Raw genomic sequence first — 269,499 nt, 5'->3', positions numbered from 1 at the left:
TTTCAAGTCGTAGCTTCAGCTTGCATGTCGTATTTAAGGTTCGATAAACCGTAATCAATCCGATAATGACGATGATTTTATTCGACTTCGCGGCAGGGTGAAATGTGGGCAGCAGGGACTATGTCCAAGGGCTTGACAATCCCTCCGCAGGCCATCTGCGAGTTGTGGGGCTTGCCTAGGATGTGGTGGGGTTTGACAGAGGGCCCTGTTAAACCTCTATAAAAAGCTGCATGTATCCGCAAGTAGGCCCCACCAAAGCGACCGTGTGCCGCTCAAAGCGCACAAGCCCAAGTCCTGGTGTTAGGTGGGACGCTAAACAGCCCTGACACGACGGCCCTCCGACGAGACAGGAGGTTTGCGCAGGCCCAATAAGCCGCCTGGTAAACCAATCATTACGAACAATATAAGAGATAATGCGACTCGATATAATCGGCAAAGACCTAGGCGACGAATACAGGATCACGCTTGAAACATGGAATTGCAAGTCGCTAGGTTTCGCAGGTTGCGACAGGATGATCTACGATGAATTACATCTCCGCAACTTCGACGTTGTGGCGCTGCAGGAGATTTGCTGGACAAAACAGAAAGTGTGGAAAAACGGGCATCGAACGGCTACCTTCTACCAAAGCTGTCACCAACGAGATGGGAACCGGCTTTATAGTGCTGGGTAAGATGCGCCAACGCGTGATTGGGTGGCAGCCAATCAACGCAAGGATGTGCAAGTTGCACTGCCCACACGAAGGGAGACCCGACTATGAGAAAGAAGCGTTCTATGCGCAGCTGGAGCAGACGTACGATGGATGCCCACTGGTAGGAAGGGAGGAAATGTATAGACCGGTCATCGGACCGGATAGTCTGCACACCGTATCGAATGACAACGACCAGGCCAGGTCGGACTATGGGATCGGAAGTTGTGGCCAAAATACAAATTTATACGTAAATATCGCTTAAAAAATGTCACTCATTTTTCGGGCCCTTATCCTCAACCGATTTGCTCGCAACAAATTGCACTCGCCTCCGAATCCTGTCCCATTGTTTCCTATTGAAAATTGGCCAGATCTGACTATGGGATCGGAAGTTATGGCTAAAACGCAAACTTTTACAGAAAAATCGCGTAAAGAACGTCATTCTTTTTTTAGGCATTTATCTTCAGCTAATTTGCTCGCAAACAAGTTGCATTGACGCATAATCCTGTCCCAATGTGTCCTATTGAACATTGGCCAGATCGAAATATGGGATCGGAAGTTGTGTCCAGAAACACCATTTTTGCCTTTTGCCTAAAAAGTATACTTTCCGTATATGTTCGCTCCAAAACCAAATTTTTACAGAAGGCCTTGAGTTCCATAGTGTTATATACCAATCGACTCAGCTCGACGAACTGAGATGATGTCTCTGTGTGTGTGTGCGCCCATCAAAAGTGCGAAAAGTTTAGCTCACTTTTTCGGTACTTATCCTCCGAACCGATTTACTTGCAACAAGTTCCATTCCACGCGAAATCCTGCCGTATTGTTTTCTATTGAAAATTTGGAAGATCGGACTATGGGCACAGAAATTATGGCCAAAATACTTTGTGTTATAAAAAAGCGTGTAGAAAAGCCTAGCTCACTTTTGATGCACTTACCCTCGATCGATTTACTCACAACAAATTGCATTGAACGCGGCATCCTGTTCTATTATTTTCTATTGAAAATTGGCCAGATTGGACTATTACCTTAGAAATTGGCCTTCATTTTTGCCTTTCTTGTGCAACAAAGTTGTACCGAAAGGCTATAATTTCTCTTCGAAAGCGAACTATCGGAAGCAAGGATGTTATCGATCATTTAGTAATTTGCGTTCGATCATTTAGTAGTTTGTGAATAACTCATTACAGAAGCTGAATTTCAAAATGTGTTGTATGGTGGACTTCTAGTGCGAAGGTTTTTCTACAACTCTGCCTAATGGATTGTTGTTAGAATTCCACTAATAACGAAGTTATAGCGCTAGTTGCAGTAGCTTTAACTAAATGATTGGAATTTTATTATCATTTAGTCTAAGTTACTGATACTATAGCTATAACTCGGTAACTAGTGGAATTCAAACAACGAACCTTTTGGCAGAGTTGTAGAAAAACCTTAACTAACTGACATCATTCTGAAATGATTGATGACAAACTACTAAATGATCGAACATACTAAATGATCTATAACATCCTTGGGATCTTCCACACTGATACACTTCCCTCCACATTCATACGGTTGTTTGGCAGAAGGACGGTCATGAGATTTATATCATAACAAAAATTTCCCTCCGCTCGCTTGATGGGAATGACATTTTCGTTTTCTTTTTGTATAGTCGGAGCTTCAGTTTAACAAACATCCAAAAGTAATATCCTAAAAATATATGACTGGGTAAAATAAAACAGGGGTATGTACGTCAAAAAGATTGGAAAAGGATAAAAATTGTCGAAATTCTTATTAGCATATTGTAGATCAAGTTGAAAACCGAACTGAGGTTTCGCGACAATCACATTTTCTGGCATTTCCGGATGTTGCAACTGCATCGCGAGTAGTGCGCATCTATGCCATAGTCGTGCACCACTCGCGATGCAGTTGCAACATCCGGGAATGGGACAAAATATGATTTTCGGTTTTCAACTGGATCTACAGTATCTTTAATTAATTAATCAAACTACAGTATCTTTGCTTGAAATAATCCGATTTTCATAGAACGGACAAGGATTTTTTTTTCTTTTTTACTCCTAGCTACTAGCTCATCTATTTTCAAGCACACACATTTTACGAAGGTCGAGAAAGGCACCATCACCGCTAGGTGGATTAATCTGGGTTTTTTTATTCGTTAGGTTCTGAACCGTTTCAAGAACCGTAACGTTCAACTAAACTGGGAAAAATGTGTCTTTAGGGTGCATGAATTTCTTGGTCATATTGTATCGGCTGATGGAATTTCACCAACAAAGGTCAAAGCAGATGCTATTCAAACCTTTCGAATACCAAAGAATCCAGCTGAAGTCAGGAGTTTTCTCGGGCTGGCTAATTACAAATTTATCCAAACTGAAAAAGAGGCACTGGCTTTAGTTTGGGCGGTAGAACGATTTCAAAAGATACCTCATTGAAGATCTTTCGATTTAGTAACTGATTGTAAAGCATTGCAATATTTATTTACAACCAGATCCGGTCCTTGTGCACGCATTGAACGAAGGGTTTTGCGATTGCAATCATTTGACTACAAGATTATCCATGTGCCTGGTGAAAACAATGCAGCAGGCGCGTTGTCCTCGTTTGGCAACATTAAATGCATTGCCATTTGATCAAAACGAAGAACTAATGATTCGAGAAATAGCAATATCTGCTGCAAATGCAATTGCACTGGATTGGCAGCAAATTGAAGATGTTTGCAAAGAAGATGATGAAAATCAAAACATTCTCACCCTTCTCAAATCAGACCGACAACAAGAGCTTCCTTTATCGTATCGAGTAATAGCGAACGAATTGTGCTGCGTTGGAGAAGTTCTTATGCGAGTGGACAGGCTGGTGGTACCCCTGAAGCTACGTGAGGTGGTTTTAAAACTGGCGCATGATGGTCACCCAGGTAGTCGAATGATGAAAAGTCATCTTAGAAGTGCGGTATGGTGGCCTAAGTTAGATCAACAAGTTGATGAGTTTGTAAAGAACTGCCGAGGATGTTGTTTAGTGTCAGCCCCAGATGCACCGGAACCTATGGTCAGAAAAACTTTACCGTCTGGACCCTGGAGGATATCGCTATAGACTTCATGGGTCCTCTGCCGGAAGGACAATATTTGTTAGTAGTGGTTGATTATTACTCTCGATTCGTAGAAGTAAAAGAAATGATTTCAGTATCTGCCAAGGCAACGGTTCAAGAGTTAAGTGTGTTTTTTAGTCGATACGGATTCCCAATAACAATAAGAGCAGACAACGGACCTCAGTTTAGCGAAAACTGTGAAGAGTTGAAATTATTTTGCCGCGAAAATGGAATCAAGTTGGTAAACACTATTCCATATTGGCCACAACAAAATGGCGAAGTAGAAAGACAGAACCGTTCTATTTTGAAGGAGGTTGAAAATATCGCAAGAACTTGGAAAGGACTGGAGAAGGGAGCTAAGCCAATATTTACTGGTTTATCATTCAACAAATCACTCAACTACAGGAAAATCTCCGGCGGAACTGATGTTCGGAAGGCGAATAAGAAATAAGCTGCCACATGTGCCCGCTATATCGAATGGATGATGAAGGAAATTCGAGAGAGAGACTTGATACACAAAGAGAAAGGAAAGGATTATGCCGATACAAAGAGGAAAGCAAAGCCAAGTGAAATTACAGTTGGAGATTTGGTGCTGCTAAAACGGATGAAGAAATCAAACAAACTTGACACGAATTTTTCAAACGAGGAATATATCGTGACACGCAAAGAAGGAAGCGATTGTACTGTGCAGTCAAAAGAAACAGGAAAACAATACAGAAGAAATGTAAACCATTTGAAGCAAGTGCAGAAGTCATCTGATATACGTGATGAAAATCAAATCAACCAAAACGAGGAAACAAACAATGAGGAAGCAAATAAATCTAAACATAGTGCACTCGAGAAAAGAATTCGTAGCGAACCTGTTTACTTCAAAGATTATATTCCACACTAGTACAATAAAAAAGTTAAAGGAGAGTTGTAGGGTTCAGAGCAAATAGATGTATGAAATATATATGTGTAAAATAGAACTGTTGCTAAAGGTATTTTATCAAAGCAATCTAGAAACCATGTACAGGTCAGATATGTCTAAACCGTGGACAAATAAAGACGTGAATACGATCCAAGTGTATTTCCTTGTGGTTTCAATCGACTGGACTAGTTCCGGACCGGACTTTACAGGATCACCGAACCAAGAAACGGAAAACCAAATCGACCACGTTCTAATCGACGGTAAATTCTTCTCCGATATCACGAACGTCCGCACTTACCGCAGTGCGAATATTGAATCCGACCACTACCTCGTTGCAGTATGCCCATAGATATAATAATCAAGATGTTGGGGTCCGAGCAAATTAGTACTCAATTTGTGGTTCCACTGTACTAAATATGCCAGTACCAAGCGGTACCCAGTGAAACTAAGCAATCATTCGCAGTAAATTTAAATTTGTTCTAATTATTCACCGTCGTCATGGGTATCAATATTTTTGTTTGTTTATCATTGGTGGATGACGGTGATATTGATATCTTTGCTCGATCAGATATTTTAAAGTTTCTCTTCGACTAATTATTGTTTTTCGTTTTAGGTTGAACTTGAGCTCATTTCACAGAAAATATATAAATATCTTAAGCATAGTATTATGCGTCGGTGACAACTATGAAAAAACTTCACACGAGTTATCATCCTATGGCGTCGACGTCCACACGACCTTGGACATTCTTTCGGGTTTGAGTTTTCACTTCACGGAAGACCGGACAACCTCTTACTTATTTGCCAACCAGCAAGTGAAATTAACCATGCCAATGCTTGGGGTGATCGTTGAGGCCTTCTGGAGAGTAGTCGATGAAAATAACTATAGCACTTAGCAAATATTGGCCCTGAACTTTGATAACTGTCTAGACCAGTCTAGGATGCTTTATTTCTTCATTAGGATACGATAAGCCCGGTTGACTAGGTTGGTGAACGCATCGATTTCCTATCACATAGCTCATATTGTTCGCGCACTTAGCGAACGTGATTCAGTGTTTGTCCAAAGTAATTAATCCTAAAACAATTGACCCAAACCCTCATTGTCCGCTCCGGGGCCTACCTTCAATGATCGCAAGAAGGAATACACTCGCGACTAGGCTCCAAAAGCCGACCTAAAAGTTCCGAACACAAACAGATTCGAAAGTACGATTTCCACCAAAAAATGTTCCGGAATAACACAATCATCCTAGCACTATCGGTGCGTCCGTATCGACAAAGGATGAACAATTAACCCCCAGAAAAATGCACGATGTTAAGGTGAAGGGGGTTGAGTACCAAAACAAAAGCTTTGAAAGTATTGGTACAATAAAACTGTCATATATTGTAGTAATGTTGGTGTCGTATTTATAAAATAACAAAGAATATTAGTAGGGTGGTTCAAAAACGACCTAGCTCCACTACGCTCACTCGATTCCGTCCAATGCTCAGAATCCTCAAAAACCGATTTGAACAAAAACTGGTTGAGCGCAAGCCAATTTCAAGTTTGTATGAAAATATGTATGGAATGGGAAACTAAACCTTTTATTACACTGGCTGCAGCCATATCCCCTCAAAAAAAAGCTGGTGAAAAGAGAACCCACATAGCTGAAAGCAACATTCCAGAGACTTCACTGAACGAAAACCGCACCGCAGGAAAGATCCATTGATTACGTATCGCAAATATAGCTTTTTATACCCCACTCACCCTTATGTCACACTTTTTGTATGAAGCATCTGCCCCTTGGTGCGATAGTGTATACTAGACTAGACTAGAAGTATTTGCCCCTGATGCGATAGATATCACTGACAAATTCTGGGTATTTTGTTGAATTGCACGTTTCACTGATGCCTTATGAGAAGCCTAATTATCATGCGAAAGATTCGCAACCTCAATTAAAATCGACTCCTAACTATTGGAACCACCATTCAATATGGATTGTCTATGGAGTTGAAGCTCTTGAATATTTCCCCCTCGCTAGCGCCCAATGACGGAGTGCCAGAATCAGAATAATGTAAAATTCAACCTCGCCATATCAACTGTCATACAAACCTGAAACGACTTGTGCACGGTAAGCCTCTATTCAAACCAGCCCAAACCATTGGATGACACCCAAGTTATAAATCATAATCGCCTGAGCGAGGCGGAGCAAAATTAATTTTTAAACCACGCTACTTATTAGTTTACTGCTGCCGGTGCCGGTGCACCGCAGTATTTGTTCATTCGCTCCGCGATCAATTTTAATCGTTTTTTCAGGCAAAATTGCAGTTTATATTAAGTTTTCGGTTTAAACGAGTGACTGATTTCGAAAAGTGATGTTTAATTTGCATTCCATCAACATTTCGGGCTGCTCATGTGCGGAGAAGTGAGTAAAAACTTGATTTTTCCCGTGCCCTTTGAAAAGAAGTGAAGTGCAGTGATAAACCCACCAAATCGCGAACGGCTATTAAATTGGCAGGAAACTGCTGATTTATAATAATATTCGAGCCGAAATACACAGGACTCTTTGGATTAACATGTTCATTATCACGGGAAGTGAATAAATATGCTGTGAGCAGGTTAGTAATTTCAATATTAGACTTTTGTTCGATGCTGTTCGATGCATCCGAATGTTGATGGGAGAGGAGTGCGGGAGGTGTGGGGTTGACCCGTGGAAGGTCCGGTGCCATATTGACTGCCATCGTGGTACTCTTCCAACTATGTCCTTAAGCTTCTTCTAAACGAAAAAAAATGACGTCTGTCGTGACCCGGACGAGGTTTCTAAGCTCGACCGTTCGTCGCAACAATACTCAGCAAACTGAACTCTGTTATCGATTCGTTCCAACACGAACGAAAACCAAAAACACCTTTGCGTTACCATGCAGCACAAGATAACCCTATACACGCTGATCAAAATGAATCAATAAATAAAGTACAAATCGTTACAAGGTAATAATCTCAGTGGTATTTAATTTTGCAATAACTCCTCATTCCAATCTTATCCACTACATTCTTTCCCTCCTCTACTCTGGAGACGTATTAGAAGCTTAAAATACCTATGAAGTTTGAGGAAATATCATTATGGATTCCTTTTAAACCAATATGGAATTACCGCCTTTTCAAGAATTAAGAAAAATATGCGAACGACTCTATATGATCCCAACCTAATTCAAATTGTATTCAAAACCAAGACCAATCCAAATCAAATCAAAATACAATCTAAATTGAATTTAATTTCAATCCAAATCTAATCCAAATCCCATTCAAATTTAATTTGGATTTATTCGCATCAAATTCAAATTTAAATCCATAATCAATCCGACTCCAATCAAAATCCAATAAAAATCAATCCCGATTCAATTTTAATCCAATCCAAAACTAAAATCCAGTCCAAAAACAATCCAAATCCGAACCAAATCCAATCCAAATTCAATCCAAATCTAATTCAAAGCCAATCCACATCCAATCCAAATCCATTCCAAATTAAATGCATCTCCAATCTAAATCCTACTCAAAACCAACCGAATTAAATCCAACCCAAATCTAATCTGAAATCAAACCGAACAATCAAAATCCAATCCGAATCTAATACAAATACAATCCGAACCTGTTTCGATTTCCAACCAAATACGATCCACTCCACTCACAATTCAATCCAAATCTAATCCAAATCCAATTCACAATCAATCTAACTTCGAATCCAATCTAAATCCGATACGAAACCATTTGATATCCGATTCCGAACCAGTCTAAATCAAAATCAAATTTTAAATTCAATTCAAAACCAAATCAAATCCAATTTCTAACTAATATGAATCCAAATCCATTCCAAATCCAATCCCAATCAATCCAATTTTAATCCAAATCTAATTAAGATCCAGAAAAAAAAATCAAATACAATTCCGAACCAATCTAAATTCAAATCAATCCAAATCCGATCCGAAGCCATTTGATATCCAATTCAAGAACCAGTCTAAATCCAACTCCAATCTAAATTCAATCCAAAACCAATCCAATTTCTAATCAATATGAATCAAAGCCAGACCATATTCAATCCAAATCCGATTCGAATCCATTTCCAAATCCACTCATAATCCAATTCAATCCAATTTCAATCCAAATCTAATTCAGAACCATTCTAAATCCAATCCAAATCCGATCCTAAAACAATCAAAATTCAATCCGAATCTAATCCAAATCTGATCCGATTTCCAACCTAATACGATTTGAATCAACCCAAATCCACTCACAATTCAATTCAAATCTATAAAATCTAATCCACAACCAATCTAAATTCGAAACCAATCCAAATCCGATCGAAACCATTTTGATATCAATTCCGAACCAGTTTTAATCCAAATCCAATCTAAATTCAATCCAAAACCAAATTAAATCCAATTTCTAACCAATATGAACCCAAATCCATTCCAAATCCACTCATAATCCAATCCAAATTCAATCCAATTTCAATCCATATCTAAATAAGATTAAAAAAAACAAATCAGATACAATTCGAACAAATCTAAATTCAAATCCAATCCGATTCCATTCAATATCCAATTCCGAATTAGACTGAATCAAAATCCAAAACCAGAATCAAATCCAATTTTAACCAATATGAATCAAATCCAAACCATATTCAATTCAAATCCGATCCAAATCCACTCATAATTCAATCCCAATTCAATCCAATTTTAATCAAATCTAATTCAGAACCACTAAATTCGAATCAATACAAATCCGATCCAGAAACCATTTGAATCAATTCCAGAACAAGTCTAAAGCCAAATCCAATCTAAATTCAATCAAAACCAAATCAAATTTCTAACCAATATGAATCCAAATCAACTCATAATCAATCCCAATTCAATTCAATTTTAATCCATATCTAAATTCTAATCCGATCCGAAACCATTTGTTATTCAATTTCCGAACCAGTCTAAATACAAATCCAACAAAAAATCAAATAAAATTTCCTAAACCGTCCTAAGACGAATTAAGTACTGTCCATTTAATTCCACTAGTTAATTTTCGTTATCTTTGCAGATACGTATTTCGACCACAACTGTGTGGTCGTCTTCAATGCCTTATACTTGACTCTCGACTTGAAAAGCAATCGCAGCTTACACTATTTATACTACGCTAGGTACCTAATCTAATCTTATATGTCTACTTTATTTACCAATACAGTTAATTACCTTATTGTTTAGGTAGAAACTTGAAGAACCAAAAGGCTGCCATTTCCCTGATCCTTATGCAACAGCGCTGTTTGTACCTGTCGGTAGATTTCCAAACTCTCAACTACATCAAGTTTCCACAACAACAAGAAGAGAACATTTCTTAAGATTCTAATATTTGATGCCGTAATAAGTTTGTTTTCCTTATACACATGTTCTGCTACCTTAGATCTAGATTCGTAATGCAATCCTTTATCATTTTCTCTTTTCATCTTACTTACTTCCGCCATATGTTCCTTGAACCTTATATCTAATGATCTTTTGTTTGGCCTACATAGATTTTTCACATTGGGAACAACTTATCTTATAAACGCCTGCCTTATTCAACATTTCTACTTTATCCGTTCGTTAGAACCCAATAGAGACTTGAGTTGGTTGCTTCTACTGGAGAATACTAGATCGATGCCGAATTTCCCTTAGTCGAGGCGTAGCTGGTTGGTGATGTGTTTATCATCATATGGGACCGAAACTCTTTTCAGCGGCTCCTCTATCGGTGTCAGCGTTGTATGTCCATTTTCGTCGTAGGGTCCTTTCCTTCTTGTTGATGATCGCTCGTATAGTCCTCTCCTGGTATCCGTTGATCTTCGCTGTTTCAAGATGTATTGTAGTTCCTTCGTTTTCCTTCTTCGCTCAGGGGTATCGTCTGCATCCTGTGGATCATGTGATGAAATGCTGCCATTTTATGTTGGTACGAATGGTTCGATGTATATGGGATGACTCTCGCATGGTGTTCGTGGGTTTCCTGTAGATTTCGAGGCTCAATGTTGTATTTGCTTCCCTGATGACTAGTAGATCCAAGAAAGGTAAGTTTACCTTCTTTTTCCTCTTCGAAGAGTAAATTTGATGTCCTTATGCGTTGTTTATCGCTTCCAAAATCCTGGGTAGATCCTTTCGGTTGATGATGCTGAAAATGTCGTCGACGTATCTCCACCACTTCTGGGGTAGTATTCCTTGTTCTTGTGGGTTGTTCTCCAGATTCGCCATGAACAGTTCGCACAAAAAACGGTGATAGCGGATTTCCCATCAGTGCTCCTTTCGATCTGTTTGTAGTAGTTGCCACGAAATGTGAAGTAGTTCTCCGTCATGCATAGCCTTGCCAGATGCATGACGGAGAACTACCATTCTAAAACAAACTGAAAAAGAATAAAAAGAGTCTAACAAGAATCTGCATCTACTGAATAACAGGTGAACCCAGCAAAGTTTCGTTCACTAAAGGAGCTTAATATATTTTCCTAAAATTTCTAATCAATATAAACCCAAATCCAAACCATATTCTATCCAAATCCGATCCGAATCCATTCCAAATCCACTCATAATCCAATCTCAATTCAATCCTATTTTAATTCAAATCTAATTCAAAACCAATCTAAATCCAATCCAATTCCGATCCTAAAACAATCCAAATTCAATCCTAATCCAATCGTTTTTTTTTGTTTTCATTCCAACGTCTTTTTGGTTTTCGTTTAACAAACTCTCTTGCCTATTAGTTTCATTTATCTCATTGTGCCTTTTTTGTCACCCGGCCTTCTCCTCTGCCCTTCTGCAGGGAGCCTACCGGCATAGGCGTAACTAGAGTCTCGGTCTAGGGGGGCCATGGCACCAGCTGGTGGGATGTAATTTTCAAAGGCGATTTAAAGCACTGTGCGCATGGATTGCAATAGAAATTGTTTGACTAAATTTATCGCTCATTCGTCCTAGAACTAACATAAAAAAATCGCGAATAATACAATTGATTTCCAATGATGCTGTGATTGCTTCAAAACCCTGTGTCTGTGTCAACTTGTCTTCTCCATGTTACTAAATGTGGATAAGTGTGTAATCTAAGATTCAAGAATCTTCTTCGAATTATCTATAAATGAAATTCGATAGGAGTATATTTCTAAGGGTCTGTCTCAATTGGATAATTAAACTGAAATTAAACTTAAAAGTGACATTTCAATAATTACCAAATAACCCTGCTCGCAGAGCAAGATTAATTTTGACAGATATCGAATCATTTTCCATCGATGTCCTATTGGAATTGCTGGGTAGCACCAGCCATTCTTATAACGGGGTGATTTTTTAATTTTCGAACTGTCACTTTTAAGTTTAATTCTCCAAATGAGACAGACCCTAAAAGTTTTCAAGCATTTCCATGATTACTTAATGCATAAAGATCTCGATTATTTTGAAACTTGATATTTTTGAAACTCTTTAGATGTGGAATAAATTCCACGAAATTTCGTCATAATCAATATAAGTATTCATGCAATTCCAAAATGTATGCTATGTGCTGAAATAGTTAAGTACCGATGAACACAAATTTGGAATCCTAAAGTGTTTTTTATGAGTCATAAATTCCATGAGTCATAAAATTATGAGTCATAAATCAAATTCCAGAATAACATAGGGTTTTTGTAGTTACTGACGCTAGGAAGAGGCTTTATTATGGTTTTCTGAACAGGTGAGAGATTTCTCTGCAAAAATCAAAGAGACTTGAGAAGCAACCAAATCGATCTGTACTGTGCTGCAAAAGAAATGTTTTCTGATACGAACTGGTTTCTAAATCTAATTTTTTTTATCATAAAAACAAATTCTAACTAAAGCAGGCACAAAAGAGTTTTCCGATGATCCTTATGAAATCGCCAAAAAATTAAATGGAACAAAATCTTTTTAAGATTATAAAAATATTTCTTTAATGCAATCTCTGATGTGAGTGCGAAGATTGCCTAAGTTTTGTCCTAATACTTTCAATGGAATGCGTTGTTGATTTTTCTGTTATTGTAACAAAGATTCTTAAGTTTTATAATTTTATATCTTTCTGTGCCAGAATTATATAGCGAGAGCAAAAAGCTCCATAGGAATTTGATCAACTGTTTTGCGGCATACCTTGCGATTAACTCGAAGATTTTCAGAAAGAATGGTCGTTCGAAATTTCATTGACCGGATTTGTGTACATGTGCTCATTTTGATGTAGTTGCTTCAGTCTTTTCTGAAGCGGATGGTAATTTAATAGAACAGAAATATTTATATCTTATTACAATTATGTTTTATGTTTCTGCGACCAGGATACTAGTCAAACAAATGCAGAACAAATTATTATTTTAAGCAAGCAACTGAATTAGAATCGGCATTGATTTTAACTTAAAAATCTAGAAAATGTTCCCGGGGGTCCAACTTAAATATTTCGATGCTTTGCTGAACAAATGGTCATAGATGTGATAACGCAACAAAAAATATGTTTATAGAATTCATAATCAAAATTAAGAAATATGTAGGAAATATGTAAATGAAATAAAAACGGACTAAGTTGGAATTACTTTTCAAAATTTTCTGGGGGGGACCACAAGTAGGTCTGGAGGGGGCCAGGAACCCCCCCCCCCCCTTATTTACGCCAATGCCTACCGGGGACGCTAGCATTCATCTGTCTTTTTTCTCTTGCCTTTTTTAATCTTTCTTTGCCACTTTTATGTTTTGTGCCTTTTATTTTGCACCTTCTTTTTGCCACCCGGCCTACTCCTCTGCCCTTCCGTCAGGGAGCCTACCGGGAGCGCTAGCATTCTTTTGTTTTTTTTCTTTCGTGCCTTTTGTTTTTGCACCTTTTCTTTTGCTACCCGGCCTACTCATCTGCCCTTCCGTCAGGGAGCCTACCGGGAACGCTAGCATTCTTTTGTTTTTTCTTCTTTTGTGCTTTTTGTTTTGCACCTTTTATTTGCTACCCGGCCTGCTCCTCTGTCCTTCCGTCAGGGAGCCTACCGGGAGCGCTAGCATGCTTCTGTTTTTTCTTCTTTCGTGCCTTTTGTTTTGCACCTTTTCTTTGCTACCCGGCCTACTCATCTGCCCTTCCGTCAGGGAGCCTACCGGGAGCGATAGCATTCTCAAGGATTTTTTTATCTTGTCTTCCATTTTCTTATTTTTTTTTGACTGCACATATTTTTTTTATTTACCTTTTCCGATGACACCGATTCCAACAAATGTAGGCAGGGAGCTCAACCAATTACAAAAAAATAATTGAATTCTACCGGCTGCGTCATTGTCGTGACCCGGACGAGGTTTCTAAGCTCGACCGTTCGTCGCAACAATACTCAGCAAACTGAACTCTGTTATCGATTCGTTCCAACACGAACGAAAAACCGAAAGCAGCAATGATCAAATGGATAGTGTGTAGCATTACCCTTTCATCCCATCCGTCCGTTCGTCGAGTTTGAGATTCACTACGCAGTGCAGATATCGTTTCAACCAGCCGGCAGCAGAGTAGCTCAGCGATGTGCATGAGGGTTGAAAGCCCAAACACCCATATTCTATACTTCTAACCCCAGGTAAACCGCGGGTTTTTTTGGTTCCCGCTTATTAATATCATTGTCTCAAGGATGAAGGAAGGAAAGTATTGCTTGACGTGATTCTCCAATCGGTGGAGTTTCATCAAGCAAAGACAAGTGTTCGAGCACCATTCATCTGGCAACTGAGTTTCTATTGTGTATGCTGATACTCCTAATGCTCAACGATACCCACTGTCTAGGTACTAGACACTAGCCATAGGCTTTCGTGAACCATTAAATCCTAAACGCAAAGCAAAGGAACGGTAACGGAAGAATTCGAAGTTAGCCCATATATTTTTGTAAAACTTTGCGTCGTCGTTCCGTTACATTTCGTTCATAGTTTTATTCTCTCTCTCAAGCATCCACGTTTGCCGAAGGCCAAAGCAAATTTCATCTCGTTAGTCGACCTGCTGCAACCACCCTAGTAACATTTTGATTTTATAATGGTTTTAAGGCACTCTTGTAGAGTAAATAATGGTCTTCAAGAGCGTCATAAAACTAAAAATGTTACTTGGGCAGCTTCCATTGCTTCCATTGACTATTCCTACCCAATGACATCCTCGTGGGGTTCGATGCCTAGTTACCAGCGAAGATATCCGACATCTATAAAACTAAATTCGTCGAAATAAATCATCGCGCAGTCGCCTACGCGCCAATCTGCAACTTGCAACATCCGTTATACACCACTTCAGTGCTCTATCATCCACTTCACTAAACCCTATCGCTAGCGCCGGACAATCATGGAATAAATTATGAAGGTTAAGTGCCAAACTGCCAATACTTGTTTTTATTGGAATTTTACCCTGAGACCCCAGGAGAAAAGAGGCCTCTCGTGCCCATCCCGGAAGCTGCCTGGTCAGACCAGCAGCTTGGAGTACATGCTGCTTCCGATCTAGAACTGCGCAAGAACTCCCGGTGTTCCTAGGTTTCAATCTGTGACCATATGAAGGTATATAAACCACAAGCTGACAATATCAGCCCTGGCAGTTCCTGGCAGGGATCCTATAGCCGTAATAAATTTTCACTGGTTTCCTCTGCTACGCTATACATTCAGTCTTCACCGAACTGAAAAACCCAGATTAATCCACCTAGCGGTGATGGCGCCTTTCTCGCGCAAAAAGGTAATAAATGTAGCCTTTACGCTTACACCTCGATGATGTACAAGAAAGGCAAAACAGTTACACCGTCTAATGTTATGATAGAAAATTTACACTAGTAGACGACAGATGGCGCTGCCAAAAGTTTCTCGAATTTCCTATGTTTGAATTTTGACAATTTCATAGTGCTATGAAACTGAACGAAGAGCATACTTACGCCATACTTACGAGCATACTATGCGTGCAACACGAGCATCTTTATAGTACGATGAAACTCTTAATGGGAGCAAGCCACGGATAAACTTCAAAAATATTCATAGATGCAAGGCATTTTTCATAACACATTATTGTTGTATGTGACTATGTCTCATCACTATTTTAATATTATCTTTTGACGTAGGACTACGTCTGTGTTTTCTATATTGGGGTACACTTTACGATTGCGAAAATCGGGGATCGTCACGAAAATATGATAGACTTTAAACTTTAATATCTAAGCCGTTTCTCGATGGATTTTCAATTTTTTGGACCATTCGATCAAGGATGAGTCAACGCTTCTTTGTATTTATTTGAAAATACTGATTTTCAACTATTTATTATCGATAATTGATAAAAAGTTTAGAAATAGGTAGACTAACCAATCACGTACATGCATCACTAGCACAGACATCAAAAATCAATCACTTGCGGGTTTGGATCTAATCCTCAGTTTGAACAAGATTTCACGCATAGCAGACGCATCAAAGCGATTGTAGCGGAGCGGACACAGCACACAGCATCATGGAGGCGCTAATAACATTTTCAAAGAAAATCCATCGCATTGGTGGTGGTGCTCGATGTGTTGCTGCAGATCATTCAACCTCAACGAACCAGAATTTCATATGAAGAAAAGGTTGACCATAAAAATAGCACTGTGGCGATCCCGCACCAAATTATCAAAATTTATTACAAATTGTGGTGTCAGTTAGTTGGAAAGGAACATTGGGAATAGAAAATTGGTTCTTCTCAGGACCAACATTTTATAAAAAGAAAGAGTTAATTGCGAAAATGGACTGTTTCGGTGGCATCGGGTTTGGCGTGGTAGTTTGGTTGCTGTTAGTGATCCCATCCATTAAAATTCACTACATCATCTCCCTCCGACGCGCTATCAAATTCGCTATTTACGATTGAGTTTTGAACTTTGAAGAAAGTTTATTTCGGATCAACTTCTTTTGTATAAAATCCATGAAAACTATCTACCTACAGCAACTACCCATTATTGAACGTCGCTTGGACAGACATCATCTCCCTCCGACGCGCTACCAAATTCACTATTTACGATTGATCTCATACCCAAATTCAGAATCTTTCAAGAAAGTTTCATTGGATTCTTAGAATTCAAAATTCTCCGAACGGTCCGTTGTCTGTGGAAACCCGATCGAACTGGCTCGCGCGCGCGGAAAAGCAGCTTTCTTATATCTAATAAAGTAATCCCATTAGCCCCGCCCCCAGTGATGGTCGATTCCCGAGAGAATCGGCAAAAAGCTTTTATTCTCTCACCACTTGACACACACTTGTCTACCGCTGTTGTATGCGAATCAACACACGCGTTCTCTATTTGATGAATTTGAGTGGAACCGATTTCAAGCATGTTCATTTCTTCCTATACTCGATTGCATAGCAGATTCACCCCGTTCTCGATTCACTCTCTGCTGATCGAAGCAGCACAGCAATTTACCCAAGTTCAATCGCTGCTCGATAATTTTCAGTGAGTGAGTCTGATTTCACTCATATGATTGTAATCAGACTTGTTATCTTCCCATATAAATCGGATATACTGACAGCAAAATGTTAGGTGCGACGCATCGTTTGCAGTACCTACGAGGCGCTGTATGTACTTTAGAAACAAATCCAGTTATGGGTTTGTAGTTCTAGCCTCATACATCATCAATGAGAGGCGCGCAATTCCCCATTTGGTACATGTTTTTATTCAAAACTAGCGAAAAATATCCAGCTTTGCCCAGGCGTTCATGTTGCAAATGTCACATACTAAACAATTTGCAGCCCCACACTCGTGCGCAGCGCAAACAGCACAAAATCGAGTTTAATTACCTGTGGCGCAAAGCCTAGAATGAGTGCTATCCGTAGGTACTGATTTATTCGTTCTTATCTCTAAAATGAGCAAGGAGTAATGAAATGAATTTTTCCCACCAAAAACGGTTATACGTGTGAAATTATTGTACGAAAACATTAATCGTGGAGAGAGAAAATAGTAAAATCTTGTGCTGACTGTCTTCTGCTTGGCGTGGTTGCTGCTGCGGCTGCCGTGGTTTTGTTTTTATTTTTTTGCATGGAAGAATGAATGGTAAAAAGCAATGTCAACCATTCCCGTCCCTGCTTACTTATACATAACATGATTTGAATTCTCGCGTCACCCGTTACATGACGACGCTCCACAGCGCGATACGGTTTAGTGGTGGTCCGCCGATTCTGTGATGAATTCTGTGATAATAATTCACTAATACTTGTTCCTTGACATAGAAGTAAAACTTTAATTAGGAATTAACTTTATTTGAAAAACTTTCAATAAATATTCTATATGCTATTAAAAACATACGATTTTGAAAAATATCACGCCGCGTGCTTACTCGCAAGTTTATGCATTTACAGTTACATCAAACTCCAAAATAGCGAGGCGATACGTTCAAACTGTGCTAGGCACATACGCCTATGCTTTGATTTGAACAATGTAAAGTCAAATGAATATGCCCCTTTTTCCACGTCCCCACTTTTATGCATCTCCTTATATCGCTCCCAATTCAAGCAACGTGCACTTCATCCACATCGTATGCTTTCAGTTCCAAGCCGATGGAAACAACATTCTTATGGCCCATCCAGAATGGTAAGCAAAGCGGCACGGTTTGACAGAAAATACATGGGTTAACTGTCAAAACGCACCGCAGCGCTCATCCTTGTGGGGGGCCCTTTACTGTGCTTACCCCTTTTCCTTTGCCGAGCAATGTTAGTGAGCGTCGACTCACATTTTCATAACATGATCCAATCGCTCATCCCGAGACTGCATGCTGGATCGAATCTAGAAACGAGAATGAACTGCCGATTTTCGCTTCTGACTCAATCATCATACGATTCACCCGAACGGCAAGTACCACACACGCGCGATCGGAGTATGTTTACTGATAGGCAGGATTCATTGAGAGCGACTACAGCCGCACCTGCTATCAGCAGAGAAAATAAATGAGGGCCACTCATGCTCTGCGCCGAGTGAATCGGAAAAAAATTCCAAAATGAACGTTCATCGAACCGAGTGAAACCATCACTGCCCGCCCCTTCATTAATCGTTAGGAGTGCACATTATATTTACACTATATCAGCTCACAAAGGGGCGGGGCTTACGGGTTTAATTTATTAAATACAAGAAAGCTGCTTTTCGGCGCGCGCGAGCCATTTTGATCGAGATTCCACAGAAGGCGGTTCGACATCGGATGCAGCGAAGCGGACACAGCAGCACGAAATGGGTGGCAGTGTGGCAATGCTGCAAATTTACACAAGCGATTGGATTCAGTTAGTGATTGGAATGGGAATTGGGAAAAGAAAATCGGTTCTTCTCAGTACCAACATTTTACGAAAGGGAAGAGGTAATTGCGAAAATGGACTGTTTCGGTGGCATTTGGTTTGGCGTGGTAGCTTGGTTGCTGTTAGTGATCCCATTCATTAAAATTCACTACATCATCTCCCTCCGACGCGCTATCAAATTCGCTATTTACGACTGATCTCATAACCAAATTCAGAATCTTTCGAGAAAGTTTCATTGGATTCATAGAATTCATATTTCTCCGAACGGTCCGTTGTCTGCGGAATCCCGATCGAAATGGCTCGCGCGCGCCGAAAAGCAGCTTTCTTATATCTAATGAAGTAATTTCATTAGCCCCGCCCCTTCATTAATCGTTATGAGTGCAACTTATATTTACACCATTCAGCTCACAAAGGGGCGGGGCTTACGGGTTTAATTTATTAAATACAAGAAAGCTGCTGTTCGACGCGCGCGAGCCATTTTGATCGGAATTCCACAGAAGGCCCGTCAACATTCGATGCAGCGAAGCGGACACGGCAGCACAAAGTGGGTGGCAGTGTGGCAATGCTGCAAATTTACACAAGCGATTGGATGCAGTTAGTGATTGGAATATGAATTGGGAATAGAAAATCGGTTCTTCTCAGGACCAACATTTTACGAAAAGGAAGAGTTAATTGCGAAAATGGACTGTTTCGGTGGCATTGGGTTTGGCGTGGTAGCTTGGCTGCTGTTAGTGATCCCATTCATTAAAATTCACTACATCATCTCCCTCCGACGCGCTATCAAATTCGCTATTTACGATTGATCTCATAACCAAATTCAGAATCTTGCAAGAAAATTTAATAGGATTCTTAGAATTTGTCATTCTCCGAACGGTCTGTTGTCTGCGGAATCCCGATCGAAATGGCTCGCGCGCGCCGAAAAGCAGCTATCCGGTGGTGGCGGAACTGGGCTCCTCGGTCAATCGGCACCAGCAGTTACGGCGGAACTACCACCGAGTGAACTGGCAGCGTTTCCAGCAGTGCGTCGATAACACCGTCGACTACGAGGTGCGTCCGGAGACGCCGGAAAGTATCGACCGCCAGCTGTGCGCTATCGAGGAGGCGATCACGGCGGCCCGAGAGCAACACGTACCGACGGCTCGGCAGGTAAGCAACTCCTTAAACATCGATACACTCACCAAAGATTTGATTCGATTGCGGAATGTCACTCGCAGGCAGTTTCAGCGTACTGGACTTCCTGAGCTTCGAATCACAAAAATTATCAAGGCCAGAATGGTGGACCTCAAAAATAACGACTTCTCGAATAAGATCCGCACTCTCCCAGATTATGCTAAGCCGTTCTGGAAAATGACCAAAATTCTAAAATCCAAGCCTCGGCCCATTCCACCTTTGATCCCACTAGACAATAATGGCTCTAAGGATCGCTTGATAACTCCTGCAGAGAAGGTCGCTGAAATAGGTCGTCACTTCGTCAGCTCACACAATCTTGGGCAGAACATCGTCAGTCCACACGAAGCAGCCGTCAACGAGCATGCTAACAACATCCATTTGATTCCCAACGACTTCTCGGAGGAGTTGGAGATCTCAACTGACGAATTGACGGCCTATATCAAATCGTCGAAGAACATGAAGGCCCCAGGCTTCGACAGCATCCTGAATCTCGAGCTCAAACACATGAGTGCTCCGTTCTTTGAGCACCTCTCGCTGATCTTTAATCAGTGTCTCCGGCTTAGCTACTTCCCATCGTCCTGGAAGTCAGCGAAAGTCATCCCCATCCGGAAGCCTGGGAAGGATCCTTCCTCCCCCAAAAGTTATCGACCCATCAGCCTTCTCTCAGGGTTATCCAAGCTATTCGTAAAAGCTATTCATCATCGGTTACTTGAGTCTGCCGAAAATCTCAACATCTTGCTCGAGAAACAGTTTGGTTTCCGACGCGGTCGGTCAACTGTACACCAACTGACCCGAGTTACCAACGTCCTCAGACGGAACAAGTTTGTCTCGAAAACATCCGCCATGGCCTTACTCGATGTCGAGAAGGCATTTGACAATGTATGGCATGATGGCCTGGTGTACAAACTACAACGCTACAATCTTCCCAGCTACCTGGTGAAAATCATCAACAATTACCTGTCGGCAAGGACATTCCGGGTCTCAATCAGCGGAGCGAGTTCCAATGCGCACAACATCGTCGCAGGCGTTCCCCAGGGCAGTATCCTCAGGCCCCTGCTTTTCAATCTGTTCACCTCCGACATGCCAGAACCTCCAGAAGGCGGCATTCTGTCTCTGTTCGCAGATGACACATCCATCGTCTACAACGGTAGAGTGATCAGAGCGCTAGTGGCAAAACTCCAACGAGGCCTGGATGCCCTGACAGAGTACCTCACCAGCTGGAAGATCTGTATCAACGCGGCGAAGACCCAGGTCATCATTTTCCCCCACTCCAAATCCCCTAAACTTGTTCCGCCTGGGGACTGTAAAATCATCCTCAATGGCACGACCGTGGAATGGGAAAACGAGGCCGGCTACCTTGGCTTGACCCTCGACAGCAAGCTTATTTTCAGGCAACAGGTTGACAAAACGGTGACAAAGTGTAACGTCTTGTTGAAACTACTGTACCCTTTGATCAACCGCCGGTCGTCATTGTCCCTGAAAAATAAGCTTGCTGTCTACAAGCAAATCATCCTCCCTGTGATCGAATATGGCATGCCGGTCTGGGAGAGCTGCGCTAAAACCCACCACCTCAAACTTCAACGGGGCCAAAACAAATTCCTGAGGATGATCCTCAACACCCCTCCCAGGACAAGAACATCCGAGGTCCACCGTCTGGCTGGAATAAAAACCTTACATGAACGCTTTGGTGAGTGTAAAGAAAAGTTTAAGGTCCGTTGCTTGCATTCGGATCAGGCTCCAATTAGGGCGCTAGTTCCAATCTAGGTTATCAAATTTCTTATTGTAAATATTAGTGTACATAGTAGTTAGGTTATCAAATTTAAAAAAACACACCAGCGCCTCCTAAAGGCCGTCATGATATATCATATTAACACTTAAATAACAATGTAAACATAAAAATTTAAAATTGAAGTTGGAGGGCCAAGCCGGCCGAGCACTGTACATGTAAAAAATAATTGTAGAACAGAAAATGAAACAATAAAGAAGAATTTTACTACTACTACTACGCGCGCGAGCCATTTTGATCGGGATTCCACAAAGAGCGGTTCGACATTTAATGCAGCGGAGCGGACACAGCAGCACGAAGGCGTGGGGTGGCAGTGGCAATGCGGAAAATTTATTACAAATTTTGGAGGCTGAGCGAAAAATCATCAGGTTGCGGTCGGACAGTTTCAACGCAAGGTGCCGGCAAGCGTTTGGATGCAGTTAGTTATTAGAAAGTCGCATTGGGAAATGAAAAATGGTTCTTCTCAGGACCAACATTTTATGATAATAAAAAGGTTATTGCGAAAATGAATTGTTTCGGTGGGATCGGGTTTGGCGTGGTAGCTTGGTTGCTGTTAGTGATTCCATCCATTCAAATTTACTGCATCATCTCCCTCCTATGCGCTATCAAATTTGCTAGTTACGATTGAGTTTTGCACTTTGAAGAAAGTTCATATCGGATTGTCGGATCAACCTTTTGTATAAAGGCCTTTTGGAGGACATCATCCTCAAAAATTGACAAAGAAAGGAGAAATAAGCAGTGGCGTGAAACCAAACGGAAATATATTTATTTGCAACGTTTGGTTTCGCCCGCGATATAAGCGTACGTGGCAAAGTAAGGATTGTGAAGCTGAAAGCCAGCCGAGTGGCTTTAGCGGCCGATGACCGATGTTAATTCCACGGTTAGAGACTCAAAGTCCATCCAACTGGGAACAACTAATCGACTTCTTGATTGAGTTGGCCTCCGAGCAGTTTGCTCAATGTTAATAAAACGAGACAAATTATTATGGCAAATACCATAATTTTCGAATAGCTACGTAGTCCTACGTCACCTTTGCGTACAACCCGATTGGGCTGCACCTTTGAGTTTTTTATGCGATTCGCAATTATTATGAAATTCAATAGTGATCAACAGCGTTTTAGTCTCTGTCGGATGCAACTTGTTGCAAGAAAATCGGTTAAGAGTTACTATGTGAAAAATTGGCTAATGTTTTTTATAGCATTTTGTGCACACACATACACACACACACATACACACACACACACGGACAGACAGACATTTGTTCAGCTCGTCGAGCTGAATCGATTGGTATATAATACTATAGGTCTCCGGAACTCTTATCAAAAGTTCGTTTTCGGAGTGAAATGATAGCCTTTCGGTACAACTTTGTTGTACGAGAAAGGAAAAAACAAACAGAATTAGTATTTATAAGCCCAAACGAATGTTTAAATCATTTGCTTAAAAAACAGCCAAAAACAGATTGTCGTAAATTGTTTCTACTTTCTGCAAAAAACTCAACGAAGTGTTGCTATGACAGCAGTGCTAAACCTTGTTACCGTATAAGGTAACAATAAGTCAACGAACAAACACGAAATGTGGTACCATATATAAATAATAAACAAAAATTGTAAGACTTCGCACATAGTATTTTTAAGACCAAGAATACCCACATAAATCTTAAATTTATGTGAGTATTCTGGCTTGAGAGTGTATGTACCACTAACGCCTCCCACACCCCTGCTTGATGGCACAAATCTACCACGGCGAATTTCTCGCGACAATACCAAATCTGGGGCGAAGGAAGAGAAGGCAAAACCGAGGAAGAACGAGCAGGATCCGAAATCGTGGCAGTCGAGCAGGTACCGACCTAGGAGTCAGATCGGAAAAGAGGGCTTCCAAAAAAATATCGTTTCGACAACCAACCCGCGTGTGCCAAAGAGAAGAAGAAACGGGAGTTTACGGGTGCAAAACTAAAAATTGCAGACATTTTGTCGGCTATTACCAATCACCGGAACTCAGAGCGTCCAACCCTTGTCCTTCTGGAACTCAGCCAGCCGTCATTCCACGTGGTGGTCTCAGTGTCCTAAATTGAGTAACCATAACCTCACCTGCGGCCTATGCCTGACTGGGCGGGCGACAGAAATTACTGGGCCCGGTCGTTACCAAACACACCACCGTTATCTTCCCACGGAAGAGCGGAGAAGAGCGTTCGCAAGGGGACTAAATCGCCAACGAGGCCAACAATTACCTCCATCAGTACCGCCGTCTTCCGGTCGTGGTACCAGCGTCCCTCGGCCTACTCATCTTGCATCGGTTGGAGCCGAGTTGCCCTCCGGCGGCAAAACAACTACCATCGTCCAGATGTCATTCGTTACCGACTCAATGTCATACCTGGTCGTCATTTGGCGAAGAATTCCAGCACCGCCTTCCGGACACGTCAAACCGAACCCGATCCTGCTGCTACCGTGAGCCAAGAAACCAATAGAATGCAGGCAAGGTAAGTGAACATTTCTCGCATGTCATCTAAGGGCCCCAACGTTTCCGATCGGCCGCACCAATACTAACCTTAATCACTAACCATAAATCGATTCTGAAAAAAATAAATATAAAATGCTATAAAATGTACCATATATCTTTACTTTTTTCCCTCAATTTCCCGCATGTTCGTTGACTCGTCCTTGTTACGTCCACTTCGTTTGAGATAAGGTTCGTGTGTTCTCCTGAGCAGGTGTCTAACCGACCCTGAGAACCCCAAAATCGAAGAGAGCTAGTTAGGAGGACGTCCCCTCCACAGGCGTACGGACGCCGTCATAGGAGGTAGTTACAATTGGCGCCCAACGTGGGGCCCGACGTCTCAGGCCGGCCACCCCACTACTAATCCTATGAACTAACCCAAAACAAAAACTTAAAATTAAATAAAACAATGCTTTAAGATCTATTTTTCATTTTCAATTCCTTCTACCAACGTGTTTGTTGATTCGCCTTGGTAATGTCCGTTTCTGCCTCTTTGGTGTCGTAGGCCCCTTAAGTAGGTTACAAGTCGACCCTGAGAAATTTGGTGAGCTAGTTAGGGACGTCTGGACGTCCACTCCATAGACGTCAAGGGAGATAGTTACAATTGGCGATCTAACGAAACAAAAATATTCTCACTTTGTTCCGAATATTTTGCACCTGCTCGGGGAGAGCCAGGAAATCTATTTTCGTTGGTTTATTGGAAAACTCTTGGTGGCGTCAATGGACAGGGCTGTTTCGGGAAAAGGCTAAGGTTTGTTTGAGCTTTTGCTTAGTTCATGCTGGTCCGAGTCACACCCTGCGATCATTTGAACTTTTGTGACTTGGCTCGCGTTGTATTTTCTAGTTTAAGGCTTTATTGTTTATTACATTCTTACTATTCTTCGCTATTACAAGTATTGAAATCGAACTATATTGAATAAAAAAAAAAGAGTTGATAAGAAATAAGCTAGTTTAGGAATTTTGAATTGAATTTTTTGGATAGTGGATTGAAGATGGCAGAAGAAGGCCAAAACGTAGTGCTGAAAGAAGAAGATCTGAAGAAATTGTTTTACGAGATCCGAGTTGACCATCTCAACGAGGATGAACTCGATTTTGAGTTGGAAATTCGAGACATTATTTTTGAAAAGGACGAATCAATGTCCAGAAAACGTAAAGCCTTAAGGGATAGGTTGAAGCAAGAAAAATTAGAAAGCAATGAGAGAAGATATGACATGAAACGGAATGAGATTGTAGTTTGTGAACATAAATTTCAAAATTTCGAATCCACTCTGCAGAGTCCGGGAAGGGATATTCCACCCAGATGCCAATCGACGTTACTACATCTCGGCAACCGTGTTTGCTTAGTAAAAAGTTTCTTGGAACCAGAGGAACAACTGCCTCTGAATGTAATTCTGGAAAAAGTTCTAGAATACTTGCAAAAGTTCTTTTACGGCAAGAGCAGGGAGGATGATATTGGACTTGCCAATTTGTTCCAGGAGCCGGGAATACCAACATCAAATCAAGAGCAAGGCTATCAGGAGTCTGCAAGAGACAACGATATTGTAGGCTCACTTCAGAGGTTGGGACTGATGAATTCAGACAATAGACCTTCGGGAGAGATAGTTAGGGAAAGTTTGCTAAAGTTGGAGCAAGAACTTTACAGCTTGCGGAAGTTTAAAGAAGCTAATTCACACTCTCAAACTTCAGACCACATTGAAGCGGCGGCTCCGACGGTGATGCATCAAATCACCTATACAGGTACCATTCCTAAACATTCGATATCGGAAATCCGAAGATCAGATAGGCAAAAGCGACTTACTGAACCTCCTAGCGGAGTTGCTTCCTGGTCCACAGCTGACCCTCCCTGCTGGGGAGGCCCTTGCGGGACAGGGAGTCAGAATACAATTAGCACTACACTCGGGTATCCAGCCATGAATACCTCAACTATTCCCACGTTATCAAATGCCGTTCCTCGAATGGCCTCTTCGATTTATCCCAGGGATGAATTTTCGGGAACATCGACCACCGGTCATATGCCACCATCGCATTCTTCGGCGAGGGTCCAAGAAAGATGGAAAATTACTCCTTATGTTTCTTTGGAGAATGCTCACACCCCTTTACAACATAGTTCGCTTGGAACTCAAGGGGGGCCACCTACAAGTACGATCCCAGACTATAGGTCCGGAGGGACACATTCGTCGTCAGGTGGAATGATGGGTACTATACCGATACGTCCAGCTTTAGGCACCATCAGCCAAACATTTCTCCCAACTGGCCCTTTTTCTGCCTCTCTGGGAGCGAGCATGGGAACAGGGAATCAATCTCTAGCGTCGCTACCCATAATAGATCCTGTTCAGAGACATTATAGTAGACAGTCACTGCCGGTATCTAGGTGGCACATAGAGAAATATGCTGGTATAGACCAGGGACTGAAGCTTAACGAGTTTTTGCATATGGTCTCTCAACTAGCTCTATCCGAGAACGTATGTGAACCGGAACTTTTCGACTCCGCGTTTCATTTATTCACCGGGCCAGCCCTAAGCTGGTACATGTCGATGAGATCCTCGGGGCGATTAGCCAACTGGGCTCATCTGGTGGCTGAGCTCAGGAAAAACTTTGCTCACCCCGAGCTAGATTCTCTAGTTAGGGCCAGGATATATCAGAGGCGACAGCAAAGAGGTGAGACCTTTCAGGAGTACTAACCTTGTTCTAAAGGGCTACCCATAGCTTACATACTGCATACTGCGATGACATTTCTGGGTGCCGAAGATCGTTCATAGCATGCGCAACTGGAACCACGAAATAAAATAATCGTCAGTTTTAAATTGATTGATGGTATGCCTGCGCTCAAAACTCTCGACGGTGTACAACACGACTCAAGTACGAGTCAAGTACGAGACACTGAAGACGGCCTTACTGTTGAGGTCGAAATACGTATCTGTCAAGATACAACTAAGTGGTGGAATTCAATGGGATTGTATAAACTCGTCTTATGACAGGAGACAAAACTCGTTTTATCGGAGGAAAAGGGCCAGCAGGAAGATCGAGACCGTGAAGAGACGGAGCAACTGTACCGCGCTAATAACACACGAAAGTTCTATGAGAAGTTAAACCGTTCACGTAAGGGCCACGTGCCACAGCCTGATATGTGCAAGGACATAAACGGGAACCTTCTTACGAACGAGCGTGAGGTGATCCAGAGGTGGCGGCAGCACTACGAAAAACACCTGAATGGCGATGTGGCAGACGAAGATGGCGGTATGGTGATGGACCTGGGAGAACGCGCGCAGGACATAGTTTTACCGGCTCCGGATCTCCAGGAAATCCAGGAGGAGATTGGCCGGCTGAAGAACAACAAAGCCCCTGGGGTTGACCAACTACCAGGAGAGCTATTCAAACACGGTGGTGAGGCACTGGCAAGAGCGCTGCACTGGGTCATTACCAAGGTTTGGGAGGAGGAAGTTTTGCCGCAGGAGTGGATGGAAGGTGTCGTGTGTCCCATCTACAAGAAGGGCGATAAGCTGGATTGTAGCAACTACCGCGCAATCACATTGCTGAACGCCGTCTACAAGGTACTCTCCCAAATTTTATGCCGTCGACTAGCACCAACTGCAAGGGAGTTCCTGGGGCACTACCAGGCGGGTTATATGGGCGAACGCTCCACGACGACTGCGGTGGGAACGACTGCGGTGGGCCGGGCACGTAGCCAGAATGTCGGACAGTAATCCGTTGAAAATGGTTCTCGACAACGATCCGACGGTCACAAGAAGGCGAGATGCGCAGACTGCGTGGTTGGCGACGTGTAGCCATGGACCAAGCCGAATGGAGAAGTCTATATACCTATATACCGCACAGGCCACCTCGGCCTTAGTCTGAATAAATAATAATAATCGTATTACCCCTTCCAAATCGATGTTGATTAGCAGACACGAAAGACCATCACCTTGCCGTAACCCTCTGCGGGTTTCGAAGGAACTCCAGAATGCCCCGAGTAGCACACTTGTCACATATTAGTCACTATGACTCATATGCAACCAAATCCAGTAACATTGGAGTTGCTTCTTTCTCGTCGTCGGGTCTCCTTTCGTGTGGGCAGTGCACGTTGAGGTTGCTATAGTTGAAGTAACGGCCTTTTATCCTAAGCTTGTACATCCTTGCGTTGATTGGCTGCCACCCAGTCACACGTTGGCGCATCTTCCAAAGCACTATGAAGCCGGTTTTGGTGGTGCCACAGCTTTGGTAGAAGGTAACCACTCGATGCCCGCTTTTCCACACTTTCTGTCCTGTCCAGCAGATTTCCTGCAGCGCTACGACGTCGAAGTTGCAGGGATGTAATTCATCGTAGATTATCCTGTCACAACCTGCGAAGCCTAGCGACTTACAGTTCCATGTTCCAAGCTTCCAATCGTGATCTTTCCTTCGTCGCCGATTATATCGAGTTGTGTTATCTCTTATATTGCTCGTAATTATTGATTTTCCAGATGGCTTATTGGGCCTGCGCAAACCTCCTGTCTCTTCGGAGGTCTGTTTTTTGTCTCACCTGACACCAGGACTTGGGCTTGTGCGCTTTGAGCGGCATACGGTCACTTTGGTGGGGCGTACTTGCGGATACATGCTTTTTATAGGAATTTAACAGGGCCCACTGTCTAACCCCACCACATCCTAGGTAAGCCCCTCAACTCGCAGATGGCCTGGGGTAGGATCTTCCATTGCATCCACTTCCCTACGTAGCCCCCCCTGTCCTCTTTCGTGAACCCTCTTCCCCTTGAGAGTCTACGTGGTTTATGGACAGCCCCTCTCTTAAACTTTATGCCGTTAACTAGTACCATTTGCAAGAGAGTTCGTAGGTCAATACAAGCTTTTCCACGGACCAGGTGTTCGGCGAACGCCAAATATTGCAGAAATGCTTCGAATACAACGTCGATCGATCGAGACCAGCTATGGCAGCTGCACGAACACGGGTTTCCGGATAAATTGATACGGTTGGTCAAGGCACCGATGGATCGGGTGATGTACGTAGTTCGAGTTTCAGAGACATTCGCGAGCCCATTTGAAATGCGCAGAGGGTTACGGCAATGTGATGGTCTTTTGTGCCTGCTTTTCAACATCGTTTCGGAGGTGATGCTGATGATGATGATGATGATGTCATTAGATCGGTAGTCCTCTACGGAAACAAGACCTCGATGACGCCGTCTATGGTGGGGTGCAGATGGCGGATGGTACGTGGAGGAGGCGAATGAACCACGAGTTGCATCAGCTTTTGGAAGAATCATCCATCGTTCACACCGCGAAAATTGAACGACTGCGAATGCCAGAACGTCGGACAGTAACAATAACCTGATAAATTGGTTCTTGACGACGAGCCGACAGGCCCAACAAGGTAAAAAAGGTGGCGAAGGCGCAGAAACTACGTCGTGGTCGTGGATGGGATGCCGACTGTTTTTCCAGTGAAAGAAAATTTGCTGTTTTCGGTGAATTGCAAAACTCGCACCAGCATCTCTATGCGCAACTACGGCTAGCCCGAACAGCCCGAACTAATTTAAAACAACAGAACACAGGGAATCGAGTTTTTCGGATTTGGAAAGAATTTGTACACACTGAGGATGTTCGGATTTGAGACAGTTGTAAACACATTGAATTTAAAAAAAAATAGATTTTGAGTTTATTTTTCGACTGCCATGTATGCAAAAATAATAAATTTTAATAATAATAATAAATTTTTGTTAACAGTTTATTTTTGTCTAGTCTTCATAAATTTTGGTGGAAATTCCTCCTTCAAAAATAAATCAAATAAATTCCTAGCTGTTTGCATTACTGTTACTTTGTTCAATTGTCACTGTTTTTTTTTCAGCAAGTGCGTTTTCTACAATCTTAAGTAACAGATATCGAAGAATTTTGAAAAAATGAAAATCATTCGAAAACCAACTGATTCTGTCACTTGCTTTTGTGCTTCGACGTGTCTCATAATGTATGTACAGATAATTAATGTTGTTATAATTAGCCTTCTATCTTCTAATCTGCCGTAACTATAAATTATCATTTGTTTGCTAATTCACTCGTTTGTTCTAGGACTGTTTTGTTAAAAGTTTATTTGTTTGTAAATAATTTAACACTCACTCATCTAAATACGGCTTCATGATGCGTTAATATCTTCTACAGTTAAGTACCTATTCGAACTAGTCTTCTTAATTGCTAAACAGTATGTTGTTCGTGTTATTAAATTAAAGTTCAGTCAAATCTAGTTTTAAAAATATTTCTTAATTTGTTGTGGATAGTTCCTATTTATACCCTTGCATTGTAGCAAATCTCGAAATGTTCGTATATTAATTAAATATTTACACAATCGTTTAAGTGTAATGAAGGTAGCCGTTGAAAGTCGAACAAAGTCTGGAAGTAGTCTATAAGTACAAATAATCATGTTCGCTTCCTATCCGCAGTTCCTTGGCTATCTCAGATGAACGTTTTCAGAAATGATGTTTTATATTAATTAAGCGTACTCTTTACACTTGTAATTTGATATACTGTGTGTATGATTTAGGCTAAAACATAGTGGCAACAGAGTATAACGCTACACACTTACCTACACCGATGCAGCTTTTCATTTATAGGTGGACGGATTACTGGTTAATAGTTCTAAAACTAGGCTTCTGTTTTTGTCTATAAGTAGGAGTAGCTATTTCGGTTGCGGATTTGTGCCGGGTTGTCTTTTAGTCGGAGCTCTCAAGAAACATAAAAAAGAAAAATAAACAATCTTCGTGCCCGAATGTAGGCAAAATTTATCACATTTCGAATAAAGTAAATTTTTGCCTAATTAAAGAACAATTTGCTGCCCTGGTTCGTTAAAAAAAATAATCCAGAACAATATGGAAACCCTACTATACATGCTCACACTTCAATACTGTTCAAACTTCCGGAGGACATATTTTCGGCTCTACCCAGTCGGGCTGTTCGCTTGACTCCACTGGCCGCAGCTCGAATGGGCATAGGGGACCGGTTGTGCTGCAGTAGTTCAGCACTAGGCCCCCGTCCTACCCGAGGGCTTCCGGGAACGGAACCAGACCCCCGCCGTCCCCGTCGGATCGAAGAGTTGTTTCGGGAGCCGAGCACAATACCGACGCCTGCTCCGACGGTTGTCGTCACTCCACAATCGCCCTCCAGCATCATCTTTTGCTGTTGGTCCAACCCATTGACATGCTGCCCGTGCTGCAGGTTGCGCATGCTTCGTTCCAGCGTTCTCCGGTGTGGCATCGACGCCAGCATGAGGTGCTCCTGCCCAACAGTTGTCATCGGATTGTTGCTGTTGATGATGGTCGTAGCCGTTGCCGTCGCCTGTTGATGCTGCAGATGTTGATGATGGTGATACGGATGCGGATGGTGATTGTTATTAGTAAGATAAGGTCCACCATTGCTGGTCAGATTGGTACCGCCACCGCTGACGTCGTCTACGAGTTCGCCGTCCCCGTCGCCGCCGGCACCAGCCCCTCCACCAACACCGCCGACCGGAGGGGTGGATCTCGTCGGCTTGGTCGGCAGAAAGCGCAGCTCCATCACATTACGATTCTAGAACATTCACGCTGATTTCTAAGCTAGAATACAAATTGGCTTGCTCGAACAGAAGAAAAATAGGAAACAGGAAGGAAGAGGAAACGCTACACACAAACCAACAGAGCGGGGGCGCTCTCTAGAGGGGGTGTTTTAGTGTCTAGTGGGGAAGTGTGGTAGACTACCAGTGGGAGTAGTTTAGAGCTGCCAAACGTGATATTGGGTTACAATAGGTGTGTGTGTGCACGTTTGGAAATTTGTACAAAAATAGGTAATAGAAGGAATATAGAGTATGTGAAATAAAGTATAAAGAAACAGAAAAGAACAAGAACAAAGGAAGATGTAGAGGAAATTGTAATTACTACTCTAACACTAGTGGTGCGTGGTTTGGGATGGGTAAAGAGGGACGATGCTGTACCTACACAGCTACTACTGCTACGGACTAAATTCTAAGAATCTAACGCTAAAGGAGAGAGAGAGTTGTTCCGACAGGACCAGCGATGGCGGTACGGTTTCTGAATTTTGAAAAGAAGAAATTTACTGCTGAAGTTAAAAGAAAGCCAAACGGGAAGCAAACAACGAAAAAAAACGAGTACTTAACACTGAAACACGATTAAAAATGTGAGCGTTATATAAAGTCTGTGCTGTGGAATTGCGCTTGGACGAAAGGATCATCATGTAGTTTCTTAAAGTAAGCTCCAAATGAAAAAAATGCTTCTACAAAACCAAATTAAAAAAAATACGTCTTTTTGGCCTTTCTTGTATTAATAAGTGTTTAAATAGAGCAATGTCCCATAATATTGATAAATTATCTTGCCATTCTGATCTTCGGTGATAGTACTGTAACATGATCTGCTCAGATAACGATTATAGTTTGTTCAGATTATGAGCTCTAGCACTTCATAAAAAGTACCTTAATGATGTACTTTCGTTTTGTTGAGACGGGATCAAGCAATTCTCGGGTCGAAGGAGAATCTTTTTTCGTCTATCGTGGTTGAGGGCAATCCTCATTAAAATTTTGAAGTAGGGTTTAGGCAGGCATTTTCGTCTTATCGTCATAGTCTCAAATACCAATAAAATAGAAACTTTTTTGCCAAATTCATCCTTACCCAATCGTAAGCTTAGGCGAAACGTTCTGCTATAGTGGAGTTCTAGCAAAATAACGTTGCTTTCATTGATTTAAGCCTCTATGACGATGGACGGAAATACCTGCCGTGTCCCTACTCGCATCGTACTCGCATGCGTTAAATAATAAAAATTACAGTTGTGCATTAGAATGGGGCGCAGTTGTGAGCTTGCTTGAGCTTGATTGACTGCTCGTAGTTGCTACTCCATTATGACCAGATCAGCTGTTCTTGCACAGGGAACCAACAGATGTTTTGCTTGGGACTAGCACACATCTTCAATGTACAAGTACTGGTGATCTCATTTGTTAGGTCATACTAGCGCCTGCCACGTCAGAATGCAAGTCAATATAGGGAAGGGGGAGGAAATTATGATGCAATCACTCGCCCACTGCAAGCCGAATATACCTCTGCACTTGCCACGAGTTCATGCGGAATTTGTTGGAATTTCTGGGTAAGGTTGGAGAGGCAGAGGTCCGTCTTGGTTAACGAGCTGCCAATGTGATAGATAGGAGAAGGTAACTGATGGAATTTCTAATTGGATGTAGGAAACGAGCTCTGTATTCATTTCCAATTCTAGCAGATTACTGATAGAATACTCAAGTTGAAGATATAGGAATAGTAATGGAAACGGTATGGAAGTCCATTTCCAGTTCTAGCGATTGCTAGAACATGAGAAATAAAGAGAAAGATACAAAGTAGGAGAATGGAACGGACCTGGGATTGAACCCACGACCTCCTGCGTATGAGGCAGAAGCAGTAGCCATATGACTACCAAGCCCGCTTCCGCATTAGAATGGGGCGCAGTTGTATGGAAAAACGCAAACTCCGTCCGATCAAGTGAGATCAAGGTTTTTCTAAATCGTTTTGGGGCCCCAATCAACTGTGCAAAATATGGCTCGATTGGTTGCGACCTCGCATGCCACATCGCGTTTTAAATTTACATGGAGATTAGTATGGGAAAACGTACTTTTTAACATTTTTGCTCTTAGCGGCTTCAATTTATCATCAATCACGTAACTCATTACGTTAGCATATAGCCTGGAAGATGCCGAAATACTTTGCTAAAGAAGTTACGCAACTGGAAGTTCTACAAAAAATGTTATTACGTTTCGAAAATTGATTGTTTAAACCATATGCAAGAAATCAGTGTTTCTGTCAGCACTACTGGACAACCTGTAATTATTGTCAGAGTGCAAAACCCATTTTCCTTCTAGTAGGAATTTTTACTTTGTGAAATCATTCCGAATATCTCCCATTAGCTCCAAAGTCCTATAAAATCAATAATTTTGAAATAACACTCAGTTAAATTATTGCTCTACGTAGTACGGCAGTGCTGGCAGAATAAATGATTTTTTGCATATGGTTTGAACACTCAATCTTCGAAGCGTTATAACTTTTTTCGTGAACGTTCCAGCAACGTGCCTTCTTCAGCAAAGTTTTTCGGCATCCTTTGGGTTATACTTTAACGTAATGTGCCACTTGGTTTACGATGAACTGAAACCTCTAGTAGTAGAAATGCAAAAATATACGTTCTCCAATACTAATTTCCATACAAACTTCAAACGCGATGTGGAAAGCGAGGAAGCAACCAATCGGTCCAAAATTCTGCACAGTTGTTCAGGACCCAGAATGGCTTCGAAAAACCATTGATTTGAAAAAAATGACCATGACGCCCCACTCTATTGTGCATTGCTTCCCTATTGAGTGATGTACCCTTGAAAACGCGAATACTTTTTAATTTGGATTCCGTGAGGATTGTCCTTAAAACATCATCCATTCACCACTCTGTTCTGTAGAACAAACCCAGAAGATAAACAAAATTCGTGCCTACTTGATGGAATTATTTTTTCGTTTCATAATTTTACGCTTCACTCATTTTTTGCAAGTTTTTGGTAAGCGATTATGGAAATTGTATGACCGCAACGGAATTCGAAGCTAGAACAGCATAAAAAATGATGTTGGGAGGGTCAAGTCGTTTGTAACATATTTGTAATGTAGCGTACACACGCTCAAACACGTTGGACCAACATTGACTCCACCCCCAAGAAAATGCTTCGGTTCGGTTGATGCTTTGTTTGACCGTGTGTGAAGTTGTTCGAACAACTATTTGATAGTTGGCGGCTCGGTTGGAAAAAATCAAAGCGGTTTGATTCAGGGTTCTTATATCAGCGTTATATCGACTAAAACGGCTTGATTTCGCCAAAGAATATCGTCTGAATAAGGATGACTCATATTACGGAAGTCATAGGGTAAAGTGTCCAATAGTGGACCCCCAACCAATAGTGGACCCTCCAGACATTTTTTCATTATTACAGCACAATGGAAACATTTTGCTATGAAATTCCATCGGGAGAACCTACCTTACAGTCCTATGATTTGATTACATGCATTGAAAATGCTATGGAAAGTAAAAATAGTTGATGTTTTACAATTCTATAAAAATTAAACACAGGAGTGTCCATTATAGGAATATTTTGGGGGGTCCATAATAGGGAAGAAGAACGTCCCGAAACGAAACATGGAAATCAAATAAAGTGTCGGCTATAGGAAAGCAATTTCCTATTATGAACCCCCAGGGGGTCTACTATAGGGCATATTTAGTCCCACTTTACAATGTTAATTTCAATGAATAACGTCGTGTATTTGAGTGTTTTATGTATGTATCGTGAAGAGGAGATGCAGAGCTTGATATTAGATAACACGCAAAATTAATATTTTGAAAATTTCCACTCCTTATGCCAGGAAGAGCAAAATTTCGCTACTAGGGGGTCCACTATTGGGCATTTTACCCTATTACCTGACTAAAGCAAATACATCATATTTGGATCAGATGGCCGATGTATGGAAATTTCACATCATTCAACACATTGTGGATCACAAAACGTAAATTCGCCTTTTTAAGAAAATTTTTAGGCCGATGCTGTGAAAATAGGCTTACAAGGAGCATATATCTATCAGCAGCATAATGACCCCAAGCACACAGCCCAAAATACTAAGCTGTGGTTACTTTATAATACCATTAATCAACACAAAATACTTCTCAGAGCCTGGATATGATCCCAATTGAGCATCATTGGATGATAATGATAAAATTCCTGCATGATAAAATTCTTAAAAGTCACATTTTCAACATAAACGAGTTAGAATTAGGTTTGAAATAAGAGTGGGAGAAAATTCCGCCCTTCGGTTAATTTACAAAGCTCCATAATGTGAAGACTGCAAGCCGTCATAGATACAAAGGGGAATCCAACGAAATATTAAATTCTATTCTACAACTCCTGATTTCGTTTGAAAAGTGCACCAAACCTGAATAGACGAATACTTTTTGAGCACATGTTGAATAGTTAACATGTTGTTATGTTCTGTTATACTTATTTTTGTTATTGTTCTATTTTTCTGTCTGATGGCCTCGGTATGTTATTAAAAACATACTTGAATAGATTAATTTGCAACATAATGTGATCGTTATTTTAATTTTTTAGCTAGACGAATACTTTTTGGACTCACTGTATATTCGTCGTTGCCGATACCGGCAATCCGCCGAAGAAACGAAAGGGGTAGCAATCGCAGGTGCAACCGGAGCGGAAGGAGAAATGGCCGCCCGTATTTGTGAAGGGCGATCTGCCAGATTTGCGCCCGAAAATTCGCCAGCTGATCGCTAAGGGGCTAAATTGTACTTTTCGGCTCTGCAGCGCGGGCGTGCAAGTAATGCCGGCAAACAAGGACCATCATCAATCCGTCGTGGAGTACCTCGAGGTCCACAAGTATGAGTGCTACACACTCATTACTCATGACCCCGGGTACGAAGCTGCACAAGGCCTTGCTGTGAGCGCTCCAGACAGGTGGCTGATCCCAAGTGCGCCAACTGCGGAGACAAACATCGGGCTACAACCGTTTAAGGACTATCCAAAACGGGCGGTGTTTTAGTAAATCCGAAAGAAGACTTCAACTAGGACCCTGCCGAAGAGGAACCGTGGTTCTGATAATCCTGGCGCCCCGTCGTGCGATTCCAATCCTTTCACCGTCATAATCGCACAAGCGACTGGCTGCGGCAGTTGCGTTGGTTCAAGCTTTAGCATCATCCTCCAGTGAATGGCCCCCGCCCCGCTCCCTCCTCCTGGGCAGAGTGTAAAATAAACGAATTTTTTGGTGAAGTCCATCTTTCTACACTTGTCAGCTCACTTTTAGACGCATTCATAGACGGCACTGGAATGTCAATATTCGATTGAATATTGGTCATTGAATATTTATGCACATTTTACAAATTGATAAATTATCTGAAATCTAAACAGGTTTTAAATGAGTGAAGTAGTTTATCACATAGAACTGAATCCGATTTGCATCCGTGAACGGTAAACATCAATATAAACAATGCTAATTATGTTTTTTCTGCACATAGTAAACACGCTCAGTGACAGTCGAATGAATGATTTCGTGGAGTAGTCGTCTGACTATTCCATTCTATGTTTTGAATAATCATGCGATGTTTGTCAAAATTCGGACTGAAGTAGCTTAATGAAAATGAATACTTCACGCTCTGCTCCTGGGGCTTCATTGCGCATCTCCTTTCGATAGCCCTTTTGTATGAGAGTTTGCATGGTTTGCTCGTTTCGAATCGAGGTGCACAATGCCATCCCTGGATTCCGTCGGCAGCCGGAGAGCGACAATGATCCACCGGAATAAACTGCTCCGCTATACACCGCGGAGCAACTGATGCCGATATTCAAGCATCTCGCCACTCGGCTGCGCGGATGTAAACCCCGTTTCGACCAGGTCTTCACTCTTGGCATGTTCATTATTGAAAATGGCTGCTAGAATGGGCCTGGTCGACTGGAACGCTTGTTCGCTCAAGAGCAAAAACATCGAACTGGCTGATTTCCTCAAGGAAAAAGGAGATCCCTATGGCGTTCATCACCGAAACGCACCTAAAACCGGAGGTGAACGTCCACATCCCGGTATTTCATATCGTGCGACTCGACCGGCCGACCAGAGGAGGTGGAGGCCATCGCTCTTCGCTACAACATGAACTGTCGCCTGCTGCCAAGCTTCCAGCTGAGCACCATCGAGACCATCGGTGTCGTGACCACTTCTGTTGGCACAATCACGCTAATCGCGGCGTACTGCTCAACTCAAGCTAAAGCCGGCTATGGTACATCGGCCACCCTTCGGAGAGACATCGTCAAGCTAAAGCCCTCTGTACACCTCCCGTAAACATGAACATGAACAAGAGGTGAGAAAGAGCGATAATTTCACAGTGAACATCGTCGTCGATAATCGAGTCTAGTTGGAAGTGTTGAATTATTGCCCACGAATGCAGGCAGCAAGTAAGTGTGCAGTAGTAAACGAAGAAAATAGAAATGAAACATATTGTCGCATATATGTATATGAATTATTTGAATAGGTAATCTAAGGAACGATGTTGATCAAGTTGTTTAATTTCAATCATCTTTTCGTTTAAATGTTCGGGAATTTTGTTATGAAAAGTCAGTAGGTACATAAACTTAATGATTTCTGAATGGCAAATTTTCAACTGTGCCAAATGTACACATTTTGCACCGTTCAAAGTTGAGTTAACAAGTTCCGGTGGTCAATTGACCTGAATCCAAATATTATCTTTCGACTGGTATGCATCAAAGGAAAGAACAACACATTTTGTTAAATTATCTATATAATTCTGTATCCTGTACAAAATGTATACACAAATTGGGCTAAACAGAATTGCTAGATTCTTCTCTGTACAAGAATGTTGGCCTATATTTTTAATGATTTTCTTCGAAATTTATAAATATTAACTTATCAAATATTCGTTGAATGAAATAATATTTGATACATAAATTTATAATGCAATTGAAAAATAAAGCAATTTGTAATGTTGCAAGAAGCAAATCTACTAGCGTTTTGTCTTTGATGGTTTTATTTAACTCTAGCGAGTTTGAGGAGTTCTGGCAAAGCTACCCACGAAGCATGTAATTCACATGATTCATTCTGTTCCATACATTAATACAATAATGTTCAATTATGCAATTATAGTTAAGAAAATACGAATTTACGAATAGAGAAGTATTTTTTTCTAATTTTCTATCTAGTGACTTCTATCCCATTTGAACGATTGATTTTGACATGTAGACTCACAGAGGAGAATGAGGACTTATTCAAAAGGAAATTTTCAAAGAAATTCGGTGAGTTATTTTTTATAGACGCGGGATACTACTGTATGTAGTTATTGAGCTCGTTTTACTCCAATGTCCCATAAATCAAAATTTTTCATATTTTTCGTCCTTTTATCTTTAAAATATTGTACTAAAATTGTGTTTTCTTTTTCATTGTGGATCCTCAAAAAGCACTATACATATTTTGTTGGTAAAAGTTGGAAATTAAAGTGATTTTGTGGTAAAACAATCATCGAAGCGCATTTATGTGAATTTATTTTTAATATAATATAAGCTACTGAGCTTTTTTGACATCAAAACCCCCCTGGAATCATTTTTTTAATGCAATATACGAATATTTGTTATTTTCATAGTATAATTGACGAATTATCATTAAATTAATATTACTCCATCATTTCTTAACTCACAATTATTGAGCTCTATGATTCACGGTGTAAAAAAATGGATTATTATCGAAGTTTCTTGAACCTCTGATTTTTTTTCTCAGAAAGTTAGGCAAGGTCATTAGAAATGAGGTACGAGGTGTTTTAAAATATTTCATCGGCGATTTTTTGAAAAAAGTGATTTTTATTGTTTTCTTCTCTAATATACCGTACAAAAAGTCAATTGATAACCCAACACAGGATCAATCATATTAATTTACCCCTCAAAATTGATTATATACACATTTGAAGCCTTTTTGCCTTTCTCTTATCTATATAGTTAACCTATCTTTATACGGGTATATAATTAAAAAAAAAAACATTTTTAAAGTTCAAGCGTTCGTAAAGTATTTTTAGTGTTAATTTTTATGTTTTGAAATCTTTGCTGAAACAATAATCTATCTCTGGCATCTATATTGTTCTCTGATGAATATTGTTTTTGCAATTCTATCTTCTGACATTTTTTTTAGATGACCTGCCCACTGGAATGCGCCGTATTTTATGAGATTCAGAATGTTTTCTCCTTTGATGATGGATATTGCTTGTAATTCATGCGTATGAGCCACATGTTTTTTTTGGGCCTCTCGCCGAGTATTGTACGCAGCATCTTCCGCTAGAAAAATCTGAAAGTATCCTAGAATTGAAGAGTATCCTAGTATCGAAGAATTGACGAATTATAAAAAGCGAATTTCGTTTCCATCTGAATTCTTTTTCTTTACCTGTATTGTACGAGACCAAACTTAGACTTAAAACTGGTTGTGTACGCCAGAGCTAACCCTATTTAATGCAGACATTCTTCATAGGAAACGTCATTGCCAGTGTTTACAGCTTTGTTAGTGTTTGTCAGTGTTTGTCAGCATTTCAAAGGTTAATTATGTTTATACAGCTTTAAACATATCCCCTTTACTTTCATAGCACAAACAACACTAAGCTTATCTCTGTCTCTGCATGTAACCATGTACTTCATCTTGGCAGAGCTTATGCATATGCTCCAAGGTTTTGCAGATGAAATTAAGCTCCTTATGAAACGATCGCAGAGTAGTGGTGGAGACTTTTGTCTCACTGAAAATTGAGATGGTGAGAAAGGACATATCCATTCACACTACCAGTAAGTAAGGGTATGCGATAACACACTTTTTCCTAACGAAACGAAACAAAACGAAATTTTAAATGTCTATATTGATTCGAAACGAAACGAAACGAAATTTAGATTTACATTCGCGACTTCGAAACGATACGGAATCGAGGTCCATTTAATTCGAAATTTTACGAAACGAAACGAAATTTTTTTTTCCGCGAATTTTTATTGAATTGGTTTTATATTATCTGAATTCATTTTTTCGAAGGTAAATAACGGTTTTGTGACAAATAGAGTTTTAGTAACAGAAGAAACTTCCTCTCGCCCAAAATTGATTAGTTAGCCTTTTATTTTGTTAACTTTTATTTTGCATTCACAATATAAGTTTTAATTTTTGCTCTACGTTTAGAAAGACATAGAAAACGTCAACCCATCATTGAAACATTTCTTGTCACCAAAACTACCCCACATGCCACATTTGGTTCCATTTGATTGATTAGTTCCTTACTTATGTAAATATTTGGATTTCTTTTGTATTGGAACCCACTTTTCCAAAAAGAGTAGGTCTTGAACCATCTTATGAACCTTTCCCGGCCCGAAAAACCCCTGTATACCAAATTTCACGCCGATCGGTTCAGTAGTTTACGAGTCTGTAAGGGTCAGACAGACAGAAATTAATATTTACGTATATAGAAGAAGATACAAATACATTAGTATTCGTATCGCTTTGAAAGAAATTCATTGTGGAGCATGTGCTCCCGAATCTGATCTATTTTATATCAGTTCAGTTTTATATCAGTAAGTCTTGGAAGAATCATGAAAAATGTTAGAATCGACTATTTTTATTATTTTTCTTGTCAGTATGAACACAAATATTGACAAATACGCAGACTATGATGCACATCATGAATGTGTTGTTCAAAGATAAAAGCGGCCAGGCCTACTGTGCAGTGTTGTCGGAGAAGTTCTGTGAAAATCAAATCATAATTTGATTCCACATTCAAGCCATAGAACGGAGACATACCAACCGATCCGTTTACAATATTAAGTAATGACTTAAGAATCGTAACTTTTTAAAATGCACAAATATAACAATTTTAGAATGTATTTCAGAAATGTGATAGCAAAGTTTTTATGGCAGCATCAGCAGTTTGTACGTATGGAGATATAATATTTTTGAGAAGTAAATAAAAAATGTACCAAATGGCTATCATTTCACTCCAAATCCAAACTTTTTATACGAGACTCGGAAACCATTATTCTGATATACAATAAGTTCGAATAACTGAGCTATTGTCTGTTTGCCCTTTGTATATGTATTTCTGCATATGAGGCATGCAAAGATTGCTGCAAAATTTTCTTCAACAGATTTTCTGGCAACAAATTGCATTCGACAGGGGTCATATCCTTGTTCACTGTTGAATTTGGATACGATCGGCCATCGCATTCAAAATTTATAAAGCAAATGGTGATTCGAATTTATATGCGAAAAACATTTTTTTTTGTCATATGGAAAAATCGACCTTTTATAGAGTAGTTGAGCAACATATTGTACTAATTCGATTTCAAATATCCAACAGCAATACTTAATCTACCTTGTACGGCGCGTAAAAAAAAAATAAAATCTATTCCTCGGCTTATTACTAGTTGCAACAAAAAATAAGCGCCAGTTAGTCGCCTAAGAAGAATACACCTTCAGAAAAAAGCAACTTTGACATTTTTGAAAATTATAATTTGGCAGCCATGTGGTGGGTTGCGGCAGTGAATACTTTGATAGCATAATACAGTGCTTTATGACATTGTTTCTATAACTTACTAGTTGACCCAGCAAGTGTTGCCCTGTATAATAAGCCAAAATGTGCGTTGTGAACTGCCCATGTAAAAATTCCAATCTTAAATTTAGTTGTTCATGATTTACTCAACCTTAAGGTCACTCCTGACGGAATCCAAGTTTCAAAGTGCTCGCGTTTTCGGGGGACACCACTCGATACGGAAGCAACGCATAACTGTAATTTTTATTATTTCACGCATGCTGCGACGCAGCAAAACTAAATCAACAAAAATGACAGTTGTGCGTTGCTTCCGTATCGAGTGGTGTGCCCTGAAGACGCACTGACAGATTCCGTCAGGAACCTTAATCTTGATTTTTCGCATGAAGAAATATCATATAATTTGATATTTGATATTTCAAGGACAAAATGTTATATAAGAAAATTAATAAATGGTGTTGTAAATCCAAACTGTAAAACTTAGAAATAAAGCTGAAGGGCCAGCTGACCAAACTCTTATTATGTATATAGATGACCAACAAATCTTAATGCATTCTATAACGCATCAATAGTGAAAACTTGTCTTTCGTGTTTCAAGCATCATGTATTTTGAGATGTGTACCCTCGAAAGCGTGGAGTAGATTTGAAGCTGGATTCTATCCGGTTTCGCCTTCAAGTACGCTTTCAGTTCAGTGCAAAAAAGAGCTGCTATGGACAGTATGAGCTGAAAGCAATCATGAGTAAAGAACTTTCACTAATTTTATTGATCTTTTCCATCGTTCTGGATTTTTTAGGCATATTCCATGCGAATATTTAGAAATGCACACGACTCTGCAATGTTCCTTACATGTTGTGCAAAACGTCAAAGAATATAAAAAAATTATCCGATTATTGATTGTTGTGTGGAATAGCTTCAATCCTTTGATCTTTTAATTCTTACTTTCAAATTGTTGTTTGAAAGTAAAATGTTGCATTTTTGGCCTAAGTGGAGGTGAAAAAACGGCCCCGAAAATTGAGTTAAATATACTTTTTGTTTTTTGTTAAACATTTCTAACAAAACACTGAAAACGTTTTAAAGAAGAAAACGAAATTTTTGATAATATAAAGTATGGTATAAGCTTAAATTTGTTTCGAAATTTCGCGAAATTCCGTTAAATTTCGTTAAAAGCTAATTTTTTCTTGCGAAATTTTTGGAATTTTACGAAACGAAACGAAATCAAAAAATCAGATTTCGCCATGCTCAAATTCCGCGAAATTCCGCGGAATTTCGTTTCGAACCACCTGAAACGAAATTTTTCGAAATACCGCATATGCTTACCAGTAAGAAGTACATTGCTACGGATAGAAATAAAAATAAGAGGATGTACAGGAGATGATTGGAGGCTTTGAAGAAATAGTTCACATTGGAATGCTTGTGAAATTGTTGTAGCTACTAATGTATAATGGTTTCATAGCTCAACTGAAGAGTAAATCGCTATCTTCAAAAACATTATATGTAAAATCATATTTATTCCTTGGGTGCAGAAACGGTTTTTTACTGCTTACCAGATTACTGCTCATAAAAGTATGAATGACTTACACAAATATGGAATCAATCAAATGTGCACGGAAACAAATTGGTTACCGTTTTCATGATTTTCAAATCATGAATTCATGAACCAACTTATTTTATGAAATCATGATTATGGCTCATGATTTCATGAGCACCTTTACTTGAATCATGAGTCATAACAACTGAAACCATGATTGTAATTCATGATTGAAATAAGCGTTACCCGTACGGCCGTATCTGTCAAATCGCGTTTATGGGTTTCCGCGGCCCATTACGTTTAGTCTTTCTCTTCGATTTTTTTCAAACTGTTCTGTGAATAATTCATTATTTATTATTTTAATACAATTGATCAAGGAGTTTCCTAATGTGAATTTAAGCATAAGTAGAAAATCTCACGCAAGTATTTATAGTTGCATTGCTGTAGTTGGATGGAGGCATCTGCATTTCTCAAGTCGCAAGAAGTTTTGGTCAAATAAACTTATCTTCGGAAATGCATCTTTTAGGACATCAGACCATGGATATCCTTGGTTGGAAAGTTTCGTCGTTGAAAGAAGATTAAATTTAAAAAAATGCATTGGTAAGTAAACTATGTAATTTTCCTATTCATTGTAAAGCCCCAAACGCAATTCAACGGAACGGCGACGGAAACGGAAAATTTGACAGTTAGCCCATATTTTCTGGCAAATTTGCCGTTTCCGTCGCCGTTCCGTTATATTGCGTTTGGGGCTTAATGCTTCAACATCTCGACCACCACATCAAATGGCCAGGAGTTTGCAAGCATAATATTATTTTTGAGGTTTTACATCAAGATGCATGTTTCACTTATTTATCTCGTGGCATTGTAAATCTGGTATACAACACAGCCCTTGAGCTTTCAAAACATGTGCACTAGTTGCGCAACGATTTTAATTATAGACTTTTTTTCGATTTTCATCTGGAACTAGAAACAAAAGCTATACAAGTAGAGTTCTCAATCATGAAAAGAGCTCCCATTTTCATGAATTCGACTCATGGTTTCGGATCGACTGACTCATGATTTCCAGAATAGAGCTCCCATTTTCATGAGTTCAATTCATGATTTCAGGTTGAATGACTCATGATTTCATGAGTCGTCGTTATGATTTGTCGTTGGTACTACAAATCGTAACGCATCAACGCGTTATGGGTAAACAGATCATAAAACAAATCATGAAATCATGATTCAAATTCATGGTGTATTTTCATAACACTAGATTTTCACGCACTAGATTCATGAAATCATGAGTCATATTTATCATTTTCGGGAATGGATTTGTACCCGTGTGAGACAGATATGCTTGCAACAACAATATAGCTTCCGTAACATCCAACCGGATATGGAGTTTGCTCTGTATAACTCCATCCAATAGTCTATTTCGGACATGAAGCGTGGTAATTATAAGAAGCAGGCCAGTAAGGTTTTGGGGTTTTCAAGTAAAATGTGCTGCGAACTATATTAGGTTATTGTACATGGTATGTACCCCACAAATGTTGAGACACTGTATCTAGAGAAAAATATGAACCCTTTAAAATATGGCAGACTGACAATGGACTGGTCACATAGTGCGAATGTCGAATGAAAGAAATGTGAGTACAACATTCAATAGAGATCCACATTTGGGTGGAAAAAGATGATAATTGCTAAAAAAAATAAAATGACGCAAAAATATAAAAAACCTGTATACATAAAAATGAATTTCTGTCTGTCTGACCCTTATAGACTCGGAAACTACTGAACCGAACGGCGTGAAAATTTACATGCAGAGGTTTTTAGGGTCGCGGAAGGTTCTTAAAATGGTTTGAGACCCCTCCCCCTTTTGGAAAGGGGGGCTCCCATACAAATGGAACACACATTTCTGATTAACTCGAGAACTAATCAGAGAATAAATCAATTTTAGGCGAAACAAAGTTCGTCGGGTCTGCTAGTAAATAATAAAAACATAGTTTAGGAAGGCTTGAATTACAGAAATCGATATTTTTCAAATATTTTGATCTATTTCAAGATAGGTTTTCTACTGAAAAAGTCTACAAATGTGTACATTTTCAATTTTTAGGATTAATTACAATGATTGATGCTGTGTTGGGTTATCAATTGACTTTTTGTACGGTATATTGGAGAAAAAAACAATAAAAATCACTTTTTTCAAAAAATCGCCGATGAAATATTTTAAAACACCCCGTACCTCATTTCTAATGACCTTGCCCAACTTTCTGTGAAAAAAAATCAGAGGTACATGAAACTTCGATAATAATCCATTTTTTTACACTGTGCGTCTACAACGGTAGAGTGATCAGAGCGCTAGTGGCAAAACTCCAACGAGGCCTGGATGCTCTGACAGAGTACCTCACCAGCTGCAAGATCTGTATCAACGCGGCGAAGACCCAGTTCATCATTTTTTCCCACTCTGAATCTCCTAAATTTGTTCCGCCTGGGGACTAAAAAACGGACTGTGACGAAGTGTAACGTCTTATTGGAATTACTGTACCCTTTGATCAACCGTCGGTTGTCATTGTCCCTAAAAATACGCTTGATGTCTACAAGCAAATCCCTGTGATCGAATACGGCATGCGGGTCTGGGAGAGCTGCGCTAAAACCTACCATCTCAAACTTCAAATCGGCCGATCACTGTACATGTAAAAAAAAATAATTGTAGAACAAAATCATGTTTAAATAAAGAAGAATTTTGCTTTTATCACTGCCGTATCAATCTCGTAAGAAAGTAAGACTAGTAGTGTACGGGCAATAGACACACCAGGGAAAGTAACATCGGTGATGAATTTCTTTGGGTTGATGTTGGCAGTTGTCTAATCAAGATGCTGAACGATTTATGGTCATGGTAGGAGTTGAAAAATGGTTTATTATCAATAGATTATCACTTTTCGACAACACAGTTCGCACAATTCGAAATCTATAAATTTTCAAAAATAGCGTTTCAAATTTTTGAGTTGTGCCAGTATTGCAGTCGATAAAATGACTCAGCACTTCAGCAGTGAAATATGTAATATAATAAAATTTTAGTGCACTGAATATGGAATTGTGCTGTGAAATCATTCTAAGATAATTTCTATAAAAAAATCTTTTACAGCTAATACATTTTTGATTCCATATGATGATCCTTTCGATGCTATTTAACTTGTTTTAACTTTTATATGATTATATAATATGTAATAATGATATATGTACACCCATGATAAATTAATGCATATACAATCCACAATCGCTTGTCCTCAAAGTGGTATTAATAGACCACTGGTGATCTAATTCCAACTAGGTTTATACTCACTAAAACGTTAGTACAACAGTAACGAACAACGCTATTTTAGAACAATCATGAACACTCTCCTATCAATAGTAACAGGTGTAACTTTAATTTGAACCATCCGTTTAGCTAATGTCTACGTTTGAATTACCACTGCAACTGCCCAACACGTCGGAAATGCTACTATCTAGCAAAGAGGAATCTATTTACAATCCGTCCCGGTTTGGAGGCACAAATTAAAGTACATCAAGTACGGAAAAGCTCGTGTTAGTAATCCGAAACGAATGTAATTATACTCGATAGAAGTGGAAAAAAAGAGGGTCAACGAAATAAGCGAATCAACGCAACGGGTTCAGCCTACCTTATCCCCATCCTGAGCCAGCGGGTTGGGCGTAATGTTCATGCGGGCACTGATCCCGTTTCGACTTTTGTGATGGTGCGACCGGGGTCCACCGTTACTAACCGATCCGGGAAACCCATTCTGCTCGACCTGGATGTGCGACTTGGCGTCCGTCTCATCTGAAATGCGGAATTGTAAGTAAATCGTTGCTACATCGATGACAGTGCTGTACTAAGTTCTACTCACCAACGCCGGGTCCTCGCTTTTTACGGCAAGCTACGCAACAGCAGCACAGCAGGACGACACCTCCGAGAATCAGAACAAACCCTCCGACCCCCATGTAGACATAGTTGGGAACTTCACCTGTTCCGCTGCTAGCTTCGGACGCGGCTATGACCGTGGGTATTGCCGGAGTAACTGTGGGCGGTTTCAGCGTTTTACCCGTCCAGATGGCGCTGAAATCTGACGCAGCAGCCGCCGTGAAGGACTGCAGCTTGAACTCGTATGACGTTCCCGGTTCGAGATGGTCGATTTTGAAATGACGTGCCGTCGGCGTATCAACCGTTGCCTTGGAATATTCACCGGCTGTGGTGGCTGGACGGTAATAAACGTAGAAGCCTTCGATGGGTTGCGGCAGGTGCTGTGGGAATTGCCAGTGGAGGACAATCGCGTGCTGGGAAACGGCTTCGGTGCGAGTGAGGGTCGGAGCGAGAAGAATGCTTTTGATTCCCCGCTGCAGGTGAAACTTGCCAGACGCGGCCCCTTCCTTGTTGTCGTTGTTCGAGTACACGGCGACGATCCGGAATCGGTACGAATGGTCCGACTTCAAACCGTTCACCTCGTATGAGCGCGTGTAGGGGGCGATGTCCTCGTTTTCGGTCATCCATTGGGTGCGGGCAATGTTGCGGGATGGATCACCGAGCATACGGTACTGGACTTTGAAGAACTGAATCGGTAGCCCATCCGATGGCGGTACCGACCATCGTACCATGACCGATTCGTCCGACAGGCGAGTGATATTCGGTCTCGATGGCGGGATCATCACCACTAGGGGGAAATGTATGGTCATTGAAGAATGGTAAGGATTAGAAATATTATCAATTCAGTAGAAAAACGAAGTTGGATTATTCTTATAATCCATAAGTTAATAAGTTTTATTAAAGCATTGATGTCACTGAAAGGAAAAGGAAGTTCCAAAAGATATTATGGATGAATTTACAAAGGCCTTAACAAAGGAATGCCAAAAGGAATTCCTGATGTAATTTTCTAATTTATTCCTGGAGGGAATTTTGGAAAGATTGTCTGAAGGATATACTGAAAAAATATTCAAAGAAATTTCCAAAAGAAACCTGGAAAATTCTAAAGGAATTGCTAAAATAATTTCCTAAGAAAATCCTACATGAAATTACGAAGGAACTTCCACTGGAATTTCCTGGAAAATACCTATTGGAATTTCCAAAGAAATTTCTTGATTTCTACAACAATTCCTTCGTAAATAACGTCTTCGTTCGTCTTAATAATGTCTTCGTTAATAATGTCTTCGTTCGTCTTGTAATAAAAGAAAGATTCATCATGGCCCGCTAAAGAGCAACCTTTGATTTTATAATCTCTCGTGTCAAAACAATGCCACCGAAGAAAGCCGGGAAATCAAAATCATCTGTTAAGTCTAAACCCTCCGAAAAATCCGAAAAGGCTCCTGGCAAAAAAGGAAAAAAAGGCAAGAAGGGCAAAAAGCAAAAGGTGGACAAAAATCTGCTATACTGTGACGACAAGCACTTCGATCCGGAGCTGGCCATCATTACGGTGGAACATTGCTTGAAGTGTCCCATCTACCGAGAAATGGCCGAAAAAATCTACGCCGAAATTTGCTCAACTTTTCCGGACAGCAAGTTTAAGTTGATCCGGAACGATTTCGATCGTCTGGAAGCCCGAGAAGGTGCTTTCGAGCTCTTCCTAGCGAAAAACTGCCGTCTACCGAACCAACAGCTGTGGAGCGGCATAGATCGAGGACCTCCTCGGCGGGAGAAATTTCCACTGGATGTAACCACTTTAATTCCACTGATCGATAAAGAACTAAACACACAAGACAATAAAAAGACATTTTTGAAAACCCTCTAATACTCACAGTGCTTGTGTTTCTTTCCACCCTTTGGACGTTTTCCGTTGTGCTCATTCCCCTTGGGACCGGTTGGTACCGACCCCAGTGGCACTGTCTCCACACCGCCGGGGATCTGCTTCGGGTTGACCTGCAACAGGTTGCCCTCGCTAACCTCACCGACCTCGTTTCGGGCGAAGCACTGCACGATTCCGGCATGCTTCTTCTCCACCGATTTGATGAGCAGCTTTGTCCCGTTGGATTTGATCAGTCGATCCCATTTTGTGTAATCTCCATTGATCATCCAGTAAATGTCAGGCGTCGGAGATCCCTTGGCGATACATTCCAATTCTAGACTTTCGCTTTCGTTGGTAAGGGTCGTTCGGGGAGGTTCGACGATCTTCGGGGACTCGAGGACGGTAAGCTTAATGGTATGGAACAAAAACGGCTCAATACCATTGTCCAAGCGACACACGTACTCTCCTTGATCGTCGGAGGTCACAGCGGTGAGCTGAAGCCCGTAGGGAAGTATTTCCGAGCGATCACTGAGGGGCAGACCGTCTCGTCGTAACCAAGACGCCCGGGGGATGGGATTTGCTACGCCGGGGCATTCGAGCAGTGCGGTTGCTCCGGGAGCTACCGATACGTTTTGTGGTTTGTAGATTGCTTTCGGCGCTGATCGGGGCGTGTATTCGACCAGAATGGTTGTCTTCTGAGGCATTTTGAGCTCGTTTCCCGTAATGGAGTTGATGGCGGAACAGCGGTATGTTCCAGAGTCCTGTGGAGTTATTTGCGCGAGGATCAATCCCCCGGTCGGAAGTTGCGGGACGTTCGTTGGAATGGCCACTTCATCCCTGTATAACAAAAAAAAACCCTTAGATTTTTAAAAGGGTTAAATTATTCGGAATCTTACTTGTAGTAGCTCCAGATGGCTGGTGGATTGGAGGCCACCTCGCCGCATTTAATGATAATACTATTGCCAGGTGAAATTTTCAGGTGCTGCTGTTGGATGGGAGACATCACTCTCCTCATTACCGACGGAACACGATCGTTTCGTGTATTATGGGGGCTGTCACTGAGACTACTTCGCAGAGATCCGTAGTTGTTGTAAGCGCTGCCACTGTTGCTAATACTGGATTCCAGGCTGATCGTGGCAAGAGTTAACCTCGCGGGGATCGAAGCGATCGCCGAGGCTCCAAACCATGCCACGCACTGATACTCACCGATCGTTTTCGAGTTAACGTACACGTGCAACTTGGAGTTGCCCTCGACGGTTGTGACGTTGTGGCCCTGGAAAAGACAGATGATGATCTCATGAGAAATTCTGCTTCTCTAATATTCGACAATGTCTACAAAAATCTTTCTAAGAACCTTAACGTTAGCCATTGCATTGATGTTGATAATAACGGCTATCAACAAAATAAGATAGTATAGCCCAATACTACGCGCAGCAGCTGGAAGTGGCACTCCCAACGGAAGAGCAACTAGGCGCAGCGTCTCTTGAAGATGACTGGAGAGATATTCGATCAGAGAAAGGATCGAGACCGTGAAGAGCAAAAGACGGAGCAACTGTAACGCGTTTATAACACACGAAAGTTTTATGAGAAGTTGAACCATTCACGCCAAAGTCTGATAAGTGTAAAGACATACAGGGAGCGGGAGAAAATAATGCGAAAATGTGCAAACTTGAATATAGGGTTGGTTCGAGTAGCTAGTGACTAATTTCTGTTGAAAGTATATTTGTTTATGTTTACTTTCAAATGCCGCATCGAGAGATTGTAATTGTTTCATTGCAAATTTGTAAAAATGTACGCAAAAGAAGTGATTACTAGTTTGTTGCTCGCCTAGAAGACGCCGAATGAAATTGCTATGCTGCCGTAATCTGAAAAAAGTGACGTATGCGCCATTTTACAACATACATGTTTTCCATTTTTCTGTTAAAGAGTACGATGAGTACTACTCGGTGACACCATTTTTGGAAAATGGCGTATACGTCACTTTTCCAGATTACGGCAGTCTGGTGGTAGGATGTTATTTGGTCACAGTTTATCGCCTTAAAATGTCTCTGCATGATGAGTCTAAGCAGCGGAAGCCGGGAAGTGGACGTCCGTGCTTTGCACGTATGCCAAACGTGATCCAATCGGCTCGTGGAAAAAATGCTCGCAACCTGGTGCGTTCCATCAGAAAACTTGCCAAGGAAGTCAAAATTACTAAGAAATCCATGCGAAAACCATCAAAGAAGACTTGCATGTACCTTCCAAAGCTTGAGAGAAACGTCAAGACTGCCTCGTTCAAAAAGATTGCTTTCTTTGTTGAAGAAGGGAAAAATTATAATCCTGTTCTCCGACGTGGAAAGCTTTTCAGCATCGATGCTGAGGCCAACGACTGCTCGGACCAGTTTATTTCACCGAAGAAAATTGCGAATGTTCTGGATAAAGTGAAGTTTAAAAAATTAGAAGTGTTCCAGATGTGTAGCCAAATCTAGTTCCGACGGCGCTCTCGGAGACCCGAGTGCGTAAGTCGGTGTGGGAAAGCAACAAATAAGCACCTCCGCCAAATATACTCTATTAATATACTATATTTGACCTCCGCCCGCGGCCCAGATGCGATCGGGAAAGACACCCGGCTTAACCTCAAATTATTCGAGAAAAGAAAAGCGCACATACTGAAGGGGATCGAAATGGAGCAAGCTGCCCAATTGGAGCGCCGGAAGTTGCAGTTGGAACAAGAGGCCTGGAAGGTGCGATACGAAATCCAAAACGGCATCGGTGAAACGACCGGCAATGAAGCGGCAACGCCCGGTGGTCTTGAAGACTGGATAGCTCGACTGAATCAGGTCGCTGTCAGCCAGAATCAGCTCATTTCTGCGCCGGCAAGTATGGCGACGGTTCCAACCATTAATTCCGGAACCAGACGAATACAATAAATACCCTTTTCTTCCTCAATAAGCCTACATCAATCCAACCCACACATTTCAAATGTGCCCCTCGGAGCTCAATTGATGCCATCCGCGCATATTGACGATTGTGCACCTACGTCTCGTCAACTTTATGCTGAAAGAACTGCCGTTTTCCAGTGGCTACCCAGACGAGTGGCCAATGTTTTTCAGTGCTTTCAACACCTCTACGGATGCGTGCGGATTTAGTAATCTAGAAAATCTTGGTCGTCTACACAGGTGCCAAAAGGGAGGTGCTCTCGAGGTAGTTCGCAGTCGCCTGATATTACCTGCATCAGTGCCATAGGTTATGCAAACGGACGCCCGGAGCAAATTATCTACGCGCTGCTCCAGAGAGTTCGGTAAGTTGTTTGATCTGCTGATCATTGTGTGAGGGAATGCAATATCTTCAAGAAGATAGATCGGGATGATCGCTGGAAAGTTGTTCATAGCATCTATTTGTGCCGGATCTGCCTCGGTAAACACGGCAGAAATCATTGCCGATCTTCGGCACGTTATGACGTAAAACGGTGTCAAATGTGTCATCACCCGACTAGGAAGTCGAGTCAAGTACGAGACACTGAAGACGACCACACAGTTGCGGTCGAAATACGTATCTGCAAAGATAACAAAACGTAGTGGAATTTAATGGAGAGTACTAAACTCGTCTTAGACGGTTGAATACATTCCACTAAAAAGTGCTTAAAATATATAGGACCAGATCCTTTTAATGCTCGTATATTATACATGGATGAGACAGTAGTGCTGTCCAATGAGAGCTTGAAGTAGCTCGAAGTTTCTCCCTGTCCTGCTCATGCCCGTTTGTTGACAAAAAAGAACGAGCAGGACGGGAACAACTTCGAGCTGCTCATTGGACAGCACTAGTGTGCCATAAGCTACAAAACCGCTCGTACATCGATTCAGAGCGACGAGAGAAGCTAGCGCGCATAAAATAACTGAGTGAGCGTGTTTGAATGTACGTCTCTTGAGACTCATCTCATGCGCTGGGAATGCATGGCTGGTGTTACTAAGACGACGATATTATTGAATGAAAATTTTCCACCTAAGCAGGTTTACGCACCTCCGCTGTTGTTTGCTCAAGGTTTGTCATGGCAAACAGCGCACGTGCTGATCACATTGAGATGTCTCAATGCGACCCACCAATGTTAATGTGAGGTACACAAGTTTCGTGAGACTCGCGTGCGATAACTTTTATGTGCGCGTAACAATCGTTGCTCAATCTCATCCTTTTTTGTATGCGTGCATAACGTCTGCCTCAGGACAGTTGGTCGGGGTTCAGCGAAACCGCACCAAGCGCCTTTTTGACTGACTTGTGATATTTTGTTCGTAGAATGAAAACCGAAAGTAAATCATATCAATTCATTCGTACATTTGTCGTTGGGTATCCTCAGTTATAGGGTAGAAGGATATCCGATACGATTTGTGATCAATTGGATCCGCTAGTGGAAAATTTGTGCAAGAAAGTGGGTAATTTTTCATTGGCGCTTAGTGTGATTTGGCTGAACCCCGACCAGTTGAATCCCTGGCCTTGCCGGTGCAGAGGCTGCGCTACAAAAAGCTTTCCGATCGTTTAGATCACTTGTTTAAAACCCTTTCAGGCCCAAATTTTTCTAAGCGGTATTTCCCAGTAAATTTGATATGTACTATTTGTTTTCGTGATTTATGATGGAGGAATGACAAAACAAGTTGGAAAATAATTTTTCGGGATGTACTAGATCTACAATTACTTTGAGAGCATTTTTCGTCACTCCAAGCTTGGATATGTATTCAAACATATCTATAACATATTCTAAATGATCAAGGGACTTAGTTAGATGATTTTGGGATATCCTGGGTCATCCAAACCATCCTTGAGTTCAGAACTTGTGATCTACAACCACGACTCTAGCTTTTTTCGTCATTCTAGGATTGAATATGTATTCAAATATGTTCATAACATATTCGTGAAGACCAAGAGACATGGTTTTGGGATATCCTGAGTCATCCAAACTGTCCTTGAGCGTTTCAGTGGATCGCTGCTCAGAATCAGACAATGATCGGCGAGCGAGGACTATACTCGAGAGGACGACTAGGAGAGTCGAAGGTGGATGCGAGATTGGGCTTTTATGGCGCTACGATAGTATAGAATTTCCCGATAGTCACGCCATTGCGTTGCGACGGTTGCGATATTTGGAGAAGCGTTTCAAGGCGGATCCTTCAATGTTCGAAAATGTCCAGTGTCACATAGTGCAATATCAGCACAAGGGATACATCCACGAAGCTACGACCGAGGAGTTGATCGCAGTTGATCCACGGAGAATATGGAACCTCCAGATCGGCCAAAATCTGAAAAAGCCTAACAAGATCAGAATTGTGTGGGATGCAGCAGCAACAGTGAACGGTATATCCCTGAGCAGCATGCTGTTTAAAGGGCCGATAAAAGATCATTTTATTCAGGACTAAAAAAACCAACTACATATGTAACATTCGAGTTCAGTGGTAATTATTTATAGACCACTCACTAGAATTTCCCTTGTGTCGTACGTTGCCTTTCAACCATCGTAACTGTATGTAATCGGTGGCTTGCGAACGGGTGCACTGTGACAAGCCTAGGTTCGAATCCAGGCCAGTCATAAATACATTTTTTGTTGAAAAATAGCATGTTATGAACAGGTTGCAATTAAAAATAAATTTAAATTCAGATGCATTTGCCCAGCAGAAGGCAAGAGAGGATATGACTCCTTCTTTCGTTTCAGGCATTCACACGGTTGAAGTAGAGGGGAGATATATTTTTTTCATATGATGCATTTGCCCGATAAAAGGCAAAATAGGATATGACTCCTTCTTTCGATTGAGGCCTTAAGTCGGTTTAAGACAAGGGGAGATATGATCTTTTCTTACAAAGAATGCATTTGCCTGGCAGAAGAAAAAAATAGGATACGATTCCTTCTTTCAATTCAGGCACTTGCTCGGTTTAAGGCAAAAGGAGATATGATACCTTCTTTGAGGGATACATTTGTCCAGTAGGAGGCAATAGAAGATATGACTCCTTCTTTCAATTCAGACATTAGCTCGGCTTAAGGCAAGGGGATATTTCATCTCTTACTTGAGGGATGAATTTTCCCTTCTTGCAATTTAGGCATTGGCTGATTTTAAGAAAAGGGAAGATATGTTCCCTTCTTTCGAAGAATGCATTTTGCCGACTGATTATAAGGAAGGATAAGCTCAATAAATAGAACTAATGTCTTTATTCATTAGCGAATAAGAATCCTTTCACAAATAAAACGAAAAAATGTTCAATGTGAAGGTACAAACCCTGAATACCCTGTCATGAAAAAAAAAAGCAAATTAATTCAAAATTGATTTATCTTGCTAGTATGTATGTCAACATTTGGAAAATATTTGTTTTCGACGGTATACTACCGCCGACATTTGTGCATCGGCATGCCGCACTGTGTGGGAAGTGGGATATTGGTATTATCATTATCGGCGAAACTATTGATTGGAGATTTTTGATGTCTTCTGGAGAATGTCTTTATTTTTAGAGCACTTTATTTGAGGAGTAAGAGAAATGACAATTTCAAGACTTTTTGCCGAAGATACCAAATTTCCATCTCTGAAATGGATTCATATTTTAGCTCTAAATTATTATTCTAACTAACTTATTAGCTCATTTTAATTTTTACATTTTTTAAATGTTCTACGAAGTTGTTAGTGCTTTAAAAAACATATTGTGGTAGAAGAGTGCAAATAGCTATCTCTTCATTTTAAGGAGCTGTATCAGTTTTTATAGTTGCATAACACTATTTTCGAACGGGTATATATTTCAGGGTGGCAGTTTGTACCAGCTGTTATTTATGTCATTAGTTTCAGCAACTTACAAATATATACAAATTTGTCGGCAAATCCAAGAATTTTGGTAGTAAGGTTTTTTCTACTAGTCAAAAAAAAATTGAGCAATGAAATAAAAAAAAATCCCAACCACATTTCTAAGAATTTTTGAAGGATATTACGAAGAAATTCTTGAGGAAATTACTAAAAGTTTGCCTAAGTAATCCAGAATCATTTCCGGACGAAGTTCCGAATAATTTACCAGTGGTCATGATTAATTATTTTAGAGCGTCTTAGGGGAAATGCTACAAGGTTAAAAGACTATAACTCTTCCATTTACTTCCACTATTCACTTTTTATGTATCAACAAACAGATACGTAATTCGTTTCCTACTTGGAAACTTCTTCAGTGTCGATAACAAACACTGAAGAAGTTTCCAAGTAGGAAACGAATTACGTATCTGTTTGTTGATACATAAAAAGTGAATAGTGGAAGTAAATGGAAGAATTATAGTCTTTTAACCTTACCAGTGGTCTTTCTAGAGATGGTGGCGTATTAGTTGCAGTCAAACGTGAATTGCAATGTACCGTAGTGTCCCTATCTGCTTGCTATGCGCTTGAAAAAGTCGCAGTCACGGTGAAATTTCCTCATAACTCTCTGCATATTCTAGGAATATATCTTCGCCCCAATACCGATTACGAGCTTTATGTTACCCACTGTAAGGCCGTGCAAAGCCTAATTTATAAATCATAAGTCAATGACGTTTTCCTGCTGCTTGGGGATTATAATCTCACTTATCTTCAATGGAGCTTTGATGACGATATCAACCGCTATCTGGCAACTAACGCATCTAGTGAGCAAGAAGTTTCCCTTAGTGAAGCCATCTCTACATGTGATTTGGTGCAGCGATAAGCCAGCCTAGAACTGTAAATCTCTATAAGGCCGATACAAATATTTAAAAACACCCCGATTTGTTTGCCCAAAAATTATATTTTAAGGGGGCAACAACAAAAAACTTGGGTGAATTGAGGATTTTCAAAACATTCTTTAACAAATCCTAGGAGTTTTATTGATTTCCATTTTAATATTTATTTTTTATTATCTCCCTTCCCCCTTGACCTTTCGGAGACCAGTAGGACATAATTTAAATTAAATATTTGTAACGGCCAAATTTAAATAAAAAAAAAGATTTTCTACGGTATTCAACATTTTGTCGATTTTGTAGAAGAACTTGATACCACTTAAGTAGTCCTTCATCATGAGGGTCGACCAATGACGGATCAGATTCTTGATACATTCCAGGAGTTCAATTTGCAGACTCACCATCAGTTCATGGATATCAAAGTAGTGAAAAGAAATTTGTTGTGGCAGATAATATCTGAATATGGTTTTCCGGCGGAATTGATTAGACTGACAGTACAACACATTCAACATTCAACACAATCAAGCATTCGGATTACAGACGAAGAGTCAACCTTGTTTGTGACCTTAGTTGGATTAAAGCGGGGCGATGCACTTTCGAATTTATTGTTCAAAAGTTCTGGCGTGCAGAGGAACGTCACTATCATCACACGGTCGGAAATGCTCCTGGGCTTTGCGGAAGACATCGACCTCATTGGAATCGCTCGCGAAGCGGTGTAGAAGCAAATCAATACCAAATTTTCAAAACGACTTATCTGCTTTTGTAAACAAAGTCTCAAACGTAGATTTGTCGAATCTGAGAGCACTCCCATGCAAACCAACACCATCAACACATAGGTGAAGGCTTCGCCTACCTGCTGATGGTGTTGGTTTGCGTGGGAGTACTTTCAGATTCGACATTTGAATCTTTGTTAACAAAAGCATATAAGTCGTTTTGAAAATTTGGTATTGAAATATTATATATTAACAAAATAGCCAACTCTTGCTAAAACCAAGCGAACGCGACTGAAGCGCTTCAACGGATGGCGGTCGAACTACTCAATCACAGCAACGCGTGGAAGCAAATCGTTGCCTTCCCAACAACATGCGGAGGGGCATCGTTGCTTTCATATACCTTGATGGGTGCATACATAACAACGTGTGGAGGTGCATTGTTGCTTACATAACAACCAAAACAAAATAAAATATCAGACTTTATACCACGTTATTCGATTCTACTCAATGTATATTTAAAAAAGCATTGATTTACTGCTCTTACATGGATCATTTTCATACATGAAAGTTGTGAAAAAGGCATGAAAAATGTGCTGCATATGTTTACAATAATTTTCTGTCGCTTTTCGTGCGGTTTTAGCTTGAAGATATCCTAACACCTCAAGAATCTCGTTTCCCGTCGTGTGTTTGCAAAGCGTCAAAGTCCTGTTGATTTCGCAAGTAAATAAAGAAAAAACTGGTTCCATTTATAATGAATGGAGACTATAATCTGGCGAAAAATATTTCCGAGCTGAAAGGTCAAAATAACCGTTTTTGTCTAGCATCAAAACGAATAACAGTAGCAACAGCAGCCATCTGCTTTCCATTATATCTGAAAAATAATAGAATTTCCAAACATGCAAAGTATGATATGGAAATGCTAATATCATCTTCCAAACTTAGACGTACATGTTCATGATAGAATTAGAGGCGAAAGTATAGAATTGATAGTTTCGTTTAGGATACGGCAGTAATGAAGAATGTTTTTATAGAAGTCGATTTGAAAGCGAGCGGAGAGCTATATTTGTGATGGCACATATCGCACGACCTTCCTTCTGCCAAGCTCCCGTATGAAGGGGGAGGGAAGAATATCAGTGTGGAAGCTGATATATCTCCACTGGCAGCAAGCATAAGAATTTTGTTAACCTTGAAACGCTTGAGACATTTTTTGTCAATGTCGTTTCCCGTAAAGTAAAAGGAGTATTTCATTCTGCTAGTAGAGCCTTCTACGGCTTAGGCAACCAGTTTAGGTTCCGCAATATGTAGACGGAAACAAAATTTGATCTGCATAAAACTCTGGTATAACCAGTGGTCTTTCACTGACATCAAACATTACCGTTAAAAGAGACGTATCGGAAAGCTATCGGGGATTTTAAGCGAAAATGACTACAAATAATACTTGGCAGGAAACTAGAAAGGGATGTGCGGCGCAGACGCACTAATCACGAGCGGTATCAAGTGTACAAAAAAGAAAATATTATTTGTCGTAAAAAAATACGGTCCCGCGAATGTCAAAAAAAAAATCATCGTGACACCCAAAAGAGGCCGCTGCATGCAACGCCACTTACCTTAGGTGTAACGACGCTGTAGTCAACCAATGAAGTGCTAATTACAATACATTATCAATTCAACGCAGGTAACAATAAAAAACTTATCTATAACAATGTAGAGTAAGACGGTATAATATGCCTTAGGGGGTAAGGCAACTCCTTGATAACTTTTTACTTTTCAACGCAATTTATGCAAACTTTGTGTTATTTGGTAGTCCAGGAAGTCGCAAATGCATTGCCCGTGAGTAGTCATAGAAAAATATTACAGATAACACGTAATAAAGCTTTTTTGAAAAGTCGTGAAAAAATGAATTTTAAAAAGTGCCTTAATTAAAAAGTGCCTTAATAGTTCATCATTGGTATTTTATCAATCCCATAATAAAAAGGCTACAAATCCTTATGCGCTTGACATTAAAAAACCAACATAGGTCCGTTCAAGCAGGTGTGAATTACATTTCAATATTTTCCATACAATTTGGAAGCAACTGCTGCAAGCTCGCTGCGCTTGTGTCCAGTTGTTAAGGGCATATCGTCCTGCCTACACTGGGGCGTTTTGGCTAGTGAAACATGTTTTCGAAAATCGTTACATTTTTGAAGATGGAAGCAATTTTATATCATATTAACCACTGAGAAAAGTAATTTTGTTGTCCAACTGAGTGTTCCAGTGCAAGTTTTGCGGACAGTATGCCAAAGTCGCTCCAGAATGTTGAGCAAACAAACATGAAAAGTTACATCAAAACTGTAACTTTTTGTATTTTGCTATTATTTTCATAGAAGTAATACAAAAATACTTCCACATTCACATAGTATGATGGGTTTACAAATACTTATAGGTACCAACTGGTTTTGACCCTTAATTAGTTATAGTTTTCTAGAAATCAAAGGGGGGTGTTTTGGCCAGGTGGGGCGCATTATACCGTCTTACCCTATCGTAACATACGGTATATTGTGTTTTTATAACTTTGTAGTAATAAATCAATACTTACATTCCTGTTCAAATAGGTATAATCATCCCGAGTGCCAGCTGCGTCCTGCGGTCGAAACCTCCACTCCAGCCGCTCCGGAATCAGATTCAGTTCGCACTCAAACAGCACCTCATCGCCGGCTGGTGCCGTCGTCGACTCCGGCGATCGGATCATGTAAACTCCCAAACTCTTTGTACTACCGCTACTGCTACTACTACTGCTACCGCTATTACTATTACTGCTACTGCTTCCGACCCCCGGAAGGGACACCGAAGAATGATGTGAAGAGTGTGGCATGGCCTTGACCACTGCCAGCAGTGGACAACTTAACACTAGGGCTGTAAGGAGCAAGGAACCGGCACTGGTGAACATCGTCCCAGTAGGCCTCCGTCGGAAGTTGTGCCTTCGATGCTGTGCGGTACCATGGCAACCGTCGCTACCTTCGATTGTACGACTTGCCGTGTGGGTCGTCATTGTTTCACTGAGCCGATCTTCAATACTCGTTCCGAACATGTTCGATCATTACCTGCAGGGGAGAGAAAGAACAAGAAAACTTCATTAAATCTCGATAATCGAGCACAACAAGAATGAAAAGAAGAACATTCCAGGAATTCCATTACGATATTTCGCGATCGACCTGCACGCAAATCTTGTACACACACGCCAAGTAGGCTGATTCGAATCAAAACAAGTCACTTTGCCGCGCCCTAGTCTTGGCATGCCACGGTAGTCCTGCTCCACGCTTGCACGCAAAATCTATTTATCGACAAACAAAAAAAAATGTACTGCTTTCGGACACGCTCGACCAGGAACACAAATAGGCAGAGCTACCTGTCGCCCCGTCGGCTTTTGATTTATATCGCTGGTCGATCGCTGGAATCTTCAAAAGCCATGCTGCGGTAGTCAAAGGATCGCGCCCGTTCGAAAGCGCACGCGGTGGCTCTAGGACTTGTCAAAAACTACACGGCATCGAAGAGTCGGCGGGACAGTCAGATGGGAATGGCTGAAAAACATACAAACCATAATATGCTAATTATAACCAAGATGACGGGAATGGAAGTCGGTCCCATACCGCAGCCGACTCCGACAGCCAAAGAGGATAATGCAATAATGTGGTAAGCATGGCGGGATCGTTAGGGGATCAGGGAAGCGGAAAATGATAATCAGTAACATGATCGTACCGCGCCGGACAGGCAAAATAGACTCGCCGTGGTCGTCCACCGACTGGATGGATGCCAAAAAGGTAGTCACAGGAACGCGTGTTGTGCGTGTGGCGAACACAGTCTTCAGTAGTTGAACTTGTCCGACAGTGCCATGAATGGGTTGGGAGGGACTTGTTTATGGTAATCAGGACGTTTAGCACACGATCTACGGGCTGGCGCACAGGGTTTGGCTAATCTCGTGATAAATTGCTAGGAATTATGATGATTGTTGGAATCCGAAAATGGGTACGCCGCAAGGTGTGGACTGAGTCGGAACCGGTGGATGTTCCACCTGTTTTGATAAAAAAAAATAAAGGTTGGAAAATAGGAAATTTCAAATTCATAACACAACCATTAGAGATAGCACAGATGATTAATGTTCTATGAAGCCAAAATAAGTATGACGAAAAGTTCTTATTGAAGATAATGCCAACTAGAACTTTTTAACGAAAATAGTAAAACGTATTATGATTGAAATTGTGGACCAAAACTTTTGAAATGGCATTTTGCATGTAAACGATTCGGATAGCAACTTATTGCATGCATATAAACTGGTGGTACGACCCACTTCAACAAATTTTTAATATAGATTGTATACTTGAAATTTGTGATGAAAACTAAGTAATTGGCAATATTTATCTATCATAAGTAGATTTTTCAGGAGCTCTAAAAGTCACCTAAGGACGATATGTCTGAAAAAATCGAAAATAAAAAAAGATCTGCTTTTATATTTTTGTTTTTCAGACAAATCGTTCTCAGGTGACTTTTAGTCCTATTTTTGATACTGATACTTTATTAGGGAATTTGTTATTTGCTATAATTTGATAAAACTCTTCATTTTAGCATCGACGTAAACTGTGATACAAAAGAAGCAATAACAACGAAGTGAAATATTTTTTTAAAAATAACCCTCAAGAACCATACAATCATAATGATCTCGCTTCCAGTAAAAATCCCTACATCTCTCATTCCTGCCGGAGCTCACCGGGGTCCCTAAATGGCACAACAATAACAATAAAATAACACTGAAGAGTGCGCTGTTCTGAAAAACGAGCACCACCGTGCAAGAGCACGATAAAATTTAAATTACAATATTTATTTATGCAAATTGATCTTCAACGATCGTTTCTCTCCTTCTGCGTGGTAACCTTTCTTTCTTCCGAGCTCATAAACGCGGCTGCCCTGGTGGTGACTCCTACCGAACAAATCACAGAAACATATCAACCTGTTGCGCGGACACACGGCGCTGAAAAATGATCTTTTCGCGCTCGAGTGCTGATCTGATACCAACTGGGTTGGCATGCGTGGATGATTTTGCTGTTTATTTTTTTTTTTTCCAAGTTCGTTTATTTGGTAGGCTCAGGCGTGTATAACACTTTACGGAGCCATATTTCTTTGTGATATATACAATCAATGTCATTTTTTTTAGTTAGTAAGAGAGGGATAGGAGCCAGCGTACTCGTGGTGACTCGAGGTTAGTTTACAATATTAAAGGATGGACGAGGCTTAGGATTCGGAATCAAGGAATTTCGGCTGCTCATCCGGGCATTTGTCGTAAGGGACGATGTGGCGTGTCGTCGTGCTTGACAATTGGTTCGACTGGGAGGGTCTCCCGGGTGGCCAGAGTAACGGAGATATACGGAACAGAGAGACAGAGACAGTACAAAAAAATCTTTGACAAAAGTAGTATTAGATTTTGATGTCAGAATCACAAAGGAAACTATAAATGACCTGCATATAGACCGCATCACGATCCCCCAAAACACCTCGAATTTCCTTGAAAGGTCCACTATCCAATAGTCGCTCTCTGGAGGCGTCATTTTATGAGCAGAACCAAACTACGGGATCGATGTCATCATAACCGGCTCCGCACCTACATAAGTTGCTATCGACAAGGTTTATTCTGTACAGATGTGCGTTTAGTGAATAGTGATTGGACATAAGTCTCGACATCACGCGAATGAAGCCTCGACTTAAGTCCTCACCTCTGAACCACGCTCGCCCAGAAACTTTTGGAACTATGGAAAATAGCCACCGTCCGAGTTCATTGTGTGTCCAATTCCTTTGCCAACTTTGAAGAGTACTCTGACGGACTAATGGGAAAAACTCGTTACTCGAGAATTGTCTATCATAAACCTCACCTTCCTGTGCGCCCACCTTTGCCAGCGAGTCTGCCTTCTCATTGCCGTAGATTGAGCAGTGAGATGGGACCCAAACAAAGGTAATCTTGAATGATCTTTCGACCAAAACACGCATCTGCTCTCTTATGTTTGTAAGAAAGTAAGATGCGTGCTTAACAGGTTTCATCGACCGGAGTGCCTCGATAGAACTAAGACTATCCGAGAAGATGAAATAATGGTCTACGGGCTGATTGGAAATTATCCCCAAAGCGAAGTTAATTGCTGCCAGCTCAGCAACATAAACCGAACACGGTTTGCTGTTTATTTAGGAGAAAAACGAAACGTCGTTGTACTTAGAGGTGAAATAAAATTAATATGCGTTTTTGTCAGTGATGGTCACGTACCTTTGCTTACAAATTGAAAAATCATCAATCCGTTCGAAGTAGAGGGCTCTGAATTCTTCTCATGCTTGTTCTACTTTCTACAAAGTCATACTCAAATACTGAAAATGCCTAATACATATGCCATTCCAATAAACTCAACGAATTGAGGAACTGGCTCTCTGACTTTGGGTATGTGCAATTATGCGTACAACAGATAATAATGCCTCACATAAATAATTGAAGAAGACAAATGCAAAGGGTGTAAGTGACAAAAAATTATTTTCAAGAGCCGATTCCATGCAAATTACATGAAAAGTCACTCATTTTGTTTGAATTATCACATTTATTGTGATTAAGTAGAAACTATATCAGTATCACGTTAATTCGAAGTTCCGTGTAGAAAACCATCGAAACATTTTTCTAAGTCATTTTGAATGGAGAAGAATTTATTGATAATTGAAAAGTTTCTCAGTCTATTTGAGCAGAAGCCGGAAAATGATGTTTGGCGCCATTTGGGATCCATATCCATTTCTGGTTGACTGTAAACTCATGCAATATGGTTAATGTCAGGAAGGGCGCGATGAGTATAAGCCGGAAATCGATGTTTGGTGACATTTCGGAATTCAAGATGGTCGACTTCCTGTTTGCTATAAACTGTCGTATTCGGCCGCATATCGCATTATTCTTTACGGTGGCGACTGCATCGAAATATCACCGGTGATGGTGGCGTGGCGCGAGATCTACTTCTACTAATGAGATCCTCAAACCGAAAGTCAGCCATCTGGAATTCCGGAAACACTTATATTGCAGGGGCTCAGTTATTTCAAAGAAACGAAAGTCAGCCATCTTGAGATCAAAAGAGATGTGCACCGTTCCAAAAATTGTCGGCGGCAGCGTTTTTCATAATTTTGGTAGGCGGCGTATTTGACGTCACGCCAAAAGCCGTTTTAACCGGCGGTGGCAGCATGAATCGGCTTGGCAATTTTTTTTATTGCGTTCTTTTCTCTTTTATTTTCTCAATATTTATTTTCAATGATATTTTATTAGTTTTCCCAATTTATTTTATAGGATTTTCCATGGGCATTTCTTTGAAATTTCCATGAGAAACTCTTAGAATTTCTTAAGGGCGCTGTTCCAAATTTTACCGCGAATTTCTTCAGAATTTATATTGAAAGCTCTTCGGAATTTATTCGGCAATTCTACGGGAAATTATTCAAAACGAAAAAGGGTCGTTTATCAGAAACTCATTCGCGGAAAGCCGAATGGCACTTGGTCGAAGACACGTTAGGCCGAAAGCCATCTAGACGAATCCCATTTGGCCGAATTGAATGTTTAGTTGATATGGGTATTATGTCGAGAACACTTTGGACGAAAGGGCATACGGCCGAATTGGTACTTTGGCCGAAAAACGAGTTTTCACCTACAGGCCGTTTAACCGAAATGGTTGTTTGGCCGAATTGGCCCGACAATTTAGATTAGCCGAAATGGTCGTTTAGGGGAAAGGGCTATTTAGCCAAAATGTCATTTGCTGAACGGTCCTACAGAATACGGTTAGAAATGTCAACCAGTTCGGCCAAATGGCTCTTTCTGCCAAATGAATGGTTCTTTCTGCACAATTTCGACAAAAATTACCTATTCGGTCTCTAATCCGGAGACAGCGATTTGGATTCTCGGTCCAGTCTAAGATTCTCGGTTCCTTGGGCAATTAGACATAGTGTATCCATTGTACTTGCCACACAAGATTCATACTCATGCAATGGCGGGCATAGAAAAGCTTTCAATTGGTAACTGTGATGGTAATCAGATCGTTTTTGTTTTGTTTTGCAAATCTGATTAAATTGTTGAAAAATTAAATTCAATTAATTATCTTAAAGATAAATCGTCTAGCTCAAACCTTTGTAGGGGTATGTGGCGGGACCATCATCATCATCATCATCATCAACTTTGGAAACGCTAATAGAATACTTAGTTGAAAAAGCAGGCCAGTTGGAATGTAGAGCCATAGAAGAAGACGACCTATTCCACCAAACGACTTTCTCGGCCAAAGGATAAGTTTAGCCGAACAACATTTCGGACGGTATGTCCATTTCTGTCAAATGACATTTTCTGCCAAATGGACTAATGGAGTGCCAAACGACAATTTCGATTAAGTAGTATTTTCGGCCGGACAAAATTTCGGCTAAACAACCGGTTAGGCCAAATAACAGTAGTACCAGTTCACTGGTTCCGAGCCAGCCCAAGCGGAATCTACCTAGGGGACGTGGCGGAGGTTTGACAGTGGGCTCTGTTGAATCTCTACAAAAAACCACAGGTATCTAAGCAGCTCTAAGGAAGGGTGACACCGGCTTGAAATGGCGAGTGGGTTGAGATTTTCCCGATTGCGCGATCGGCTCTGAACACGGTCATATAAGTGCGCTCGTGTCAACCCCTTGCATGGACCTCACTGCTTGCAAAGATAATCCATGGATCATAAGCGACTACGTACGGGTGGAGATAACGGTTTGGAGGGGGACCCTATAAAATGAATAATTCAACAAACCACGCAATCGCAGAAGCAGATACAGGAGCGACGATCCCGTTCCCCAGTAGTGGGTTGGTGAGATCAACGCCGTCAGTAGCAGTAGTGCTACAGCAACAACAGCAGCATAAGCAGGAGCAAAAGGAGCACAAGAAGCAGGAACAACTGAAACTGCAGGAGCTGCGCCCAGGGAATAGCGATTTGGACAAGCTCCCACAAAATCCGAAAATAGTGGCTGCGAAGAGATTGGTGGAGGAACTCCACAATTTCGTGAATGGCTAAGGAGATCAAGGACATGGTTCTCAGGATCCGTAAGGCGTTAGTAACGGCAGTGAATGAATTCGATACAGCAGTGCTGAGGGCCGATGTAGCGGAGCTCGCATTGGCACAAACTAAGGCACATGCTGTTGTAGTTTCGCCGGAACAGGGAGACATCGGGACATTTCCGTTATATCCTAAGAAGCAGAGAAGAGAGAAACTACTCGGGGTGGAGAGTACACCAGCGTCCATGACCCCCAAAAGGGCATAAAACCTCACCGGGAGATAGCAGGCCAGGCGGACTCAAGAGATAGACACGGGCGGACGCTGTCTCCGCCGAAGGGACGGACGCTACCGCACAGGGAGAAGGATGGAGTACCGTAGTAGGTCAGAAGGAGAAGAGAAAGAAACAGCTGGAGCGAAAAGAGGCAAGGAAAATGTAGCAGAACGGGAAAGAAAAGCCTCCACCTCGTAAAAAGACGCCGAAGGGGGAAGCTGTACTAGTAAATATAAACGACGCTACGACGTATGCAGCGGTTCTCAAAAAAGTAAGAGAAGATCCTGAGTTGAGGGAATTGGGCGAAAACGTGATAAGGACAAGGCGCACACAAATCGGAGAGATGCTCTTCGAGTTAAAGAAGGATCCTGTGGTTCATAGCGCGGTTATATAGGAGCGCAATGCGAAATCATTGGGCTCAGAGGCGGAAATCAAAGCCTCAACTCCACAGATGGTGATTTTGTGCAGAATCCTTAACTAGAAAAGAACAGCTGCGGGGTGCACTACAGGCGCAGTGCAATCTAGGCGAGGTGCAAACGTCGATCTGGATTAGGAAGGCGTACGGAGGCAGCGATGATTCGTCTGCCAGTAACCGCTGCTCATAAGGCACTGGAAATAGGCAAAATGACGGTTGGATGGTCGAATTGCCCATTGAAAGCCGCCCCAGAAGTGAGCAAATCTGCGGAGAGATGCTTCAAGTGTTTGGGCTTTGGACACCGGGCAGGAGCTTGTAAAGGTCCAGACATATCTAACATGTGCTGGAAATGTGGGGAAACAGGTCATCTTGCAAGAGACTGCACGTAAATACCGAAGTGTATGCTTTGCATTTCGGAGGACGGAAATGGGCTACAAATGCCCAGCTTATAAGCGAACGATCGCAGGCCAGCAGTAGTGAAGGCTGCGATACAAGTTATGGGCAAATTCCCTATCCAAGAAGTGGTGGAGAGTTCATGCGAAGGCTTCGTGATTGCCAAAATCAGCGGCGTCTTCATATGCAGCTGCTATGCACCTCCAAGGTGGACCGTGGAGCAGTTTAGCCAGATATTGGATCGGTTAACCGATAAGTTGATCGAACGAAGGCCGGTAGTCATAGGACTAGGAGGTGACTTCAATGCCTGGGCCATGGAATGGAGCAGTCGAGTGACCAACACAAGAGAATATATCCTGCAGGAAGCTCTAGCGAAGCTAGATGTACGATTGTGTAACGAAGGCTCGGTGAGCACATTTCGGATAGATGAGAGGGAGTCAATCATCGACATCACGTTCTGCAGTCCTTCGTTGACGGCAAGTATGGACTGGAGAGATAGCGAGGAGTACACTCACAGTGACCACCAGGCGATTCGATACCGCATTGGCCAACGAAACCCTGGTGCAACATGAAGAAGGATAACCAGTGAACGGAGGTGGAAAACGAAAGCATTCAACAAAGACCTATTCGTTGAGGTACTTCGACCGGACAGCAGTACCGAGATCATTGATGCGGCCGAGCTAACAAGAAGGATGGTAAGGGCTTGCGACGCTACAATGCCACGGAAACTAGAACCGAGAAGTAATCGGCGTCCAGCTTACTGGTGAACGACAGACTCAGTACGCAACTCGCTGCTTGCCTCAAACCTCGGAGGCGGGCACAGAGAGCAAGGACGGAAACAGAGAGAGAGGAACGCAAGGCGGTGTTCCGGGAAGCTAGGACCGCATTAGCAATAAACTTAGCAAGTCAGAAGAGCTGTGCCGAGAAGCAGACGGCAACCCCTGGGGGGACGCGTATCGGGTCGTGATGGCGAAGATCAAAGGCCCATCGACGCCAGCTGAAATGTGCCCGGACAAGTTGAAGGCAATTGTGGAGGGTCTTTTCCCGAAGCATGATCCGAAACCCCGTAGATCGACAAGTGTCTAATAGGGAGCTTGCAGAAGCGACTAAACGCCTGAAAGCGAAGAAAGCCCCCGGTCCGAATGGAATACCGAACGTTGCGTTAAAACCTGCGATTCTGGCATACCCGGTCATGTTCAGGAAGGCGCTGCAAAAGTGCCTAGAGGAAGGCAATTTTCCAGAAATGTGGAAGATTCAGAAGCTGGTGTTGCTGCCTCAGCCAGGAAAGTCACCCAGCGATCCGGCCGCGTACAGGCCTATGCCTCAATAGGCTGACGAAGTGTACAAAGGGAGAACGTGGATTGTCGAACACGCAATTTGGATTCCGTAAAGCAGTATCGATGGTGGATGCAATTCGAACAGTGCTCGAGAGTGCTGAGAAGGCGTCCAAGCAGAAGAGACGAGAAGATACTGCGCAGTAATCACGATAGACGTGAAGAACGCGTTAAACAGCGCCAGCTTTGAAGCCATCGCGAAGGCGGTACACAGAATGCGAGTCCCCAACTATCTGTGCAATATCCTGAAAAGTTATTTTCAGGGTAGAGTTCTGATGTACGATTCGAACGAAGGACATAAATCGATGCGCGTTACAGCGGGTGTTCTCCATACTCGGTCCAACTCTTTGGAACGGGATGTACGACGGAGTGTTGACTTTGCAGCTACCCAGGAAAGTGAAAATCGTGTGTTTTGCGTACGACGTGTCACTAGCGATGATGGGCGACTTGAAGGAGTGGAGGTGTTGGTGATGGACACGGTAGCCATGATCGAGCGCTGGATGAACGGTGTCAAGCTGCAGATAGCTCACCACAAAACGAAGGTGTTATTAGTCAGCAATTGCAAAGCGATCCAGCGGATGGAGATCGTCGTCGGAGGTCATGCGATTGTTTCGAAGCGATCGCTGAAGCACTTGGGAGTGATGATCGACGATCGACTAAATTTCAACAGCCACGTTGACTACGAATGTGAAAAGTCGGCGAAGGCAATGAGCGCAATAGCGAGGATTATGCCAAACGTAGGCGGACCCAGAAGCAGCACGATGCGTCTGCTAGCTAGTGTGTCGTCATCGATACTGCGATATGGGGTTCCTGCTTGGGGAAATTCACTGCAAACCAAGCGGAACCGAGAAAAGCTGAAAAGTGTGTTCCGGCTGGTGGCCATTCGAGTCGCGAGCGCATATAGAACGATATCGTCAGAGGCTGTATGCGTTATTGCTGGGATGCTACCCATCTGCATCACCCTGGAGGAAGACATCGAGTGTTATCGGCGAAGAGACACCAGAAACGTAAGGAAGGAGGTGCGAATCCGTTAGATGGCGAGATGGCAACAGGGAGGTGGACCCATAGGCTCATCCCAAACCTGTCGGTGTGGATGAACAGAAAGCATGGTGAAGTAAACTTTCACCTGGTGCAGTTTCTGTCAGGTCACGGATACTTCCGGAAGTACTAACATCTGTTTGGACATACTAATTCACCGTTATGTCCAGAGTGTGAGAATTTTGAAGATACTCCAGAACACGTGGCATTCGATTGCCCAAGGCTTGCGGAAGTACGTAGAGGAATGCCTGCCCTACGAGCGGACAACATCGTAGAGCGAATATGTCACCAAGAAGGCACGTGGAATGTGGTCAGCAGAGTCGTGACGCAAATACTGTCAGAACTGCAGCGTAGATGGAGAAGTGACCAGCGAATATGCGTAATCTCGGGGGAAAATCCAGGGTAGTGTTTGGCCTCGGGTCGTCGAGGCACCGGTGAACCGGAAGTCTTCTGCCAACCGGGATCGTCGGACCGACCTTGGCACTCGAACTTCCAACCTGCTGAAAAAAGTAGAAGACAGCGCTTCTGTATGTAGGGCACCGCCAGTGCGGACGTCATCCACCACCGCACCGGAACTGTCGGACCACCTCTGCAACCCGAAGACGAAGTAGGCGCAATGCGCGAAAGCGTCCCCTGCGATAACCGCCGGTAGTCGGGGCACCATTAGTTTCCTTCATCGGAACTGGTGGACCAGTCTCGATGCCGGGGGGAGTCAGGAGGATTCAAGTTAGGAAGATTGTGACACAACCGCCGAGGGATCGAGTAGCGGTAGCCAGCCATTCGGTGAACTAGCATAAGCTAGGGGCCGGAATCTTAGAAGAAGTGCATGAACACAGCCCCCGGGGGATCGAGGCAAGGAGAATAAGGGACCCGGATTTATCCGGGAGGCACATTTTTAGCAGGTCGGGAAGGAGCTGGGAAGAAACGGTTGGAAGCAATAGCAATGCCGCTACGTCGAGTGATATCATTATGTCCTCTTCTTTTATGTGTCCTGATTGCAATAGCTTCTGAGCGAACTCCTGGGTGTTGATGACTCACTTCTTTCACTGGTTTCAGCATACTTTGGAACTTCTTTCACTAACCATTTGGTTAGGTTTCGGGTGGGGGAACCCACTGATGAAACTATCTATTGCATCTCTTTTCCGGGTTTATGAATCTTTGACAATTACTTTTTCTTTGATAGCACCGGGTTTACTGTCTTCACTCGAGCTTTCCCGATGATCGTCTTACACTCCCTTATCGTTGATTATCGTCGTCATGTGTTCGTCGTAGAGTCCATTATCACCACTGCGTTACCTTTGTTCTTCTCCATGTAGTAGACTTGTTTCTCCTTCAGCTCCTTCAAAATCCCTCTCGCATCATTATTTGTTTCCCAGTTTTGATGACGTCTGCTAATGATGTTCCTCGATGTATTCTGATCCTGTGGATCGGTGCTTCGGAAAATTACAATCTCCATATAAACGATGTCCTGTTCCAGGTTTGACTTCTGTGTTATTGTATACCCTAGTAACTTGTTGAGATTGGCTAGTTGATCATCCGTAAACTTCTACGTCGAATGGTTAACGACGAATCCTTCGATGATCTGTTCTGTGGGTTTGTTGGTTTGGACTATAGATAGTGGAATATATAAATGAGCGAAGATAAATCCTCTGTCCAAACGAACTGTCAATCGTGTCAAAAAGATATTTCTGGACCGAACCGGGAATCGAACCCAGCTACCTTCAGCATGGTCTTGCTGAGCATACTTTGTAGATTTTTTGACAATCGTTTTGACTCTATCCGCAGCCTCCAGCTTCCAACGAATTCTGTATCGAAGACAAATCTGTATGCATGTGCTTTAGTACTGATGACTGATTTCTAAAATAAAAAATCAATTGGTAATCTAAAAAAGATTTCTAAAAACTCATGACGTGAGGCAACAATTAATGTTGTTGCTCGCGAATAGGGCTTATTTTTATAATTCACTTAAGAAATAAAATGCTAAATATCTCGACGAAGGTTACTTTCAGTAAAAATGTTTCTATGAGCATTCGCTCTTCTCAACAGTTGCTCTTGAGTCCGCAGGTTACAAGTTTCGTCCAAATCTAAGATAATATTGTCAGATTTTCTGGATATGATAAAGCCTGTCCACGTTAAATTTCGGACACCCATCATCCCATGCGAGTATTTAAAATTTTCACAAGCCACTGAGGAGATCAATTTACACGTCAGTTGAATCTCTCCGCTTTATGTTATTCTTTCAGCGGGTTTTCCTTCTTTTCCAAAGAGATAAAATAGCTACAAATCAGTTGGACATTGTCTCAGTGTCCGAAATTTAACGTGGACAGGCTTTACACTGCGCGGCGTTTGTAGTGTTCCCAAATGGGTACTTGCACAAAACATCACGCGGCGAATGACTGTCGAAAGGTACGGCCGCGCCAAACGATACACCGCAATGCTATACATATAAGAATCAAGTAAACGGGGTGTAGAAAGCGCGGCGGTACCTTTCAAGAAGAGTTTGCCGCGTGCAATTTTGAGAAAATCAGGCAATAAAGTTTTGTTAGATCAGGCCTGTCCAACCTTTTCAAGCCACGGGCCAATTTTCAGAATGACCACTTGCTGGCGGGTCAGGGAATATTCGATCCATATTTTTTATACATTCTCAAAATAATCAAAGTAAAAAACCTTTTTCTTCATAATGACATTTAGTTATGGCTGAAATTTGTTAACGAAAAACTAAACATGATATTAGGCGATATTACCTTCTTCTGTCAACCACCCCCCCTCAAAATTTCATGGCCAAATTCATTAATTTGAGGCCCCCTCAAAATTTTACCGGAAAAATAATAAAATTTTGAACTTTGAAAAATGACGAGTTTTTCAATTTTATCAATTTATGCATTTTTTTATTTCACACCCCCTTCATTATCGAAAAAACAGTGAGACAAGAGAAGAAATTAATATTTGTTCCTGCCATTGTATTTGAATAATCTTTTTTTTATGTACTTATTTTCTTTTTTTACGTAACAGGAAATAAAATTGTTGGCTTTTTTTTTTCTTCCAAAATTCGACGCATTTTGATTATTTTGGGAGATCGAATTTTGCAAGCTGATAATAAGGACCAACAATTACATTTTACTGCTTTTATTCGTGATAAGAGTTGTTCACACAAACATGTACTTCTGAAGCGAGATTTGAACATTTCAGATACATTATTTACATGAGGATACGGTGTGAAGGAACTGTGTTTTCAAAAATTAGCGGATAGGCTCAAAAATTTCTGTCGAAAAGTTTCAGGTTATCAGCACATTTAACAGCATATGAACTGTTTTCTACCGGATTAGAGAAATATATCAGTTTTCGACAATAAATTTTGCCTTGTTTCAATTTTGATTGTATGTTGGATAATAAAAGTTCGATGTGTTGACGCCTGACTTGCAGCTTTATGTTTAAGTCATTGAGATGTTTGGTCACATGTACCATAAATGCCAAGCCATTCACCCATTCAGGATCATGCAGCTTGGGAATTGGTTTGGTTTATCTTGTAAAAATAGTGTGATTTTGTTTCGCTCTCAAGCAAGGTACCATGAATTAGCCAACGAACTAACACAACAAATCTCCGTATTCTGCTCCTTTTTCCTTCAACATAATTTGGAATTAATGGCGGTTCCTCGCTACATCACAAATATTGATCGTTTATGCACATAGATGCACATAGACTTGGTAAAAAATGAAAAATGCAAAGAAATATAACAAATTAACTTTTCGGGCTGATCAACATTTATTATTTATTTATTCAGGCTAAGGCCGAAGTGGCCTGTGCGGTATATAAGAGTCTTCTCCATTCGGCTCGGTCCTTGGCTACACGTCGCCAACCACGCAGTCTACGGAGGGTCCGCAAGTCATCTTCCACCTGATCGATCCACCTTGCCCGCTGCGCACCTCGCCTTCTTGTGCCCGTCGGATCGTTGTCGAGAACCATTTTCACCGGGTTGCTGTCCGACATTCTGGCTACGTGCCCGGACCACCGCAGTCGTCCGATTTTCGCGGTGTGAACGATGGATGGTTCTCCCAACAGCTGATGCAACTCGTGGTTCATTCGCCTCCTCCACGTACCGTCCGCCATCTGCACCCCACCATAGATGGTACGCAGCACTTTCCTTTCGAAAACTCCGAGTGCCCGTTGGTCCTCCACGAGCATCGTCCAGGTCTCGTGTCCGTAGAGGACTACCGGTCTAATGAGCGTTTTGTAGATTGCCAGTTTGATACGGCGGCAAACTCTATTCGATCGGAGCGTCTTGCGGAGTCCAAAGTACGTACGATTTCCAGCCACTATGCGTCTCCGAATTTCTCTGCTGGTGTCATTTTCGGCAGTCACCAGTGAGCCCTTCTTCTACCACCTCGATTTCGTCACCACCGATGCAAACTCGCGGTGGGTGGCTCACATTGTCTTCTCTTGAACCTCTTCCTATCATGTACTTCGTCTTCGACGTGTTGATGACTAGTCCGATCCGCTTAGCTTCCCTCTTCAGTCTGATGTAGGCTTCCTCCATCTTCTCATGCGGCTTTAAAGTCGATGAATAGATAATGTGTGGGCACGTTGTATTCGCGGCATTTCTGCAGTACTTGGCGAATGGCGAACACCTGGTCCGTGGTGGAGCGTTCACCCATAAAACCCGCCTGGTACTGCCCCACGAACTCCCTTGCAGTTGGTGCTAGTCGACGGCATAAAATTTGGGAGAGTACCTTGTAGGCGGCGTTCAGCAAAGTGATTGCGCGGTAGTTGCTACAATCCAGCTTATCGCCCTTTTTGTAGATGGGATGCACGACACCTTCCATCCACTCCTGCGGCAATACTTCCTCCTCCCAAATCTTGGTAATGACCCAGTGCAGCGCTCTAGCCAGTGCCTCACCACCGTGTTTAAATAGCTCTCCTGGTAGTTGGTCAACCCCAGGGGCTTTGTTGTTCTTCAGCCGGCCAATCTCCTCCTAGATTTCCTGGAGATTCGGAGCCGGTAAGATTATGCCCTGCGCGCGTTCTCCCAGGTCCATCACCATACCGCCATCTTCGTCTGCCACATCGCCATTCAGGTGTTCTTCGTAGTGCTGCCGCCACCTTTGGATCACCTCACGCTCGTTCGTAAGAAGGTTCCCGTTTATGTCCTTACACATATCAGGCTGTGGCACGTGGCCCTTACGTGAACGGTTTAAGTTCTAATAGAACTTTCGTGTGTTATTAGCGCGGTACAGTTGCTCCGTCTCTTCACGGTCTCGATATTCCTGCTGGCGCTTTTTCCTCCGGAAAATCGAGTTTTGTCTGTTCTGCACCTGTTTGATTAACAATTGACTAACAAATGAACAAACTGCTTTGATTTGCAAGTGTCACAATACCCGTGTTCTTTCCCGTCATTGCCGGAGCTCCGTCAGTTGTTAGGCCTCAAATTTTCAAAAAAAGAGCTCAAGCACCTTCTTAGAGGTCTTAACAGATTTCCACATGTCTCTACTATTAGTCGTTTCTTTCATTGGGATCTTATAATTCCTCTGTGATTTGAAGAAGATCATAAATTCCGCGTATGACGACAGCGTGCCTTGTTTTTTACATTAAGTTTTTCCATCGATTGCGAGCAATTAAAATCAGAAGCAGGTGGCTTTTTCACGTAACGTAGTTTTCAAATCTTCTGTGAGAACTTTAACTCTTCATCGTGCTTTACGAGAAACTAATAATGCTGAAGGAGGATTTTTCTTTAAAGCACACGATATCACCAACAGCCGATATACATTCCCTAACAAGTTCTCCGTCCTGGAAAAGTTTCATCCATATTGTCAAATTTTCATTCACTATAAAACTGCCTGTACTATCGCATATCTGTCCCATATTTACAGAAAACCCAGCAAATATGGGAAAAATATGCTATTACAGACCTGTGCTGCATTATTCGACCCCGTGCTTGCCCAGATTTATTTTTTTAATAAGTAATAACCTACAGTATTTATTAATTAATCTTTAATCTATATACATAAAAATGAATTTCTGTCTGTCTGAACCTTATAGACTCCGAAACTACTGAACTGATCGGCGTGAAAATTCGTATGCAAAGGTTTTTGGGGCCGGGGAAGGTTCTTGACTTGGTTCGAGATCCCTCCCCCTTTGCAAAGGGGGGCTCCCATACAAATAAAACATAAATTTCTGCATATCACGAGAACTAATCATAGAATAGATCAATTTTAGGCGAAACGACGTTCGTCGGGTCTGCTAGTAAATAATAAGAAGGAGCTTCTCGAGCCAGATAGCAAACTTTCGGGCCGGTTACTAAGTATTTTTTTCCTACACGCCGCGGGCCACAAAATATGAAGCCAAGGGCCGCATCCGGCCCGCGGGCCGTGCGTTGGGCAGCCCTGTGTTAGATCAATATGGTCGGGGTTCAGCCAAACCGCACCAAGCGGCTTTTCGACTGACTTGTGATGTTTTGTTCGTACAAGGACAACGGAAATAGTTTCATATCAATTTAAGCATACATTTGCAGTAGGATATCCTCAGCTATGGGATTGAGGGATGTTCGATGCGATTTGCGATCAATTAAATCTGCTAAACGAAAGTTTGAGCAGAAAAATCGGGAATTTTTCGATGGCGCTTGGTGTGATTTGGCTGAACCCCGACCATATGCAATCCAACATGCCACAACTTACTTTTGAGTCATTACTTCTGAATGCAACTACAAATCGAATACAAATTCAAATGTAATCAACTGAACATTCTAGATTACGGAAAGGTAACTTATGTTTTATCTGCACACGAAATGATCGACGTTTGCTCAATTCGAGAAAACAATATTTGATGACACGAGTTTCCTATTAAAAATAGTCAGTTTTTGTAATGAAAAGATAACCTTTCGGCTCAACACCCGAACACAACCAAAAGCCAAAAATGTGTGAATTTAAACAAATTAGATTCATCGGCGTGTAGTTTTTTCCCACAGTCTCAGCGCTCACTATGATGATGCAGCCGAATTCCGTCGCGTCGGTGGCGGCAGCACCCCATCGTGAATCGTCGGTCGTTCGAAGGCGGCTGATTTATAAACATGAATCAACTTTTTTTTTCTCGTTTGAAAATTATCTTTTAAGCCGAATCAACATCATAACTTTTGTCACTTGATATGCCCCGACTCCCAAATCTGCGCAAGGGTAGTGGCTTATCATCATAAATTCATGCTAATATACGCCGGGAAGTTGGATCGCGGTCAATCGATCGGTTTGCTATTAATTTAATAAATGTTGGATGTCTCTCGCTCCGGCGACGGCCCTGACGTGGACAGTTACGACACGAAATTTTTCGGCAGATAAGACCCCAACCGGCGATGCTGCGAAACGGGCATTGCTAATAATTCTTGCAAATTTTACAACCCATTAAGGTCCATTGCACTCCTGAACGCGAGCCCCACCGGGAGAACCGTAGCGAAATCCCATCACACGACTCCAATAAATCAAAATAAATTGACAGGCCACTTGTTTCGCGACCGTCACCCCAACGCGGCTACCTGGATGCTCTTCGTCAGGCGGAGGAAAGCTCGAAAGCCGAAACGAAAGGAATTTACGACCAGAATTAAAGACCTTCCCTGGATATGCGGGTCTTGACATGGGTCCATTAGTTGCGTGTGTGGGGCTGCGGTATACATATGCTAGGGATGTCCGGTATTGGTACTTTTATTTTATTATATGATGATGATGATGATACTACCATCTATTGTAGCAAGGCACCTGCCGATAGCACTGGCCATATCTGATAAACGATTTGATCATGATTATACTATTGTTTGTATTTCATCAAACTCCTGTATGAAGGGCCAAAAATGGGTGGGGTGGTTCCATAAGCAGAGACACTTATGCGAATCCACGGGATGAATAGAGAATCTCCTTCCAGAAGAAAGTTCGTACATACAATAATATAATCTAGCCCTCGTTTCCCAGATTGACCCAATAGATGGGGAGAAGAGCCCGCCCTCTATCCACGAGATGGTACTTTTATTTTATTATAGGCTATTAAAACGAAAATACAAAATTGCTTTTAAAAACATGAAATTTGCTACAACACTACTATGATTCGATTATTTCACCATTCTGCACATCCCAACAAAATTCGCGATCGAAATTCGCGAAAAATGCTGAACCGGTTTTATTGGACGACGAGAGGAATTCGAAAGGTCCACTCTGCCCGCTGTTACCGACGCGCGGATAGGGGCTTGAGCTGGGCGTACGACGTGAGAGGAGATTTATTTCGGTCCACAAGATGCAATTCTGCACAGATTCCAACTGATGGTGGTGCCGTTGCTGATGATGGTTTGGCTGCGCTGGGGACCGGGATCTGAACCGAGATTGAGTATCAAATTTCCATAAATTATTAACGTTTTGGAGAGCCGTCCGTTCGCATGCGATGGAAGTCTGATTTCGAAGGACCGATTTTTCGCGGAACGAGCGGTCATTTGATTACTTGGCAGTCTGTGCGACTTTGACGAAGAAAACGAAGCAACCATGAGAACTGCTTTGGACGAATGCCAATTCCGATGCGCGACGGGCGAACGGACCGAACAGGTTCTTCCGCAGGGCCGCAGGTATCGGCAATGGGGTGAGTCACACGCTTACGCGATATCGTTCGCGACACGATAGACAGTTGACCGTGAGCCGCAGAAATGACCGTGCATGGAAACGACATAGTAGGCGATCGCGGATTGCTTAGATCACCGCGTACCTACATCGGAGAAAAAATGTCCAGTGCTTAACCCTATCCACATGAATAATTTGTCTTGCTTGCTTTGTATCACATTATAGCGGAGAAAGGACATTTGTCTCGGTTCAACGCGAATCCGTGCCCGAGCTGCTTAATTGCTTCACGTTTCGATCTTTTCGCGTATACATCACTGTCAGAGGGCGTTCTTTCAGTTGATTTGACTTCGGATGAACGGAATCTGCTTCCCACTGGCCCTATCCCCAGATGAATTCCCCATTACTAAATTGCTAATCACATTTTCATCGAATGGGTCATCTCTCCCAATACAAATTCGGCCCTGAAGCAGTAGTAAAGATGATTAGCGCAAGCGGCAGCTATTCAACATATGAGTTAGTTCCATTTTGCCTAGTTCGCTTGGTCCGGACGACGTGGAACATGAAATACGATCAAATTAGATACGCGTCATTAGCGGTAAATGAGTAATGAAGCAGCTCCGGTGCTTGGTTCCTCATTATCTCTACTGTAACGGACCAATCGTTGAACGTCTTGCTGTTTGAACATGCAGTCTCGGTCGGATAGAAAATATCGAGCAATTATCTGTTCTTTCACCGCATAGACAGATAAACATAGCGTCTACTTTTCTACTTCCTAAGATATTGTTCAATGAACATATTTGACTGTGTGTACTATTGCGAGAAGATAGAAAAATTCGAACGAGGGTCCGACGGTCGACCGTCGGAAAGTGGTTCCGCAAACGTCAAATCACTTGATGCACGGAAAATAATGTTGTTTGATTTTTTGGTGTGAATGTTGATTATTGAAATCGAAGAAAATATGTAGCTTTAAAAGAGTATCACATGCCGCTATATATTTTAAATAAGTTTTATGGTACTTTCAAGGCATTTCGGAACGTATTTATGCGATTTTGAAACATTTTGGACTTCTCGAATATTCTTGATCTCAAGGAATATCAACACTTTTCGCACAGTGCATGTCATTTGAAGTTTCCGACACTCAGTCTTCTTCTTCTTCTTTGCTCCGCAAAATTAGAAGTTTTCTCTGTTCTCGCAATATGTAATGAGGGTAATATTCATTCGGGATACAGACGGTCAAACATGACAACCAACATGGATGTTTATGAAAAATAATTCCACAATGTTGATATTTCTTTTCACGGAGTGCACTTAATAATTTTTGAACCTATAACGCGGTGCTATATTTTCGTACACTCAACCCTTTTTAGCATTTAGCATTTAATAAATTTAAATATTTTCGTTCCAATGTCGTTTTATGTATCTTTTAAAATATATTAACTGTTAATTTAACACCGGATTTTTATCACATCAGAAAGTTATTTATGGCACAATTGAACTATTGGTTATTGTCTAGGAAATTTAGGTCAGCATTACAGTATATCGGTCTTTTTATGTCTAGTGTTTGTGAATAACGACTAACGTTCAAGTTTGGGTGCGATACCACTTCTACCTCGGTTCTGTCGATGAGCTTTGTCAGTTTAAGTAACTTTTGTACTTGGACCAGGTCACGGACACTCAGGGAGTATTTAGTTCCTTGCGCTTCAGTTTTCGTGTTCTCGATCGGTCCAGCACACGCCTCTACGGACTTTGAAATAATAAACGGGTTCTTTGGGAGTGGGGTTTCGCCTTTACCGATCAGCTGCAGGTACGTTAATTCACCGAACTTGTTCGTCGGGTCCATATATATCGGAAATCTACGTTTTGCTGATCCTCGCGGGTCGCCGCTACTAGTGGCCGCAATGTTGCTTATGTGGGTATTCCTAAGATTGGCAACGGTCACCCGTTACCTACCACAAATGAACGGAAGAAAGATAAAAAAGGACGATCTTACCTTCTTCGTTCCTTCGACGTTATTTCGTAAGCGTACGCAAAATTTTGTGAATCACTATGTTCAAACACTTTCGGAAGACACTGTATAACTCCCTGGATTCCATTTGAACACTTCTCAAATTTTCCCAAAACTTATCGCCAAATTTTTTTTTCTACTTATTTCGATATTATTTCCTGCTTGGGTCACCCGACCGACAGCAGCAGAAAACGGAGCAACCAAACACACGAGCCGGACGTAAACAATACGATGGCGGCTTATTGTAACCACGCGGGATCACTTTTGACCACTTTTTCACTAATATAACGCACCGATATCAACCGAAATTGATTGCTAATTAGTGCCGGACACTATCCGGCGGGACACTTTTAGCGTATTTATGGTCGCAAAAACCACTGATACGAGGGTGTTTATTCGAGCGCGCACTCGACTGCAACAATGTACAATGGTATCCCGAGCAAAAACTCGTTAAAGTATGATCAATGATTACTTCCTTAGCATAGGTTGTAACAATGTAGTAGGATCGACTGACTTAACCGATTCAATCCGGATTTTTATTTCGTCGTATTTCAACATAAATTTTGGACATTCTGCTTCAAAAACGTATGCAAACCATGAAAAAGTAGAAATATGGGGTAAAATAATTTTTTTGAGATCTTCTAGGGCTTCCAAACCTTCCTTGAGTTCAGTTCTTGATGATCTACATAAACAACAAAGCGTTTTACGGGGCCTCAATCCTTATTTGAAGTTGGCATTGCTACTTGAGACATAATTAAACTATTTTTTTATCAAATCGCAGTGTTACCAAAACATAAACGGTACTCCAAACTATTCTTGAGTTCAGATCTTGGAGGTCTACAAGATCAACAGAGCAATTCATAGGTTCCCGAGCTTGTGTAATAGTTGGAGGAGCCCCATGGAACATTATTACAGTAGTATTTACAAAATACAAGACTCCCAGAATATCTACGGTACTCCAAACAATTCTTGAGTTCAGATCTTGGAGGCCTACAAGACCAACAGAGTGATTGATAGGTTCCTGAGCTTGTGTGTTAGTTGTAAAAACCCCATGGGACGTGATTATGTCAATATATAAAAACATCCACATTCCCAGAATATCTACGGTACTCCAAATCTTTCTTGAGTTCAGATCTTGAAGTTCTACAACACCAACAGAGTGATTCATAGGGTCCTGAGCTTGTACGTTAGTTGGAGCAACCCCTTGGGACATCATTACACCAGAATATGCAAATCACAGCATTCCCAGAGTTCCTGGGGTAATCCAAGTCATTCATGGGTTCAGATACTGGAGGTCTTCAAGACCAACAGAGTGATTCATTGATTTCCGAGCTTGTGTGTTAGCTGGAGAAGCCTCATGGAACATCATTACACCAGAATATACAAAACACAATATTCCCAGAGTATCTACGGAACTCCAAATCATTCTTGAATTCAGATCTTGGGGGTCTACAAGACCAATAGAGTGATTCAAAGGCAACTCAGCTTATGTGTTAGTTGTAAAAACCCCATGAGACATCATTACACCAGTATATGAAAATTGAAACATTCCAAGAATATCTACGGTACTCCAAACGATTTTTGAGTTCAGATATTGGAGGTGAATCATAGGATCCTGTCCTGAGCGTGTGTCTCAGTTGTAGAAACCCCATGGGACATCAATATACCAGTATATACAAATCATAACATTCCCGGAATATTTACGGCGCCATACATGAGTTCAGATATTAGAGGTCTAAAAGACCAACATAGTGATGCATCGATTCTGAAGCTTGTTTGTTAGTTGGAGAATCATCATGGAACATCATTACACCATTATATAAAAATCTTGTTAGTTGGAATTGCTCAAATGGACATCATTACGTACACAATACGTAAGTACGAAAAATAAACGTGTTATTGTGATCACAAACATCGCATCCACAATTTTTTCGTTCCTTTTATCATCTATAGTGTTATAGAAGGGCCCTCCTTAGCCGTGCGGTAAGACATCGAGGATCTCTATGTTGATCGATTTGAATATTAGGATCTGATCTCAAGGAGAGTTTGGAGTGTCGTAGATATCGAAAGAATTCTGTGGTGTGTCTGTAATGATGTTACGAGGTATCCTGGAGCTATTCCAACTCATAAAACTAGTGGGGACATCGAAGATCTGCATGTTGATCGAATTGAATATTAGGATCTGTACTCAAGGATAGTTTGGAGTGTCGTAGGTGTCGAACGAATTCTGTGGAGTGTCCATCAGACAGAATGATGTTTTATTTACTTTTAATGAAGTAGAAGTAAAAGATGTTGAAAATACGCTAATCAAATTGAATCGCACAGTCGCAGGCGGAAAAGATGAAATATCAGTGAAATTTTTATACCGTACAAGATACTTCATAAAGTGAAACTTACAGATTTTATCAATGATATGATTAGAACAGGTAGTTTTTCAAATACACTGAAAGTATCAAAAGTAATTCCGATTTTCAAATCTGGTGATCGCACATCAAAAACCTGCTACCGTTTGATTTCGATCCTTCCTGCAACATCAAAAGTTTTTGAATCTGTTATTGAAACTAGGATTAGATCATACTTAGAAGAAAACAATATTATTAATAAAAACCAATACGGATTTCAACAAAAATCAAACACCATAGCAGCCTCCGCGGGTATGATGAACACCATCTACAGCGCTGAAGACAAGGGCCAAAAAGGTATATGTATTTTCTTAGATTTAAGCAAAGCATTTGATTGTATCTCACATTCGTTACTAGTTCCTACTATGAAAGGTTCATATGTATGGCTTCTCTGAGCGATCCATAAAGCTTTTGAAATCATATCTAGAGAATAGAGCCCAATACACGTATGTCAACAGCTGTTATATTTCCCCAGCAATTGTTCAGTCAGGAGTCCCACAAGGATCGATTCTAGGTCCTCTTTTATTCATTAACTTTGGTCGGAGATCTGCCAAAACGCACCAAGCGGCACCAAGTGAAGAACACTAAAATTCGGAGACTGAAATGGGGCTGCGTAGGGGTGGAGATGAAATGTACAAAAAAGCATCAGACTGGAACCCAGCTGGACATTTTTTCTTCGATTTAGATTTTTTTGTCCGGGGGGGGGGGACCTTTGAGAAAAAAGTTTTTTTTTTATAACTCTGGAACTGATCTGGCCGATCAGACAAAAAAAAACAGGGCTGCGAAATGGTGAATTGACATCTGGGAAGGAGCGACCTACACAGCTCTGGTCCTCACAAGTTCCAATCTTACGGTCTTGGATGACAATCGACCGCCAGCTTAAGGTTTTATACTTAGCTGGTAGTGCAGCCTGGTCACTGTTATCCTTCTGACATCAGCTAGAGTGAGGGGGTGCGACCAAGGGGATCATCGTCCCTAACCCCTAATCCCAAGGTGTTAAGCGACCCGTGCCGAGGGGATACATGGCTAGGGAGGTGAAATAATGAGCTAGACCTTTAACGGATGCTGTGGGGTACCTGGGCACCCTCCACAGTAATTGTCCCTTATCGCGTCATGCTGGGCCCTGGTGTGGTAGACCTATTTTCCCGAGCAACTCGTGGGATCAAAATGGTTGTCTAGGTCTCCGCCTAGGAGGACGGAGGCAATAGTCGGCAGCTCGGTGCGCTGCGCCAGCGTGGGCCACTTAACCTTCTCCCCAGCTACGCCGGTAGAGGTTATGGACGGCCCATGACTTGTGAGGGCGATGAACCGCAAACGCGATGGGCTTTCGGCCTTCGAGATGGCGACAGAACAGCTGGACGCCATCATCGACTAGGTGAACTCGGCGCCGACGTACGTCGAATAAAACGTACCCGGACTGGCGAGATGATCCTCGAGCTGAAGCGGGGCGTCTCGCAAAAGGGCGTCGCCTACAATAAATTGGCGGAGGAAGTCCTAGGCGAGACGGTCAAGGTGAGGGCACTCACGACGGAGGTGAATCTAAGGGTTAAAGACCTGAACGAGATCACCGAAGTCGAAGAGCTCGTCACGGCACTGCGGCGACAGTGTGAAGTGGAGACGCCCACCGCAGCCGTTCGGCTACGGAAAGGTCCGGCAGGGACGCAGGTAGCATTGGTTCGGCTATCTGTAGCGGACGCCTCCAAGGTAGTCAAGTTAGGGAGCGTCAAGGTGGGATGGTCGGTGTGCCCTGTGGGCATATACGAGCAACCCGAAGTTTGCTTCAAGTGCCTGGAACCGGGGCACAAGCAATGGGACTGCAAAGGCCCTGACAGAAGCAAGCTCTGCCGACGCTACGGATTGGAGGGACATGAGGCACAATGCTGCACGAACCCTCTGAATTGTTTAATTTGTTCCAGCAGCAAGCACCCCATGGGGGGTTCGAAGTGTCCGGCGTTAAAGCGTGCTGCAAAATCACAGTGCAGGTAACGCAGCTAAACTTGAACCACTGTGATGCAGCCCAGCAACTACTGTGTCAGACAGTTGCTGAATGGGGGACGGATATCGCCATCATAGAGGATCCTTACCGGGTACCCGCCAGGAACGGTAATTGGGTCACCGATGGGTCTAAAATGGTGGCGATATGGACAACGGAGAAATACCCAGTCCAAGAGTTGGTGTCTTCGACACACGAGGGCTTCGTCATTGCCAAAGTCAACGGGGTCTTCTTCTGCAGCTGCTATGCGCCTCCTCGATGGTCGATCGAGCAGTTCGGTCGTATGCTGGATTGCTACTGGAATCACTGGCCATGTTGGATGTGGACTTGGCCAATGTCGGTACCAAAAGTACCTACAGCTGGAACGGAGCCAAGTCTATTATCGACGTTACGTTCTGGAGCCCTGGCCAAACAAGTAGTTCGAACTGGAGGGTAGATGATGGCTACACTCACAGCGACCACCTCGCGGTTTGCTACAGTATCGACTATACGACCAGCATTCAGCGAACGGATGAAGGGGCAAGGCCTAGCCCTCGTATGTGGAAGACATCGTACTTCGACGACGTGGTGTTTAAGGAAGCGCTCCGCCGCAAGTACAATACTCTCGGTCTGAGCGGCGAGCAGCTGGTAACAGTACTCTCACATGCATGCGATGCCACCATGGCTAGGAATGAGAGGTCACCGGCTTACTGGTGGATTAGATCAAGCAAAAAAGCCTGCTTCGAGGGCCTGTGTCAAAGTGGCAACGCGAATCCATGGGGTGACGCCTATTGGGTCGTAATGGCCAAGACACGTGGGACGATGGCCCCTAAAGAGCGGTCCCCAGAGATGATGGAGTGGATCATCACGGGGCTCTTCCCACGCCATGACCCAATTCCCTGGCCTCACTTTGAGGAGCTGCCAGGGGCCAGAATGGCCGACGAGGGAAGAGTAACTGTGGTGGAACTTGCGCGGATTGCACCTGATTCTTTACCATGTTCTGAGTGTCCTCTGAAAATTTGAGCTCATTTGGATTAAAACTGATTTAGCACAAGCCGTTTCAAGTTTGCATGCAAATTAGTATGGGGAAATTTATTTTTGCCTTTCTCGTACAACAAAGTTGTACCAGAAGGCTATAATTTCACTCCAAAAGCCAAATTTTGATAGAAGGCTCGGAGACCCATAGTGTTATATACCAATCGACTCAGCTCGAAAACTGAGCACATGTCTGACTGTGTGTGTGTGTGTGTGTGTAGCCCAGGAATTTTTATTGTTAAACACGTTTCATATAGAAGGACTTGACCGATTCGAGTGCAACTAGTTCCATTCGACGGAGAAACTTTCCTAGTTGGACACTATTGTTTTTGTTTGCTAATAACTCATTCGATTTGAATAATATTTCTATTTTCTTTTAACAAATACGCTGTTTACATTGACACTTTACGTCATTAATCAACTTAGCCATGACGCACTCCATTACTCGCATAATAATTGCTTAAAAATTACTCAATTATTGAGTAATTTATAAGCAGCGTGATAGAGTTGCCTCAAATATTTTAACCGCCAAGATGTAGGCAATTAGCACAGCATTTACAACATTAATTCGAATCCAACATATCGAATCGAGAAAGGCATAATCACCACTTGGGGATAAATTTGGGTTTTCATTATACTGTTAATGACGTTCCCCATTAAGCGCAGGTTAAAGAAAACCTACATAGCTAAAAGGGATACTCAACAGCTTTCAATCAACGAAAAGCGCATCTTGATTATTCGCCCCAATAATTAGTAATCGATTTCATACAGGTTGCGAATCTTACGTCATGATCTCTAAACTTCGTTGAGGACATCACTGAAATGTGCAGTGCAACATAGTAGCCTGAATTTGTGTGTGCTATCTTTCGCGCCACGAGCAGCAATGTTGCCTGTTGATGAGTTATGCAATTAGCTCTAGAAAACCACGGTATAGATTAAATTCGATTACTAATTATTGGAACGATTAATTGATATGCGGTTTTCACTGAGTGAAAGCTGTTGAGAATTCCTTTTAGCTATGTAGGTTTTCTTTTAACCTGCGCTTGATGGGGAAGCATCATTAGCAGTATAATGAAAAAATAAATTTCCCCATACTAATTTGCATGCAAACTTGAAACGGCTTGTGCTAAATCAGTTCTAATCCAAATGAGCTCAAATTTTCAGAGGACACTCAGAACATGGTAAAGAATCAGATAAGCACTGTGGAGCAAAATCGATTTTTTGAACCACCCTACTGGCCATCAAAGCGGCCATTGCTGAGGTTCCCGAGATGTTCAGATCTATCACGCAGAGATGCCTGGCCGAGGGAATCTTCCCTGAAGCATGGAAAAGGCAGAGTTTGGTCCTATTGCCAAAGGCGGGAAAACCACCGGGGGATCCGTCGGCATATAGACCAATATGCCTGCTTGATACGGCGGGGAAGGTGCTCAAGAAGATCATCCTCAACAGGTTGTTGATACGCACGGAGAGTACGGATGGTCTATCGAGTAACCAGTTTGGCTTTAGAGATAGCTATCCGGCGTAAGAGGAGGGGAGTTCGCTATTGTGCAGTAGTGACTCTCGACGTGAGGAATGCATTCAATAGTGCCAGTTGACTGCAGCCCACTCGATCGCAATTGTGGAGGAGTGGATGAGTTCCAGTCGGAGTCAGAGTCGGAAAGTCGGAGCAACAAGCGGTGATAATGGCAGGCAACTGCGCGGTCATCTCTGAACGCTCCATCAAACTCTTGGGGGTAATGATTGATAATAAGCTCACCTTTGGTAGCCACGTCAATTACGCCTGCAAGCGTGTCTCCACAGCTATAGTGGCATTGTCCCGGATGATGTCCAATAGCTCTGCGGTTTATGCCAGCGAGCGCAAGCTTCTGGCTAGTGTCGCTCTGTCCATACTGAGGTATGGGGGGCCAGCTTAGGGCACGACCCTGCGTCTTAACTGCTGCAGAACGAAGTTAGAAAGTACGTATAGGCTAATGTTCCTAAGAGTTGCGAGCGCGTACCGTACCATGTCGCACGATGCACTTTGCGTCATCACCGGTATGATGCCTATTGACATCGTTATCGGTGAAGACATAGAGTGCTTCGAAATGCGCGGCACGAGAGGTTGGCCTAAATGGTCAAATGGCAGCGTGCGTGGGACAGTTCCACTAAGGGTAGATGGACACATAGGTTGATACTGGAGATAGGTACGTGGGTCAAGAGGCGCCATGGGGAAATCACTTTCCACCTGACCCAGGTCCTTACAGGCCGGACAGTGTCTACACCGGTTCGGACACTCGGCCTCGCCCGAGTGTCCTGCGTGCGCAGGTTTAAAGGAAACGGCGGAACACGTGTTGTTCGTGTGCCCGCGTTTTCGCACAATGCGTGACCACATGCTTGTCACATGTGGTCTGGACACTATCCCGGACAACAGAAGGTGGCGCGTGGACTCGAGGAATGGCTAGTTCAAGCGCAAACAAGAGGTGGTCCAAGGGTTCGGAGTCGGCTTCATGGGTCATACCGGTGCCATGTGGTCGAACTCGATCCTTTTATCGAACAAGTGGCCGCGCGAAGAACAACATGGTATCGTCGCTTTCGCGGCGTCGGTCAACCGGGCGGGTTCCGAGCCCGAGGACGGAAGGGGGTTCTCGTCAAGGCTGGGGCAGGCGTAGGCACCACGTCGGCAAGTCTCTCTGTGTGTTGGCGAATAGGCCCTATCGCAGAGAGGTCAATTTGGGGTGCACGCGGCATCATCATTCTTGATACCAGCCGTGCAGAGGGAAGCAGGCGCGAAGTCGACCCTTCCCACCTTCCGAGGACATAAGGCGTGGTAAGGCCACCTGGAAAGCCGGCAATGTGCTGGCACGATACCATGGTGTTCTTCTAAAAAAGCGAGTCACGATGTTCGGTGCTGCAAGGACACGCAGCTAACCTCGATTCGTCTAGCTGAGTCGATTGGTATATAACAATATGGATCTTAGAGCCTTCTAACAAAAGTTCGGTTTGGGAGTGATCCTATAACCTTTACGTATACTTTGTATACGAGAAAAGCAAAAACGAAATGTTTATACACGACATTAAAACCAACCTCTTACACGATTGTTTAATAGTTTAATCTCCACTGAAGCCAAGTTCATTTTTATCCAGCTCAGCTTGGCTCAACCGAAACATTCTTCTTCGCAGGCCATGGAACACGCCTCTTGCACTTTGTTTGCATAAAACTCGCCACATAATGACCTTCAATAAAAACCAATCACATAATTCAACCAAGTGAGCAATTTACGGCACATTCTTCCCGCCGATATCGAAGACCAAATTACCGACTCCAGGCTGCATGTGAGCGCATCCACCGATCAAGGCCCTCACGATTCCGCGTATCTCATCTACCATGCTGGAAACGATCTGTATCAAGGGGGAAAAACAACGCAAAACCACGAGATAAATGACTCTCGGCAATAAAACGAGTCACAGCCGACCGCGGGGCAAATGAAAAAGCAGCTGATGCTGCGGAAATCCACGGGTACCAAGAATGCAACAATGTAGCGCGGCAAAGCGCACACCCAGCCGTGTTGAAGCGCCGTCACCGCAATGAATGGGCAATAACGCCCCCCGTGTGCCAGATTCGTCCATTCTTCCGACAGGACCGATTCGGAACCGAGGGCTCGAGAAGACATGGCCGTTGCCCGGTCGTCACGATTCCAAGTTGATGATGTTTGGCGCAGCGATTGTATTGTTTACCCGGAATGACTTCCATCGCCGCCGAACCGAGGACGGTCATTTTTCAGCGCACCAAGAAACCATAAAACATCGAATTAAGATCGGGCGAAATTAACCCTCTTTTTGCTTCTGTGCTTGAAACAATAACGGAGCGGAGAAAAATGGACGGAGGAGAAGCCTTGTCGTTTGATAAGACAGGCAGATGCAAAAAACTTGATCGTTGTAATTAATATGGTTTGCTAAAAAAAATAAGGTTATGGCCGCCCGAATGAAACAAAGGTATCAAATTCGACATTCATTTGATCGCCATAAAAGGGGAGAAAATGATAGACATGGAAAACAAGGGCGCAACTTGCCACACGTACAAGAGGGAGATTTATATCATTACCAACATATTTCGATCGACCGGCTTTGGTTAGGAGGATCAATATCCTCAGTATGCCAACTCGATTGCAAAACTTGGACTCGATCGATGATGGAAAATCGAAAACAAAAAGAATATGTAATATTCTCTCAACGCTTCAATTTCTGCTAATCCGCAGATTAGCAAAAAATGAAGCGATGAGAGAAAACCGCAAGCAATTTCCTTTAACATACAAAAAACAGCTGATCATGAAGACAGAGGACTGAAATCAGCATAACTTATGCATCTTTCACATTTGGCAGTGGTAACTTCCATATGGTAAATGTGTTCAAATCAATTGGTCAATGTTCTTTTGATTACGACTTAATGCATCTAAAAATTATATAAACTCACCTTTCAACTATTTTTAAAGTTCCCATCGATTTGTAGAAACAATTTGCGAGACTTCTATGGCATCATCTGGAAAGATAAAAACAAATCATTTTATTAGTTTACGGCTCTGCCACATCGATGACAACTTTTAAAACAATAACAACGTATGTATTTAAATCATCTCGCCCCATTTACGACTTGAGAATCTCATTTTATTTCACCCACTGTCATGCATTCCATTCGCGAATCTGCGCAATATTCCACTTTGTCAAATCTGCAAAACCACTTTAGCCACCATCGAAGCAGGCCATAAAATGAAACGAAACTCCACCCACCCAAGACTCAGCTTCATACATGCGGGCCCAAACCCCAACGAAGCAGCCTGTGCTTTCATCTGCTCAACTTCCTTCAACCATCCGACCGGGTGGAGACAAACGATGCAAAAGAGTGACACTATTCCATCTGGGTGCTATGCTACCGCGCCGCCACATAAAAACTGATGCACCAGTTGAACTTTTAGACCAAGCTTCAAAGGGGTGAGCGTTTCAAGACGCCTTATCTGACCGTCTATAGTAGATATTTGCAAAGGTGAAGGCTTCTGTTGGCAATTATCTATCTAATTTGACTGTGAATTTTTTTTTATGGACGGAGTAGGGTACTCTAGAAAATTTTTCACTTGGAAAAAGAATTTCGTTATTCTGTAGGGGTAGAATGGAGGGAAAAGCGTTGGCTACGCCACTGCAGGCACTGCAAAAGTAATTAACATTGACCGCGGCATTATTTGAACATTTCGATTTACTTTGGCTGTGAAGCATTCGTATCGGTATGCATTGAATACGCATAAGAAGGGAAGCTTTGCAGTCATTCCTCTTTCCTCGGAAGACAAACCAACACTCTGAGATGGACCGGATCGGAATGCAGCGCCCTGAGAGGTAAGCGCACTCTCCGCGCCGCGTACGGTGAACCTGTTTTGGAGCTTTCCCTAACGGGAGAATGTAACTGCCGTCCGTCCGACCACCTCGGTTAAATATTGCGATTTCGCACATACTGCGCGATGCCAGCCAATAACGATATCAATAACAGTTTGTCACCGGCAAATATTGACCAAACTGTGAACGTCTGCTGCCAGTAAAGTTTGAGCTTAGCTTTGGAAGTGGAACCTTTCAATAAGGCCGGTACGGGTCGTAGCAGCAACAAGCCTACCGCGCGCCGGATAGCCACTGTTGTCGCGCAGTAACGGCGCGGTGTTTCGAAACGTGCCGCGCGAAAAGACGATGCGCAAAATTTGCATATCGCCGTTAAAGTGCTCTGCGCGATTCGAATGCACTCTCGAAAGCCGGAAAGTGCGTTGTTTATCTTCAAGACTTGTTGACTCTGGATGGGTGTACCGTCGCGTCGTAATGTAGCTACACGAATATTTCAAATAGAATCAAATACCGAAAAGAGCGGTGTTTACGCCGTGTTCGTTCATGATCTCATGCGGCCATAGTAAACAACAGAACTTTACGTTTTCTGGCCGTCTGCGCCGGTCGGTGTTTGTACGAGCGCGATTGGAATTGCTAAAATGGAGGTTCAATGAACCGCGGTTTGCGGTGCGTAAATTATTGAAATTAATACTTTTGTTTATCGTCAAAGGCAAATATGAACAACTTATTAGAGTGATAAGAACTGTGTTTGCACATAGGCATAAATAGCTGAAAACTATGTTTGTCAAGTTTGAAGGACGACACATAAAAGCTTTATGAAGATCTTTCGTTAAGAACCAAAGCAAGAATGTATCGAGAGCGGAATAGAAATTTACGGACAAGCTTTCCCACCCCTAGCGCATTTGTTTTGAAAATAAATTCCGTACAAACCCTTATATATTAAAACAAAATAAGAACTTCCGGGACTCGCTTGGTTCTGGACCGCTAACGCAGTCCCGCTTCTGTTGTGAACGAGAATCGTACTTTTCTCGAAGGTGTTGTACTTTTTACAACGGTGCGAGTCCCCAAAGGTTAAGAATAAATCCTTCCTTTTACAATCCGGAGACCCTCTGAGCATTTTTAAAAGGTACAGGCCATTTACCGACTTTCAGTGAGCAAATGCATTCATCTTCATTTCTCCAGCATTTTGCCGAGTTAGTGCTGTTTTGGATTGTAAATCAATTTGTTGAGGTAGCAACGCAATACTGTAGACGAGCATAACTTTAATGTGGAAATGCTTATCGTAAAGCTACAATCGAATTGTGGAATTAGGAACACATTTTTAATGTTTGCTCTAGATTTGGTCACGTGAATTTGACCTTCCAGAACATTCAAGACACTGAGTATCGTATGCTGGCCAATGTTGTGTCCAAAATAAAAAAAATCATCTATTTTTTTAAAAATGAGAAGAATATATAAAATGATTTATTTTTCATTTACAGCATTCCAATAAAACAACGATGATTTTGCACTATTTCGGTTGGAACAAGTGTGTCTGAACTTTAAATACTTATGAAAATTGGAATTTTCTGACTACGCCACTGGTGCCGCTGCTACTGAACCCCTGCTTCTTCGATGTGAATGTTAAAGGCGATTTCATTAAGGCTTTTAGTGGGCATCAGGATCTTATAAGTGAATAGCTCCATAAATTAAAATTTAATTTTAATCAGAACGACCCAATATTCAACACTCCTCATTGACTAGCATTGATTGATACAGATTGTGCTTGAATTGGATATTATCTGAATTTGGATAATGATAATGATTTGGATTTGCAATACGATTGTATTGAATTTGAATTACATTTAGAATTTGCCTTTCCATCTAAATTAGTTTTATGTGGATTTAGTTTTGAGTGGTTTTGGATTGGATTTGGGGGGAAGGGTCATTTGGCCTAAACCCATTCGGCCGAAAGCCATTTGGCCGAATGCCACTAGGTCGAAAGTTGTTTGGCCGAATATACCATTTGGTCGAAAAGGTCGTTTGCCCAAAAGGGTCATTTGGCCAAAAGGGTTATTTGGCCGAAAGGGTCATTTGGCCGAAAGGGTTATTAGGCCGAAAGGGTCATTTGACCGAAAAGGCCATTTAACCGGAAGGGTTATTTGGCTAAAAGGGTCATTTGGCCGAAATGTTCGTTTGACCGAAATGTTCATTTGGGCGAAAGGGTCGTTTGACCGAAATGGTCATTTGACCGAAAGGGTAATTGGTCATTTGGCCGAAAGGGTCATTTTGCCGAAAGGGTCATTTGACCGAAATGGTCATTTGGCCGAAAGGGTTATTAGGCGAAAGAATCATTTAGCCGAATAGGACATTTGGCCCAATAAGACACTAAGTCGAATAGGTCATTGAAAAAGTGAAAAATTAGGAGAAAGAAGGAAGACGTCTCAATTCTCATTCCTCATTTCTCACATCTCACTGTAAAAAAATGAGGAGCTCGAAGTGAGTAGTGAGACGTCTCACATTCACATTCACTTTTCCGGCCAAATGACCCTTTTGGTCAAACGACCCTTTCGGCAAAATGACTTTCGGCCAGATGGGTTTCGGCCTAACGGCTTGTTTGGCCTAGACCTTGAATTGGTTTAGCCTAATGGCTTTCGGCCGATTGGGTTTCGGCCAAACGACCCTTCCTCGGATTTGGATTGGATTTGGATTGGATTTGGATGGGATTTGGATTGGATTTGGATTGGATTTGGATTGGATTTGGATTGGATTTGGATTGGATTTGGATTGGATTTGGATTGGATTTGGATGGGATTTGGATTGGTTTGGATTGGTTTGGATTGGTTGGATTGGTTTGGATTGGTTTGGATTGGTTTGGATTGGTTTGGATTGGTTTGGATTGGTTTGGATTGGTTGGATTGGTTTGGATTGGTTTGGATTGGATTGGTTTGGATTGGTTTGGATTGGTTTGGATTGGTTTGGATTGGTTTGGTTGGTTTGGATTGGTTTGGATTGGTTTGGATTGGTTTGGTTGGTTGGTTTGGTTGGTTTGGATTGGTTTGGATTGGTTTGGTTGGTTTGGATTGGTTTGGTTGGTTTGGATTGGTTTGGATTGGTTTGGTTGGTTTGGATTGGTTTGGATTGGTTTGGATTGGTTTGGTTGGTTTGGGATTGGTTTGGATTGGTTTGGATTGGTTTGGATTGGTTTGGATTGGTTTGGTTGGTTTGGATTGGTTTGGATTGGTTTGGATTGGTTTGGATTGGTTTGGATTGGTTTGGATTGGTTTGGGATTGGTTTGGATTGGTTTGGATTGGTTTGGATTGGTTTGGATTGGTTTGGATTGGTTTGGATTGGTTTGGATTGGTTTGGATTGGTTTGGATTGGTTTGGTTGGTTTGGATTGGTTTGGATTGGTTTGGATTGGTTTGGTTGGTTTGGATTGGTTTGGATTGGTTTGGATTGGTTTGGTTGGTTTGGATTGGTTTGGTTGGTTTGGATTGGTTTGGATTGGTTTGGTTGGTTTGGATTGGTTTGGATTGGTTTGGATTGGTTTGGATTGGTTTGGATTGGTTTGGATTGGTTTGGATTGGTTTGGTTGGTTTGGATTGGTTTGGTTGGTTTGGATTGGTTTGGATTGGTTTGGTTGGTTTGGATTGGTTTGGATTGGTTTGGATTGGTTTGGATTGGTTTGGATTGGTTTGGTTGGTTTGGATTGGTTTGGATTGGTTTGGATTGGTTTGGGATTGGTTTGGATTGGTTTGGATTGGTTTGGATTGGTTTGGATTGGTTTGGATTGGTTTGGTTGGATTGGTTGGTTTGGATTGGTTTGGATTGGTTTGGATTGGTTTGGATTGGTTTGGATTGGTTTGGATTGGTTTGGATTGGTTTGGATTGGTTTGGATTGGTTTGGTTGGTTTGGATTGGTTTGGATTGGTTTGGATTGGTTTGGATTGGTTTGGATTGGTTTGGATTGGTTTGGATTGGTTTGGTTGGTTTGGATTGGTTTGGATTGGTTTGGATTGGTTTGGTTGGTTTGGATTGGTTTGGATTGGTTTGGATTGGTTTGGATTGGTTTGGTTGGTTTGGATTGGTTTGGATTGGTTTGGTTGGTTGGTTGGATTGGTTGGATTGGTTTGGATTGGTTTGGTTTGGATTGGTTTGGATTGGTTTGGATTGGTTTGGATTGGTTTGGATTGGTTTGGATTGGTTTGGATTGGTTTGGTTGGTTTGGATTGGTTTGGATTGGTTTGGATTGGTTTGGATTGGTTTGGATTGGTTTGGATTGGTTTGGATTGGTTTGGATTGGTTTGGATTGGTTTGGATTGGTTGGATTGGTTGGTTTGGGATTGGTTTGGATTGGTTTGGATTGGTTTGGATTGGTTTGGATTGGGTTTGGATTGGTTTGGATTGGTTTGGATTGGTTTGGATTGGTTTGGATTGGTTTGGATTGGTTTGGATTGGTTTGGATTGGTTTGGATTGGTTTGGATTGGTTTGGATTGGTTTGGTTGGTTTGGATTGGTTTGGATTGGTTTGGATTGGTTTGGATTGGTTTGGATTGGTTTGGATTGGTTTGGATTGGTTTGGATTGGTTTGGATTGGTTTGGATTGGTTTGGATTGGTTTGGATTGGTTTGGATTGGTTTGGTTGGTTTGGATTGGTTTGGATTCGGTTTGGATTGGTTTGGATTGGTTTGGATTGGTTTGGATTGGTTTGGATTGGTTTGGATTGGTTTGGGATTGGTTTGGTTGGTTTGGATTGGTTTGGGATTGGTTTGGATTGGTTTGGATTGGTTTGGATTGGTTTGGATTGGTTTGGATTGGTTTGGATTGGTTTGGATTGGTTTGGATTGGTTTGGGATTGGTTTGGATTGGTTTGGTTGGTTTGGATTGGTTTGGATTGGTTTGGATTGGTTTGGATTGGTTTGGATTGGTTTGGATTGGTTTGGATTGGTTTGGATTGGTTGGATTGGTTGGATTGGATTGGTTTGGATTGGTTTGGATTGGTTTGGTTGGTTTGGATTGGTTTGGATTGGTTTGGATTGGTTTGGATTGGTTTGGATTGGTTTGGTTGGTTTCGATTGGTTTGGATTGGTTTGGATTGGTTTGGATTGGTTTCGGTTGGTTTGGATTGGTTTGGTTGGTTTCGATTGGTTTGGATTGGTTTGGATTGGTTTGGATTGGTTTGGATTGGTTTGGATTGGTTTGGTTGGTTTGGATTGGTTTGGATTGGTTTGGATTGGTTGGATTGGTTTGGAATGGTTTGGATTGGTTTGGATTGGTTTGCGTTGGTTTGGATTGGATTTGGATTGGTTTGGATTGGTTTGGATTGGTTTGGATTGGTTTGGATTGGTTTGGATTGGATGTGGATTGTGTTTGGATTGGTTTGGATTGGGTTGGTTGGTTTGGTTGGGTTGGATTGGTTTGGATTGGTTTGGATTGGTTTGGATTGGTTTGGATTGGTTTGGATTGGTTTGGTTGGTTTGGATTGGTTTGGATTGGTTTGGATTGGTTTGGATTGGTTTGGATTGGTTTGGATTGGTTTGGATTGGTTTGGATTGGTTTGGATTGGTTTGGATTGGTTTGGATTGGTTTGGATTGGTTTGGATTGGTTTGGATTGGTTTGGTTTGGATTGGTTTGGTTTGGATTGGATTGGTTTGGTTTGGATTGGTTTGGATTGGTTTGGATTGGTTTGGATTGGATTTGGATTGGTTTGGATTGGTTTGGATTGGTTTGGATTGGTTGTGTTGGTTTGTGTTGACTTTTGGATTGGTTTGGATTGGTTTGGATTGGATGTTGGTTTGGATTGGTTTGGTTTGGATTGGTTTGGTTTGGATTTGAATTAGATTTGGATTGGTTTGGACTGGTTTGGATTGGTTTGGATTGCGTTTGGATTGGCTTTGGATTGGTTTGGTTGGTTTGGATTGGTTTGGTTTGGATTGGACTTGGGTTTGGTTGGATGGGATTTGTGTTGGTTTGGATTGGTTTGGATTGGTTTGGATTGGTTTGGATTGGACTTGGGTTGAATTTGGATGGGTTTGTATTGGTTTGTGTTGGTTTGGATTGGTTGGATTGTGTTTGGTTTGGATGTGGATTGGTTTGTATTGGTTTGGATTGGTTTGGATTGGTTTGGATTGGTTTGGATTGGTTTGCATTTGATTTGGATTGGATTAGGATTGGATGTTGGTTTGGATTAGATTTGGGTTGGTTTGGATTGGTTTGGATTGGTTTGGATTGGTTTGGATTGGTTTGGATTGGTTTGGATTGGTTTGGATTGGTTTGGATTGGTTGGATTGGTTTGGATTGGTTTGGTTGGTTTGGATTGGTTTGGATTGGTTTGGATTGGTTTGGTTGGTTTGGTTGGTTTGGATTGGTTTGGATTGGTTTGGATTGGTTTGGTTGGTTTGGATTGGTTTGGTTGGTTTGGATTGGTTTGGATTGGTTTGGTTGGTTTGGATTGGTTTGGTTGGTTTGGTTGGTTTGGATTGGTTTGGATTGGTTTGGATTGGTTTGGATTGGTTTGGATTGGTTTGGATTGGTTTGGATTGGTTTGGATTGGTTTGGATTGGTTTGGATTGGTTTGGATTTGGTTGGTTGGATTGGTTTGGATTGGTTTGGATTGGTTTGGATTGGTTTGGATTGGTTTGGATTGGTTTGGATTAGATTTGGATTGGTTTGGATTGGTTTGGATTGGTTGGATTGGTTTGGTTGGTTTGGATTGGTTTGGATTGGTTTGGATTGGTTTGGATTGGATTTGGATTGGATTTGGATTGGCTTTGGATTGGATTTGGATTGGATTTGGATTGGATTTGGATTTGGATTGGACTTGGGTTGAATTTGGATGGGATTTGGATTGGATTTGGATTGGATTTCGATTGGATTTGGATTGGATTTGGATTTGGATTGGACTTGGGTTGAATTTGGATGGGATTTGTATTGGATTTGTATTGGATTTGGATTGAATTTGGATTGTATTTGGTTTGGATGTGGATTGGATTTGTATTGGATTTGGATTGGATTTGCATTTGATTTGGATTGGATTAGGATTGGATATTGGATTTGGATTAGATTTGGATTGGATTTGGATTGGATTTGGATTGGATTTGGATTGGATTTGGATTGGATTTGGATTTGATTTGGATTGGATTTGATTTGGATTGGATTTGATTTGGATTGGATTTGGATTGGATTTGGATTGGATTTGGATTGGATTTGATTTGGATTTGATTTGGATTTAAGCTGGAATGGATTTGGATCGGATTTGGATTGGATTGGATTTGGATTGGATTTGGACTGGATTTGGATTGGATTTGGATTTGGATTGGATTTGGATTGGTTTCAGAATGGATTTGGATTGGATTTGGATTGGATTTGGATTGGATTTGGATTGGATTTAACCAAATTCTTGATAAACTGCAGTTAGATTCTTCTTAGCTTTTCGTGGAGCGTTTTTATTCAAATTCACACTTTAGAAAAGGCTTTAGAAATGCTCTCAATCAATAACTGAGGAAATGCTAATAAAATACTAAGTTGTAAAGGAGGCCAAGTTCCAGTTGTAATGTAGAGCCATAGGAGAAAAAGTACATGTACAATTAACATGTGTTCTGTTTCGTTACGCTCCATTTTGGCGTGATCCATTTAATTAAGGAAAAACTCGAACTGACAGCGGCTCGTTTTCAGTAGAATAAAGTTATTAGTGCTACAATCTTCTCGGCCCAGCTTGCTTACACACACGCACACAAAGTTTTCCCGATGATGCACGTAATCTGTCACGGTTGACTGTTTGGTCTGATGGCCCTTCGACTGAGTAGGGAAGGAAAGAGTGAGTTTCATAATATCCCAAGTAATGAACGACCATTTTCACAGACCGTTTGCTACAACAAGTAGACTTCGGTCGGAATGGCGCTGTTTTGTTATGTTCGTCAAGGGGTTAAGAGCTACCTCCGCTCCTTTGCTTCGCCCCGCTGTACCTAATGCAAAGTTTGTAACGTCCTGCAGAATAATCGTACGGAGAGCGCGTGGTCCACCTTCGACTCCTACGACGACAGGACCGGGCAACAACGTGGTGGCATGGCTCAGTGTCTGGGAGTAGAGGAAAGAAGCAAATAAAAAGACATACTGTCATGTGGGTAGCCCCTCGGTGGTCGGCGGTCGTCGAGCAGTGCAGAAATAGAAAATCTTTACACACTTTTATGATGCAATTCTTGCAAAAGTGCAAGGGCGGCGAGACCGACTTTCGATCGCGAACCGCGAACACATTGATGCCCGAATCGCTGATACATTTATTTATGAATGGATTTGTGGCATATTTGCTCCCACAGCTTCCGCTGGGAGAGCGTGTCGCGATTTTAATCGAATTCAAATGGAAATTTTATGGGATTTTGAGATCGTTATAAATTCTTCGGATGGTTCGGGCTGGATGAAATAAATTTTAGGAAAATTAAACATGACCTATTTTAAATAAATATGCCAGGAACGTGATACCTTGAACAATTCATTATTTGTGGGCTAACCTTGAAGAATTCCAAAATCAAGTTGGGATCACCGTATAACAAATCACATCTTCCGTTTTATTTGGTGTTGAATTTTTTCCCTTTTTATACAGATTATTATGAGTTATGAACATCTGCCCGTGGGGTTCAAGCATAATCAATTTGCGTTATTTTGTTAGCGTTATAGGCGCGTATTCTAACAAATAATTTTGTAAGAACTCTATTCGATTCAACCCAAACATATTGTTTAAGAACCCTTCAATCAGGCTTCCACGGTAGTAACCTCGCGATAGTCGCTGCACCATCCGCAATTAAAACCGATGGCAATGCAATATTTTATCCATTAATAAAATAACAATCATAATAATAATAATAATAGCCGGTCTTCGGACTCGGCAACCATCAAACGGAAGGCTCACTGAGCACGCGTATGAACTGATCAGTCCCGTATTCACAGCAGTGGCAGGAAAATGGTGCAATGGGCAATGAACAGTTCGATCACTCCTTTTCAATATGATAATTTATGACCCTTGTAAGCCATCATCATCATCAGTCAGTGGCGGGCGCCCCTCGTGATTCCGTTTAGATGTGCTTTTGCACAGATAAATTGACCTGCATTAGAAGCTACCGACAAATAATACAATCTTATTGAATGCATTGAGATGAAATAGACTCTTTATTAAGTAAATCAAGACAAAATTTTCAAAACGACTTATCTGCTTTTTTAAACATAGATGCAAACGACGATTTGACGAATCTGATAACTCTCCCACGCAAACCAACACCATCAATAGGTAGATGAAGGTTTCCGCTACCTCTTGATGGTGTTGGTTTGCGTGGGAGAGCTATCAGATTCGTCAAATCGTCGTTTGAATCTTTGTTTACAAAAGCAGATAAGTCGTTTTGAAAATTTTGTCTTGAAATAGTCAAGCAAAATAATTACCATCTTTGTGCGACGTTCTTCGTATCCCAAAATAAATTCAATCATTAACATAAAAGTTTTCAACGTTGTAAAACGCTTAAAAAATACGTGAAACGATTAAGGCACATCATTTTATACATATTCGAAATATCCGATAAAAAAGTTCACATTCACCGCGGTTTGTTAAATCTGCTGCTCTGTGGCTTAGCAACAACAGTGGGTGTTTAGCTGCACTGCCGCGGATTGACGAAGGCGATGACGGACGGCTCCTAAGTAAGATAGGTCTGTCATATAGGATTGCGACGATTGCGCGTATGACCGGAGGCGATTTCTAATGCCTTCTGACCGATCACTCGACGGCGGTGGCGATTCAGATCACATATACCGCGTGCAAAGATATGGGCGCTTCGATGTTTGATGTTTCAAACCCCCGCGGGAGATGCCAAGTAATAAAAATACCGGGTAAGGTAATTTATTTGTGGAAAATTATGCAATTATTAATTGCTACTTTTTTGTTTATTGATGGGTCATTTATATTTTTGCTATAGGAAATTCTAGGAAAAGGCTCGCCCAAATTCTATCGTTGGGTCGCTGCAGGCAATTTTCCATTTACGCTTCCATACCAACGGCGACAGAATCATAGTCGCCAAGCGATAGAATCGCGTCGCGTGTGTTTGGGGGAACCTAAAAACTCAAAGGTGCAGCCCAATCGGGTTGTACGCAAAGGTGACGTTGAACTACGCAGCAGAATATAATGTATATTATTTCTAGACCAACATTTGGAAAGGTCGTAACAGCCAAAATGTATTCTTACCGGTTCTTTGTCTATAGACAAGGGACCTGAAATAATAAATTTTGGTTGTTACGCCATTTTCAAATGTAGATCTAGATTTGTTATTTTTCTTTGTATGCCATTTACATTGGTATTTTACTTCAAAATCACAGTCTCGATCTCAGTATTAAGGACAAGCTTCCCGGTATCCAAAACTAAATTCGCTCGCTTTTTCAAAGGCACACCACTCACGGAAGCATCACACAACTGTAATTTTTATTATTTCACGCATGCTGCGACACAGCAAAGCTAAAATAAAAGGATGACAGTTGTTCGTTGCTTTCGTATTGAGTGGTGTGCCCTTGAAAACGCGAGTGAATTTAGTTTTAGATTTCGGGACCCTCTCTTAATCCACTGTCGTCCCCATCGTTGCGAATGATTTTTTTGCAGCAATCACCTCCGACGACCGCAACCATTACCGACGCAAACTGGAACAAAGAAAAAGCACCCGCCACCAAGTCAGCCGGTGGCTCATACTTATTAGAAAAGCCTCTATTGGTGCCAATAGGCCGAAGACATAGTTAATCGGGGCGTAATGCAATGCGAATGCGGTGCGGAATGCGTTACAGAAACTGTTTGTTCAAGCGTTAATGCATGACGCAAGATGACACGCTTATACCTGCCACAGTGAACGCGATGCGTTAAACTGACAGCAGCGTCAGACCATTCTGTCAAGTCCTTTCACGCGCGTGCATGCAGGTAAGAGTTTCTGGTGTGTGTTTTGATAAAATGGCGATGGCGCGGAAAAAATCTGTTTCTTGCGAAAAAGCCGCTGTGAAAACAAACAATGAAGCGGTACCGGAACAGAACCATCGTGAACAAGCTCAGGAGACAGGTTTCGACGGAATTAGGAAACGCTACCAGTAAGTTCGAAGTGGAATGGCAAATTTCAATTCTATATTTTTTTATTTTTTTTTTATAGCGGAAGAAAACAAGAAAAAGTGGAAATCGTTGCGGGGTGCATTTGGCAAGGAGCTAAAAAAAGTTCCTGAAAAGCGATCTGGAGATGAAGCACCGTTAAATTAAGAATAAGACCCCGAAAATCCGGAGGAAACTTGCGAGTGGGATACGCTGAAACGGTCGAGAACGTGGATCTGCACGAAGGCGAGCCGGAAAGGAATGGAAGTTATCAACATGACGTAGTAGATACTCCTGAGACACACAACATCGAAGTCACCGACGAGACTTTCCCACCGCCTCCACACAAATATGGAAAGCGAGGCAGAGCACAACAGCAACTACTGGCTATCGAAACAAAAAAGCTGAAATTATTGGAGCAACAGGTCCAGAAGGCAGTCGGTGGTGATGACGAAGATGAAGCGTTCATTCCTTCCCGCCAGGAGTGGGAAGGAGATGGACCCAGCGTTCCAACAGGCTCTATAAATTTCTTCACAGATGGTTCGAAAATGAATAATCTGACAGGATCCGGAATCTATGGCCCTACAACAAAAATTTCTGTCCACTTAGGACAGTGGCCCACAGTATTTCAGGCGGAAATATATGCAATATTAGAATGCGTGTTATTATGCCTGAGGAGAAAGTATAGATTTGCAAAAATATGTATTTTCTCTGACAGCCAAGCGGCACTTAAGTCGCTTAATAACTACACTTGTAACTCAAAGCTAGTGTGGGAATGCATTCTGGCTTTGAAAAACTTATCCATACGCAATCGAGTCTACCTATATTGGATCCCAGGACATACGGGTCTAGAGGGAAACGAGATTGCTGATGAGCTAACCAGGAATGGATCTAATGAAAGGTTCATTGGCCCTGAGCCCTTCTGCGGGATCTCAGACTGCTCTGTAAAAATGGAACTGAACAAATATATGGTCAGTCAAATCACATCAAACTGGAATGCACTTCCCCATACGAGCCAATCCAAAAGGCTCGTAACGATTAACCCCAAGAAAACCCAACAACTATTAGGTCTCAACAAAAGGGATCTCAACATCTACAAAAGATCGGAGCAATCCAAACCTCAAATTGCCGCTTCTGTGACGAGGAGAGAGAAACATCAGAACACATCCTCTGCTATTGCAGTGCACTCACCCAACGTAGGTTCAAAGTTCTCAGCAAGCCCTTTTTAGGGCCTGCTGACATATGGATCTTATCCCCCAAGGACGTGGTTGGCTTCATAAAGCTAGTCTCGCCAGAATGGGGGAGTCACATACTGTAACTCAGGATCTCTATTCATCAATAATAGATGGTCTTGAGTTCAGTCGATACCAAGGTATCTCAGTGACAAACATGTTACTGAGATAACTTGCGTATTTCACAGCAAAAGGGTATATCACAATAGTCCTAAAATCTGGACGCAGTGATCTTCACCCGACAAACGAGGAAGCGTTCTTCAAGAGCCTTCTGCCGCATGTGCGAAAGCTGCTATTTCGCATGAAGGTTCAGAAAGCGGTGCTAAAATATTTGTATTCAAAAAACGAATTGCGCAATAACCCGAACCATACTGTAGATTTGTTTACAGCTTCAAGTTCAGCTGATGCGGTTGCGTATCAGCATTCTACGCCACGTCGGTGCGAAATTCAACTGCATTCTTAGACACATGACTTCAATAGGAAGGGCAACCACTGCAACGTTCTACAATTATTTCGTCCACAAAAAATACAATATGGTGATTACTTCACCAATTTCCACCGCTGGAACTCAACTTGTAGATCCAATCCTTCATGGTCAATAATAATATTTTGTAGGATACAAACAGCTTTCACTATTTCATAGGCAAATTCCAGCGTTATTTCAATGGATTTCATCAGGAGTCTCCATTTGGTGATCATAATAACGAAAGCACATTTAACACAGTTTCTTGCCCTGGAGAACCGAAAATTGAAATATTCGCTCTCAGGACACAAGTTCGATCTTGGGGAGGTCCGTAGCAGGTAAAGGATACGCTTCATCTCCGATAAACACGTAAGGCATAGGTGTAGAACGTTCGGGATACGGTAAACAGGTATTTTGAGGAACATTTAGTTTCCCTTCGTTCATCAGTTTAAACATGACGGAGCCGTTTAATGTTCCTCCGTCGCTCTGCTTACCGTATCCTCCAGTTTCTATCATAAGAAACCTACTATTTGCACCAGCTATGCCTCGCAGCACAACAAAAAAGATATCTTCCGAAATGAATGAAATTATAGAACATCGATCCAGATGCTGCCAGGCATATGATCCGAACATGTTTGCCATCTATTGCCCCAACGCAATTCGGGAAATTGAATTTTGTCCAGAACTCCTCAGCCACCGTCCGGAACACGCACGATTGCAGAAACTGTTGACCCCCCAGCAAACCAGCAGTCGTATTATACGTACGACGATACGTATAATACAGTCGTATTATACGTATCGTAAATTATATAAATATCCAGAAAAAGTTAGAATCAAATTGAATGCAATATAAAGTTAATTAAAATTGTATATGATACGAATTTGTAATTCTATTATGATCTCCATGACGAAATTATATGTGTTTATTGTATGTCAAGATGAAGTTATTTAACTTCTTACATAAATAAAGTTATAAATGAGGTAATTTTGAATCATTTTAAATCATATAATCAACATCAAACGTATCAAGTAGAATGGTGTAATCTACGATTGATGTGTTTTCCGTTGAAATGAAATTGTCATGTAGAAATATGAAAAACAGATTCATGGCACAACAATATGCGCGGAGTTGTTCAACGCTACAAACCAATAGTCCTTGCGAATTTGCAAACTAATAAAAAAAAATCATAAAGAATTAAATAAATATCCGAATCAAATTGCATAAAGGTTATTTTGAATTATATATGAAGCAGTAAAAAATATTATAAATGAAGCCATTTGGAGTCAGATTGAGTTACTAATCCAAACTTTATAATACGTTGTGCAATTTTTTGTTCGCAATGTATGTGTTCATGTGGCTTTGAGGATTGTTGGTGGACTTGCATCTCGAAGATCTTTGAATCGAAACTGAGCAAGTCCGTTATTTCGAAATTTGTAATTGCAGAATAATAAAAAGTGAACTTTAAAAAACATTATAAGAATTCAGCTTCATCAATGGATCAGTGATTTTTTTTTGCCACAGTCGTTCAATTTACCTTATATTACTGAAAAAAATGCATATTGCCAAACAGATTTTTTAGGTATGGCTACTTTCAAGTTGTTAAAGTTACAATGTTGAGTTATAAATTGATACATACGAAGTCATAAAAAACGATAAACATAGTTATAAACGAAGTTGTATTGAGGATCTCTTTAATTCATATGAAATCATATGAAAAAGAAAATTTATTCCGCATGTACGTATATGGCCTCCAAATTTGTACGTATAGGTGGAATCTATGCATTTTATATGATCTTTTTTGGCCGAATAAGTATTTACTTAACTGGATTGCAAATGAGTTATATGAACAGAATTGTTGGCTGGGCCACCCATTCGGAATGAAAATCCAAGCTTACGACGCTTATGCTTAGCTTACGAAGACCCGGTAGCCAGATGTCTGTATAAAAGGTATTGAATAATTATAAATCATAACTCATAAATTGGTTCTCATATGGGTTATCTCAAGGTTACAATTAATCGTACGCATGATAAAATTAGCTCCTTGTTAAAATTTGTCCAGTCCTTCATCAGCTTAGGTTTAATATCCATTATGTAGTCAAAAGTAGTACAGTCAAACCTCCATGAGTCGATATTGAAGGGACCATCGACTCATGGAAATATTAGGGATCCTACATTCAGAGATATGCGAAAGCGGCCATCTTGAGCCAATCGAGCATTGAGAGCTGTCAGAATCTGAGCCAAATGAACATTGTTATTGTTGCGGATTGAAAGGTATTGCGATTGTAATGAAAAAGATTTTACGAAAAGTTTTGTCGAATAAACCATTTGTTTTATATTGGCAAGTTGAAGTAGTCTAGTTTATGCATGGTACTTTGTTCATTTGTATTGCACTTTTATTTTAGTGATAATGCACTGTTGGACGTTAGATAACGAAATCTGAAAACGCCATTATACGCAAAGTCATGTTCGAGCTCCAACATTTTGCGCCACAGCAAGTGCTGTCAGCGTTTGTTTACGAAAGTAACAGCGTTGCTAAATCGTCTGGAAAAGTATTCGCACATCTCTTAATATAGGATCCCTAGGAAATATCGAGATATGGAATAGAAAATCCCTGGGAAGCTGTTTGAAGGCACCATCACAGTAACCCAGAAAATATTTTTCAACATAGCAAAATTTGCTTCCATGAGTCGATATCGAGTAATAGAACATCGACTCATGGAGGTTTGACTGTAATATTCATTCGTGTGTATGAACGAAACTTGTCCGGATATTCACGAAGGCCATGATAGAGTCTGTAAACCTCGCCATCACTCCGTCCTTTGGTGTCTAGTGGATGAACCTCTTGGGGGATTCATGATGAAATCAACTGTACTGGCTGAAGCTAGAAATTCCTTGTCGGTAGAATCCATATTTAATAACAGCACGTAAACTGTAGACACAACCTTCGACACAACACTAGAGTTTGATTATTTTGACAATTGCATTGCATGAATTGTTGCACTGAACTATAGACCAGTGAATGATGACGTAGGTTGACAGTGCACAGAGCTATTTCACCAGGACTTAGTCTCTGGCGAAGCATCCGATAAAATTGTTTGATCATCTACATGTCCTTTGCGATTGATTTCATGCTGAATGCAAATAATATCACTGAAATACTCGGATCACAGCAACTTTGAACTAAAAATATGAATTTTAATTTTTCTCCCATCGATTTTTCTTCTAACACCTTGTAAACAAGGTCTGTGAACTGTCAATACAAGTGAGATTAAGTTAGAGTTTGCATTGGTCTATGGGTGACTTCATAGTACAGTCAACCCTCCATGAGTCGATGTTCTATAACTCGATATCGACTCATGGAAGCAAATTGTGCCATATTGAAAAATATTTTCTGGGCTACTGTGATGGTCCCTTCAAGCAGCTTTCCGAGGATTTTCTATTCCACATCTCGATATTTCCATGAGTCGATGATCCCTTCAACATCGACTCATGGAGGTTTGACTGTAGTTTACGTTCATAAAAATCGGTACCACATTCGTACATGAGCAAACCATGGCCTCCATCCAGCTTTCCATCTTCGCCATAATGGCGGCTGCTATAAATAAATCTGACAGTAACTGCTTCCGACGCTGAACTTATTCCGACGCTTCCGACGGTGGTCGTATCTTAGCAACTATTTTCACATTGTTTATTTATTGTTACGTGAGCAGGCACTACATGAAAAAACTGGGAGAAATTCAATTGCCGTAAATGCTTGGAATAATTAGAAAAAAAAATTATTTTAACAAATAGGGTAATTCGTCAAATGTTGAACGGCTGATTTCTTCGCCTATTGTTGAACGCACGTGCATTTCTTATGGGAGTTCAACAATAGGCGACAAAATTAGCCGTTCAACATTTGGCGGTTTCCCCTATATATTCATCATTTTTACGTTTTAGGTGGAATAAGGACAATTTGGAATTTAATTGATACACCGGTAGCGTACCTTATTATTATTTATCGAGAGTACTAGTTCTTCTTGTCCAGTCTGTGACGCAACCGTTTTAGTTTAGTTTTACCACCGGATTAAAGAACTTCCGGGGGATCCGATGAAAGGGACGGAGAAATATGCTTTAAAATGACTTCTTCGACGCAAATTCCGGACAATCCCTTCTCCATGCAACTTCTTGGCACTGAGTTGAAGAGTAAAAACGAAGTTAGTTTTTCAATACCTACGTCACTCTCAGAGAAGCCAAAACATGCAGTTAAGCGATCAGTCTTGGGCTCTGGATATTTGATCATATTTCGTCATCTTATTCACAGTATAAACCTATTTTATTTGGTCAAGCAAGAATAAAAGTTCAAAATAGATAAATAAATTCTAAACAAATTCAAAGGCTTTTTTCACGTTAATTTTCATTTTTTTTTTGTAAAAACGTATTGAAATTGAGCTGATAGTATTCCATTTGATTTCCTAATTTTATGTAGTTTCAAAACTTAATCAGCCAAAAAAAATCAGAAATGAGCTAAATCAAACAGATTGAAAGATATTTAAATAGAAAATTACTGTTACCCTTGCCCTTCGTCGTAACATAATATCTTTTCTAACAATCCTGCACAATGTAGTATAATTCAACTATTAGCCTTCGGAACGCTGTTGGCAGTTATCTTTGCAGTTGATAAAAATATGTTCGCAATTTTACGTGCGCATGATATTTTCTTGAACATTGAATATTTTTCATGTATAACTCCATTCCGTTATAAGCAACTCACGAATGCCGAAATTCTTTATTTCAGTCTCTACTCGATTGCCAGTTTTTCTCATGAATTTCTTTCGAATTTCTCCAGCGCCAGCAAGTGCACTTAACTGAATATTCTAATTTCTCCGATCTTGACAAAGTTATTTAGGTAAGGTTGGTAAGGTTGCATGGAGGTTGGATTGCTAGACAATTTTTTTCGAAGAAGCTAGAATGGGTGGTGCATATGTCTGCGTCCCTTCCATTGGATACCATCGAAAATACTCGAATCTTAGTGCTAGAACTTAACTAAAACTTATTTTGATGCAAGCTAGACAAGTACTTTCTTTAATTGATGGTATGGCATCGGTGTGGCTACACTTGAATGTCAATTTCTATTTCTTCCACCTAGAATAGAAAAAAGGATCCATATATATATTCGGCAATTTAGGGGGAATAACGGCTTTGACAGGTTTTGTTCAATTATTGGCATGGTTTTTTATGATGGACTATGCTCAAATTTGGCCTAAACATTCTTTGCATATCAAAGAACATTGTGGCCAAATTTGATAAAATTTGGTCGACAAAAACCTGACAATAATAGAACAAAACCTGCCAAAGCCCTAATATATAGGGACACGGCAGGTATTTCCGTCCATCGTCGTAGGGGTAGGCTGACCAGATCCTTTCGGTGGAAAAACGGGACAAACGCACCTGCAAAACGGGACATGTAAAAAACTTTGTGACAAAATTTAGGAGCTGTGAAAATTTCAAAATGTATAGGCTTAGTTTTAATTTTCCGTGTAAGAATTTTAGAGATAAGTTTTAGAGTGAATTTTTTACCATCATAACCTTCTATTAAGTACCTTATAACCTCCTAGCCTTCTAAGCATTAAGTCAGTTATGGAAAAATACTGAACAACAAATATTTCGCTCTTTAAGAGGCGCGCACAAAAACAAGATGGAACAAAAAATACGTATTTTTCAATATAAAAAAGTAGAAGGTTGTAGACACGACCGCAAATTGATCATAGAATTTACGTATCGTTCGATAGTCCAAGTGATATTCATTTATTTTGTGCATGTTTATTGCGGATGGATATTGCCACAATGTAGGCAACTTACTGTAAAAGTGAAATTTGAACACTACCTGTTGAAATTGGATTTTCAATAGTTAAATGCATTGAAACAATTGTTTACAATAAATAGTCTTAGAGAGTTAACTAATCGATTCATACCAAAATCTCCAGAATCCGTTGAAATTCGGCTGAGTTATTAGCTCCTACTTCCTGACCTCTTTTTGTGACGGTTCCCAATTTGAAACTTTGGAATAACTCCCCTACATAGGGGGAATGACGGCTTTGGCAGGTTTTGTTCTATTATTGGCAGGGGTTTTTTTATGACCGACTATGCTCAAATTTGGCCTAAACATTCTTTGCATATCAAAGAATATTGTGGCCAAATTTCATAAAATTTGGCCGACAGAAACCCCCCTGACAATAATAGAACAAAACCTGCCAACGCCGTCTTTCCCCCTATATAAATTACCGAAGACGTAATTCTACGTCAAAAAATGTAGAATTTTGAAAATTAGTTTTAATCATCTTTTAAACATGCATTAAGGTCTAAGGATTTTATTATTGACCAATATCGAAAACTTTTCCAATTTTTCAACAATTGTAAATAGCAAAAATAGCCAAAATATCCTTCCTGGAGGCTAGTTCATAGATCGGAAAACGTGTCATGGGAGTTATTCCCTCATGCATTTTTCAAGGGGGGGGGGGTGAGGCGGTCTATCGTTTTCCTAGCCCAAATCCTCTAAATCCCGCCACTTTAAAAATGCATGAGGAATCAAATCCCGTGACACGTTTTCTGAACTGTAAATCAGCCTTTAAAGCCGGTGTGGTAGAGAGATAAAAAAATAATTTTAAGAAAAAAAATGTCGCGTGCCAAAACCCTGGAGTGAGGAAAAACTTGCGGAACAAGAATCTCAACAAGAAAAGAACATTATTACGAAGTAATTTTAATTATTTCCATGAATATGGTCGGCGCATGTGAATAAATATCAAATCTAATCAATTCACAGTCCTTTTTGATCGGAATTGATTTAAATGATGCTAAAAGTAGCATCACATCTCGGACATTTTGTACATTAATTTTGTTCTCATGGTCATGTGCATCCAAAAAGGCCCACACATATGGAAGCTCCTGATCAGTAAACTAGTCTTAAAGAACGTGAGGACCGAAATCCGACCAAATTTTCACTCGGTTTGAAACCGCCTTAATCTCGATTTGATCTTGTTCAGCTGATTTATTGATTTTTATACTGTTGATGAATTCGAAATATTCTGAATTATTCAGAAAGACTCCGTGATTCTTAATGTTTTGAAAAGAATCAAACGATTGGAAAATATGTTGTAAAGCAGATCTGAAAAATAAAATAGAATTAACCTACTTCGCAAAAAATCGAAAATAAACTTAATCTGGAAATCTGTCTGCCTCTGCACTTCATCTTATCGAAGTCTATTGATCTGATTTTCAGGATATACTTGCCTACCAAGTTACCGATTCTGTTCAATCCACTAATGAAATTTAATGCCATTTTGAAGCTCTTCAAAAGAATCAATTAAAAAACGGGACAAATTGGGAATTTTTTAGATTACGACGGGACAGCACAATAACGTCTTAAAAACGGGACTGTCCCGTTAAATACGGTACGTATGGTCAGCCTACGTAGGGACTAAAACCAACGAAAGCAACGTACATTTGTTAGAACTCTACTATAGCAGAACGTTTCTCCTGAGCTTACGATTTGGTACGTATGAGTTTTACAAAAAAAACGTCTCTTTTATTGGTTTTCGAGACTATGACGAACAGACGAAAATACCTGCCGTGTCTCTAGTTCCAATTATGCAACGTACACACCAGTCAAGCAGTTTGACGAACATTGACTCCGCCCCAAGAAAACGCTTCGGTTGCTGATTCATTTGAACGTATGTGAAGATGTTCGAACAACCATTTGACAGTTGGCATCTCGGTTGGAAAAAATTAAAACGGTTTGATATTGGTTTGAGTTGCCGGGGGTGGAGTCAAGGTTCGCCGAACATGTTTGAGCATTTGTAGTGAAGTTGCACAAACCCCCATATATTTTTTGTTGGTTGGTGCTCAAGTTGGCGCTTCGGTCGTTCGTGTGTGATATTGTTGGTCGAATAAATTGATTGTTCATGCCGCTGTTGGTAAATCTTGATGGATGTTTGAACAAACGAGAGGTGGAGTCAATGTTGGTCGAACTGCTTGACCGTGTGTACGTTCCATAAAGTTGTTCGAACAACCATTTGACAGTTGGCGGCTCGGTTGGAAAAAATTAAAACGGTTTGATTTTGGTTTGAGTTGTCGGGGGTGGAGTCAAGGTTCGCCGAACATGTTTGAGCATTTGTATAGTGAAGTTGCACAAACCCTCATAAATTTTTTGATAGTTGGTGCTCAAGTTGGCGCTTCGGTCGTTCGTGTGTGATATTGTTGATCGAAAAAATTGATTGTTCATGTCGCTGTTGGTGAAACTTGATGGATGTTTGAATAAACGAGAGGTGGAGTCAATGTTGGTCAAACTGCTTGACCGTGTGTACATTCCATTATGCATGCATGTTACGAGAATTGAATTTCCTCCAGTTTTCATCAGCTCACGTAACAATAAAAAAACAATATGAAAACAGTTGCTAAGATACGACCACCGTCGGATGCGTCGGGAACAGTTCAGCGTCGGAAGCAGTTACTGTCAGATTGCAGCCGTCATTATGGTGAACGTGGAAAGCTGGATACGCCTCCCGGATAAAACAGTACCATAGGCTCAATAGTGTAAACAATTGGATTACCATATGCTCTACGGTATACAATAGGATATATTGTGTTCTGATGGTTGCACATATTGTATAAACACCGTGGATATAATACGTCAACATAGTTCTCTAATGTAACAGTACTTGCAATTGTTTTTGGACCATTTTAGTACATAAGTTTTAATTATTGATAACTTATGCAAACTTTATTCAAAATGCTAAACAATATTTACTCCATTGCGAAAAAAAATGCATTATTTTTCTCAAAATTTCATTGTTGAACGTTAAAGCCGTCATAATTAAGAAATCCAATATCGTATTGTTTTACTATAAAAATACAATTAAATCTAATGTAACTCGAACGGTTTTCTTAGGATATTTCAACAATATAATTACGATACACTCTATTGTTTGACAAAAAAAAGTGTATGAAAAAATCTCTGATTTTGTATAGTTACGATACTTAACAACCCGTACGTTCTAATGCGAAAACTTCATTTACAATCAATTGAATGGTTCAAAACAATACATTCTAATGTATTTCTATTATTTCATCTACAGTATAATCTAAGGTCAATTTATTGTTTTCGATAGTAATGTTACAATAAATTGTATTGTTTTTCTATAATATTTTTTATTCGGGCTGTCACTGGCGAACAAAGCTCGTGTACTCTGCATCGAAGCTTAGAACCAGTGTTAGGGCGCAACCGTTAATGCGAACATTTTTATATTCGGTTAGTTACTGCAAATAAGTTCTTTTTCGAGTCCTTTTAATCAAGCAGGTATCTCAAGCATACCACATCGTTATATTGCTGCATGATTGAGTGTTTAATTTTGATAAAATATCGAAAACAAAAGTGTGCATAAAAATTGCCTCGCCATAACAAAAAGCTGGTAGAGAATTGACACTGTTGTTTACATTTTAGAACCAGCACATGTCGGGGCTGGGATTCAGTGCTCCGCCTTCTCCCCCTGAAGCAAACATACACACATACACACACATACACACACAGACAGACATCACCTCGGTTCGTCGAGCTGAGTTAAGTAGCTCGGATTTTTTATGTTTCTAGCTTATAGAAAAATTCATAATAAATCGTCTGTCAGTTGGCGGTGAAAAATAAAAAGCGAATTGTATCTAACATGAAATGAAACTTGAAATAGCTCAGCGTAGTTGATTTTCGTAATAAAAACCTAAGTAGGGGAAGTGGGGGTAGCACGCCCATAGGGGTTAAAACGCGCCACCCCTGAATAAGGTTAAATATCCCAATTTTGATTATTTTCAATAGTCTATACGATAAAGCAATGAAAAATATTGCCATTGGATACATATATTTCATGATTTTTCTCTAGTTATACATGAAAAACTCGAAAAAACGATTTTTGCGTGTTTTGATGCAATTCTAGCTCGGTGGAATTTAGTCTTTCTGTCGCTGTTATACATTGATAAATTAATAATTGAGCCATGAGCCATGCTGCTTACTCGTGTTCTTTATGTTCCACACGAAATCGTCGTCAAAAATGGTTTTAAAACGATTTTATGGGCCTTCAAACTTCTGAGGTCGGTGTGGGGCATTACGCCCATGCTCATTTCGTATGACCGAAACAGCTGAAACATTCGGTTAATTGCCTTAATGTAGGCAATTAAAATGAAAATCAGTACGATAAGCACATGCGCGTTTTAACCCATCCACTGGCGCATCTCACCCCGCATGGTTTCAAAATCATTTTATTTCGGGTGCTTTTTAAAAATCAAATTTCTGTGCAATAAAATGGACAATTAGATATCTGTTATCGGTAGTCAGTCGCAGATATGCTGTTCTTCAGTATGCGCTGATGAAAACTGGCTGAAATGGTGGTTTTCATTGATAAAAATGGCATTTTCCTTAACGTGGGCGTCCTACCCCCAGTTCCCCTAAGATGTAGGAGTTTTAAGTAAATTTGAGTGCTCTACCTAACATAAAAAGAAGATTACGATCACTTTGAATGTTAGCAAAATAAATCATCTAAGCAATACAAATAAGACTATCCTTTAGGAACTCGCACCGTTGTAAACGTTAAACAGATTCAAGTAAAGCTTGCTTTTCATTCTCAACAGGGTTGGGATTGAGTGATTGATCCAGGACCAAGCGAGTCCCAGAGGTGTTTATCAAATTTTAAAGTTTTGACTTATATACCTTTATATACCGCACAGGCCACTGCGGCCTTAGTCTGAATAAATAATAATAATACGTTTCTGAATAAAAGCAAGGATCTAAAATTTGTTGTCCCTCGCTGGTACAAAATATATCTTACGTAAGCGAAAAGCTGGCGTCAAACACCCCAAGCTTTTGGGAGAACACGCGCGTGCAAGTTAGCACAAATAAACTGCACCAGCTAAACGCCCTACAAGCTGCATTAATTTGAAGTCTATGCTTGTGATGCATTTATGGGATTGGTTGATTTACCGAAACCGATCGCTAAACTGTTAGCAAGTTTACAATAGTAAATATTTATACATATATATCACACTGAGAGTCGGGTTTCACGCGGAAACATCGTAAAACACCACGTAAAACCCAAAACAAAAGTAAATCTCTAAATCCGGGTGGAAAAAATCGCGTGAAAAGCAGTCCGCGTAAAAACGGCTTAAAAAGAACATCGAATATGAAGCGTTGACTCTTCCTCAATCGAATCGTTCAAAACAATTGGAAATCAATCAAGAAACGACTGAGATAGTAAAGATCAATGTCTATCATATTTTCGTGACGTTTTTTGATTTTTTTGCAATTGTAAGGTGTACACCGAAATAGAAAACACAAACACTTAATATTTTTTACCGGGATCTCAGCAAAATGGTCAACTTTTACCGAGATTCGCACAGCCGTGCTCCAGCAAACATGTTTTTTGCCGAGATTTCTGTCAAAATTGCTGGAAATCAGCAAATAATTTGCCGAAATTTGCTTTTTTCTTTGTTTAGAGTGAATTCTGCTTCCACTAAAGATCCTTATGTTATGTTTCTTACCTTACCTATTTTAGAATAGTGCAGAACTTAAAGCCTGTTTGTCAACGAAAACTTTGGTCTCCATCCCGGCAACTTTTATTAAGTTACAAAATGACATAATTTACGAATCTCGTTCCATGAACTTGCACCTGCGTAAAATGTTAAATCGTGCTTATTAGAGCTACGGACGCTCAAGTACTTTTTGAACTACAAACAATCTGTTAACACACGTTTTAAGTCACACCGTTAAAAAACGCCTGCAGTCGTGAAGTGTTGCGTAGAAAGTTTGCACTATAAAAAATGACTACTACCCCTGTCTGATTGTAACTCCGAACAGCTGCTGGCATTGCATTCCGCATTCATATTTCGGACACCATTTTTTCTACAACTAACCTTATTCAATAGCATGTTGAATGTTACACCCTAAAATATTTATCCATCTCGTTACAAGAAAAATCAAAAAATAACTCTGGAAATTTAAACATTGCAATAAGTCAGCATTGGATAGGAATTTTCAAACTCTAATTATGTTGAAAAATTAAAAAAGATAAATAGATTTAAGCAATTTTTTGATTGGATAAAAACTTGAAAATCTAAAAAATCAATGTGTGAAATTGATAAAATCGCAAATTAAAAATGTTTAATTCCCAAACCGTGTTCAAATCTTTTTTTATAAAGCAAAATAGTGATTTTGAGAAAAAAAAAACAAAAATTTGGGTTGTAGAGGGTTAGAATATGCTGAAACCATGAGCATTTTCGATCCAGTTTGATGAAACATTTCGTTCAAATATTTCAAGAAATTTTCCATATTAAAGTGTTGTGTGTTTGTGGCGTCTGAAATATGATTTAGCACAAGCACGATACATAACTTTCCAGGTCTTGATAACATTCAGGGTTCGTAATGCTCACTCAATCTCAGGAGCACATGATTTTCCCTCACGAAAGTTTTCGGGGAGAAATCGTTTTTCGGGAAAGAAAAACAGCCTGGAGAGTGATAACAATTTTTCGCTCACTTCGATTGCCGCTAAACGTTGGTTTGCTCTTTTTCTTTCATATTCGAGTCGTTTCGTAGCATCATAAATGCAATCATATCGATAGCGTGGTGGTGTGGCTAAAGTAAGCGCATCCCCACAGCTATTATTGTTACTATTCTGGGTTCGAATCCCGGCGCGGCCAAATAAATTTGTAATTGTTCTGCGATAATTCTCGCGAAAAGTGAGTGAGAGGTAAAAGTAATGAAACGAAAAAGGATTTTCATCTAATAGGCAAGATTTTCGCTAATTCTGGAGAAAAGATTGATGGGTGAAAGATGATCCTCAACATAAACAACGGAACAAGATTTTCCCTTGGTCCGAAAAACGCTTGCTTTGGTCTCATTGAAATGAAAAGTCGAAACCCTGATAACATTAGATTTGTGCAATTCAACATCGCGCGAAAACATCGAAAAAGCTTAAGGGGTGCATTTTGGACCGTTCTCCCCTACCGTAACTAAAAATCCCGATAAACAGCTCCAAATTATGAGAGCACTCATGATCTAGGGTTCAGGATATAGGTCGACAGTTTAGCAGCAAAAATCTTCAACTCCTCCGAGAAGTTGTTGGCAGTCAGATGAAGGTTGTATTCATGTTAACGATTGCTTAATGTGGACTCATGATGTTCTGTCTGTCTATGATTTACAAAATGTTATTATCTAACCAAGTGTAATGAGAAATAAAATTAGTCATTAACCAGAAGAGTATCCTCTACTGAGCGGCAAACTCATCAATCTCAATAAATACCGCTGATGAGATAAGCTTAGACATGATTGACAAGCATGGGAAGTTGAATAACCACCAACGTTTTAAACTTAAGTCCACAGGAACCGCACAATGAGTGAAATCTTCCAGCAGTTCCACATTTCCGTACGGCTTCTGCAGAGGTGAATCGCATTTCTCTACGACAGACTTAGTATGATTGCGGTGCACATTCCGCATCTACCGCACCGGTCCCACGGTTGATCGATGGCCAACAACGGTTCCTACTTATACTTTTTCAAAGAGTGATGGTTTGAAATATCTCATCTTTCATGGCCCTGCGGACGATGATGTTGCGCTACCGGCTGGAGGAATTATGCAATTTGATGGCAATAGAAGGAGCAATAAATCATTCACGCTTCAGCGGAGGTTTGATCCGCTCGGATCAGAAGCCTTCGTTGCATTTTCTTCGTGACTAATTATCTTCGCGTTCAGTTGGCACTTTCATTTATGATTGTAAATAAATAGATTACATTCTCTAAAACGTATTTATGTACGTACACTAAACTTATCGAATTGCTTGATGAGTTTGATAAAATTGTATCTCAAAGTATTTTTTAGGTGTTCATCTCATTTATCTACATAAAATGAAAGCTGATTAAATGTTTAACATTGTGAGTATTTGTATCACCAATGCCGCGATGAAACAGAGTTATAGCATGCGGTTCAAATTTTTGACAAGAGAAATGTAAACAAGAAAGTCTTATAACATATTACAAGCCAAAAGTCTGAATCTGAACCTCAGTCTCAGACTCCGATCGTGGCACCTATTTATAACAGACACCACAACAAACCAGATGGCATACCGCGTGACAATCACAGTAGGCCGCAACCGTAATGAGAATCCCACGCGCTTCCGTCGCGCTTTGCTGCGATCGACGACGATCGTCGCGGCCGTGCACGCTACCTATCTTGTTGAACGATTTTAGCATATTTTGGTCGTTTTTCTCGCCTCTGCAGCTCACCGGAAAAGTAATAAGGTGTCACCAAGGCGACTAGTTCGTCCGATTATGGCCGCAAATTAGCGAATCCATCGAAAACAGGTGGTGTTGGGTGTTGAATTATTGGATCATTCGATTTGAGAGGATGGTGTTTCGATTATAGACGCTACAACGTCTGTTCAAATCAAAATCTATCGAGCGCGAGTGGCAGCTACATGACAAGTTTAGATTGAATAAAAATGATGGTTTGGAGGACCAATATACTGCATCGAATAGTAAAATGCCTCAATAATTAAGATTGCGATTTGTATACAGCTTGAAATATGTTTTAAATAATATCCATAGTTTGAATCATGATTCAAACTGATCGAAAACCCCCAATTTCACGGATGAATCGCCGAATATTGCAGACAGACGCAAATTTGATTATCTATTCGCAAATCAAGTCATGCGAGAATCGTTTAATTGTTGATATAAAAATTGCAACTCTTTCCGATCTGAAATATAAATAAGGTGCGAGACAACGCGCTCATATTAGGTCACATAGGAAATTCGAAATATATTTGATTTTGGGAATATTGGAAATGTATTTAAACTGATTTAAATATAACGTCAAGAGATACCTTGAATGGGTCTTGCACATAAGTATTAAATACAAATTTTGTTCTAGTACCGTCGTCGGGGGTGACAATGGGTCAAATGGGTCATATGGGTATGAGAATGGGTCACTGTTTCAACTACTTAGAATGCTTGTAAAATAAATTGAATGTATCTGAGGGTAAAAAAACAAAAATATAAGGCACCTTTTTGAACGATTTTGTTATCCGACCTCCAAATTGTCGGTGAGACTGATGACCCATTGTCCCCCCCAGACCCATTGTCACCCTCGATGGCGATACATTGAAGTTTATCAATTACAGTCGCCTCTCCACATCTCGATATTGAAGGGACCATCGAGAAAGGGAGAGATTGAGGAATGGAAGGAAAATTGAAATGGGTACTAGATCCAAAAAAGCTCGTTGCTATGAAAAACGACATGCCATTTCTTGATGTTGATCTGTTTGTTATTGTCCAAAAATGGTCTAGTAGCCTAAAAATTTGAACATATCGACATAAGGAGAGTGAATGCAGAACAAAATATGATCAGAACACATCGAGATAGAGAGATATCGAGATAGAAAGGTTATCGAGATGTAGAATACCCAAATGTATGTAGATTGAAGGGATCAAGGAAACCATCGACATAGGGAAAGATATCGAAATGTAGAACATCGAGATGTAGAGAGTCGACTGTACTTTTGTTTTTTAATACTTAGAGCAAGATTTTTTTTATGTACAGGTTATCCGACTTCGTCAGTAGATGGGAATAACCAGCGCGGGGGGGAAACATACATTTTCAGTGCAAAACGTAAACAAACGAGCATAAATTCCATACAAAAATCCAAGATGGCTGAGTTGGGGATATTGACAAGTCGGATAACCTGTATACAGTCACTCTCAAAATTGAGCGTACACCATAGATTTGATGAATATATTCGAAAATTCCAAAGGAAATTTAATTGTTGGCTCGGTTGTTTTTAATGCATTTCAATATTCATCCCTTCCTTCAATGTATGGGTACATAAAATGGTTGAATTTTTTTTTTCTAAAGTTCATTTATTTGAAAATAATCTCAAAATACGCCTATCAGATGTGACAAAATGGAGCGTACAGCTAATGTTTTTCTATAAAATTTCTTATTATAAACACGATTAATGTATTTTAAAATTGTTTTTTCATGATTATATTTATAATAATAAACATCCGCTACTTAAACATTCAATGTTTTGAAATTAAACCATGTTTTAATCAAAATGGCGAACAAGTAAGATGTATAAACAATGTTATTTAACAATTCAATGCTGCTGGGCAAAATAGATGCTTTAAGATATGGATTTCACCGGCATCGTGTCTTATATATGATAGACAATCGAAATCGAGCGAGACATACGATAAATTTGGGAAAATTCAGTCGGTAAATGATGAAAACAGATGTAAACATACAAAGAAAACGACAAATGTTGGGAACGGCATATTTCAAATTAAGTATAACTTTATTTAAAAGTCGATGTATAGGTAGCTTATAAGCTCAGGACACTTATTAATAATAATATTACTAAAAGAGCAGCACACGGATACATTATAAGATGTCATATCATATTTGAAGACTCAGTCACCGTAGGAACAAATTTGGTTGAATCATTTAAATTCACCAAGATATCATTAAATAAGCTGCCAAACTCTTAAAAAAGTTTATTTTTACTCGCCACATGGAAATCATCCAATTGCATCCCTTATGGTAACAGATCGTGGAGTTTAATCCAAATTTAATTATGAAATTACGATTTTTAGAAGTGCTTTACGGGGTTGAAAAGCTGTTTTTATGTTCGGTACCTTAACATGCACCTTGTACTTTTAGAATTTGACTGTGAATGGTTGGATTTAATAATATTACTCTTAATGAAATACCTGAGACAATAATCGAGCTTTAAAACAAATTTAAGTTAAAGAAATTCTAAATTTGAATTATGTCATTCCTAACATTTGTCGTTTTCTCTGTATGTTTACATCTGTTTTCATCATTTACCGACTGAATTTTGACAAATTAATCGTATGTCTCACTCGATTTCGATTATCTATCATATATAAGATACTATGCCGGTGAAACATAAAAATTAAAGCATTTATTTTGCCCACAGGCATTGAATTGTTAAAAAGCAATGTTTTTACTTCTCACTTGTTCGCCATTTTGACCAAAACATGGTTTAATTTCAAAACATTGAATGTTTAAGTAGCGGATGTTTATTATTATAAATATAATCATGAAAAAACAATATTAAAATACATCAATCGTGTTTATAATAAGAAATTTTATAGAAAAACATTAGCTGTACGCTCAATTTTGTCACATCTAATAGGCGTAGTTTGAGATTATTTTCAAATAAATGAACTTTAGAGAAACAATTTCAACAATTTTATGTACGCATACATTGAAGGAAGGGATGAATATTGAAATGCATTAAAAACAACCGAGCTAACTATTGAATTTCCTTTGAAATTTTCGAATGTAGTCAACTAATCCATACTGTACGCTCAATTTTGAGAGTGACTGTACATAAAAAAATCTTGACTTAGAGAGGACAGGTTCTCCATCCTTCTTCTTCTTCTTCTTCTTCTTCTTCTTCTTCTTCTTCTTCTTCATCTTCCAAAAGCATTAGTTTCACTTCTTTAAAAATACTCTTGAAAAATCACCATTCGAACTATTATATTAATTCTACCCGGTTTCTGTCTAGACAACGCTTACACAATCTCCGACAGAGAAGCTCGTTTCCGTTTTCATATTTTTAAACCCAAGTAGTTTTGTACGCCTCTTTTCTAGTGATCTATTATCGGTGGTGGTCCACTTTTCACCAGCTCGTGCCAAGATCATGTTGACATAAAATGGTGCTCGTTAGTAGCACTTCCCAGCGCACCGGGCGCGGCGATTCCCAGACTATTTTCCTCTTTTGTTGTTTTTTCGCCGGATTGCATACATTATTCATCCTCTAACCTGTTGCTGGCTTCTACCGCGGATGCAATCAACTACCTTTACGTGGTACGTGACGTGTTTGCTTTCTTTCGGACCAAATTCTCAGAAATTTAACAATTAGCGGTTGAACGCGAATCGTCGTACTTCTGCTACAACAATGAACAAGACCCATTGAACAAACACGTCATGCGAAACTCCGAAAAGCAAAACTGGAGCCGGAATGCTTTTGTATTTATGATGGTTTTTGCAGGGTCCTCACACCATAACTTGATATGTTCCCTAAGATACTGGGTACGAGTTTTGCGCGAAAATGGCTGCACGTTTGCACGTCGTTCTTCAGAGGCAATTCATTGTTGTCAATAATGATATGGCGAATGTTTTTGGCCATTTCCTCCAGTCCGGTTTGAAATTGTTGGAATTTGGGGACGATGATAATAAATGTGCACAGATGATTTTCAAATTATTTTGTTTTACGATCAAAACTTTTGTTGGGACGACAAGAATTTCCCCCCATTATGAAAAACATGCACCAAAAGAAAAGACAATAATATCATTTTGTATCATTTTTAAATCAACTATCCAACTATCTCTTAGTACACAGCGCACAAAAGATCATTCACAAATTACGTGTTTTTTTCAACGGATTTCAATTAAAATGTTGTTAATTTCTAGAAATGCTCATTGCACCTCAATTGTAATGTGATGTTTAAAAATCTACAAAAAAAAATCTACGCATTCTACTATAGGTAGGGACACGGCAGGTATTTTCGTCTGTTCGTCATAGTCTCAAAAACCAATAAAAGAGACGCTTTTTTGTAAAACTCATACGTACCAAATCGTAAGCTCAGGAGAAACGTTCTGCTATAGTGGAGTTCTAGCAAATGTACGTTGCTTTCGTTGGTTTTAGCCCCTATGACGATGGACGGAAATACCTGCCGTGTCCCTATCCTACTTTTTATATAATGAGAGAAATGAGCCGATAGTTTGCAAAACGTGTGATTGTCCATTTCATAAAAATGGAATAAAATTGAAGATATTACAATGATATGGAAATGCTAATATCATCTTCCAAACCTGGACGTACATGTTCATGATAGCATTAGAGGCGAAAGTATAGAATTGATAGTTCCGTTAGGATACGGCAGGCATGAAGAATGTTTTTATAGAAGTCGATTTGAAAGCGAGCGGAGGGCAATATTTGTGATGGCACATATCGCACGACCTTCCTTCTGCCAAGCTCCCGTATGAAGGGGGAGGGAAGAATATCAGTGTGGAAGCTGATATATCTCCACTTCCACTCAGCTTCCACACTGATATTCTTCCCTCCCCCTTCATACGGGAGCTTGGCAGAAGGAAGGTCGTGCGATATGTGCCATCACAAATATTGCCCTCCGCTCGCTTTCAAATCGACTTCTATAAAAACATTCTTCATGCCTGCCTGCCGTATCCTAACGGAACTATCAATTCTATACTTTCGCCTCTAATGCTATCATGAACATGTACGTCCAAGTTTGGAAGATGATATTAGCATTTCCATATCATTGTAAATCGTTTAACTTCACGTAGAAGTAACACACACGAAATCATTAATTTATTGAAGATATTGTTTGACCAATGTTACTTTGAAGATAAGATAAGTGGATTGCTTTTAACCAACATCCCCTGGGAAAGAATCGTGGGAACAGAGCTTACCTTTTTTTGTTCTGAAACACCACCTTATGTATTTTTTGTATGCGTAATGGCTTCTGGGGAAAATACGTGTGAATTTTGTGTCCCATCTAGACCTGTGCGCCAATCTACTTTGAGCCGGCGGCGGCATGAACGCAATTTTCTATTAGCGGCGGCGGCTTAACGGGCACCACGCCACAGTTGCTTTCGGTGGCGGCTCGGATCGGCGCGATTCAAAATTATCCTTCAAACATTTCGTCGGTGGGTGACAAACAGTACCTTAGTTTTTTATTTTTTATTTTTTAACTAATTTTATTGGGTAAATATCTTATACATGAGTAATTCTCGCTGAAACCGGGCTACTATTTGCACGAGGTTCTTAAAAATGACTAAATTTATATTTTTATGAAAGCTTTCAGCGAGTATATTAAGAATCCGAGTAAAATTCTTCGGAAAAATGAACCCCTCGTTAGTTGAACACGGACATACACGGACATTGTTAAAGTGAACCAAATAAAATCCTTGAGAAATACCCCTCTGGGAAGTACCAGAGCGAGATTTCTTTTTTATCTTAATTACTTGGACTGGTGAAAATCCAAGTAATTGAGAAATTTCAGTTTTTATCTCTTCCAGTGATTTATCATCACTGGGGAGACCTTTCAAGACGACTTTGAATAATCACTCAGTTTTGTCGTCGTATGTGAAGAATTTCTGCCGCTTCTGAGTTAAATATTGAAGAAGACGTTTGCGATCGTCAAAGGATCCCGGCAACACGCGGCAGTCACCCTTCCTGGCAATCTGAAATGAAACTTTGATCCCCTGAAGGTTACTGAAAATCTCATTCCTAAAGCCAGAAAACTAAAAAAAGCCACAATTGGCGGAATCCTTTGCTTTTTCGCATGGATCGAATCACCTGGGCTAGAGGTAGATTCGATTTGCTCAATTTCGTCATGAATCAAATCGAACTGATTGTTCAGTTCGATATGAGAAGAATTATGTCCAATATTAGAGTAAGAAGGAACATCTGAAGTCTCCAGCTTCCTTCTATTTTTTCCGCGCTTTGGCAAGACGGTCTTGAAACCTTGTTTCTTAGAAGGAAGTGAAGAATTCAAAGAATCCCCCTTCCTCTTGTTTTTATTAATGCTCATTGCTGAGCGTGGAGACGTGACCTTCTAAGAGGTCATTTTACTTCTGCAAACGGGTCCAACGTAAAACGAAAGCACGAGTCCAAGCAAAGATCGTAACGGGATCAGTGGGTACAAATAGCGCTGAGAGGCACTGTTGAAATTAAAATAGCTTCGGGTAGTATTAGAAACATCCTTCAGCAAAGAGAGAAAAGAACCGCACAGCACGAAAGCACGATCCGGTCTGACCATGGATACTTTAATTACTTCTTCGGAGGACTCGTAGCTCTCTAAGGAGTTGTCCACGTAATGGTTGTTCACTATGCCACACACAGCTCTGGGTTACAAATCTAGGAATTCTTTGGCGTTCCTGTTTTAAACGTATTGAGCTGAAGCCGGGGAGCACGTTGAGCCAAAAGTGGCTACATCCATAATCGGTGTTTTCATAGAAACTGTTACGCCAAAGAAACCGTTTAGAGTGGCGATCCGCTTTGCGTATTTGGTGGAACTCCCACGTTAAATTGGCGAAACCGAACTTAAGCACCGGAAAGAGATGTCAGGTGATCCGGACCTTTCAGCAGTACAGAATTTAAGGAGATCCCGTTTACAGCTGCTCTTGCATCCCATATCCTCCGAACCTTATTAGCGAGGTTTGACCCTAGGGGCAGATACCATGCACGTCGCATATCACAGTTGCTCAGTTCCTCCTTGGTTGCGCGATGTGCATAACCTTTTGATTGATAATCTTCAATTCTCCAAGCGTTCTAGCCTACGAAGTGCCATGTTATAGCTCTACGTGGTCGAACTTCCAAAGTGAACTAATGCAAAATGGTTGCCGACTCGAATGGTTATATCCTCAAGGAGCCGTTGAGCGCGTCGATCTGCCTTCGATAAAAGTGGTATCATTGTTTGAATCCCTACATCTTCTGTTGTGAAGAACTCCTTAATGAGATCGTGCAACGATTGATCTGGTGCACACCCACAAGCGTGACAGTTGACGGATGGGTTCTGATCAGTACTTAGTAAACCACCGTACACTCACCAGCCAAGTCTTGTCCTTACGACACCTGGTTCGCGTCTAGCTCCTTCCCGTATTTTGAGCGGCACCATGACATCCAGATTGTTGACTCCAATTAAAAGTTTGGGGATCGCCTTGTTCCGGCATGGTAAATGCTGGGTGAAGCGTACCATTGGTACAACACGTACTTTAAATAATAAAATAGACCCCATTTCGTGGTCCTTAGCCTCTTACCCAGCAACTCCTATCCCTACCTCCTCGTGGCGCTGGCCAGGATACGAGCGAATATCGGGTAACCAACCCCGGTGGGAACTATGGTCGTATGCTGACAGGAAAGGGGATCTGATCAAGCGTCTGTTCCCCATGTTGGGGGCAGCTGATCATCGTCATCATCCGAGTGCCAGCGAGGGACTCTAAACTAAATTGTGCACATCATGCTGCATCGTGTCAGCATCGAGAAGACAGCTCCTTCGACGCGATGTAGGTGGCGCAACCCTGGTAAGGTTGGAAAGTCGGATCTTGGAACGTGAGAACTTTGAATGAACCCGTACGTGCGGGCCCCTGGCTCATGAGATGCAGAAGGTCGGCGTGAGTGTGGCAGCAATCCGGAAAATACGGTGGCCCAGAACTGGAGGACGTGAATTCCGGGCGGTTGATCCCATAGCGAATACTTCATTCAAGTACCACATCTACTATAGCGGCAGTGACAGAGCAGAACGAGCAGTTGGCTTTATGGTGATCGGGAAGCAGATGAAGCGTGTTATCCGCTGGAAGCCGATGGACGACCACATTTGCGTGTTGAGAATAAAGGGCAAATTAGATGTAAGGTCCTTCAGAGGTCCGAACATTGACTCGGATAACTACCTTGTAGTTGCAAAAATTCGGGCGCGACGTTCCACCTTCACGAATTCACGAAACAACAGAACGATGCGTTTCAATATTTATTTTTATTTATTTATTTCTTCGTCTTGAATTATAAAAAACTCCTCAGACTGCTTCTTATCTAATATTTCTTATTCTATTCTTAAAAACTAGTTTAGACACATTAAAATCAAAAACAGCACTTGCACTATTAAACGACCGAAAACAGTTTTCCAGAGGGTTGTTAAAACCATATGACGTCCTGTGACGCTGAATCATAATAAGATCGCGTTCACGCAGATGCCGAGAAGGAGCGTAAAACGTAACGTTTTGCAATAAATATGGACACTGCACGACATTTTTTAAAATATCAAAAACAAACAGCCTTTGCAGATTAGGTCGTCAGCATACAGTAACTGGCCCGATTTTAGCCGACTACATAGGTCGTTTATAAACAGTACAAAGATTAAAGGTCCAAGTACACTTCCTTGCGGGACACCGGACGTAATGGTAAACGCGCGTGAACGAGAGCTATTCAATCTGACGAAGGCCTTTCTTCCACTTAAATATGAGTGCAGCCATTGCGTTATCCAGTCGGGAGCTCGTGGGGAACTTTGTCGAAGGCCTTAGAGAAGTCGAAATATATTGCATCTACTTGATGTCGAGCCTCGATCTCTTTCGAAATATAATTTACATACGACATTAGGTTCGATGTGGTCGATCGCTTCTTCACAAAACCGTGTTGAAAATCGGGTAGCAGTGGCTGGGATGCGGCGTACAATACGTTAAGGACAACTTCTTCGAAGACTTTTCCCAAGCAACATAAAATAGATATACCAAAACGAGGACGGATTGTGTTTAGCAGTTTCTTCCATGCGAGCGACATAGTCACGGAATACGGTTTCTTGACGTTCGGTGTAGCTTGATTCTATTGAGCGGAGGCTGTTCCAGTTGTCTGCTATCCAACGCTTGTTTATTTATTTATTTATTTATTTATTACGTCTTCGACTAATCTAGTCGTACAGACTACTATCTGATAAAGATAAACTAATGATATAATGATAATCTGATGAGAATTACAAAACGGAATCATCATGACAAAACAATTCATGAGTAAAGTGTAATTGAACTGAACAAAATATAAATAAACTTAAGAATCAACTAGACGGTACAGCACATGTAGATAACGACGAGAGATGTGTTGTCCGATTCGTTGGTCGCCAAACTTGATTGTTGTAGTTTTTGAACTCGCGGCATCTAACTCCTCTTGGCCAATTCGTTGTTTTCAAAGCAGAATCTCGAAACTGTGCATCGACTGTTATTTTGAATGATATAAAGTCAAGATTTGAAATGTCCGTCCATGCTGGCACTAAGCGCTTGACGTGAGGTATATCGTTGGCTCCTATGCATTCACACACTAGTTGCTTCACCTCTTCATCAGAAACGTCCGTTGCTATGTTGCAAACAGAGCATAAAATATTCATCTTCATGAAGCAACTTCAGTCCAAATTTTGACAAACATCGCATGATTATTCAAAACATAGAATGACATAGTCAAACGACTGCTGCACCAACTTATTCATTCGACTGTCCCTGAGTGTGCTTACTATGTGTAGAAAAAAACAAAATTAGCATTGTTTAATTGATGTTTACCTTTTGAAAGGGCCTCGCGGATGCAAATCGGATTCAGTTTTGTGTGATAAATTACTTTACTCAATGAAAACGTGTTCAGATTTCAGATAATTTATCGATTTGTAGAATGTGCATAAATATTCAATGACTAATATTCAACTGAATATTGACAGTCCAGAGCCGAAAATGAATGTGCCTGGAAGTGAGCTGACAAGTTAGGAAAGGTGGTCTTCACCAAAAAAAATCGATTATTTTACACTCTGGCCGCATCTCCCCTGGAAGGGGGAGGTAAACACTGAAGATGGGTGTTTTTTGCGAACTTTCCAACTTGGAAACGTGCAACTGAATAGTGTCGTTGAGAGCATCTGTTACACGATCGGTTTTCCTTAATTTGGTGGAAGATAAGGGAGAACTACATTCCTGATCAATAGTTGAATGATGATCGTAACTTGATGATGTTGTTTGATTCGGCGCTTCAAAGGATACCATGCAATACCAATCCGCTTCATTTCCGACCTCAAGCAATCAATTTCATTTTTCGTAGCGAAATTATCAAAATCCTTACGGAAACGCATACGCTCAATGGCATCTCTGCAGGAGTCACACATCCAAAAAATGTTTCGATGCAAACATGCACAGCCTTCGTCATATGACAATCCCACACACCGTGCGTGGAAATAACGTTGAACATCACATAGCCCTTCGCACGAGACGACCACATCCTCGGGAATAATTTCAGCTTTGCAAGACTCGCAGTGATCGATCATATTGCCAATTTACAAACTGCTGCGACGGTAGAGGTGATGGTAACGAAGTAGCAGCCAAAACAAGGGCCTCGTTGAAGAACAATTGAATGGCGGTTGTGTGGCTTGTTTTTGTCGTCGATTAAAATTTCATAGAACGTAAATGCACTCTAACTGTTTGATATCATTCTAATTTGAGAGAATTGTAGTTCATTGGATAGACAATCGCAGAACACACTAATTATCAACAACATAAAATTGCAGCGAACACAAAATACAACATAATTCAATGAAAAATACACAGCGAAATTAAAATCAACGCTCACGATGCAGTCGGCAACTCAAATGATAATTGTTAGTTGAAGGAGTTGCTTAACAGTTTCACCAAAAGCTGGACGAGCGGATAGGAGATGCCGCCGGATCTGGCGACGTCAACAGATTGATGGGGAGTGCCAGCGACTAACGGACGAGAAAAATGTTGCTAGTAGTCGAATGCTAGTGACTCGTACCCGTTCCATCAGAGAGCAGTACAGTGTAGCAGAAAAAAGGCAACATGAAGAGAGTGTAATAGCTGAAGCTCGGGAGAACATGGATAGAAACGATATGCAGAAGTTTTACGCAACTGTCAATGGCGCGCGGCATAAGAATGCGCGAGAGGGGAATTTGCAGTTAGGTGATGCACTTTCGAATTTATTGTTCAATATTCCACTTGAGGGCACTTTTACGAGATCTGGCGTGCAGAGGAACGGCACTATCATCACACGGTCGCATATGCTCCTGGGCTTTGCGAACGACATCGACCTCATTGGAGTCGATAGCAGAGCAGTAGTGGAGTCTTTTATCCCACTGAAGAGGGAGACAGCGAGGATAGGCAAAGTACATGGTGGCAGTTAGAGATAGATGAAGACCTAGTGGTGTTGGTGCTGAGGTAGTGCTTGATGGGGATGTGTTTGAAGTTGTTGAAGAATTTGTTTACCTTGGAACGCTTGTGACATGTGACAATGACGTTTCCCACGAAGTGAAAAGATGTATTGCTGCTGCGAATTGGGCCTTTTACGGATTATGTAACCAGCTAAGGACCCGCAACATGCAGACGGAAACGAAATTTGTTCTATACAAAACTCTGATTCTACCAGTGTCCCTTTATTGAAATTAAGTATGGACGTTAAAAGAGGCGGACCGGAGAGCTTTCGGGACATTCGAGCGAAAAGTGCTGCGTACAATACTCGAAGGGAAACTAGAATTTGGTTTGTGGCGCAGACGCATTAATCATGAGCTGTATCAAGTATACAAAGAAGAAAATATTGTGAAGCGTATAAAATATGGCAGACTTCAGTGGGTTGGTCACTTAGTGTGAATGCCGGATGTTTGGGCACGAACTGGGCTGGGCAGCGATTCCTTCCGGATGAAGGATGCCGGGATGATGGCCAGAACCTTTGGTTGAAGGAACGCCGGGGCACGACCGGTAGCTCGACGGAAAATTTTGTTTTAATTAACTCAAGCCTTCATAAAGGCTTTTGTGGCTTCCTCCGGTGGATTGAAAGGCGAGTTCGTTTGCACTAAAGCTGCTATATTTTCTTCTTGTTGTGGACTGTACAATGTATAAAAACTGAATGAACAAAATCTTGAATGACACTTCTTAAATAGCTGGCAAGTAGACAACGATTCCTGTGTTGCGTGACCAAGCACAAACGATGTGGTGTGTGGGGGAAAGGGTAGGCATTAGGCTGGTACCGGAGCCGATATTCTCGCGGTTGCTCGATGATGGTAGAAAGGGGAAAGGGGTCTCAAACAAACTGTTTCGCGTTGGCGCGAACACCGGAAAAAAGAATATTGAAAACAATATTTAACAGAGAACCATAGGAGCTGGCGACTTCGTGGAAGGCCACGAACACGCTGGCCTCACGCGGTGGAATCGGGCATGGGAACCCTGAACGTTCGAGGAAACTGGAGGAACATCGCCCAAGACCGACGATTATGGAGCTCTACAATACGACAGGCATAGATGTATTGACGCTGTAGCCAACCAAGTGATAAGTAAGTAAACTTTGTTATTATTTTGCATGAGAATGGCATCAACTTGAAGTTACAACCATAATATTTTTATTTGTTTTCTTCAGGTCAAAATAACATTTTTTAAACATATGAATATTTGTTCTCAATTCGTATTACGTATTACGATGACAGAACAAGCCCCATAAGCCAATCGTTTTTGCGCTTTTTTAGTACAACAAAGGTCATGAAACTTGATCATGTGACTAAAATTAACAGCTATTGACAATTATGGATGAGAACATCTTTTTCTGGGAACTTACGAAACTGATCAAAGCAACGATGGATGGTGTGCCAAACTGTGTGAAGATTTCGGGCGAACACTCCAGTTCGTTCGAATTGCGGCGGGGGCTAAGACAAGGTTTCGTGCATGGTGTTCAATAGTGCGCAAGAAGGTGTAATGCGGGAAGCCAGGTGTAACAACCAACAAATCCAGTCAATTTATTAGTTTCGTGGATGATATGGACATTATCGGGTGGTTGAACTGTACACTCGTCTGAAACGTGAGGAAACAAAAGTTGAAAGAGGGCAAAAGCTGGAAGAATACGATGGGTAGGGCATGTTGCAAGAATGCTAAACAAAAACTCTGCAAATGTGATGTTTGCTTCCGATCCGGCAGGTACAAGAAGGCGGGAACGTATCGAGCTAGGTGGACGGACCAGGTTCAAAACGATTGTGCGAGCGTTGGGCGAGGATGGAGAGATGTGGCATTGAAATGGGTATTGTGGCGTTATATTATTGATTCAGTGTGTCCAAGGATTGAATTAAAATAAGCTCCAATGTGAATTTGAAACTGACCCAACTTGAAATAAATCTAAAAAAAAAGCCAAAACATTAATTATATTTCTTTTTCTTTTTTCTTGAAATATTCAAGAAAATTATTAAATAATATTGAGCGTGTTAGGGGAAAATGTTACAAGGTTAAAATACTTCCCTTACTTCCACTATATTCACCTTGTTTCAACAGATATACGTATTTTGTTTTCTACTTGAAAACTTTTTCGGTCCATAACAAAACACGAAAGATAAGAAAACAAAATACACTGGATTTTATTTTTACACGATTTACACTTTCTTAATTTTTCACCCATCCTAAATGCTTAACGCATACTAATTACCATGTGATTTTTCTTTGAATTATTTAGGATTTTTTGAAACATGTTGCAAAGATTTTGGTGGCAAATTGAAGTCACACGAACAAAAATACGAGCGAAAAAAAATCATGTAAAAATAAAATCCTGTGTAGTAGACACAAAGTGAATATAGTAGAAGTAAATGCAATAGTGAAGTATTTTAACCTTGATTCAAGAAATTATTTATTTGAAAAGAATACTCCTGATCCTGAAAATGCCAATGAAAGGATGCAGAAATATTGCAGAAGTCTTACAGAAGCACAGAGGAAAGGCCAACATACGGTCAGCTATATGGACGTTTGTTCTCATAATCGCCATAACAGTAACATAACAATTTCCATAAAAATTAATCCACAATCACTTCCACAAATAACCCGGCAGTAACAGCAAGCGAAAATCTCGATCCACTAATAGCCCATATCTGCCGGCCATAATTCAGCGGAACTTGTCGGCCGTTTGGTGAACCGCCGCGCGGAATGGTTTACTGAGTGGAGTCCTCGCCAGCAGACGGGCCCATGATGGCCATAAAATTTCTTCCGCGCGCCTGGCTTGCTCAGTTTGCTGTGACATCTGACATGCTAATTTCATTCGACAGTGTTTTTTTTCGGCTCCGTGTATTTTTTTTTCAATTCGTTCCTTTCATTCTGAGTTCTGAACTCAACGGAGGAGGCGACGATCATGTCGCGTGAGCTTCTCCGCCAGGAGACACTTGCCCGCTTGAAGAGTGTTTATTTAAAATGTCCCCGATCGGCCGTCGTCGTTCGGCGTCTATCCAAAATAGAAAACTAGATCACCGTCAGCGGGCACGAGGCGCACCAATCGAAGCAGACCATGTGCGTGCGTGTGTGCGATCAGTTATCTGCTGAAGTGCTAAATCATAAACACATTTTTCAGTGCGCTCGTTGGATTTATTTATGAGCTGTTTTGATTTTTGATGTCGTTCAAATATGTCCGCAGAGATTATTGCTTCCCTTGTGGAAAAATAAGGAAGGCTTCAGCTCCCATTGAAATCAATTTGAGATTAATTGGGATAGGATTCGTGTGACCGCAGATAAACAGAGATAGATAATATGTTAAATAATTATTTGGTCACAATTTGGTCAATCTTCGTAAATGGCTCACATTAGATCATCCGACTCATTTGTGTGTGAATAAAGGATTAATTCTATTAAAATACACTCAACACTTTACCCAGTTACATCTGTAAATGAATTGAAAATAAATATTCACTGATCTAAATTCAATCAAAAATCGGCATCTCAGAGCCGACTATTAATGAGTTAAGAAGCCTAGGAAGAGAGTTGAACTTTACAAAAAAATCAATCTTTTTTTACCTCTGGTTCGAAATATTACGAACAAGTGCTTATTCTGATCGTCTGTGGTGTAAGTAAGTTGACAGTCTTTGGACCTACTGCCTTACTGCACACGAATGTCGAATAAATAATTATTTCTTTCATGTCAAACAGTTTGAGGCATGTTTTTCGCGTTTCACGCAATTTGTCATGTCGATAGAAAGCAACGATCGAGACGCGAGGTCGCCCCATCCACGTGTGAGGTCCCTCTCATGGTTAATGGCTTCCTATCTTTTTTTGTAGTATCCAGCCCCACTTGTTGATCTTAATTCGATTTTCGTCGCTCGCCGGTTGATCGTACAGACGCGGTAGGTCGGTATAATCAACCGGAACCGAAGAAGAGCGGCAATAATGTGTATTTAATGTGTAATTTCGAGCGGAAAACGGGGACGACATTTTTTCGTGCCACCTACAACGTGCCGGCTAAGAGGTAACGTGGTTAATCGTGCCGACATGGTCCCGGAGAGCGTTGGTTCTCGTCTTTGCGTGAGCTCATCCGGTGGTTGGTTGGAATCTGGAGAAAAACAAATCCGAATCTAGTATTTGATACTGCCGTACAAAGGGCATGGCCGACAACTCCGGACATGTGAGGTTAGGTTGACCATATGGTATCCCAAAGGAAGACATGTCCTCCTTTATCAAAAAAAAAATCGCTTGTCCTTCTTTTGCGCCAGAAATGGAGGAGGACATTTTCGGATATTTTGACGAAATAGTTGCACTGATCATGCAAAAAGCAAGTAGAAGATTTTTTTTAATTTGAAGAAATTTTTGTTTGCTATGAAATACCTCAACAGAGATCCATTCTCAAATAAATCTTTCAGATACGGACATTTACGTTTTTTGTTTTCCAATCTGAAAAAAATATCATGAGGCTTTTGAATAAATCAGTTTAAATTGCGAACATGCAACGTATTAATCACAGTGATACAGTATCCTAATTTAATTAGAAATACCTTAAACTAACTCGAGGCATTTCGAATATTTCCAGACAACAGTTGAAAGCTTAATGGACATACATATCCTAAATAAATAATTCTCACTTGTATTCAAGGGAAAATCTCTACTAACAAATATTTTGGGTATATTATGCAATATATGATCAGTTCAAGCTCAAGCTCTAGCTCTAGCTCAAGCTATCTGGCATAAGGGCCATTGTCGCAAGAGAAAGTTCTTTTCAAAGACTTCCCATCTTTTTAGTAAAAATGACAAGCAGAGCATTTGTTTGCACTTCGTCACCTGCGAAATGTAGAGAACAACGAGAACTAGTATCTTGAGGTATAAAGACCGCATTGAAATTCTCCCATTTTAGTTTCACCTGCTAAAGTTTTGTGAAGCATAGCTCATAATGCTTGTCTATTGGTATTCTATTCATCATTTGTTCACTGTTGGTGCTATCAGAATTGTCTCAATATAAAGATAGTGCTTGCAGATTATCACTGCAAAAGCGTTTAATGAAAATCTGCGACTCGGCATTCGTCCAGCTAGAGATGTGATATCAATAAAGATGAAGAATATGTCGTATGTAAGTACAAAGTTCTAATAAATACAATATTCATAATCAGATGAAAAACGAAAAATCTTCTTATCTGCTATGGGAAATAGAAAAACGGTCATGATTACATGAAAACTCATTCTAGCAGAGATCGACTATGATGGTGTTATTTGAGGGGTTATAGGACAAAAGGTCGAAGGACAAAAGGTTGAAAGTCAAAATAGCGAAAGGATAAAAGGTCGAAGAGTCAAAAGGTTGTAACAAAAAAAAAACTGCGTCAAAAAGTAGAAGGACAAAAGGTCGAAATGAAGAACGGCCCTTCTTTTTTCTTTCTTCTTTATTATTTTTTTTCCCTTTCACCTTCTATTTTCTGTCTCCTTTCTTTTTCTATTTTCCTTCTTACTTCATATGTTTCTTTCCTTCCATTCTTCTACTTCCTTATTTTTTCTTACTTCCTTCTTCCTTCCATATTTCATCTTCCCAGTTCCTAATCTCTTTCTTCTTTCTTTCTTCTTTTTTTTATTCATTTTTTCTTCCATTTTTCCTTCTTTCTTGCTTCTTTCTACCTTCTTCCATTCTTATTTATTTCTTCTTTTTTCTGTCTTTCTTCATTCTTTCTCTTTTTGTCCTTCTTTCTTCATATTTTCTTCCTCTTTTGTTTCTCTTTTTTTCTTCTTTCTTCTTTCTTTCTTTTTTCTTCGTTCTTCCTCCCTTCTTTCTTACTTCCTTCAGTTTTTCTTCCGTCTTTCTTCTTTCTTTTATCCTTCTTTCTTTCTTCTTTTTTATTTGTTTCTTCCTTCTTTTCTTCTTGTTTCCCCCTCCTTTCTTCCTTTTTAATTCCTCGTTTCTTTCTTCCTTCTTTCTTTCTTTCTTTTTTTCTTTCTTTTTGTCTTTCTCGTATATAAAGTATACGTAAAAGCTATATGATAGTGTTATATATCAATCGACTCAGTACGACGAATTGAGGTGGTGTATGTGTGTGTGTTTGTCATTCATTTTTCGGGCACTTATCGTAAAAAATTGCATTCGACGCAGAATCCTGCCCCATTGTTTCTTATTGAAAATTGGCCAGATCGGACTATGGGATCGAAAATTATGGCCAAAATACAAATTTATACGAAAAAATCGCGTAAAAATGTCACTTATTTACGGGCACTTATCCTTAACCGATTTGCTCGCAACAAGTTGCATTCGACGAAGAATCCTGTTCCATTGTTTCCTATTTGGGCAGATCGAACTATGGGATCGAATGTTATACAATTTTTCTATGGAAAAAATCGCTAGAAAATGTCACTCATTTTTCAGGCACTTTTCCTCACCCGATTTGCTCGCTTAGAAATTATGGTCAAAATACTATTTATTTTGAAAAAAAAATGCAAAAAGTTTAGCACACTTTTTTGGCACTCAGACTTCATATATTTGCTCGCAACGGATTGCATACGACGCAGAATCTTGTCCCATTGTTGCCTATAATAACTTGGCCAGATCGTACAATTGGATCAGAAGTTATGGCGAAATTACTAATTTTAAAACTTCAAAACAAAATCCCTTTTTCGGCACTTATGCTCATCCGATTTGATTGCAACACGCTGCGTTCGGCGAGAAATATTATTATGCATATAAACGAATATGAAAAATAAGACCAATCCACATATTGGAGTTATTTTAGATTTTTCCAAACCTTTCGAACGAACGAGAAAGGCACCATCATCGCTAGGTGGATTAATCTGGGTTTTTCTTTCTTTTTTCTTCATTTTTACTTCCTTATATCTCTTTTCTTTGTTTTGCCTTTTTCGTGGCTATATGATCGCTCCAAAAACAAACTTTTTAAAGAAGACCCAGAGACTCGTAGTGTCATATGACGATTAACTCAGTTCGACGAACTGAGGTGATGTCTGTGTGTATGTGTGGGTGCGTGTGTCTGTGCGTGTGTTTTTCGGGCACTTATCATTAACCGATTCGCTTGCAACTAGTTGCATTCGACGCAGAATCGTGTCCAATTGTTTCCCATTCAAAATTGGCATGATCGGACTATGGAAGTTTTGACTAAAATACTTTTTGCCTTTCTTGTATACAAAGTATACGTAAAGGCTATTTTTACGGAATAATCGCGTAAAAAGTGTCACTCATTTTTTTGAGCACTTAACCTAAACCGATTTGCGATTTGATATCCCATTCTTTCCTATTGAAATTTGGCCAAATCGGACTATGGGCTCGGAAGTTTTGGCCAAATTACTGTTTTTTTATTCGAGGCTTTTTATTTCCCCATCTTTCTTTCTTCTTTCCCGGTTACTTCCTTCTTCTTTCTATCTTCTTTTTTCTTTTTTGCTTCCTTTCTTTCTGCCTTTTTATCTTTTTTCTTTTTTGGTTCTTTTTTCATTCTTCATTCATTCTTTTTTGCTTCTCTCTTCATTTTTTCTTCTTTTATCTTTCTTTATTCCTTCTGTTTTCTTTCTTTCTTCCTTCCTCTTTCCTTCTTTTTTGTTTTTTTCTTCCTTCTCTCTAACTTATTTCTCTTCTTCTTCTTCTTTTTTTCTTCTTTTTTCCTTCTTCCTTCTTCCTTCTTTTTTCCTTCTTCCATCTTCCTCAATTCTTCTTTTTTCTAACTTTCTTTTGTGTTATTTTTTTCTGTTCTTCTTTTCTTTTTGTTACTGTATATTTTTCTTCCCTCCTCCTTTCTATCTTTTCACTTCTTATTAAAATCACACTTTTTTTCTCCTTTCCTCTCTCCTCACATAAAATTTCTCACCTGTCACTTTCTACTTCTCATTTCTTCTTTTTTACTTCTCTCTTTTAACAACTAACTTCTCACTTCTCACTATTCACTACTCGCTACTCACTTCTCACTACTTACTACTCACTTAATAATTCTCACTTTTCACTTTTCAGTTTTCACTTCTCATTTACCTATGCTCACTACTCCCTTCTCACGTCTCACTTTTCACTACTCATTCCTTGTCTTTTTGTCCTTTCGACCTTTTGTCCTTCGACCTTTTGGCCTTCGACCTTTTGTCCTTCGACCTTTTGTAATTCGACCTTTTGACCTTCGACCTTTCGACATAGATTCTATTTTTTTCTATAACGGATTTCAGTCTTCTTATTCTCAAAAACGGGTTTTAAGTTTTTATCTGACGTTTCGGTTACATATATTGTACTTTTATCAAGGAGTTAACAAAGTCCCGTTTTATTGTTTACATTTGTTATTAGCATAGAACGTTTTTTTGTCACAACTTTATGTAAAAACGCCTCCTCTATTCCTCGGTAGGGGCTGTGAGATTTCAATCTGTCCGGATACCAGGAATTATAGTGCAAACATTTTTGATATTTTTTTAATGAATTTTCAACCATTTAGACATTTCCTGTTCAGTCGATTTATTCAGATATCTTACCAGCATTTCCGGCAGAAAATTTCATCGGGCATCACTCCTTTTCGAAGGTAGTTTTAACTAACCGACTATTATAAGGTTATATTCATTCAACAACTACGGGACGTCTGCAAACGAAGACGAAAATGCCATGAAACATGGACGTTAAAGGAGGCTGATCGGAGAGCTTTCGGAGTGTTTGAGCGTAAGGTGCTGCGAACAATACTCGGCGGTACACAGGAGAACGGTATCTGGCGGCGTCGCATGTGTAACTTACTGGGGGCCAGGGCCGTGTTACTCCCAGCTCTGGTGAGACCCCCTTCAACAAGCCTCAGGGTCGGCTCTACGCTCGTGACACTCCGCGATAGAAAACACTCGAGTTGTCTAATGAAAAAACTCCCACTCTATTGTGCACTTTATTTTCCTCCTTGACGTCCTACTTCTTTCTTCCTTCTCGGGTCCGTCCTCAAACACCGGACGACGCTTCCCACTTCTACCTCCTACCTTTCTCTTCCTTACTTCCTCACTTCTCTTTCTTCTTTGTTCTTCGGGGCCCTGCACTGCTACTCCGCTACCTGTAGACTCTTCGGTTTCTGCAACTGGGTCAAGGGTGGATGCCGGCTTCTCCTCGGCGGGCTGCAGCCTCTCGTGGACCCTCTGCCTGTGTGGTGCACCCCTCGAGTGTAGTGATGGACTCGAGGCTTCAGCAGTCCGTGGACGTACTGGGAAAAACCTGGTTTTATGGTGCACTTGGTGGACACACTCTCCTAGGGCAGGTTACGGGTTTCAGAACGGCGGGAAACCGCGATGGCGTTTTATAATAAAACCGCGAGGTCCTGGTGGCACCATGGAGAACACAAAATGGCGATTAGCGAATATATCTGGAGTAGGGCCTGGCTTAGGGTTTCGTGGCCCTATCTGAACAGTAATAGAATTACCTGGATGTCCAGTCTTTCGCACTAACTCCTTTTCACTTCTTTTCTACAACCTTCTTCAATTTTCCAATTTCTTCAACTTTCCAAGTTCTATAACTTTTCTCTGTTTAATCAATACTTTTCCGTCTCTCAAATCAACCTTTCTTTTCGACAATCACCAGGCTAATGAATTGTCGTTCTTGTGACCGTTGACCCCAAGGCTCTGGCCGTTGACCCGTTGACGCCCATGAATTCCGCCACATGCTGCCCACCCAGTTCGCCACCCAATTCGCCACCCCCATGGCCACCCATTCCATGTTTTTCTCGGCGTCCCTGGTGGTGAGTAGCGGTATCACTGTCATCCTTTAATGGGGCAGTGTAGTGTTGGCTGCGTTCGAAGGGTTTGTGGGAGCAGGAACATTTAACACTAAACAACCACGATTATTTTACTTTTTTTTACAATTTAAACGAATACAAAACGCGTAAAATCTCACCAATCTTGGACAACACACTGACACTTGTTACACTCTCCCCCCGCTCGGGTTAAAAAAATATTGGCAAAGCTAATATTTTTTTTTATTTACACACTTAAACTGTTAACTTAACACGTACCTCTGAACCTAAAATTCACAAACTTTGTTGACAGACACTTATTTTTTTACAATAAAATTCACAAAATCTTGACACATTATTCCACTCCATCAGTTTCAAAAATCCACTTGGGCTAGAGAGCGTTTTATTTTAGCACTAATATGGGACGGGGTCATAAGGCTTCATCGTTGGAATACCAACTCCACGCAATTTTAAGGTTTATCCTTCTACTGACCATCAACGTACTTTGACTCCGGTCTCCAGCGTTCCCAATAATGCTAAATTTTATGACCAATATTGATGAGAAACAATTTAAAAATATTTACAACTTATTAGAACAAATTAAAATAATGAAATAACAAAAAGAACAAATTAAAATGAACTGTAATAATGTAAATTGTAATATGGCATGCTATAACATGCAAAATAGTAAAACTAAATTCCGGATTTCTTTATTATTTAATTTAATCTATCGTAACAGAGTTACCCTCTACTACGGTACCAAACGTTTCATTTAGTACAACATTTCTCAGTGTCGGAGTTCACTGTCGATCGGCCGATCTACTATTACCTACGCGCGCTACACGTTAACTGTGTGTGATATCGGGAAGATCGAGCTATCACCTATACTGCATGCATTATGTGACTATTGTTAAAAATGGTAAGTATTCAATGTGGTTCTAATTGGGAAAAAATTGAGAAAATGGCACAATTTAGGGTTATTTTATCATTTTAATGACATTTCGTCGACGATAGTTTGGCCAAATGATCATTGGGATGGTATATTACCTCTAATAGGCCGCGTTTTCAGGTATTTTCCTGATTAGAAGCTCATTGTTGTGCTTAGCATGAGGTATGATTCCAGGTAAGTAGATTTACTTTGTTCTTGTGCGATGTCCAACTATTGTGGAAATGCAATTATTTGCCTGATAAGTGTTTTGTACAAAGATGTGATATACCTATTGTACGCAGGGATTACTATTTGTGACTCGATCATGTCTAGCCCAATCTACGCACGTCTATACTATTAACATGCACGCAATTATCCATCACTGGCAATGCATCCTTAGACTGGCTCAAAGATTATGAATGCTTGCTAATTAATGGAATGCAATTTGCATAGATTTTTTTCCCAAAAAAAATGAATTAGAAAAAACTACAAATAAAATTCTACAAAATATTTCTTTTCAAATTAAACTATTGTTTTTAGGGTATTCATTGATTATAAAGCACCGTTCATTCACGGTTTGCTTTCCCGTGAGCTTCAATGGATGCATCTGCAGCTGCATACAATTGAATGGTGTCCGTTTGTTCCGTCCTTGAACTGGGATTCCGCAAAAAGGCATCGAGCAAAGTTCCCAGATGACATTTTGACGACAACTTTGCAGATACGATTTTGACCTCCCGATCCTCCGGAACCAAACGCATCATTAGCTTTTGCCACCTACGCTTTTAAATCAGCCGATGAAAACACACCGAGCGATTTGCCGTTCAAATCGGAGACCTCATACGAGCTCGTCCCCTTCTTGGCCAGAATCATACAGGGCGTATATACTGGACCGAGTTTGGCATTGAAGTCGTGGCCAGCCGAAGACTGCCTGAATGACCTTTTATACACCTGTTGCCCTACATCGAAAGTTGGTGAGTACCTTTTATGTCGTAAATCGTACAGCTTTTTAGTACTCTCGTGAGATTTTTTGAGATTCTCCGAGACAATGTCCCATATCTTCTTGGTGACACCTTTCATCCTCTCCATACGATTTTCTTCCGTGAGTTCTTTATCCTTTTCCAGGCGGTGATCGGATCCACGAGTCATGATCTCGTTCCCGAACACTATCCGATGGGGAGAGAATTTGGTCGACGAGTGAACGGTGTTGTTCAACACGTATTCCATCTCCGACACTTTAGTGTCCCACAGTCGTTGATCTAATCGGACGTATGATCTAATCATCGCGTTGATTGTGCGGTTCAGACGTTCTGCTGGATTTGCCTGGCTTCTGTGACGAGAATTTGCCCAATGTCGAATCTCGTACTTATTCAATAGCTCTTGAAATTCTTTTGACAAGAACGTCGTTGCATTGTCGGAGATAAGGTATTGAGGAACCGACAACTTTCGCAGCCACAATTCTTCCACGATTTTGCACAAACTACTCGATGAAATCTTCTTTACCGGGACAAGCAGGCAATACTTAGAGAAAATGTCAAGAATGACCAATAAGTGTGCATTTCCCTGCTTGCTCCGCGGTAGAGACTGGATGTAGTCCATGCAAATGATCTGGAAGGGTTTTGTTGCTATGCGTTGTTGGCCCATTTCTGGTGCGGTGGAAATAGTTGACGGCTTGTTTTCCTTACAAGGGACGCAGGCTTTGAGGTATTTCTTGAGATCGGCGCTCATTCGAGGCCAGTAATACCGTCTTTTCAATATTTCCAAACATTTTTCAAAACCAATATGCAGATTTCCGTCGTGTTCAAGTTTCATGATTTGAAGACGAGCTGATTCTGGAACACATTCTTTCCACTGAAAACTGTAATCCAGAACGTCTGACCGAGCTGACACTAGCTTGTACAGCTTGTTTTGGTCGATCCGGAAGTCCATATACTTCTCTGGCTCTTCTTCTACCGCATTGTACAGATTAATGTACCACTCGTCCTCATCCTCTACGTCTAGAGCTTCGATGGATCGAGATAAGGCATCGGGTACAATGTTGTCCTTTCCTTTCCTGTGTTTCACCTCCATGTCATATTGTTGCAGAGTAATACTCCACCTGCTCAGACGCGATGATGACCTCCATTTGGCTTTCATGATGAAGGTCAAAGCGGATGAATCAGTCATCAAGGTGAAACGTGTGCCTTCGATGTAACACCTGAATTTATCAATGCAGCGTAAGGCGGCTAAACCCTCCTTTTCAGCTGCATGATAATTCAGTTCTGCACCTTTTAGTTTTTCTGAATGGTATGCGATCACCCTTTCCTCCCCATTTTGGACCTGCGTAAGAACTCCTGCGATTGCCGTGTCACTTGCGTCCGTTTGGACACAGAACGGCAGACTAAAGTCTGGGTTGGCCATCACCGGTGCTGAGATTAATCTCTCTTTGATGGCCTTGAAAGCTTCATTTGCTGCGTTGTTCCACTGCACTCTCTTCGGTTTGTTTTTAAGCAAATCGGTGAGAGGTGCAGTGAGTTCACTAAATTTGTCGATGAACCTGCGGTAATAGTTTACCATACCGAGGAATCGCCTTAATGAACGAACCGAGTTGGGGACCTCAAATCCCAAGATCGCTTGGACTCGATCTGGGTTACGTCTAAGACCTTCTCGGGATAAAATGTAGCCTAAATATGACAGTTCATGGCAGCAAAAGTTCGACTTCTCAAGGTTGATGTACAAGGTTTGCTTCCTTGAGACCTCTGGCGAGATCTCGCAAATTTTTCGATGTGTTCCTCAAATGTGTGACTGGCCACCACAATGTCGTCCAGGTACACAAAAATGAAGGGTTCTAGGGCACCAAACCCTAGAACACGGTCCATAAGTTTGCTTAAGGTTGTTGGTTATTAACCAGTCCAAACGGTAAACGAGTGAACTGGTATAGGCCCTTCCCTGGAACTGAAAATGCCGTGAGCTTACGAGATCCTCGTTCCAAGGGCACCTGTAAAAATGCCTGGGACAAGTCTATAGTGGACAGAAACTGAAATGGTCCTAAATGGCTTAAAATGCGGTTTTGATGGGGAGGGATACGCATCCTTTTGGTGCGCTCGTTGAGCTTTCTGGCATCGAGGCATAATCTGACCTCCTCACTATTACGCTTTTTCACCGGCACTACCGGTAAAGCCCAGTCAGAGTCAGAGAGTTCGATGACATTGTCTTGAAGCAATTTGTCTACGGATCGATGAATTTTCTTTTGTATTTCCGGGCTCCAAGGATACGGATTCTTTCGAACAGGTTCCACTCCCCGAAACTCCTCTTTGAGCTCGATACGATGTTCGATCAGATCTGTCCTGCCAAAATTCCCTGGACTAGCTACCAAGAACAACTTTTTCACCTCCTCTAACTGCTGAAGCTGATGCTCATTTAACTGTTCTTCTTCTTCTAGCTCGCTTTGTGGATCATCGATGGACTCGACCGACTGACTGAATGTGGGACGAATCCCAAATCTCCGCCAGAAGTCGTACCCGAGAATACACCTACGATTGAGTTTTGGTGCGATTACCACTGGTAAGATTTTCGTTTCACCATTGAAACTAATCGGCACGTCTACCGCTCCTAATACATCTAATGCCTCACCTGCTGCTGTTCTCAGATTCGTATTCGTGGGTTTAATTTTCAATTTCAATGAACTAATGAGTCTCCTACTTCCTATGCCTAAAACAGTCCTCTCCGCTCCGCTGTCCAATAATCCAATCAACGGAATCCCTAAAATCCCTATTTTTGCAAACGGTCTTGGGTCATTACTCAGAGTGATAATGGTTGCGATTTCCTCACTCTCAGAGTTTCCTCCAAGCACCGGCTCATAGCCGAGACGATTAAGAGTCTGTGGAAGATTTGACGCTGGAATTTCGCGAGGACTTTCACCATTTGCAGGAAGACTGACTCGCCTCACTGAGCAGTCTTCTGCATGTTTTTGCCTGACAATATGGACAATTTTTCGATGGGAATCCGGGGAATCCACATCTACCGCAAAATACATTCCGCTCCTTAGAACACTCGTCGAAACCGTGCCCTTTTTCATGGCAATTGAAGCAAGTTCCCTTTGCGACTGGAATGTATGCCTTAACTATTCGTTGTAGGGCACTGGTTCCACTCGGTTCCGGAACTGGGCTTCGTTGCCTTTGAGAGTGCTCTGGTCTACGTGTGGGATTTTCTAATTTCTTGTACTCCTCCCTATTTTTAACATCTACCGTCGGAGACCGCTGTTTCCAAAAACTTTTTGTTTCGTTTTTGTTACTAAAACCTTGTTTATTTCTATAATCTGTTTCCGTTTTCCTGTTATGTTCCTCTTTCCTATATCTATCCTGTCGGTTTTGGAAATATGGTCGGTGCTGATTGACTTCGTCAACTTGAATTGGCCTAGTTGGGAACCTGTCGCGTTTTTGATACAATTGCCAGTTTATTGCATCAAATTTCTTACCAAACTCCTTCATTCTAGGTACATCGGTCACATTGGCAGCGAGCATGGCAATACGAAAATCTTCACGCGTGTTGCGGAAGAGCACATCGAACTTGCGTCTGTCATCCCAGGGACTTGACATACCACGGAAAATGCGGACCATGTCCAAGTAATAGTCCTGAAACTTTTCCTTGGTGCCCTGTTTCCGGTTGTACGCCTGCCTTTCGTACACGTAATCGATGTCGATTGGTAAGAATTCGTTTTTTAATTCTCGAACTAACACTTTCCAAGACCCTAACTCATAATTTCCGTTCACCTCCATGAACCAAGCTCTGGCTTTGTGGGTGAATAGATGGTGGGCGCTCTGAAAAAGTTCATCTTCCGACAAACCTTCTGAACGTGCATTAAATTCTACCTCCTTTACAAAATCATTCAGTCTCCTTCCGTTGTCCATGCCATCGTACCGAGTTGTCCATTTGTGCACCGGTAAGCGGCTACTGTTGAACCTAAACCTTTCTCTCTCTAACAACTCCGGTTGGCATCGATCTACCACTACTTCTCTCTGGTCTGCTACAGACTGTGAAGTATTCAACGAGCTATTCCTATCTTTCAGCCATGCTAGAAAGTCTGAAGGTTTCTGCTGAGAAGATTTTGGTGTAATTTTCTCAGTTTCACCTAGTTGCGTACTATTGACGGTTTTGGCATGTTGCTCTTGCAGATGCTCTTTTGGCTGCTGGGCTTCGAGAACCTCTATGCGCTTGAGCAACTGGCCAACCATCTCTATCAAACGTTTGTTTTCAACGGCTAATTTGTCATTATCGTCAATCCTAATCGACTCACTGCTTCGTTTTTGTTGGTCTGCTACATTAGCATCTTCTACGTTCGCTTGAACCTCTACCTCTTCAACATTAGCAACCTCTTCCCTATCTTCTACTTGCTGCTGATTATTTTCATTCATTCCTTCTCTAAGACGATTCAAGCTTTCATTCATGAGAGCTAACTGTACTGCACGGACTTCAGGAAGATGTGAGGTAACGGAAAAATACGTATTCAGCAACCTAACACACTCACCAGCCACAACAGCCAAGCTGTTAACTTGATTCTCGTCTGCTACACGCTCTTTCAATCTTTTCATCCGGAACAGGATGTGAATCAACCTGCTCTTGAAGCACTGTTCTGGAGCCTTCTTTGACCTCCTGTTCTCTAGAAAAGCCTTAATAGAGTTTAATTTGTCGTCACACGTCTCTAACTCCTCAACTACTTCTATTCTAGCAAAATCGTACGTAATATTTGACTGATCTACTTCTTCTTTCAGCCGGTTCCGCAACGCTCTCTCCAGGCTAGCACGAGGTTCGACTTTATCCAAGTTGCGGATTTTCAGCTCATGTTCGAGTTCATCTACGGTGAGATGAGCGGTATTCAACGCCGCATATTGGGCGCGCAGAATTGGCAACTCCATGACTATAACGCAATGAACTTATCGATGGAAAAACAATAGAATAAATTTGAAAAGAAAATCTAAAATTTGAAAATGTGCCTAGTTTTATAAACGATTTTGCTTATCGAATGCTTTATTAATTAAAAAAATACCTAAAATTTGTTCACGCTCTCTAGTGAGCAGAAATTAATTGAAAATCCTAAAGAAGTATGTACACCAGTGTACCTGGTTTAACTGGTGAAAATTGAAATAAAGTTCCTAGGGTTTGCTCAGTGTTTTATTACACTTCTCCGAATCACACAGATCAAGACAACTACCGGAATTCTTTATCGACTTTTTTTTTTATACAATCTCCGATTCTGTTTTAAAATATTTCTCACCAAACTGGTAGCTATCTTGCCTCTTGGGACTTCCAAGACCTCCGTTATGAGAACAACGATTACAAGTTCTGCACAATCCCAAAGTAGTTCGTGACGTCAATTCCGTAAGTGACTTCAGGGCGTTTTCCCAGAGACCTCCGCAAAGAAAAGTTAACGAAGTTCAAAGTGTTTCCCTAGCTTGGAATGTCAAAGACAATTCACGTTGGGTGCCAAGTGTAACTTACTGGGGGCCAGGGCCGTGTTACTCCCAGCTCTGGTGAGACCCCCTTCAACAAGCCTCAGGGTCGGCTCTACGCTCGTGACACTCCGCGATAGAAAACACTCGAGTTGTCTAATGAAAAAACTCCCACTTTATTGTGCACTTTATTTTCCTCCTTGACGTCCTACTTCTTTCTTCCTTCTCGCGTCCGTCCTCAAACACCGGACGACGCTTCCCACTTCCTTACTTCTACCTCCTACCTTTCTCTTCCTTACTTCCTCACTTCTCTTTCTTCTTTGTTCTTCGGGGCCCCGCGCACTGCTACTCCGCTACCTGTAGACTCTTCGGTTTCTGCAACTGGGTCAAGGGTGGATGCCGGCTTCTCCTCGGCGGGCTGCAGCCTCTCGTGGACCCTCTGCCTGTGTGGTGCACCCCTCGAGTGTAGTGATGGACTCGAGGCTTCAGCAGTCCGTGGACGTACTGGGAAAAACCTGGTTTTAGGGTGCACTTGGTGGACACACTCTCCTAGGGCAGGTTACGGGTTTCAGAACGGCGGGAAACCGCGATGGCGTTTTATAATAAAACCGCGAGGTCCTGGTGGCACCATGGAGAACACAAAATGGCGATTAGCGAATATATCTGGAGTAGGGCCTGGCTTAGGGTTTCGTGGCCCTATCTGAACAGTAATAGAATTACCTGGATGTCCAGTCTTTCGCACTAACTCCTTTTCACTTCTTTTCTACAACCTTCTTCAATTTTCCAATTTCTTCAACTTTCCAAGTTCTATAACTTTTCTCTGTTTAATCAATACTTTTCCGTCTCTCAAATCAACCTTTCTTTTCGACAATCACCAGGCTAATGAATTGTCGTTCTTGTGACCGTTGACCCCAAGGCTCTGGCCGTTGACCCGTTGACGCCCATGAATTCCGCCACATGCTGCCCACCCAGTTCGCCACCCAATTCGCCACCCCCATGGCCACCCATTCCATGTTTTTCTCGGCGTCCCTGGTGGTGAGTAGCGGTATCACTGTCATCCTTTAATGGGGCAGTGTAGTGTTGGCTGCGTTCGAAGGGTTTGTGGGAGCAGGAACATTTAACACTAAACAACCACGATTATTTTACTTTTTTTACAATTTAAACGAATACAAAACGCGTAAAATCTCACCAATCTTGGACAACACACTGACACTTGTTACACATGAATCACGAGTTGTACCAGGTGTATAAAGGGCTGAATATTATTAAGCTTATACAACACGGCAGGCTACGGTATGCTGGACACGTTGTTCGTATGCCGGAAGAACGTTAGGCGAAGATAATATTTAGTAGAGAACCCGAAAGAGGCTGCAGGCTTCGTGGAAGGCCGCGTACACGATGGCTTTTTGTGGTTGAAGAGGACCTGACGGCGCTCAATGTTCAGGGCGACTGGAAGCGATTGGCCCAGGATCGAGTCCAGTGGAGAAGGATACTCCATTCGGCGTAGGTTCATCGAAGAGCTGTAGCCCATCAAGTATCAAGTAAGTATTCATTCAATAATAAAATTGAGAAGTTGCATGAGCACGAAAAACTTTACTAAGTTATTAAATTAGGTTACCTGGACGAGCGTGAATGCATTTTTGTCGAGTTTGTTTTTTAAACGTTCTTGTTAATTTCATAGTGGATGAAAATAAAATATTAACAGATACCACGTGCCGGAGGAGGCGGCAAGCTTGGTATCATTTTGGCGCGCGATGATTGATTGATGAAATGTGACAGCTGGTACGCATGACGCCATGAACGACATCTAGCGCCGCCTAACGACGTACTGCCGCAGTCAGTGTTCTAACGTACTTTGATTTACAAAGTTTTCTGAGTAAAATTTGTATGTCTGTTTTCTGTGGTAAGATGTTCCACTGATCACTACAAAACAATTTCGACTCGCAAATTTAACCTTCCGGGACTCAAAAGCGGCGGGACCGTGTGAGAGATCCAACACTATGCGAGTCCCGGAAAGTTAAATACGCGAGCAGCAAGTGCATGGTGCAGGTTTTGTAATGTGTGCAACAGCAATTGAAACCAGTGTCGAAAAATGTCAAATTCAAATATTATTATTTCATTTCCTTTCACAAATAAAACAAAACTTTTGCGTAGAAACAGATACGTAAAGTACGTTTTTTTTTCTTCAACAACTTTGTCCAACAGATCATTATTTTAAAAATAAATTGTAGAACATGAGAGCGAAATTACAAAAATGTCACGATATGTTATTATGTTTGACACTAATTTAGCTCTCACGCCACCGATTTAAGATTCAGAGCAATCATCTGTTAAACAAAGCTATAGGATCTTTAGGCGTTACAAGTTCTGAATTGTAATTGTTTCTTGTGGAAAGTTGTTAGCAAACACGACACGAAATAACAAGTGGCGGAATAAGATGGAATAGAATTAACTCGTCTTAGGGTAACGGCTGTATTTTGGACCGGGCTTATATTTTGGACCACCTTGCTAAATTTTGCATTTATATCACACAAAACTAAATAAAACATGCAACATATACATTTTATTGCAAAAAGAAACTATCCATAAGGTATCTCCTACATTTGTTTTATATAAAATATAGCAATTATGAAAAATATTGTCAAGAATTTAATCATTCCTGCTGGATTAGACCAAAATCAAGACGACATTGTAAAATTGAAGTCACCTTTCGAAAGCTGTAAATTTATTTGTACATAGATTTAAAACATGGCAATGATGTTGTTGACTTATTAAAACCTTATTGAAGCAGTTTCATATCTCGAACAAAACAATATAAGTTTAAAAACAGTATTCTGAGGCATGTCCAAAATAGGTTCATTTTTAATTGAACCGAACATATTTTCGACATATCTTCTTTTTAAGATCTAGATCTCTTAAACTTTTGTTTTTACCAACCATTTGTTTCTCTAGTATCAAAACATTCATAAATTACTGTTCATACCGCATTTATAAATTACCGATAATTGATGTAAGCCCTAGAAAAATGTCTATCAAACCAACATGTAACTGTTTTCATTATTTCCATACGATCGTTTGGAAAAGAATGTGCAATGAGCAAGGAAGAACCGGGTAACAAACTATCAATGACGCAAATGGAACACATCTGGGAAACTATATAAAAAGATATGGCAGGGTTGGAGTGGTCAGGTGCATACATCACGGCCATGGGCCACACGTTTGTTTTGCTTCGATGATGCTGCACCGAGTGGTACTGAATTTGATATTAGCTTCAATACCCTTAGCTGATATTGTTCTAATCCTTAAAGTGCTTAAAAATGCATTTCTTACAAGAACTTTAAGGATGAAATCGACGAAAATGCTGGAGATCACTTATTTAATCTAATAGTTACATAACTTTGCAAGAAATACAAAATTATTCGAGTGGTCCAAAATATGTCCAATAGGAGGTCGAAAATAAAACAGGTGGTCCAAAATTAAATCTTACATATCTTCAGAATTTATGATAGTTTGGTTCTTTCGGTGGGATTTACAACATTTTTACCTACAAATCTTACTTAGCATTCACCACTTTTTAGTTGCATAGGGAAATGATCAAGCATTATTACAAAATCCAACTTTTATTCGAAAAATTGTTTAGCTATCTCCTAAAGTGGTCCAAAATACCTCCCTTACCCTATCATAGGAACGAAACGACATTTTTCATCACTGTCAAAATTTTAATTACGTCCTGCTGTCCTATTCGAACAAATCCGAATCGAGCTCAAGATCTGTAAAAAAACGAATATTTTGCCACTTACATTAATCCTTTTAAGCGTGGATCATTGGCAGCCATCTTTGCGTATACAAGACCTATCTTATTTTTATGACTCTGGTTTAATAGGAATTATATCAGGCCCTTTCCGTAGAACAAAAGCCCCATGAGAAAAATACCGCCATATGCCAGTAGATGATAACTGTTTCCATTTTGACACTTGGTGGCGCTGTATGCAGAATCATTTACAAGGCATGACTTAGCAGGAATGCAGATGACAGGGTGCTTATGAACACCCGATCCAAACAACTCCGCACCGGCGAAACTCCGGTGCGTCCGTTAAAAAGCTTCTGATTGTTACGCCGAAAATGGTCGGAAAACAAACAAACACCGGAGCCCCGACCGTCGTTGTTGGTTGGTTGTTTGTTTCTTGTTAGCATTTCTGGTTAGCACTAATCGTTCCCAAGTCCGCAGTAGATTTACGCACTGCCGAGTAGGTATGTGGCTGCTGCAGCGAGTCCATCAGGAGGGGCTAAATAGATATGTACACGGATATACGGAGATCAGTCGAAGAGAATATTAATTGACAGAAAGTCTTTCCCGAAAAAGTTATTTTTGTTTACACTAGAAATTGTGTGTGGGTTCTCCGTTGGTGTATATCAATCAATGGCACCCGAAGCGCATTTGTTTGTCTCTGCTCATTCTTTTCGGTCTGTTGGTTCTCGTTTCATGCGAGCAAGCCTTATGCAATGGGCAATCTGTACCATTTCGTGTATTCTACTCCTACTTATGTGGATATTTATGAAGCTCTGATACGACTGGGACTGGCAACAAAACTGTAAGATAAGCAGACATAAGATTCAAACATTTCTCAGATCATTACGGAACTGTTTCATTCGTGAAACCCATGCCATGTTAATACTCGATCTTTTCAATCTGTATGCCAAATATAAGTGAGACGTTTTTCGTCTGTATGTCTGTGATATAGCATCCGTCAACATCAAAGAGATCAATGGCATGACTTCGATCACAGCCGGCAGCTAGCGGCGACTTGATCGTCTCCCATGCTACACTCCTATAGGTAAAGAGAGGAAATTTATCGACATGCCGAAAAAATTTCCCATATGAACGTGCGGACTAAATTCTAAACATCTTTCGTTTGTATGCCCGCTGTAAGCGTTCAAAACAAAAGCAAATTGACATAAATTCACCCACAGATAGGGACCAAACCACATGAATGCAGTCCAACTGATTCCGGAATGTTTCTCGATTTTGGCGATTGGGCTAGTTTTGTACTCCGAAGTCGCTTTATAAAATTATTGCCTGTTAATTGTATGGAAACCGACTCGCTTTGAATTACAGTAATCCATGAAAATTTAATGGGGGTCGCAGGGACTTTGTCCAAGGGCTTGACGATCCCTCCCCAGGCCATCTGCGAGTTGTGGCGCCTGCCTAGGGTGTGGTGGGGTTTGACAGTGGGCCCTGTTAAGCCTCTATAAAAAGCTGCATGTATCCGCAAGTAGGCTCCGCCAAAGCGACCGTGTGCCGCTCAAAGCGCACAAGCCCAAGTCCTGGTGTTAGGTGGGACGCTAAACAGCCCTGACACGACGGCCCTCCGGCGAGACAGGAGGTTTGCGCAGGCCCAATAAGCCGCCTGGAAAACCAATAATTACGAACAATATAAGAGATAATGCGACTCGATATAATCGGCAAAGACCTAGGCGACGAATAAAGGATCACGATTGGAAGCTTGGAACATGGAACTGCAAGTCGCTAGGTTTCGCAGGTTGCGACAGGATAATCTACGATGAATTACATCCCCGCAACTTCGACGTCGTGGCGCTGCAGGATATTTGCTGGACAGGACAGAAAGTGCGGAAAAGCGGGCATCGGGCGGCTACCTTCTACCAAAGCTGTGGCACCACCAACGAGCTGGGAACCGGCTTCATAGTGCTGGGAAAGATGCGCAGGGTGGCAGCCAATCAACGCAAGGATGTGCAAGCTGAGGATTAAAGGCCGTTTCTTCAACTACAGCATCATCAACGTGCACTGCCCACACGAAGGGAGACCCGACGACGAGAAAGAAGCGTTCTACGCACAGCTGGAGCAGACATACGATGGATGCCCACTGCGGGACGTCAAAATCGTCATCGGTGACATGAACGCGCAGGTAGGAAGGGAGGAAATGTGTAGACCAGTGATCGGACCGGATAGTCTGCACACCGTATCGAATGACAACGGCCAACGATGCATAAACTTCGCAGCCTCCCGCGGAATGGCAGTCCGAAGCACCTTCTTTCCCCGCAAAAATATCCACAAGGCCACATGGAGATCACCTAACCAAGAAACGGAAAACCAAATCGACCACGTTCTAATCGACGGTAAATTCTTCTCCGACATCACGAACGTCCGCACTTACCGCAGTGCGAATATTGAATCCGACCTCGTTGCAGTATGCCTGCGCTCAAAACTCTCGACGGTGTACAACACGCGTCGAAGTCGGACGCCGCGGCTTAATATTGGGCGGCTACAAGACGGTAGGCTAGCCCAAGAATACGCGCAGCAGCTGGAAGTGGCACTCCCAACGGAAGAGCAGCTAGGCGCAGCGTCTCTTGAAGATGGCTGGAGAGATATTCGATCCGCCATTGGTAGCACCGCAACCGCTGCACTTGGCACGGTGCCCCCGGATCGGAGAAACGACTGGTATGACGGCGAATGTGAGCAGTTAGTAGAAGAGAAGAATGCAGCATGGGCATGATTGCTGCAACACCGCACGAGGGGGAATGAGGCACGATATAAACAGGCGCGGAACAGACAAAACTCGATTTTCCGGAGGAAAAAGCGTCAGCAGGAAGATCGAGACCGTGAAGAGACGGAGCAACTGTACCGCACTAATAACACACGAAAGTTCTATGAGAAGTTGAACCGTTCACGTAAGGGCCACGTGCCACAGCCTGATATGTGCAAGGACATAAACGGGAACCTTCTTACGAACGAGCGTGAGGTGATCCAAAGGTGGCAGCAGCACTACGAAGAGCACCTGAATGGCGATGTGGCAGACGAAGATGGCGGTATGGTGATGGACCTAGGGGAACGCGCGCAGGACATAATTCTACCGGCTCCGGATCTCCAGGAAATCCAGGAGGAGATTGGCCGGCTGAAGAACAACAAAGCCCCTGGGGTTGACCAACTACCAGGAGAGCTATTTAAACACGGTGGTGAGATTTGGGAGGAGGAAGTTTTGCCGCAGGAGTGGATGGAAGGTGTCGTGTGTCCCATCTACAAAAAGGGCGATAAGCTGGATTGTAGCAACTACCGCGCAATCACATTGCTGAACGCCGCCTACAAGGTACTCTCCCAAGATTTATGCCGTCGACTAGCACCAATTGCAAGGGAGTTCGTGGGGCAGTACCAGGCGGGTTTTATGGGCGAACGCTCCACCACGGACCAGGTGTTCGCCATTCGCCAAGTACTGCAGAAGTGCCGCGAATACAACGTGCCTACACATCATCTATTCATCGACTTCAAAGCCGCATATGATACAATCGATCGGGGCCAGCTATGGCAGCTAATGCATGAAAACGGATTTCCGGATAAACTGACACGGTTGATCAAAGCAACGATGGATCGGGTGATGTGCGTAGTTCGAGTTTCAGGGCATTCTCGAGCCCCTTTGAAATGCGCAGAGGATTACGGCAAGGTGATGGTCTTTCGTGTCTGCTATTCAACATCGCTTTGGAAGGGGTAGTACGAAGAGCAGGGATTAACACGAGTGGCACAATTTTCAATAAGTCCGTCCAGCTATTTGGCTTCGCCGACGACATAGATATTATGGCACGTAACTTTGAGAAGATGGAGGAAGCCTACATCAGACTGAAGAGGGAAGCCAAGCGGATCGGACTAGTCATCAACACGTCGAAGACGAAGTACATGATAGGAAGAGGTTCAAGAGAAGACAATGTGAGCCACCCACCGCGAGTTGGCATCGGTGGTGATGAAATCGAGGTGGTAGAAGAATTTGTGTACTTGGGCTCACTGGTGACTGCCGAAAATGATACCAGCAGAGAAATTCGGAGGCGTATAGTGGCTGGAAATCGTGCATACTTTGGACTCCGCAAGACGCTTCGATCGAATAGAGTTCGCCGCCGTACCAAACTGACCATCTACAAAACGCTCATTAGACCGGTAGTCCTCTACGGACACGAGACCTGGACGATGCTCGTGGAGGACCAACGCGCACTCGGAGTTTTCGAAAGGAAAGTGCTGCGTACCATCTATGGTGGGGTGCAGATGGCGGACGGTACATGGAGGAGGCGAATGAACCACGAGTTGCATCAGCTGTTGGGAGAACCATCCATCGTTCACACCGCGAAAATCGGACGACTGCGGTGGGCCGGGCATGTAGCCAGAATGTCGAACAGTAATCCGGTTAAAATGGTTCTCGACAACAATCCGACGGTCACAATAAGGCGAGATGCGCAGCGGGAAAGGTGATCGAATCAAGGAAAAGAAAGGATCGATCAGGTGGAAGATGGCTTGCGAGCCGAATGGAGAAGAATCTTATATACCGCACATGCCACTTCGGCCTTAGTCTGAATTTGGGGTCAGCAGCAACAGCAGGGACCATATCATCATTTACAGTGAAACTGGATATACAGCTGCTCAGATTTCAGGAAACACATCAGGAGCCCAACGAAAATATCAGTGCAGAAAGGGGGAAACTGTTTGAGGTGAAAGTTTACTTCTCCATACTCTCTCTCTCTATTCACGTAGAAACGAATCGCATAAAATGCGACTACATTTCAGTATATTTAAATTTTAAAGTTATAAACGCAGCTGAGAATATCGTTTTGTATCAATTAAGTAGAAATGAGCATAGACAAAATAGCAAAAAGGTCTAGAGTAAGGTGCACCAAACTTTTATGAAAAAAAAAAATAAAAAAATCATACTTGGGAGGTACTTATACTTGGGAGATCATAAATTTTGACAAATAAAAGCTACTGGGAAAATTTAAGCAGCATCCATCAGCATATCTAGATGACGCCTTTCTTCATAGTTCAACAACTTATAACTCTTTTGTGTTTTTAAGAAATTACTTGAAGTTTTCTGAGCCTCTTCATAATAATATACTTACTTTCTCATACATTTAGAAGATTTTTTCCCAGGCAAATTTTAAGCTCTTTGAGCATCAGAATGGATGCTTATAATGGAGCATTGATCAATATAAAACGTATTTCACGTAGCATTGATCAATATAAAACGTTATTCAAATTTACAAAAATTGTAAAACACCCCTTGGTTATCGTTTTGAGGCTTTAGTTGTCTTTTGTGACGCAAGATGGTGTGAATGTGCTGAGGATTCAGAAAGTGAATTATATTGTTAATATATGTACTATATTTGATTACATTGACCCAAAAAATTCAGATTTTTTTTCAGATTCAGACCAACGATTTCAGATCAACGGATCCAGTTTTCAATTCAATGTACAATTTAAAATTCTCAAATGTACTCACCCAATTGATCAATTATCTATTTTTTCTTCTTTTGACACCATTTTCTTTTAAGAGTCCTTTTTTATTCAACCACATCACTTTCACTCGGGCATAACTTTCTCCATGGGTGCTCCCACTTACTTGATTTCACAATTTGTTTTTAATATGCTGAAAATCCAGCAGGATCCTTAAATGTGGAATATTTATTCCGACTGTTGGCAAGCGGGAGCCACTTGGAACACCTTATGCCACTGGTTACCGACATCAGTTGTGGTTCGCATTAGGCCTACTTTGATGATTAGGGAGCAACTCTAACAATCAGTTTATTAACTTGGACAAATCAACCTGGCATTGCACTGGCGTCCAGTATTTTCAACTGACAAAAAATGACCTCTTGTTGACAAACTGATTCAGAACTCCTGCAATTTATTTACTTATCAATTATGTAAGACCCGGAACTTACAAATTCCATGCTTACCACCAGATAACACCGACCGTGTGACGATTAACTGAGGTGTTCAAACACCAATTGCGACAATAATCAATTAGTGAAGTACAAACTGATAACGGCGAAATTGGTTCCTCCGTAATAATCGAAATAAAAACGAATGGAATGTCAGATATGTTGGTAATCTACATCTATGTAAACACGCTACTTTGCGTTGCCTGTCCCATCGTATCGCCCCGTGATTGATGACAGTGCAATGACTCCTCCGTTCAACTATGGGACAGGTTGATCGGATTGTTATGCAATGACTGTGCGCTCAAGTGGGCACTTCCGCCTTTTACCGAAGTGCTTGTCAACCTGAACCCATTAACAGGTTCTTTCGGATTGAAACAAGTGGCCCACCCAACGAGAGCAAAGTAGGCACTGACTTTTCACCAGCCTGCCAGACGCGAGGGTTTTCCCCTCGCTTCACCACCTACTGGGATGGAAACGATATAAATTTTCATCTCGTGGATTAGAGCGAGATCAAACGTCAGCCATCATGCATCCACCGTCGTTGGTTGAGTGGGCCCCCAAAGCGGGTTGAAACGGTGGAAAACTCCTCCACAGATATGACAACAACGGCTGCGGTGCAACGACGACGTCGACCTACATCGTAACTTACAGCCAAGCAGCTCGTCGAGCGCAAGCGGCGTGTGTTTTTGTCGACTTGCACAGATTACATCACATCCCGCTGATCCCATGCCGTGCCGTCCAAAAGAAGGTAGGAAACGGCCAAAAGGTGGGTAGATATGGGTGAGCGTTGATTGATGCACATATGCGACCTCAAAATCGAACGATTTGAATTTCGATCGGTAGAGTGGCAGCATGGTCGTTCTAACAGCCGTCGTTGCTCTGAACAGATATGGAGTCCGGTACGACTGACATTGGAAAGTAATAAATTGATAATTAAAATTTTTCGTTCCTACCGCTTCTGCCTTTTAAGCAGGAGGTCGTGGGTTCAATTCCAGCCTCGTCCCTTTCCTACTTGGTATTTCTATCTTAGTTCTTTCTGTGTTTCACGTTCTACCAAAACGATTCCTACTGTTATAACCTTCCACATAATCCCAAAACCTCCCGTGGCACCTATGAGAGGTCGTAGAGTTCTCTGCATCTTTCTTAAGTAGGTGTCCAACTAATCATCCTTCCCCTTCCTCAGCATTCGCAAGGACGTGGCCAGGACAGATCTCGACTATTGGATAGTGCAATGCTTCCATCTAAGAGATAGTGATTAGTCCCAAATCAATATCTGAGGTAACGAATGAAAAATAATGCTACTCTCATACAATAGTCTTGCTTGCTTGGAATTGCTCAATGCTAATGCTAATTAAAATTTTTCGTTCCTATAGAAAACTAATTTTGAAACATAGAGAATATTGTCTATGCTTTCTAAGCGCGGCAAACCTAGAGAAATAGCTATGTATTATAAAAAAATAATTTATTCTACGAATTAACCTAAAACACAAATTAATTTAAGTACGAATTAACCTAAAACACGAAAACAGAGTTGTATGTGACAGTCATGATTTTCAATCATTACTTTTTTATTTGCGATGGTGAGTGAAAAATTACGAATACTGATTCCTGCATAGCCAGAAAATCACTTACGTGGTTTTGTTTTCAATAGAAATCTAAAGGGTAGAAATAATGGCTTTAATAGGTTTTTGTCTATTCTTGGAACGGATTCTTTTAAATCAAACATTCTGCAGAAATGTGTGATATCACTCATCTTCTCATTATTTGATTTGGTATTTTTCCAAAAGCTTATGCTTCTTAATTATGATATACTTACATGATTTATAGCTTATTTCAAGACTACTGTATTCAATTATCTGTGTGTAACTGTTCAAATATATCTCAGACAAGGCATGGTTTTGGTTACTATTTAAATAATTAATCCATGATAAAGCAAGTTACATCCACATTTCTTAGCGTGAGTGCATCTAATTGAATTTTTATTGCATTGAATTTTATTGCGTGAATTAGCGGGAAATCGCTATAATGCTCCAACCTAACAAAGATCATTCTAATCAATTCACCATACTTAACTCGAGGAGAAAATCATCCGGTGATATCTGGTTTGTTCATGTGTCTCATGCCCGTTTCTTCCTTTCTCAAATTATCATCATCAACCTACTGCGGATAGTAATCGCTTCCCGGGTAACGATTCCGAGACAACGTCATAGTCGTCGTTGGACGGTAGCTCGTAAAAATCCGCCAGTACTAAATAGTGAGCGTCTTTGGCTTCGGTGTAGAAGTGCAGCAGCACATCTTGACCATCCGCATTGCATCCTCTATGGCTTGCGACTCAACAACTATCGAACCGTGTGAATGTGTTCGGTATGCACCCGCTTCGTAGTTTGGACTAATAATCGTAAAATTTTATTGGTTATAAGCTTTATTGGAGGGAACTGGTGATTGCGTTCGGTGTGCGGCGGGCTTTTGTCAGTTGGAAGGAAGGCTTGAACAAAAATGGTTAGACTACGTCAACAATAATTCCTGCGATAGCGTAGATCAGTTTTAGTAGATATTGATAGGTAACTAATTTGACGTATTCGCAAATAATGGTCTATGACTTATCTAATTAGAATGGAAAATTATTTTTAATGTTTGTTTATTGAAATGTGTTCACTTGCTTTACTTCCTTCACCCCCTTTAATTTGATTAACTTTATAGATACGTATCTCGACCTCAACAATAAGAAAGTATTCAGTATTCACTTCTCACGTCGCACTACTTACTTTTTACAGTGAGAAGTGGGAAATAAGTAGTGAGAAATGAGACAACTCACTTTTCACACCTCACTTCTCAAATGGCCTTTTCGGTCAAATGACCTACTCAGCCAAATGATGTGTTCGACCAAATAACCTATTCGGCCAAATGATCTTTTCGGCCAAATGACCGATTTGGCCGGATCACCCGTTCGGCCAGATAGGTTTCGGCCTAGTGGCATTTGGCCAAATGGCCTTAGACCGAATGAGTTTCGGCCAAACGACCCTTCTCCATATTATATAGCTTATTCGACTTTTGACATCCATGAATAAAACAAATCACTCACTCTAAAAATCAATTTCTGGTAGTATGATTCATGAGCATTAGCAATCCTCATATTCAATACCGGGTACCTGGTATTATTGTAAGTACAATACAGATACATTTTGGTTTCCTTCGGATTAGTTTTAAAGAATAATTATGATTCAAAAGTTGATGTATTGTATTTCTGAGCATTTTCATGTCAACCAAAAACTTCTTCTTCTTCAGTGGCTCTACATTCCAACTGGAACTTGGCGTGCTTTACAACTTAGTATTCTATTAGCATTTCCTCGGTTATTATTTGAAACACTATTAATGATATGAGTGTATTACTTTTCTACGTGAAGTTAAACGATTTACAATGATATGGAAATGCTAATATCACCTTCCAAACTGAGACGCACATGTTCATGATAGAATTAGAGGCGAAAGTATAGATTTGATAGTTCCGTTAGGATACGGCAGGCATGAAGAATGATTTATAAAAGTCAATTTGTAAGCGAGCGGAAGGCAATATTTGTGATGGTATAAATCGCACGACCTTCCTTCTGTCAAACTCCCGTATGAAGGGGCGGGAAGAATATCAGTGTGGAAGCTGATATATCTCCACTGGCAAAAGGAAGGTGGTTTGATTTGATCATATACCATCGCATGCGGAAAGCATTTCTATTGACTAGTACTGGCTCTTAATTTCTAATATGACATTAGCATCTAGTCGAATAGGATTTTTATTGTGCAGTTCTGTTTTCTCTATGCGTTCATGTCGTCACAACTTACTTAGCTGTCTCGGAGAGAACAAATCAGAGTAAAGGCACTGTTGACTCTTGTGCAACTTTGACAAGGGTTTTGAAAACTTAAAAAAAATATTTCGAAAATGCCTGATCCAATCGTTTAGATGTCTTCGGCAAACGTTTAGGTAATCAATGACGCTATACGAAAAAAAATACAGTGAAAAAAAATCAATGAAACATCAAATTTGGTTCCAATTGATTAATTATTTCTCGAGTTATGCAGGGTTTCCATACCCCCCCCCCCTTTTCCAGAGGTGGAAGTGTTTTGAACTATCTTAAGAACCTTCTCCAGCCCCAAAAACCAACAACCATACAAAATTTTCACGCTGAGCGGTTCAGTAGTTGCCGAGTCTATAAGGGTCAGACTGACAGAAATTATTTTTTGGTCAACTCCAAGTGACTCCAAAAGTCATTCTTCTTTAGACGATATTCTTTGACGAAATCAAACCGTTTTTGTCGATTTAAGGCTCCTCCGGACCTAAGCGATTCATTCGCCACGATACGACAGCGACAACTAGTCACCGCGATTCTATCGTTGGGTCGTAGCAGGCAATGTTCCATTTATACTTCTATACCAACGACGACTGAATCGCAGACGCCAAGCGATAGGAATAGAGATGGGCAAAACAGCTCATTGCAGTGAGCGGATCTGATCCGTTCAGCTCATTGAAAAGAGTCAGCTCCTTGGATCAGCTCTTCAGTTCTTTAATGATACATATAATAAAACATAATTGTTAATATTATTATTTTAATTATTGTTCAAAAATTTGAAAAATTTATGTCATTCATTAATTTATTCATTCATTCATCATTCATCTATTTACCTTTCTTTGAAATTTTTAAAATGTTTAGCTACAGTGAGGTAATAATTTCCATTGAAAAACCGACAATTTTAAACTAATAACATTTATTACGCTTTTTCTGACCGTCTAGTTTTGAAGTCTAGGAGTTCATTTAGAACCATCACATTTATTTCTATACAAAAACTAACTCAACATTATTTTCTATTCATAATTCTAAGTTACATTTTGTTGATAACGTTTCTCAAATCGTTAGTTTAAATAATTCAGTCCCTAGTCTCTGATATGTATATGAACCATATCACGTGTCATAAGTTTTCTCCTCACATTGGGTGCAGTAAATCAATGCCTTGTTTGCGGGCGCTTCTAACCCTTCTAACCATGCGTAGTTGACATTTTCATACAAGCGAGCCCATTCATCTATATTGGTTCCCGAAATGTGAGAGAACTAAAACAAGAGAGTAAAAAATACAGAGCACGGTGCTACAAACAAACCGAGTGCACATGTAGCAGTATGCTGGCGGGAAAACCCGTCGCAAGTAAAAGATCCGCTCCGTGCAAGACACAGCACCCAGCTCGGTTCGTTTGAACCACACGGTTCGCTCGCTAGAATCGGTCGCGACTGATCCGGATCGAGATCCGTGTCGCACGGATCTGAGCTAGTGGCGCAGCTCTCGCTTCCATGTCACAGCAATTTCGAGCTGGACGACGACATGAGCGGAACTTGTTGTTGCGGAAGAGTTGTTCGGATCTTCGAATCTTTTGCTTAGTACGGTTCGTTCGCTACCGCACTACTAGGTATCTTTTGTGTGTCCGTTCGTAGCGCCGAGTATGTGGGTATGGGTTAAGAAATAGGCGGCAAGCTAGATTATTTTTGCTTGTGTTTCTTATTCCTCTCTGCAGCAGAAATGATTTCTGTCGCTTGGCTTGATGGTGCTTGAGGTGCAAATAATAAACGATCAGCACGTGTGGACTGGAATGCTCATACAAGCTCGCTTGTGTGGTGTACCGCGAGCGTGGTATTTTCGTTTGTGCTGTACAAAATACAACAGCGCGCGTACTCGAGTGCGTACGCTCGAGGGAGTTTCTCTAGGCGCGTGTTTGACAATGATTTCATCAATTTAAAGTGAGCTGCTGAGCTGGGCTTCTTTAAAAAAGATCCATGGCTCATCAGCCCAATGTAAGGAAGCGAATCTTTGGAACAGCTCCTGAGCGGAGCGCCCATCTCTAGATAGGAATGCATCGCGTGGTGGAATGGCCGTTTGGCCACTAGGCCGCGTACACCATTTTGCCGAACAGACTATTAGACAGAAAGTCAATTGGCTGAACAGGTCATTTGGTCGAATGGGTGATTTAGCCGAATGGGTCATTTGCAGGGCTTGGATGAATGAAGCAATGAAGATGAGGAACGATGCTTCAGCACCAGATATACTCCCGAGGAAGGTAGCTTCATGAGAGAACAATTTCAAAGTGCTTGGTGAAGAATGCTTGCTCGCTCCATATAGCACTGCTGCACGAAACAGCTGGAGAGTGAAATCAAACACCCGGTAGTGCAGAGAGTATTTAATTCCCTTGTCTCACGTATACTGAGTTGCGCATTTCAGTTGGAATGAGTGTGTGAAAGAGAGGTATATGATGCATTTTCTCTCTTTCTCGCTAATATGATTTTGTATTCACACAACACTCACTCGCATCTGAAACACAGACGATGAACGAAGGAATCATCCTCATTTAACACTGCCGTACTGAACGATGCCTCCTCGGCACTACCCGGCTTGTGAAGATGCCACGTTCAAAACTCCCCACTTTCAATGTATAAAACGAATGCTTTGTATTTGCCTCTTACCTTGTTCGTGCAGCCAGCAGCACGACGTCGAGCGCACATCAATCGGTGCACTGAAATTTAAAGCTCACTGCGGGCTAAAAACGAAGCATTCGTTCGTTTTTGAACGAATTTTCCAAGGCCTGGTCATTTGGCCGAACATGTCATTCTGCACTTTTGCAGTGAGAAGTATGAGATGGTACAAGATCGTGGAAAAAATATTGTTGTTCCAGAGAAAACTTTCCTCTTTATGGTTCAATTTTTAAACTACCGCAGCTGTCACTTCATACTTTCTCTCTGCTGTTTGGCTCTCTGCTCATTCTACGATGACAAAGCCAAATATCAGATTTTTGTTTCAGTTTATTGAAGATTTTCAGGCTTGCGGTGGAACTTTGACAGCTGCAGAAGAACTTTATGGAATCCACAAAATGGAAAATTTTGAAAAGATCCGCAATACTTTGCGTAGAAAATAACAAATAATTTGTTTTTCTTAATTCAACCTTAAATTGAACCATCTTGGAAAAGAATCTTTCAATTATACTATTTATTGATATTTGTTATAACAAAAAATTAGTATGAATCGTTGCTGCCCGTAGACCATTATTTCATCTTCTCGGATAGTCTCAGTTCTATGGTCGATGAAACCTGTTAAGTACGCATCTTACTTTCTTACAAACGTAAGAGAGATTACCTTTGTATGGGTCCCATCCCATTGCCTAATCTATGCCAATGAGAAGGCGGACTCGCTAGCAAAGGTGGGCGCACATGAAGGAGAATTTTATGATAGACAAATCTCGAACAACGAGTTTTCCCATTAGTCCGTCCGAATACTCTTCAAAATTGGCAAATGATTTGGTCACACAATGAACATGGACGGTGGCTATTTTCCACAGTTCCCAAAGGTTTCTGCGCGAGCGTGGTTCAGAGGTGAGGACTTAAGGTCACTCCTCACGGAATCCAAGTTTCAAAGTGCTCGCGTTTTCGGGGACACACCACTCGATACGGAAGCAACGCACAAATGTCATTTTTATTATTTCACGCATGCTGCGACGCAGCAAAGCTAAATCAACAAAAATTACAGTTGTGCGCCGCCTCCGTATCGAGCGGTGTGCCCCCGGAAACGCGAGCACGAAGACGACCTTACTGTTGAGGTCGAAATACGTTTCTGTCATGATACAATTAAGTGGTGGAATTAAATGGGATTGTACAAACTCGTCTTATGACAAGTGAAGACATTCCACTAAAAAGCTCAACATATTTTTCCTAACTTATGTAGGTTTGGAGCCGGTTACGATTATATCGATCACGTATTTTGGTATTGCTCGGAAAACGGCGCCTCCAGAGAGCAATTATTGGATACCCTTGTGGCCCGAGGTAAACTTCCCTACAGGGAAGTAAGAAGTGTTTTGGGGGATCGCCATGTGGTATTTATTAGAGTGGGGCGTCATGGTCATTTTTTCAAATCAATGGTTTTTCGAAGCCATTCTGTGTCGTGAACAACTGTGCAGAATTTGGGACCGATTGGTTGCTTCCTCGCTTTCCGCATCGCGTTTGAAGTTTGTATGGAAATTAGTATGGGAGAACGTATATTTTTGCATTTTTTTTTACTAGAGGTTTCAGTTCATCGTAAACCATGTGGCACATTACGTTAAAGTATAACCCAAAGGATGCCGAAAAACTTTGCTGAAGAAGACACGATGCTGGAACGTCCACGAAAAAAGTTATAACGCTTCGAAGATAGAGTGTTCAAACCATATGCAAAAAATCATTTATTCTGCCAGCACTGCCGAACTACATTGGGGCAATAATTTAACTGAGTGTTATTTCAAAATTATTGATTTTAAAGGACTTTGAGAGATATTCGGAATAATTTCACAAAGTAAAAATTCCGACTAGAAGGAAAATGGGTTTTGCCCTCTGGCAATTACAGGTTGTCCTCTAGTGCTGGCAGAAACATTGATTTCTTGCATATGGTTTAAACAATCAATTTTCGAAACGTAATAACATTTTTTGTAGACCTTCCAGCTGCGTACCTTCTTCGGCAAAGTCTTTCGGCATCTTCCAGGCTATATGCTAACGTATTAAGTCACGTGATTGATGATAAATAGAAGCCGCTAAGAGCAAAAATGTTAAAAAGTACGTTTTCCCATACTAATCTCCATGTAAATTTAAAACGCGATGCGGCATGCGAGGTCGCAACCAATCGAGCCCATATTTTGCACAGTTGATTGGGGTCCCAAAACGATTCAGAAAACCCTTGATCTCACTTGATCGGACGAAGTTTGCGTTTTTCCATACAACTACGCCCCACTCTAATGACTATACATCCTCCATTCACTTTGTACTGGGCAGACGCTACCATTTAAAGAAGGCATTATCCTTCCCTTTGACTCACACCGGGCAGATTCGTTCTTCTAAAGAATGTTTTATCAACTCCTTTCGCCTAATACCGGGCAGATGTATACATTTAAGAAGGCGTTACCCCTCCCCTCGCCTTATACCGGGCAGACGCGTTCTTTCAAAGAAAGCATTATCAACTCCTTTCGCCTTAAACCGGGCAGATGCATCCATTTAAAGAAGGCGTTACTCCTCCCTTCGCCTTATACCGGGCAGACACGTTCTTTTAAAGGAGGTATTATCAACACCTTTCGCCTTATACCGGGAACATGAATTCATTTGAAGAAGTCGTTACTCCTTTCTTCGCCTTATATCGAGCAGACCCGTTATTTAAAAAAAGACATTATCATCTTATTTTGCATTATACCGGGCAGGCAAGAGATGGTCGAGCTTCTGGTTTTGAAACCCTCAACCGGATAGGTTTGGGTTTGAAAATTAGTACAATATCTGGTTCGGGTCGGGTACGGGTTTGTGTGATAAGGGTCGGGTACGGGTTTAAGAAATATAACACTGAATATTATTTTAATTCAGTTTTATTAATTGTGAGGCCAGTTCGTTATTTGGGCATACATTTTTTTCGATTTAAAAAAAATCCGAGAATATCTAGTTTGAATTTTCAGGCAAAACTTTAGTGGGGCCTAAATAATTAAATTATGTCGAGTACGAGATTTCGAATGCAAAAATTCTCGGGAACGGGTCGGGTTCGGGATTGATTTTTTTTTTATTCCAGGGTCGGGTCGGGTCCGGGTTTGAAGGAAATTTACAAATCGGTTTCGGGTATGCAAAATGTGAAACCCGATCATCTCTAGGGCAGACGCATCCATTCAAAGTAGGCATTATCTTTTCCCTTTACCGGGTAGATGCGTTAATTCATACTAGGAACTACCTCCTTTCTTTTCTTTATACCAAGCAAACGTGTCCATTTCAAGAAAGCATTGTTTACTCACTTTGCGTTATACTCATTATTTAAATCGCAATCCAAAAGAATTTAGCCTGGATTGTATGTAATTAAGCAGAAATCGGTAAATATTTCAATGATAATTATTCTAACTGAATTCCGCCAAATGGCATTCCGCGGAATGATTTTCGGTGAAAAGGTACATTCCGCGAAATGTCTTTCGGAGAAAAGGTGCACTCCGCAAAATGGGTTTCGGAGAGTTGATACATTCCACGGAATGTCACACCGCGAAAAAAATTCCGCGAAGTTTTTTTCGGCGAAATAGTATACAATCAAAACCGTTATATTTATTCAACAGTGGTCGCTATTTGTTAAACTTAACTATACAGGCTCCGACCTGTCTAAACTTTCTCTTCTTCAGTTTACCTGACTGACTTCAAAATGTGGTTCTCAAGGAAGAATGATTTTGATTATCACATGGCATTTAGGGTTGCTACAAAATGACTTGTTCGGCCAAATAACCTATAAGAAACGAACTGACAAAACTAACACCGATTGATGGACCGCTAAAGACAGTATCGGTCCCCTATGTTGAACATATCACCAACCAGCTTCTTCAGCGACAAAGAAAATTCGGCATCGATTTGATTTTCTCGAGCAAAAGCAATCCACTTAAAACTTTGTTGGGCTCCACAAAAGACAGGGTAGAAATGTTGAATAAGGCGGGGATTTATAGAATTAATTGCTCACAGTGTGATAAAAGAAAAGTTAATAAAGAAACTGATAAGTGATTTAATTTTGAAGTTAGATCTGAAGCAGCTGAACATGTACATCAGGAAAATCATTCAGTTACCACATCGAATTATTAAAATTTTAAGAAATTTCTCTTCCTCGTGGAAACTTGATGTTGTCGAGAGCTTGGAAATCTACAAACAGGTACAAACGCGGTTGTTGAATAAAGGTCAAGGAAATGGTAGATCCTGGATCTTCAAGTTGATATTGTACCGTTCATAAAATAATCTACTCCGCTTATTTTTAATCGTAACATAAAATGAGCGTCAGACAGTCGCCTAAGAAACACATAGCTCCAAGATAAAAAGCTTTTTTGATATGTTTGAAAATCCGGCCGCCACGTTGTTGGTTGGCGATGAAAGCTTTGATAGTACGTGCTATTACGGATAAATGATCACGAATATTGTCATTTTGTTGTTAGGCACAATACATTAGCATTAAACGTAACAAGCGAGTAGAAATAAACTCTGTAGTAGAATAAGTTAATGTAGAATAAGTTAAGTTAATAGCACCTACAACTAGTATAAATACTTTTCTTAAGACGAATTTGTACAATTCCAATCAATTCTACCACTTAATTGTACCTTGACAGATACGTATTTCGACCTCAACAGTAAGGTCGTCTTCAGTGTCTCGTACTTTACTCGACTTACTTACGAGACACTGAAGACGACCTTACTGTTGAGGTCGAAATAAGTATCTGTCAAGGTACAATTAAGTGGTGGAATTAATTGTAATTGTACAAATTCGTCTTATGACAAGTCAAATACCAAATAATTTCCTGGAAATGAATCAAAATGGTTTGAGCAGTCCTGATCGAAAATCGATTAGCTTTACTTGATGAATTTGCGGTTTTAAAATATTTGACCCAGTTGGTGGTGCGAGTTTTATTTGATTTGAAATTGTTTACATTACAAACACAAAAAGTCAAATCACTCTTAACATTTCCAATGATGAATCATACAATTTCTCGACACTAAACACCAATCTAAATTGAACAATCAATCATGAGCGCCTATCTCGCGGAAGGCAAGACCCCCACGGGATCCGGTTTTCGCGACGTTCTCCAATAGCAATAGGAGAGTCCGATGATGGAAAGCCATCCATACGTGGCTCTCGCGAAGCCCGGCCGAGGCTAGTCTTTTTGAGTCAGATTGAAAAAAAAACCGCGAAGATTTATTTTTATAGCAATCTAAATACTCGTCTCGGAGCTGCCGCTCAACTCGTAAGTAAGGATTGCCATGCCATTAGCTATTGAGCCGCGAGCGAACGAGTAGTCACTCACTGATGGCTGCTTTTTCGTCATGTAAATACCTTCGCGCCGGTCCCTTCGCAGTTGACCGTGGCCATGACAGTGCAGACTCCTTCCTTGGCGCTCGGTACGATGGACGGTGCGCGATAAAACATGAAAGCTCTCTCCCAAGCCGCCCTTCCTTCTCCCACGATCCCTATAATTTATCCACACGTATGATGGTCGGAGATGAGAAAGACCCGGAGCATCGCGAAATAAGCTGGGCTCCATCTGTCCATGTATAATTTATTTTATTTATAAATTTTGTAAGCCAATTTAACGGTACTTTGGCCCTTGTTCGCGGGCGCCCGTATTCTTCGGTGCATTGTTTCGCCGTTCACGAAGGAATTTCCTCGCCAGCCACCAAGTTCCTGATAGCAATCGAACCCGCTCCGAGCTCCGGACGACAATAATAATCGAAAAACAGCAAACCAGAAGCGATCGCGACCGCGATTGGAGTTAATCGTCCGTCGTTGGCACGGCTCGGACCGCGGCGTTCAACAATGGCCAGGTGCCTTAAAAGGACATCATCATTATCGCGAATGGACTCGGGTTCGGCCCCGCCAATGCACATGGCGGTCGGGAAAGAAGAGCGCGCGAGTCATCTTTTACTTGTTTGCGCTTTGCGTCCGCTTTCTTCCACCAAGGAGAGAAAGAAAGAACCTGCTCCGTGAACTGAAGCTTTGCCAAATGGGGAATGCAAGTGGGTACCTGGCCTGGTCACAAAATCGGAGCAGGTTCAATCGGACGGACATATATGGCAAACAGCGGCTGGGAGCAAGATTCCAGCGTGCGTATGGCATTACTGGCCGTAGATGGTCAATTCGGTCGCGCCAATGTGGCGCATCCGCGTTGTTTGCTGATGATGATGATTTCGAGGATCGGGCAGAGGTGGTTACTAGTAGGGATCATTTGTTCAGAACTCATGATACTGGATAAATATACGAATAAAATGACAGAATGCTTTTTGGCTATTGAAAAGTAAAGAGGGCTTTGAAATTAAAACAACATAAACCGATAACATTTTTTTCGTGTGGTAACTATAATTATACCGAAAATAACTTTATATCAAATGCAAAACGCAATGAATAAAGTAGAATCAGCAGAATATAAATCAAAAGGATCGTTTCTCAAGGTGTGTATTGAACTTCTTACAGTGATAGTCTGAACTTCTTACAGTAGACGCTGTGCTGTAATTCAAATATTTTAGCAGGCGCTTATTTTTCGTTGCGACTAAAAATAAGCTAAGGAGTAGATTTTTTCATGCGCGGTACAATACATACTTTTGTAAAGATGCGTTGCTAATATAATTGTCGGCCTTAGGCTGTAAATAAATAAACAACACTACTCTGGTACTTGTCAAGACGAGCGAAAAGCAAGTCTACCAAGCGACAACGCACCTTCCTCTTTCTCCATGATCAAAACGCATGATTCTTCTCCTCGAAAACCATCACCCCTCTGACGAAAGAAAAACCAGGAAATGCACCCAACTGGCAGGTTGTGGCAAACATGCCACACTCACTCCCATACCCATGTGGCGAAATTATAATTTATGATCGCCATCTTCACCTACTCAATTTTTGTTTTGCCTGGCCAGAAATAACACTTCGGATTCAGGGCCCTCATTCCCTGCGTCTAAATTTAGCGGTTTGGAATATGGGTTAAATGCACCGCCACCGCCGCCGCCGGGAACTAATTGACACGTGACTTTCGTTCCCCAAAGCGCCCATGTTGGCCGAATTTGGATCAACACGCATTGGTGGCAGTTGACGTCGCACACGTTTTATGGGACAACAACCTCACATTTTCACTATTTCTTATAGAATTTAAATTCAAAACATATGGGTTGCATATTTTGAGTAAATATATAAACATATTTATTCAAACTCATGCTCAAAATAGCAAGTTAAAATGTTTTTGGGCTGACATGACATTCTACAACCTGAAGAAAATGAGATTTTTTGTTGCCAACGGGCAACAAATCAACATCGCTTTGGATATGGAAGGTTATGTAAATATCGAAAACCTTTCATCGAAACAATTTGCTCTGACATATTTACATGTAAAAACAAGCTCAATGTCAGATCCCAACACTCCAGGTGATTGCATTTCTTTCAAATGGTTCACATCTTTCTGTGATTCTCACTATTCAATGACTGGAAAAAATAAAAAGCGAAAGTTATCTCCACACAGATAGAGCGATGGTTCTTTTTAAAAGTAGTTCTGTGTAACCTCCAGCCGAGTGTAACATTCCGCAACTTGCCATGAATTCGAAATGAGGAACTTGTGCATTCAAACGTCCGTTTGTTTGTTTATTTGTTTGCGGCAAATGCATTCACCGATGGAGCACCACCGTGTTCTCATTTCCCTCGAACAGAGAAGAAAAGAAAAAGTCCCATCATCATCATTTCTCACATGCATCTCATTACCCAACGGCCGACCAACCAACCAACCGGGCCTTCCCGCACGACCCCGCGGCTTTATTCCGATCAGGTGAAAAGCGAGAACATAAACAGGGCACAGAAACATCGCAAGTTCTTCGGCATGAATTTCCCACCGAATGAATCCGACCGTGACGAGCATCGGGAAGAATGGTACGAATCGTTGTCGTTGCGTGCGTGGAGTTGTGACAAAATATTCAAAATAATTTTGAATTCACTAGAGATTATAGAGCACGCGTCTGTTACTAAAATTGTGTCACACTGACCAAAACATTTTGCAATGTTTCGATTACACCCAATTTTTTTTTTTACACGGATGGTATTTTTGAATTTCTCGGTTAACCTGAATTTTTACAGCTTTTCAAATACCACCTGAATTTTCTTTGATTTTTCGTGAATTTTTCCATGGGGTTAACTCATAGTTTCATCAACGCTAAAGGTCGTAATCAACTAAAACCCACCCGTGTAAAAAAAAGAACCGGGTGTAATAGAGTGTATTTGAAAAATACGCGGAGCAATATGTTTTGAAATAGTACAGACAAGGAGCGTGAAAGAAATTAAAAAACAACTCCTCTAATTCAAACTAAAACAAAAATTCAAATAGGTCAAAAGAGAAAAAAAACTTGTTTTTTCGAATTTGGCCAAGCTGACGCCACTATGCGTTGCCGTTTACTTTATTTCTTGTTCTGTTCGGTGCATTCGTTATCATCGGTGTCGTGCATGAATATAGTTGCACAATTCTAAAGAAATTCCAAAGAACAACAGTTCACCGACTTTGTTGGGGTTTTGGCTTTTGTTATCTTTCGGAATGGGAACTAACATGCATCAGGATTTTTATGAAGTGTTCATTAGGTCTGGTGTTTGAAAAGAGAACGAGAGATTCGTAATTCGACAGGTATATGCAGTCAGGTCCACTCCCTTCAATGACCCAGCACTTTCGGCCAGGAATATTTTTCATGATCATAACAGATCGTAAACATTTTTTTTAATTTCCAAAGAAAATTTCTTTGAATTATTAAGTCAACATATTTTGAGTTTTTATGGCAATTACTTTACTCTGTATTTCTACAAGAACTTTCATGAGAATTCCTTCAAACTCCCACGGGCTGAAAGCCTCGTTAATTTTTTTTTTTTTCTAATTTCCAATGGAAATTCCTCAGAATGCAAAGGCAATTTGGAACGAACGAATTTGATTTAATAAATAGATCTTTAGCTGATCTCCGATCTCCATCACGCTCCGTATCATTCTGGAGCAGATCAACGAATTCCAAGAGTCCCTTTACTTGGTATTCATTGACTACGAAAAAGCTTTCGACCGCCTCAATCACGAGAATATGTGGGGCGCCCTGAGACGCAAGGGGGTTCCTGAGAAAATCATCGGCCTCATCGAAGCACAGTACGAGGCCTTTTCGTGTAGAGTGCTGCACAATGGGGTCCTGTCCGACCCTATCCGGGTCGTAGCTGGTGTGAGGCAAGGATGTATTCTATAACCGTTACTGTTCCTCATCGTAATCGACGAAGTTCTGGTAGGTGCGAATGACCGTGAACCAAACCGCGGGCTGTTATGGCAGCCTATAACCATGGAGCACCTAAACGACTTCGAATTGGCTGATGACGTTGTACTCCTCACGCAACGGCGCTCTGATATGCAGAGTAAGCTCAACGACCTTGCCGAGCGCTCCTCTTCGGCAGGTCTAGTCATCAACGTCAACAAAACCAAATCGTTGGATGTAAAAACGGTGTCTCCTTCCAGTTTCACAGTAGCCTGGCAACCAGTTCCAATATCTTGGTAGCCAAATGGCGTCAGACGGCGGTACCAAGATCGACATAGGCGCATGGATCAAGAAAGCAAGGGCTGCCTTTGCGAGTTTAAGAAATATCTGGAAAAACAGGCAGATGATTGAACGCACCAAAATACGAATTCTCAACTCTAACGTAAAATCTGTGCTGTTATACGCTAGCGAAACATGGTGTGTATCAGTGGAGAACACTCAACGACTGCAGGTGTTCATTAACAAATGCCTGCGGTATATAATTCGGGCCTGGTGGCCTAACAACTGGATCTCAAACAACGAGCTCCATCCCATCGTCGTAGTCACCAGAGGCCAATAGCAACAGAAATTCGGGATCGGAAGTGGGGCTGGGTCGGCCACACTCTACGTAGGGGCGGAAAAGAAATCTGTATACAAGTATTAGATTGGAACTCAGCTGAACATCGCAGCAGAGGCAGACCCAGAAGCTCATGGCGGCGAAGCCTCAATAAAGATATAAAAGAAGTCGACCGAAATCTAACCTGGCAACAGGTTAAAGCGATAGCCGGGCAACGCTCAGGATGGAGATCTTTCAAGTCGGCCCTTTACACCACCGGAGGTGTACAGGATCCATAAGTAAGTTTAGCTGATCTATAATAGTGTGAGGACTCTATATCTGTATATTTTATCAGTTGTCAATATTGAGACATAAACATACCTAGGTATATCACATGATTTCAGTTTTGCTTCTGAAATATACAAATAATCGCAATTTGAAAAGTTCACCACAATGAGGTATCATGTTTGTTGCAGAAAAATGGCATGCAACATTGTCCTTTTCCTATGCAGATTGAGACAAAGACATTACCACTATTTCTTTTGCTGCTAGCTTTTGTGTATTTTTTTTTCACAAACATGTACTACAGTTGACTATGTAGAGAGTTCTATATCTCGATATCTCTCCCTATGTCGATGGTTTCCTCAGTCCCTCCAATCTTTGGGCTTTCTACATCTCGATAACCTCCCTATCTCGATATCCCTCTATCTCGATGGGTTCTGATTAGGGTGGTCGGTATTGGCCTTTTTTGACAAATACCGGTATTCGGTATTTGGTGGAGTCAATACCGGTAATACCGGTAGAATACCGGTTTTTGTGAAAATTTCAGGTACTAAAAGAAAAATTTTTGATTTGGACTTTAGGATGAAAAACAAAATTTGTTGACAAACTTCAGATGTTAAAATCATTGCTTGTTGAGCTGGGCTAAGCGAAACTAAAGCGACTCATTTCCCAATCCGCATTGGATTTTGTTGGCAATGTTGCCAACTACTGAGAATGCCCTCTCTGGTTGAACCGAAGTTGGACGAATAGTTCCAAGACCGTCAAAAATCAGTGTCAAATACTTGCCCTTAATTCCTTCAGATGCATAGTAGAAGAATTCCTTACGGATTACATGCAAGGATCCTGCCGTCAACGTATTTGCCATCAGCAGCGCAAGTGTTTTGCTCTGCTACAGTCTCTTCACAAGTTGTTCTTTATATCATAAACTAGAAAAAATATCCATAGAGGCATCTTTTTCGTACCGATCATCAGGTATGGTCGTTGTCTCAGTTTCAACGATCGCATCAGAGATGATTAAACGCTTCAAGATCCCGTCCGCTTGTCTTGTCTTGTCTTGTCTTGTCTTAGCACATGCACAGCCAGTATTGAAAGCATCCTGGAAATGTTGGTTGTTGGTCCGAGCATTTTCTTGTCTGCATTAATATTTGCAGCATATAAACATGACACAAGTATTAAAACGGCCAGGCCCACCGTGCAGGCTTGAATTTGGGAGATAATCCATAATTCCCCGGCAATCAGATTATTTAGTCATAAATAACATGATCAACGAAGAGTTTTGAATCTACGAAAGGAAGAAACGGGGACAGCCGTACCAACCGTTTCACATTTAGGGGGAAAGATGATTGACGAATCGTTGGGAGTGACTTTGCTAAGAAGATTAATGTACACTCCTTGGGACCTCGACGTCTTGGGATGGGACACAGTTTTTAGTCTAGTGCCCTGGCTTATACACTGATGGGCAAAAGTATACGCATAAATTCAGATAGATTACTATGAAAACATGACGAATATTTATGCACATCAGTGTACATATAGGCCTAGGTTTCAGCGCCATTACTCGCTCTCTGGAACGAGAAAAAGAAAAAGAAAGAAACAAAAGCGATGAAAAACAAGGGAAAACTCATAAGACGATAAAATTATTCCATATTTTTACTTACAATCTCCATATTTTTCGTGCTTGGAATCGTTCTTTTTTAATTACTCCCGTCAAAACACTATTTATTGAAATTGCTTACCACAAATTTTCGCGAAAAGTGAGTGAGGAATAAAAATGAAGAAACGAAAAAAATCCATAAATTACGTCACGCAAAATTTGGCTAATTTGGCTAAAATTTTGTGTAGATGGCCCCCAAGAAAGCCGATATTCGTTTATCTTCAGTCAAAGATGTTTTTCACCACAAACTCAAGACGCAAACTGTCTTAATGACCTTTGAAAAACCAATGAAATTGTATATGGTTGAAAACCAGTATCTAAAAAACTCTTTTCGCGTTTGTGAGAATTTGCATTTCTTTGGAAATATAGAATTATTATTCAAAATACAAAATAAATGTTCAAAATAAATATTCAAAATAAATGTTCAGATGTGTCTGCAGCAACAACTTATACACTAGCTAGGAACTTATTACTATACTGCAACAATTGGGAAGGTGATGTAAACATGCGCCACTTTTCGATATTATAGATTGCCATTTTTCCTTCAAGAGTCTTGAAGAAATCTACTAGCTAATATTAAAATATCAGAAAAATAACGTATATGTAACTTTGCCAGATAGGGCCCTCCTTAGCCGTGCGGTAAGACGCGCGGCTACAAAGCAAGACCATGCTTAGGGTGGCTGGGAGAACAATCCACCTACCTTATGCTCTTGATCCAAGGTCCAGCTCGTTCTAATTTCATAGCGGCTCCGAGCCAATGCACGATGTCTTCTTTTACGCGGTTTCTGCTTTCTTCAAGTGCAGGCAGTGATCAAACAACTTATAATTGATTTTGGAAATTATTTTGTAAAATAATATTGTGGAGTTTATTCTGATTATTTGCAAGCGGGAGCCACTTGAAACACCTTATCGCACTGTTTGTTCACTGAATGTTCAAGATCCCGTCCGCTTGTTGTATCAAAGTAGCTCTGGATGCCTTGAAAAAAAAAATGCCAAAATCGTTTCTGATTTGGTAATTGCTTCACGGCAGAATTATTAAAAAAATCAAAAAGATCGGCGAATTTGGATCGTATCTCTTGGATTCGTTCCTTAAAAGTATCGAATAAGTGGCGAAAATTTATGTGGTTTGATTTGATAATTGTTCCAACATAAATTGGAGCGCCACATCGGCTTCATATGGAGTGCAGAATCTGAGGAGCAGCTTGAACAGGCTCGAGGGCTTGAATTATTTCACCAACACCAACATCACTGAAGTTAAATTTGTATTAAAGTTTCAACTCATGGCATAGTTTAAAGCATAGATAACATGCTATTCCAGCGTACCTTTGCATCAGCCACTAATTCAAATTCTTTTCCGAATTCAGAACGGGCATATTTTTGCAGAAAATCGTTTTTCACATGTGATCTCCGGCTAAGAGAATGAAGCAATAGGTATGAATAATGACGATGTTGATCGATTTTTGTTCTATCGTGAACGTCGTCATTATTGCTTACTTGGCCAAAGTTACTCATGCGCGCATTTAATTATTGTATTTCTTGCACGATGAATCTTTACTGCTTGTAGTGCTTGTAATCGAATATTTGTCCCTTCTATGCTGGATTTCTTATTCATAAAGGACAGATATGCGAATACAGGTAGTTGAGCTGATACATGTAGGTGAAAATTATTCCAGATTTTTTATACTGATAGTAACAATTGAAATACCGAAAATACCGGTATTTTCCGTCGCTAAAACCGGTATTTTCGGTACCCAAAATTGGCCTGTAATACCGGTATTACCGGTTTCGGTACTACCGGTTAGACCACCCTAGTTCTGATCATATTTTGTTCAGAAATCACTCTCCTTATGTCGATATGTTCAAATGTTTAGGCTACTAGACCATCTTTGGACAATAACAAACACATCAACAGGAAACGACATTTGTTTTGTTGTCGCTTTTCATAGCAACGACCTTTTTTGGATCTAGTACCCATTTCCTATTTCCCTATCTCTATGGTCCCTTCAATATCGAGATGTGGAGAGGCGACTGTATTTATTAACTAACATATCTATTTCTTTTTACCGGCAATTTCATCCCGGTCATCCTTGATGATGGTTCACTGAAATTACCCACGTAGTAAAAAACGAAGAATGTCACACGAAACAATGTTCCATGGGGACTCCCGCTTGCTGAAAGTTAGATTCTACAAGGTTCATGTTCATTCAAAATTGCAGTATGAACGAGTGCAAAAGAAGGCCAAACTCAATCGTAGAGCGTTGGCTTGCTTCGTCCTGAACAGCGATAGAAGTTACGTCAATTGTTTACAGTGAGTGAATGTGTCGATAGTACCTTGTTTTTGTATGCCGTGGTGGAGTTTATTCTGTTAATTAGCAAGCGGGAGCCTCCAGGAAAATTTGAAAACAATTGCCCCGACTACTTGGATTCTGATTAGGGTAAGACGGCGCTTGTGTTCAGTTGGTAAAGGGCAAAAGATATTGTAGTTACCAGATAAAGATTGTCGCTTCGGTTCCCTTTTTTCTGCTGTCATACATGTGTGGTACCTAACTGTCAAACCGTATGTATTTTTCCCTCATTGACATTTAGATCCCCTATCCTCGCCAGCAAAAGATGTTCCGGACAGCGACGACAGCGACAATGTTTATCTAGTTACCAAAAATATCTTTTGTAAGAGCATATCGTCCTCACCCCCCTGAAATGAGATGTAGTTCTTGAAGCCGTCTACCGATTGGGTGGCGCTAGTGTTGCCTTTCCCATTTTAAGCTCCGTTCATACCGCCGCGAGAGCATTGGTGATTGGCGCTTTGATGTTGCATGAAGAAAGAAGAAGAAGAAGCAGAAAGATGATGATCAAAAATATTCGCAAGGGAAAACATATGAAGAGATTTTTGAAACACTAGAAGCAATTTAATTGAAAACGGTAAGCAGTACTGAGTTAGTCTTGTTTTCTACTGCACAATAAACATAATATTTCAATTTCAATTTTTATTCTGTGATATCATACTTAATACACAGTAAGGTTAAGACAGGCATTTTCGTCTGTTCATCATAGCCTCGAAAACCGATAAAAGAGACACTTTTTTGCCAAACTCATCCTTACTAAATCGTAAACTCAGGAGAAACGTTCTGCTATAGTGGAGTTCTAGCAAATGGACGTTGTTTTCGTTGGTTTTAGCCCCTACGACGATGGACGGAAATACCTGCCGTGTCCCTATAAGAAAAGTCCAACCCCGTACAGTTTACCGTTTTTAATTAAATTTTCTCTAGAATTTCAGAGAAGAGTTTCAAAAATATCCTCGTATGTTTTATTGTGCGAAAATTTTTAAACATCATCTTTCTTCTTTTTCTTCTTCATGCAACAAAGCGCCAATTAATAACGTCGAAAATTACGCAGCAATGCAATACATCTCGTTGAATATAATTGTTAACACATGACGTCACTATTTGCGTTGCATAAGAACAGCGGGAGCGTGAAAGAGATAACTAGTGACACGCAGCGCTGATCTGCACCACCTTAGTAAAGTCTAGTCTAGCAGTGAAATATATCTTTGAAAAACGTTACATTTTTGAAGATGGAAGCAATTTTATATCATATTGACCACTGAGAAATGATATTTGGTTGCCCAACTGAGTGTTCCAGTGCAAGTATGCTAGCGTCGCTCCAGAATGTTGAGCAAACAAACATTGAAAGTTACATCAAAACTGTAACTTTTTGTATTTTTCTATTATTTTTATTATGTAATACAAAAATACTCCCATATTCACATAGGATAATGGTTTTACAAATATTTATAGGTACCAAGTGATTTTCACTCTTAGTTATAGTTTTCTAGAAATCAAAGTGGGGCGTTTTGGCCAGTTGGGGCGCATTATACCGTCTTACCCTACTGATTCGACTCTCAGTATCACGTCTATTTCGATTTTTCAAAGCCATTGCATATTTGCTTATATGTATAGTAAACGGCAAGTGCTATTTCACTACCACACAAGGTTTACTTTTAGTTTGCTTCAAATGACTGCAAATCCATGCAATATCGGTAATGACGGTACGGAAACCTTTGCATTTCATTTGCATGAATATGTTTTAGTCCAATACGGATTTTACTTTGAATATTAATACCATTGTTGTAAAAAATCCAAATTAACGGGTGGCCACTAAATAGCGGGAAGGGAAAGAATGGCCCGGGAAGAAAACTGCAAACAAGTATCCTTCAATCTGATATACTGCCGCTAACCGCAAGTCGAGCACATCTGTACATGGGCCTCCATATACAGATGTGCTCGACTTGCGGTTAGCGGCAGTATACCTTATATAAAGAGTTGGCCTTAGTCTTTAAACTTAGTGAGGCGCAGTGTGGCGTTTCTTAGTCTTACAGGTATAACACGATAGATGGACGGCTGCCATTTCCGGATGATGCTTGTGATCCTATTGATGAGTTGCCTACAACTATTTCGGCCTAGCGTCTTTTTCGGTCTAATGACCTATTCGACCAAACGACCTGTTACGACCAAATGTCCATTCCGTGCGAGTTCCAATGAACTTTCTATGTAATTTTCAAAGAATAAAAACATTTATTTTGCTAGAAATTCTGAAAAAATTCTTCGATTTTCTCGAATATCCCCATTCAAAAAGAATCTTTTTTAGAACTTTAAAAGAGAAATTCCACAATTTTCAAAGAAATTGTGGTTTGTATTTAACTAATGTGAAATCAAACGAATTGAATGGGTCGAGAAAGGCACAATAACACATAATAATCCATGATCGGCGCATTGGCGATATAGGGGAACTGTTCCGATCTCCATCTCACTGCACATATCTCATCGCTAAACAAAGGAATACGGCACCAAATTCGTCGCTTCTTTTTGTCAACATGCGTGCTCACTGCTGAAAAAAATCACAAAAATAATAAACAAACCAAATTCATTTCCATTGCTTTGTTTTTGATGGGATGGAAATAGGAGCTATGAGATGGAGTGGCGAACCGTTCCCCTAGTTTTCTATTCTTCAGGATTCTTGAAACCCATCTATACGCTAATTCAATCAAAACTTGTGATACATTTCACTTTTTGAAAAATAAAATGTTATCCTTTTAATACACATTAATATGTGTCATACCAATCTAAAACCGTAGTCCAGAAATTGAGTCATCCAAAACACACAAATCATCCTTTAAATCACCTGCAACGAAAGAAAATAAAATAGATTTTAGTTTATGATCACGTGCCAAAAAAACGAAATGAGAAATGAGTTGTGCAATTATTAATTCAGAGCAGGGTTTAGTCACTTTTATTGCCAAATCCTGTCAAAATTCAGCGCTCCATAAAAATCGAAACTATGTAGTTCCACCACTCTACCTCCTGTTCCCATTCCAATCACCCAATCAAAAAATCAAATCTGCTCCCTGGAAGCGTGCTGTGCTCATTTCCCGATGCTTCCAGTTCATGGAAGCTCCCAGGAAGCCGATTACCTTCGCCCGATCGCTCAAAAAAGGCAAACACAAACCGTCGATTTATATGCTCTTGGTTCTCCCGGGGCAGCTGAGCAGAAACACGTCCGATCGTTATCACCATCTCGGGACGGGAAACTTGTCCAGCTTGCTGCTCCCCTCATCCAGTCCCTTTCGGTCGGTGTTTTCCTATCCTCCCTATCCCATAAACAGCAAACCAACGGAACGGAACGGACAAAGACGGTGCCAAAACACAAATGGCCTGCGAAGAAGGAACGCAGTGAGCTGACAGGCTGCTGAGCAGCCATCGTTCCTATAATTATTTATTGTTTTCCGAATGTAGTTCATCTTCTCCCTTCTGCGTCTATTCCACCTTCCACGCTATGTTTCTTCGATGTCAGCATCGCCCAACCATAAAACCAGCGTCAAATTTATGCCTTCTCTCTGTCAAGTTGGAACGCGCAGGCGTAGCAAGATCCACGAGCCACTTCAAGTCGCCAAAAAATCGATCTTCGCCATCTCCTTAAGGCTCTGTTATTGGCTCCACTGAGTGCCGTCATCCAAATTGCTGTCTTTGGGTCATCGGCGTCATCTGCCACTCACGTATGTATGGGGAAGTAGAACCCTTCCTCCTGTATGAGCCTCTCGATTCCCTCGCATCAATCGGAATAATGACGGAAAGGTGGAGATCAGCATGATTTCCACTAGTTTCCCCTATTGTTAGTACCATCGCGGCAATAACAAGTGCCCTTCCTCGCGTATCCGCCCTCGCACGTTTTATTGGAATTCCGAGTACGATTTTGCTTAATCATCGCCTTCTTCGATCGCTATTGAGAACGACTACAGCGCACTCCGCATCCGCACCCACAAAAGGATTGATCATTGGCCTTAATCGCGTTCACAGCAGAATCGCGGCATCGGGAGAGATAGTTGGCCATGACTTGTTTTCTCCGGTCAAACCCTCGATAGCATGGGGTTGCTGCTCTGCTCGCTGCTAGCATAACAATGGCATTTATGTGGAACAGGAGGCAGCGAAAGGAACCCAAATGGAAAGACGGGCACACATTGTTGTAATCGGGTCTAAGGAAACGAGATTCATCGCCACAACCCAACAACGGGAACCAGCGAGAAAATTGTGATCTGCTTTATTTATGAAACAACCGTGAATCATCAATCTCCGAACCAAATTGATGCCGTGTCTTCTGATCAGTTTTCCCACCGCGTGTTGTTAACTGCTCAGCATCCATTCGAGAGGGGAGTATCTAGAGGGGGGCAACTGTGGAACCATTCAACCGTGACAGACATTCGGATTTGATATTGGATGGTCGATTGAACCAGAAGGTACTCCGACGATCCTGTTTCAAAAATACTTGCAACACTATAAAGATGTTCCTTTTCGTAAGACTACGAAAACAGGTTTGCAATGTTGGCAAATTAGGCTAAGCTTCATTTAGACTAGTATACTCAAGAAGGGTAAGGGTTCGTCGTCTTAAAATAATGACTGCTAAAATTATTAAAATAAGCTCGACCATTACTAATGATAATTGTGGGAAAACGTATTCTATTACATTTTTGCTCTTAGCGGCTTCAATTTATCGTCAATCACGTGACTCAATACATAAGCATGTAATCTGAAAGATTCCGAAACATTTTCCCGAATAAGTTGCATAGCTAGAAGGTCTACCAAAAATGTTATTACGTTTTGAAAATTGATTGTTCAAGCCATCTGCAAGAAATCAATGTCATCTGCCAGTACTACCGGACAACCTATGGTGGTCAGAGGGCAAACCCAATCTTCCTTCTTGTCTGAATTTTTGTTTTGTGAAACAATTCCGAATAACTTCCATTAGCTCCAAAGCCCTTCTTCTTCTTCTTGGCATTACATCCCCCACTGACTGAGACAGCGACGCCTCGCAGTTTAGTGTTCATTAAGCACTTCCACAGTTATTAACTGCGAGGTTTCTAAGCCAAGTTACCATTTTTGCATTCGTATATCATAAGGCTAACACGATGATACTTTTATGCCCAGGGAAGTCGAGACAATTTCCAAACCGAAAATTGGCTAGACCGGCGCCGGGAATCGAACCCAGCCACCCTCAGCATGGTCTTGTTTTGTAGCCGCGCGTCTTACCGCACGCCTAAGGAGGGTCCCCATTACATATCTATTCTACCAAAATCGCAGTATATCATCCATGGAATTACAAAAGTTGCCTCACAGTCCTTCTCGCTCTAGAATAACAAATTCGTCGGCGTCCCTCTCGCTCCGGAATTACAAAAATGCCTCGGAGTCCTTTCTCGCTCCAGAATAACAAAAACTTTTCGGTGTCCTTCTCGCTCCGGAATTACAAAAGATGCCTCTCCGGAATAACAAAACTCGTCGGAGTCTTTCTCGCTCCGGAAATACAAAAGATGCCTCGGAGTGCATTTCCCTTTGGAATAACAAAAACTCGTCGGAGTCCCTCTCGCTCCAGGATTACAAAAGTTGCCTCGGAGTCCTTCTCGCTCCAGAATAACAAAAACTTTTCGGTGTCCTTCTCGCTCCGGAATTACAAAAGTTGCCTCGGAGTCCTTCTCGCTCCGAAATAACAAAACTCGTCGGAGTCCCTCTCGCTCCAGAATAACAAAAGATGCCTCGGGGTCCATCTCGCTCCGGAATTACAAAAGTTCCCTTGGAGTCCTTCTCGCTCCACAATAAAAAAAAATCGTCAGAGTCCCTTTCGCTCCAGAATTAAAAATGCCTCGGAGTCCATCTCGCTCCGGAATAACAATCTACATATTCTAACCAACGTCCAATCTGATGTAAACTGATCTCGAAACTGCTATCGTGGATTGAGGTTTCCAAGCTCATAACATCTGTCAAGCATCAAAATCAGACAAAATAATAATCATGCATCTGAAACTATACAAAGTACATGTTCTAACTATCATCAAATCTCGAAACTGCTATCGTGGGTTGAGGTTTCCAGGCTCATAACATCCGTCAAGCATCAAAATCAGAAAAAATAATCAAACATCTAAAACTTAACAAAGTACATATTCTAACTATCATCAAATCTGATCTACTGATCTCGAAACTGCTATCGTGGGTTGAGGTTTCCAGGCTCATAACATCCGTCAAGCATCAAAATCAGAAAAAATAATCAAACATCTAAAACTTAACAAAGTACATTTAAAAATATCGCATAGACTTGCTCGGTGATCTAGTGGCTACCGCTGCTGCCTTATAAGCAAGAGGTCGTTGTCATGATAGTAGGTACACTGCCGAGCAAAGCTGCTACAGGGCTCGATTCTTATATTAATTCCGCACCTCTGGGCCAATTTAAAAAAAATCCAAGGAGTAATTTCGATAAATCTTAGTTTGAAGCTCTACGTTAAGAAATTTTAGAATAATCCATATTGATTATTATCCTCCTATTAGGTTTTTGTTGAAATTTCTTAAAATCATTCTTTCAATCTTCACCGACGATCATCAAAGTAGGCTTGCAAAATAAAAAGAAGGTTGAGAAGTGAAAAAATACTTGTGCAAATTGAATCATCTGTTTTTTTTCTGTGGGAATATTGTGTGTGGATTGTTGCTTTCAAACTGAATCTTCACGAAAAAACGGAAATCTTGTTTACATACTTTGTCTACCGAAGGGATTGTCGCTTCGCGACCAATAAGTAACAGTACAAGGGTTGTTGCCCAAACATTTCTGCAATATTTTGAAACCAAAGAAAACACGTATCGGATATCTTTGGAACGGGAGCGGGCCATTTGGCATAAAGTCATTTGGCATAACGCCATTTGGCATAACAGACATTTGGCATAATTGTAACCAACGTCAAAAGTGAGAGTCTTTTGGCATAACGGACATTTGGCATAATTTTTCTTTGCGTTCGCTAAATGGTGACTACGTGGTGCGGGAAACACCACGGAATAGTAAATATAACACCCGTCGATAACAATATTGAAAAGACATTGTCCTCTCGTGGAAAGAATGCATTTGCAATGCAATGCAAAAATAGGCGCTTGTCCGGATTATGACAATGGTGGATGTGATTCCTTCTTTAAAAGAAGGCGTTTGCCCGGATTGAGGCAATGGTGGAATTGATCCCTTCTTTAAAAGTAGGCGCATGCCTGGATTAAGGCCATGGTGGATGCGATGCCTTCTTTAAAAGTAGGCGCTTGCATGGACTATGGCAATGGATGATGTGATCCCTTCTTTAGAAGTAGGCGCTTGCCCGGATTATGACAATGGTGGATGTGATTCCTTCTTTAAAAGAAGGCGCTTGCCCGGATTATGACAATGGTTGATGTGATTCCTTCTTTAAAAGAAGGTGCTTGTCCGGATTGAGGCAATGGTGGATGTGATCCCTTCTTTAAAAATAGTCGCTTGCACGGATTATGGCAATGGAGGATTTGATTTGTTCTTCAAAATAGGCGCTTGTCCGGATTGAAGCAATGGTGGATGTAATCCCTTCTTTGAAAGTACGTGTATGGCCTGAATTGTGGCAATGCAATGGTGGATGTGATCCCTTCTTTAGAAGTAGGCCCTGCCCGGATTATGGCAATGGTAGATGTGACTCCTTCGGCGTTTGTCGGGAATAAATCAATGGTAGATGTGATCTCTTCCCCGAAAAGCACAATTCAGATTTATTTGGTTGCAATAACTCATATGTGACTTAATTGGTTTTAGTAACTCGTCTACGACAAGTGTGTTGCTTGAGTTTTTAAAGTAAGGCGCTTACCCGCATTAAGGCAATGGTGGATTTGATCCGGTCTTACGGCGCATGCTCGGATTGAAGCAATGGTGGGTGTAATCCCTACTTTAAAAGTAGGCATGTGGCCGGAATAAGTCATTGATGGATGTGATCCCTCTCTCGGAAGTAATTCTGCCGTTTGGTTATTTCGTTCTCCCGGAAAATGTCTACCATCAATCTAAATTTATCAGAAAACAGCCTCGACCTACTTTATCTACGCTAAACATTACATGAAATATCCCTTTCGCTTTCACAGCTCGAAATTATGCCAAATGTCCGTTATGCCAAATGACCCACTCTTTTCTTACAGTTCAAAATTATGCCAAATGTCCGTTATGCCAAATGACCATTATGCCAAATGGCCTTTATGCCAAATGACCTTATGCCAAATGGCGTTATGCCAAATGACTTTATGCCAAATGACCCAGACCCTTTGGGACATGTCAAATGGCGTGTGTGGAGTATAGCAAGGATGACACAAGGGTCCCAAAGATTCACAGTTACAATCTTTCAAATTCAATCGTCACGCTATTACAGGTTATGTACAAATGTGATATTTGTGACGCAGCCGGTACACGTGAGGGTAAAAGCTATTTGCCAGGGTTCGAACCCAAGAAACTCAAGCGCGAGAGGCCCAGATCCAGTCCAGACACAGAGAATAGAGGTGGATGTAGGGCGGTATCAATTTGAAAAGGAAAAAGGCATCGTTGCACACAATTCACCCGAACGTCAAATTTAAAAATTGTTTTGATAAAAGGAGAATCCTTGTCAAGTTCTGCGGATGCGGCAGTAGCTGACTATATGTTTTACGCCTGGTAAAAAGTTTCTTTTTTTTCATATTAGGCCGATAAAAATATTTAAAATAAAAACAAATATGTCTCCTCCCCTAGGAAGTTTTGAAGCGCATCAATAAACAGCTTTCAAATCGCAGTACACGAAGTTTGATTCGGCCTAGCAACAATAGTAAAGTTGTCCAGCATCACAGGAAAGGTTGGATCTTCATCGGATGAGGATGTTGTATATTGCTCTGATGTACCTGTGCTGATACGCAAAATAAAGTGTTCAAGACCAAGAGCTGGAAATGATTTTCTTTTGAAAATTGGAATTGAGGTAGAAGGTAGGAGCTTTTTCAAGATCACTTTATCGGTGTTTGACTCGTGAACTGAAAATAGGGCGAGCAATGAGTTCAAGGATGGCGGTGTAAAACAAATCTTCATCATCTCGAATGGTCGCCGGGAACCTCAAAATTATAAACATTATAATTTGTATATTTGGTGATATTTGTATTGGCACAATGGCGCACTCCTCGAAGAACCATTGTCCATTAGAGTGATTCAAATTTTGACTTTTTCGCTCCCCTATTCTTAAACGATTGTTTTTGCTATTTTAATAGTCCTCCCAAATTTTTAACTGATTTGGAAGTAATTTGGTTGTGCACGTGCCGATTGAAGGTTATATGAAAATTACTATGAGAATTGCCACTTATGTAAAGGATCGTTTCGTGATGCAGCCCAGAATATATTTGAATATATTTAATGCATCGTCATCATAGAATAGATCCTAAGCTGAAAGTCAGTTGTTGTTGCGAAGCAATCTGACTTTTGTGAGCAAAATTATAAAGAAAACAGAAATGCTCATTATTGATATTGATGTTATTCTTTTACGTGTTAAATTGAATTTCCCACAATTCAGTATTTCCATAATAACTTTTAATGTCAGCATCAAATCGTTTAGCAACAACGACGATATTTTCCCTTGTTAAATTTTCTATGTTGCTAACGCATCCATACATTTTTAGAGCTCAATGGGAAATGATGGGGAACGATTTTTCACAAAATTTACTGTTTTCATAGTAATTTTCATACAAGCTTCAAACTGCTTGTGCTCAGTCGAATTACATCCAAATTAGCTAAAAATTTAGGACGATTATTAAAACGGCAAATGCCATCGTTTAAGCATAGGAGAGCAAAAAAGTCAAAATTTGAATCACTCTATTGTCCATATTGCGAAGCCTACAAGAGTGAGCTCGACATATCGAATGGTATATCGGGAACCAAAGGTAACATTGAGCAAAATTGCACAACAAAGGGTTAGCATTTTGCAAGCTGTGTGCATGCCCTTCTGGTTTACGGTAACGACGAAGACAAAATCTTAAACCTTTGCCCGCCTCTGTGCACTTCACACTTGGGGTCGGGAAATAAAATTTTCAAGTTTCTGGAGAAAAGGCGCAACCACAGGTGAGACATCAACGAAGGGCTTACGGGTTCACTGGAACAGCCTGTCACGAGCTGTTGGACACTGCCAAATGTTTGGCAGACAATCCCGATCTTATGGATTATGTCACGGTAAATAATTCTACTTAAACTGTAACAAATTTTTAATTATCAGGTTCTGAATGATTTTCAAGACGTGTAAGCCAAATGCTTTTACTTTAAACTCAAGCATGGTTTCGAAGAAGCAAGCGATGGTTTCGCTAGTATCTGCAAAAAGCTGCAGCTTTCATTCACGTCCAAGTACCATATTTTGAAGTATCATGATCCAGATTGCTGCAGGGAAACCGGTAAAGGTCAAGGCTTACATAACGAACAAGCTTCCGAGTCCGTTCAGTCGGATTTCAACGAGATTCGGCAGCGGTACAAAGCACCCAAATCAGCCCAGATTTACAACGATCGGTTTACAATGTTATGAAAACTCATATAATAGGCAAATTAACTTTGATTGAACTATCGGTTATTAAGTGCTGTGATTGCTTATAACAGCAATCACATATTTTAGCTTCCAATTACTGTTATGTAACATTCACTCTCGTTTTACTTATCTCACATAAACACTGAATTGAAATTCATTTTTACCTTTTATTGCATCAAACATGGAAATCAAACTAAATAAGATTTGATGAACCATACAAAAATACTTAAGTTGTTAATATTTATAATTGACAAATATAAACTCAGTACATTCAAAGTTAATTGCCTATATGCCGGGTATTAAGCCACCCGGAGTGGAAATTAATTACTATGTCTGAAACTTGATTATGCATATGTACAACATGTGATAGATTTAGTTCGGAAAATATAAACTGGTTGAAAACTTGGACATTTTCGTTGGAACTCTAGTGAAATTGTTTAATTCAAATACTAAAAACTTGAAATCAAGATTTCTTGAAATTCCTCCTTGGATTTTTTTTAATTTGTCCAGAATTAGCACAAAAATCGAGCCCTACATTTAGTTTTGTGGACATTTTTTTATAATAACGGTCTTTCGGGGCACGGTAGCTCCTGTATGAGGGACCTTTGGACGGTGAGTTGACCACTAGCTAGTATTAGAAAGTATAGTGACCGTCTGTTTTTCACACTTATCGGTGTACTATTAACTAGCGTGGAAAGGTGGATTGACTAGCGATAGAAGAAAACAATGCTTTCTTTGAATGAACGCATCTGACAGATAAAAGTCGAAGGGCAGAAAAGATGCCTTATTTAAAAGATCGCGTTTGCTGCGTATAAGGCGAAAGGAGGAGATAATACCTTTTTTGTTGATCGCATTTGCCCGGTGTATGGCAAAGGGAGGGTAAATTTCAGTGGATTTTTCTATCTGTGTAGCCACGCGCCCAACCGCAACCACCAACATCGGCGGCGTTTTGCCGCATTCGGCGGAGTGTTTGGCCTGCTTTCGCCAGCCTCCGTGTCCAACCGATGCTGGGTCATTAGGTCGAAGGCCGTTAGGCCGAAGGTCATTAGGCCGAAGGCCATTAGGCCGAATGGTCATTAGGCCGAACGATCATTAGGCCGAATGAGAACTGGGGAGTGGGAAGTGAGTAGTGCGAAGTGAGAAATAAGGAGAACGGAAGAAGTAAAAAGGAAGAAGTAAAAAGAAGTACGGAAGAAGAATAAGGAAGGAAAAACGAAGAAGGAAGAAGAAAGAAGAAAGAAGGAAAAAGGAAGAAGGAACAAGGAAGAAGGAAGAAAGAAGAAGGAAGAAGAATGAAGGAAAACGGTAGAAAGAAGGAAGAAAATAGAAGAAAGAAGAAAGAAGAAGGAAGAAGAAACAAGGTAGAGGAAGATATAAGGAAGAGGGAAGAAGAAAGAATGAAGAAAGAAAAAGGAAGAAGAAAAAAAAGAAGGAAGAAAAAAAAGGAAGAAGGAAGACGGAAGTATAGAAGGAAGAAGGAAGAAAGAAGGAGGAAGAAGGAAGAAAAAAGAAAGAATGTAGAAAGAAGAGAGAAGCAAAACGAAGGAAGAAAGAAGAAGGCAGAAGGAATCAGGAAGAAGGAAGAAGGATGAAAGAAGAAAGAATAAATAAGAAGGAAGGTGGAAGAAGGAAGAAAGAAGAAAGAAGAAGGAAGAAAGAAGAAGGAAGTAGAAAAGGAAGAAGGAAAAAAGAAGGAAGAAGAAGGAAGAAGAAAGAAAGAATGCGGGAGAAAGAAGGAAGAAGGAAGAAGAAAGAAGGAAGAAAAAAGGAAGAAAGAGTACGGGAGAAAGAAGGAATAAAGAAAAAAGAAGAAGGAAGAAGAAGAAGGTAGAAAGAAGAGGGAAGCAGAAAGAAGGAAGAAGGAAGAAGGAAGAAGGAAGAAGGAAGAAGAAAGAAGGAAGAAGGAAGAAGGAAGAAGGAAGAAGGAAGAAATAAGAAGGAAGAAGGAAGAAGAAAGAAGGAAGAATGAGGAAAGAAGAAGGAGGAAGAAAGCAGGAAGAATGAGGAAGGAAGAAGACAGATAGAAGATGGAAGATGCAACAAGGAAGAAGGAAGAAGGGGTATGGTGAAGAATGAACTTCCCATTTTTCAATTTTTGCTTCTTTTTGCTAATTCGGCCTAACGGCCATTCGGCCTTATGACCGTTCAGCCTAATGACCTTCGGCCAAATGGCCTTCGGCCTAACGACCTTCGGCCTAATGGCCTGACACCGTGTTCAACCGCAACCATCAACACCGGTGGCGTTTTGCCGTGTTCGGCCGTGTGCCCAACCTGCACACCAAAAAAATATTAATGTTACAGGTGACGTAATGGAAAAAACTGACACAATAACGCAAGACGTAATATAAATTGAGATGTATTTTTCAGTCAATTTGGATGCACACGAAAGTTTCAGTCCAATTGCCACAGTTTTAATGAAAAACAAACTGAAATTTACATCCATCGAACCCAAAGCACAGCAACCGGTGCGATGAACGTATGAAATGACAGCACACGCACCCAACACTCAAGCAGCCGACGGGTTGATGCAATGAACAGGGCATACGCGAAAGAATGTAGAACATGTTTCACTTTGATCTCTGTCTCTTCATGAAGCAGTGATGGCTGGGTGGTAGCGTGAGTGGCGCTCACGCAGCGAACCAATGTTCGATTCCCGTCTGGAACTTTATCATTTTTGTTTCAATAATACAGCCGTGTAAATTTAAAAGTGAACCTAGTTTCACATTTATCATGACACAATTTCGCATCAATAATGATGCTCGTGGGTGTCGGTCTCGAAGCATCTAAAATTACATGGCATTTTTGAAGTGTGTGTGCCTTCGCCAGTCTCCGCGTCCAACCACAAACACCCACCCCAGCGGCATTGTGCCGCATTCGGCAGTGTGCTCGGTCTGCCTTAGGTAAGGCCCAGCCGTCAAAGAAAATCTCCGTGTCCAACCAGAACCACATGCTCGACGAAACTTGGAAGGCGGGCCTTCAATCATTCGAGAACCAGCAGGTAGCATGCAGACACGGTATGTTAAATCGCATGCCAACAATGGGCCCCAACGTCTCAGGCCGGCCACCCCACTACTAATCCTATGAACTAACCCGAAACAAAAACTTAAAATTAAATAAAACAATACTTTAAGATCTATTTTTCATTTTCATTTCCTTCTACCAACGTGTTTGTTGATTCGTCCTGGTAATGTCCGTTTCTGCCTCTTTGGTGTCGTAGGCCTCTTAACCTTCGGGGACTCGCGCCGTTGTAAAAAGTACAACAGGTTCGAAAAAAACACGCTTTTCGTTCACAACGCAGGCGGGGCTGCGTGAGCGGTCCAGGATGAAGCGAGTCCCGGAAGTTTAAGCAGGTTACAAGTCGACCCTGAGAAATTTGGTGAGCTAGTTAGGGACGTCTGGACGTCCACTCCATAGACATGAAGACGTCAAAGGAGGTAGTTGCAATGTGCTAAGGGTGGAGGATCCGGGTTCAATTCCCGTCTTTGACCGTTTTTTTTGTATTGTTGCTGAGGTTGTCGAAGTATTCAGCATTTCACTCCTCGATTGGGCAGTGTAAAATTAGATTCAATGTAGACACTAACACATAACAAGTTCTTATTATCTCGTGACCTAATGCAAGGGCCTGCCGTTTACTTAATACAATCTGTGCATATTTCGCAAATTATGGCAAACTGTACATGAAACTAATGCGAGATTGCAATAAAATGTTGCAATCTCTGGTTGGGTGTAGAAATACGAAATACTAAACAGTAGTAAAGTATATGTGAAAGTACGCGTTTAATCAGTACAAGGCGACAGCACTATAGGATTTCGGGCGGTCATTAATCGAAAATGTCATGTCTTCCGAATTATTTTAAAATATTTTCTCTCCATTGTCAATACTCTAATTAAGAGAAATTCTGAATTTGAAGTCTCTAGGTGCACTAGTTCCAAAGATATAAGGTGGCAAAGTCAGAAATGGGTAAAAAAGTTAGCAAATTTTCAGAAAAAATATTTTATTTTCAACTATTTATTGAAATATTTTTAAATGTTTTTCTTCAATGTTAATACATCATTACAAAGGTTATTGTATAAGCTTTTAAATGGTGTGCAAAAACTAATGGTTACACTGTGAAAAAAATTGAAAAAATGCGGAAGCAATATTTTTTCCAAAACGACGCTATTTTCAACTTTGATAGTGAAGAACTTTTTTCCTCAGGAATCCCCAGGTTCTTTTATGATACACATCAAGGACAAAGCTTCGACTAAAATGTCCCGAAAGAATTTCTTGCCAGTATTTGCAATTAACAGAGTTAAGTCACTCTGATTTTTTTTCATTTGTTTTTTACCGTGTTTTGCCTCTCTCGTACTCCAAGGTTAATGCTCATTCCAAAAACGAATGTTTGATAGAAGGCCCGGAGACCCCTAGTGGTATATATCAACTAACTCAGCGCGAAGAATTGAGGTGATGTCTGTATGTGTGTGCATGCGCGTCTGTATGTATGTGCGCAAAAGAACGCAATCGCCATTTAGACACTTATTTGTGTCCGATTTTCTCGCAACAAGTTTCATTCGACGGGAAATCTAGTCCCATCGTTTCCTATTGAAAATGGGTCAGACTGAACTATGCGCTCAAAGGGTATGGTCAAAATACATTTATTGGTAATAACTTCGACTTTATTTATAACCATTTGAGCTCATTTAATTAACTTTTCAAAGGAGTAAATGAATAAAACCCCAATGCAATGCAGCACAACGGTAACGGAAGGATTTAACAGTTCGCTCATATATTTCCTGTCAAATTTTACCGTTTCCGTCGCCATTCCGCTGAAATGCGTTTGGGGCTTGAGTGGTTTGAGTCATTCTCTAAACCTAATTTTCTGAGCTATTCATTAGCTACTGATGGAGAACTAAATATGAGATTTCATAATATGTAAATATTTATAAATCTCCTGGAATCAATAATTCCCGACATGTTTATTGCAAAAGTAAAGACGAACAATATCTTAGTTAGAACGGAGCGTATGAAATTCCTGCTAGTGTTCATGAATGTCTGGCTAATGGTAGGGAAATATTTATTCACTCATCTACACTTTGAGGTTCACTGGCTGAACAACCAGCGGAAAGTCAATATAAACAGTTGAAGAAATTTAGAACTCATAATGCAAGAAAATGATCAAGAGAGGCAAATGTTGACATTTTCCTTCGTGCCTTATACATGAATCAGATCCATTTTAAGCTCGATTTGGATAACGAGGAGACGTTGGAAAAAAATTTTCACTTAGTTATTCTTATGCCATGCGTAATTTTGTAATATTTGAAGATTTTCAAAAGTTCTTTATCTTCTAATACTTTAGATGAATTTATCTCATCTTCCATCGTTGATGGAATTGAAGAAAATATCATTGAAGACTTAAACCTTGACACAGAAAAAGAATGATGCTGTATATAACTTGTAGAAATCATGAAAACAAATCAAAAGTAATTCAAATAGTGTTGTTATTTAAATTAAAAGAATTTTGCTTTTCGGAAGAATGGAGCATTCTTACATTCCACAATGAATGTCCACATTTTTTGAGAATATATTAATCTCATTTTTGAATAACTTGTACACGTAAAAATGTCATGGGATTGCGATTTCTAATTTGCTAATACCCTTTTTCAAAAGTTATTTTCAATTCTGATTATTTGATTAACATTTAATGCTTTATGATCCTTCAGATCCTAGTACTTTGTCAAACAAATTGTTCTAAATACAAATTGTGAGGCATGAGAGTGAGAACAAAAAATATCACGGAATGTCATGAAATTAATGTCATTTAACATGATCGCCGCCATAATGTCCATAAATTGCTGAACTTAGTTTTTGTACAGCCCCTTCCTTCTCCTTAAGAAAACGCACGAAATTTCAACTTCCCAAATAGGTTTGCTTTGTCACGTTAATCGAACCTATGAAAAAATAATTACGTAATTCATAGACGATCCCCAAAGGGGGGGGGGTTGGAAATTGTATATTCATGCTATTTCGACCATACACAGCTAAAACTAAGTGGAAAATCACTTTAAAAGTCCAATTTTATTTTTGACCGCTCGCTTGTATGGGGATCCCCCATAGTGGACAGAGCAGACACTTTCTTTTAGAGAACTCAGTTTCCCAGAATATTGCGTTTTATAAACGAATCTTTTTTCTAAAGCAAGTATTTGCCTATAATATGCCACAAGAGTTACACTGCCCATGGTCGCATATTTGTAACACTCGCATTTTTGATTATTTTGTAAAAAGCCTGTGAATCATTCAAAAAGCTCAATTCACTGCATCTTATCCCACAACAGTGAAATAGGCTTTATTATATTGCTTATCTGTGGTAAGCAGGAAATGATTGAGTTTTTGGGAAGGATTGAAAATCAACCAAAATGCAAATGTTACAAATATGCGATCATGGACAAAATATGCGATCATGGTCGCTTTTTAAAGATACTTCGATATTTTACAATGCTGCTGATGTCATTTCTGTGTAACTGATCACACGAAATAACTCTATTTTTAGTATGCATTTATGAGACTTTTATCGACGCCTCGATGGAGGAAACAGAAATAAACATTTTAACTCTCGGTATCCATTTTTCCATATGAAACATTTCAATCCTCTCTTTCTCCTCATTTCGGGTAAATGTTGCATTCGGGTACATGTTATTCGGGTGAATGTCATTCGGGCAAACGTTATTCGGGTACTTGGTTTTCGGCCAAAGATCATTAGGCTGAAGGCCATTGGTCCAAATGGTTAGTAGGCCTAACGGTCGTTAGACCGAATGAAAAGTGAGTTGTGAAGAGTGATAAGTGAGATGTGAGAAGTAACAAACGAGAAGTGAGCAGTGAGAAGTGAGTAAGAAGTGAAAAGTGAGACGTTAGAAATGAAAACAGGGAATCATTTTTTCTTGGATGCGCATGCGAAAGACAAGCGATTCTCTTCAACGACAATTCCCTGTTTTTGTCAGCAACACAAAAGAAAATGGACGAAAAAGAAAGGGCGAAGATAGAAGGAGAAAAGAGGAATGGATTTAGAAACAGAAAAAAAGGACGAAGAAAACAAGAAAATGGAAGACCTGATTTCTCTTCTCATTTCTCACTTTTCACTTATCTCTTTTCACTTCTCATTCGGCCTAATGACAAATCGGCCGAATGGCCTGATACCAAAAATGATTAATCGATCGCTCCCGGTGACAACTGCGCCATCATCGATTGCGACTGATGGTTCATCGAAGAATCAAGATTCAGGATAGAAAGACGACGGCGCCATCGACACCCATTAAGCTCTGTAATATGTTTACAAATGCTTGCGCTTCAAATTATTATTCGGGAATTGCGGCGCGGTCTTTTTGGCACGGTTATGTTTTGAATAAGAAACTCGTTTTTAATGGCTCCCCACCTAATGATGAGACAGAATGTGCATATATATTGCAACAACCTGGAGATAGAAGGAAATTAACTGCATTCTTGGCTGGTTTTGAGAGCGCGTGAGCGGCGTTTCGTTATCCATTGAAATATTTTATTTCTTCTTCAAAACATTTTGCAGTCCTAGGCTTAGCACAAGTATGAAGAATCTTGATTAAATAATTTTTGAGCGTCTTAGGAGAAGTTTCGTACCAACAGATACGTATTTCGTTTTCTACTTGGAAACAAGTTCTTCATTTTTATGGACATTTGATAAAATTCCCATTCGATTAAAAGTTTTCACTAAAATTTGTTTTTATTAGATTGCCCTATTCATTGCTTCTCACCCAAAAGCAAAGTGTGCTCATCGAAGAAACCAACGTCGACCGAATCGAATTTTCGACCACGCAACACTCGCAGCGTTTAAAAATCTTCACCCATATCTAATCTTTATTTTCCAAAAACATCCGCCACCTTTTAATGAGCTTCCATTTTTCTCTAAATCTCAACCGCCAGCGACTGGCACGGCCGATGCGATGGTAGTTATGTGAGAAAACATTTCAGGATTCCGGTCATGCTGTGCGTTATCCTGGAACGTCGGAAATTTATGACCCACTCTCATACGAGCCGGTCGACACACAATACCAAACTAAGCCTTTGTTCTTCTGTTTCCCAGACGCTTTTACCTGACCCTCCTCCGATGATGGATATCGCCTGCATACCTGCCCGCGATCGTCATCGTCGGGATCACGTCGCAGAATAAGCCCAAAGAACACGACATTCTCGCTCGACGGAGAGACGGTAGCTAGCTCCTATAGAGGAGTCCGCAATCAAAGAGACGACGATTAGCATCGAGTCACAGAATGGAGCGTCTCAAAGCGATGAAGATGTCAAAACGATGGAAAGATTTATTTATTTTTGCTCCAAAGAACCTTAAAAGAGCTGAAGAAGACATGGCCTACTAGTAGAGATAAATATGGCTACTTGTTGATGTGTGTCCCTGAGATCTGTGATTGTCAGCAGTTAAACACTCGAGAAATGCAGACACTTCATGCGGTTGGGAAACTGTGGTTGAGGTTTTTTTCTGGCTGAAGAGCTATCGATCGTGTGTAAAGCTACTTGGCGTGGGCGATGATGTTTACTTGAAAGAGCTGGAAAGATGCATCCGTTTGGTGGGAAAGTTGATTGTTTATGTTTATGAGGACTATTCATCAAAAAAGATGCCAACCATTTGAAATGTGGATTCATATTGGAACAGAATAGACCAGCTTATAGAATTAGCGGTGAAAGACATTTTATCAATAGGGATGGAGAAAATAAATCATTTCGGCTTTTTATTACGCTAGAGAGCTTGTTCACATTCAACTAATACAGTTTTGCTATGGAAATCTACAATGTACCATGCGTTTCCACTACTTGAATATTAATTTCGTTTAAGAATAGAATTTATTTGAAACTCAGAGATCACTAAGGTAAGTCCAATCGGTACTGCGGAAGTGTGTGATTTAGAAAGGATTTATCGACTTAAGTCGAGTGACACTGAAGACGACCTTACAGTTGAGGTCGAAACACGTAAGTATAAGTAAAAGTAATACGTGGTAGTGGAAATAAATGGAATTGTACTAAACTAAAAAAGAGCTGAAAAATTTTCTTGAAGCTTTTATAGTCAGCTTAATATCGTCCACTACGATAGGCTTCCAAAGAATCAGTGGAAAAAACATTGTTTCACAAAGAAGCAAAGAGAAATCCTCAATTCCGATTGTTATTTTAACTGCGCGAGGGAGAGGAAAACGTCTCAAGCATGAATTCCACTTATCACTTGTTCAACCAAACGCAAACATGGAAATCAGTTGGGATGCTTCAACACCTTCAGCGACGGAGCGGATTTAAATTTCGCCTAATTTAGCCTAACGAGACGAGTCATCCACTCAACACTTCTGGCGGTTAACAGTCAGTGCGCTGTCCGAACCGGATCTCTTAAATACCGATGTATACGACGGTATGCATTAACTCGTGTATCGACATGACTATTCTTGCTCTTTTGGACGATGGACAAGTGAACTGACCGTAATCATAAGGGACATAAGTAGCTCCAAATATGAAAATCTTAGTAACAAAACTTCGTGAAACAACGATAATTACTGAATATATGAATTAATCATTCATGTTTGTCCTACTTTATAATTTGCCTTAGATTTGTCCAAAATATGGCTAACATGTTCCGTTGTGTCACTTTGCTTCTGCACCTTTAAAGTTGACGAGCTCGGTCGAATTATTCCGTTTTGTGGCGGTGTACACAGATGATGTGACTCACGATGACACCGCAATCATTCAATTATTCGATATTTTTCAATTTATGTACCCATTGGTCAGAAAGTTAAGGCGAAGATACATGGTAGCCATAACTCGCTGTGAAATCATAAACTCATATCACACCACCACAATAGATTGGTTCCGCTTGATTCACGTCTAGCATTTTTCCAGAATAAAATAATTCCAAAAGCACGCGTGGTTCAACACGTTTCGTTGCCTTAAGCGCAGGAGCTCCAACGATGCGTGTGGCCAAAGATGGGGTAATCTGCCATTTCCGAACACAATTAATGCGACTTAATGTTCACATAAATTTTTGTTAAGCGGTCTCCGTCCTGCTTGACCGTAGGCGACCGACGACGGAAGCTACGAAGAAAACCTCCACGTAACGAAGGTACTTTAATTTTCCCACGACTCACCATGCTCGTCGGCCCGCGAAGACTCAAGCAAGTCGCTGCTTGTGTTTGGTGTAAAAATATAAAGTAAAATAAACACAATTAAGCGACTTGTACGTAGACATCACTCACTTTGCGCTAATGAATGGAGGCGTGGGGGCTGTTGCTGCCTCCGAAAGGCGACGACTTGATTCGGCCAAACTGTGAGCTGTTTTTTTTATGTTCGGTCCGCTGTCGTCTAGTTTGGTATTCCTATTTTCGTGATCAAAACAGTGTTTTTATTTCAGACGGAGGATTGACTTTTCCTCTACTTGACGATCCCATTCTGTGTGAAAAGTTCATTCAAATTAGCGAAATACGTCATCGAACGACCAGTCTTCGTCCGAATGTCTCTTCTGCGTTGCACGCATTAAATTCCCCGAAAACCATCAATGAACCGTTCCCACAAGCCCAGAGTCCCCGTTTACGACCCGTCGTCATTGCCTATTCCAATCACCCCCATATCGTCGGAGTCCACTTGCATATCGGTCCGTTGGCACGACACGATCGTAACCTGATCGCGTTTCGAGCATGCATAATCGAGCGAGGCTCTATGAGTCACCTAAACAAAGCGCGGTACACAGCGAACCCATAGGTGAGGACAGGGAAGCCGTGACCTGAACTACCATCAGCGGCGGCCACAACGCGTCAGGTTTCCGTTTTGTTATGTCTCCTTCGAACACAAAACCGTGAAAGAATCTGAGCCGAACCGACAACGATGCGCCCGCACAGTGGCGCTCTTTCGGACGGGTATCGAACCAAACCCAATAAAACTAACTTATTTGCAACTTTCTTTGTTTTTCCTTTCTCGTATACTAAGTACACTGGGGTCTCTTTTTACGCGTTTTTTTTACGCGGGTCGTTTTAAACCCGACTTTTTTACGCGGATCTTGAAATTTACGCGGTTTTTGGGATTTACGCGGTTTTAATTTTTTACGATTTTTCGAAAAAGTCTTGAAATCACGTAAAAATTGTAAAAAGTTGATTTTTTATCGGTTTTTAGCAAAAGTCGTTTTTTACGCGGATTTCGGATTTTACGCGGTTTTCAAAAAAATATTCTAAGTCAGTGATCCCCAAGCATGCGGTCCTCCAAGTCTTTTCTTACATGTGGCCCATTGTTAAGCATTTTACATAGAAAAGCTTTTCATGGTGCTAATTGTTTTGTTGCATTCGAGTATTTTGACAAGTTTGCACCATAAAGTTGAAGGGCGGAATCGTTTTATCATCATGATTAATAAAATTCATCACTTCATAAATATTGAGTAGGCTAACAGCAAACATACTTCAATGTTATTGCCCCGGGATATGAAAATAGCAATTTTTTCTTTGCATATTTAAACGAGCTCAATGTTACACTGTTGTAAGATTAATGCTGCTTCATACTTCTCTGTAATAAGGATGCTTTTATTTATTCTAAAAATAAGTAAAGGCACAGCGAAATTCAACTGAAAAATTGCTGGATAGTTAACTCCACGAAACACGTTGACTTTAAACTATTACAGGGTGTCTGCAAATTATCCGTACATATTTTGATAGTTTGCTTCTACAAATCAAAAACAGACAATAATGGACTGAATCGGTAGCTATATGGGCATAACAACTCAGCAGGCTGTAACAGATGTATATTCTGAGAACACTGAGCGTCATTTCATGTATGAAAAAAAATCTTTGTGAATGCTTTTTTTCCGGTTTTCCGAACAAAAAGGAATTGCCTTCTTACTCACCTGATTTGGATTGAAATTATCATTCGGTATGGTCCATCTTGAAATCAACAGCCATCAAAACACCGAAGATATTATCGAGACACTTGAAATCATGTCACAATCGTCAAAAATGTGTGAAAAGTATCTGTATAGAAACGTGCGGCCATGCTGTCGTTATTTTCGCGACAATTCATAGTGGACAACAATCCTTAAAAACTAAATGCATCTATATATAAAAATGAGTTTGCATTTCCTTTGAGGCAATACAACTTACGAACGGGTTGTACATTTTGGAAAATAGCTTACTTTCTGCCAACTGATTCAAAAAGAAGGTGACTATGGCGAGCTATGACGATAAAACACCACTTAGTATTAAGCTTAAAATTTTTAATTGAAATGAAAAAAAAAAACAGATATACTGCAAAAATACTGCGGCCCGCTTCAACAGTTCAAAATTGCAGTTTGGCCCTTGACAGTGAGCATGCTGGGTACCACTGTTCTAAGTCCTTTTCAAGGGAAAACACTTAGAATATTTAATGGAGGTACGATGCTGGGTCGTTAGAGCGAAGGCCGTCAGTCATAATGAAAAGTGAGAGCCGAGAAGTGAATACTGAGAAGGGAGTAATGAGATAAACATGTGAGATGTGAGAAGGGAAAATTGAAAAGCGAGAAGCGGTAAGTAAAAAGTGGAAAGTAAGAAGTGAGAAGTGACAAATGAGAGATTAGATACGATAAGTGACATCTAAGATAGAAAAAGTGAGAAGGGAGAAGAGAAAAGTAGGAAGTACGTAGTGAAAGATGAGAAGTGTGAAGTAAGTAGTGTAAAGTGAAAGGGGGAAGTAAGAAAGGAATAGTGAGAAGTAAGAAACGAGTGGTGTGACCCGAGAAGCAAAAAATGAGAAGCGAGAAGAAAGAAGTAAGAAGTGAGATGTGCGAAGTGAGAAATAGGAAGGGAGAAATTTTTGGTTTTTGAAAAGTGAAAAGTGAGAAGTGAGATGTGGGAAATCAGAAGTGAGAAAGGAGAAGTGAGAAGTAATATGTAAGATGTAAGAAGTGAGAAACAAGAAGGGAGAAGTGGGAAGGCAGAAATGAGAAATTAGAAGTGAGAAGTAAGAAGCGAGAAGTGAGAAGTAAGAAGTGGGGAGCGAGAAGTGAGAAGTGAAAAGTGAGATGCGGAAAGTCAGAAGTGAGAGGTGAGAAGTGGATAGTGTGAAGTGAGAAATGAGATAAGTATGTGAAATTGGAAAAATAAGAAGTGAGAAACGAGAAGTGATAAGTGAGAGCCGAGAAATGGGTTGGAGACGTCAAATGAGAAGTGAAATTGAAAAGTGAGAAGTTCAATGCGAGAAGTGAGATGTAAGATGTGATAAGTGAGAAGTGAGGAGAAAGAATCCAGAATTGAATGAGGGGACTGGGTTTTGAGAAGTGAGATGGGAGAAATCAGGAGCGAGAAATGCAAAGTGATGTGAGAAGTGAGAAATGAGATAAAGATGTGATATGTGAAAAGTGAGAAGTTATAAGTGAGAACTGAGAAATGAGAAGCTACAAGTCAGAAGTGAGAAGAGAGACATTTGATACGAGAAGTGAGATGGAAGATGTGAGAGGAGAGAAACGAGAAGTGATAAGAGGAAGCCGAGAAGTGAATAGAGAGAAGTGAGTTGTGAGAAGTGAGTTATGGCGGTGTGATTAAAAAAAAAGTGAGTTATGAGAAGTGAAGAGTGAGAAATAAAAAGCAATTTGTGAGATGTGAGAAGTGAGAAGGGACAAGAGAGAAGTTAGAAGGGAGAAGTGAGGTGTGTGATGTGTGATGTGAGAAGTGAGAAGCAAAAAGTTGAGAAGTGAGAATCGAGAAGTGAGAAGTGAGAGGCGAGAAATGCAAAGTGAGAAGTGAGATGTAAAATGTGAAAAAATTAGATAAAGATGGGAGATGTGAGAAGAGAGAATGGAGAAGTGTACCACGCGAATAGAGGTGTGCGCCGGTTCAATATTCTGCGGCGGCAGCGTTGGTCAGAATTTTGGTCGGCGGCGGCGTTTTCGGCATCACGCCGTAAGCCATTTTATCTGGCGGCGGCGGCGGCGTGAATCAGCGTGGCGATTTTTTTATTACGTTTCTTTGATTTTTTTTTGCTTTTTTCTGAAGAATCTTTCGAATTTCGATTGCAAAATTTGAGTTTCCGTTAAATATTTTTTTCGAAATTTCCACAGTAAATTCTTCATAATTGTAAAAAAGTGCGGCTAGTAGAATGGGTTTGTTAACGGTGTTACAATCTAGAATAATTAAGACGGCTATCGTTAGAACAGAAAATTCTTCAGAATATCCGCGGGAGACTTTATGGAGTTTGCAAAAGAAATTCTCTGAAAGTTTCACTAGAATTTCCCCGGAATTTCAACGGAAAATTCTTTAGAATTCCCGCTGAAGGATGTTCAAAATGTAGATAAAATCTTTAGATTTCAACGGAAAATTTCCCCGTATTTTTAAAGAATTTCTTTGAATTTTTAAGAGAAATTCTTTTTACAGCAGACGTTCGATAACTGCAAGTCAATGACCTGCAAGGCTTTTTACCTGCACTTCGATAGTTGTATACATTTTTCAGTTATCGGGCCGCTGTGCTTCAAAACGATGTCAAAGTCGATGATAGCTGCATTGCACTGCACAAACAGATGCACTTCCATTGCATTGACGTCGACTAACAACCGTTTGATGTCTAGCATCGGTTGCAGTTATAGAACAACATTCGCTAACTAAAACGTAAACATCCCTAGTAACTTTTTGGTTTTATCCTGTTTTTATAAGACTACCGTAGAGTAAATTTTGTTCTTCAAGAGCGTTATAAACCTAAAATGTTACTTGGGCTGTTGTAGATATCTAACGACTAGGGTATTGTCCTGAAGAAATTCTTAGGAAATTCCATTGGCTGAAGGCAAAATACCGAACTAGTAGTTTGGCCGAAAAAGTCGTTTTCTCTAACAGATCAGCCCGAAATGCCGTTTCACCGTTTGGCCCAACGTGTCATATAGCCAAATATCAATTATTGATTGGATAATATGGTCAATAATGTCCGTTTGGCCAAATGACAATTACGAAATGGCCTTATTTTCAAAAGATCATTGAACGAAATTTCTAAAAATACATCTTTCATCGTTTATACTGCATGATAGCGGTCCTATGTTTATGTTTTGGAATAAATTGTTCTATCCAAAATCGAGTCCAAAATATCCTGTTTAGAATCAGATAAGTTGATTTTGTAGAAAGAGCCATTTGGCCCGAAAATGTACTTTCTGCAGAACAACCCTTTCGGCCAAACGGCGTTTTTTTTAAATGACCTATTTGACCAAACGACTTCTTAGCAAAATGATCAATTTAGCCGGACGACCCGGAAGAAAATGCCATTTGGCCGAAATGATTGTTTTGCAGAAACAACATTTTGGGCCAAACTGCTCTTTTTGCTAAATGGTTATTCTTACCAAATTGCATTTTTGTCCAAATGATCTATTCGGTCAAACGAAAGGCATTTTCAGTCAAATGACCTGTTAGAGCAAACAACTTTTTCGGCCAAATTTACCAGTTCGGCAGAATATTCCTTTTAGCTGTATGTTGGTTTCGGCCAAACTACATTTTCAGTCGAACAATTTTCGGCCTGATAACAGTTTCAGCCCTAGTAACATTTTGGTTTTAAATTGGTTTTATAACGCTCTTGTAGAGTAAATTATGCACTTCAAGGCCGTTATAAAACTAAAAATGTTACTTGGGAGATAACGTTCAGTTCAGCTCGGTTAAATGGAATTTGGCTAGATAACTTTTTGCTTAAAGACCAGTACTGCCCTTATTCGCATAAGCGTCCCATATCAGTTTTCTTCAACTTGAGTAATATGCCGTTGAATTTTTCAAATTTGTTTTACATGGAGAAATACAAAAAAATCTAAAAAAAAAATAATAAAACCTGCAACCTTTTTGAAAATTTGGCATAATATTCTCCATCTGTATACATCACTTTGATACTATTAAATGGACCATATTTTTTATTTTTTGTGCAAAAGTGTATCAAAATCTGGAATATGACTGTTGTGCGAATAAATAGCAAGATGGGACAACATAAGTGGATTTTGATTTTCAAATTACTAGAACAAAGCCAATTATTTTATTAGTTTTTCTGAGGGCAGATGAGGGCATTTTAAGTCTATTTCTGGAAGAAAATCAAAATCGTGAAAAATCGACATAAGACTCTTATGCGAATCGCGACAGAGTATTGACTTAAAAAGAAGAAAGGTTTCAGAATTTTGTTTAATTGTCATTTGATGAAAAGTCATTTCGCCAAACGAGTGGCCATTTTTCACCATATTATCCATTCAGTAATTTACATCTGATCGTATGCCTAATAACATTTTTGGCCAAATGACCAAAAGAAATTGTCGCCTAATGACTTCTGTGGCCAAACAACTTGTTACGGCAAACGGCTTTTTCGGCAAAATTACCAGTTTGGCCGTCTGATGCTTTCTGCCAATCAAATTTCCCAAAAATTTCTTATGGACAATGCAAAGCATTTCCTGTAGAAATCCAAATAAAATCCTTAAAAATTTCAAGCAAACGCTCCAGGGAGTCTCCCGCGGATATTCCGAAGATTTTTTTGTTTTAACCTTGGCTATGCCAAACTAGTCGTTTTTATTAATCTAGTTTGAAAAAGTCAACGTTAAAGCATCCCTTCTTCCAGTCACAAGCCCCTACAATTATGAAGGATTTATTGTATAAATTTTGAAGAGTACTCAACAGAAACTCATCAGGGACGGATTTTCCTAAAGAAAATTGAAACAACTTCCCGTGAATATTCTGATGAAATTCTGATGTACGTATTTCGGATACGTATTTCGTCGAGTCGAGACAAGTACGATACAATGAAGATGACCTCACATTTGAGGTCGAAAAACGTATCTGCAAAGTTAACAAAATGCAGTGGAATTAAATGGAAAGTACTAAACTCGTCTTAGACGGAGAAGAGCTTAGAATATTTTTCTGAGATTTTTCAGGCGAAATTTAAAAAAAATCTTTCGTTTATTTTACAATGTTATGAAAACTCATATGTGAATATGTACGTTATGTGGAAGATATTGATTTGAAAAATGTATTGGAGGTAACCACTTTCCCTTCGATGGGACTCGAACCCATGACCCTACAGTACGCTAGACTGGTGCTTTAACCAACTAAGCTACGAAGGACCTCCGTCGGCCTTCGCAACCTAGCGGCTACTGAACGAGCTCGAGATTCCCAAATTGGACGCATAGTCAAATCACTCGCAATCCATTTATCAAGCCAATACTTCCACATGTGTATTGTACACGTCCACATTAGAGGAGCTCATCGAAGGGAAAGTGGTTACCTCCAATACATTTTTCAAATCAATATCTTCCACATAACGTACATATTCACATATGAGTTTTCATAACATTGTAAATTAACGTCCAAGTCGGGTGGTTTAATCCCCGGAAATAGGCAATTACCTTTGATTGAACTTTCGTTTATGTTTTGAAAATAACCTAAATGACCTATTCAGCCGAACGACACTATCGGCCCAATGTCTATTTCGGTCAAATAGCGCTTTCTGCCAAAGGACCATTTCGAAAACGAGCAATTCTTTGTATTTCAACTGGAAATTCTTCGCAATTTCCACACGAAGTTTTCAAGAAAATCACTGGTAGTTTCGCGAAAAATTCTCTGGAGTTTCAATGTGATGTTGTAGGGATCAATCAGGAAAATCCTACGTAAATTCCACTGAATCTTCAGAATTTCCACTGAAAATTCTGCGGACTTCTTCAAATTTGAATCAGCCTAGAGAATTATAGATCAGCGGCGTGCCAAAAACTGTCGGCGGTGGCGCACACATCTACACGCGAATTTGACGTCACTCGTTTCATTGCTTGGAATGCAATCGTGGCGACATGCTCATTTAGCTACACTAGTTGAGAGTTCGTTTGGCTACCCTCGTCTTCGCCTCAGCTCGTCTATAGAACCTACAGTGTCTATAATCTAGACTATATGTCTATAATCTAATCCGATTTGGGTACAATATTTATACCACTACCCGGGATGAGGGTGGTCGTCGAGTAACTCGATAATATTATTGAGTTCAAAAGCGAAAGGCAGAACATCATTAATGAACTGAAACAGAACCTGCTGGTGTTTGAGTCGTAAGACAAAAACATGACGTTTTTTATCAGCCACCCGGGAGAAGCGAGAAGGCTGACAAACTGCTGTGCCACAACTGAGGCCTTCTCCTTTCTTGGAACATGGACTATGGCAGAAGAGGCGATTGATTTCGCCCTGACGGCCTACGAGGAAAATATTGCGCCTAACCAAAAACGGCTCAGTCAGGAAACCGGCGAAGGTGCTCAGAGCAAAGCCAAGGAGTAGGCGACAGTAGGCCAAACGTCGTCTTGATGGAGCAGATCGGGATGTAGTGATGTCCGAAGGGCGTTGACCCGAGAAGGCGACTTCTCGACCCAAAAAAGCGAAAGGCACCAAACAGACGCAAATCGACGGGCCGCAAGAGAGTACCTGCCGGCCGGTGCCATCGTCACAAGGGACCGAAAATCCCTGGCAGCTGGTAAGTAGATCAAAAATTTTGGCAGCTGGTCAGTAGCTGGATCAGGACGCACGAAGCGTCAGACGCACCAAAGACTTGGTGCTGAAACGTGGAGCTAGCGGGACATAGGTTGCTGCAACTCATATGTGGCCAGATTTAGTCACAATCAAGTTGCTGCAACCGTTTTTGTCTGACTTGTGCTGCTCGGGAAGAGATCTTGGGTGACGGCGCCGAGGTGAGGTCGTTGGGGACGGAAGTGACCTTCCAGTACAAGCAACTGGACGAGGTCACGAACGCGGACGTCGTCGTCTCTGTCGTCAGAGAGCAGTGCGGTACAAAGATCGTCTATTTGGCACGCAGCTAGCTTACCCTAGTTAATGAAGCGAGGGATGTTGAAATCGGCTGGTCAGTAAGCCCAATAAGCAAACTGGGCTGGTACTATTGGTGCTTAGAGTCGGGACATAAGTCCTACGACTTTAAGGGCCCAGACCGTAGCAACCTGCGTCGTCATTGTGGTTGGGAAGGGCACAAGGCGCAGGAATGCGGTAAGTTACCAAAGTATCCATATGCGCCAACAAAAAGCAAGCATGTAATCACGTTATAGGTGGACTTCCGTGTCCCATCGGAGAGGAAAACAAGAAGAAGCCACGCAAGCAAAACAGTTGAATCTTAACTACTGTGCATCTGTCCAGCAGCTGCTGTGGCAGTCGGTCTCGGAGTCGAGGACCGATGTCGCTCTCCTGTCCGACCCGTAAAACGTCCCTGACTTGGGTCGTTATTTACGTGACTATTTTCACTCGGAATTTATTCCATGTACCACAAAGAGCAAGCAATTTATTTGAAACAGGTTGACAGACCTTTTTTTACTCGTGTAGATCGAAAGGCCTTGCTGCAGGAATTTCTTGGAGAGACAAGAAACTATGCTATGTACACATTATATTCTATCTACAATAAGGAACATGTACCCAAGGATGTTATCGATCATTTAGTAATTTGCGTTCGATCATTTAGTAGTTTGTCAATAACTCATTCCAGAAGCTGAATTTCAAAATGTGTTGTATGGTGGATTTCTAGTTCGAAGGTTTTTCTACAACTATGCCTAATGGTTCGTTGTTAGAATTCAACTAATAACGAAGTTATAGCGCTAGTTGCAGTAGCTTAAACTAAATTATTGGAATTTTGTTATCATTTAGTCTAAGCTACTGAAACTATAGCTATAAATCCGTTACTAGTGGAATTCAAACAACGATTCATTTGGCAGAGTTGTATAAAAACCTTCGCACTAGAAGTCCACCATACAACACTTTTTGAAATTCAGCTCCTGGAATGAGTTATTGACAAACTACTAAATGATCGAACGCAAATTACTAAATGATCGATAACATCCTTGCATGTACCATATATGAAACAGGTCGACAGACCTTTGGTTACGTGTGTAAATCTTAAAGCCTTACTTAAGGATCTTTTTTGATAGCCAAGAAGATATTCTTCATACACATTCTATACTATGTACCACAAAGAGCATGCACCATATTTGAAAAAGATCGACAGACTTTTGGTTACACGTGTAGATCAATAGGCCTTACTGCAGGAATTTCTTGGATGGCCAAGAAGTTATTCTTCATATACATTCTATTCTATGTAGCACAAGGAGCATGCACCATATTTGAAACAGGTCGATAGACCTTTGGTTACGCGTGAAAATAGCGAAAAACCGTTTTGCCTTTCTCGTATACAAAGTATAGCTCCAAAAACGAACTTTGTATAAGAATCCCGGAGACCCATAGTGTTATATACCGATCAACTCAGCTCGACGAATTGAGGTGATGTCTGTGTGTGCGTGTGTGTATGTGTGTGCGCAAAATAATCTCACTCATTTTTCAGGCACTTACCGCTTTGCTCGCAACAAGTTCGAGGCGGAACCTTGTCCCATTGTTTCGTATTGAAAATTGGCACAATTGGAATATGGGCTTCGGAATTATGGCCAAAATATATTTTTAATAAGAAAAATTCTCACTCAATTTTTAGGCACTTACTCTTAGCTGATTTACTCGCAACAAGTTGCATTCGATGCAGAATCCGGTCCCATTATTTCCTGTTGAAAATTCTGACAGATCTGACTATGAGCTCAGAAGTTATGGCCAGAATACTTTTTTTTTTCACCAAAAGTGCGTAGAAATTACTCACTCGAAAAAAAACGAGAAAGGCACCATCACCGCTAGGTGAATTAATCTGTTTTTTTTTTTTTTAAATATTTTCATGTCTTTATGGCTTTATGTCTTTTTCGCCGAAAAACATTTATAAAAAAGAAAAACATTCCACGGGATTATCCTTTCACCGAAAGACATTTCGCGGAATGGCATTTGGCAGAATTCAGTTAAAATAATTACACTGGTCGACAGTAAATTTGTTCGCAATGCTCATGTGTTGCATTTGTAGTTTTGAACCCCTAAAATCGACTGGTTACTGGCGTTTGTTGTTTGATAGGGAAAGTTTCGAGATTATTTTTAATTCTTGATTCTACTTTAGGTCTTTATGTCTTTATGTCTTTATGTCTTTATGTCTTTATGTCTTTATGTCTTTATGTCTTTATGTCTTTATGTCTTTATGTCTTTATGTCTTTATGTCTTTATGTCTTTATGTCTTTATGTCTTTATGTCTTTATGTCTTTATGTCTTTATGTCTTTATGTCTTTATGTCTTTATGTCTTTATGTCTTTATGTCTTTATGTATTTATGTCTTTATGTCTTTATGTCTTTATGTCTTTATGTCTTTATGTCTTTATGTCTTTATGTCTTTATGTCTTTATGTCTTTATGTCTTTATGTCTTTATGTCTTTATGTCTTTATGTCTTTATGTCTTTATGTCTTTATGTCTTTATGTCTTTATGTCTTTATGTCTTTATGTCTTTATGTCTTTATGTCTTTATGTCTTTATGTCTTAAAGTCTTAAAGTCTTGATGTCTTCATGGGTTGGAGTTAAGCCTTTCTTGAATCCTTTTTTCAGTTTGTTTGTTTTGGACACGCAGCTTTCACAGGTTCCAGTATTTTGGGTTCCTGTTGTAACTCTTAATACGCTAATATCCTCGTCTTCCGGCCACTGTGCGACGATCTGTACTCTCACCATCAGGAAGCAGAAACTAATAACTTTTCTTTGGTTTGCTACACTTTTCAACGCACACGTTTCAGACGTTCCGATCGGTTGATATAAACACAGCCCAGAAATGCGGCGAGACCGCACTCCGTATGAATGCGGCAGCTAAGCTGCTATGAAGAATATGATCCAAGCTCGAGGGGACGGAGGGCGGCGGCGTTACACCGAGTGTCTAAGCTGGCGTGAAGCGAAAGCTATAAAATTTTAATTTATGCGAAAAGGATATCGCATCGTCGCGTCGCAACCTAAGTGGAAGTACCAATGTTTGTAAGTTCCCCAGCCGAAAACCGTGATCGCGACCTGTTTGCCATTGAGTCTCTCGTCGTCATCCCGCGCTTGCATGGTGGTTCCGTGCTGGTGGTGATCATTTTTGGCAGTTCAGGTTCTTATTTTTTACGAAATGGATTTGTTTGTGTCTCTCGTTTCGTGTTTCGTGAGACTTTCCGAGAATGGAATTTGATAGCCGGTATAAAAATATTGGTTGAAGCCGCCTCATACTGTGCACACGTACTCGGTAGAAGGTTTGTGTCAAGCCGAAATATGCCATGGAAGGGAATTTGGTATTTATATTGCATCAATAATAAATGTAGATAAGGCATGTTTGGTCAAATTGGAAAACTGCAGCGGCACGGTGACGGCCCAAAAACGAAAGTCCCTTGCAAGCGCCATGATATTTGTTCTTAAGTATTGAGAAGCAGCTGTATCGATTGGAAAGGGAATCAAGCTCTACCTTGTTACGTGTAAAATTGCTTTCTGGTCAAGCATCCCATCACTGCGCGACGGAAGACCCCAACCGCACCTCACAAATGAATATTTATGAACTATCCTGCCGTTTATTAGCTAGTCAATTATCATCTCCAAAACATATCTGTACACATCGAAGACTTAAGTGGACGCCTTGTTTGCATAAAATCGAAATTTCACACGCTCATGTATTGGCCGAATGTCCGAAAAATTACACCCACCCACAAACGAACGTGACGGCACTGCCAAAACCGCGCGCGGTGGCGATCGCCGGACCCACCAGCGATTATTGGCCATTGGTGGCCGGTGATGGCGCCTGTCGCCAATGGTCGCCACTTGCAATGTCCAACAAACCACACGGACCAATAACAACGAATGAGGTCGGAATAATTTCGCAATATCAGTGCCATTGGATGATGTCTTCGTCGCGCGAGGTGGCGCTACAAAAGCATTAACCATAGCCGCGTGCCGGAAATGTTCAATCAGCGAGCGTCAGCGTGCGCGCCGCATCTATGCAACACGATCGGATGAGGATGGCAACGAGCAGCGCGAGCTAAGCAGCGAGCGATATCAACAACAATCATGACGACGACGACGGCGGCGGTGGAATATTTATAGACACGCGCCATCATCAGTGTCAACAATTCGGTAATGGCGGTCGGTGCAATGTGGTACGAGGTCGACAAGTGGGAAAAGAAATTTCCTCACGAGGTGCGTTCCAATACCTTTTTGTACCTATTTGTGTAGGAAACAGCATATGGAAAACTGCAATCGGCTCCGGAGATGTCATGACAATAAGTTCATAACAGTTTTAGCAGGGAGAAGGAAGAAGGTATTCGATGTTTTTGAAGCGGTTTCTAAGTCAAGTGTTTTGCATTCGTAGCGACACGATGATATTTTTATGCAAAAAGGTGATTTTGGTTTCTAGTAGGACAACAAATGCCTTACTAACATTCCATAAATTCCCAGAGAACTGTAGGCACGAGATCCTTGGTGATTAGGCTCTAAATATTATTTTCTATCCACTACTGATTGAACTAATAATGAAGGTTTCGCCAAAAGGTGCAGAAAAACCACGCTACGCCTATTGGTAAAACCGCATCTCAAGTGAATTACCACAAAAGTATATGCAGAAAATATTTTTATAGTACCACTTATGCAATAATGCACAGCACAAAATTTAGTTAGCCTCATACCGTGTTGGAAGCTTGTCCATGAATCTTATTACCATATATTTTTAAAAGGAGTTCACGCGATTCCGGCAAGAAAAATTCAAAAAATCACTTTTCTTCTTTTCTAAATAAAGTGCTTACCTCAGCGATATTAATTTTCAAACTGTCGTGCCTTGCCTCATATCTGAAAAATAAACAAGAAAAGCATTATTAGCAGAAGAATGATAAAATTGTTGAAAAATATATTAATAAACAACATTGCCGATAAATCTAACACAAACGTCTGAGTGAGTCGTTAACTGGAATAACGCAATTTGAAATGAACATGAAGTGAATGATTACCTACTCCATCTAAATCCACGATTGCTAGCAAAAACGTGCGAGAATATGCTTATTTATAATTATAGCGCGCATATGTATTGGCATTACATCCCCCGCTGGGACATTGGGTAAAAAAAAGTTAAGTTGATGCTTTCAAAAAGAATAAAACATAAAAATCATGCAACGATGCATATCGTGAATCAAATTATGAGCGACTTATTGGGCCATGATTCTAATGGGCTTTGACTTGCGCTTGATTTGCATCACTCATTAAACTAGAGCATTTTACCAACACTGATTGGGGTATATGAAGGCCTAAGGAATTCATAAAGCGTTAAGTCCACCACGTAACAAAGGTTGATTTTGAATCTCCTTGCTCTTACCACGCTACACTGGATTCTGTTTTTACACGATTTACATTTTCTCAATTTTCCGCTCATCCTAAATGTTAAACGTTCAGTGTTGGTAAAAACTCAAAATCTCAAAACTCATGGATGATTCAAATCAAGCGTGAGTTGAAACGCACCCAACTCAGCACCTTAAAACTCATGGATGAGTTGAATCATCCATTTGAATCATCGTAGGTTTTCTTTGGTTCTCCTTCGTTAAAAACAGTGGATTGACGTTTGTCGCATAAAATATTTGACACTCTTTTATGTATACGCAATAAATTGCCCCCAAATTGATTTCAAATGCGTTTTTAAGCCAAAATGATTTTTTGGCAAATGAGTGAAATGATGCGTTTTAGCATGAAAAATTCAAGCGTGATGCATTCCTTTAAAATCGCAGACGATTTCGTTCGCACGGGAGCGCTCGTTGATTGAGATTTATGAGTGATTTTACCAACACTGCGTATAATTATTATCATGTGATTTTTCTTTGATTTATTCTGGATTTTTTGAAACATGTTGCGAAGAGTTTGGTGGCAAACTGAAGTCACACGATCAAAAATACGAGCGAAAAAAAATCGTGTAAAAACAAAATCCTGTGTATTTGTTTTAAAGATGCAAAAGAGTAAGGGGTGCCAAATAACGGTTTCGCTAATGGCGTCGGGTGATCATGCTACGACTCTGGTAATACTATCAAAAATACTCATCACTTCTGGCTTAGTTAATATTTATTATAATTTTTTATGGAATGTTCGAAATATTATAGAAACTAATTTTACTCACTCGCAGCGAGCTACACACGGCTTGAGTAGTACTCGCAGTGAGTTCTGCTGTCGTCCTCTCGTGTGAGTAGTTCGTGAGCTACTAACAGCGTGAGTAGTACTCGCATGAGTAAACGGTGAGTATTTTTTTTAAACTCGTAAGCATGAATTTCTCAACACTGCAGGTGGTAGCTGCGAACAAAATTTTGTTCGCTATGGTGGCGCCTTTATCTATTTGGCTGTCGACAGCCAAAGTGAAAATTGTGAAATTGTCTCTTTCTTTCTTTCTTTATTCTTTCTCTTCTTATTCTTTCTTTCTTTATTGCAGGGAAATGCTCATTTGAGTAGAACCATGGACTCTTTCTTGAATGGGCGCAAAACTTCCTCATCTTTTCCTATGAACATGGCCTATGCTAATGTGCGGTACTGTTGGAAGCTGATAGGAGAGTAGTAAACCGTTTCCGAAAAATACTCCGTGAAACGTGAGAATCAAATGCGGTAGAGCAGCGATTGAAGATGCGACTCATACTAGTGAATCCCAGTAAACCACATATCGTATAACAAACAGCAAATAAAGTCGCATTTGCGTCCATTAAAAATCTAAATCGCACTGCATATCAAACTTTATCAGTTTATTGTCGACAAATGTTGTATTGAACGTGTCATATGCGATAATTTTTACCATTGTGAAAATCAATCGTAATTGTGTAAATAAAAACTCATAATGACTTATATTCCTTGTAATGTCCTATATCAGTGCGAATGAATGTCTATGTGAATCGTAATACAATCGAAACCACCTCAGTCCAAGTGGCTTGCAGAAGTTTCAAAAAGTTGTAAAGATATAAATTGTGTAGTTTATGTTGGACAAAAATCCGACTCACTTCAAGATGTGCACTATGGTGCCGTGGTAGAGTATCCGCCTGCAGATCCAGAGATCGCATGTTCGAGACACACGCTGGTAAGATTTTTTTTATTTTTTATATTTTGATGTTTAATCGTAATACTGTTCGTATGATGTCGGGAAAAATCGTGAAATAAAACTCGTATGTACCTATATCGCCTCCACTTTGGTACGTATATAGCCATTCTGTGCATTATATACGATTTAGTTGGTTCTTATATAATAACCTATATCAAGAGTTATAGATACCAAAATGTTGACTGGGAATGGCTCATTCTGCGCATAATTTTTTGCGAGCACCTCTCAAGGAAATGAAAGATGTTGACCGAAGTGGATGAAAGGGGATGTAAAAGTTCAATTGAGAGATTGAATTCTAGATTGCAGGAGATCTGCAATGAAAAGCGCCTTGGATACGTCACGACGCTCACTTAACAGATCTAAACCAATAAATTGGCAGCGTACTTCATAACTCGGAAAGTTATTTGGATCATTCCAAGAAAGACAGCGTAGATCAAAACGATCGAATTTTTGCTGAATACTTCGATTTGTATCCAGTATTTTGCGCTTGGTAATGGCGGCCAAGTGAGTGCCTTTTTGACGTTCAAGAGGTAGAAAATATTTATATATGTTAATCGTAGTTGAAAAATATTGGCACTCATGAGCTCTGCCACATAAAGCAACAATTTTGTTTATCGAAAGTCAAAATATGTTTTCTGTAGATTTCTTTATTTTTTATTCGCTACGATAATGTTATGCTTACAAATACTTATCTGTGAACCAGAAGCACAAAACATTAAAAATCCTGCTACACACAATATCTAATTATCATGGTTGGTTAGTTAGCAGACGAAATTTAAGAAATAATATGTTTCATTACGACTAAGGAAATCCGTGTAGTGAATACGATTGAGTATCTGATAAATTAAAATAAACTTAGGGCATGTACAATTCTTTCAGTGCATCTGCATCTTTACTCAGCCTTCAACTTCCCACTCGGAAATTTGTTCTAGACATCTCCGCGATATCTCTGAGACAAAAAGTTGAGTCTCCTAGATATTTTTCTGCGATGTCTAGAACCTGTCACACCTCAAATCCACCTCAAATGCAACAACCGTTTGCACCGGTGTCTACCTCAAATTTTAGACGAGTAAACCGTTTGAACCGAAAGAGATTTGACATATCGGGTCTCTTAGATAACGCGGAGATATCTAAAAGACATGGGTACCACAGTTCTACTAGATTTTTACTAGAAATTATGGAGATATGTATACCTCGATTCTTCTTTTTTTTTTTTTTTTTGAATGTTTACATTATATTTCGAATTTAAAAACAAAAAAAAACTATATACTTCAATTTTCCTTTACTTTTATTGATATATACCGAGATTTTTAATACGCACCCGTAATCGCAATTTTTAATGCGCACCCAATTATATACGACGACCAATCAAAGTGGTTATTCGGCGTTGTTGGATGATATATAGTATTCCCAAGTGTAATGGGCCAAAATGGTATACGGAGCAACGTCATCGCGATTGCAGGTATCATCGCCGATTGGGTTGTGTCGGAGAACTTCTCGTCCCAATGATATCGACATGTGGTACGCTTTCCAATGACCGCTTGGGTCACGATCATCACGGGATGTTTCCACCCACGTGTATCAAGGGATTTCTTCTTCGGTTTTGGGGTCGCCTCAGATGGTATTTACCGCCGGATGTCTCAAACCGGATTTCCACCGGGATGTCCAAATGCGGACTATTAGTGTTGTCTTTTCTGCAAATTAGGATGAAAAAGGATAAAACTAAAGTTTCTGAAACACCTGGAGCAGACTCTTTTGGAATACTCTCGGATTAATAAAATAATTCTCTAGGAATTCTAAATAGTTTCGCCGCCTCCACTTACACTGCCTTTGCCGCCTCCGCCGAAACACACGAGTCGATTCCGTCAAATCCCGCAATTCTTTTCAACAGTTTCTACTAAATAAACTGGTTACCACGCAGTCACTGAGAATCTCATAAATAATTTTCGTGATAATTTCTCAGCAGCTTTTTTTCCGATCTGAATTGGGGAGTAGAAAAATGGCGACTGCAAAAGGCGCGAGACAATCTACTAAACAGCTAAACCGATTCAACAGTGAGTATGTAGAGGTAAACAAATACACTCGCAAAAATCGAGGGGAATTATACATTTGGTTTGGGTCCAAACTTATTTTGAAACTTGGCTAAGGTGGTTTGCGTCCTATTCAGGTAGATTCCTGTTCGCTTTTAGACATCCTTCCATGCGGGTTATAGCTTTCAATTTTCAACAGCGCAAGAATGAAAGCACAAACGACGATGAGCAGATTGACGAATGTAACAGGATGCATTTATTGGGGGGTGTTCTGACTTGTCATTATCCCCAACTCAGCCATCTTGGATTTTTGTATGGAATTTATGCTCGTTTGTTTACGTTTTGCACTGAAAATTTATGTTCCCCCCCCACGCGCTGGTAATTCCCATCTACTGACGAAATCGGACAACCTGTACATAAAAAAATCTTGGAATGTAACATGCGGGTATAGGAATGAAAGACTGGGTGAATAGGAGTGTGAAAGAGATAGATGATGTCTGAGGTTCGGGTGGACGGAAACTTGAGCGAAAGCGAAAACTGGTACGAGTGTTCAGTCTATTGACTAAGTTATAAGCGAACGGTTGTGCGTCTCATTACATATTCGTATTCGCGACGTTTGTGTCCTCAATTTGGCTGATCGCGGGGTGAATACGACAATCCGCACTTCAGAATTATTCGCCAAGCTCCGTAGTAGGAACGTTTGTCGGAGTCCATCATAAGTCCGCTAGTATTTGCTTTGTTCAACTCCTTTAAAAGCAAACCAAATCTGTCGAATTCATTCCGGCAAGTTTGCTTAAGGATTCTGGTGGCTGGGCCATTTGTTGGTCTGCCCAGTTCGTCTGAGTGTTTATTTAAAATTATATGAAAAATGAAGCGAATGTTGAGAACATTTTAATCAACAAAAGACTCTTTTGACTTTTCAGGAACAAAATTGTTGATTAAAGACAGAGCAGATGAGTGCCAATATTTTTCATATAATCGAAGCCTTTGATTAAAATATGTAAATATTTTCTACCTCTTGAATGTCAAATGGCACTCACTTGGCAGCCATTATCGAACGCAAAATACTGGATTGTGCTGTTTTGGTAGAAAGGAGCCCATACAACTAATGAATATTCTAGTAATGACCTCACTAACGCGCAGCAGAGCGATTTTAGACATTGAATGTTATCGAAGTGCTTCGCTATGCGGAGAATAAATCCAAGTGTTTTCGACGCTTTCGATGTGAGAAAGGCGATGTGATCTTTGATAGTCAGCTGAAAGTATAACAGCTGTAGATTTTGTAACAAAAGTCAATAGTAGAGCGCTTGCGGGAAAATGAAATTACAGAGCACTTATTGGCATTGAGGACTATGCGATTAATCTCGCACCAATTGACGAAAATGTCGAGCTAACGTTGTAGAAACAAAGCATCCTGATCATCATTAATAGTCCAGTATAATTTAAAATCCATTGGTACTTCGCGTACCTGAAGGAATAAAATAGACCCCATCTCGCGGTCCTTAGCCTCTTACCCAGCAACTCCTATCCCTACCTCCCCGCGGTGCTGGCCGGGATACGAGCAACCTTAGGGAAGATCGGGTAACCAACCCCGGTGGGAACTATGGTCGTATGCTGACAGGGAAGGGGGGTTTGCTCCTCTCCGGAGGTGCAAATCTTATTGAGCGTCTGTTCTCCATGTCAGGATCGGCTCACAACAGCGTCTGTTCTCCATGTTAGAGGCGGCTGATCATCGTCCGAGTGCCAGCGAGGGACTCTAAGTGAAACTGTGCACCATGGTCCACCGGAAATAAGGAGGAATGGTCCTCTAGAAATTTAGGGGTTTGGTGTCAGGCCCTGCAAGCCAGCCTTTAAAAAATCATAAGCAACGAACAATCAACAAGAGAGTACGGACCGGAACCATCGGCGAAGACCACTGCGACGAAAAGGGACTAGCGATTGGAAACTCGGTTCGTGGAACTGCAAATCTCTCAACTTCATCGGGAGCACACGCATACTCGCCGATGTGCTCAAGGACCGTGGATTCGACATCGTAGTGCTGCAGGAAGTTTGTTGGACGGGATCAATAGTGCGAACGTTTAGAGGTAATCATACCATCTACCAGAGCTGCGACAACACACACGAGCTGGGAACAGCTTTCATAGTGATGGGCGATATGCAAAGGCGCGTGATCGGGTGGTGGCCAATCAATGAAAGAATGTGCAGGTTGAGGATCAAAGGCCGGTTCTTCAACTTCAGCATAATCAACGTCCATAGCCCACTATCCGGAAGCACTGATAATGATAAGGACGCATTCTACGCGCAGCTGGAACGTGAGTACGACAGCTGCTCAAGCCACGACGTCAAAATCATCATAGGAGATTTGAACGCTCAGGTTGGCCAAGAGGAGGAGTTTAGACCGACTATTGGAAAGTTCAGCGCTCACCGGCTGACGAACGAAAACGGCCTACGACTAATTGATTTCGCCGCCTCTCAGAATATGGCCATTCGTAGCACCTACTTCCAACACAGCCTCCCGTATCGGTACACCTGTAGATCACCACTGCAGACAGAATCACAAATCGACCACGTTCTGATTGATGGACGGCACTTCTCCGACATTATCGACGTCAGGACATATCGTGGCGCTAACATCGACTCTGACCACTATCTGGTGATGGTTAAACTGCGCCCAAAACTATCCGTCATCAACAATGTTCGGTACCGACGACCGCCGCGGTACGACCTAGAGCGACTGAAGCAACCTGATGTCGCCACTGCATACGCGCAGCATCTCGAGGCAGCGTTGCCGGAAGAGGGTGAGCTCGATAGGGCCCCTCTTGAAGACTGCTGGAGTACAGTCAAAGCAGCCATTAACGACGCAGCGGAGAACAACGTCGGGTATATGGGTCGAAGTCGACGGAACGATTGGTTCGACGAAGAGTGCAGACAGATTCTGGAGGAGAAGGACGCAGCGCGGGCGGTCGCGCTGCAGCAAGGTACCCGGCAGAACGTGTAACGTTATAGACGGAAGCGGAGACAGCAGACCCGCCTTTTGACGTAAACTACGTCTAAGGGGAAGACTCGGATACAGGGTGACAAATGAAAATTTTCAAATTTGAGACCGTCACGAAATCATGTAAGATTTCAAACGTTAATAGCGCCTTTATCTTCCAATGGATTTTTGAGATTTATATATCAATCGACTCGGAAATTCTCTATCAATTTGTCAATTATATTGAAACTTTGGGTTATGAACGTTACAATAGGGTATCGGATCATTTTGGCAGCACCCTCTTTTCTTGTCCGCTAGAGTCTCGTTTCTGCCGTCGCCGTTCAGTGCGGTTGGCTTTTGGACTCTGCTTTGTGCGGTGTTTCGCACAAAAAGTAGAACAATGGATCCGGACCAGTGACCGCGGTCGAAACAAATGTAACAAAAATGTGTAATGTAGTGCATGGTGTATAAAAAGTGATGCAGATAGGGGCATGTTTGTGCAGGCATGAGACGATCAATTGTTATCAATGCCAATGCCCTTGCTAGTAATGCAATCATCGCAATGTAATTGCACAAACATGTTTATTAAGGTGGCTCAAAAAACACTTTTTCAAATTTTTTGATGGGCCGCCCTCTTATTTAGTTCTATTTGATGCCCTGATGCTCTGGACAAAATTTCAGCCAAATCGGTCAACGTTTGGGCGGTGCTAAACTCGTTGGAAGTTTATATGCAAAAATGTATGCAGAAACATCCAAAAACAGTGATTTGCAGTTGGACGACACAATTTACGATCAAGAACCATGATACTCATTCAGTTCTTGTAGAATTAAATACATAATGTTATGCTGAAAACCGCGAGAAGATTAGAGTTTATTAGGCGAAGATATAAGCAATTTACTGGAGTGTTGTAGGGGTGAATTTATTTCTTTTCAAAGGTAAAAGAAACGAAATTTGCTCAAACCCCACTTCAGAGAAATGCTAATAACTTAGCCGGGCAAACTTTAATCTTCTCGCGGTTTTCTGCATAACATTCTGTATTAAATTCTTTAAGATCTGAATGAGTATCATAGTTCTTCATCGTAAGTTGTGCCGTCCAACTGCAATTCACTGTTTTTGGATGTTTCTGCATACATTTTTGCATATAAACTTCCAACGAGTTTAGCACCGCCCAAACGTTGACCGATTTGTCCAGAGCATCAAGGCATCAAATAGAACCAAATAAAAGGGCGGCCCATCAAAAAAATTGAAAAAAGTTTTTCCCATACTAATTTGAGCCACCCTAATGTTTATATTAAAAAACGACTTTGGAAAAATGTTGAGCATTTTGTTTGCAAACTGAAAACTAATAAGGCCGTTACACATATTTATGAAAAATTATGATCTCCGCAAAGTCAAGGGGGAGGGGGTAATCTTCTTCTTCTACTGAATTTGAATGCAGAGACCCCTCTCCTCTTTGAAACCTGGCTCCTATACAAATGAAACACCAATTCCATCATAAGGGGCAAGCCAGAGTAAACGCGACGAGCGATGCGACGCGACGCGACTCATGTAAAAAAATAACAATCATTATCAACAGGCTGTCAAATTGCACTGTCGCATCGCGTCGCATCGCACGTCGCGTTTACTCTGGCTTGCCCCTAACTCGAGATCAAGCAAATGGAACCAAATCTGGCGTGTGGCGGTTTTGGAAGGGAAGATATGTTTCTGTGATGGTTTGCAACGCCTCCCCCTTCTGGAAAGAGGGGCTCCCATGCAAATAAACCAAAAATTTCTGCATATCTCGAGAACTAATCAGAGAAAAAATCAATTTTAGGTGAAATAAAGTTCGTCGGGTCTGCTAGTAAAAAATAAATATTAAAGTGTAGAAAAAATAAAAAAAACTCCTCGGATTTGTTAAAGAATGTTTTGAAAGTTCTCAAAATTTGCCGGAATTTTTTTTTGTTGCCCCTCAAATTGTTATTATCCGAGGGGGGGGGGGGACATATTTAAAAAAAATTATATAGGCCTAATAATATTTTATTAAATGCGCACCTGAATCAGAAGGATTTAACTTTGATTCAGGAAGTGTGAATGCACTTAAGATATTTTTAAAATACGTGGGTGCAATCATGCGGTACTTATTGTATACAACATAAGCTTCGGAACGCATACGTTCTTAAAACGGGCTATATGAGTTACAATAGAGCTATCACCTTCTTGCTCCCTGATTAAAAAGTCTTGCAATGATAATAATAAAATGGTTTCACGAATATGCTATCCATAGTGACACTCAGTGTTGGTAGAATCATACTCAAATCTGAATCCTCGAGGTTTCATGCACGAGCTTACTCGCCTGCGATTCTGTAAGGGGAGCATCGCGCTTGAGTTTCTCTGTAGAATCGCATCGCTTTGCTCAATCACCGAAAAATGATTTCGTTCTTAAAAGCGTCAAAACGCAATCGATGCGTATGTTTTGTTTATATGTGCAATTATTAGCCATTGTTTTAGACGAAAAACAGTAATTTCAATGCATTCAACAATGAAGAACACGTAAATATCATGCAATGATGCAAATTGCGATTCGAATCATGAGCAAATCTCTTGGCCATGATTCTGATGGGATTTGACTCACGCATGGTTTGGATCGCCAACAATTTTCATATCTTAAGATACGCTAGTTTTGTTCGAAACCAGTGACATAAGTAATCAAATGTATTTTCTAAAAATATTCATGCATGATGGCACTACAATCCTCAATGAACAAAACTGCCTTACGTAGTTTACGTTGGGCGGTTGTGTCTTGTACATAACCCTTCTGATTTTTTCAGGAGAAGAAACGCCGCCTGGAAGAAGCGGAGTGCGAGGAGATGGAACAGCTGTGCCGTTCTCAAGATACACGCAAGTTCTATCAGAAGCTCAACGCATCCCGCAAAGGCTTCGTGCCGCGAGCCGAAATGTGCCGGGATAAGGATGGGAGCATCTTGACGGACGAACGTGTGGTGATCGAAAGGTGGAAGCAGCACTACGAGGAACATCTGAATGGCGCTGAGAGTACAGGCAGTGAAAGTCAAGGCAGCGGAGGAGATGACTACGTCAGTTCAGCGGACGATGGAAGCCAACCAGCCCCCACCTTGAGGGAAGTTAAGGATGCCATTCAACAGCTAAAGACCAATAAAGCAGCTGGTAAGGATGGTATCGGAGCTGAGCTCATCAAGATGGGCCCGGAAAAGCTGGCCACTTGCCTGCACAAACTGATAGTCAGAATCTGGGAAACCGAACAGCTACCGGAGGAGTGGAAGGAAGGGGTTATATGCCCCATCTACAAGAAAGGCGACAAACTGGAGTGTGAGAACTTTCGAGCGATCACCATCCTTAATGCCGCCTACAAAGTGATATCCCAGATCATCTTCCGTCGTCTGTCACCATTAGTGAACGAGTTCGTGGGAAGTTATCAAGCCGGCTTCGTTGACGGCCGCTCGACAACGGACCAGATCTTTACTGTACGGCAAATCCTTCAAAAATGCCGTGAATACCAGGTCCCAACGCACCATCTGTTCGTTGATTTCAAGGCGGCATACGACAGTATAGACCGCGTAGAGCTATGGAAAATTATGGACGAGAACAGCTTCCCTGGAAAGCTTACCAGACTGATCAAAGCAACGGTGGATGGTGTGCAAAACTGTGTGAAGATCTCGGGCGAACACTCCAGTTCGTTCGAACCGCGCCGGGGACTAAGACAAGGTGATGGACTTTCGTGTCTGTTGTTCAACATTGCGCTAGAAGGTGTCATGCGGAGAGCCGGGTGTAACAGCCGGGGTACGATTTTCAACAGATCCAGTCAATTTATTTGCTTCGCGGATGATATGGACATTGTCGGCCGAACATTTGCAAAGGTGGCCGAACTGTACACCCGCCTGAAACGTGAAGCAACAAAAGTTGGACTGGTGGTGAATGCGTCAAAGACAAAGTACATGCTTGTGGGTGGAACCGAGCGCGACAGGGCCGCCTGGGAAGCAGTGTTACAATAGACGGGGATACCTTCGAGGTGGTCGAGGAATTCGTCTACCTCGGATCCTTGCTAACGGCTGACAACAACGTTAGTCGTGAAATACGAAGGCGCATCATCTGTGGAAGTCGGGCCTACTACGGGCTCCAGAAGAAACTGCGGTCGAAAAAGATTCGCCGCCGCACCAAATGTGTCATGTACAAGACGTTAATAAGACCGGTAGTCCTCTACGGACATGAAACATGGACAATGCTCGAGGAGGACTTGCAAGCACTCGGAGTATTCGAGAGACGGGTGCTTAGGACCATCTTTGGCGGTGTACAAGAAGACGGTGTGTGGCGGCGAAGAATGAACCATGAGCTCGCCCAGCTCTACGGCGAACCCAGTATCCAGAAGGTAGCTAAAGCCGGAAGGGTACGATGGGCAGGGCATGTTGCAAGAATGCCGGACAGCAACCCTGCAAAGATGGTGTTCGCTTCCGATCCGGCAGGTACGAGACGACGTGGAGCGCAGCGAGCGAGATGGGCAGACCAGGTGCAGAACGACTTGGCGAGCGTGGGACGTATTCGAGGATGGAGAGATGCGGCCTCGAACCGTGTATTGTGGCGTCAAATTGTTGATTCAGTGTTATCTGTATAGATGTAGACTAAATAAATGATGAAATGAATGACCTGTTAGGGCAAACATCTTTTTCATCCAAATGGCCGAACTGGTAATTTGGATGAAAAAGATGTTTGCCCTAACAGGTCATTTGACTGAAAAGTTCTTTTCGGTGTCGCTTTCGGCCAAACTATATTTTCGCTTAAACCATTTTCGACCTGATACAGTCGCGATTCGCTGGTTGGGCCACAACCTCGACCCAACTAACGAATTCGGTTTTTAGTTGGGACAACTGACAACCATTTGAACACGTATATTTTGACTTGAACATAAGATGTCCAGTGATGTACGGTTGCTTTTTAATTGGCCCATGACTCAACCAGCGGAGGCCCAACTAAAAAGTAACCCAAGTATTAAAATCCCAACCAGCGAATCATGACTGTAACAGTTTCAGACGAACGTTCAATTCGGCTCGGATAAATGGAATTTGGCTAGATGACTTTCGGCTTGAGATTTTTTTTTAAATCTACATTTTGAATAATCTTCCGCGGAAGTTTTGAAGAATTTTCCGCCGAAATTCCAGAAAATTCCTCGTGGAAATTCCAGGGAGTCTCCCGCGAATGTTCTGAAGAATTTTTTGCTTTAACGTTGGCTATTCCAAACTAGTCATCTTAATAAATCAAGATTGAGAAGTCAACGTTAAAGCATAACTTATTCCAGTCACAAGCTCCTACAATTATGAAAGATTTTCTGTTTAAATTTTGAAGAGTCCTCAATAGAAACTCAACAGGAACATAAATTTGGAACAACTTCCCGTAGAAATTGATCAGATTTTTCTGGAGAAATCCAAACGATTCTTTCGTTAATATCTTGACAATATCCTTCTTCTTCTTCTTATTGGCATTACATCCCCACACTGGGACAGAGCCGCCTCGCAGCTTAGTGTTCATTAAGCACTTTCATAGTTATTAACTGCGAGGTTTCTAAGCCAGGTTACCATTTTTGCATTCGTATACCATGAGGCTAGCACGATGATACTTTTATGCCCAGGGAAGTCGAGACAATTTCCAATCCGAAAATTGCCTAGACCGGCAGACCACTCGATGTCCATTTCGGCCAAATGGCGCCACCATTTCGGCCAAAAGGCATATTCGGCCAATTTAGATAGTCGGCCAACCGTTATTATCAGGCAAATAAATTGTTCGACCAAATGACATTTTCGTCCAAATAAGTTTAGGCTACTTAGTCTTCTATCAAACTTTTTCGGTCAAACGATATATTCAGCCAAACAACTTTCAGCCTTGTGGTCTTCGGCCAAATGGCTTTCTGCCAAACGACCCTTTTTCGTTCAAAAATTTAATTTCAACGGAGAATTCTTTGAATTTCAACGGGAAATCCTTTGCAATTTCCACTAAGAGGAAACTTTACGGAAATTTCAATAAGAAATTGTATAGAGTTTTCAAGAAAATCATTTTCATCTTCACGAAAAATTCTCTGGAGTTTCAATGTAATGTTGTAGGGATCCATAAGGAAATTCTACGAAAAATCCACTGATTCTTCAGAATTTCCCACTGAAAATTCTACGGATTTCTTTAAATTTGAATCGGCGTGAAAAATTTTAAATGGCGGCGCGCCGATGCAAAAATGTCGGCGGCGGCGGCGTGCCAAAAACTGTCGGCGGCGGAGGCGTGCCAAAAACTGTCGGCGGCGGCGGCGTGGCGCGGCGGCGCACACCTCTAGCTGCAGTAAGGTTGCATTACGGCTACACAAGCAATTAAATAACTTTCTTGTTAACCACTCGATAAGCTGTCAAAAGTAGTGATTGTTTACATTCAAATTATGAGTGATATAGTTGTGATCTTTTGATTCAAATAGCCTTGCATTGGTACAGTAAATGTTTTATTATGGCATAACATTTAAAAAGTGAAATTAACTTTATAAAAATCCTCACAGTTGTATGAATGGGAGTTAAGATCAATTAAAATCATGGCTGTGATTACATTGAAATGATTCTCAAACTAACTTACAGGTCTTGAAATAATTATGTTTCGCTTGGAATATCTCAAATGATCTTGCTGGTTTTTGAAGTATTATTTAAAGATTGTTAGGATGATCTTCATCCTGGTACCTGTTGATGTTTCAGAACACTCAGTAGAACTTTTGTCAAACTTGATTACACCTTGCGATTTCAAAAGCTGAATAAAATAATGAACACGCGAGTAATCAATCTTTATAAAGGATCTTAGAATTGATAGATAACCTTCTAAATAGTTCGATATACTGCATTCACTGGATTGCTGTACAAAGGATCAGAAATAACTTGTGGGAATGCTTATCCAACCTCATGCTCAGCTTACACTTTAACCAGCTTATGACACTGTTAACCAACCAATATCCAGCCATCGCTCTCACTATTCAGCCTTCATTGTTACTTGGGTGGTGTCTTTCTCGTGCATTATGAAAATAGTATTTTGACCATAACTATCGAGTCCACAGTCCGAACCAGTTAAATTTAAATAGGAAACAGGACAGGATTTCCCATAAAATGCAACTTGTTGCGAGCAAATCGGTTAAGGGCAAGTGCCTGAAAAGTGGATGAGACTTTTTTGCGCACACACACATACATACACACACACAGACATCACCTCAATTTGTCGAGCTGAGTCGATTGGTATACAACACTATGGGTCTCCGGGCCTTCTGTAAAAAGTTTGTTTTTGGAGCAAACATATAGGTTTTCGGTATACTTACTGTACGAGAAAGGGAAAAATAAATTAGCATTGTTTGTGTGGAAAAATAGGGTATGAAAAAGGCAAACCATTATGTAAATTATACTAGTCGACCAGAGGAGAATTATCCACGAAAAGTTATTATTTTACTACCATGGGAGTCAAACCCACACTTCACAGCACGCAAATGTGATTTGACGACAGTCATGAGCTCTCTCTCTCACTCACCAAGCAATCGAAAATTGTCAACTGGGTGTATACATTATCAAAATATGAAAATAGTAGCCCAAAAATAAACATCATAAAAATGGTCTTTTATTGAATAATTATTTTATTTTCTTTCTTTGAAAATAAATGGATAATATTTGCTATTTAACGGTCAATAAACTTTCGCTATATTTTTTGCATTATTTACTTCTAGAGAATTCAGATTTTCGTAAATCATGTGACATACTGCGTTAAAGGTTGACCCTAAGGATGCCGAAAAACTTTCTGTGGAAGCGGAAAGTTAGGAAGCAACCAATCGAGCTGTATTTGTGTATTAAATTAGTAAAAATCTTCAATGTTCAAAGTGAAAAACGTACTTTTTATTTTTAAGATTCTGTATCTCAATATCGGAACAGAGTACCTCGGGGCTTAAAGCGTTACCAATGTAAAAATGAGAACACGTTAGTGGGGTTATTTTTTTTAATAAAAATATACTCATAGGGTAAAAAATGCATGTTTCGCACAAAAACTTCGAATAATATTATTTTATAAATTCCCTGAAAAATCTTCTTTCGAATAGTTACCTTAGATTCATTAGAGACCTCACAGTTCCAGAGATATTACCAAAACAATATGAAGCGTTTTATACATTTGTCCGGAAAGGGGGATGGTTAATTGGTTAATCAGTTCTTTACGTGTCCGTAATAGGAAAATTATATTCTGCCATTAACCATCGGATCACGAGGGTTTTCATTCATTTCCTTGGCGGAGAATCATAATTCCGGAACCTTCCGTTGAAACGACTTTCAACAAAGTGACCGATACGAAAAAAAAGTGACTAGAGAGAAACTAGAATGACAGCGCTGCAAATGTGATCAAAATATTCGCGCCCATTAAGGTGAAACTGTCCAGAATCCATTTTCAGAGGCAAAAATCTCAACAAAGAAGCAACGAATAACTGTCATATTTTTATTTCAGCTTTACTGCGTCGCAGAAAGCACAGAATGAAAATATGACAACTCGGCACCAACATTTCAAAAGGGCGTAACTGCTTTTGTAAACAAAAGCTTCTCACGTCGCTGGTGGGTGAATTTGAGCCCACCCACGCAATCCAATACCACTGATGGAAGCATCGAATCCTCTTCTTTCATTTAATGGTGCTGGATTGAGTGGGTGAGCACAAATAAGCCCACCAGAGACGTGAGAAGCTCTTGTTTACAAAAGCAGTTTCGCCCTTTTGAAATGTTGATGCCGAACTGACCGTTGCTTTATTATTGAAAGTGGTGCCCTTGAAAACGCAAGGTGGAATAAAATTGGATCCAGAAAAGGTCGTCCTTTATGATGTTCTAACATGTGTACGGTTCCACAAGGTCCCACACAGTACCATCGTTGAGGGTGACAAGGGGTCAAACGGGGTGGAGAATAGGTCACGCAATCCGCGTAAAAAGTAGGCCCAGTGTAGAAGAAGACTATGACGAATTCTCAGAGTTCTTTCATGAAAACCTTGTTTTTATTTTAACAAAACTCAAAAGCCTGCTGAGAATACCTGTCTGTTCTTTAATAACGCTATAATTTTATTGCCTTTCCAATTAAATAATTAAATTAAATGTTACTAAACTTAAAAGAATTCCATTACCGAATGAAGTAAACAATATTGTAGTACATTGAAGCAAACACCATTTCCAGACCTATGCAGCGTGTCGCGCAAAACAGACAGTCAATATTTGTCTACAGGCAATTTGTTAGTTAAAATTGCTTTATAAAGCCGGTCAGCTTGTACAGCGCAACCAGCGCAGAAAGATATCGAAACGAAAAGTCATGTTTACCTTTCCAGTCCCCGCCAGCGGTGAATTTACCGAAGAACTGAATTTCAATTTACTGTGGTGCAATGCGACTTTTTTGTCACAGATAACCGGACAAAACTCTGTGATGATATTGAACGTGTCAATTATTCTGCCCCTATCCAGTAGGCCAGTATTCGACGTTCGCACTTGTGTTTGTGAAGTTGCGAAAGCAACTGGATTTCAAAATGCACTAAATGGAAATTTTGGTAATGTTTCGTTCGATTGTCTGCGTCAAATGGCAGTAATAAATCGAGCAGATGCTTCAACTGCATACTCCACTTTCATCGCCGTCACAACAGAGCATCCATTTATCCAATTCGCTTATTTTGAAACAACGTCCGGACTTCGGAAGATGAATGTGAGACATTTAAAATTCCGTTTTTCGGAAATATTATGACTGCAAATCACCTCCGTAATACGAGAATGCATCATGCGCTGAGATGGTCACTCTAATTCAAGTGGTGACCGCTCTTTCGCCACCCATTCAATCATCCAGAGTGGGAAACGTGACTAAATGCATGTAGTTAGTGGGGCGAAGAAATCCACGCGGAATAGGCACACAGGGAAGAAGATTGCAACAAATGAACTCGGGCAGTGAAGAAAATAATGAAAAAAAAACATCAATTGCAACCGGGCGCGCGAAATCAGATTGCACACACATTTTGCGCTGCCGCCGCAGTTTGAATCGAAACCGTAGGCAAGAACGAGCCGGAGTTAGTCGTCCATCAGCTGGCGGCAGCGTGTGACAGACAGTGGCTACCATGGGATTGACGCAATCTTGAGTGGTTTTAATAATTCATCACGGAGGAACGACGGCATGAGTTATTGTTTGTATACATATTGTGCAATTTGTAGAAGAACATTTGTTTATTAAAAGAAGGTGGCTGATTATAGGAAAGGTCAAAAATGTTACGGCTTTTTTCAAGATTTAAAAGAATAGCCTTAATCAAGTGCATTCGGTGTGCTCAGTAAGAATATCAACATGCTGCCTATTGAAAATCAAGAAATTCAAATTAGGAATACTCTTTCTAACGAACAATGGAGCAACAGCCACTATTTATGGAGAATTTTGAATAAAGATTTCACAAGATATGTTGTGTAATCACTGACGGCGCCAGAGTTCTGAAAATGGTAGTGCACCCTAATTTTTGGCGAAGGCTATTTTGGACATCTGAATATATTTTGGACTTTTGGCTACATTTTCTTTAATTTGTTACATACATATGGTTAGAAATGTGATTATGGTAAAGGCTAAAGAGACACATGGTTCCTATTAATTTGAAGAAAGCGTAAAAGAAAATCACGCAAAATATAGCCAAAAGACCAAAATATATTTTATTGGGAGAATTTCCAGATGAAAATTCCGAAAGAACTCTTATACATATTTCCGAATGATTATTAAAAATAAATCTCAGAAGTGATCTCCAAAATTTTTTAAAAGCATGTCCGAAGGTTTGAGATTAATTAAATTTCCGTAGGAATGTCCGAAAGAATTCCTAAAAAAATCTAAAGAATTTTTGGATGATGTTCCAAAAAAATTTCTGTAGGAATTGCTGAAAGAAATTCTTTGAAAAATTAAGTTTATTTGGGTATTCAACCGTGTTGATTACATCTTATAGAAGGTGAAAAAAACACCGCAAGGTACTTTTTGCTTTGAAGTTTTTTTTTCGATACTCCAAGCTTATGCATTCAATTATATTCCATTACATCTCCTGGGAGGTAAACGGATATTGCAAGATTGGGGTGTCCCAGAAAGTATAAACAGGATTTATAAATAACATTATGACTTTGTTTTTTTTAGGAATAATTGATTATTGTTTCGCTTTTATGTCCTTTACTATGCTTTACTGCTGTTCAGTATCACTTTTCCCAGATCCTTTTGATCGTACGCTAAGGAGTGGGATTTTGATCAGATGGTACCCATTAGCTTCTGCACGGACCGTTTGTCAATGATTTAGGCTACATTTTCAATCTTTTTTGCAAAGTTATGATGGAGTTCCTTAACATGCTTTCACAGAACTGCCTTTGTCAAAGCACCAAAAGCTATAATAGGAATTTCGTGGGAATGACTTAGAGAATCCATCTCCTTGAGTACGGATTCGACTTTTTTTTGCTTTGTACCAATTTACCGTGTTCATCGCGTGAAATCAAAACCGTCCAAAATAGTGCTGGATTATGATGCTTTCGGATAATGGTAAATGACGCTACAAGAATTCCTGAACGTTCATATCAACTGTTGTTGTATCGATCGCTGCAAATGGATTCGAGAGAATTACACACTTACAAATTGCTTACAAAATCATTGCCTTTTTAGAGAATTTTCCATCATAAACTTGCTTATCAACATCGTCCATACTTTACCAGTACGGATCATGTTGAAATGGTCCCATGAAAGTATTTTATAACCGAACTTCACTCATGGTTTATCATCATCATCGCCTTGCATAACGATCTTCCACACAAAAGTTTATCGTATAACTTATGGGCCCATATTCGGACATATGCAGTATGTTATTCACTTTTTTTTCTTCTTCTGCTTCCTAAAGGTCTGTAGTTCATTCTGTGCTTTTGTTTTGTTCGGTCGACTTAATTCTTCGATGTTATCAGATTTTTACAAATCTTGAACAGAAGTATCATTTTTACCGGAAAAGATTGAAAATTTTCCCGATCAAACATATGGCTCATAGGAACCGATTTACGTTCAGATTTTGTAATGCCCTGAATTGAAAAACCCACACCATACTTCCGAATCGCATTGCAAACTGCTCCGATGCTCTAATTTTCTATTTTCGCCATCTGACTCAGTGTATGTTGAGAATAGTGCATCATTCGTGCAAAGTCTGTTTGCGCTTCAAGGAAAAAGCTTCGAAATTCAATGAAAATGTAAACAAATGAATCACAGAGTGACAGATTATAACGTCAACAATGATGCTCAGTAATAAGCAGGCATTTAAAATTTGTCTGAAAACAACAGGAGTGCATCAAAATCGTGCTTATACTTTCTGGGACACCCTATAGTTTTGAGTTATTCTTGTTAATCCAAAATATCTTTTAGATCGAGACGTGAGATCCACAGCTGTAAGAAAAACTTTTTTCGGTACTCCAAGCGTCAATATGCATTTAATTGTATCCATTGCGTCTCCTGGAAGGACAACAGACATCGAAAAATAGATTTGGGATATTCATCCAAACTGTTCTTGAGTTCGGGACTAGATATCTGCAGCTGCAAGAAAAACGTTTTTCAGATCTCAACCCTAGTAACATTTTGGTTTCATGCTGGTTTTATAACACTCTTGAAGAGTAAATTATGGTCTTCAAGAGCGTTATAAAATTTAAAATGTTACTTGGGAAAGCTTGTATACACCTTCTGGGAGGCCAACAAAAATCGTTAAAGAGTTTTGAGATATTCTGGGTCCCCCAAACTGTCCTTCAGTTCAGGACATAATATCTACAGCTGCAAGAAAATCGTTTCTTAGTAATCAAAGCTTCAACACGCGTTCAATTGTATCCATTACCTCCCCTGGGAGGTCAGAAGAGTGAGAAAATAGACGTATCTTTTCTTACTACGCTTTACCACTTTTCAAAGTGAAGAAAAATCAGGAGTGAGAAGTGAGACGTCTCACTTCTCACTTCTCACTGTGGACAGTAAGTAGAGCGAAGTGAGAAATGAGACGTCTTACTATTCACTTCGCACTTCTAACTTTTCAAAATGAGGAGTGAGAAATGAGACATCTCTCTTCTCACTTCGCACTACTAATATCTCACTTTTCACTTTGAAAAGTAAGAAGTGCGAAGTGAGTTCTCACTTCTTCTAAACTACTCACTTTTCACAGTGAGAAGTGAGAGATGATTAGTGAGAAGTGATAAATGGTTTGTAAGAAGCGAGAAATGATTAGCGAGAAGTGAGACGTCTAACTTCTCACCTTACACTACTAATTTCTCACTTCTTCGCACTACTCGCTTTTCACAGTGGGAAGTCAGTAGTGAGAAGTCTCTCTTCTCACTTCACACTACTCACTTTTCACACACGTCTAACATCTCACTTCTAATTTTTTACTTATAACTTCTCACTGTGAAAAGTGAGAAGAGCAAAGTAAGAAGGAATACGCCTCTCTTCTCACTCATCATTTTCAATTTCTCATTTCTCAAGTTCTACAGTGAGAAGTGAGAAATGATGATTAAAAAGTGAGAAGTCACTTATTTGACCAAACGACCTATTCGGCCGAATGACTTGTACGACTAAGCGACTTGTTCGGCCAAATGACTTTGGCCAGATGGGTTTCAGGCTAATGGTTTGTTCGGCCTAGTGGCATTCGGCCAAATAGCTTTCGGTCGAATAAGTCTCAGTCAAATGACCCTTTCTCGTAGGAATGCAACGCCTGGATAAATTTCTAATTTTCTGAAAATTTACTAAACGAATTTCTGAAGGTAATTCCGGAGGAGTTTCCAAACGAATTTTTAAACAATTTTTTAAATAATTTATTGAAAGAATTCATAAAAAAATTCTGGAGGTATGCCTAGTTGAATGTCTTCAAGCCTTGAAGGCATTCCATTAAAAGAGCTAAACTATTTTTGAAGAAATTCTTCAAGGAACTTAGTAACGAATCACTGGAGGAATATCCGATGTATTACTTATAGAAATTTATTGTGGAGAAATTTTTGAAGGTATGCCTGAAAGAACTTCGAGATGACCGACGAAATAAATCCTGGGGGTATTTTTTTACGAGAAAATGTTTGCTAGACTTTTCGAACTAACTTTTGAATAAATCCATGAAATATAACCTGGATGAATACTGAGGAAATTTCCGAAGCAACTACTTCCTAAGGAATTCTTGAGAATGTCCGAAGAAGTATGATGATGGATCGACTGTAGATCCCGATATTATTGTTTTTTTTGGCATGAAGTCTTAATTGCAGATTCAAAACAGTCTTTTTTTTCCTTCAGATATTATTGCTTTCAATTTCTGCGGGAGTAATTTCCGAATGAATTCCTGAAGATATTTAATAAATTATATGCTTCGGAATTCTATTTGGATTTATTAATTATTCAGGAAATTTATTCAATAATTCCTTCAGAAATTTGTTAAGAAATTCTTTTCGAAAACCTATTCAGGTTGTTCTTTTGGAAAACCTATTCAGGTTGTTCTTCCAGAAATTCCTCCTGATATTCTTTCAAGTACTGGTCCAGAAATAATTTATAAAATTTCCCCTCATTTGAATACTCATTTGAATACTCGTCCTTTCTCGGAATACTCGAATTCTTTCGTAAAACCTCCCAAAAAGCCTTTGTAAATTTCTTCAGAAATTCCTTTAATAAAATAATATGAAACTGCAGGAATCATTCCGGAAATTTTGTTGAAAGAATCTTTCCAAAATAATATTAAAGAATGGAATAGGAAATCCCAAAGGAATTTCCAGAGGAATTCCTAACGGAAGCTTAAAAGAGATTTCCAGGAAAAATTTCGAAAGACTTCTTAAAAGTAATTCTCAAAATGATTTCTAAATGAAATTTCCGAAGTACTCCTGAAAGAATTTCTGAAGGGTTTTCTGAAGGGATTCCCGAAAGAATGAAAATTCACAGTAAATTCCGGAGAAATTTCAAAAGGAAACTCCGAAATTCCCAGGAAGAGTTGCGAAAAGAAAATCCGGATGAATGAGCGAAGGAATTCCTATAAGAATTATCGAAAGAGTTTCCGAAGGGATTTCTTGAGAAAGTACTGGCGGAATTCTTAAAACCTGTTCCGAAGAAATCCCTAAAAGAATTCGTAAAGGAATTTCGGAATGACTTTCGACATTTTCCTATAATTCCAATCTTTGAATTTTCGAAGGAATATTATGAGGAATATCCAATTGAATCCTCCAATTTATTTTCGGAATTTAATTTTTTTCTTTTTCAATTTGTTTTCGGAAATACCTTTCGAAATGTCCTCAAAAACTTCTTCAGCAATTACTTCGGAATTGTTTCTGGGGATTACTTCGAGAATTTATTCAAAAATTCTTTTAGGCATTTCGTCGGCTATTCTTTTGTACTGTTTGGAACTACAAAGGAAAACCTTTCAGGAGAATTCCTTTTATGAATTTCCTTATGAACTCCATTGAAAATTATTGCCTTAGGATCTCCTGAGGAAATCGAATTACGAACTCTTTCAATTTGTTTCTCAAGGAATTGCATCAGGAATTATTTCAGGTTTTTGTCAAATAAATCCTTCCAATAATTCCTCAAGAAATTCCTTCCAACACGCTTGGGAGAAAATCTTGGATTTCCTTTGAAATTTCACTTAGGAATTTGTTCAGAACTTCATCCAGGAATTCTTTCAAAATTTCATTTAGGAATACCTTCGGACATTCCTCCAAAAATTCAATTAGAAACCCCTTCGGAAGTTTTTTTTACGAATCATTTAGGAATTATTTTGAGAGTTTCCAGAAAAAAATTGATATTTCAGTTGGAATTTCTCACGAAAATTACATCAATTTTGTATGCTTTTTCTGAAAAGGATGCTCCGAAGGAATTTCTAGATGAATTAACTAAGGCATTTTCAGAGGATTTTCCTAAAGAGTCCCTGAATGAAACTCAAAAGTTATTCCTGGAGTAGAAAACAATTCTGAAGGATATTTAGAAGATATTTTCGAATACTTTCCTGGAGAAATTTCAGAATGAATTCTCGAAGAAATTCCCGAGGCAAGCCTGAAAGATTTTCGGACAGATTTGGTAGAGATATTCTTACATGAATTTACGATGGAATGTTCAATAGAAGAAATGCCGATTGGATTACCGATTTCTAGAGTTTCTTCTAAAATTCACTGGAGAACAACTTTAAAAATTCTTACGGACGTTTCTCCAGGATTTTGGCATTTCAGAGAAACATTCGATTTCGTGGGTCACGTTCCCCCATCTTGACCCAGCTTAACTCTGCCAGTGTATGTAATTACGCGTTACGCCAAAAGATACGCGTCGTAGAAAACTCAATAATCTGATTGAGTAAAATGAACCAAATTGTAAAAAAAAGTTGTTATGCAATTGCTCATTGGCGTAACTACCTCCGATGCCTAGGGGGGGCTATAGCCCCTTTATATTTTTTCTCGAAATCGACCCTCTTTTTGAAAATTCTGGAACATTTTAACATCTCATCATCAAGTTTTCAGCGGTAATGTGACAAATGCAGTCCAGCCACCTAAGGCAATTGCGGATCCATCACACTCATTATTCTCTTTTCTCAAGCACGTGCACGTGTGCACGTGTGAGCAACAACTCACAGTCTTTGTTTAATTGCGCTCGACTAGCGTCAGGCAGTGGATATATTTGCATACTTCATAAATATTCTATCTATCTCAAATGAAAAAAAATAGTGCAACTTTCCATGGATTCCGCCGAGAATCTTCCAAGAATTCTGATGAGAATCCTTTAGTGATCCTGACTGGAATGTTCCAGGGACTCTGACGGAAATCTCTAGATATTTCGACGAGAATACCGATGGGAGCCTCCAGGGATCATGAAGGGAATCCACTAGAGATTTCGGAGGGAATGTTTCAGGAATTCCAACGGAAAAATTTCAGGGATTCCGACGAGAATGTAGCAGGGATCCTTCACCCTCCAGGAATTTCGACGGGAATATTTCAGGAATTTAAAGGGGAATATTCCAGGGATTTCGTCGAAAACCCTCCAGGAGTTCCAATATGATGGTTCCAGGTATTTCGTGAGCAATGTTCCAGGGATGAAGACGCATATCGTCGAAGGATTCCGAAGCAATCCGTCGAAGGACTTCGAAGCAAATCGTCGAGCGACTCCGAATTAATCCTTCAGTTATTTCGAAAAGAATCCTCCAGCGATCCCGAAGGGAATCCTCCACACACTAACTTTTTGTATTTCGAGCTCGGCAAAATTGGGCACCGCTGTAGCTCAGTAAATTTCAAAACTGAACTTCGGCAGAAAATTTCGTTTATTACTGATTCTCAGCCAAATATTTGCTGTATCTCAGCTTTTTCACTTTTACTTTTACTGAAATCTCGGCAAAAATTATGTTTGCTGAAACTCGGCGGTGCTCACCTCGGGAAAATAAACAAAAAATGCTGAGATCTCGGCGAAAAAAATTAAGTGTGCAAGGATGTTGAAGCAAATCGTTGAGGGATTCCGATGCAAATCATCAAAGGATTTCGAAGCAAATCATCGAATGGTTCCAAAAAAATTTCATTCAGGGACTCTGAACAAAATCTATGAGAAATTCTGAAGCAAACCGTCGATGTATTCCGAAACGAAACGTCGAATGATTCTGAACAGGGTTGTTAATCGATAAATTATCGTCGTTAATTTAACACCAACTTCGATAACGATAATGGTTGTACGATGATGCTTCGTTGACGATAAAATGAGCGTTGAATTAACGTTATCGTTATCGAGTATTCGTTGATTTATCGATAATTATCGAGTTGACTGTAACGAGTACTACAGTAAAAAGTACAAATATCCACAAGTTGGGTTTGCAATATCTATTTTAAGCATTGTATAGCCTTACAATATTTAGAAACGTCTTTTAATCATGGAATTAAATTGGGATTCATGGAGGTCATCGAATTGACCAAAATATTATTTCGGTCAATCATTAAATTTCTCACAGGTGTTCATGGTAGAGAACCTGATAGCATTTTTAAAGTCTATACTTCTGTTTAATCTAGTATGATAACCAAAACTTTTATTTTTAAGATCTGGAGCATCCAGATATATGACTATTTTATGACTCACAGTGTAGACCAACAAACTCTTTAGCCTAACCGAATCATATTGAATAGGTGACGAATTTACTCCATAAATCTATTGAGAGTATGCTTACTCGGTAATAGTGCTCTATGCCTGGAATGCAGCACTACAGATCGCTGGATCAAATACATTTCTAGTACTTGGATCCCAATATAGTGCCGAGGGGTTCCGATTCCAGCTGAATATTCTTGCTTATACGATAAGGATTGACAAAGAAAATTCATCGTGCGCTCTGAGTAAAAACGTACTCATATTTATGTGTCTCTGTCGCAGTCCGCCTGGCTGGGTACTGCAAATTTCCGCGGTCTTCTTATCGTAACACCTATGCTGCATAGTGGAAAAAAATCACTAAACCACCAGAACAGAACACTTCACTTCTCTTCGTTTCGTAGAGTAGCAGACATTAGGAATTAATTCTAGAGTGCCCCGCTTCAATCAGATCCAACTCTGTCAACCGGGTGCAAGCAATTTATTCCATTCTCGACTTCTGTCAAAATTTTACACCAACTTTATTCGCATAATCTAGTAACCCCATTATCGCAAAATTATTGAGTTAACTTACGTTAAATTATCGAACTCCGATAATAATTCAGTTGATTCATCGTTATCGAAGCAACCGATAACGTTGATCACAATCAACTTTATCGACGATAACGATAAATTAACGATTAACAACCCTCATTCTGAAGCAATTCTTCGTGGGATTCCGAAGCTAATCGTCAGCCGGATTCCTTATCGTCTAGAGATCCCAACGCAGATCATTTGCAAAACGTCGAGAGACTCCGAATTAAATCTTCAAAGGATTACGAAGCAAATCGCCGAAGGATTCTGATTTGTCAAGGAATTCCAATCTTAAAACAAATCTGGATATATTCCGGAGCAAATCAACGAGAGATTCTAAAGCAAATCCTCCATGGATACTGGAAAGAATCCAGTAGGAATTCTTCTGGATTACGATTGGAATACTTCGATGAATCCGAAAAGAATTATTTAGACATTGAAGTGAGAATTCTTCTCGGATTCTGATGAGAATCCTTCTCGGATGCTGATGGGAATCTTTCTCAGAATTCAGAAACAAGCTATTTTTTCCACTCATTTCATTAAGTATGATAGAGTGAATATGAGAGATAACTCTTTAGTCTTTAAACTTTTTCGGTAATTCATTATGCTATATGTTGAAAACTGATATCGCTACTAACTAACTTATCAAATCCTAGGGGGGGCTAATTTTTTTCTAGGGAGGGCTAAACCCCCCCCTAGCCCCCCCTTATTTACGCTAATGCAATTGCTGTAAATCTAGATATGATATCTCAGGGTATGACATGAAAGAAAAAAAAACAATAATAATAATCAAAATCTGGATTGAAATCTACCTTCGTAATTTGATTTTAATTTTGTATATTTTGACAATTTGAATATTTCTAGTTACGAGGTCGTTTTTTGGATGTTATGTACTCAGCATGGAGTCATTGAAAATAAGTATTTAAATTTCCAAAAGTAAATATTTTACTCAGCCGATTGACTTCCAACGAGGATTTTTTTCTTGTGCTTCTTATTTTTTAGACTTTTTTCAAGCTTATTGCCTGAAAAAATCAACTTACAGCCAATTCTACTTAGTGTGCTAAATGCATTCCATAATTATTGATTGATAGCTTTTCTAAATTCCTGAATTTAATATTGTGTGGCAATACACAATGATTTTCGACCAAACCAAGAAACGAACCCGCTACCTCAGGCTTGGTGATGCCGTGCTTTACCGACTAGGCAATTTGAACCCTACGCAATGGAATGTACCAACTACTTCTTTTCAACATGCGTATCAGATAGCGCTGCATTACATCCGCTAGCTCCCCAAATCCCTTTCAACAACACTTCCCACGACCTTCGCTGTGGAGAGTGAGTGGCGACACAAGAGCCCCGTAATCGAGTAAAGTATCATTCATAACGCCTCTTGGTATATTCGCCTTTAGCCCACACACGCATCCATTCCAACGTAACGCGGTCACACGGCCCAGCGCAGACCATCGATCGCCGTGCCACGTTTTGGCGCTCATTGAGTGGCTTAATTGAATTATGGGACTGAACGAAGGAGACCCCCGCCGGGGCACAAATAATGTACCGACGGGCGACGATGACCACTCTGCCAGACGGATTGCGAAACAACCTCGCCTCAGAAGGCAGCCCCCGGATAACTCCCACATGGCACTAATAAAAGTGTATTCAGCAGAAAATAGGTCCAAAGTTGATGGAAGTTGGGTAAATGGATAAGAATGACCGAAGGAATGTCACTCGTTGACACGGTTTCTTGACGGATCGAAGAGGTGTCTTGTCCGACCGATGATCACCAATTCCTACGATGAAGTGTTTGTCACAACAAGTTGCTTTGTTTTGTTTTTCGTTCGTTTCTCCATCAGTTGAGAGTTTATGAGGAGTTGTCTTGAGTCTTGACTGGAAGCTTCATTTATTGGTCGACCATCAAGGTGGTGTTTTGCATTACAAACAGCGAGGAGGCGATGAAGCGAGAATATGGCGTTGAGTTGGTGAGGAATTCGTAACAGCTTCTTAGCCGCCGTAGAAGCCGGTTTGTAATTGATGGCTCGGTATGTGAGAGGTTAAATCGTTTAACTCTTTAGCTGAGCATGATCATACTTTCTATCCTCTTTCGGAACGGTTCGTCTTGAAACACTTCCAGAAACATAAGAATGGAATGTTGGAGCGAGAAGATATTTGTGGCTAATTTATGCCGCAAACTCTACGAAATTCTCGTAATTTTTAACGAGAACCTTGACGTCTTTAACGCTGTCGGACATGAGGATCCGAAGAAGAGAATAACAACGAAAAAGATAACGTAGAAATATGGTTATAGTCATAAACGGTCTGCCGAGACGGACGAATGCTTAAGTAGCGGACGCCGAAATCTCGTTAAAGAGAAGCGGATTAGAATACCTGTTTCATGATTGGGAATCAGCTCGGTTCGCTCCCATCATCGCGCGGGGTTTGACTCATATGGCGTTGTCTTTCTTCTTCAACGGCCGTCGTCATCGTCGTCAGCAGGTTACCGTGGATCCGGATTTCAAAACACGGCACCATAAGCTGCGATGCGAACAATTTTAAGACCCTCTCGACGATTTAAGGATGATTGATTGGAATGGTGTCGGTCAGTGGATCGATCATCTCGGCGACGCTTGAAGCACAAGAGCGAGTAATCCAATAATGGTCAAGACGGTAGTTGAAAAATCAAGCAAAAAAACTCATACCCTCACAGAAATGACGCTTGTTAATAGTAATATTAAGTCATAGTAAGTCATTGAGAGTAGCATGAGAATGAAGAATTCACCAATGAAAATCGACTTTTCGAGTTCCAAAAACGGGTAGTGTTCAAAAGTTTCATCTCCTCGAAAATAGTCAATGGAATCAATCGGAATTCGTTAAGAATTCTAGCAGACCCAACAAACTTCGTTACGCCTAAAAATGATTAATCTCCTTATTTTTTTTTTTTGCAATTTGTTTAAAAGAAAATAAATCGCTTCTCCCGAGAAAGGGTCGCGAACCACCATAGAAAGATGTTTATGTCTTCAAAAGCCTCCCTTTTTAGGGTAGGGAGGAGTCTCGAACCTTCATAAGAACCTTCCCCGGACTCAAAGCCCTCTACATACAAATTTTCACGCCGATCGGTTCAGTAGTTTCCGAGTCAGGCAGACAGAAATTTATTTTTATGTATATTGATTTAAGTGTATGTACATATGCTCGCACAACTAGTCTGAGACAATTTTATTTCATCCGTGCTCTGAATGTCAAGCTTCAAAGAGAATATAGTTTAGTAACATCAATGATAATCCGGTGCACCGCCGTCAAGTGTAGGTAAGTAGTCAGTCAACATGCCATGCCAACTCAAACGAATAACTAGAACGAATTGGCAATATTTCAATCAACACTCCATCACCAAATAGAAGATGATGCGTATGGCAAGTTCGTTTGAATCAAGCCAAGTTAGTATCTACATAATTAGGTGACTGTCGATGATGGCTAGCAAACGCCTGTCGGATTAAGGTTTAGTTCCCCTTTTGAGAAATATTGATTTTTGCCTCAATTATTCATCTCTATTTAAATTTTTTGCATACGCAATCCTTATACATAGTGCTTTCAGACAATCATAGCCCCAACTATTTTCCAAGCGCTTGCACAAGACACATGAGATGCTCCCAATGATATTGAGTTTCGATTCATTACTAAACAAACCTGTTTTCTATTTCTCCATATCCTAACTTATAAGGGTCTGTTCACAAATTACGTAACGCAAAAATTTGAGTTTTTGACCCCCTCCCTCTCCCTCGTAACAAAAAGTAACATTTTTGGTACCCCCTCCCTCCCCCATATAACGCGTAACTGTGAAAATTTTAAAGGCAGGTTTTTTTTTCTTCTGAAGTGTGTGGGTTTTGGTATTTTTTAACACTGTGAGAATAGGAACGGTACATGATAAAAAAAACCAAGGATATCAAGAATGCAGCTAGTAGAAATAAAAATAGAATTTGCGACCATGCCCATTCAAATAGTTTAGCGGGACTGTTCTGTCGAGAAATACAACATTTGCTTGGTGTTTTTCGCATATCAGTCCCGTCATATGCATGATTTAGTTAATGACTAAAATGATAACGAAAGACATATCATTTTTACAATGAACTGTTATGTATTACATGCAATTGCTTAGAATGAAAACTCCCTGGGTTGCCTCTATTAATTTTGGCTTGGTTTTGGAGATCTAATCATGAAATACAATACCAATAAAAGCGTCGTTCCCGAAGTCGTTCTATAAAATAATATAATCTGTAGAAATCGTAAATATTCATCGTGAGACAAAAATGCCCTGAAATTAACCAACAATTATTCAAACAAAACTCGCTGTCTTTAAGAATTAAAAAAATGCGTCGAGTAGCCTACTCTGAGATAAAAAGTATAAAACTACAAAGACTAACATGGGACAATTATGGGTAGTGTGGTAGCGAAGAGGATAGGTTGATGCGTATTTGTCGTCTTGATCAAGACATGTCAGCAATTACTTCAATGAGTGATTAAAAAAACATTTAAAATATTTTTTTATATTCGCGTTATGCGTAACATTTGGTAGTACCCACCCCATCCCCCACCTTTTAGTGTAACAAAGAATAACGCAAGTTGGACATCCCCCACCCCCCAAAAGCGTTACGTAATTTGTGAACAGACCCTAACATATTGAGCAAGCAAAAGTCTTTACTTCTCCACAGTTGAAAATTATTAAAATGATACAACATGTAAACTTTTGATCATTTTATTTTCTATTAGCGGAAAATACCCAGCTTTGCACGGGTGTTGCAAATGTCATAATGAACTTTTTAGCAGCACCGCACTCTAGATCAATGTCCGTGCGTTTGTTTTGTTTTTCTCAACAGCTGACCCAAAATTGTATTCTAATGTTTTTTTTACATTTCCCCGTTAAATTCACCAACTTTTTGTATATACAAACCTTGCGGATCCCAAAACGAATCGATTAGGGAAAAAATCTTGCAAATCGGTCAACCCGTTCGCGAGTTAAATCGTCAGGAAGGAAAACTCAACTCATATTTATTATAGAAAGACTAGCAGAAAATACCCAGCTTGCCCGGGTGTTTATGCTGCAAATGTCACGTATTGAATTTTTTGCAGTACCGCACTCTAGATTAATTTCCGTGCGATTGTTTTGTTTTCCTAAACAGTTGACCCAAAATTGTATTTTAAATATTTTTCCCTTTCCCCGTTTAATTCACCAATTTTTTGTACATACAAACCTTGCGGATCCCAAAACGAATCGATTAGGGAAAAAATCTTGCAAATCGGTCAACCCGTTCGCGAGTTAAATCGTCAGGAAGGGAATCCCACCTCATTTTTATTATAATAGATTTAAAAACCTACAATTTTACATAGCACTTTTTTGTATAAGGATCATGCTTTTTTACATATACCCAGGGGTCGTGATTCTCACTCATTCTCACTAACAGAGACTGCTCGCTCACGCAGATTTTCCCAGCGACATCGTTTTTTGGAAAAAAAAATCTGATGTGAAATAATCTTTCTCCCTCACTACCTGTGCCGTCAAAAGTTGATTTGCTTGTTTCCTCACTTCTATCATATTTTTCGTGTTCGGATCTCGAAAAAAGAAAAATATTTTTGTAGCAGCTTTGTTGTTGCAGGTCAAAGCTAAAAATGTCCAATTTTGAATTATTGTCAACCATTTTGTGTTTTGTTTTAACTTACATGAGTAGTTTTTTCCTCCCTCCAACACAATTCAATTACTCCTAATCCGCTTTTAATTCTGTTCCGTCTGTTTTAATTCTGTCTCCAGTAGCTTTTCTAATATACCTTCCGCTAATTTACTAGCAATAACCGATTTAATAATGCAATTCAATCACTTTATCCAAATTTCAATTACAATTTATTTCCTTTTCAGGTTTACCAGCAGTTCACCGTAGTAGCATCAATATACAAATTGCCGTAATAAATCATCAGCCACCAATCTTGTTTGTTTATATTTTCACCTCCAATTTTTTTTAGATATTCTAGGGATCGAATCCCGTTCCATTCATAACATTTTTATAATTGGTTCCCGAAAATTCTCGCAAGGAGTGAGTCATCAAGAAGGCCCGATTTTCGTTTATCTTCCAGGTTCCTTCTAGAGCAAAGAGATGTGAGTGATGTGAGATGTTTTTCACCTTAAACTACAAACAAAAATCTTCTTCGACCTGAAATCGCTTGATTTCATCTCATCGAACGAAAAGCACAAACCCAACATATAACTATTTTAGCATCCTCTCTAGCGATGGTGAAACTCAACTCCCCACCTCTCTGATTATTTATCGAAATTTGGCACAAAATCGTGATTTTGTCGATTTCTGCATGCATGAGCATGAGCATTATGACCGTACAATTCGCAGTTACTACTTTTGTCATTTTCTGCACCCGATATTTGTAACAACATTGTTTTGGCGGCAATAATTCTAGAAAATCTGCATAACTCTTTTTCGATTTTCAAATCCAAGATTGACGGAGACAAATTTATCAATGGCATTATATTTTTTAGTAAACCCTGTTTAAACATTTTGATGAAATCTTCAATTTTTGCAAAAAAAAAAAGATTTACCATATGAATCAATATGGTCGAAACTATAGATAGTAGAATCTATAGATGAGCGAAAGCATGGCTGAGTCGATTTTTTTGCCCGTGCACACGCGCATATGACGTCACAGCCCTTAACGTTTCCATTGAAATCGTGACGTCATGCTCGTTTGGAGACACGTTTGACAGTTCGTTTGGAGACAGAGGATTTATCTTCGCTCATCTATATATTCCACTATCTATAGTCGAAACTTAGGTATAGCAAAATTCAAGTTATATCTGAGTCTGGTCAAATTTTCAGAAAAATTGGTTCACACGCAACCGAGATGTAGATCACCAAAGTTGACCATTTTGTATCCAAAACGGCAAGTGGGCTTTTTATTATGCTGACGAATTTCGCGCCAACTCGACCAGCGGTTGGCAGCACCATCTCAGAATCGAATGAAACTTGGTGAGCATAAAGATATGGTATTTCTAAGCCACTCTGCATACTTAGTTTTTCAAAAATTGTCAAGAGTAACATTTGATGAGGACCTAATTTTTTTCCATGGATTTTTTATAAATCGATGTAACTCTAAAATGACAAGACCTACAGAAAAGTGTTGTATGGTGGACTGTCGTGAAATTCCCAGAAGTTTTTTGGAAAAAAATCCAAAAAATAAAATATCGATTTCTACACTGAAAAAAATGAGTTTTAAAAATTAAAATCGATATTACAAAAAAACCTCATCTCAGAAATCGATGAAATTTTTTCTGCAGATAGGTATTTTAATTATCTAACTTTTCTGGGAATAATGTTCCTGTGACATATTTAAGGAAAAAAAGTTTTTCTAACAAAAACTTTTTCCATGTCCATATTGAGTGAAACTTTATCAGCGTGTTTTATGCCTACAGCGCCAATTATAGGTTCAGCAGCCTATCACCAACCAACGACACATTTTGGAAGTATAAAAATTTGTTTAGGAAGCAATTTAGCATAATCTGACATTAATGTGGACCAACATTTGGAAAGGGCGTATATTTTCCTAGATTGCTTATATTATTGTTACACACAAATGACCAAATTTACAAAACTGTGATGTTTGATGGACCATTGTAAATTTGTCTGAACTATGAAGTCTGAAACATAAAGGAGCATTTCGTTCACCGAGAAAATAAATTAATGAATGTAAAGATTAAAATTGGTTAAGCAAAAAAAAAATTAAGGTCGATTTTTTTAATCACATAAACATTATATAAACATAAACATAATAAATTTTCCGCATTTTTTTAATTTTTTCTTCAATTTTATTTGTTACTACATTTAATTCTTATTTCTACTTGAATACTCATCAATTTGTAAACTTAGTCGAACAATTCAAAGACTTTTGGGTCTTCATCTGAGTTGGAATATTTTTAGCCAGGATTTTATTATGAGCAATTGGTATAAAAGAATGAAGCTTTTGTGTGCCAATTATAGTTTTTGCTTTTTTGAAAAGTTAATCAAACTCTTGTTGAGTACCATCGTCGGGGGTGACAATCGGTCAAATGGGGGTGAGAATGGGTCACTGTTTCAACTACTTAGAATGCTTGTAGAATGGATGTATCTGAGGACAAGAAGACAAAAATATAAGAGACCTTTTTGAACGATTTTGCTCTACGCCCTCCATGCTCGCGGTGAGAGCGATGATCCATTCTCACCCCCAGACCCATTGCCACCCCCGATGGCGGTATTGCTCATTCGTGATATAACAGAAATGTAATATAGTTATTTTTTTGTTTGATTGAAAACGTGCCCATTCGTACAACTCCCGAGGAGTCTTGATAGTATTTCCATAATCTATGGCAAGAGTTGCGCGTTTTGTCATTCGTTTGAGAGTGCCGCCAATTGCTTCGCAAGGGCCTTTTCCGTGCGATGTTGTAAAAAAGTGCCATTCTGTTTCTAAGCCATGTTTTGAATTTAAATAACACAGACTTGCAAAGTTCCTTTTATTTTTATAATGTGCCACAGCTCACCCAGACACAAAAGTAATTTTTGTAAAATCGATCGACTGTTTCAAAAAGTCAATTAACTTGAAACGAATAAGTGAACAGCTTTTGTGTAATGGGTCATTACTTCTTATTAATAAAGCTAACGTTTTCTAATTAACCGTTTCTTTTAAAGTAAACTTCCAATGGATGTATTGTTGCCTGGGAATTATTCCAACCTTGAGCAGCATTTTGGATATTGAATGAATAATTTTCAGAGAAATCTAACAGTACAAGTGTATTGCTGTTTGCAAATAATGTCATAAGTTTTAAGTTTATCAATTTTTTCAATAAAATACGATACAAAATCATCTACAGGCTTTATAACGGTTTCTAAATTACACCGTTCAGTGGTTAGCCTTTGCTGAAAAACAACATCTTTTCCACTATTACAAGTAAATATCACTTCAGTTTCGTTTCGGCAACATTTCCCGTTTTCAAAGTAATTATTTTTTTGTAAAACATAAACCCTTTTCAAATGTTGGTCCACAATTATGTTAGATTATGCTAAATTGCTTCCCAAACAAATTTTTATACGTCCAAAATGTGTCGTTGGTTGATGATAGGCTGCTGAACCTATAATTGGCGCTGTAGGCATAAAACACGCTGATAAATTTTCACTCAATATGGACATGAAAAAAGTTTTTGTTGGAAAAACTTTTTTTCCTTAAATATGTCACAGCAACATTATTCCCAGAAAAGTTAGATAATTGAAATACCTACCTGCAGAAAAAATTTCATCGATTTCTGAGATAAGGTTTTTTGTAATATCGATTTTAATTTTTAAAACTAATTTTTTTCAGTGTAGAAATCGGTATTTTATTTTTTGGATATTTTTCCAAAAAAACTTCTGGGAATTTCACGACAGTCCGCCATACAATACTTTTTTGTAGGTCTTGTCATTTTAGAGTTACATCGATTTATAAAAAATCCATGAAAAAAAATTAGGCCCTCATCAAATGTTACTCTTGACAATTTTTGAAAAACTAAGTATGCAGAGTGGCTTAGAAATACCATATCTTTATGCCCACCAAGTTTCATTCGATTCTGAGATGGTGCTGCCAGCCCCATAGAAGGGTTGGCGCGAAATTCGTCTGCTGTCACTATGTTATTAAGTTAATAAATAGTTTAGTATATGACCATTATTTACGCAGCAAATATTAGAAACGGGGTTGGTTCAATTGGTTCATTTATAATTTGGCATCAGTAGTGAGAACTACAATTAGGGAGGAAATGAGTCAAGCCATAAATGAATTTAAAAAATGTCAGGCAATATCAAATATTCATCGATGTTTTCCTTTTATTTTTGTACCGAATTGCGCTAGTTTGTCGATGATTTAATGGTTTGGTGTGTTAAAGGATGATTGTATCTTGCACCAGAATCAATAATCACGGTTGTAGCTTTTGAAACAATTGAGATATTAACAAAATATACAATCGATAAAGAGAAATCGATCAATACAGTTACGCCCCTATGAAACTAAGCGCGAGATATGAAAAACGGACCTCAAAACTAACATGATGTATGGCTCTCCACGAGATTGTCTGAAATTTTCGGTGCTCCATGAATGAATATTCATCAAATTTCTTACAAGACTTTAAGGATTTTTGGAGAATGCCGAGCCTCTTGAAAGGAGGCTTCCGAGCCTCTTGAAAGGAGGCTTCCGAGCCTCTTGAAAGGAGGCTTCCGAGCCTCTTGAAAGGAGGCTTCCGAGCCTCTTGAAAGGAGTCTTCCGAGCCTCTTGAAAGGAGTCTTCCGAGCCTCTTGAAAGGAGTCTTCCGAGCCTCTTGAAAGGAGGCTTCCGAGCCTCTTGAAAGAAGGCTTCCGAGCCTCTTGAAAGGAGGCTTCCGAGCCTCTTGAAAGGAGGCTTCCGAGCCTCTTGAAAGGAGGCTTCCGAGCCTCTTGAAAGGAGGCTTCCGAGCCTCTTGAAAGGAGGCTTCCGAGCCTCTTGAAAGGAGGCCTCCGAGCCTCTTGAAAGGAGGCTTCCGAGCCTCTTGAAAGGAGGCTTCCGAGCCTCTTGAAAGGAGGCTTCCGGGCCTCTTGAAAGGAGGCTTCCGAGCCTCTTGAAAGGAGGCTTCCGAGCCTCTTCCGAGCCTCTTGAAAGGAGGCTTCCGAGCCTCTTGAAAGGAGGCTTCCGAGCCTCTTGAAAGGAGGCTTCCGAGTATCCTGAAAGGAGGCTTACGGGCTGCTTGGAAGGAAGCTTCTGAGACACCTAGAAGGAGGCTCCCAGGCTGTTTATAACGAAGCTACTGAGCTTTTCAGTATAGTCCTTTATGTCTCTCAAATAGAGGCTTCCAAACCTTTAAATCCTAAATTTCAGTTCAGAAGCATATTTGTATCATATTATTAAACATTTTATCTCAATCATGTAGGTTACATTATTTTTTTTTTTATTTTCTTCATTCGACGTTTTGTCCCACATTCATTGTGGTTGGCAGAGTTCGAAAGTTACAAAGTTTTAGAATAAAACATTATCGAAACTGTATACATCCGCCTTTGCGCATTTTTGTCCGAGGCACTCCCTGGGACCAGCGAGAGATCGTAGCAGCGCGCGAAAGAAATTGTGGCAAACGCTTATTTCTAAAGAAGGGATAACATCCATCATTGCCTCAATCCGGACAAGCGCCTACTTTTAAAGAAGGAGTCACTCTTCAATTAGATTAATCCTAGCAAAAGCCTACTTTTAAAGAAGAGATCCCATCCATCATTGCCATCAACCGGGCAGTGCCTACTTTTAAAGAAGTAGTTACATCCACCATTGCCCTAATCCAAGCAAGCGCCTACTTTTAAAGAAAAAGATCACATTTACCATTGCCTTAATCCGGGTAAGTGCCTTCTTTTGAAGAAGGGATCATACCAACCATTGATTGCTTTAATCCTGGCAAACGTCTATTTTTAAAGAATGGATCACATCCACGATTGCCTAAATATTGCACAATGGGAAAAAAAAATTGTCCATAACGCGAGTTAATTCGATATCTCAGATCGGTATCGGCGGATTGCGTTGATATTTTGACACAAAACGTAGAACTTTCTGAGGAATCTTGCAAAGGTGGTTAAGTTCACTGCATGAAGCTGCAAGGCCTCGTTTTACCCAAATGCTTCTAAATTTTTCAAAAAATCGTGTTATGTAAGCTCTGTCTACTGCACCATGTTGGAAAATGAGATCTTGCTGATTTTACTGATCTCTTATTCTTCAAACTGCTTACAAGTAACCTCACATTACTAGTCTGATCTAGAATTTTCCAGGGAGTTGAGGGGAGTTAAGAAGCTGATTAAGATTTAAGAAGCTAATTAAGATTTAAGAAGCTAAAACATTTCTCATTTTACCCCACGTTCTATTATTTTATAACTATTTCCCAAAATGCCAAGGTCTCCCGGAAAGCATAACAAGGGGCAATTCAAATATGACGTCCACTATTTTTTGAGATTTCTAGACCCCCCTCCCCCCTCTGTCACGCTTTTTTGTATACCTAGTATATGTAGTGTCACAAAATCTTAGACCCCCCCCCTAAAACATGTGACATCATTGTTGAACGACCCCCAAATGAGGGGCATTAGAGGGGTTGCAGATTCGTGCAGCGAACCAATCCGAAATGTTGAATTTTTTGGCGTTATGGACAATTTTTCCCCATTGTGCTCTGCCTTAATCCGGGCAAGCACCTACTTTTAAAGAAGGAGTCACATCCACCATTACCTTAGTCCGGGCAAGCGGCTATACCCGGCTTATGTATGCTTTCTTCGAAAGAATTACGTCTTTTCAATTCTATTATCGAGTGCTACAGTGCTATATTCCTCACTAGAAAACTACTTAAAAACAACAACAAAGCAAAATAATGAAAAATGTCCCCCATGCTAAATGGCCCTCCCTTTTGACGCTGTTCACAGTTATGCCAAAAGTATATGCACTGGGCAAAAGCGTGCAAGGCAAATAGGATTTGACCAATTCTGGGGAATTGTGCATTCTGGCGAATGGCTTTCTGGGGAATGGTCCATTCTGGCAAATTGATTCTGACAAATGACTTTCTGGCGAATTACATACAACCCTTCGAGAATTCCTTTACAAATTATTTTAAGAATTTCTTCCGAAATTAGAAATTCCTTCGGTAATTCTTTAAGAAATTTATAAATTCCATTAAAATTTCGTTTGAAACTCATTCGGAAACCTCTTCAGAAATTCCATTAGGAATACTAACGGTAATTGTTTCAGGAAAACCTTCAAGAATGTCTTTAGAATAGGAATTTCTGACAAAATTGAATAAAAAACTCGTCAATTTTTCAAATGATTTTCATCACCATTTATTCCAGAATTTTCTTCTAGTAATTACTTAGGAAATCCCTTTCGAAACTCTAGGAAGAAATTTTTAGAATTCCTTCGAAATTCCTCTTAGGAATATCTTCATAATTTCACCCACGAACTCTTGAGAAAATTTATTAAAAATTCCTCCGGAAATTTAATTAGAAATTCCTTAAAGCCTTCAACAGCTAAATAAAGTTTAAAAAAAAATTAAAGCCTTCGAATATTCCTTGAGATTTTTTTTTTGGAAATTTCCGAAGGAATATCCGGATGAATATACGAAGGAGGAGGAAGACAAAATGACAAAAGAAGCTAATGGCGTAATTTTCAAAATTATTCTTGGGGGAATTCTTGAAGTGAAAATTTTTGAAGGGTTTTCAAAAGAAATTATCGACGACATTTTTGGGTACATGTCAGAATGAATTCTCAAACAAATTTCCAAAGCAAACCCAAAGATTTTGCAAAGAAATTTCTAAAGGAATTGCTGAAGTTATTTCCGAAGGAATTCTTACAGGAAGTTACAAAGGAATTTCCGATAGAATTTTCGGAGAAATACCTATCAGATTTTCCGAAGCAAAATTCCAAGATTTATCCAAAAATCTTTTGGAAACATCCCTAAGAAATTCTAGGAAAACCAGTTTTTTTTTATTCAGAGCAATTTTGGCGCACATAATTCTATTTTAGCGAAAATATCAGATTTGGTGGGTCACGTGGCCTATCGGGCCCCAGCTTAGCTCCGCCAGTGCTAACTTGTGAAGCATACCAAGAATAGGGCACTGCATGGAAAAATCTCTTTCTCTTTCGTTCTTCATAAATTTTGACGTTTACTGGCCTTGTTGTTTTCTAATTTATTTGCAGCGAGAAAAAGACAAAGCAGACCGTGCAGTGCCCTATAACTGGTTAAATGGATTAAATTAACAACGAATTAGTTCAAATTTGTAGTGTCAGATTCTGTCGTGGACCAATTATTCATGTTTGAAAGTTGGATTAATCAAAGTTTATGATTCCTAAAATAAATGTGTCGTATTGCTGAAAAACATTCTCAAACCAAGTCCTAAACGCACTTCCCAAGTCCAAGAAAAGCATTGCAAAACTTCCCACTCGACGAAAACACTCATTCGCATGCATTTCATTCACAACTCCAAATCCATCGTTACGTCACTCCATTAGGGCACCGGTTATGTCCATCATCATCAAACGTCTTCACTTTCCGTGCAATACCCCCCCTATAACTGACTTGGGTTGTGTTGTGCGATGATGATTGCTGCGCGCACGGAGAATCCATCAATCATCCCGACTCGGTGAACCATCAAACCATCCAACGACGGGAACGCGTCGATCAAATTGACACCGGCCTGCCAAAACCGAAATTCGAAACGTGGATTTACCGTCATCGCAGTTGGCCGACGCCAACCGCTGCCGCTGTTGCTGCTGCAGTGCCGCCCGCACATGGCCTGGCCTGCTGTGTGTTTGCGGTTATCTGCGCTTGTCATCGCTTGATAACACAATGCGAATCACTGCCAATTATGACTTGGCGCAAGGGGCTTCGACTGGAATCGGACCCTCGCGATTGGACGTGATGGGTGTAATCAAATTTTCGGCCTATCTAATCATCGATCGGTTTGTAAACGGCTAATGAGTAGGACCCTCGATTACAATTTCGGGCGAACCTGATTCAAACTCCGGTTGGTTTTCGTTCGGAGTTTGCGTGACTGGTTGCTTGGCCGATACTCCGAGTTACTCCTTCCGGTGCAATGGGTTTGCGATGTGCCTGCGAAAACAACCTCAATAATGAATAGGGAGCGGTCCCGCTTCCAAACTCCAGTGGCGTACACGACCCAACCACCGGCACTGGCACTGGTATCAATTGCCGTGCGAATGTGCCTCCGGTAACAACCTGCTAATTATATTTGCAGGTCCAGTCATCCCGGTGTGGATTTCTTCTGGTCTTGGGTTTGTAATTTTATGTTACGCAAAAGTCTTTGCTAGCTGGGCTTGTTTTTGAGTCTGGTTGACGGCATAATTGCTTGAGGGGAATAATTTTCTGTAAACTGCATGTTGCTGAGAAGACGCTGGCTCGTAAATATTGTGTAGAACAAGGTAATTATTGTCCGTATGAATGGGAAACGAGTATCTGAGCTTGTTCTAAATCAGCATTTTTTTCTTTCCTGGACGACACGGCAATCAGATCTTCTCCATGCATCTGCCACGTAGCTGTGAACAATATTTGACCGTGCGATAATATTGCTGTTGCACCTCACGTCTTCGTTTCGTCCAATCCCATGCTGGGGTGTGTCAGTAAAATTGCATTTCACTTCGCATGTCGAAAAAAACAGTCGAATTATCTTAAACAAAAAGCCATGTTCAATCAAATCTGGCCAGAATTAGTATCCACTCGAATGGAGCCCACTGAAATAGTCTACTACATGTCGACCACCACAGCAAAGAATCACTGGACACATATCAGAATGATAATCAGTTTTTAAGTACGTAAAAATCCATTTAGGCTTTAAGTGCCTATAAGATTCTCAGTTTGAATTCGTCGAATTAATTATCCACCGTGACGAATGCGAAGCTAAGTATACTTGTATAATATTTGTTCATTATCAAATATCTCAAACATCAATTAGAATCTTTCCATCAATGTCGGTAATAATTATCACAAAGTAATGGACCTTTTGTAACGCCAAGCACTCTAACAATCAGTTCAAATATTGAAAAATCGAATCCGAACCGATCTCAACCCGTACCTACTTCGGTTGTTCCCGCGAACAAAACACGTTACTTGACCTTCCCTCGCGGTGCACCTCGCGGTTGTCTTCGACCGTGTTTGCCTATGGCTTGTTCGTCCGTCCGGAGCTGAATCCTACCGCGAACGAGAGACATAGAGCGGCAACGAGAGACCCCGAAACAGGAGGCAAAAAATTCCAATCTTTTTCCAATTTCTTCCACATCCCAGCTTCTTCACATCCACCGACCGACTTGGGTTGGATGTTCTCCGTCATTTCGACGTTTGACCGCCCGTCCGTCCGTGGTCTCGTTATGCTCAGCCAGCACACACGATCCCATCCATTCCATACACGGAACCTGCCTGCCTACTCTACTCCCATGTCATCATCAACTTCGTCGTTTCTTGCTGGGACCAAGTGCCCATGTTGGTGTGTTTGTTCAAGTTGATCGCCGCATTTCGATCGAATATGTATTATGGAGGAGAGCCCAAAGCTCATCATGAACAGGCAGCAACAACCGACAACGTAGAAAGGCGAAACAAGAGCCAGGAAAAAAAGGGCCAAGAATGTGTGTTTTCAACTTTTCCAGTGTTTCTTTGCTGTGGCAGTTCTCGTTGTTTCATTTCCATTCCAACCAAGAAGCCATGGTCAGGCACCATATATGAACCATATATTGATAGTGAAATAACGTTAAAAGATTGACCTTTCTTTAACATAGAAATGTTGATAGTTTTACAATAAGTACCGCATAAATTTCTGATCATCTATCAAACTAGGGGAAAAGACGGCTTTGGCAGGTTTTGTTCTATTATTGACAGGGGGGGTTTTGTTGACCGAATTTTAAGAAATTAAGCCACAATATTCTTTGATATGCAAAGAATGTTAAGGCCAAATTTGACCATAATCAGTCATAAAAAAACCCCTGACAATAATAGAACAAAACCTGCCAAAACCGTCATTCCCCCTATTAAATTTTATTTTTTATTTCACGAACGAAGAAGAATTTCAGCATATCGAGTTTATTGGCTTTATATTTATTTACGGCATCGTTTAGATATTGATGAAAACATGTCCCACTAAAAAATCACGTTTCACACAGATGGATTGATTTTATTTTCGCTATCTATACATGAACTCCCCATTGGCGAACTAACGAAAAATAACAATTTTTGTTCTATTTTTACGAAGCATGTGACAAGCGAAGTGTTTCTATCATTAATAGACATAAATCGAAGTCATCATAGAAACGCAGTATGAAAAAGAAGGGAGCTTATTAGAAAAGTAGAAGGTTGTATCCGAGACACGACCGCCAATTGGACGTAGAATTTCTTGAAGTGTAGAAGATTTTATTTTGACATTCTGAATATGTTCCTTGGTGCTGATTTTCGAAGATGGGGCTGTAAATTCATTCTGGGTTGGAATATCCTCGGCATGTCGCATATCCTGGAAACAAATGGGCGAAAACCCGATTGTTACTATAAACATTGGCGGAGCCAGCTATTGTTATTTGGTGGGGCACCGCTTGGTGCAAGAATAATAGCCGTTGAGAACAATGGTGTGATTGCATCGTGTGGTGCCCCACATCTGTCTCCGCCAGTGATTTCGGTTTATAACTATGAGCACAGTTTTAAAGAAACAGAGGGTCGGTAAACAACAACCTTAACAACAACTTACTCCATGAATATTTGGTGGCCCTGAAAAGGGCCGTTTGTTTATGTTGGCTTGAAGCCTTTTGAAGTGATGTACGCCGTGGTTCCGATGAATGTTATAGACCAGCGGTTCTCAACCTTTTCCTTCTCTGGTACCCCTTCAGACCTGTGCAGTGCTTGAGGTACCCCCTGTTTTCTTTCAAAAAAAAAAAAAAACCTGGGGGCGTGTAAAATGGATATTTGATATTTCCTTTACCTCTATCAAACCCATGAATTTTCAAAAAAGAATTTCATATTTTTATTTATAATTTTAGAAACACTAATAAGGCTTTGTGCACAAATTACGTAAACTGGGATTTCGAATCTCATTCTCCCTCTTGTAACAACAAGTAACGCGTGACGAGACACATTCCCGTTTAAATACTCAATGCCATCGAGGAAGGGAAAGAAATTCTGAGAGCATATTTATATTATGATCTATTTATTTGTCCATGAACATATTTTAAAAGTATGAAAATGAAAATGAAATGATGAAAATTTGCAATTCTTATCGAAATTCTAGGAATGAAAAGGATATAAACTGGAAGTCAGTTTCTGATTAATTTTATCTCGTGCTCTCAAACATATGATGGAATTTTTTGACAGAACTTTGACAGAAATTGTATGTCCTGAACCCGCTCACGGATACCAGAAATGTTTCGGGGCTTTCGAGGTAAAATACATTATTTTGCTTGTCATTACTTGAACTAATTTCCCGGCTACTTGCTGGCTGCAGATCAAAAATCTTTTTTCGAACATGTTTATGTAATCACCCTCTGGTAAAGCCACTTAGTTTGATCTTCCCATATTCAGACTAGAAAAATGCCTACGTCCGATGGTTCCGGTTTTGTCAAAATAAGATTATTTTGAGCAAAATTATGTTAATTTGAATTTAGTCAAAATTTTGCTTATCTCAACTTTTTTGTCTGATTTAGCTTGCATATGTTTTTTCATTCACAAACCGAAGAATTCTGACAATGGAGCAGTAAAATAATGATTGCCAATGGTTACAAAATGGCGGCGCTCTTTGTTGAGTGGTAAGCATACCTGCTCCGCACTCCAGAGCGTGTGACAATTGTAGACTCACTCCCCTAAGCCCTTAACTCTATAGGGCTACAATGGACTTTTTGAAAACTGTTATCAATATGGCCAAATAATAATATGCCAAATAATATGCCAAAATTTGACACCCGGTTTGTCACAAGAAGTCCCATGGGTATTTCCCTTTTACCCATAAGGACGTGGTGCATGCATGTTATAGAATCTGCCCAAACTTTAATGAGCAGAACTAGCTCTTGCTATTATGTTTGAAAATAAATTTCCAATACATCAATTGAGGGGTGTAAGTGACAAAAACTTAGTTTTGAGAAAAATGGGTGTAGGGTTTTTCAATACTTTTCCGTTCCATACAAATCGTATAAAAGTTCAAAAAATTACAAATTTTCAGTGAATTCTCACATTTTTTTTTACAAATAACGTATTGCCGCAAAGCTCTAAAACCAAAGCATTTTTTGCTATGGTCAACTTAAATTCGACCAAAATGTCACTTACATCCCTCTGCTCCTAACCCCCTCAATTGATGGACTTTTTCCGATTGGGCGCAATAGATTTTGAACTTCGGCTTTGGAGAATCTCACCGGGACCCAACCCGTTGTGCTCTTTATTCAGGAAAAGAAAAAAAATCCGTTCTATCTGGTAGTCACAGAAACTGAATACAACATGCGCCATTGCGCATTTTTGTCTCAGATACCCCCAGAAACAAACAAAGGTACCCCCAGAGGTGCATGTACCCCAGGTTGAGAACCGCTGTTATAGACTGTATCAATGCACTGTTGGGCTGAATCAGTAGAAAACGAAGAAAATAACAAAACGGAAAGAATGTTTCGTATTAAATACATTATGATCTAAATATAAATTTAGTTACCAAATACTCAAACTTCATTTTCCGGAGCAATTATCTATTTTTGCTACGGACTGTACGGCTGAGGTCAATGATTGGTCATTCAAGTTGAAATCGAACGTTTTGGCAGATGAACTAGCGGAGCAACGACGATCAGTGACGTGAATCCTTTTCACTGAGATAGCATTGGTTATAGTTGTTCTGTTGCTCTCAAGCAATTATGAATTGCACTTTGAAGAAAATCAATAGCAGCAATAAAGCTTATGATTTGTACTTTGAAAAATATTTGTCTCGGACAAACCTTCTCTCGTGTGGAATTATGATTCTGAAAAGAACCTATTTGTTTTCAGTAATGCACCTTCCTAATCACAAGAAGCGACAAAACCGAAGCAGAATCTAGAGAAAATTTCATTTCATTGCTACTGACCCCAATGTCAGCCACTCGATTCTTTTCGAAATAACTGAAGGATTAATTCGGAGTCGCTCGATGATTTGCTTCGAAGTCCTTCGACGGATTGCTTCGGAATCCTTCGACGATATGTATCTTCATCCCTGGAACATTGCTCATGAAATACCTGGGTCCTGGAACCATCATATTGAAATTCCTGGAGGATTTTCGACAAAAGCCCTGGAATATCCCCCTTCAAATTCTTGAAATATTCCCGTCGAAATTCTTGGTGGATTCCCTTTATGATCCCTGGAGGCTCCCATCGGTATTCTTGAAGGATCCCTGTCGAAATATCTAGAGATTCCTATCGGAGTCCCTGGAACATTCCAGTCAGGATCACTAAAGGATTCTCATCAGAATTCTTGGAAGATTCTCGGCGGAATCCATGGAAAGTTGCACTATTTTTTTTTCATTTGAGATAGATAGACTATTTTTATTTATGAAGTATGCACATATATTTATCCACTGCCTGACGCTAGTCGATCGCAATTAAACATAGACTGTGAGTTGTGCTCACCCGTGCACACGTGCACGTGCTTGAGAAAAGAGAATAATACGAATGAGTGTGATTGATCTGCAATTGCCTTAGGTGAATGGACTGCATTTGTCACATTACCGCTGATAATTTGATGAGGTGTTAAAATGTTCGAAATTTTTTGAAAAGAGGGTCAATTTCGAGAAAAAATATAAAGGGGCTATAGCCCCCCCTAGGCATCGGAGGTAGTTACGCCAATGCTCGATAAGTTACCGCAAAACGCGATAGCCGACGCCAAGTGATAATAATTTTCACTTTGAAGAAGTAAAAGAAGAAGAAGAAGAAGAAGAGCCCCTGGTTATGTACGAAAGCACTGGCATCGAACGAACGAAAGGCGGAGCAAGCAAGCCGATGCCAAGCGATTATAATTTGCACTTTGAAGAAGTAAAAGAAGAAGAAGAAGAAGAAGAAGAAGAAGAAGAAGAGGCCCTGGTTATGTACGAATGCATTGGCATCGAACGAAAGAAAGGCGGAGCAAGCAAGCCGATGCCAATGATACGGCTCTCAAAGGGGCGGGGCCTCGAACTCCATTCAAACGTATTCTGACCAGCCGAAGTCTTGTTTACTCGGAAAATCGGCCGGACAATTACATCGCAGCGCCAACCAGAAATCACCGGCGGTGGAAATGCTGAGGAGAAACATCATCAAGGGCGTCTCATCGAAGGCGTCGAGTATTATAATCAGCCTCATAAACGACATCTTCGTGCGTGTCGAGCTGGCCAAGCCCGCCGTTTCGGAGGGTTCCAAAGTCGTCACCCAGTAAGGCAGCTCCTAGTGAATGAACGAGGAAGTAGCTTCACTTAAAACGGGCCTTTTCAGGGCCACAGTCCCACTCAAAGAGGAAAGCAAAATTTTGAAATGAATTTCCACTACTGATGCCACTGTCAGCCAATTTAAGATTTGCCGCTGGAAGACGATAGACGTCATCCATTCTAATACATTGTTTTGCAACGTCTCCATGCAAGAAGCGCATCGGCTGCTACAGACAAAGAATTTTGCCCGTCACCAAGTGATTATGATTTGCATTTTTTGCAGATTTTTGTCTCGACTCAACTTTCTCTCGTGTAAAAAGATGTTTTTGTTTCCAATGACGCGCCTCCAATGATAAACAGCAAGTACACCGAAATCAGAATCTTGGGAAAATCTCATTTGACGCAACTCAATGATGTGAGACGTCATCATTGTTTACTTCCCGCACTTTTAATAGATATCAGATTCCAACTTTCTACCGTAAGCGGTTATGATGTGCACTTTCGAAGAAAATATTTCGGCTCTACCTTCTCTTGCGTACAATAGTAGATTTGACAAGAATAGATTTTGATCCACAATGCGCCTTTCTAATCATTCATAGCAAACAAACGATAGTCTGTATCTTGCGTAAAAATTTCACTTTGCTGCTAAATAGTCACTATTAAGAAAACATTTTTAGTGGCGCCACTGGTATCCGGGGACCGTAATCGATGCCATTTTTGCAATCAACTCTTTCTTCTCAAAAAATTTTGGTCCTGAGAAGAACCGACTTTCTTTCCAAAATGCGTCACTAACAGTAACTAAACGATAGTCCGAAGATTGTTGCTTTTGGCGATGGCCTCTCGATGTTCCACTTTCTGCTGAGACTGCTGCTACGGGCGTCATCGTTGTGCCCGCTCTCCGAGAAAATTTAATTGAACTGAGAATTGGAGTCGAGCCCGTAGGTTGCACGATTTTGATGTCTGTGCTTGCGATGCACATACGCGATTGGTTGGTTTACCGATTTTCAGTGCCTAGTAAAATTCAATTTTTCAATAGTTCAGCACTTCGAATGCATTATTTCGATAGTTGAGCAAAATCTTAAAGAGTTCGTCGATCGATTAACACCAAATTTTTTAAAATCGGTTGAAAGACGGCTGAGTTATTAGCCCATACTTCCTGACCACTTTTCGTGACGGTCTCAGATTTGAAATTGCAGAATGATCCCCCAATGTTCCGGAAAGACGTAATCCTACGTCAAAAAAAAAATCTCTGGAAAACCCACAACACGGGCTAGGTAGTCATATGGCTACTGCTTCGGCCTCATACGCAGGAGGTCGTGGGTTCAATCCCAAGTCCGTTCCATTCTCCTGCTTTGTATCTTTCTCTATATTTCTCATGTTCTAGCAATCGCTAGAACTGGAAATGGACTGCCATACCGTTTTCAGGTATGTACTTATACCTTCAACTCCTAGTAGAAACTGCTAGAATTAGAAATGAACTTTTCCTATATCCAATAAGAAATTCTATCAGTTGCTTTCTCCTATCTGTCACATTACTAGCTCGTTATCCAAGACGAACTCCTGCCCCTCGAACCTAACCCAAAAGATCCAACAAATTCCGCATGAACTCGTGGCAAGTGCAGAGGTATATTCGGCTTGCAGTGGGCATCATCATTTTCTCCCCCTTCCTTTCCCTTCCCTCAGAAATTGTAGAATATTAAAGAATATTAAAGAATAAGTCCTGTATGCATTTCTATTGCTTTTTTTTCAACAGGCATTGAATCAGCATCACTGTTCCAGCTACAACTTCCGTAAAGCAATGCTAGGGTATATGACTCAATCCTTAGCCTATTATGCTGCGGTTGAGCATAATTAATGTTGTACATCAGCATACATCAGAGCTCTAACAAACATTACTTGCATACTTTTGATTATTGCACCAAGTATTGCGGATCTTTTGAAATTTTTCCATTTTGCGGATTCCGTAAAGTTCTTCCGCAGCTGTCAAAGTTCTTCCGCAGGCTTAAAAATCTTTGAAACACTGAAACAAAAACCAGATATTTGGTGTTGTCATCGAAGTATGCCATGCGAAACGAGAGAGAAAATGTATGAAGTGACAGCTGCGGTAGTTTAAAAATTGAACCGGAAAAGGGCAAGCTTTCTCTGGAACAGCAATAATTAAAAACAATAATAATTGCCCACAATTTCTTATCCAAGCCACCAAAAGTTTCGAGCGAAATGGATAAAATTTTGGCTAATTTTCCAGATATGAGCTCTATAGGTGGATGAAGTTTTCATCCCACTTGGGCAGGGTTTGCAGAAATCGCACTCAAAAGATAACGAACAACGATAAAAGAGAGGCAAAAACTGTTCCGAGTCATAACAAGCCATGATAAAAAATTTATCAAACTTGTATACAAGTGCGTAAAAACAGAATCGGATAGGCAACCCCCACAGAAAAATGGTGATTCTTGTGTGGCACTAGATGATGAACTTCAAGAACGCATGATATGCGGTAACCGTGATATGACTCTTGGGTTCATCATTAGTCAGAAAAAATATTTTAAGCTCTTTTTAGTGGAATGTATTCAACCGTCTAAGAAGAGTTTAGTACTCTCCATTTAATTCCACCAATTATTTCGATATCTCTGCAGATACGTATTTCGATCACAACTGTGTGGTCGTCTTCAGTGTCTCGTACTTGACTTGACTTCGAGTCAGTTGAGGTCGAAATACGTATCTGCAAAGATATCGAAATAATTGGTGGAATTAAATGGAGAGTACTAAACTCGTGTCATCATTAGTATTCATGCATCAGCTCATCGTAGCAACCTAGAAAACCTCGTCCTCTTTTAGCTTTAGTGATTCTGACAAGTAAGACGTGTTTACGCTACTGGTCGCGTTTCCTACCGTTATATTGGATTTCCACAATGGCGATCCTGCCAGGTGTTTCAAATTTTCATTATTGCAACGCTAAGAGAAACCTAATAAAACATGTTGGTGGAGAAGGGACCATTTGAGTTTATTTATATTAGAGTTGCTAACCAGAAGAAAACGGGATAGTCGCTGCCCAGGTTAGTAGAGAAACAATGGAAGCGAGGTGAAAACCATAAAGTAAAAGTGTGTGGCACTATAGTGCATTAGGCGGATCTTGAAGATCGCGCAGAGCGGATCAGGTGGACCACGCAAGGCAGGTCAAATGGATTGCGCAGAGCGGGTCAAATGGATCGCGCAGAGCGGGTCAAATGGATCACGCAGAGCGGGTCAAATGGACCGCGAGAATCGGGTCAAGTGCACCACCCAGAATGGGTAAAGTGGACCACGCAGAGCGAGTCAAGTGGACTGCGTTGAACGAGTAAGATGAGTTTCATACATTGGATACTGAATATCTCGTTAAGCTGGCCAAATCGACCACACTAAGCAGGTCGAGGGGAATCCTGCTGACAGAAAAGAAAGTGCAAATTTAAATAATCGTGCTTCAATGAATTTTAAAATAACTTGAGAATAAGTACTATGTTATAAAAAAGCAGAACAATAATATCAGTAGAACGAATTTTGCAATTGTACTTAAATGCTATAAACGAATGTTATACAAATGCTCAACTTGGTCAATTTAATTATATTCCAATATATAAAGGCTCTTAAAACTCTGTCCGGATTAATTCAAAATTTATATTTGTTCAAGTTTGAAACTTAAAAATTTTTCAAGGGTTATTTGTTCAAACCATCATCCGTAATAGCTCGATGCTCTGTCAGTATAAGTATAATATTCTTTTCCCTTTTTAGCAATTCTGGTTATTCGATGGAACAATTACCTACAAAAAAAAAACTCTTAGAGTTTTCAGCAGATCCGCCAACATTGAGAAAAAAAGCTCAACTGATTTAATGATTTGGTGGTATAGGTGAAATTCATAAATGCCAAATGCAATGGAATCAGTTCTGAACAAAAACGAATTCGGATTTCATAATAAGAAACAAAAATATAAATCAACTTCAATACCCCTGTTGTTGAGCCGAGACTGAGTAAGCGAGACACTTTGATAGCCATTATTCGAATGATGTAAATGGCCGTCTAGCATTATTCTATAACAAAGATTCATAAAGTTATTAGCATCTGCAAGGAAGGTTTTAGTGACTTATTCCATTGCAGCTATACTAAACTGTGAGACTTAATCAAAGCTATCTTGAAGAATTTTGTTAAGATATGTTTTTTTTTCTATTCTAAGTTATGTTTGTGAGATAATTATTTATTGATTAACGATTAATTCTACGATCAATTGAATCTGAATTGCAGAATTCTGTAGATGGCATAGAGTTAAAAGGGTAGTACGGTTAATTCAAATTCTATCTTCAACCACTAGCATTTAATGGATGTCACATTCTTCATCAGTGTCATTAGAACTGATCAATGGCACAGTATGCGATAACCGTGCATTTGATTATGAAGAAGAAAGCTGGTGTGAAGGTTGCGATGAAGATCTGTCGTTAGTACTCACTAACTTTGATTGCAGTCCTATTAAACGAGAAGTTCAATGGTTGCTTGTGCTATTGATTTACATATAGATGTAACAAAATCGATGTCAAACTACTAAAAAAATCAAACATTGATAGCTTTTTCTTTCGTCGTTCATCTACCAAGGAAATAAAAAACAGCATCAGCAATAGCTATCACAACATCAGCGACATTCAGAGCTGCTCTAGACAATTTTCTTCGAACACGTTTCATGTTCTCGTACTTTAATTTCACAACGTATGATTGATTATTTGTGAAAAGCATTCGTGTTACTATTTCTTTCTTAAATATCTTAATTAAGATTGATGATTCGGTGGCTTCGGCTAGCACACCATCATGGCTATGAGCTACAGGTATTGAACTGGATCTCATATTGTTTGCGCTGCGCTGCCGTTACACGCATAAATGTCCCATGTATATAGGGAATCCCAGTAAACATGGGACAAATATGCGTATGACGGCAGTGCGTATGAGTAGAAACAATAAAAGTCATGTTATGGAACGGTTGAACGAGGCCCACAAATAACAGCAAGCAAACCTACAGAAGAAGAATATTAGCCCTGCAAAACAGCCGAAGCCTTGAAATTTGGGCACCTATTTATAATAATAAAAATAATAAATGGAAACCAAATGTGTAATATTGTTTTTATTGTTCCGGTTCAGAAGCGTATTGTTGAATTAATGCATTATTTTAAATATGCTTATGTTTTTATATATATTTTATATATTACTTATATTCCATTGTGATTGTTATTGCATTTTTATTCTAAAGAGGAGGGAAGATGTGTAGTACTAGATGAACTTCAAGAACGCATGATATGCGGTAACCGTGATATGACCCTTGGGTTCATCATTAGTATTCATGCATCAGCTCATCGTAGCAACCTAGAAAACCTCGTCCTCTTTTGGCTTTGGTCATTCTGGCAGGTAAGATGTGTTTACGCTACTGGTCCCTTTTCCTAGCGTTATATTGGATTTCCACAATTCTCGCTTTGTTTTCGCTCCTTTCATGTTGGTTACTGCACAACTGTGTAGAACAAGTTGAAACGCATCATCCGAGCCAGTACTCTCCGCATTTGGAGCTTTCTAAAAGAAATTTATCTTGGGGTATAGCCTCTCGAATCAGTTCTCTATCATGACAGCTTGCGAAAAAAGTCTCTCGCGGTATGCTACATATCGTATAAGTGAGAGACTTGTTCTTTCTCTTAAGGATTCAATCCCTGCACTTGGGACAAGCGGCTGTTGATTTCGAACATCCTTTATTGAGCAGAAGAAAAAAAATCTTGCACAGCCTGCCTGCCACAGCCTATCAGTCTATCTAGCAGTCATGCTAGAAAACCATGTCGAAGTGATTTTTCACGCAAGTTTATTGCGTTTATCAGTTGAAAAACTGCAGGAATCTTGCTTAATGTAACTAAAATGTGCTCGATATACTTTTCTAAAGCAGCGGTGATAAATATTTCCATATAAAACGATGTATCATCGTAAGCTACAACGAAACTCGAGCTAGTTGTAATGAAAAAGCTGCTAATCTTTCCGCTACGTTATTCAAGAGTGTGTTTAGCAAGATGTCACCCACAACTCGTTACAATTGACTCAGTCATATCTGCGCTAGAGAAAGAAAAGAGAAGAAAAGAAAGAAGCTTAGAACATGCTGCGTCCGCCCTCGTGGCCTCAGACGAGAGGTCAATCTGCTATGAACGCCTCAGATTAGCCATATTGTACTCAATTTGATCCTGCGTCCGCCCTCGTGGCCTCAGACGAGAGGTCAATCTGCTATGAACGCCTCAGATTAGCCATATTGTACTCAATTTGATCCTGCGTCCGCCCTCGTGGCCTCAGACGAGAGGTCAATCTGCTATGAACGCCTATTCTACTATAACGCCAAAAAAATGAGCGTCCGTATTATGGCTACGGTAATAGTTCGGTGCCTGGTGGAACCAGTGTACTAGTGTGTACAGTGTACTACTGGGTATATAAAGCTACAGAAAATATTTAAAAGCATGTAGTCTTCTGTGAACTTGTTAACTTAAATCTAAACTAGACATAAAACACGTGTGATAATAAACGATGATGTTCTAGGATCTCCGAAATGTCCTGGAGTTTGAATCAAATGGTCTACCAAATCTCACACGATATCCATGATGTCCCAAGCCGCGATATCAACCCAATTATGTCCTCCAAGTATTTGTCTTTTATTTGCGTCTCAAATCCAGGCATATTAGATGTTGTAAGTTCCCAAAATTGTCCTGGAGTTTGAAACAAAAAGTCTATCAAATCAACCATGGCTTCAATGATGTGCTAAGCCGCGGTATCAACCCAATAATGTCATCCAAGTATTTGTTTATCTTTTGCGTCTATAATCCAGGCATATGAGGTGTTGTAAGATCTCCAATTTTTCATGGAGTTTAAAGCAAATGGTCTACCGAATCAACCACGGCTTCTATGATGGGCTCAGCCGCGATATCAACCCAATTATGTCGCTCTAGTAATTGTCTTTCAAGTCCTGACATATGAGATGTATTTTTATTTGTCCTGGAGTTCCAATTAAATGATCTATCGAGTCAACCATGGCTTCCATGATGTTCTTCTCAGCTGTCAACCCAATAATGTCCTCTAAGTATTTGTCTAGAGGGCCTTCCTTAGCTGTGTGGTGAAATGCGCGGCTACAAAGTAAGACCATGCTGAAGATGGCTGGGCTCGATTCCAGTAAAACCTACACAACTAAATACATAACGTAGTTCTATGAGCCACAGATTCCTTTGTTTATTTAGATATTGATTGTTTGCAATCAACCCACATGTAAATCTGTAAAAATTGATTTAGAAAAAACTTGAGTCAATCAATGATATTTGCTTAGTTTTTTGCTCATGTATTGATACAACGATTCAGAAATTAGATCATGGTGTCTTCTGTTATTGAGCTTATCCATCTTTTGAAGGGAAATTCACTCATGATGTATTAATCCGTGCTTGCTTTCGAAAATGGTTGGAGGCTCCTCCGACGGTTGTAGTGTACAAACTAAGAGTTGCCATGCCGTCGTATATCGTTTTCTGGATGAATTTGTTGAAACTTTTGATGCTCCAAAAATTTTGTTTTTTAAACCATATTTCTCCATGTGGTGTATACTTAACAACATAAACACATAACAGAGCATTTGACATGAGTTATTCCGACATTTCTTATTCCATTAGTTTTTGGGCGAGATTGGACGATGCCTAGGTACTTGAAGGAAGCTGAACACTTTTGAGTTTTGAGTGGGTTTATTAATTGTATAAAATCATCTACAAATGTGAATAACGCAGTGAATAAAAAAGAAAAACGTGTAGTTTCTTATTATATTATGGCTCTCGTACGCCATCCGCCACTCACCAATCTTGATTCACGTTGATACGTTGAGTTATTGTGTGTAGCCCTTAGCGGCAGTTTTCCAGTTTCTCGTTCTGCCTTCGTCTCGTGTTTACTTTCCACCGGTTATGTTATTGTTAGAAGCTTTCCTAATTCTGCCTTTACCGTTGCTAACAAATGCTTCTTTTTTGTCGTAGTGTACGTGTGTCCAGCTGAATGAGCAAGTCTTCTGTTTTGATATTGTACTGGGTTTTTTTAAAGCACCTTACAGTTGATCCCAATCGAATCGTTGGACAATTTAAGAAATAAGCAATTTTTGATTTATTATCCATTCATCCGTGGCACACCGTTCTTGTAGCAAACAGTCCGTCACTCTTGTCGACCGACACACTTGTCACTTAAAAACCGAGCCACTTGTATTTCTCAACCACAATCACCGCCGCCAATCGCCAACAGTTGTTACTGTGATTCGAATTTGATTCAGCTGAAAAATATACATTCTTAGAGAAATTACTTAAACAGCACTTTTCCTACTTCGGCTCTTGCACTTTGCCTCCCACACACTTCTCAAAACAACGAGAAAAGCTCACATCATCGTTCACTCACGTTGAACGGGCACCAACACTTCTACAAATGATCGATGCTTCTTTTCCTCTGCCGTGCGCAGCTTACACTGATTTCTTTCTCCGTTTTGCACTTTTCGGCTTCGGCGGGTGATCTCCTCTTCGCTTTTATTTCGCGTTCACTTGTCACTTCGCATGCGGGTTGCTACGACAACGGCAAAGACGACGACGACTGTATGGACGAACGACCGGCGACGTCGGCGGCATCGAGATCTCACTGATCTTCTCGCTCGTCTTTCTTCGTCGCTCGCCGGTTCGACCTTCCCTACACGGCCGGTTCCGATGAGGGGACCGATGTCTGCGCGCGAGGCTTGTTAAAAATACCACCCAAACACAGTGAGCGAATATAATGTAGGTCCAACCCAATCGAATCCGGCCAGTACTCGCGTACTCACTTTACAACCTCGAGTGTTTTTAACTCGATGCTTTGCCCTCTTATTTTCGGCAGAAAACAAACCCAAAATTTGATCTTTAGTCGATTCTTGTGGCGTCGAGTACATTAAGCCATTCAAATTTTCACTCACAAAACCTCCATCCACATAACAATCAAGCACTAAACTTTTCAAGGCTCACTATGGCTCGTGCACCCTTAACGCACCGATCACAGTAGGTCAAGTCCTACTCGAGCGACGTACCCCGGGTAGTAGCTCCAGAGTTTTGGACCACCGCCGTCGGCGTTAATCTTGGACGCGCGATCTTGGCCAAAAATGAGCAATCAAATTTATCCAACCCAGCTCGGTTGCACACAGCGCGACGACAAATGCCCGAAAAAAAAACACTTGCGAGCGGGAACGACGAATGTGAACGACTGACCCGTCTCGGCGAGGCAACGAACGAATGAACTCCTTTTCTGCTGTGTTCTTCACTGCTTTCTGGCTGGTGCCCACTTGGTTCCGCGTTTTGATCTTTGCGCGAATGTGCGGGAAGATGCGGGAGAAAACCCGAATAGCAGAGAAGTGAATTAACTTGCATTCGGTTCAGTAGTGTTTGTTTGAATGAAAGGATGGATCCGACAAATGAGCATGAGAGTGTTGCAGCGAATGCATCTGATGAACGCACACTCGGGAAGGTAAAAGTGTTCTTATTTACAAACAGAGAGCGTTAAGTGCATTTGCCGCTGGATGGAGAGTGCCAGCTATCGTGAATGACTCTCAACAAGATGAATGAATATTTATTGTGAGAGAGCAAAAATGAAACGATGAGAGGAAGGAATTTTCGGTGTGCTGGTTCAATCGGGGAACTTTAAACTGATGGGCAATGGATACAGTGCAGATTAAAATTTTTAATCAATATGAATCAATTTACAATGAATTTTTCATATTTTTATCTGTAAGATGCGAAGAGTGGTATGTTAACCACACACCAAATTTCACTCAGTCTCTGAGTAGTTTGAAACGGGCGTGTACTATGTTCTTATGACTACCGCTATGCTTTACTAGCAAAAGGTCTTAGGTTCAATCCAAAGCTGATTACTTGGATTGTGCTTTTGCTAATTTCTATACAATTGGACGTGTGAGCATTTGTTTTGGTACTTCGACAAACTTGCACGGTAGTCTATCCTTCGGTGAGAAAAGCAATACATATTTTTTTCTTAGGCTGCGTCTCATTTCCCAAATTAAGCACAAATTGAATTCAAAAGTGACACTTAAACAGTTCCCGAATAATGCTGCACACATAACAAGATTGCTTTTTGTAGTGTTAGCGGATTGTTTAAAAATAATAATAGAAGATGCGTAATAAAAGTATGAATTTTTAGAATGAGATTTGAATTGCCAAATCGAAGCAATCGGCGTTCGAATAGTAGGCGCCCATTAGCACACGAATATGAGCTCGATTGACAGAACGAAACGAAGAAAGATACTAATTCGAATATTAGGTACATCGCCTATGTATCACTAGAGCTACTCGTTCTGTCAGAACATACTTGTGAATACACAGCCCATGATAATTCAGATATTCGACGGATGTTCTAAGGATATTCGCTCGGCCACGACAC

At 40.6% G+C, this 269,499-nt stretch overlaps 2 protein-coding genes across 9 annotated transcripts; one reads left to right on the top strand and one right to left on the bottom strand.

The window, feature by feature from the left end:
- Positions 1–29,950: 29,950 nt before the first annotated feature.
- Positions 29,951–268,418, bottom strand: LOC134223847 (interference hedgehog-like). Of its 8 annotated transcripts, XM_062703060.1 has the most exons (10): positions 267,487–268,411; positions 266,905–267,364; positions 212,124–212,166; positions 91,024–91,089; positions 60,663–61,167; positions 50,599–50,975; positions 49,716–50,539; positions 47,837–48,637; positions 47,612–47,769; positions 29,951–31,872 (listed from the first exon to the last, which is right to left on the bottom strand). In XM_062703060.1, exons 5-10 carry the CDS (start codon positions 61,152–61,154, stop codon positions 31,198–31,200), a joined length of 3,327 nt encoding a protein of 1,108 aa, XP_062559044.1. In that variant the 5' UTR covers positions 61,155–61,167; positions 91,024–91,089; positions 212,124–212,166; positions 266,905–267,364; positions 267,487–268,411; the 3' UTR covers positions 29,951–31,197. The 8 variants fall into 8 exon arrangements, with proteins under 8 accessions (XP_062559044.1, XP_062559045.1, XP_062559047.1 ...); XM_062703061.1 differs by lacking the exon at positions 212,124–212,166 and adding an exon at positions 180,722–180,784 and having other exon boundaries at positions 266,905–268,411; XM_062703063.1 differs by having other exon boundaries at positions 29,951–31,650; positions 266,905–268,410.
- On the top strand, positions 49,157–49,709 carry LOC134223848 (selenoprotein BthD-like). The gene has a single exon (XM_062703069.1). It carries the CDS (start codon positions 49,214–49,216, stop codon positions 49,706–49,708), a length of 495 nt encoding a protein of 164 aa, XP_062559053.1. The 5' UTR covers positions 49,157–49,213; the 3' UTR covers position 49,709.
- Positions 268,419–269,499: the final 1,081 nt, after the last annotated feature.

This window comes from Armigeres subalbatus, chromosome 3 (genome assembly GCF_024139115.2).
Source record: "Armigeres subalbatus isolate Guangzhou_Male chromosome 3, GZ_Asu_2, whole genome shotgun sequence".
NCBI classification, from domain to species: domain Eukaryota; kingdom Metazoa; phylum Arthropoda; class Insecta; order Diptera; family Culicidae; genus Armigeres; species Armigeres subalbatus.
This window is presented reverse-complemented; position numbering and strand designations above follow the sequence as displayed.

Coding starts and splice junctions, on each gene's coding strand:
- LOC134223848 (XM_062703069.1), top strand. CDS start 49,214: ATGCCACCGAAGAAAGCCGGGAAATCAAAATCATCTGTTAAGTCTAAA.
- LOC134223847 (XM_062703061.1), bottom strand. CDS start 61,154: ATGTTCGGAACGAGTATTGAAGATCGGCTCAGTGAAACAATGACGACC. Junction 50,976..60,662: donor ATACCTATTTGAACAGGAAT/GTAAGTATTGAT, acceptor TGTCTTTTCCAG/GGCCACAACGTCACAACCGT. Junction 31,873..47,611: donor TGGCTCAGGATGGGGATAAG/GTAGGCTGAACC, acceptor TGAATGTTCTAG/AATCGTAATGTGATGGAGCT.